The 288358-nt window shown below is 38.5% G+C and overlaps 26 protein-coding genes across 28 annotated transcripts; 13 read left to right on the forward strand and 13 right to left on the reverse strand.

Moving 5' to 3' along the window:
- Positions 1-689: 689 nt before the first annotated feature.
- LOC115631248 lies at positions 690-6513 on the reverse strand. Its single transcript, XM_030527958.1, has 3 exons — positions 5923-6513; positions 5663-5847; positions 690-5563 (listed from the first exon to the last, which is right to left on the reverse strand). Exons 1-3 carry the CDS (start codon positions 6511-6513, stop codon positions 1516-1518), a joined length of 4824 nt encoding a protein of 1607 aa, XP_030383818.1. The 3' UTR covers positions 690-1515.
- Positions 6514-18193: 11680 nt separating this feature from the next.
- On the forward strand, positions 18194-19498 carry LOC115631912. 2 transcript variants are annotated; one of them, XM_030528764.1, is made up of 3 exons: positions 18194-18335; positions 18422-18604; positions 19438-19498. In XM_030528764.1, the coding sequence occupies exons 1-3, from the start codon at positions 18283-18285 to the stop codon at positions 19439-19441; spliced, it is 240 nt and encodes a 79-aa protein (XP_030384624.1). In that variant the 5' UTR covers positions 18194-18282; the 3' UTR covers positions 19442-19498. The 2 variants fall into 2 exon arrangements, with proteins under 2 accessions (XP_030384624.1, XP_030384623.1); XM_030528763.1 differs by lacking the exon at positions 19438-19498 and adding an exon at positions 18668-18938.
- Positions 19499-20685: 1187 nt separating this feature from the next.
- On the forward strand, positions 20686-25247 carry LOC115631096 (mediator of RNA polymerase II transcription subunit 15). The gene is made up of 5 exons (XM_030527748.1): positions 20686-20738; positions 20798-21587; positions 21650-22427; positions 23695-23840; positions 23905-25247. The coding sequence occupies exons 1-5, from the start codon at positions 20686-20688 to the stop codon at positions 24472-24474; spliced, it is 2337 nt and encodes a 778-aa protein (XP_030383608.1). The 3' UTR covers positions 24475-25247.
- On the reverse strand, positions 25224-30019 carry LOC115631097 (Krueppel-like factor 10). Its single transcript, XM_030527749.1, has 2 exons — positions 29683-30019; positions 25224-27461 (listed from the first exon to the last, which is right to left on the reverse strand). Exons 1-2 carry the CDS (start codon positions 29746-29748, stop codon positions 26112-26114), a joined length of 1416 nt encoding a protein of 471 aa, XP_030383609.1. The 5' UTR covers positions 29749-30019; the 3' UTR covers positions 25224-26111.
- A 23940-nt stretch (positions 30020-53959) lies between these two features.
- On the forward strand, positions 53960-161670 carry LOC115631287 (zinc finger protein ush). Its single transcript, XM_030528001.1, has 9 exons — positions 53960-54117; positions 129644-129688; positions 155789-156789; positions 157385-157752; positions 157815-158072; positions 158168-159113; positions 159534-160103; positions 160466-160584; positions 160648-161670. Exons 1-9 carry the CDS (start codon positions 54075-54077, stop codon positions 161090-161092), a joined length of 3795 nt encoding a protein of 1264 aa, XP_030383861.1. The 5' UTR covers positions 53960-54074; the 3' UTR covers positions 161093-161670.
- Positions 161671-162832: 1162 nt separating this feature from the next.
- LOC115631070 (SUMO-conjugating enzyme UBC9-B) lies at positions 162833-163955 on the reverse strand. Its single transcript, XM_030527716.1, has 2 exons — positions 163828-163955; positions 162833-163746 (listed from the first exon to the last, which is right to left on the reverse strand). Exon 2 carries the CDS (start codon positions 163635-163637, stop codon positions 163158-163160), a length of 480 nt encoding a protein of 159 aa, XP_030383576.1. The 5' UTR covers positions 163638-163746; positions 163828-163955; the 3' UTR covers positions 162833-163157.
- A 674-nt stretch (positions 163956-164629) lies between these two features.
- Positions 164630-166479, reverse strand: LOC115631069 (minor histocompatibility antigen H13). The gene is made up of 3 exons (XM_030527715.1): positions 166177-166479; positions 165258-166108; positions 164630-165188 (listed from the first exon to the last, which is right to left on the reverse strand). Exons 1-3 carry the CDS (start codon positions 166381-166383, stop codon positions 165065-165067), a joined length of 1182 nt encoding a protein of 393 aa, XP_030383575.1. The 5' UTR covers positions 166384-166479; the 3' UTR covers positions 164630-165064.
- A 556-nt stretch (positions 166480-167035) lies between these two features.
- Positions 167036-168988, forward strand: LOC115631068 (neuronal acetylcholine receptor subunit alpha-2). The gene is made up of 5 exons (XM_030527714.1): positions 167036-167191; positions 167253-167458; positions 167527-167706; positions 167974-168421; positions 168487-168988. Exons 1-5 carry the CDS (start codon positions 167077-167079, stop codon positions 168888-168890), a joined length of 1353 nt encoding a protein of 450 aa, XP_030383574.1. The 5' UTR covers positions 167036-167076; the 3' UTR covers positions 168891-168988.
- An 860-nt stretch (positions 168989-169848) lies between these two features.
- Positions 169849-176342, reverse strand: LOC115631249 (DNA-binding protein D-ETS-6). Its single transcript, XM_030527959.1, has 3 exons — positions 175730-176342; positions 170539-170779; positions 169849-170362 (listed from the first exon to the last, which is right to left on the reverse strand). Exons 1-3 carry the CDS (start codon positions 176340-176342, stop codon positions 169849-169851), a joined length of 1368 nt encoding a protein of 455 aa, XP_030383819.1.
- Positions 176343-178799: 2457 nt separating this feature from the next.
- Positions 178800-184077, reverse strand: LOC115631899 (intraflagellar transport protein 140 homolog). The gene is made up of 5 exons (XM_030528748.1): positions 183931-184077; positions 183276-183874; positions 183028-183188; positions 179658-182963; positions 178800-179119 (listed from the first exon to the last, which is right to left on the reverse strand). Exons 1-5 carry the CDS (start codon positions 184075-184077, stop codon positions 178800-178802), a joined length of 4533 nt encoding a protein of 1510 aa, XP_030384608.1.
- An 879-nt stretch (positions 184078-184956) lies between these two features.
- LOC115631535 (translocator protein) lies at positions 184957-185718 on the forward strand. The gene is made up of 2 exons (XM_030528308.1): positions 184957-185318; positions 185390-185718. Exons 1-2 carry the CDS (start codon positions 184983-184985, stop codon positions 185582-185584), a joined length of 531 nt encoding a protein of 176 aa, XP_030384168.1. The 5' UTR covers positions 184957-184982; the 3' UTR covers positions 185585-185718.
- LOC115631533 (nascent polypeptide-associated complex subunit alpha, muscle-specific form) lies at positions 185631-188874 on the reverse strand. Its single transcript, XM_030528306.1, has 2 exons — positions 188746-188874; positions 185631-188680 (listed from the first exon to the last, which is right to left on the reverse strand). The coding sequence occupies exon 2, from the start codon at positions 188646-188648 to the stop codon at positions 185844-185846; it is 2805 nt and encodes a 934-aa protein (XP_030384166.1). The 5' UTR covers positions 188649-188680; positions 188746-188874; the 3' UTR covers positions 185631-185843.
- A 57-nt stretch (positions 188875-188931) lies between these two features.
- LOC115631534 lies at positions 188932-190041 on the reverse strand. Its single transcript, XM_030528307.1, has 3 exons — positions 189915-190041; positions 189559-189851; positions 188932-189500 (listed from the first exon to the last, which is right to left on the reverse strand). The coding sequence occupies exons 1-3, from the start codon at positions 189997-189999 to the stop codon at positions 189312-189314; spliced, it is 567 nt and encodes a 188-aa protein (XP_030384167.1). The 5' UTR covers positions 190000-190041; the 3' UTR covers positions 188932-189311.
- A 140-nt stretch (positions 190042-190181) lies between these two features.
- Positions 190182-192456, forward strand: LOC115631721 (pseudouridine-metabolizing bifunctional protein C1861.05). The gene has a single exon (XM_030528556.1). The coding sequence runs from the start codon at positions 190211-190213 to the stop codon at positions 192341-192343; it is 2133 nt and encodes a 710-aa protein (XP_030384416.1). The 5' UTR covers positions 190182-190210; the 3' UTR covers positions 192344-192456.
- LOC115631722 (protein Notchless) lies at positions 192355-194166 on the reverse strand. The gene is made up of 4 exons (XM_030528557.1): positions 193119-194166; positions 192710-193060; positions 192528-192654; positions 192355-192465 (listed from the first exon to the last, which is right to left on the reverse strand). Exons 1-4 carry the CDS (start codon positions 194092-194094, stop codon positions 192453-192455), a joined length of 1467 nt encoding a protein of 488 aa, XP_030384417.1. The 5' UTR covers positions 194095-194166; the 3' UTR covers positions 192355-192452.
- Positions 194167-194292: 126 nt separating this feature from the next.
- On the forward strand, positions 194293-195454 carry LOC115631678 (mitochondrial fission 1 protein). Of its 2 annotated transcripts, none has more exons than XM_030528492.1 (5): positions 194293-194381; positions 194440-194556; positions 194618-194785; positions 194862-195012; positions 195176-195454. In XM_030528492.1, exons 1-4 carry the CDS (start codon positions 194337-194339, stop codon positions 194970-194972), a joined length of 441 nt encoding a protein of 146 aa, XP_030384352.1. In that variant the 5' UTR covers positions 194293-194336; the 3' UTR covers positions 194973-195012; positions 195176-195454. The 2 variants fall into 2 exon arrangements, with proteins under 2 accessions (XP_030384352.1, XP_030384350.1); XM_030528490.1 differs by having other exon boundaries at positions 194862-194968.
- Positions 195455-196550: 1096 nt separating this feature from the next.
- Positions 196551-200950, forward strand: LOC115631456 (splicing factor 3B subunit 1). The gene is made up of 3 exons (XM_030528204.1): positions 196551-196620; positions 196807-197474; positions 197533-200950. Exons 1-3 carry the CDS (start codon positions 196593-196595, stop codon positions 200833-200835), a joined length of 3999 nt encoding a protein of 1332 aa, XP_030384064.1. The 5' UTR covers positions 196551-196592; the 3' UTR covers positions 200836-200950.
- Positions 200951-200993: 43 nt separating this feature from the next.
- LOC115631604 (inositol polyphosphate multikinase) lies at positions 200994-202324 on the reverse strand. The gene has a single exon (XM_030528406.1). It carries the CDS (start codon positions 202303-202305, stop codon positions 201292-201294), a length of 1014 nt encoding a protein of 337 aa, XP_030384266.1. The 5' UTR covers positions 202306-202324; the 3' UTR covers positions 200994-201291.
- Positions 202325-202491: 167 nt separating this feature from the next.
- LOC115631709 lies at positions 202492-203634 on the forward strand. Its single transcript, XM_030528536.1, has 3 exons — positions 202492-202671; positions 202738-203048; positions 203187-203634. Exons 1-3 carry the CDS (start codon positions 202614-202616, stop codon positions 203274-203276), a joined length of 459 nt encoding a protein of 152 aa, XP_030384396.1. The 5' UTR covers positions 202492-202613; the 3' UTR covers positions 203277-203634.
- On the reverse strand, positions 203613-204868 carry LOC115631708. The gene is made up of 3 exons (XM_030528535.1): positions 204785-204868; positions 203961-204440; positions 203613-203884 (listed from the first exon to the last, which is right to left on the reverse strand). The coding sequence occupies exons 1-3, from the start codon at positions 204791-204793 to the stop codon at positions 203657-203659; spliced, it is 717 nt and encodes a 238-aa protein (XP_030384395.1). The 5' UTR covers positions 204794-204868; the 3' UTR covers positions 203613-203656.
- Positions 204869-207214: 2346 nt separating this feature from the next.
- Positions 207215-209584, forward strand: LOC115631572 (myb-like protein Q). Its single transcript, XM_030528364.1, has 3 exons — positions 207215-207336; positions 207403-207680; positions 208504-209584. Exons 1-3 carry the CDS (start codon positions 207296-207298, stop codon positions 209421-209423), a joined length of 1239 nt encoding a protein of 412 aa, XP_030384224.1. The 5' UTR covers positions 207215-207295; the 3' UTR covers positions 209424-209584.
- Positions 209585-216867: 7283 nt separating this feature from the next.
- Positions 216868-218133, forward strand: LOC115631250 (REST corepressor 2-like). The gene has a single exon (XM_030527960.1). It carries the CDS (start codon positions 216868-216870, stop codon positions 218131-218133), a length of 1266 nt encoding a protein of 421 aa, XP_030383820.1.
- A 772-nt stretch (positions 218134-218905) lies between these two features.
- LOC115631648 (trichohyalin) lies at positions 218906-220767 on the forward strand. Its single transcript, XM_030528459.1, has one exon. The coding sequence runs from the start codon at positions 219016-219018 to the stop codon at positions 220696-220698; it is 1683 nt and encodes a 560-aa protein (XP_030384319.1). The 5' UTR covers positions 218906-219015; the 3' UTR covers positions 220699-220767.
- A 2785-nt stretch (positions 220768-223552) lies between these two features.
- LOC115631252 (homeobox protein goosecoid) lies at positions 223553-244104 on the reverse strand. Its single transcript, XM_030527964.1, has 6 exons — positions 244093-244104; positions 241916-242053; positions 241558-241816; positions 241165-241518; positions 237800-238152; positions 223553-223852 (listed from the first exon to the last, which is right to left on the reverse strand). Exons 1-6 carry the CDS (start codon positions 244102-244104, stop codon positions 223553-223555), a joined length of 1416 nt encoding a protein of 471 aa, XP_030383824.1.
- A 14556-nt stretch (positions 244105-258660) lies between these two features.
- Positions 258661-259308, forward strand: LOC115631817. Its single transcript, XM_030528654.1, has one exon. It carries the CDS (start codon positions 258736-258738, stop codon positions 259135-259137), a length of 402 nt encoding a protein of 133 aa, XP_030384514.1. The 5' UTR covers positions 258661-258735; the 3' UTR covers positions 259138-259308.
- Positions 259309-268717: 9409 nt separating this feature from the next.
- Positions 268718-270621, reverse strand: LOC115631546 (putative aldehyde dehydrogenase family 7 member A1 homolog). The gene is made up of 2 exons (XM_030528321.1): positions 270575-270621; positions 268718-270430 (listed from the first exon to the last, which is right to left on the reverse strand). Exon 2 carries the CDS (start codon positions 270427-270429, stop codon positions 268801-268803), a length of 1629 nt encoding a protein of 542 aa, XP_030384181.1. The 5' UTR covers position 270430; positions 270575-270621; the 3' UTR covers positions 268718-268800.
- Between the last annotated feature and the right edge of the window lie 17737 nt (positions 270622-288358).

The following is a 288358-nucleotide window of genomic DNA, read 5'->3' on the forward strand; positions in this document are numbered from 1 at the left end:
ATATATATATATATATGTATCTACTCGTATATATTTATATGCCACTTATTAGCCTAAATATCGAGATTCCAAAACACAAACACAAATGTAAATGTATGTTAACACGAAATTTGTATGTAAATATTGCACAATTATCTAAAATATATATAAACTTATGTGTATATATATATATATTTATTATACATATACTCGTATATGTGTGTAATGTTTCGTAGCAATAATTTAAAAGTAATTTTTAACTATAATTAGCGCATATTTTTCCAGTTGGGGTGGAAAAATGCAAAACAAATTTGATTTTGTTTTTAAATTTTGCACAAAAGTCTTTTGAGATTCTTTAAATTGTTTGTATGGGTGTGCCGGTGTGTGTAAAAAATGATTATTATACCATTAGGCACGCATGTTGATTTTTCACGCAACAACAATGGCAACAATAGCCCATCAATAACATAACGACAAATGCCATTTGGTGAGGCTATATCAAAAATAAAGTAGCGAAAAGATCGAGTTAACCCTCGGCCATGGGCTCATTTAACACTTGATTGGAAATGTTAATCGCCGTCCGACCCCGAACCTGCGGGTCCGACTTTAAAGCGATTTGCCAATTGTTGCGCCTACCCCATAATAGGGGCTATTGTTAATCAACACACCTATTGTACAAATACATATTAATATCTTTGGTAGAAGCTGCAATGAAACACCAACAGTCGCACACACACGCGGACCTATAGACTACAGTACATGCTTGGTTTAGTCAAATATATTCGATATTGACTGGATTGGGAAATTGATAATGGCCTCCTGACAATAGATTCTGTCATGGCTGCAAGTTAGAGTTGCAGTTTGGAACTTTAATATCGACTAACGGTCGGGGTCACCAATTGTTACTAACATGATTGGTGTTACTGTTTCAGAAATCACAAATTTATTCTAAAATGCTTTATGACAAGGATTAGGTATTTTAGACTTTTTGTTATAAATGCTGAGTCGGGAGATTACATCTATGTTAATAAAATACATCTGGATTGTGAAATTGAAGATGGATTGTGGTCCTAGACGCTCCTAGGCAACAGATTTTGAAACCTTACAATCGGCTAGGGTTCGGGATCAGCAATAAACGGAAATTATTAAAGATTCTAGTTGTTTTGGTGTAAGTGAGAAAGCTGAGCTGGGAGAAAAGGCATTACCTGAATTAGGGACGAGCAAGCTCCAATCTGAACGCATGAATTATTGTAAAATTTAATTTAGTTTTCTAGAAACCTAAGGAGTCATTTTTCAAAATTTCTGTTATAACTGGAGTTTTTATTTCATTTATCTGAAATTTGTATTGAATCACTTCTTTTAAAATATGATTTCACCCTAAAATGAATTAAGATAACAATTTCCACAAAATCATTTAGAATTTGGTAAATGAAATGGGATTATTTTACGAAAGTGTTCTTTTTTCAGAACCTTGACGTTAACTTGCATGTACTGTAGTCCCCAGAACTGTCCCTAATTAATGCCTAAGTATGTCAATTACAAGTCATTGGTGCTCTGCTTTGGTTGCTGGCGTCTTCGTTGATGTTCGCAGAGTCGTCGCCTGTACTTTTTGAGGACCCGCTGGGCATGATAGTATTTACTTATGTGACCCTGCACATACTTGGCATGCAAATACTTTAGAAATTCGCGACGCTCGAACTCCTTGTAGTTGTCGGGCACGATTTCTTCGTGATGTATAATGGGTGTGGTTACGAATTGTCCCAATTCGGGTGTTTCTGCCCGCGGAAACGCATCTATTTCGGGCTCGGCATCGGCCAGCAACTCGATAAGTTGTAGGGTATTTACCTGATCCTCATTGGATACCGCTTGCTCTTCATCGGTAGCTACGACGCCCAAGATGTTCTCATTCATATCGCATTGGACCACATACAGATCGGAGCTATTGTTGTCGAAAATTTCGGCTAAATTAATGAGCAGCACATCGGCGCCAGCGGCCTCGGCATCTTTCGCCGCATCGTCATTATTATCATCGACATAGTCTTCGGGGTCAGAGACTACGCCTATTTGCTGATACATTTCAGCCAGGGCTTCCTCAACGCTTAGTTCGCGTTGCACCAAGTTATCGGGTTGCTCCGATTGCTCCACTTCCACTGCATGCTCTAGTTTCTGGGCATTATCCTCATGGGTTTTTATAACTAATTCGCTAGTTTTTAAGGAACTATTTAAGGCAATTTTACTAAGGTCACTTAGCTTTGGTACGGTGGCATTCGGATGCTCTCCAGCCTCCTCTCCATCACTCTCTAGTATCTTCTTTAGCTTGGCTATGTCCCTGTTAGACACAGCCTTGACAGCATCCACTTCGTCAGCCGCTTCAATTACTGTTGCCTGCTCCACAGGCGGTTCTATGGGACTGCTGGCATGTGGATGTTGGGATAGTTCTTTTTTCAAGGCGGCCAATTCATTAAATTCACTTTCTTCGCCGCTGCAACTGCTACTGCTCTTGCCGTTACTGCTGCTGCTGCTGCTACTTGAGGCGTTGCTGCCTTCGCTGCAACTGCTGCTGGCATCGTTATCATCGGTTGAACTGGAGTTTGAGCTTGAGCTAGATGTCGATGCTGATGTTGTTGAGGTAGAGGATGAGGAGGAGCTTGAGCTTGTTGAGGATATTGCAATTGTCGGCACCGGCACCGGCACTTGGGGAGGATCTTGCTGGGATGCTATCAACTCACCATTCGCCATACTTTTTTGGAGCCATTCTTGAATTTGCTGTTGCTTGGAATGTTGCTCTGCCAATTGATGAGCCGTCGTCTTATTGCTTGCTTCCTCTTTCTTCGGCTTAGAGCTGGGTGCATTATCGGCTTCCACTTGCAAACTAGCTCTCGGCGATAGGTGCGTATTCTCAATGTCATCGAACCCTTTAAAACTGGCCAGCAGCTCCACCGAATCCAAGCTGTCCTGCTCCTGCAGTTCACAAATAGGCAGCGCATTCCTCGCATCGTCCAGCTCTATTCTTGCCTCTTCAGTCTTCATTGGCTTTGTGGCATTCATTGGCTCAGTCTTCCCTCTTTCCAGCTCTCTCTCATATCGGCTGCTCTCTTGCGCACTCCGGGCAGTCTTTATAACAGTCTCTGTACGCATCGGCAGCGCATCTGCCCGTTCGATTGGGCTGCTCCCATCCACTACACCCATTAGACTCGTTCGAAAGGCTTGCGAATTCATGACCGACACGCTCAGTCCCTTGAGTGTTGGTGGATTGTAGAGTTGCTGCTTATATTGCTTGGCTGATTGTCTCTTGATCAGCGGAAGGTGACGCTCCTTGCGCACCTCCAATTGCCTACGCATTAAAAGCGTTCGCTTCTGTCTAGTCTTGTCCAAAGCGAAGCGGCGGCGCAAAGCCTTCAGCGCTTTGAAGTAGAATCCATGTTTAATTTTGGGACTCTCAAATTCCAATATCTTCAGCATTTTGATGTGATTGCGTCGTCTGCGCGCACACAACTTTCGATTAGCCCTGGCCAAGGCCGGGGCGGACATTGCAATTGTGTTACCATTTTCAACAGCTTCCTTCGCTTGTTTCTCCCCAGTGGGCGCGAGTTCTTGTCGGTGCTGCTGCTGATCTGCAGGAACTTCTCCATTGCTCTCTGTGATCTTTCGCTTGCGCTTGTAGAACTTGAACTTTTTGGCATGCTCACGATACTCGCTGCCGTCTTGGGCATTTGTTTCCGTCTCACTGCCGCTGCCGCCTATTTTGTGTATAAAGGTCTCATATTCCTTCTCAAAGCTTGACTCATTCGAGTTGCTAGTGTTGTTATCCAACTCTACTTGAGGCAACTGACTGTCGGATATTATGCTGGTCTCCTGAAGAGGAGCAGCTGCCTCCTCTGAGGCACTGAGCAATGGGAGCGGCATAGTCAAAGTCTCTGGCAGCGGCAGCGAATCTGTATCGTTACCGGGCGCATTCAGTATATCGGCTAAGGCATCTGTGGGACGCTCTTCGATGCTGCCAATTGGCTCAAAGCCATTCCTCTTGAAACGAAGGTCATCCAGCTCCTTTTCCACATCGAAGCTACCAAACGAGTCCTCTGTATTTGCACTGACATGTGTCAGATTGCCATTCCCATTGGATTTCTCAATGTCTATTATAATATCGGGTAGGTTCATGGGCTGGCACTGACTGAGCTCTGCACTCTGATCCATTACTGCAGTGGCAACGGGACCAACTGGTGCCAAGGTTTCATACATGAAATTAGAGGAGGCAACTGGCGCAACAATTGCCACTGGCTGTATGTCGGACTCTTGCGTCACAACTGTGGTTTGTTCCTCCTCGTCATCGTTCCAGCTGGACAGAAAGTCGCGTATATTATTCGAGCTGCTGCTGGGCTTACCCGTCGACTGTGCTCCGTAATGTATAGCGGTGGTTGCCCCATAGCCCCCGTAGCTATCCACATGCGCCTCCAGATTGCTGAGTGGTGCCGAGGACTGCGTGATGTAGCAATTGCTGTTGCTGTTGGTATTGGTGATGTGGCTGTGAGGCGGTAGACTCGGTCGCTTGCGATATTCGAGCAAACTGTTCGGCTTACCACTGCTCAGATATGTGGGCTGTCGATGACTTTGTAGGGATTGCTGTGCCTGCATCGGTTGCAGAGCATAGCTATCGAGCATTGGCTGCATGCTATTGAGATCATTGTAATAGGCGGTGGCTGCATCCATGCCCAGGCCCAGTTGGTGTTGGTTAGTGGGTGCCGGCATATAGCGCTGACTGCCATTGCTGCTCCCGGCGCCGGGGTAGCCCGGGTAAGCCAGCTGTGTTGCAGCAGCGGCTTGTGTGTCATAGGGTGGTGGCGGTGGTGCATGAGCAACATAGAGATCAGTCGGATGCTTGAGCTTGGCTGGCGCTGTCATGTGCGGTACATAGTCGTTGTGTGGCTTTGTGGTGCCACCGCCAATATATTGAGCGGGTGGTGGCGCATTGCTGGTGTAGTTGGGTGGCACTGCTGGGTACCCATTGCTGCGCGGATAGTAGCAACTCTGCTGACCATAGGGCTGTGTGCAACAACTCTGACGCGCACTGGCTGCCCCTGTCGCACTCGTTGGATTCGGATACGGTTGCATAGACAGCGTGCCGGGGTCGCCAGCCCACATGTTGCGTGTCGCGAAAGGCTGCGAAACATTCGGCGGCTGATAGGGACTACCGTAGGGGGGTGTGCCATACTTATCATATTTGGCTCCATAATAAAGCTCACCACCAGCCGGATGCCCATGATAGGCAGTGGCATTGCTGGGCATTGCTTGCGGTACGGGTGGCAAGGTACGACAGCTGGCGGCATAGTCCATGCCCCAATGGCAAGAATTGCTCGATGTTTTGCGATACGGATCCTCGGAACTGAAGAGTGGGCTCGGGCCGGAGATGGAGCTGTCGAAACCCAAGCCCGGATAATAGGCATTGTTGCTGCTACAAAGACTATTGTTGTTGCTGCTGCTGCCAGTGCCGCTGCTGCCATATATTGGCGCCATGCTCTGGTAACGCGTGCTTGGCTTAATCGCGGCATAGTTGGCATCCATTTGAGAGAACTGTGACTTTTGATTTAAATTCATATTGTGATATTGCAGGGTTTGGTGTTGCTGTTGTTGTTGCTGATGCTGCAGTTGCTGCTGCTGCTGCTGCTGCTGTGGCTGTGGAGGCAACGACTGCGCCTGTGGCTGCTGTGTGGGTTGCGTCAGGTAGCTGCCCGGATAGCCTGCAGCATAGCTGCCCATTGTACCAGCAATGGGCTGGACGCTGCCACAATCGGGCGTCGTCTTGACAGTCATTTTATAGGCAGCGGCGGCATCGTAGGACAAATTGCTATAACTGGCCGCTGACACATTTGGCTGCAGGGGCTGAGCATAAAAGGCGGTCGCTGCTGCCTGTGGTTTGCTGCCGCTGCTGCTGATGTTGTTGTTGTTGTTATTATTACTTGTGTTGGCGCTGCTGGTGTTGCTGCCAATGCCTCCAGTACCGCCTACTCCCCCCGCATTATCGCTGCTATTTGTTGTAAATTTGTAAAGCGACTGCAGCGGTTGAAGTGGTTGCGCGACATATTTATTGGCTGTCGCCAACTTCTCATAGCGAGCACCTGGAGCAGTCTGATAACCGCTGGCCAGCATGCCCGACGACGTGTACGCGTTGTAAGCGGCATTGTAGTCCAGCGGCATGGCATTGGAATAGCTGTAGTTTTGATGGTAATAGTGCGATTGCTGGTGTGCCGCCGTCGGTTGCTGATGTGGTGGCGGCAATTGCTGGCTCAATGCCTCACTGTAGAAAGGCGCCACAGTGGCTATTGTCGCCGCCATGGATGTAGTTGAGGCCGCTACTGTCCCTGCATCGTAGTGGTTGCTTAGCGGTGTGGTGGGCGTTGTGGTTGCACTTCCGTAACCGCTGCTGGCACTGCTGCTGCCATTGCTGTTGCCACCAACCCCACCAACACCACCGCCACTTAGCTGACTGTGACTCAGTGGCAGCGCAGCAACTGCGGTGCTTTCCATGGCCGTTTGCATTTAGGCGAGTTTCCGCTCAACGGACGCTGCAATGGAAAAAATGAAAAAAAAGAGATGTGACCTCGGTTTTCATTGCTGTTGTATTTGTTTAAACCTAAATTATACACAACAATTACACAGACACAGAATATTTTTATCAATTCGATTCAAAAATGTGAAGAATAGAGTTATTCTTATTCCTATCAGCATGGCTAAATAGGTCAGTTAGGGAACTCCCGAATTTCAGCGCATAAGAAAATACTTCTTGAAAAAACAATACCCTAGAACTTTTACGGTTAACCTTTAACAAAAGAGGAACAAATAAGTCAGTTAGGGAACTCCCGAATTCCACGGAATATCGCATAAGAAAATACTTCTTGAAGAAACAATACCATAGAACTTTTAGGGTTAGTTTTTAACAAAAGAGGAACAAATAACGTTAGTTAGGGAACTCCCGAATTCCACGGAATAGCGAAATACTTCTTGAAGAAACAATACCCTAACTCTTTTAAGATTCCTCTTTAACAGCAGAGGAACAAAGGCAAAACAGAACACTTATGACATGTCCGTTTGTCCCTCCGTCCACTTATTCTTCAGTAAGAACTTCAAGAACTTCTGAATCATAACAGCAAGAGATACGTGTAGACAGGCCTAATTTTTATCACTAACCACCTAGTATTGCCGGTTTAGAAAGCAATTGAAAGCAAAATGTGTTCTTAACTGCAATAACTTGTTGGTTTTTTACGATGTCGTGAGCAGCAAATATTGTTATTTATGTCTTTTAATAATGACTTTTATCTTAATCGGTGAACTGATAACATAGTGACTGCTGCAATCAAACTGTTTATGTTTTGGAGAAAGGGGAAGTTTTATTCGTTTCATTTTTATCGAATCTGTCTGGTAGGTCGTTGGGCATTGGTTTAAATGATTACAAGAGCGTGGGTAAGATTTGGTTAAGAATGCTTTCAGAAACTGGAAGGACTCTAGCGCCATACCGATTGCTTCCTTCTCAGGAGTGATGTGGAGCTTCCCTCAAACTTCCGGTGTCCAACGGTACCAACCCATATGAGGTTGACACTGAACCTAGTTGTTACACAAGTATATATATAAATGTATATCGATAATATTTTGTAGCCATTCGGACACAGGAGCCTAGTCGAGACTGAAGAAGCAAGGAGTAGAGGTTTCTTTAATTATTTGAAAGATTTTAAAAAAGAGTAAAGAGTAAAAAGAGTTGTAGATCTTAAAAGCGTTCCTTTATTATTAATATTAATTGACGCAATTCCAATTAATTTCAGGCGTTGCTGTGGCTAGCCGCATAACTCAAATTTTTTGATTATTGAGAGTGGGAGAGTTATTTAATATGCTTAGTTCCTTACGTCTTTCGTTACATTAATTATTTATGGTCTTAAAATGTTGTCAATTAAATGTCCAGGCTTGACAGAAGATGCAGCTTAAGCCGCTTTTGATATTTAGAACGTGATATATTGGTAATGGGTGTTACAATTATTTTAATTGTAAAGTGGAAAAACCCAAACAACTGTCGCGTTTCCAGGCAAAAATTTAATTCTCATCATATGGCGGATATACTCGTATGACAGGCATGTGGGTCAAGGCGGGGAAGTAGGGGGAGGGAGGAGCTCTGCCTGAGACCCACTCACGTCAGCTTAAGCAAATGTTCATTAAATATTAACGATTAGCTGTCGTACTGCCCCACAAAAGAGCAATAAGGGAGTGAGAGAGCCGGGGGCGAGCGGAGGCAGACGCTAGTGGCAGTCGCTAGCAGGTCATGCGGACCGTTGGTTAGCCCTTTGATAAAACCAACCAAATAGCCCACAACCCTACCCACATACTTGGCTCAATGTCAACGCCCACGCACTGCAAATGAACAACAAAAGCCCTGCTATGTGGCCATAAAGTGGGCCACCAAGAGACAACAGCCCAGACAGACAAAGAAGGACGGAGTGGAGACCAACCGGCAACTGAAAAAAATCAATAGGTAATTGTAAAGATAATTGTGCTAGCCACTAGTCACTACTAGCCCTACTACTACTGGTGTCCCCCCCGTTGCAAATGCATTCGTAATGACTTTTGCCGCACCGCTTGTGGCACGTTGCATGAAAAATTGCTTTCCCCCTTGCGTCCTTCATCGAGTCCTGGCCTCACTCCGGCAGCGAATGCTCGACGACTCATTCAATTTTCCCTGAATAATAACAACTATGTGGCAACTGGACAAGCGACCACAGAAGGCGCAAACAGCCGCCAACACCAATAGAAGTGCAAGTAATATAAATAATGTTGGAAGCACCACCGACTGGCCAACTATCCGATACTCTGTAAACAGGCCTCGATGAGATTAATGGTATTACAAAGCTATGTCCAGACATATTAGTCTAATTAATTAGTATGTGAATAAGTGAATTGAATTGTATATATTGTGTGCATTATTAATTTAAATCAAAACGAATTTCAGATTGGATTAGCTTGTATGCGAATTATTTGCCTGTCTGACCGTAACATAAGAAAAACGGAACCGATCGTTCGTTTTTCTTTTTAGTCGTTTTATAGATCAAGTTTTCATATATTAATGACATTTCTAAAAAAACAAATCTCCTAGATTTGAAAATTAAAAACGCCCCAGAATACTTTTCTTACATTTAAAAATTAGTAAACAATTTAGAATAATTTAAGAGGCCAGCTTGTTATGGTTTGTTTTAGTTTTTGGGCCAAAATCTTACGTTGAACTTAGAAAGCACATATAGGAATATATTATTTTTGCCCTGAAACCCAGATATAGCTACCTTAGAGCTTAGAAAACCCTACCTAATTCTCGTGAGAGCGAGAAGCATCTATTCGTTGCTTGCTCATAAAGCTGTCTTGTGCTTTTATTTGCGCAAAAGATTTTGAACAGTTTTTTAAATAAAGTATTTGTTTATATTTTGCAAGTTTTTTTTCTGGCATTGTATATTAGGAAAAAGAAATTGTGAATGAATCATGTGCAAGTGAAGTTGTGAGTTTTCTATATATACTGTATACTCAACAAATATACTCATACTATATATTTTTAATAATTATAATTGTTAATCGGTGCATGTAAATAGAATGTGCAATGAAAAATATTTATAATTATAGAGAACACTCGGAAATTCGTAACTTGTATTATGTCTATACATATGTGTAGATGTAAGTCGATTTAGTACATAATGCACTTATAATAATAGCACTATCAAATGGAAAATTTGATTTGAAAACTAAAAATTGAACTGCAGAAAACAAAAATGGTCAGGGAGGGAGGTCGATCAACATATTTACTTGTGATTGAAATTAAACCCACGTCTCAAACGTATTTGTACAGTTTTTTGTCCGAACAACATTTAGAAATAAAGGTTCTACTTCCAGGGAACTCTTGTTTTTTTAAAGAAACGTTTTTAGAAGTTGCCTTGAGTTGTATTTTATTGGCGATTTTCCTAATTTTAATGCGATTTCAAAGTTGGATGTTATAAAAACTGCTATTAATCGAATCATACTATAATTATTCTAAAAATTGTTTTCTTTAAATATTCGGGTTTGCTAATTCAGTTTTGAATATCCATAGGCATATCATAAAAAAGAGTTTTTAACAAGATTAATTGTTGGGAACAGCATAATATAAATATAATACAGACAAGAAATATTGATTAAAGAACAATAGTTTAAATTCAAAGCTAAAAGACACACACACACATTTTAAAAAAGAAACTCATTTTTCTCTTCTACAAATTCTTTACACACTTCTTCCAGAAAGCTTCTGGTCATTGACATTGGCAAAAAGATATATCTTCTTATGTCATACATTGGTGTATTACTTATGTATTATGTATTGATTGAGGCGAAAACTGGGGGAGGATCTAAATTAAGAATATAAATATTTCCATAAAGTCCGTTATTTTGATTCGCTTGATTGTATGAGGAGTGCACAAAAATTGTGACTATACATATGTGGCTGGTTATAAACTTAAGATATTCAAATATGTACATACTATACATCGCAGACCAGCTTTTGTGACTCAAAAGTTATTATGTTACATTTGAGTAGACGGAATAAGAAGCACAAGAAGAGACGAACGAGAAGAAAGAAAAATATACCGTCGTATATGGGTAAGTCTGTCTATTCGTGGTATGCCAAAGTTCGAAGCACCTACGTTGGGAAAGTGTATACATATATGTAGGTACAAAAAAAAAATAAACTAGTCCCACAAAGTTCATACGGCATGTGTGACGACGACGCACTGCACATATCGGCTTTCATTATGTTAATTCACTTTCATTTGCTGGCCTTTGCGATTATTATTGTTTTATGACCTGTATGTATTATTGCAAGTGAAGGCAGATTGAAGGGAGGCTATTAGCTGTTCGTATATAGTTGATGGTGGTTGAGATACTTTTCATAATAATTTTCATAGCCTGCTTTTAGGCTAATTGCAGGCAGACACTACTCCCTACCTATATCAGAGTTGTTTGCTAATATTGAAACCCAAAAAAGAAGAAATAATCTACAATTTGAACAATTGGCAAATCAGTTAACACAACACTTGAGCAATCAAACATGCCAGACTGCTTGGTGGTGCCTATGACTGTGGCTGTTGTGATTCTCATTCGAATGCTTGAGATATTGAGATATTGAATATCAAAATGTATTGCTATTGAAAGTTGATAACTGCAGAAGAAAATCGGGCCAGACGTGTCTAACAACCAGCAACGCAATTTGATACAAAACGATATTGCGTATACGCCATGTGCTTGAGCAAAGACAATTCAATTGAATTCAATGAATGCGCGACCACACAAACGCACAAAATTCAAGCATGACAAATGGAAATGAGTTTGAAAACAAGGTAAATTATGTTGCCATATGTTGCATGCAAAAATAGGCACACACAGTTGCACGCACACGCAAGACGAAAAACGCGCGCAACAGTTCGGAGACACACACACACATACACGTACACGTACACGCACATAGTTTGTTTCACATTTAGGGAACTTTTTCATACAAACAAACACTTTGCCTTATGCTGGCGTCAACTTTCTTGCCTGCTTATTTTGCTCTCCAGCCGCACACTGCGTATGCTTAATTTGAATTATGCAATTTTATCCAGGTAGCTTGCTGTCCCCTTATTATACTCTTCTTATTTTTTTGTTGATTTTAATTAAAAAATATTTGTGCCTTTTCCTTTTTTCGTTTTTATGTGTTTATGTGCCACTTGCAGCAACAACTTGACGTCTAAATTGTGAATTCAAGGCGCGGCTGTTGGAAGATGCAGGGGACGCGCAACAGCGTTAAGCAGCATGTCGACGTTGACTGCGACGCCGACGCAGTGACGAGCAATGAGGACACACACATACCCCCACACGCATACACACACACACACACACACACACGCACACAAACTGAAACACTAGCATAAGTATAGTCCTTTTGTTTGGGGTTGCTGTCAATAAAAATGCGAGCATGCTGCTCACAAATACATACACGTCCATACATATCTATATATATGTACATACATATACACGTATATAGTAGTGTATATAAGCATGGAGGAGTGCTTGTGTGCGTGTTGTTTTGCTTGGGAAAACAAGTGGTTGCCGTGGTGAGAAAACGAAATATAAATAAAATGGTTAAAAAAAGTTGCCGGCCGTTGATTCCGGGCGCAGCTGTTGAATTTACAGTTGTTTCTGCTGGCATTCTGTGGGTTGCACAGTGCCTTGATAAGTGGATAAAAATAAACAAATAATTATAAATGCAATTTGTCACAGTTAGAACAATAGGCCCCTATCCATGGCTAAAATTAAACTTATGACCAACAATTTTATTTTAGAATTCAATGAAGTTTATTGGCGAGATTCAATTCCATTATTTTGAAATTAAAACCGTCTGGGTAAATATCGAGTAATGTGTTAAAATAAATAAAAACATATTTTAAAAAATTAATTCTTTAGCTATTGTTAAAGAGAAACTAGATCTTTAAAGCGTTAGATTAAAATTCACTACGAAATGGAAATAAAAGAAAAAAGCATGGAAAAAAGCATTGTCTTTGGAAACCAAAAACTATTTGAATTGTAAAGCTAGAGTCAAAAAAGCAAATAATTTGCATACAAAACCAATCCAATTATGCAAGTACGCTACACTCGTTAATTCTAACGAGATTTTTTTGAAGTGGAAAACTTTTATTTTGTTATTTTAAGTTGTTTTTATTTTATTTTTCAACTCATGTGTGTGTGTATAAATAGTAATAATCTTGTATGAAATAAGTCATTTTAAAAAATGTATTATTAAAGCATTTATTAATATAAAAATTGGAAGGCAAAAGCTGTTTTGCTTCATTTAAGATACAACAAATATTAATAAAATCTTTATATTGAAATATATAATGATAATTTTAAATGAAAATAAGTATCTCATAAGCTGAACTTGTCGTGAACCTGCTTCAACAAAACCTTCATCAAACCGCTTTAACTTCAGTATTTTTTGAAATATAGCAAAATATCTCGCATTTCTCTCTATGAAAATATTATGAAATCTTTTGAAACTGGTGTTGCTGTTTGTAAGTGAATATAATCTTCTTTGCATATTCATGACAATTCAAATATTTAATAATCCTGTTGACAATAACAAAATGTTCACAAAAATGTTAAACATTTGAGTCGAAAGTACATGATTTGAATTATGACTCATAGAGTGTTTTAAGTCCAATTTAACTTTCAAATTATGTGGTGCGCATATGTATATAATCGTGGCCGTTATGCTATGAAAACAAATATATCTAATTAATAAAATCTAGCCACGATTAATACTATATGAAGTTTACTTTGAAAACATGCAACAGAAGCTAATGAACTCAACTTTGCCGTGAATCTACATAACTTGTATTTTAACGTCATTTTTCATTTACTTTCTTAAACATTCCACACATTTTTAATGTCCCATATCTTCTGCATACCTAAAACTCACAAATAACGAATCCAGAAAAATCGAAAGTTACATATACAATGTATTTGTGTACATACATATGTACGTATGTACGTATGTCCTGTTTCCCTTATAAATAATTCAACGCACTGTGCGTTGTTTGTCATCAACGCCAGCGTCAGCGTCGCCAGAGACGTCGACGAAGTCTGCGTCAGCGCCTGTTTTTGATCCATTTTGACAGCAAATGGCGGCAACATGAGCAAAACAGCAGCGGAAATGAAGGCGTTCGTTAGACCAAACATGACACTTACAAGCACCAATAACAATAATAACAACAGCAACAACTATAATAATAATAAGAGCAACAATAACAACAGCGGGAAGACTTTGTAGCGTGACAAACAAGCGTCGGTTTTGGCTTTAAAAAAATGCAGCCAAATGATTTGTGCAATTTAAGGCCAGCGAACAGTGACAACAACAAGAAAAAGCCAGGTGAGAGCTGCTAGTGAGAGCCAAACGAAATTAAACAGCACACACACACACACACACACATAGGCATGCATACGAAACGCGACCACAAAACGAATTAAATAAATTCAAATGACAACAAAAACGCAACAACAATCGTACAACAAAAAGTGGTTTGTGGCTGAGCGGCGAAAAAAAAAACAAAAACAAAAAGGGAATAGAAAAAATTGTTCAAAATAGCGACTACAAAACGGTGACAGCAACAATAACAACACCAACAACAGAACAACCATAAAAGCAACGCAATCAAATGATAATAAAAAAGCGCCGATTACGCTGACAGCACAACGACGCCGACGTCGATGGCGGCTGAGGTAGCGATGGCGTCGTACACACATACACACACACATGCGCGAAATGCCGTTGATTATGCATGCGTGAGTGAGTTCGATCGTTTTGTATGTGCGCGTGGAGCGCCAAAGGTGAAATGAAGAAGAAGAAGAAGCAACAGCAGAAGCAGAAACGGCAACGGCAACAACAACAGTAGCGGAGCGACAACAGAAAGCAATTCAAATGCAAAACAATTTTCAAATGTCGAACTCAAAAAATGTGAAGAAGAACAACAAAACGATAACAGCAGTCAAAAGAACAACAAAAAGACGCATAATTTGTATAAACAACAACAACAACAAATCGTGTATTTCTTTGCCCACTTTCGTGTGGGGTGGGTGTTGTTGTAGATGTTTCGATTCTGCCGTTGTTGTTGCAACAAAAGGAATATACAAATATATTGATTGAAAATCAATAGCTTGACATTTTGTAGATTGAAATGTTACAAAAGCTGGCACACATACAGTTTGCACACGTACATATGTATGTATGTAAACACATGTCTATGGAAACAATTTATGCATGTGTGTATGTATGATGTCTGTTTACATACATATATGCATGAGCTGCATGCATACATACATATGTATGTATTCCATGTGCGTATATCGGAACGACAAAATTTAAAAGCGCGGCTTGAAATATGTATACAAAACGTGCACGTTGGGTAGGTACATACAGATGTATACACGTATGTATGTTTGTAATGCCCGTTGTAGCAACCCCTGCCAGCAAGAGAAGCAACAACAGTACCCCAACCTTACAAACCTATGTACATACATATGTATTAAATACACATCTACAACAAAACTGACAACTAAAACAAAATGGCAAAAAAAAATGTCAACACACTTTTAGCTGCTGCCTCTGTCTCTGCCTTTGCTGTAGTTGTCTGTGCGGCGTTTTTGGGGGCTCTATAATCAACGTTGTTATTGCTGTTGTGCGGTTGTATGTACATATGTACTATGTGAGGGCGCAAAAAAGCAGAAAAAACCCAAAATAACAAAATAAGTAGAGCACCCCAACTTAGCACCACACGTCAGCGCCCGCGTCAACGTCAGTGTAAGCGCTGACTGCGACGCCACACGAAGCCACCAGCAGCAAAACTAAAACAGCATAAGCCACACTTACACACACACACACACACACAGACACACTCATAAACTCTCACTCACGCACTAAAAGAGCGCCATTTAAGTCAGCCTGTCAGTTGTCAGTTAGTTAGTCAAATGGTCTGCCGTTCTGTCAGTTTGTTGCTCTCTCGCTTGGCAGCGTCATATGCACTAGAGTTGGGGCTGCCCGGTTCGATCTAGTTCCAATGCCCGGGTCTTTAAAAGGAACTACTGCGCTATGTCTTTGGGCTTGGTTCCTTTAGTTTCTCTATTAGATTATTTCGATCGCTGAACGAATTGGTTGGCAGAATAAATTCGTTATTCGAATTGAATGGAGAAGATTTTTTAAAGAATTTTGTTGTCAGGAAAAGTTGCCTATTTGTAAATAAAAAAACATGTCAAACATGTACGCTGTTTAATTGTTCTTTTTGTAATTTATTTGCGTTTGACGGATGCAGACAGAGTTCGGATAGGGAACTATTTCACAAAGTGAACTAGATATTCAAGCTCTAATATGCACTGAAGCAGCAAATAAACCACGTATTCACACACACATACACAGATACACACCCACCGATACACATACACAGTCACTCTCGCACTTACAACGTCGAGCTCTAGCCATACAAAGTTATTTAAACACGTATACGAACCTCAACAGTTTTTCAACATTTTGTTGCTATTTTCGCAGCTGTGGCTCTGCTTTGGGGCTCTGCCGAAGCTGCTGTTGCAGTCGCTGCCGCTGTCGCTGCTCACTTAAACGCTGTTTCTGCTTCTTCTTCTTTATTAATTTTTATTTTGTATGGCTTGTGTTTGTTTTGTATTTGCTTCTCTGGCTTGATTATGTTTATTTTTTTGCTTTTTATTTAACTAATTTTGTAGTACGTTGTTGTTATTGTGGTAATTTATATTAAACGCGTGCTCTCTTTTGATATTTTTAATACATATCTGTTGTACAAGTATATGTTTGTTTATACGCCTGCATTCTTGCTTGACACTGATATTGTAAAGCAATTTTTGTTGTACCTTTTCATTGAATTATCATTTTTGTACTGCCACACTCACACAGGGGTACATATGTATGTATGTAGGCTTTCTGATATTTTACATTGGCGCGAACGTTCTTCTTCTTCGTCTTCTTGTACCACTTGGCATAAATTTTCCTTAGCACTCAAGGTAACGCACACGGGTCGTATACGCGTTGTCGACGTTTTGATAAAACTTGCACTTGTGTTGTAAAGAGCAAAGACATAGAATCACAGTTATATTTCGTTAATTTGATTTTTGTTGCTATTGTGTTGTTTTTTGTTGCGCGAATTAGATATGATTTAAACGTCAGCACAAAACAAAATGCACAGAACATACACATATAGACCGATGTACATACATGCATACAGACACTATAGCCGGCATTGACAACGTATGTATTTTGTATTTTTTATTAGCCGTTATTGTTGCTGTTGATGTTGGTTCTTTGGGGCAAAAGACAGTGTCGGCGTTGATGTTGACGTCGCAGCAGCGTAGCGAATGAGAAAATACTAAGCGACGCGGCGTAAAGAAATGTAAAGAACAAAATATATGCATATATGTATGTATATACTAGCTATGTATGTGGGGTATATAAAACACGAGAACGTAGTTGTAGTAGTAAATATAAAGTTAACAACACAACGACAACGAACAACGCAAAGAAATAAACACACGCGCCGTGCGTTACGTGCGCACAAGTCGACAGTTGAAACACGAATGAAGCAACGGTAAAGCACGGTGAGAGTAAATGAGTCGTTGGCTCAGACGTGGAGCTGCACGCGCCAAAACGAACGCCAGTCAGTAAAAGTACAGAGCGTATGAGAGAAAGGGCGGGAGTGAGAGAATTAAAGAGAGCGGTCACACAGGTGGTTTGTGTTTCGGTTTTTGTTGTTTTGTTTGTTGTAAGCGGGGAGGTGGGATCTTGGTGCAAATTGAATTGTTATACATTCTGACGTTACCGTTAAAAAATATCGTCTAGCTTGTTTGTCTATTTGTTGACGATATGCACGGGACCATTCTTCAATGTTATTGAACTAGTCATGCAGATTTAATTAGATGTGTTAAAAGAAGCGTAAGTCACCTTTGGTATTGTATATACATACAGTTGTACATATGTACAGGTGTATACTCTTTTTGACCAATCAACAACCCAAAAGCAGTCTAAAATAAATACTACTTTTTATTCATATGAGTGCATGTACCCTATTAAAAGCCAAAATACGTTTGCATGTTTCACTACAAATAATAAATGTAAATTATTATTTGTATAATGTGTGTAGATAAAAAGAAGAGGAACGACTAAAACGTCTTTTATTGTCCAAGCCTTCGGCTTAGCTACAATACACCTGTTCATGTAAAGTAAAGGGTATGTAAATGTATGTTAATTATGTTAAAATATTATCGCATATCATGAATCAACTTTAAGTGATATTCCAATTAAATCACAAACATATTTCACATTTATAAAGAAATTTTTCAAATTTCACATGCCAGCCAATCAACAAAATAAAGTACACACATAAATTATTTACTATAATCATACTCACCCCCATTGTAGCGCCAAAGTATTCAAACCTTTTCCCTGTCTGGTAGCGCGCAGAAGAAAGCTGCCTATGCCATCTTTTTCTGATAGTGTGGCAACTTTACGCTCGCGTGCTCCTTTACAGCACTATGCAAAAAGCTTGTTATCATGCATGAATCACATTGTTTTTGTTTTTATTGTTTACGATTTCGTCATAGCTTCTACGTTGTTTCAGTCACATATTCATTCTCGCCGTAGTATTACTTCGTATTCGAAGGTTGGTAATCACTGCTCGAAAGTGCTAACAAGTACCAATTGACATGAAGGGCGAGTTAATTAGCCAAGAACTACGTGGAAAAGTAACTGTCAAAATGTAAGTCAAGAAAACAATAATAATAAAAATAAAAAAAAAAAACAATAATATAATAATAATAATAAATCTTCTTATCAAAAATCTAGCCAAGATATGTTACCTCACGCCAAAGAGACTGAAAAATTTGCCCGCGCAATAGAAAACCAAATATACGAAAGATCGAGAACCAAAGAGGAGTATTTTGATTTGGTGGCCAGCAACATATGCTACAGGGATATATCGCAGGACTGGCAAAGCCATACCTTTCGCCAAAATGTTGTTGACAAACTGTAAGTATACGGAAACGACAAACAAAATTATACATCTTATACAATAGTTTTTCCGTTCATCAGAAAATCGGTTCTTCCCCCTAAAAATGAACTCACAAATATCATCCTGACGGAGAGTTATATATTTTCCAAGGCTAGGAGTAAACACGAATACCTAAGCATGATATCAAAGGTTTATATGTACTTTGCCCAACAGCAATAATCTCGAACCATTGATTGTATGTGGGTTGAAGGAAGCAATCTGTGTTCATAATTGTTAAGCAAAACTAGTAAAGTCTTTTAGAGAAATCTATTCATTTTTATATTTTTTTAAATAAATAAAGCTTTGAACTTACAACATCTTATGAAATTGCATTATTTCACATTATTAATCTAAAAACACAATGACTTATCAATATACATACGTAATGGCGTTGCAATTACAAATGAAATGACGAATGTGAGTAGGAAGATAAAATTTGAATAGGCATCGAACAGGTCAGGAGGTGGAAGCTTTCATCTGGAACTTGTGTGTGATTGTCTACACAAAAAGGTATGTGGACGCGCAGAAAGGAATCGTACAGAAAGAAAACTTGTGAGGTGAAATACCTACAAAAACGAACAGTATCTTAAACTTAAACTGTCAGCAATTTGCACTGTCTGTCTGGCCAAAAAGTGAATCGTCATAAAGGTATGTCGCTCTCCACATTGCCTCCGAAAGTATGTTTTTGTTGGGTAAACAGGAAATAGATACATACATGCGTACACATATTTTTTCTGTTTTGAATTCTTATTCAAACACTGTATACTAACTCGTAACAATTCACAAGCCCATATTTTTAATATCATTCCAGCTAAATTCAATGACTCAGAAAGTGAAGCATCAACATAGGCTTTTGGCAATCATAAATGAACTGTAAATGTAAACATTTGAATAAAAATATATTTAGATCGTCTATTGGGTCTACAAAAAGTCTCAGAAAAGTTAAATTCGTTTTAAATCTAATATTTTAAATGCAACTGTGCACGCAAACATTCATATCTCAGATTGGCTTTTTGAAAACTTCTGCTGACTCGGTTGATGAACAGAACGCGATGAGTTCGACGGCTATGGCCGAATTTCTTCAGTTCAACAGTTGATTTGAGAGAGTAATGGGTATAAATTGACTTTGTTTTTAAAGAAAGAACTTAAATGTATGTAAAAAAATGTATTGGAGCCATTTGCAATTAACAAACAGTATTGTTTCTAACTGAGACATATAATTCCACACGCTATTTCACACCCAAAAAATTAAACGATTGACGAAATTGCTTTAAAAATATACATACAAGTACATACATACAAATGTATATTCGGATGACGATTTTGACGACTTCGAGTCTGCTTAAGAAAGTACTGTTATCCCTACAACAGTCTGCAACGAAATCGGCTTTAAATAGCCACGATTTGATTAATATTGGTAATTAAACTAACAAAGTGTTGATTAATAAATAAACACCAGCGTATATTGCTTGTCTACCCTAAAATTTATTTGAAACTAACACATTTATTTATTAAATTTCTTTTGCTTTTTTACAATCATACACATTATCAAGTTAATCCATTAAAAAGTATTTTATGCTGTAAAATTACCAGATATAAAACTGTTGGCTTTAAAAAATTATTTATTAATAAAAAAAAAATAAAACTTGCACCTTTGAAAATATCGGTCGACTTATGAATTAAAAGACAATATAATAAATAATTGCTTGGTTTTCTGCTTAAAACATTTCTAGTGCTGCCATACTGCCAGGAATACCGATGTGGCAACTTTGGCGCATCCACGCACACAAATAAGTGATGTGAACTATAGTTATTTATATATCAGAGTCGCAGAAAAGTAGTTATTATAGTAACAAAAATATTGACATTTATAAGCTAGTTATAATATAATTATTATTGTCTACTAAATAAGATTGCAAATTAACTAAACAGTGACTCGATCTGATACTCCTACAATGGTGATAAAGTAACAGGAGCAAGAGTGTGTCATCTCTATAGAAAATTGTTGCTGTCGCTTTGGTTTTTTGCACGTCGGACTGTCGTTTAAACTATTATCATTATGACGGAGGAGTGGCAGAGCCAAAAGTTTCGTCAGAATGTAATATCCAAAATGTAAGTGCAAGATATATGCATTCAACGATCGCATTTTTACTGTTTTTGTTTCTTTTTAGCAATGATGTTTTGCCACAAACTGGCGATCCATCAAAAAGTGCCAATGTTATGGAGAATCACATATTTCGCAAGTCCCGCACCAAGGACGAGTACTTGGGCATGGTGGCCAAACTCTTTATGCACTACAAAGACATATCGCGCAAGTCTATGCAGCAACAACAACAGCAGCAGCAACAACAACAGCAGCAACAACAACAACAGCAGCAGCAACAGTCGGCACCACCGAACGCTGAAATAGGTCAGCAAAACATGATGCAGAATCCCCTAAATGCTCTGCAAAATCTTGCCAACCAGGGCAATCGTAATTCACAGCTGATGTCCATGCCTGGAGGACCGGGACCGAATCAGATGGCTGGTCCCGGTGGCCAGGGCACTGCCTCTAACTTGCTGCAAACGCTGAACCAACAACGGCCAGGTCAGCAAATGCAACCGATGCCCAACATACGTGGCCAAATGCCAATAGGTGCGGGTGGCGGCCAGCAGATGGTGCAAGTGCAGGAAATGAACGCTTGTGGTGGACCTGGCGGCGCGGGCATGCAGCTGATGGGCGCTGGTGGTGCGCCACAGGGACAGATTGTGGGCAATGCCACACAGCAGATGGGCGGCATGCCCAATCAAATGACAGGACCTGGAGGGCCCAATGCTGGCTTGCCAAGTGGTGCCGGTGGTGGTAACAACGCAACGCCTGGAAACGCCGGTCCCGGGCCCAATCAGATGCAGAGCGGACAGATTAATGTGAATGCCATGAATGTGCAGCAAATGCCGTCCATGCAACAAAATCAAATGGGGGTGAGTAGACGAATATAAATACTCTTACTAATTTCAATTTAACACGAATTACCAATTTATAGATGGGCATCAACCCAATGATGAATGTGCGGCTAAATCAGGGCAATGGCATGAATGTGGGACCCAATGGTATGCCACCAGGTATGCAGGGCATGCCACCAAACATGCAACAACAACAGGGCGGTCCAATGCAACAGCATAATGTGGGCGTTGGCGTCGGCGTAAGTGGTCCGGCGGGCCAGCAACAAGTGGGTGTGCCACCCAATGCCCTGCAACAAGGCGGTATGAATCCTATGCTGAATGTGAACATGCCTCCAAATATGCAGCAAAAGCCCAACATGGCTATGAGTCAAGCCGGCCAAATGTTTCCGGGCAATCGTGGCGTTGGTGGCGTTGGCGGCGTTGGTGGTGTCGTTGGAGGCGGTCAGCAGCAACAGCAGACCTTCATGCGCTCCAGTCCTTCGCCGGCCGACGCTCAACTGCAGTTACAACAGCAGATGCAACAACAACAACAACAGCAGCAGCAGCAACAACAACAACAAATGGTGGGTAATCAGACGCCCACACAGCAGCCACAAACCCCACAAATGCCAACATCACAAATGATACCAAGCCCAGCGCTGGTGCCACAATCCAGCCCACAAATGATGATGCAGAACCCACAGCGTGCCATGCATCAGCAATCGCCGGGTCAATCGATTAACACACCCGGACAGGTCACTGGCAACAGTCCCTTCAATCCCCAGGAAGAGCCACTTTACCGCGAGAAATACAAACAGCTTACCAAATACATTGAGCCACTGCAGCGGATGCTGGTCAAGTTACGCAACGACGGCACCAGTAAGTAGAAAAGCGAAGAGTGACAACTTATTTGCTTTCATTCGAATGTTATTATTATAATTTCTATTCTTATTATTAAGGTAATACGCTTAGATACGATTTTTCTCTTAAAAGTTTCCTGTAAGACTTTTTCAATTCGATCGACCTCTCAATTAATTCGTTTAGACTAATTTTCAGGGTTATTTTTAAGTTGTTAAGTGTAAAATGTCGTTAATAATTCCCATGAGGTTCTAAAGCTAAGCGCAACAAAAATAAGATTGAAATTCTCTTAAAATTTGCCGCTGCAGCCAAATATTTTCTATTCATACAGAAGATTTTGTTGTATTTACTAAAATACCCATTTATGAATTACCTAGAAGGTATTAATATTTGCAAAAACTTTTCAAAAGAGTTTAATATTGACCCCTATGCGTGGTTTTTTGGTAACTTCCATGGCCATGGGTCGTTAAGTACATGCCCTACTGTGTCCGTACTATCTAATCTTTCATCCTCATTCATGATAATCACTTACGGCCTTCGAGTGGTGAGATAATATGACAACATACTTAGTTTCGTTCACATCTACATATAGAAATAAATAACAAATGAAATGTTTTCAGCCTTTAAATCGTTCATCTCTGAAAGTTCGGACCTGCGACAAGTTATATCATGTTTAGCACACGATATATTCAATATTTTACGTTAATGGCATACGATATTTATTTAATAACATTAATTGTATAAACAAATTATTACGATTTAACACAGCCTTAGCCAAAGCCACTTTAAGCGTTTTATTCAAAACCTTTTTCAATTATTAAATTTGAGACATACACATCATTTATTGGCCAAAGAAACTTTGTGCAATTTAATGCCAATTTAAATGCTAAGTTCCTTCCCATATAAAGCAATGGTTTAATTATATTAATTATAGGTGTAACGTTATATTAGTTATGTTTGGGAGAACTTCTCAAGCCATATAAGCGAACAGACAGATATATCAGCACTCGAATTTAATTCGAGAAACTTCCTCAACAAATTTGCATTCGTGAATATTTCTCGAACTTGATAACACGTTGCCCACAAATTGCTAATGAATTAACAAAGTGATAAATATATTGTATTACCTTATTATATAGAGATAATGTAATGAATTAACAAAGTGATAAATATATTGTATTACATTATTACATAGAGATAATATAATTAATTAGTAGAGTTTTGTAGAGTTGCAAAACTGATATCTTCCATAAAACTAATCATATTCATATCGTTCTTTCAATTATAGATGTTGAGAAAATGACAAAAATGAGCAAATTACTGGAGGTCCTGTGTAATCCTTCACAACGTGTGCCGCTGGACACACTGCTCAAGTGCGAGAAGGCCTTAGAGAAAATGGACCTCTTCAGTTCCTATTCGGGTCAGCAATTTGGCGTAAGTATTGGCGCACCTATAGGTTCAGATACAGCTTTTATTTAAGCTTCTATTTTCTGCTCAGAAATCATCAAATGCATTGCTGGAGGTCCTGAACACCACTCTGCAAAGCCCTATAGCAAATCACACGCTGCATCGCACATTTCGTCCTTGCTTGGAGCTGCTTTTTGGCACTGACATTTGTGCACCGGTGCCGCCAAAGCGTCCACGCATCGAGGAGAAGAGCTCCCCCTTTGAGCAGGAGGTGCCACATGTCCTGCAAGGGGAAATCGCGCGTTTGGATCAAAAATTCAAAGTCAAATTGGACACCACCGCTCAAACCAGCAACAAGGCCATTAAGCTCATCTGCTGCCTTGATGACAAACGATTGCCCAGCGTGCCGCCCGTCAGTATAAGCGTGCCCGAGGAATATCCTTGGCAAGCTCTAGATTGTTCGCTCACCGATCAGGAATACTCGGCCACTCCGTTCTTGAAGACGGTACAAGAGGCACTTATGGCGCGCATGGCGAAGCTACCCAAGAACTACTCGCTGTCCCATCTTCTGGACACTTGGGAGATGGCAGTGCGTCAGGCATGTTCGCCTCAGGCTAAGGTTAAGAATATATGCGAGATAACTACTTTGCTAGGTGTTTAGGAAAATATTATACATAGACTTCTATAGTTGGGATGTCAGTTTATTGGTCCCCAATACCAAATCCTTCCCCTTTTCGCATGTGCATGCTAATTGTAATATCTGTCCAATTCAGGTTACTATTCTTCCGATCTGATATGGTGTCATAAATTTGAAATTTACTGCGTGGTGAGGTTTTTTAATTGCCTGCAATAACAATATTAAGGAAGTGGTGACGAATGCCTTTGATGCGATAACATCTCACTTCAAAACGTGTATTTTTTATAACGATTATTTATGTTTTATCAGCCTTATTGGCGTTTAATTATCTCAGTAGCATGAAATGTATTTTATAATTAATACTTTAATCATCCCAAAAGGAACTAAGACCATCCGAAATCTGTTACATTTTCATTTAATTAAAACAAATTATTTATTTAACAACTAATCTAAGCAATTGGCAACGCAAATTTCAAAGTTTTCTATCGTTGCTTCAGACATAAGAGATACAAGCAATATAATTTATCATCTCTCGAATCACATTATTAACAATCAACAACAAAATAAGTTAATTACTTTGTTCCCGGTCATTCCATTACGCAATCTCCCAATCCAGGTATACCAGGTTTCCAAGATTTAAACTGTTATTCCCAATTCACACAGCATTTTGTCGGGTTTGGAGGAATACAAATTAATTAACGGCGAACAATCGTGTATAGTTATAGTTATCTGAAAATTGTTGTAAACCCAACCAATAAAATACAACGCAAAAATTATAGATTATTTTGGAAAATATATTTCTTAGCTTATCTTTTCTTGAGAGTCATTGAGATTTGTTTTTTTTTCTTTCTTTTTTTCAAGGTTTTTTTCCAAATTGATTTTTTTTCGCTTTATCTGTAGCAATAAATACAATTGTTTGCACTTATATGTAAGAAGTTTAGCGTAGGAAAATGTACACAAGAATAAATTGCATTTAGAAAATAGTTAAGAAAAACTTAAATATCACAGATTTTCACTATATAATATTTACACATACAAAGATCTTGCAAGTACGGCTGCTGCCATAACTTAAATTTGTTTTGTTTTTTGAATGAAAAGCAAGAATAATAATAATACAAGTAGATCGCAAAACATGCTTGCGAAGATCAAAGCGTAGACACTAAAGGCTAAAAAGTTATTGAATTGAAATTGATATACGCATAGGTTGTTTGAAACTAGAACTACTAAAACTAATAATAGATAATAGATCCACTAATTATAAATTTAAACTTAAATTATTCTACATAACTTGTGATCTTACGCTGACGCAGCTAATTGCCAGAAACTGTTGCCAACTGGTAGGATATACATAGGTCTAAAAATGATATTTCAAGATGATGTTCAACCGAGTTCCACCAAAATTTTAGTGTAAGTTTTCAATTTTTGATTGGCAACAATTTGTTGGCAGGTGTGAATGGACCATAAAACACAATTGTTCTCCAGCTGTCCACTATATATACTACACATGTAGATAGGTACATTTTGCTCCCTTGCGATTCCTTTTTGTGTTTTCTTCTTGCTTTTTGTGACTACTAAGGACTACGATGTGGTGGATATGAGAGTATGAGGGGAGGGGGTGGGGTGTGCTACTGATTATACTATCTCCATAGATTGGCATCCGCTTAGTGCTGTGCTTGTGCCTGCAGCAGGGCATTAAAGTTGCCAAAGGTGTTTGTGGCCTGCTGTTGTAATCTCAACAGATCCTGGGCGCTGTAGACTTGCAATGTGGCGGCAGGTGTGGCCGCAGATGTTGTTGCTGGCGCAATTTGTACGATATTGTTGTTGCTGGTGGTGGTGGCGGGCGCAATGGCGCGCAGATGTAACGTCGGTAGTCCGTGAGCCGCTACCGCCAGATTGGCCGTCTCACAGAGAGCCGCCGCACTCACATTCCGATTAACGCCATTGGCCTTATCCTTGTTGTGGCGCTTCACATGTTTGGAGAGGTGATCGCTGCGCATGAATTTCTTTTGGCACACACAGCATTGGAATTTCTTTTCGCCGGTGTGGGTGCGCTTATGGCGTGAGAGTTCGTCGGAGCGGGAGAAACGCTTATCGCAGTTGTCCCACTTGCAGATGAAGGGACGTTCGCCGGTATGAACGCGCTGATGTGCCTTCAGATGGCTGGATTTGAAGTAGTTTTTGCCACAATCCGGATGACTGCACTCATAGATGCGACTGCGTGTGGCGGCCGCTTGGGCGGCTGTTGTGTTGCGTTTACTGCTAGAGATGCTGATGGCTGGAGAGGATGTGGTTGCGTTGGCGCATGCAGAGGCGGCTGCAGAGGCGGCTGCTGCTACTGTGCTGAGCAACAATAGCGGTGTGGGTGGGGCCACAGCTGTGTTCGTGGCTATGTACAGGTTTTTGGGAGATAGTAGCTGGTATTGCTGTTGCTGCTGCTGCTGCTGGGGTTGCTGAACTGTTGCGGGTAGTGTGAAGCAGGTGGGGATTTGTTGGTGCTCCGTTGGTGCAGCGGCTGGCTGTTGTTGTTGCTCTTTCTGCTGCTGCTGTTGTTGTTGGTGTTGTTGTGAGGAATCGGGTAACGCCACCTCGGCGGCACGTTTGCGGTTCATTTTAAATTTCAAATTGCGCCAAACGTTCGCCTCCGCATAGTCATCGTCATAGCTGCTGACAATGTTGCTGTTGGAGCTGCTGCAGCTGGAGCTGTTCTCATCCAGTGTGGAGCAGACGCCAGAGCTGTTGACGCGCATAATAACACTGACACGTTGCGGTTCCTTTTCGTCTACTTGATCCTGCTCATGCTCGTGCTCTTGCTCCTTCTCTACATGTTCTGGTGGCGGCGTTAAAGTCACCGCCGGTTGCTCCAAACGCGCCTTTTTGCTGGGCGCCACATCGCCAGCCTCATCTTCTGTGTCGGAAGGATTCGGCGTGATGATTCCATTATTCTTTTGAGCCACCAATTTCAGCTTGGCCTTGAGTAAGTTTTCATTCACTTGTTGTTCATCCTTAGCAACCTGTAAGAATCAAAGATGAAGCAAAACGAAATAATGATTAGTCAGCTTGTCTATCTGGTGAGTTCAATGACTTTGAAACACCTACAGAGTCCAGGCATTCACTCTTTCGTGAACGCTTTTGACCTACAATAACTTTTGCCGTAAAAATTCGCTAATTACCGATCGACTGCGGCGCCAGCAGCGCTGCCCATATCAGCGACCGCTGCAAGGCCGTTCACATTTAACCTTAACCCATCCATAACGCCCGCACCACGACCACCAACAATCGCAAAATGTCATTGCACGACGCATTTTCATATTGTATTAAGTTTTACATTTTTATGAATTTTATATTTTTTATGCCAGTTTCTTGAACTTGAACATTTGTATTTAAGCCTTTTTTAGCAGTTGGCCATAAATTAAGCGCTTGAATTTTGAATGCGCGAGTTCATTGAAATTTTTCGTTTTCAAAGAGCCAAAAAGCAGGCAATGAAAATTATCAGGCCATCGCACCAATATAACCGCTATATATGTATGTATGCATGCATATACATATACATATATTGTGAATGAGTTCCAGTGCAGCGGAAGCCTTGAGGTTTACACTGAGCGAAATAATGACGTAGAATTGTGCTGTTTGTTAAATATCTCTTTTTAAATAGAAAATGTATTTTCTGATAGATTAAAAAATTCGATCGTAGAATTTCATACATAAAAATGTTGAGGTACAGTTAATTAAATCTTTATGGGCACGGCACGTTGCTATCTGTTTATTTATTTGTTCTTTTTTATGCTATCGTCAGATAAGCAACAGAAATGTGACATATTTTATATGGTCTTGTGGGTTTATCTGACGACTATCTGGTTGGGGCTTGGCCCTGTTTGTTTTCGCCGCTTCCCGTGTCTCTAATTGGCGACTCACCTTCAGTTGAACGTATGTATGTGAATGTTTGCTCTCAAATACAAATGTGTTGCGCTCTCAGGCTGCCTACGTCAATATTTCTACGCTCTCTCTAGCACTCACATACACACGCACACATACACAAGTTTTTTCTCTCGCACACTTGCTGCGCATTCCCACATTTACCAGTCAGTCAGTCAGCCAGCTAGCTACAACAACCAAAACAACGCTCTGCACATTGGGCCTAACTACATCAATTCTTTGTTAAAACACTACAATTGTTTTTTTTTTTAGTTTTAAGCTAATGGTTGATTTAATTTTTTAGGAAAATTTATTGTCTTTTAATTTGAAAACTGAGCAAAGTTCATTTGTTTTAGTATTATAATTATGTTTCAGTGATAACGTTTTGTCAACATGTTTGAATGTTTTATATAATAAAAATGGTATATCTCTTACAGACGGATTGAGATAAGACGGATTGAGATAAGAGTATACATGTGGATTCCAAAATGTTAAGTGTTTCAACTTGTGCATTTCCTGTCAGTAAAACCTCTGTATGTTAAGAGCAACTCATTTTAAGTAACAAATTAGAAACCACCAAAGCTATACATATGTATGTGGCGTCGCCTAAAACTATTAATTTTGCCCAAAAAACAATGTCTTTAGGTCCACTGTGTGGCGTTGAGGTCCAATGTTCGCCCTGGCTCGACTGTCTGTCTGTCTGTTCGTTGTATTATTTGTGTGTGTGTATGTATGTGGTTGTGTATCACTCGCTGTGCATGCGGTGTTCACGTGAACGCGTGCCCACTGCGTGATAGCATTGGGGCCACATTGGGGCACGTTGGTGAGAGCGGGATAGACGACTTTTGTTTTTAGAAACATAGCAAGTGGGAACGCGATGGGGCTACTTTATGACTTGCCTTGCCTCTGGCATACCATGCTATTTTTTTACCCCACTGCGTGATTTGTTAAAAGCGAAGGCGTCGTCGTGATCGCTTGTGTGTGCGTGATGGAAGGTGAAGGGGGCACCAAAAGTGCGGGAATTTTTGTCTGTTATTTTTTCGTCAACTTTTACGTTGCACTCGCTGCACGCGTGTAATGGTTAAGTTGCTGCGTGTCTGCATATTTGAATTGGAACTGTAAAGTGGGTGTGTGTATTGAGTGTGTGATGCATTTTTTGCACTGCACTGCACTTTATAGGTCATATTAAAAATTAAGAAAGAAGATAAGATTCCCTGTCTCTTATATGAGTCAGTCATTTTGAGTCACTAACTTACGGTTGCGGTTGATGATGATGCTTTTTCAGTTTCTAATATTTTTATTTTTTTGTGCTGAACTTACCGTTTCCATTTTATTTTCACGCAACGGCGGCGTTGCTGGCGGTGATGGCAGCAATGCTATATCCATTTTTGTTATTGTGTGGCGTCTGTTTTAATCCAAAAAATTATGCACTTTGCACTCTTGCAGTTATAATATTTTTGTACCACTTTTACTGGCACTTGGCAATGTCTTTTTTTTTGTCTCTTTTGAAGTTTTGCAGTTTATCACTAGGTTTTTAAAGTCTTCTTTGGCTGCGCTTTTTTTGTTAGTAGTTCCGTTTAACAGCAAAAAGCTATATTTTTTTAAACTTCTGTTAGCTCGCGGTAACAGCTTTGGGAGCCGAGTGAACGAACCGTATCGTTCGAAATTCAACAGACGAATGAACAATAATTGTGCTGCAAGCAGCCAGCAGACCAGCGACGTCGACCGTCGACGCTGACGTCGCACACACACAGACTGAGTCGGAGCGAGAGAGGGAGCAATAAGGCATGGAGCCCAGGCTGCCGACGTAATCACTTGCTTTTGTAAGTGGGACGCATCAGGGGGCGTAAGTCGTCATCAGTCTTCTTCTTCGTTGTATTTGTGGTAGAAATTGTCAATGGAGCTAGCATATTGGAGTGAGGGGGGAATTCGGGAAGTGGCCCATATCGAGGCACTTTTGCCACATTGGAAAAAGCTGTACGTATGTATCTGCAGGCTGACGGCGTAGGATGCAACATTTATTTTTGCCTGTGCGTATTTTACGCACAAGGTCGTTTGACATTTTGGAGTTGGTTGGTGTGTGGGCCGGCGGAAAGGTCAAGATAGAGAATAAACGTCATCAGCGTTAGCATTTGTTGCTGTTGCATGACTGCAGGGGAGAAGCGTCAACATTCAATTCCATGGGGCTGGGCTATTCATAGCAAACCTATACCAGTCAGTCAGTCCATGTCATGCATATGAAGCGTGCACAGAATAGAGATGGGCATGGGCCGGCTTCTCTTGACCCGGTACGATCAGTAAACGAAATTGTTCATAGCTCGCCTAATACGCCTAACACAAATAATATAGTCCAAGTCACATCAATGAATTAAGCAATTTTATATAAGTAAAATATTTTTTCAGAAAAATGTATTCTTAATAGTTCTTTATGCTAAATCTGCTTAAAAGTAAGATATTACTATTTTTAACATTGACATTTAAAAACTCACTAATATCGTCACATCTATTTAGCATGACTGTTTCCAACTAAATCACATCCTTTTTTCATATATTCACAAATGAATGGAATTGGACGAAAGATTCAAATCCATACGTACATATGTAGTCATAACGTTTTAGGTATATTTTCTTCGAGCTGTTTTCGTGACTTTTTGAATCAACACGAGCACGTTCAAAAAAAGAAAAGAAAATACGGCCCATGTCCATCTCTAGTACAGAGCAAGGCAAAAACCAAGTAGTCAACATTCAAATACACAAACACACACATAGTCACACCAACAAACACACGCATAGAGAGGCAGAGACACAGACACACCCTAAAGCCAAGCGTTGACGCAGTTGTTGCTACGGAAGTTTATGATTAAGCGTTTTTGCTTCGTTTCAAAAAAATCTAAGCATTTGACCATCAGACGCTCAGACGTATTAAATACTGTTTTGATGGCTAACAAATTCAGCTTGTTGCATATATTTGCAAGGCATTAACATCTAAAGGTGTCTGGCAGACTTTAAAAAAAACCAGACAAGCTTTTTTTGAATTCATTAATGGGTGAAATTGTGCGCGCTTTTTTTCATATGTATGTATGTATGTGTGTGTGAGTGTTGGCGTCAACTGTTGATTCTCCATTAGCAGCATTGCCATTTAAAAACTACAGCTACAACAGATCTATAAGCTATTGAATGCACTTGTTATAAAATCATTAACATTTTCTATATTTAGCAAAGCAAATTGTAGAAATATTGTCACATTTAATTACAATTGAGAAGAACTGCATTTTTGAGCTGGCAATGCTCGCCATAACAGTCATAACAGTTTTCAAAGCAAAAAGGGGCTCGTGCCCAACATCAGAAAGCCAAACACTGAGAGGCAGACAGAGAGGGAGAGAAAGAGCGTCAGCGAGAGGCATCAAGCGAAAAATGTGAGCAAGCGTCAGTGTTGGAGCTGAAACAGCTGTGAATATTATAAAAGTGGCGCTCTTGCGCAACAACAACAACGTCGCAAAACTAGTACGCCATGCACACAAGCTAGCATGTGTACAGTAAAATATCGTTGAGCCAGATGGACAGGAAATGGCAGTTAGTTATGTTTTTATATTTTTTATGATAACGGGTATGCTTGTAGATAAATTTTGATTGAATACAATTGATTGGAGATTAGTCTGTTGATATGAAATGTCTTTCCTAGAGGTTGTTCCTGAACTTATTCCAACCAGCTGTCTTGTAACAAAGGAAACATTTCAGATATAGATCTTTCTTTCTAAATGTGATGGCCCAGTGGCGTTTATTATCAATTGAATCATAAAACAATTATAAAATTGACTGCTTTATAAGGATGAGTAAACATGACTATTTCGAAACCCTGCAATAAAAATTGTGGAAATTTAGCAGCTAAGTTTAAAAGATGTTGCATGTTGACATTTGTAAAATTTGATTTTCAATTTTATCGAGAGTATACTGTGAATATATACATTTTTGCTTGTAGTTTGTTTGTATGTGTGTCTGTCTGTTTTTCTGAATTATCACGTTGTGTTCACGCGTTGACCTCATGATACTGGCGCTGTGTTCACGTGAACAGTTGTTAATAGCCCCCAGACGCAGATGTGGGGTAGGCGAAGCCGACGAAGAAGAAGCAGTAGCAACGCCACAGACTATACACATGTATGTATGCATGTATTTGTACGTGAATACGTTTGTTTGTATCTGCCTCTGTGTGGGTGCTTATGACGAAGCTTGTTTTATTTGTTATTGGAATTTCGTGTATGTATGTAAGTACGTGCGGAACTGAAAGTGTAGTCATGGTCGGTAATATGTTTGCTGTTACTGTTTTTTTTTTTGTATTGCAGTCAAGTAATATAATGCTTATATGCGCGTGTGTGTGTGTGTGATTGCACATTTTGCATACAACACGCCCACAAAGCGAGTTTTGCGTTTATAGAGCTATGCAGTCATCTAAACGAGAAGGCATTTATTTTTTTGTATGCCCCGAGCGTTTCCTTAAACCCACCCCTGAAACATACGCAGTGTTACTTTTCTAAACTACAAATTAAAAAGCTGTATCTTGGAGTAGTATTAGAGATGAGCGAAAACCGAGGCACTGCATATGAGAATCGTGTGGATAAAAACATTTATTGAAGGCAAATTGTTTTAAAGCATCGACTAAAAATGATTTGTACACCCAAAAAAAACGTATCACTCTTTTTTAGATTTAAAGAGTTTACATAAAGTCGAAGAAAATATTTGGTGTCATTGCAGAAGAAGCAATAGTTATTGGTACTGAAATTTGCTATTTTTGCTTTGAAGCCATTTCGATGTATAAGGAGATATGTATTTTGAGGGGTCATAGCCATTTAAACTGCGTTATTGGTGAGAAAATTGCAGTTATAGTATAATGAATATGCCTTGGAAGAAAAAAGTTCTTATTAATAAACATGAAATGGTTGTTAGCTTTTGAAAACTTTTCAATGAGCTCGCCTGTTCTTGATACTATCCACATTTTGAACCATCTCTAATGCTTACTGTGAAGTTTATTATATTTTATTTTAATCATGAATTGTCTAATTTTAGCTCAACTTCCCTGCTAGCACACGCGCGTTCTCATTTCAAGTTCACTTACAAAGGTAGGCAGGTAGACAGCCAGGTATAGAACCCGGTTTGCCATGACACGCATTCTGAATGACAGGGGGATATGCGTACGCTCCATATCTTCCATATGAATGGCCTACGCACAATGTGGGGGTTTGAACTTTGCCTGTGCCTGCAGGCCACGTGCTTTTAAGGCATCGACCACGGCCTACGCAGCTGAGCATTTTTGAAATTGACGTAGGCCGCATTGCTGTGAGTGGGCAAAAAAGAGAGAGTATGTGTGTGTGTGAGTGAGTGAGTGAGTAAGAGAGAGCGAGCAAGTGCGCGAATGAGTACTTTTGGTGAGCGAAGGAGCAGCGATTGACGCAATTTCACATTACGTAGCCGCTACGTGGGTGGGCAGGCTCGCTCGCTCGCTCGCTCGCTCAGTTGTTGTGACGTCACGTGCGCTCCTGTTGCTCCGTGGGCGCTGTTGCCTGCTTCTATTTTTGTTGCTTACTGTATGCAGCGCGCTCTCGAGTTTTGTGGTAAAAGGTCAAGTGGAACCGTTGGCTATGACGTTGCCCCATTGCCTTGGCCAGGCCTTGGTTCAAGGCCTCATCGCAAGCTACATTTTTCATTTCGTTTCGTTTCATTTCGAACCAAAAATTGCTTATTAATGAGCCGAGAGCAGTATGTATGACCAATAACAAAAGAAATCCTCTTTTTATGGACATACATATATACATGTACATATGTATGTATGTAAGTATGTGTGCATGCGTGCTTGTAGCTTGTTGTAATTCGCTTTAGCCAATATTTTAGCTGTCTTGTTCTTTGTCAGCGAGACGTCAATCACAGGTGTGTTTGCGTATGTGTGACGTCAGCGACGTATTTGTTTGCCTGCAACGCCTTCTTCGCTAGCTAACAAATGCCACAAACAGAAAAAACAGACACAAATACACACACGTATGTATCCACACATATTTATAAATGGCCTACACTCTTGCCTATGAGAAATTGTGCTATAATTTGCCACAGCAACATCATTTTCATTCACTTCAATTTTCAATTTTTCAAAAATCTTTTGATGCTTGCTTTGCACTTAGTTTATATTTTTCTTGGCAAAACCCCCAACTTGTCTTCTTTTTTCGCAATTGGCTTTTGTTTTGCCAATCTATTGTTGCTGTTGTTGCTCAACATACACGCGCCAAAATGTGCTCGCTAGTCAATAAAGATACGGTGACGTCATGAGTCAACAAAAACTCGTGACAACGAAAACTCCACACACTTATCCGCTTCTCCGGTTGCTTTTATCTGCCTGCACGATACTGGCTGGCGTGTTGCCCACCTTCGCTGATCAAAAAAAAAAAAAAAATATTCATTTAGCAGAATTATAGATAAATTAAAGATGCGCTACCATCCAATTTGCTGCACAACGTCAAGTTCGGTAAACATTGGAACCGGCATTGGCAGCAAAGTTGCTTGATTGATTTTGGGCGCTAAACGAAAATGCTAAAATGTGTCAAAATAAAGCAGAAATCAAAGTCGGGAGCATGTTCAATATACAATAGAGAGTGCACGAAATTAAATTTGGGTAGGAAATTAGTGGGGAGGGGGCGGTTGAAGGCATGACTAGCAAAATATTTAATCAAAAATGAAACACATTGACTGGCTTCTAGATTTAATTTACAACTTCTGGGCTGACATTAATTTCAGTTAATTAGGAAATTCTTCGAAAGCTACTTTTTACCAGATGTGACAATAAATAAAATGAAGAATAAACAAAAAAAGTAAAATAGAAGAGCCTCAACTTAATTTCATAAACATCAAAGTAATTAGAAAGAATGGCAGTATAAAATATAAATTAAATTAGTAATAAATAAATAAATAACTTTTTTTAATAATTTGATTGATCAAGTGGAAAGAATGCTTTTCAAAATAAATGTAAGCAAAATAAAATGTAAACAACCTGATATAAACAGGAATAATTATATATTATTATACGAAGGGCACTGCACGTATTTTCGTATGGCTCAAAAGGTGGAAGGAAGAGTGGGATTACGGATTTGCTCCCTCGGGGTATTCCCCAACTTTTTTGTCTTTCTCTCCTCCCTGATCAGTATATGTCAAGAAAGTTAGCATACTAAAGCGCGATTTTTACACCTTTTGGTGCTATGACAGCTATAAAAAACAATGATTTTTAATAAACTTGTTCTGCATATGGATAAGACAAGTCTGAAATAATTAATCGTTAAGTTCTGTTCTGTTCTCGATGGGCAGTTTTAACTAAAAACACTCTGCTGATACAAAATCATCATATCGAGTTTGGTATCTCTAGCTGCTATGGTTCGAAAGATATTGGTGTTCATACAGACGGACGGATGCGTCTCGTCTTGCTTATTATTTATAGAAGTACGTGCTACGCCTCTGTTACATGCCTTTGACTATCTAGAACACCATTTGTGATTAAATATACCTCCTTAAATTTCCGTACTACATTCCCAAACTTAGTTTAGCATTGATTCTACAAAGTGGTTCTTTGGCTGAACATCTTTTACAAATTAAAAACTGAGTTAAAGATGCAAATTTGTTTATGGCTTAAGATTCTAAAAATAATGTGATATTCAATTATTGTAATGAATCGGAAAAATGATAATTTTAGGCTAGTGTTTGTAAATTTCTCCAGCGCTTACACTTTCTGCTACTTAGTAGTACATAAAAGTTTTGTCCTAAATTCATTTGTCACTCGCGATTCTGCCGCTTGTTACGAATAACAACATGTAATAAACATGTTTACGAGGTGTCATTAGCACCAGGGCCCTCAACTTGCCCTCCCAGCTCAGACCCTCTCCTGAACACTCGCTCGCTCGCTCCCAGCGATTTCGGCTCCCTTTTGGCGCTGCAGTGCGCAGCTGCGCTTTTTGTATGAACGAGTAAGGCCTCCACCTCCTCCTACTTAGGCGGTCTACGTGCCGTCTGACGCGTTCTCGCCAAGCTCTGCCGCCTGCTTGCCATAATCTGTAGAACATTTTTCAAAGCATTATTCAAAGTGCGAGTAATTCTTTTCTGTTGCTTCGTTGTGGGGGCTGGGCGACCTCTTTTATTTTTTTTTTGTGTTGTTGCTGCTTTAATGATGCCAACGAAGGGCACTCAGCAGTGTGTGCGACCTTCAAGACATTGTTGCTGTTGTTGCTATGGAAATATATGATCTTACACTGAGAGGCAGAGGCTGCATCTGGATCTTGGCACGAACACTCGAAAGATTGCATGAATATCAGTGTTTAGCTCGCCTTTTTTTCTTCGTATATTCTCTTTTACTTTAGCTGTTCTGAGGCTTCGCCACTTTCGACCTTGGCCCAATTCCCACCTGCCTCTCAATGAGCCGATACTTGCCAAAAAGCAGACAAAAAATAATACATGAGCAGAGAATACAGATAAAGATGTTCAATGTGAACTTGAAAGTTGTTGTCCGTGTTGGCCGCAGAAAGGAACGTCCCTGAACCGGTTCAAAACAGAATGCTCTGTGCAAGCAATTCTGGGACAGCGTCGTAGTAACAACAAGCATAAACAAATCTATAGATGGAATATATACACTATACATATGTAGTACATACCTATATACACATACACACCTTCGCATGAATAAGCATACTTCATAGACCTGTTTCTGTGTAGTATTTTGTTTAGTACAAGTATTTGGCGCGGGCCGAGGTCGCCAAAGCCTCCTCTTTGATTAGCACGTGAACCCAACGTGAACATGGTCGATTGAACGCTGGGCCGGCCGTCTGCCTACGACGTAGCGCAATTATTTTTATACACACACATATGTATGTGCACACACACACATAGGGTTTAACAGTGCTCAACAAAATTCAATAAGCTAGCTAGGGTCAAAAGATAATTTATTAATTATTATAAATATATTTGTAGGCATGTTCAGACTTGTTTTCGTTTTTGAATTCGTTAAAATGGTTTAATTCCGCTTATCGATTTGTTAGTCTTGAAGTTAGTGTTCCAAATTTATTCCCCTGGAAACTACCTAAGTCAATAAATTTTGGATATATACTTGTAGATAAACATGTGGACTATGAAATCATAAATTTACAAAGGCTAAAAATGTGCAAGGGTCAAAAGATAATTTATAATAATTATTATATGATTTTGTAGGCATGTTAAGACTTGTTTCCGTTTTTGAATTCGTTCAAAATGGTTTAATTCCAGTTATCGATTTGCTAGTCTTGAAGTTATAGTAGTGTTTCAGATTTGTTCCCCTGGAAACTACCTAAAATGAATTTCGGATATACATATGTATAGACAAACATGTGGAATATGAAATCATAAATTTACAAAGGTTAAACATTTTCATTCTTGAAAATCTTGAAATAGGTATGACAACCTAATTAAAATGCTTATGGTATACGTTTATAATTCCTTAAAGCAAAACGGTAACAGCAACTAATGGATGTTGGCAATCAATTGTAATTATAATTATAAAAGGTATAGAAATAAATCGGGTCAAGGGAAATAATAATAATCTTAAATATGTACGATATATTGTATCCAAAATTGAAATTATTAAAGTTGTCGATAAAAATTGACATTAAATTTGAAATTATCGCCAAAAATTGGATCCAATATAAAAAAAAAAATATATTTATATATATATATAGTTCATCCGAAGGAAACATATGTTTTTACCGGTTATTTAAATGCGTACACATAATAAGTTTATTGCTGCTTTTACAATTATACAAGTATGATATATCCGCAGATGCTTGATCTGATGAAAATGCTGCAAACATCGCACTTGGATTTAAAAAATGTTTTCTCATAAACCGAAAAGCTGAAGTCATATACGAGTAGGTAGAAAATATTTATATTTTAGAAAATATATTTTAGAAAATATATTTTAGAAAATATATTTTAGAAAATATATAAGCTCATTTCTTACAATAAAAATAAACATAAATATTAAAGCAACATCGTCTCAAAAATATTTTAATTTAAATATACTTTCTAGCTGAAGGGCAAATAGATATGATTGTAATTTGATTAGATTCCTCCTTCTTTTCTAGCTTTTCTAGCTTATGACATAAAAATAAATAAATAAACGTTATCGAACCCCTTTTTTTGGCCAGATATTTTCATTAATTTGCTGAACTTGGTTTGTTAGTGTATCGACGATATTTGTGTATGCGTAGAGAACGTTGGCAGATATTTTATATATAACTGCGTTATTTATATTTGCACAGTCGACGTCGACGCAATAAACAGCCCACCCATAAACACCCCGAGTAGTCCAAAAAGACCGAAGCATTTTCGCAAAACCCTATGAACGAAATATTTCAGAGATAACAAGCCATGTAGACGTCGCCTGATAACGAGCCGTGCACCAGCCCCGGCTCGTTCCATTGTACGATTACGTGCAATTGTACCAGATGGCCCCCGGTTTTGGATTAGGCGCCGACTACGACTACGACTCCGGACTGCCACTGCATGAGAGCAACATGAGCGATGGGCGTGGCAGATATGCACAACTGATAAGCGCTCTCGTTCACTACCTTATCGGCAGCTATGGCGACCTCATTAAATCCGTATGCGGGTGTTTCTCAGCCTCTACCTATTCGTCGTAGTTCCTCCAAATACACACACACACAGGTGCTCTTACACTGAAACAAAAATTGAGGACATGTAAATTGTTGAAAAAGAGTTGAATTCCTTGCTTCTAAGCAAATGAGTTTCCAATGGTTTCCTTGGCAAAGAATGTAAACTGTTTGTTTTCTGTTACTGGCTCTGATATTGATTTAGTCTAAAGATATTTGGTTTTGTTTATTTTTTGTATTGTAACAAATTTACTGCAACGCGGAACTGCGCAGTTTGTTTATTGTATATTAGTACAAGGATAATGTTGTCACACTGCTGTCAAAAAAAGGAGGTATGCCAAAAATAAATACGTGTTTTTAGTGAGCTTCAGTACAAAAATACACAGCCACTTCTCCACTCTCCACAAAATAAACCTAGTTACAGCAATCGACTTTATGGCAATATGTGAATAAATAGACACTTTAGAGTATTAACAAATTTAGTTACAAAGTTTGGGAACTTTGAAAAGCGTATTTATCTTGATAGTATTAAGTGGAAAGATGTGTTTTTGTTTAAGCCATTGAGTTGAAATAAACTAGTGTATATCAATCATTCCTATGTCAACTATACAGTAGCTTGTCGATTTTAGATATCTTATAACGAAAATGATGCTACAACAACACATACAAGTATTACGATTACTACGATTACGATTTGAGCAGAATGCGAAAAATAGTCGGCGGCTCACTCCTCTGATGAGTTTTCTGTTTTGGCGAACCAATCCTGTAGCTTGCTTCAAGGCGACAAATATCCAGAAAACAAATTAAACTATTGTCATGTATGTATGAATGAAGTGTGTATTTATGGTTAGAATATATGGTGCTGTTGTAATCGCATAATGGATTATAAGGTGCGTTGCAAAACTTTAGAACCACTTAAAAAATTGTGATTAGTTAAAAACGAATGACTGTAGGGTACAACAATGTACTTGGAAAATGTGTTAAAGACAAAATAAGAAAGAAATAACGGTATTTGGTAAGAATTGTTAGTGTAAAATTTTAAGAAATATGGGAAAAACTGTTTTTGCTGTTGCATTACAATTTTTAGTGGTTTTAGTCAGTGATACTCAGTTGTTGATTCAAGTAGAGTTGAGCGAATAATTAATATGCCGCGTGAAAAAATATTAACAAATTTTGAAAAGGGCAAATATTGGCATATAAAGAGCAAAATTTGGGCATTCGTGAAATTGCCAGAAAACTCGCTTGAAGCCCCCATGTAATTCTGGAATTTTTTGAAAGACCCGGAAGGCTATGGGTCAAGAAATTCTGGAGGAAGGATTAAGCAATCGTAATTTTTTAAGTGGTTCTATAAATTATAGAACTATAGTAGCATTAGTTGTAATAGTAGTAGTAGGTAGTTTTTCTTAATTTTATAGTTAAGCTAAAAAATAAAGCTATATTTCAATTTTATCGACTCGGTCGATAAACCCTCTGTCGATCACCAACCATTTACCTCAAACGGGTCTTCCCCCGATACCAGATCGTTGGCCGTGAAGTTCGGATAAGGCGTTGGTGTTACAGCAATTCTTAATTAACAATTAATTAACCGTCGTCAGCCATTGTTTTGATTTTATTATTATTTTATGTTATTTTCTTTTTCATATTATTTTTCATCATATTTATATTATGTATAATTATATTTATTCCTTTCATTTTTAGTTTATTAAATATAAAAATCACCTAGCTGTATCCGCTCATTATATCTAAGCGCATGTTTTAGATATTTTACTAGTGCATTCCAATTAGTTCCGTTTTATAGCATAATTATATTATATAATTATTGTAGTAGATTATAGTATAGACAACGATTAAATACACAACGCAACAACTGGTTAACGGTGGCTTTTACGACGGATGCTTTTCTTTGCTGAATTGAATCATGTCCTAGCCAGAGCCAGAATTGCGGCGAATTGTGCTTAAATAGTAAGCAATGGAATTTTGTATGGAAAACATTTGCAACATTTTTTAATCACGCTACCAACTATTAATTTTTTTCAGAATTGCTACTTGTAGTTTTCTAAACCAATTTTATTTTATTTGCGTATTTCCTTCGTTGTGCTTTTAAAATTACTCCGCAAGATGCTTTACACTCTATTATGTTTATAATAATTTGCAGATCCTATTATTTAGATGCCATAAAGTTTGTTTGGTGTGCTAACGCCTAATGTCAATTATATAGTTGTATGTTTTAGATAAATTCTTAATTCATAGGTGTAGAGCAAATATAGGAATTTGATTACATCCTGATAAAGTATTATGAAAAAAATTTGAGCCTCTGTCAATTTATATATAAAAGGAGAACTTGAACATAAAAACAGTACTAGGATCCTTTTTCATCTTTCAGGAATAATGACAAATGCTGGGATATCAACGTCTCACTCTGTCCACTTACAAATAACATTAGTCATACATCCAGACGGAAAAATTTTAACTAATTATAATCTTTGGAGCTTTTTCATTATCTTGAGATTGTAGTAAATTACAAAATAAATCACGGATAATCACGGTTCATATAGGTATACAACTAACTACTGATCATGCCGGTTAGTAGAGGGTCGGATAATCGAGGTTCAATTGTAGTTGTAGTGTAGGATTGCTCGTATCTATATAAGTAAGCGTCAATGGACTGTAAGAGTAGACACAACAATAGATCAATTGCCTAACCCAGTTGCGATTATATAACAATTAAGTGTTCGTATATAAGACTAGAAGCGTTCAGAATAAATTCATAATTTCAGCAAATTCAACTCATGATTTATTTAACAAATATTAAAAAAAATCTGTGCAGATCAAGTCAAACAAAAAGAGAACATACTAGGAAAAATCCTTGGACTGTGACTATTGCAGGCAAATTTTCTGGCATTGTTTAAACTAGCTTTTTGCCATTTTTCGTAATCCAGTTTAATACAAAGTTAAGAGAGAAGGATAGACTAATTTAAACTGAAATATAAATTGATTATATAGCGATCATATGGTTCGATTTCAGCTTCTGTATACGTAACTGCTGCTGTGGGTATTTTTTCGTCATTTTATTGCGACAATTCATTAAGACCTTCAGATGTTGTCTCATTGTTGATTCTAGAGCTGATTTCTACAGTCAATGTTTGTGCAAGAAACGTTGTTTTGTCTGGACTGTATCCAATAATATAGGGCTTAAGCATGCGGGATGTATGTGACAGCAGTAGACTTAATCAATAAATATGATTTCAGTTTGCATGTTTAATTAAGTGACGCATTGGCTTACTTCATTTTGTGTGTGTGTGTGTGTGTGCGAAATTTGATAAAAACCTTCCCATGACATGAATGTCTGTTTTTCTTTAGGTTAATACCCCATTTGATGAAAACAACCTTTTTACGAAACCAGTTTTATGGCGACTAAAATTGTGTTTATCATTGAAATGGGTAGAGTGCACTCAATTCTTGATACGCTCTCAGCATTATCAATATTTTGCGCTTGCTTATTTATATTATTTTTTTCGTTGAAGCACATGGCGTATACGCAATGGAAAGATTAATGGGACACACACCCTTGCGCGAAGGCATGGAAACTGCCGATGGCGCATTGTGTGAGTTTCTCATTGTTGTTGTTGTTGTCGTTGACATTGTTGCTCTATTTGCCTAAGTGGGCGCGTTTGACGATATTTTTGTACGTTATGACGAATTCAGTCGTCTTCGATCGCCGTCTGTTTGTATAATGATTGGGTTTGTATGTGTATGTGCGATAAGACTAGACTGTGTGATTACACGAAGCCACGCATTGATTGAATGTGCTGGCATTGTTGTTGTCGTCTGCTCGATCCACAAAAGCAAACATTCGTTATTGTTTTCTTCTGCTGCTGCTGCTTCTTCTTCTTTTTAAATATTTCTTATGCCCCCGTCCTACTCCCAATTGCCGCATCTCCCTTGTGACGCACGCGCGGCCTTGTCTGGCTGACCATCAAAGTCAAAGCGTCGATTTGCCGAAAATAATTGAATTTATTTTTAGCCCCAACAACAACCACAAACAAATGCATAACAAACCAAAAACACTTTGCTTCACAAATTAAAAACAGATGTTACTTTTTGAATATGCCCCCAAAGCGGAGGATCAGCGACTTGTTAGTTTTGGAATAACTTTAAAGTCTTGCATTGGCGATGAAATATTCAGGTCTTAAGAGTACTTGTAGCAAACATTTTACTTGAGAATATTTAAGGACGACTTGATGGGAGAGTTACATTTTTTTACGAAAAATTTTACCACCCAATGAGACTAATTATTTATATTAAAGAGAACTTAAATTAAATAGATGATGTCCGTTATTAAATTAATTCTTCTACGCTAAAAAAAATTATTTAAAAATTATCTTAAAATATTTAGATTAAATAAAACTTTAATTAAATATATGATGTCCGTTAAAAAATGAATTCTTCTACGCTAACAAACAAAACATATACATTTAGATTTACATACTATAAAAGTATAAAGTCTTTATTCGCTAATTTATTCACTTCATTATTTAATAGAACTCAAAATAAGTTTTTTCTTAGCTTGTGAAATTAATATTAAGTTAAAACCATTTTATGAGTAAATATTTTAGGCTTACATTTCCAGCTGGCTCATAGGAATAGTCACATTTGAGATATCCTTGTGACATACTGATATTGCAGATGATTCTAGGGTAGACGAGCGAAGAAAAGCGTAATAGTCAAAGCTTTAATGGGTTGTAATATCTTCATTTCTTGATCCACACTGATAGTGCTTATAGTGTCTATATAAATCAAGTGTTTATTTTTGCTCACTTAATCTTAATACTAGGTTTTGTAGTGCAAGCTCGAATACAAGTGTTTAAAAGGACAGAAAAGGTCATGGCTGTAATGGGTTTTTAAATTGTCAACAGGGCTTGCTTATATAAATCACGCGTTTATTTTTGTTCACGTAATCTCACATTTTCCCATAGTGCGCACTTTCTTGTTTACGCGACTGCTCGTGATCCGAGGGCTGTTGAGCACGATCGGGTAACGTGCGCAAGCTAAGTATTTAGCACTTTTGGACTTGCGTGTGTGTGAGTACGTTCGTATATATGTGTGTGTGAATAGTACATGCTTTTGCCTATTTTTAAGCATTTTAGGCATCAATCGACGCATCTCAATAAATAAACTAAATACAATTCACGCAAAAGAAATACATACATAAAAAATACGCATAAAAACAAAAGGAGTACAAATTAAAAGAATTGTATAATTAACATATTTTCGCAAATTATGCGTCGTGCAAGGCACGGTCATAAAAAAGAGAACGGTACGTCGGCTTCGGGGTAAAATTAAAGCGGGGCTTATCATAAACAATAACAACAGCAACAATAATAAACATAAACACAGTTGAGGCATTTGCACTTAGCAAGGACATGTACGGGAAGGAAGCAAAATTAAATGCGCCGCGCAACGAGACAGACAGCAAATAACAACACAAACAACATTAAAGGTCAACGCGCATATTCACGAATCGTTGAACTGCCGAGACGGGCGCGAAGCTCAAACGGAATGGCAATGGCGCGGGCAGTGTTGCCAACATGAATGTCAGCGTAGGCGTTAATGTTGCGTTGCATGCAGAATTTTGTAAGTCAAATGAAGAGTGAGAGAGGAGGCGAGGAAAATGGGCATTGCCGGACTTTTTTAACTTCAGTGAGTGGGTGAGAGGGAAGAGCAGGAAGGGCAAGGAGATGGGCTTCCTAACATTCATTAGAGATGGCAAATGCATTTTTGCTATTCCTGACGGCACACGCGAGCCCGAATCAATAAATCAATAATTATTGCATATTTAAAATATTTTCTTTCTTCCGCAGCTTAACAAGAAAATTCCCTTAATTCTTTCTTTTTTCAGTTATTGTGGGAAATTGAAAATGTATTAACGAACGCATTAATATTTGATTTAAATTTGACATTGTATTTGAAGATTACTCATTTCATTCATTGACATTAACATTTTGTTATTTAAGAACATTGTAGAAATAAGTCAATAATCCAATCAATAAATAAAAGTGATATTTACAATCAATATATTTTGTTTTTGCTATTAAAACAACAGTGTAGTCAATGATTCTATCAATAAATAAAAGTGATATTTGCACTGAATAATATACATACATACATACATATGTAGGTATGTATATACATACAAATGTGTATAAGTATTTTCTTCTATTCCAGTAAAGCGCTTACAATGTCCCCGAGACTATCTTAAGCAGTTAATAGAGCGGCATAAAACGCCCCCATCGAGTTGGAGTCGTTGTTAATTGCATAAAACTGCTTAGTATTATATATTTTTATATATGAGTATATTATTGATTTTGCTTAACAGCACGTATTGACGACAAATTAAAAATGTAAATAATAAATAAAATAAACTAAAAATGAGAGAGAGTGCAAGGGAGCCAGGGAGAGAGAGAGACCTGGCTTGTTGCAAAATGTAAAGCAGGCCGGTCGCTTGAACTCGATTTGCAAATAAACAACAACAACCGCAGCAATGGAAGACAATGAGAGAACAGCAATAACAATACTAACAACACACATCATTAGCATTGACAACAACAAATCAGAGCTTGAACTTTGGAATGATGTCAGCGCTGAGCGCAGACGCAACGACCACCAGCACTTCACATGGGCGCATACACACACACGCACACACTCACATACACACACACACACACACACACATACCCACTCACGTACACTGCCAGACTCTTTAAACTGATTTTACGGCGGGGCTGCAGCAGCGATAAAAGTCATAGCAATCAGCTGGAAACAGAAATATAGACAGATAGACATACTATATAGAAAGATAGACAGAACAGACCTACAGACAAATCGAATGACAACAGCATGCACGTAGCATGTGATAATATGCTGGCGGCTGGAATTTGAGCCGCCTGGCCAGATGATGACGTGCCGGAAACACTTGAGCTTAGCAATTGCTTAGCTACTTACTTTACTTGGCATGCATGTATGCGTGTTTTGGTTCGATGATGTCTGCCATAAAACAAGTTATTGGTCAACTATTTGGCAGCTTATCAAACGGGTAGTGAAGAATGCGGATTTTCGCCTCATCATCAACATACTACGGATATATACCCTAATCGCAAAGAGCATTAATTATAAAATGTAATTCAACATTCCATAGTTTTGGTAAGCCAGACGTTCAAGATTGGTAAGGAACGCAAATTTGGTCAATTTCACAAGATGTCATAAATAAATAGCTAAATCAGTTAAAATCAACCGCAATTCTAAGCAAATATATTTTTAGTTCGTTTAAGGTTCGACTATGTTAGTAAGCTATTTCATCACTTTCTTAGGTATTGGCAAATATTTAAATGGGCACGTATTTTTACTGATAATGACTTCAGCAGAGGTCTTTTGAAAATAATTTCCATGCTTTTATAGCAAGCTTCTGCATGAAAAGGCGATATTTAATAAATTTGACTTATTTTATAAGTAAGTAGGCCTTGAAAAGTAAGTCACAAAGGTCTTTGTTATGCTTGACTATAGAACTTTTATTTGTTTTAACTGAAATATCATAATTTTCTGGACATATTTGCAACATTTAAAAAAATTAAATCTTGCATTTTGATTGGATGGCCGTTCTTTAGAGTTCTCACTTGTTTTTTACAAAACAGGACAACTGTTAACCAAATTGAAGCAGAATCTTGAGTATACTGGCTCTATTCCAAGTATTCGACTTTTCCAAAATTATAATTGCATTAAATTGGTTATCGTTTAGTTTTAGATGATCACATCGCCGCGTTTCTTCTCGTAGGCGCCCAGGCAAACTTTCACTAAATACATACCCCTAGACCCTGTAATTGTGTAGTCTTTTTAAAAATATTTATACATATTCAATGTATAAACATATGTATAGATAGGGCTTATAGCCATCTACACTTATAAAAGGAGATATTGACCTTTCAGAAGGTTGACCATTACATATGTATGTGCATATATTGATGACAATAATCCATTTTAGGTTTTACCAAAATATTCTAAATCGCATTACGTTAAGATTGAAGCGAAAAAAAGATTTGTAGGTACTATTTGGGAAAGTCCATAAAAGTTTAGATGCCTGAGCTGCAAGCGAAGCACTAAAACTGCAGTTTTCCATGAATCTATCCATCTAACTTTTTATATTCATGATTTTTGTTTGGATTCCATACTGACGCAAATAATTCAAACTAAAGAAACTTTTTAGAGCTCATGCTAATCACTTTTCCGCTTTAAATCGTTCATTATTTGGGATAAAATCAATCACAACCAAAAAATACGCATTTATGAGTAATATCTAATGGTACTTAATGTTCCATATCGGTTCTGTACAAAACTAAAAGTTTTACAAATTCGAGAATAATAAGTGTAATTTAATCGTTACTAAACGTAATGGTTCACAAATTTTAGCTGCTCTTCTAAGTGTTGTCGATTGGATATTGAATTTGAGAAATTTAAATTTTAACATCGGTAGTGGATTTGGAATTTGTTGGATCCACTTAAGCCTTATGCCAAATTAATATAATAACTTCAATACCAAAAGTGCCCTTGAAAATTTTGGTTAGCAATTTTTTGTACCCTGTGCCCAAATGGTAAACGGTTATACTAAGTAGTATAGTGCTAATATATTTGACAGACAGAAGAATTCCTTCACAAAATATTTATATTCAGGAGCAATAGGGCAAAAGAAGTCGATATTGCATTTTCCGTCTGTCCGTCTGTATGAACGCAAGTATCTCGGAGAGTACAAGAGCTAGCATAATCAAACTTGCTATATGTTTTCTTTCCGATGCAATAATGTATAGTAATACTTGGAATAAACAAGGTCGAAATGCTACAGCTTTCCGTCTGTCCGTCTGTATGAACGCAAGTAATTCGGAAAGTACAAGAGCTAGAATAATCGAACTTGCTATATGTTTTCTTTCCAATGCAATAATGTATATTAATGCTTGGAATAAACAAGATCGTAATGCTACAGGTTTATATACCCAACCCCTTTAAAATCGTTTTAAAATTTGGTGAAATATATTTTAAAAAATTGATCAAATATTTTTTTTATATATTTATATATGTATATATATTTAAAATGTTCGCTTTACTATATTCTTTAAGTAAATTAAAACCATGTATGTATGTTTATGTTGAGTCCAGAATCTTTTTTGGATATGTACATTTCATCGATGTTTCTGTATCTGAATAATTTGTTATGATAAGAAAGCAAGGTTTTTTTTTAGTGAAACACAAGTAAAAAGGGAAATTGCTCGCATCTCTTTTCGGCACTAAACGTGTCATCTAAGTATGGATTGTAGTTGACTGAACATTTTAAAAACCCATTACTGGGCTCATATCGGACTAGTCTGCAGTGCGCCATGAAGTCCGTTCAACTTACAATTCTGTTCGCTTTCTCGTTTCATCTCTTTGGTGTAAGTTTTGTCCAGAAAATATAAGTGCAATGCAAAGTTATTGGATTACAAATCTCGTCATTTAGGTCAGTGACAGCAGTAAATTCAATAGATTGGTGTGTCAAGTCCTCAACCCAGAAGTCGGTGAAATTAAATTGTGCCACATCAAAGCTATTAATCGAACGCACAATGAAATAAATATTACCTTCAAAACATTGCGGATTTTGACAAAAGTAATTGAGCAGTCACGACTTAAAAATAGTCCTACCCCATGGAAAGCTTCCTTTCGTTACAGGTTCAGGTTAAGTTTAGGATATTGAAGCTGGAGCGCGGTGGTTGGCATCCATTTCTATATGCAATGACAGTGGATGCCTGTGATTTCTTACAACAGCCCTATAAAAATTTAATACCAAAATTAATATATTCATATATAAAGAAATACACAAATGTCAATCATACGTGCCCCTATAAGGTAAGGTATTAATATCATAAATAAGTTGATGGTTTATTATTATTACTTTTTTTTAGTCCGATACTGAACTAATTTTGTCACAATGTCAGCTATTGGATGAGGTGTTGCTAACAAAATATCCTGTGGATCCTGGCGAATATGGATTGCATACTTCATGGTATACTGAGGATAAAATATTCTTGCAAATTAATGGTTCTGTTAAATTCCGAGTTTAATGACTCTATTGTTTGGCTGCTGGTTATGGGTAATAAATAAATATATTTTTGTGTTGCATTTCAATAAGCAGCTCGGTTGATTTGAAATAGAAAGGTTAAAGTTACTTTAATGTTCTTGCTATCTTAAATATCTCGGATATCTTAAAAATTTCGATGCTCTGCTGAGCGTTTTCATCTATACAGCTTTAAATAGAAGCCTTAATGTTGTTGTAGTTCTATAGGTTTGTATCGGAATTATAGATTGGATTTCCAATTGCGAGAAAAATACTTTTTTAATGGAACAAATTCCTTAAGTACCGCGCCATTTATACAAACTATTTTCAATGCACTTTGGAAACGATGGATCGATTTCAACTACATCGAAGAACTAACTGAACTGAAATAGATTAAAGATAAGTTACCCAAAAGGTAGAAATCAGTGAATGGCTGCCGATGTGAAAGAAAATCAACTACATGCGATGTTTGAAGTTTGACAGAAACAAAGAAAAATTGAGAAAGTGCTTGGTCCAGGTACGCCTAGAAAACTGCTCACCGCTTCACCTTGAACTAATAGTTTACTATCAAGACGAAAATGTTATATATCTGAGGTATGCTTATTCTAGTGTTCAAAGGCTAGAGGCTGTTTTAAGCAGTTTTCATATAAACATTGCTCTTTATTGTTTATCGCCTGATTTTTGATTAATATCGACTTGTTTACCTACATCGTATATTCGCCTAATGTTGCTAATCATACACATGATGCTAATATTTACCTAAAATATTTGATAATCGTCATCATAAATAGCATTTCACACTTACTGCATAACTGTACTAGAGAGTTAATTAAAAAGAACATTTCGCAACTTAACTATTTCAACAAATTTTAGCTAAAAACAATTAACAATGTTCAAAATAGCATATTATTTTTTTGTCAATTAAAATGCTATTGATTTTTGTCAATTTCTGACAGAAAGGCGTTGTTTTGTGCCTAACATAATTTTTCACAGAATAAATATATTGTTAACGGACTGACAAAGTCCAAAGTATGTTCTACGAAGCAATTTCAAAAGGCATTATTCGAATACATATTAAGTATACGCAGTGGCGGCAAACAAAAAATAAGTGACAAGCAGAAAAACATTTCATCATCTTTGGCCAACTCATCGCCATTGAAACAAAGCGTGCTTTTTAGCTATAAATAGCATTTCTGCGGATGTTTAATATACTTGTATGTATGTATTTATTGTGCCATCAAATCGGTGTCAGATAAGTAAGTACCGATTCGTAGCACCGCAATTTTATTAATTATTGTTATTACGCATGAAACAATGCTTAATGAACCGCACAGTTCATAATTGAAACAAAAAAGGTGAATATATGATTAAACTACAAACAAAATTAATGGAAGTTTTAATGACAAAAAGGTAACAACAATTGTCTTGCTTGCCACAAGTGCAGTCCTACATTACGTATACGCAGTGCTTGACGAGGCACACAACGAGAATTTATGCGCGAACCTACCGCAACGACACAAAAATCACGCTAATTGACAAGATAAATGAGGAAAGCTGTGCCAAAAAGAGGAAGAAGAATAGGCAGAAGCTGCAGTCGAAGGCAAATAATAAATGGTGCAGGAACAAGGGAAACAAGGGAAAACAAAAATGTGTTTGAAAAAGCTGCTAAATGAATTCTATTTCAGTTGCATTGCCTTCACATTTCTGTAGGTGCCTAAAAATACAAGTGTTGGTATATATACATATACATACTTGTATATATGTATTTAGTTAATTACAGCGAGCCAAGTGGACTTTGTACAGCATGCTTCAAATTGTGGGCGTTGGCATAGAGGCTGAGCGTACTGAGCGCTAATGTAACGGTCAAAAGTTGGCCAGCAACAACAACAGCTAATAATGAAGGCGTGTGCTGTAAAAATAAACACACATGTACGTAAACATGTGTATTCTCGTATATTTTGCATTATTTGGGCTCTGACCGAATCCTTGGCGCACTGTTTTATGATGACTTTTTTATGCATCTTGTTGATTGCCTTATGCGGCGAAACTGGCAAATTTCATCAGCACTTTTAATTTATGCAATTCCTCTTTTGAACTGGGGGGCGCAGCACACTTGATCACAGCGAGAGGGAGAGAGTGCGAGAGAAGGAGAGAGCGAGCAAGTGAGAGTGGCTTAAGCTCGAATTCAGTCGCTCTCTCTCTCTCTCTCTCTCTCGCTATCTCTACATGCATCATTCTTCTTTTTTGGGCAATCTCGAGCTCAGTTTTGTTGGGTGTTGTGTGAAAAGTTTGCAAACAAGGTTAACGGCAATGTACCGCAGGGCTGGCAACGCTTGTAGGTGGCCAGGAGCAACGCACTCTCTGCAATTGTTGTTGTCGTTGCTTGCTGTTTGCTGTCACCAAAAGAGCGTTCGCGAGTTCGTTTGCAAGGTAACTGCACCTTGGGTCAATGGTATTGCCAGCATTGCGATACATTTTCAATTAGTATCTGCCCGCGCACGGCCTTGCGTGACTCTCTGACTGCGACTCTGCCTGCCACACTGCCGCCAGTCATCGAAGTTCACACGCGTCGTCGTTAGCGGTAAGAATTGCGTTTCTTGACCTGGAAGTTGTTGGCCCTCGAGTGTAATGCACTATGATTATTGCCTGTTTTGTTTATTATTGTTTTGCACGCTCTTTTGTATTGCTTTTTAGGTTTTTGGGCGAATGATCGCTCGTGATTTGTGGCAAGTGCCTAAAAAGGCAAATTTCGAAAAGATGACTTCACTTAATGAAGGCCAAAATGCAATTGGCAATTGGTAATTGCCACTTTGAATTAAATATGCATATCAAATGCGGTTAATCGCGCTAGTCATATGTTAGCATGGATTATTTTATATGCCTTACTCTGAAATTTATTACACTTTACACATTTCGCATGCTGCACTTTTCAAATTTATTGTATTATATCTCTTTGCTTTTTTGTCTTGGCCACACCAGCGGCCAGCGGCAAGAGGCGAACGGAAGTGTTTCATTTCCGCTGCTGTCAACATTTTTAAAATCTATGAGCATAGCATGCAAAGCACACGGCTTGCCGAAGAAAAAATTTCCATTAAAAAGCAATAGGTGCAAATTATGTAAAAAAAAGACAAAAGGCAAAAAGGAATTGTCGCAGGCAACGGAAGTGCCGCTAACAAAATGGTCAGCAAATGCAAATGCTCCTTTCGCACACATACAAACATCGTTTGGGTGTAAGTGTGCTGAGCTTCAATTTCCGTTGCAGCCAAATGCAAAGCGGTCAGTTAGTAAGTGCTTTGAAATAATAGAAGTATTTATCACAACATGAACTGAACTGCCGAAACAAATTCAACTTGATCTTAATTGGGAATATCAGAGCCTTTGGGACGGGCGTCCTTTGGATTTAGAAGGGGAGTGAAAATGTCAACAGCGGACACACCCCATTTGATCTAAGGTATTTGCTAGGCACACAGAACGTAACGACAGATCTATACTACATTAACTTGTGAGTAGAGTTAATTTAGAACAATTAAAATTTTTATTGGAAATCAGCAAAACTTTTTGGCGGAAATGCAATGCTCTACGTTTTTAATAAATTAACGGTTGGCATAGGTGTTGCCCGCTAGGAGGCAAACAGTATTATAGTTTAGTGTGATACCCGCTAGGTGGCGCATTTCGCCTATTGGTATGCTACACTTTTTGTTGGTGCTGCCGGTTGTCAGACACAATTTTACTTTAGCTTTGGCGTTGCCGTACTTAAAAGAGTCAGCTGTTAGCTTTGTATTGTCTCGCATTGCGGTGCATAGAAATAAGAGCGTGTAAATTGACGAAATACGATGAAATTAAATATCCCATTGACATTCTAACATAAAGGTGTTCATAGTGGTCGTGCAGTAATAAATATTCAAATAAATTAATGAATGAAATAACAGTGAAAAGCAGTACGAATAAAGCGGCAATAATTTAACAAAAGTGCTATCGTCAATTCTACAACTTTGCTCCGCCATAGCGCCTTGCTAGGCGTCCGTTTCGGCCTTTTGTTTTGATTCTTATCATGCGTCGCAGCCGCAGCAGATGGCAAAGCGTACAGCAGAATGAAGAATAAAGTAAAAACAAAATGGAAATGTTGGGAGTGTGCGCAATTCTCTCGCCAAAACTCTCGCAAAGCCACCGGTTTAGGATTTTTGACGTTTCTACGCTCATTCTCCAACAATCGCCAACAACAACGACAACAAGAGCTGCAAAAGCAGCAACAGCAGCAGCTCCATGCCGATGGCAGCGACAACGACAACTTCACGCTTTCAGTTGTGAGCAAGACTTCGCACTGTTTGGACGTGTAATGAAAGCTTGCCCGCCGACGCTAACCAGAAAGGCAAAAGTAACACGCGACAAGAACGACATCGCATACAACAACAACAACAGCAACAGTAGTAGCAACAAATTGCCGCTTCATTAATGCAACCAACTGTAAATCGAGTATATTAGTGTGTGTTCGTTATGTGTGTGTGTCCATTATAATCAACATCATCGATCAATCGATGGGTACGTGTTGTGGCCGCGCGTTTTTTATCGCAATTGAAACGCGCTGATCAAATCGCGCGTGTCGTTAAAAATTAATTAAAAATTTCATAATCGTAAAAAAAGCAATAAAAATAAGCATTATAATTACAAATTATTGATAACTAGATTTGCATAAATTACAACAACAACAAAACAGCGCAATCAAGCGCGAATTGGCCAACAAGCAAGTGTCTGTACATACATATATACGAGTATATATATACATGTGTGTGTGTGTGTGTCTGTGTTTGTGTAAATAAGTGATTGTGAATGCCAAACAATTTTCATGTAGCCCAAGATCAGGAACACACGCACTCCCAAGTCTAGACTGGACTCCATCTGGATTTGTTTCGCATACAATGTCACGACGCAAACAGTCGAATCCAAAGCCGTTGAATAAAGGTGAGTGTGGTGTGGTGTTGATTTTTTGCCCGATTGTTACCAATAGTTGGTGACCCATTCAATTCGTACTGCTTGTCCAAAATTCGCATTGTCAGCTGCTGTTGTTGCATTTCTGATATTCGTTTTCTGGCTAAAAACATCTGAACGAACTATGCAATCTTTTGTAAACATGCCTAAACAGTAACCACAAAAGGTGGGCGGGCGGGTCTGCGGTTTGTTGGGCGGCATCAAGGGAGGCAGAAAAAACTATGCCAAGCCAATCCAATCCATCAGTCAGCCAACAACACATTGTCAATTTTGCTTGTCTCTGGTTTCTGCTTTTGCTTTACACACTTAAAAGAGCAGGGTACCAATATTTTTACATATGATTGGTAACTCATAATAGATAGTGGTAGTATTTAGATTTTGAAATTGATAGCCAACTGAATCTAGGAAGCTAGTTTAAGATTAGTATACTTTTATTCACCAAATAATTGTTGTTTTTTTGGAAAGATAACTTTGTCAAAACGGCTTTTAAGAGGTAGTCTGTGTTATGTTTATATTTTAATTATATTTACATTTATATTAATTGTTTATTAATTATTCATTTAATAGTGTCGTTTTTATGCGGGTTATTATTCCCCTTCTAAGTTGGCTTTTTAAGATATGAATGCGTTGCACAACTTTGGTCAATAGATCGATTATATTTTGAATATGTATAGAGATATATATGAGTGTTTGTATTTAATTTGTTTAAAATAGTTCTTATTGCATAGCAAACTTAATTTGATTTGGAAGAAAAATACCTTTCAGATAAGATACCATCGCCTAATGATATTTAAACTTTATTTCACTCTTTAAAATGATTTTCAAGATCTGGCCCCGATGCTTAACTTTAATCAGATCTTAGTAGATATATCAAATTTAAATATATATGTATATTCCAATATTTACGAGCAGTTTTTCCATTAGTTTGTAAATGAAAGCTAGAAAGAATTCTAATAGTCTAATTCACTTTTAAATTAATGAATAAGTTTTAATACATAAAGTTATTTAATAAAATCAGCTAACTACGATATTGTTTAAGATATTGAAACGCAATAACTTTCTATTATCAATGAGATATGATTGTATCTTTACTATTATTTTTATAAATATTTGAGATGTTTTATAAATAAAATTAAATACCTTTAGAAGACATTGTACAATTTTAAAAATACAACAACAAGAAACAGAATAAGTTAATAATAATCTTCGGATAAAAATATTTAAAGTATAAATAAGAATCGCAATAACTTTTAAGATTTCCGTTTACTTCCAAAGCTAACAAATAGGCTACAGTTATAATAATTTAGATTTCAATTTCCAATACAATGATTTACTTTCATCAGCTTGTGAGAACAATAAACAATAACTTATAACTTTATAGGGCATACAAGTAATGCATTCTTGAAGTCAACATTTCATTGTTTTTGCTGTTCTGTTGTTTTATGTTACTTCGAGTTCTTTTTTTGCATTTATTCGTACTTTATTGAAATGAAATTTCTTTGTTAACACATATCGGACATGGTGTATTTACGATTTCGTTTTGAAATCAACCAAAACGCAAACAACAATAACAATAACAACAACCACAACAGCGGCTGTCCAGTTGGGGGACACACCTTATTATTAACTAATTACATTTCGCTGTTTGGCATTTGATATATGGCCTTATTTCTACTCTTACCTCTTACTTTATAGACTTGTATTTTTTTTGCTTTTGCGTTTGTTTTGATTTTGACATGCAAATGCATTTCAAAATCGAGCAAACGTGCTTTTTGTCGAAGTAAAATGGTCAATGGTCTGATCGAAAACTTTTCTGCGTACCTGAAGCGTAGAACGTTTAGAAAATAAATGAAATTATGAGATTTTTCTCAAACAGCTGAACACGAGCATGCGTTGGGAATTCTCCGCAAATATATCCCAACAATATTTTGTGATAACAGTTTTAACAAAACAGAGGATTAATAAAGTATAGCTTATCGAGTAGTTGGTCGCAATTCTTAATCATCGAATCGCACTTTATAACAAGAAAATAACTATAACGTTCAATACAGAGCCATGTTCAACCATATTGCTTTGTTTTCTTTAAATTACTTATCTAAGTGTATAATCAGGTGTTTAAAGACGCCATTATCTTAGGAAAAATGCAATATTCCGCGCAAATTTAACGTCTTTGGTTTGTGCAAACTATCAAAGGAATAATTTTGGTTGAGAAGCTAAAATGATTTAGCAATTTCGATTGCAATTAAAATACAATAAAACTATCTAAAAAAAATATGTAAAAAATTGTATAAATTTTGTTGTAAAGTACATTTTTTGAACCAAAAAAAAAAAAAAAAAAAACAAGGTGACAAAAAAGAAACGATTCTGGTCTGAGAAATCAATTAAGCGTGCAGAACTCCCAAGATAGGGCGATGCAGCACCTATGTCATATAGGCAAAGCAATTCAAATTATAATTACGATAAAACTATCTATTGCACAATAAAAACATATTTGTAATAGCTAAATTTAAATTATTACACAAACATAACACAAACATATAACGTCATTAAACACAAATGAAGACAACATTAGCCGCACTCCCAGGTAATTTTGATTAGCGATTTATGATTAATTTCTTATGAATGTTTACGTTTACTAAATGGTAGTAAATTGAGCTTTTTGTTTTTTTCTTTTTACTACAAATTCACATTAGCATGTAATAATTCAATCTTAATTCACATTACAAGCATTACGAGCTGCCATTATAATTGAAGCAATAAGCATATTTTTCCAATCGCAAATTATATCATTCACCAAGTACAATTAGTAATCATTAATTACTAGTCGAAACTAGAAAAAGACAAGTAAGGAACGATTGTGGCATGAATATAGATTAAATAACTCGTTTGATCCGGACATCCTTACAGTCCGTCTTTGGCGGTTTATTTTCGAAATTCTCTGCTTGGAATATGCATTTTTAATTAGCAATACCATAAAAAGTTTTTCTAAATACTAAAACCAATGAACATATTTGTAGATTTCGTATGCATTTTAATCAAAATTGTGTTGAGGAGAAAACATTAAATTTGTTTCTATATTTACAAAACTATTATATAATTTAATAATTGTCCTCCTTAGGACAGATCTTAAATAAAGAATTAAAAAAATATATATATTTACAAAACATTTATTATTATATGAAGAACATTTTTTATCGTGCGATCTCTTCTTCTTTTTCGATCTGTACGCCTTGACATTAAATTTTTTCAAATACCTATACATACAAAAAATTAATAAAAATTGTGTTGATAAGAAAACATAAAATTAGTTTTTATATTTAAAAAATTACCATATAATTTAATAATTGTCCTCCTTAGGACAGAACTTAAATAAAGAATTAAAAAAAAATATATTTACAAAACATTTATTATTATATGAAGAACATTTTTTATCGTGTGATTTCTTCTTTTTCGATCTGTGCGCCTTGACATTAAATTTTTTCAAATACCTATACATACAAAAAATTAATAAAAATTGTGTTGAGAAGAAAACATAACATTAGTTTTTATATTTAAAAAATGACCATATAATTTAATAATTGTCCTCCTTAGGACAGATCTTAAATAAAGAATTAAAAAAAAATATATTTACAAATCATTTATTATTATATGAAGAAAATTTTTTATCGTGCGATCTCTTCTTCTTTTTCGATCTATGCGCCTTGACATTAAATTTTTTCAAATACCTATACATACAAAAAGTTTATAACATTTTAACACTAAACGGATAAAATTATTACAATTTTTAAGCACTTATACATACGTACGTGTAAAAATGTGTATGTATGTGTGTTTTTATGTTCAATGAAGCTTCGACGTCATATGTACGTATGTGTGTAAGTATTTCAACACATACATACATACATTAATATAAATATCTGAACATAAATGTATGTGTATATATGTTATAAGCTCCTGCTTATCACTTTAAGCTTGGCATGCATTTCTAGCGAGCAGCACGTTTTGAGCTGCACTCTTGTTTTTGCCGCAAATAACTGTGTAGTGTAAAAAATATAATGCAATAGATAACAACAGCAGTGGGACAATAGCAGCAACAACAGCAACAGCAGTACGATATGCCGATAAATTAGTGCACTTATCTATGCAGTTGTTGTTGCCACCATTGTTGTTGCTGTTGTCGCTATTCTTGCTGTTCTTCTTCTACTTCTAGTGCTCACTTGCACCTGCGTCCATTACTTTCTAGCTTTCACACTCCAACGAACGACTGCCAGCTACTATCATGGCCATCATTTTGCCAACTGGTAGGGATGAGCAAAGTCGTGATATCTGTGTCACTGTGATAACAGTAACAACTGCGACTTTGATATGCCAGTGTGAGGATTTAAAGTTGCAAATGAAACAAGCATGAGCTTCAGAAAATATAAACGCATTGCTTCAAACCACATTTACAATAAAAGCCAGTCAAAGTCTTTTCTTTTTGATTATCAATGTCTGAAGAAACTATATCTGTCAAGCTATCAAAGTATTTAAAAAGATTAAACATAAGAAAACGTACTGCTTTATTTTGAAGTATTTATATATTACACATTAAAATATGAGAAACAAGTTGTATGCCTATACTAAATTCACGAATTTCTACACACTAGACTCTATTGGTTTTTTTCTCTATATATTTGGCAGTTTTGTAGTTTTGATAGTTTCTCGACTATAAATGAATTAAATTGTTTTATATTTTATCATTATGTAAAAGATCTTTTAATGTACACGTAGTATGTATATATAGCCTTCATTAGATGAACTGTGCTAAAATGCTTAAATTTAATGGTGGCGCCAAAACTTCTGGTATTAAAATAATTGCCGATTGCAAAGGCATTCTTTAAAAAATTGTTATTCAAAAAATACAGTGTAGGGCTGTCAATTCATAGCTACATATAAATAAAAATTAAAACACACTCTGCACTATAATAATCGCATCTAAATGAGATAGTTTGTGCTGCGTCTCATCTAATTTTTCAACTTTATAAAATGCAAAAAAAAAAACAGCAATTTTATAAAAATATGGCCAACAATAATTTTGCTCATCTCTAACAGCTTGCCTGCAGCAGCAGCATAAACAGCAACAACAACAGCCATCCTTTTCTTTCTCACACTTTAACTATTTTGCATATTTATCTTTGCACACTTGCTGGGCGCACTTTTGGCTGCATGGCTGACTCGCTGGTTGCCTTTTCTGGCCATGGCTGGTGTTGTTGTTGTTGCTGCTGCTGCTTTGTCTGTTTTGTTGCGAGCATTTCATTTTCTATAGCATAAAAATAAGAAGAGAAAAAAGCTACAGTTTACCGATAAAGTTTTATCACAACTACAAAAGCAACAAAATAAACATTTATGCATGTGTGTGTGCGAGTGTGTGTGTGTGTGTGCAAAGTATTGCGTAGCCGCTCATTTTATTGTTGTTGTTTTTGTTGTTGCTGCTACGTTTTATATAAGCCCAACTCAATATCGCCCGCTCGTTTTGCGATACGACAGAAGCCAGCATTGCGTTTCAAGTCGTGAGTGAGTAGATAGTGAGAGGGAGAGAGCGAGAGAAGGGAGAGAGGGGAGAATGGCAGGCCAGCTATGAAAGCTCAGGTCGCTGTTGCTGCCAGCGTCGCAGTTGCTGCACTCGAATAGATAAACATTTTGCGTTTTTATAAATTTTAATTACGCTTATCACTAATTTTATGTTAATTGCCAGCTGTTGTCGTCGTCGTTGCTGTTCTTCGGGGTATCTGCGTATGCAGAAAAGGCAACAAAAGACACGACCAGCACAAAGGCGCAACCACAGCAACTACAACAACAACAACAGCACCATCAGCAGCAGCGATGACATGCGGGTGACGATTTGGGGAAAGTCACACAAAATGCCAGCAAACTGAAGTAACTACATGCATCACCCCTTTACGGTCACCATTACCGACATAATAATCGGGGCTCTGTATATTTGCAATTTTCTACCGTACGTGCCATACGCCCTGTTTTTTTCCCCCCTCCTCACCCCACACCACATCAGCGAGCTCTTCTTCTGCGAGTTGTGACAGCGATAGCCACAATTACGACTCACTAGAATTGCAGTTGTTGATAAGAGACGGGGTCTCAGGTTCTTAACCACAATATAACTACAAACTCCATATATATAACTATGGTCTCGGACTAGCCAGAGAGCTAAAAGCGAGTGTACAGACCACTTGATGTATGCAGATTCCATGCACTATTCATATGGAAATTATTTGGTCACTATTCACTTTAGATAGAACTACGTTTTGAATTTAAGCCGAATACGATGATAAGCGATATGCGCTTGAAACATTGTGAAATTATACCAGGAAATATCAATTCGATTAACAGCTTTCGAGTCACAGCTTTATTTTATCGCAAAATGAATTTTGAACGTTTTTTTTTTTTTCAAAGTAAATAATATGCGATTGCGACTTGAGGATAACCACATATATATACATACATATGTATGTATATAAGTTTATATAAAAGCTCAAACTTAATTCGAAACAATCTAAGACACAATAATGCTTTCATTTTAGCTTCAACGCAAATTTTATGTTTCAATTCATTAAACGATGACAAATAATAGAAATCTAATAGGTATATAGTTACTATTAATTGAAAAAATAGTGCCAATAAAAGCGATATAACATTTCTTATTTGTATTCCAGTTAACAATTTTACTTACTAAGATAAAGAGATGTTTTCAAGGAATTCAATAATACATACATATTTGTTTTTACTCACCGTTTTTACTCAAAATGAATTGTGAGATATGTTTTAAGATCTGTTTAAAATTACATAGTAATTCATAATTGTACAAAACAACATCAATATTGGAAATATATTTATGAAATTAAATCCCTTTTTCAGGAATGATCTCTCTCTTAAATTCGTGGTTTTTCAAAATACTTAAAATGGGTTTCAAAACAAATTAAAACATATTTACGGGTAAATGTAAAAAGTTGTACCTCGAATGTAATTACGAATTGATTTGATTTACGAGCGAAACATTTCATTTTTATGACGTGATGTACTTCCTAGACCAGTTTTAGATCTTTAGTTTGAAAGAATAGGCCAATATGCTTTTATTTACGTCTAGTCAGGTCGGATCAAATTGTATTCTAATAATGATCTTAGCCTATGTGTGGGATTTCAATTCATCTATATGTATATATTAAATTTCATTTATACTTGTACATATAATAATTATGCATTCCTTATCAGTCAGAAATTTTAATATAACAGTGCTTTAACAATATCGTATAACAATATTGATGTGGTTTAATGATGGTAAAAAATCTTATCCTTTAAATATTCTGCCGGCCAGAAGGGTATAATGTAATGTAATGTAAATATACTTTTGTTATATTACTTATATTTTATTTATTTATAATCCACATGTTTAATAATATGAACAATCTTAAATGACAGAAAACAGCTTTCGCATTGCAATCAGTCTTAAATTGGATATGATTGAGGAATGAATCGATGGTAGCTTACAATTTTTAGCTAGCATTGCATTTATAGTGCATGAAGAGTACGTACACGATATACAAACATAGTTGTAATAGTTAATAAAATCATTACGACTATGTAATTGCTTTTTATCAAATGTAAACAGAACTTTGTTGCAACTGTTAGCTTCCTGAACGCTTCTTGTATTTACTAAAAATTTGCTTAAATATGATTGTCAAAAATTGAAATTTTTTGCAAATATGTATTATCTGCTTGTTTCTGCTTCTCTTCTGATTCGTCTGCTTCTTCGTCTTCTTCACTATAAAATGCATGATGCAATATAATGAGATTGTCAGCTGTATGTATCATATATATGTATGTACATGTGTATATATAATTTTTAAGTACGAGTATATCATTTATCTGACCTTTTTGCTGCTGTTTATTATTTTCTCTTGAATGTGCATATCAAGTGTGTGTGGCCGAAGGGCCGAGCAATGTGAGATATAGTATTCGTATACTAGATATGCTTCGGATGGCTCCACTTCAATTACACGCTCGATGGCTGTCGGTCAGTCGATGCTCGCACATCGTAAACAATCACGATGTATGTGCGTGTGTGTTTGTGCTTGTGTGTGTGTGTGTGTCTTTTTGCTTATCGCTAAAGTACGACAATGGAAATACATAATAAGTATGTACGAGTATGTATAAATGTGTATAATTAGTTGTGTTTGTAAATAAAAATTAAAACAAATGATACTGATGTTTTATCGCCTATATGGTGTCTGTGTGTCTGACCATATACATATGTATGTATATATGTATGTATATATAGTGAACATTTCAGGCCAATTGAGATTGTAAGCGATTAGTGCTTTGGCTTTGGCTATAGCTGTGGCTCTGGTTTATAACGACCAGCTGACAAACTGAAACGAAGCCAACAGACTCAATGATGACGCCAACAGATTGTTGCTGCTGCCGCTGTTGTTGTTGTTGTTGCTGTTTTGGGCGCTGAGTAATTATCGAGCGCTACGACGCGTTGCAACAATCGGCAATGTGATCTAAATAAACTCGAAATTTGATGCCATTTCTTGATAATGTTTTTTTGTTGTTGTTGTTGTTGTTTTTGCTGCTGTCATTTCGAAACAAGCCTGCCAGTATACTCGTAAAAACGCTTTAACCAGCTGTAATGTGCTTGTTGTTGTAGCTGATGTTGATGTTGCTCTTGCTGTTGTTGTTGTTGTTGCAGCTGTCATTGTTGCTGTTGTATGATTTGTACGCGCGCTTATCAGCTGATCTGATTGCAAGATTGTCGCGCTTTGCTTCAAAATGAGAATGAACTGAAAACAACGACTGAAATTGTAGCAGCAACAGCCAATAACAACAACAACAACAGCAACAACAACAACAGCAACAACAACATCAACAAAATTGAAATACATAAAACAATTTTTGTATTTCGTTGCTGTTTTATAACAATTTTACAGATTTTCAGCGAAAGATAAAAATGTCAATGTGTTTGTTTTTGTTTTCTTTGTGGTTTGTTTTGGATTGCTCGTTTGTTGCCCGTCTACACTGAGAATTATTTCGTTGACCTTACAAATACAAAAGTCTATATCTGCCAAAAAAAAGACTGTTATCATATTTTGTACAAAAGTGAACATTTAATTCCTATTGCTTTAAAACTATTTATTTAGGGGACATAATCGATCGGCGCCTGCAAGCTTTTTAAGTATTTCGAAATATATATACTACATATATTAAATTTGAATGCACCGATTTGAAATTGATTCGCTGATCGATGCTGAAATCTGGTCCAACTTCTTAGAGAAACTGTCCAACAAGAACCTGTCCAAACAGTTCCAAGAATTACGGAGGCTATGGAATAATAATTAATACCAGTAGAGTGACAGAAACATAAACTTATAATGCTTAGAGGAATAGGTATACCAAGTTTTGTTATGCTAGCCCCTATCCTTTCGAGATCCTTGCGTTCAAATAGACAGAAATGAGAATGAGCAAAGAAACATGACTATATCGGCTCGTCGTGTTACACTGATCAAGAAAATATATACTTTATTTTGAGCTGAGATCAAAAAAGAACAATAACTTATGACAAATACTTTTAAAAATATTATTAACACATCTATATTTATAATATCTACAAGAAAAAAATATAATAGTGTAAATAAATACACAAAATTTTGTAACTCCATTCAATTAATATTTGTTTTGTTTTCTCTAAAATGTAAACATTTGGTTATACTCTTAATACTTCAAAAATAGACATAGTTCAAATTCCTTTTTATAATTTCCAAGGGCTAGTCAGATCGCCTAATGTTAAGTTCTGTTGTAATGTTGCTTAAGTGTGGCCTAGATATTAGTCGAAGTTGTTTCTATTTATGAGATATTGTCGTTTTCTACTGTTTCTGTCAGCAGTTTTCCGGTGTAATAAAAAGCTGAAAATTTACTCTACCGGCATAGAATATCATTTAATCATTCTAATCATTTAAAATACGCCTTTATTACGGTTTTCTTGGCATTTCTCCAAGTGTAGCTGATCCATCTGGTTTTGGTCTATTTTTGTGAACTGGCACTATTGTGATTTGATAATTTTAGCTTTTGCCGGTTTTTGACAATATCTCATTTAGCGCACGCCTAATTAATTTACCTTTCCAATTTTTTTTAAGGTATCAGATAACCGTTTCATTGACGCCAACTTTTTGTGAATGCTTGGCTGGCTTGGCCCCACAATCTTAATCAAAAAATCGGCAGTGCCTGTCACCTCTTTCCAACCTCTGGTATCACTTTCCCTCTCCCCCTCTGCCTGTTACGCTTAATTTTGATTTGAAATAAGAATCGTTGTCTTGTCGCTTGGCATTGATAACATTTTCAAAAGTCATAAATCTTTGTCTATGCTATGCGGCCGAGCAGCCGTGCGACCAAAGCCCCCAGATAACTATCGCCCGAGGCACTGATTTCATAGCTCGTCTGCTGTTTGAAAAGAAAAAACAAACTCTGTTGCTGTTGCTGTTGCTGTGTACTGTCGCCGTACACCCCCTAGACAAAAACCCACTTGCGCACTTTGACTGACCGAGCGGCGATGCCGCGACTGTTTATCAAATTCCAAATCTCAGTTCATATTTCGACACTTTATCGGCTAGCTGCCATCTCTTTATTCCAATTTTGAAGTGCCTTAAAATATCTTGGCATTGTTGCTGTCAATGATAATTGTTATCTGCCGCTTACTATACGAATACGAATGGGAGTCATGGAATAATTTTATTTTATTTACTTCTTTCACTATTTAATGCCGCCTTTTGATTTTAAGTGGCTGATATTTTTATTCGGGTTTTTCTCTATGCGTAAGCAGTAGAGCCGATAGCCATCTCTGATCGAAGGGAAGTAGTGCTAACCACTTTATTAGGGGCGTACATTTCAAGAGTCCAGTCTGTTATCAAACCAATATCTATCAACAACGTATCGATAAAATATATATAGTATAATAAGTATAATAATTTACTTTGTGATTGAAATTATTTCAATTATGCACCGATCTTTTACTTCAATTACTCCAATTCTGTGTGAACTGTCAGCATAGTTTATTAATAACTACCTAACTTCGCTGTGATTCTTCATTGTGTCGACTATCAATCAAACATTCTTTTAGTCAATTTCTCTGGAATCTATTGCTGTTCGTGATTAGTTTACATTTCATATCGACAAATCGCACAAAAAACTTATTTGTATTTGCGATATTGACTCATTCGTCAACAGTGCGAGAAATATTTGAGAAGACTACAAAAAACCCCAAATTGTTATTTGAAAACATCGCGCCCAGTCGCTTAAAAAAGCGATTTTTCAGTTTACACAAGAAAGACAACATTTAAAATACTTTTCATATCGCAAAATTGGACAATTTGGCAGAACGATTGCCATGTATTTAGACAGCTATCAATCATTTATTATAACTTTACGTCAATCACATAACAGTATTGGGCTTAAATCATTCACCGTATACGAGTCTTGCTTGATCTTCAATCATTATCGTTCAGCCACATCATCTTTGGGCTTTGGCCTTTCTTTACCAATTTTAGCAGTAAAATGGATTATTTTTGGGATCAAAAAAATATCGGGAATAACTGGCATACTGGCAAAAAACTTAATTCTTATTATTCAAAGTGGTATTATTGCTTGAGAGTATTATTAGTGTAAAGAAGCTTCTTCGTCATCATCTTCGGACAGTTATCGCTCGGCAACATCATCTTCAGGTCTCTGAAATTCGTTTTGTCCTTTCTTTATCCATCTTAACATTTTTTAAGAATATTCTTCGATTCAATATACATTACAAATTACTCGCATGCTTGCAATAAACTTAATTAATATTTATCTTAGCTGCCCTGCTTGAGAGAATTCTTAGTCTAAAGAAGCTTCTTCGTCATCATCTTCGGTCAGTTATCGCTCGGCCACATCATCTTCGGGTCTCTGAAATTCGTTTTGGCAATTCTTTATACATCTTTGCAATGTTAAAGAATATTCTTCGATTCAATATACATTACGAATTACTCGCATGATTGCAATAAACAATACACTTCATCATTATTTATCTTAGCTGCCCTGCTTGAGAGAATTCTAAGTGTAAAGAATCTTCTTCGTCATCATCTTCGGTCAGTTATCGCTCGGCCACATCATCTTCGGGTCTCTGAAATTCGGTTTGGCCTTTCTTTATCAATCTTTTACTGCCTTATCTTGAAATAAAGTTCATGAAGGTCGTCCCTGTTATCTATTCCCAGCGATCAGTGCGCTTGTTTAATTGACCAACCATCAACAGCTCGATGCTTCTCGTCCCCAGCACCCTCCTCCTTCTTGACTGCAAACTTCGTCTCATCCAAGTCCAAGTTTATTTTTGCTCTCCTCCTATTTTGACTCATTGCATTCATCACGAGCTCTTCGCTGCAGTTGTTGTTGTTGCAGCCAATCTCTGATTAAGCGCAACTTGCCGATGTGCCTTGTGCCTTTAGTATTCAGCATTAGGTTCTGTCTGCTGGCTGCTCTCTTTATAGCACATCATGCTGAATATAATAGCTATGGCATACCATATAGCTAGTGCTGATAATCTGACTTGGACTGCAAGTGCAAGGCAGCAGCGGTCGTCAAAGCATCTGGCCTTGAAGCACAGTTTAGAGTCAATGCAATGCATCTGTCAAATAATTCTCTGAATCTTAAGTACCATAATATATGCGTATACATATATGTCTGTAAATACATACATATGTCAGATGAATATATTACAGCATCCATTTCCGCAGTTGGAAATAATGGAAAACGGTCGTTTCAGTTCATCGCATTACAATTCATATTTAAAACGATTTACAACTCATGCATGTTTCGGTTATTCCATTCTCAGCTACAATCATACGAGATTGTTACTCATCCGACTTAGAGAAATTAAATCTAAATCGTTTATAACTAGATGTAGTTATTCCGATATTATTCTTCAAGCATTTTCTAATTGCCAGAAGAAGGAAAACAGAGGAAGGAACAACCGTGGGAATAAATAATTAAACAATAAATAATAATTGCAAAGACTTATTTGCTAAGTTTCATTATGTAAAGCACAACTCTACAGAGATAGAGCAGCTTGAAATTGATAAGTTCTTAAAAATATAGTCAAAGTCGTAAGGGCCAAAATATTAAAATTTGTATGCTTTAAAATAATAATTTTGTAAGGGGGTGGTATTTAATTTCAAACACAGTATACTTTATTCTAATAGTTTCTTACACTTACGCCTCTTAAATACTTTATTGCTTTGCGTCTAACTTCGAACACCTCTAAATTAGGATTGTCTCCGAACTCTCTCATGCCGCTATTCTTTTCAACATATGCGTTGCATCTGGTCTCTTATTATTTTAGGGATTCCATATACGTTATTTGTTTACATCATTTGAATATTAATGTCCACTTATGACTATTCGGTATTTACTTATATGCATCTTACAGTAGTCGCTTACATATATATATCTTACAGTAGGTGTTTACATATACACATCTTACAATTTAAGATATAAGGTTTATGATCAACAGAAAAACTTCAAGAAATCCAACTCAGTTCCACTTTAAGTCGAATAGTTATGAAATGCGAATGCTAATGAAAAGAATAGATATATACTTCTGTGTCAATATAATCGAATTATCAAATACTTTGGATATTATTACTTACAATGGTTACGAACGTATTTTTATTTATTTATTTATTAACTTATCCTAGCGTTACAAGTACCAGATTACTTTTAAGTTATTACGCTAAGTCATTACATATACTTTTCAATTTAATTCAGTTAATTATTAATTTAATTTAATTACAAATTTAATTTAACATTGAATATTACAATTTCAATTAAGAATTTTTACTATTCCATAACTTTCTTATGTTACCAATTTAGTTATTTTATTTCATCCACATATGTGCAGTGAAACCTCTCTTGGCCGGACACTCAATTTTTGTCCGCCCAAAGGGAGTGTCCGCTTAAGGGGATACGTAAATACTTTATACACCTATCAAATGTTTTAGAAAGTGTCCGCCGAAGAGAGTGTCCGTATAAGAGAGGTGTCCGTTAAGGGAGTTTTCACTGTATATGGGCTGTTGCTGTAGATTATGTGTTCAAAAAAAACTATTTCATATTGGTCTCTTTACTTTATTTTCCCCACTTTCCCCAATGGAGGATTTTCGAAAATACCGTTCGCATAATCACCTATATGTGTTGCTTCTCCGCTTGTTATTTAAAAGCATCTTGCATTATTTCATCAAAATGCTAATATTTTGGCCCCCAAGCCGAGGTAGTTGAAAATATTATTCCAGTTCGGCATTCAGTCGTAGGATTCTGCCGGGTGGGGACGTCCGCAAATTGTTTTGTTTTATTTTAAAATTAATTTTTTTTATTTTAAATTTAGTATTATAATTTCTTGGGAATCTGATCTTAAGCTATTTTTTATTATGAATTTCCTTTGTTTGATTTAAATATCCTAATGCTCATTTGCTCATCTCTATTGCTTGGTTGTTTTGGATGCTGATTGTGAATGCTGGTGTTTTAAGTATAAATTTAATAATTTGCTTATTTAATAATATTTACATAGGATATGCAATATATTGATGCCGATTGTTCCGAAAAATTATAAGGTTATAAGGTCCAATGATTATTTTTATTTGGAAAAATGTCGTTGTTAGTGTTTTTATTCAAAAGTCCTGGAAAAACAAACGAGATTAGAAACCTCTCATTTCTGTGGCACTGAGAATTGGTTTCGAAACTTGGGCGGAAGAGATTTCTGTGGCACCCCTGTAGTATATTAGGTTTGCGGGAGGTAAAAAATGTAACATTGGGCATCCACATCTGAAGCCATAGAAATAGAAACGGAAAATGAAACACAAACAGGAGACGATGAAAATCCTTATGCAGACGAAGAAATGTGAACGACAGTGGTTACTCAAATATAATGAAGGACCTAATCGAAGCCATAAAAAGCGAAGGACGTCGAAAAGCTTAAAGACCACAACAATCCAGAAGCTAGTTATTCATAATAGCAAATACAAATAAATATAGTCTAGTACTAAAAATGAATAAACTAGAGATGCCTTCATATTTAACATGCTCATAAATGAAATGATTAATCGTCAAGTTTATTTAACACATTTAATGATTGTCCACGATGGACAGTTTAAAAAAAAAACACTGCTAATACAAAAAAAAAAAAAAATATAAATAAAAACAAAAAAAATATTTAACCTGTAAGAAATTTCAGAAATGGAAACTTATACTCTCAGCTAATGAACTAACCCGGCCAATCAATTACTAATTACAAGTTGTAGCCGCCATTCTGGTAACAAGTTCGACGTCAACATCCAACTATTTCAGAATCCCCTCCTGCTGCTCCTTCGACTCCATCAGTAAAACATTGTACCGAGATTAAATTACCTTTATTATTGCTTCATGCATCGCTACCGGTTGCCAATCCATGTACTTTGGCTTGTGTCTAGGTGTGCGAGTAGTGTGTATCTGTGTGTGTGTGTCTGTGTGTGTGTGTCTGTATGTCTGATATGGAGCACTTGAGTTGTAAAGACAACTTCTTGGCGCTGGCATTTTCAAATGAAAATTTAAGTGCTGCGATTAATTTGGCTTATCAGCCGCAGAGGCAAAGCCCAAAACAAGTGCAATTAAAAGATTTTTAAGCAAACATTTGTCATTAAAGATAAGAGGAAGAGGAACAGAGCGGCAGAAGAGCCAGCACCTACGCATAAACCAAAATTAGGATGTCTCAATATGTGTCCAATGATATGGTTAGCTGCAAGGGGCGAGAGTGGAGTACAGAGTGGAGTTGGGCTTGGGGAGCAGGTTAAAAAAGCAAACTAATTACGCGATAAACGACGACGCACATGAGTGTCTGTCTGTCTGTTTGTCTGTCTGTTTGTCTGTCTGTCTGTCTGTCTGTGTGCGTAGCAATCAAAGCAAATGAATGACTGCAGTTTAAACGAATGAGTATGAATCGAAATGTTGCCAATGGCTGGTAAAAAGAGTCGACGCCGTCGTTGCGTCGCTGCCATCGTCAACGTAGCGGCAATCGATTAAAAATCCATAAAAATATATTTCTAGATTTTATTTGCTGATCAGGCGGCAGGGGCGCACATTGAAGTTGCTGTTTGCCATCAAGCCACTTTGTAACGTGCAGTTGTTTGTCTTTCTCTCTCTGTGTGTGTGTGTGTGTGTATCTATGTTTGCTTGTCTGTTTGTGTAATTAAGTCTGCTTTTGGATGGATGGATGGCTGTATGGCTGGATGGCTGGGTGGTTGATCGCCCGCACAATTGTTACACAAAACGCATACGAAAATATGAAATCTATTTATGCTATTAGTTCAACTTCGAGATCGCAGCCAACGATAGCGACTGCCAAGCCCAACAACAGTAACAACACACACACACACACATATATATATATATATATATACGAAACAGAAATTGAATCATAGATTAAAAACAAATCACTCATGTTACTCAAAATGGTAACATACCAAAGCAATAGCAACAACTTAATAGCAACAACTACAAGCACAGTAGATAACGCCTTAATTCAACTTGAAGATTGGAGTCGGTATCAAGGAACAGCAGAGTATTCATGAAATGGCATCGCACAGTAATAACTACGCTATGCTCTTTAAACTAATTATGCAATAAATAAATATATGCAATCAATGTTGTATTTCTTCCATATAGAATCAATTAGTATAGTATCAAACGACTTTGAATATTATTTATTTATTTATTAATTTTTGGCAAATTGGCAGCAAATCGGGCAATTTTAGGATCGACTTGATATATAAATCGATGGTTTCAAGCAACATCGTGTTGTCGAAAAGCCTAAAAGCAAATGCTTTCATAATAAAATATTTCAAAGAGGCATTAAAAATATATAAGCGTTCACCTTCGTATCAAGAAAGTCGTCGTATTGATTGCAAATTAGAAGTAACCAATTATTTAATATAATTTCTATTGAAAACAAGTGAATGATCAGGTTCATATAAAGTTATAGTTACCAGTAGTAGTATCGACATATCATCACATCATTTTACAAAAAAAAAAACCCCAACTTCAAAATAATTATACTTTTGAAAAGTTGAAAAAAATAAAGGTAAACGATTCTTAAAAATGTATACAAACGCGTTTCCATCTCTTAATTAATTTAAAATTTATAAATGTATAATAAAATTTATCAATATATTTTTTTTAAAAGAAGTTAATAATTTAGATTATATAAAGCAACGTTAAAGGTATACAAGTAAGTAGTATCGACGTTATCACATCATCTTACAAAAAAAAAAAATAATAATAATAATAAAAAGGCAATTTCAAAAAAATTCTACTTTTAAAAGTTGAAGCAAATAAAGCTAATAATTTTTAGAAATATATACAAAGGAGTGCCTGTCTCTCCACCGATCAACATTCCAAAGTCACAATTTGTAAATATATTTCAATTTGTAATCCGATCGATTTCAAAAGCTCTGGCTTGAAATTAGTGTTCCGTACAAACTTTTGAAACTGAATAAGCCAAACAATATGGTCGAACCAAGGTACGTGAATAACTCCTCCGATTAAATAGATGGAGAAGCTTGGAGAAGCCATGTCGAGTTTCATGTAGCTGTTGTCTACTGTATATAATACGTGTGTTGGCATTTCTGTGCTGATTTTTATCAAAAAACAAAACAATTTTTGGTTTTATTGTTTCTGTTTTTTTTTCTGCGAAAGACATGCGGTGGCCCGCTGGCCCGTTTTTAGGAAATGGCGTCAGCAGCAACAAATCTCATTAGCTCCAGTTTTTTTTTGGTTTTTGGTATTTGCTGGCATTACATTTCTGATATCTTTGGCAATTTGACAAACTCAATCATGTGATTTTGTCGCCTTGTGGCCCCAAAAAAGAAAAAAAAAAAACGAAAAAAATAAAAGCCAAGCTGAAAAAAAGTCACTCACTCGCATTTAAAACATAATCTTGGCACTCAACTGAAGTCCCGACGCTCTTATCTAAATGCCAGCCTCTCAGTCTCGTCTTCCATTATGATACAAAGATACGCACACGTGGACAGCGCGGATATCTGAGAGGGCCATCGAATGCGTCGCCAAGGCACGTCGTCGTCATTGCTGCGGCGACTAAGTGACCAAGCTTTGGTTGCCATCTTAACATCCACATCCCCATCCAGATGCAGATGCAGCTCCAGCAGACCGCAGGCTCCAAGATCGGAGAGTGTGAGGAAGCATAATTTACATGGCAACAAGCGCCATTAAATCGCATGCGAGAGAAATTGTTGCAACATTTGCTAAAAACGAAACGAGTTTTTCGTTTGAGGCAGAAGGCGAATGCCAAGACCTGTTGCTGATGGATGCGTGTTTGTTTACAGCCTTGCTGTTTGTTCAGTTTAGCGTAATTGCCGCCGAGCTCGAGGACGGACAGTGGTTTAGCTGCTCACTAAAGCTAGACTAAACTGTATATTGCAGTTTAAAGATAGTTAAATATCAGTAAAAGCAAGAGTAAATAGGAAAAGTCTATAGCCAACTGAGAAGAGTAAGAGTTGATGCCTTAAAAGTAAATTCTTAAAGAGGATGCCACAGTTGACAAAAGTGTGTATTGGAGTTTAAAGATAGTTAAATATCAATAAAAGCAAGGGTTAATAGGAAAAGTGTAGTGCCAACTGAGAAGAGTAAGAGTTGATGCCTTAAAAGTAAATTCTTAAAGTTGATGCCTCAGTTGAAGGCCTTTAGCTTGATGCCCTAAAGTCGATGCTTTAAAATCGATTTCTTTTTAGATTTTAGTAAGAGTTGATGCTTTGAAAGTAAATTCTTAAAGATGATGCGTCAGTTGAAGGGCTTTAACTTGATGCCCTAAAGGCGAAGCTTTAATGTCGATTTCTTAAAGGTGAAACCCTACAAGAAAGACCTCAAACCCGACAGCTAAGGATTATACTCCAAAGTCTACCCCAAAATTGATATCCCGTATTCAAAAATATCTTGTCTATGAAGTTAAAACTTTCTTACAATTATAGAAGTTAATATTGACTTGTTCTCGTTTTATATATCGACTAACAAAAGCAAAATCTGCCCAATATTTGATATCCCGTATTCAAAAATATCGTGTCTATGAAGTTAAAACTGTCTTACAAACACAGAAGTTAGGTTAATCCTAACTTGTTCTCCTTTTATATGTCGACTAACAAACCAAAGTCTACCCTAACATTGATATTTCGTATTTAGAAATAGTATGTCTATAAAGTCAAAATAATCCCACAAACATAGCAGTTAGGATAATATTAACTCCTCCACTAACAAAACTAAATTCCAAAATTGAACTTTTGATCATCCCTCAAAAAGTTGCACTTCAAGCGTCTTTATCGAATTACCATCAGAATTTTCATTTTTTATAGTACTCCACTTTATAGTCAACTTTCATAATCGGCACCTCTAAACCGATTAGATAGAAAGCCGGATGCCGCCAGTTAAATGTTATACATTTTAATGAACAATCTCAACAAAATATCAACACATTATACTACTTGTATACCGACGATAGATGTGCAAATGGTTTTGCCCAGTTAATTTGTTAATCTAGACCACTGTACTTTATGGTCATGGTCTGCAACACACATTCAGCCGCGAAGCAGGCGCCGCAGGGCGAAAAATTAATGTTAACAGCGCGTTGGGCATATGTTTCTTTTTCGCTATCCTTCCTCTTTCCAGAGGGCTGCTGCATGTCCAGGATGCGCCTCCGAATTGAATGTGAGCAGCGCCAGTGACTGGAGGTTGTCGGTGTTCCTTTTATTTGTGCTCGTGTGGCCGGCCACATTGATGGCATTAAAACATTTTAATTATGGGAGTCAAATGAGTGCAGGAACTGTCTTGTTGAAAGGTGTTTGCTGTGTCTGTGTCCGTGTCCGTGTCGGTGGCACTCGCTCCTCTGGCATTTTATGGCTTGAGTGGGCAGTGCGGGTTTTTCCTTAAATGGCATTTAGATAAAGCCGTAAGTTAGGTATTTAAGCAATTGCTAAGCGTTTTTTTTTGTGTTGGTAAGAGTATGACAGTATTCACAATAATTAGCAATCATTAGGGCTTAGTTTTATGAAGTTCATTTAAGTTCGTTTTAGGTATTTTACTGATGGACGCTTTAGAAACTATTTATTTATTATTATTCTCCTGCAATTATTCTTATAGTAGGACAGAGTCTTCATCTTCCACCTTTTAGTTTAGCCTACGTATAAAAATAGAACGCTGCATGCTTTCGCTTAACAACTAAGAAAAGGTCTTAAACTTAGCTTAGAAAGTTGCCACTTGAGATGGATTCCAAACATTTGAGGAGGAATCAAACTCCTCTTGTCTAAGACCAGTGCAAAAATTCACAAATTATAGTAAAACCTGGGCTGATTTCCCCTTTTATGTAATGTAGGTAATACAAAATCGATTGATTTTAAGTCGGTGCAAGCGGAAGATCTCTGAGGCGTAGGTTTTTAATGTGTAAGTTTTTTTGAGAAATGAACAAGAATGAAAAATGAAAAAATCTCTTAATTTTTAAATTGAAATCGGGCATATTGAAATCATGTCAGTGGAATGGAAAGGCGTAAGCCAACTGTGGATACTTGGTCGGCAGCTGTCTCTTTTAAGTCTGGGGCATGATCAAGAAGTCCATCTTTGCTTTGCTGCTGTCGCTTGTGCGTTTGTGGCTCATTTATTAAGAGTTTGATAAGGCCAACTAACTGGCTAACTGGCTGAATGACTGACTGACTGACTGTTGTCTGATTGTCTGACTGTTGGCATGGAAATATGAATTCCATTTGAAAGAAATTAAGCAAACGAAAATAAATAAACAGATTTGGCTGCATCCCCTTCTTCCCCCAAATCACACAACTGTTGCCCCAGCCCCAGCCCCAGCTCCGGTTCCGGCTCCAGCCCTCCCCCACCTGCCCCTCTGCACTGTGCAGCCCCTCGCTCACCCCACACTAATTGCCGTTGTTATTCTCTGCTGATATCAGCAAGAGCGGTCGCTCATCTTCTGCTGCGGCTGCTTCCATCATTTCTGACTGGCTGGCTGGCTGGCTGGCTGGATGGCATCGCTTATCGGGTCTGGTTCCTATCGCCGCCATCTAGACAAGCGCTTCGCATGACAGTAGCGATGTACCAGCGGCAGCTTCTGCTGCTGCTGCTGCTGTTGCTGCTGCTATCGCCGTTGCCATTAGGTGAACCAAACAACCAGCTAGTGAGCCAGCCAGTCAGCCATCCATCTATCAGTAACTGAGTGAGTGTCGTCTGTCTTTGCGCTTAATTATGTTTGCTCTTCTTGTTGTAGTTGTTGTTGCTTTTATTGTTGCTGTTGCGGCTTCTGCTGCTGCTTCTGCTGCTGCTGCTGCTTGTGGTAGCATCCGTTTGTCGATTTCTTGAACTGATAACATTTATGATTTACGTGGTACATTGCGTTGTATTGCTTTACATTCATTTTCATTGCCTGTCATTATTTTCGTTTGCTTTCGATTTTGATTTCGGTTGCTATGAAAGGAGCAAAGCGGGGCCAAGTGGGCCACAAAAGAGGCCAGTACATGCCTATATAAGTATATGTATATATATATACATATACATATGTACGAGTATGTGTGTGAGTATTTAATGTGCCTGCAGATCGAGGTCAATGATAAGAAAGCGCGACGTCAAAGGCATTGTGACGTTTTGTTTTTTTTTTGTTCTTTGTGTTTTTTTTTTTTTTGATTACAACGCGAAAAGCGCAAAACTCAAAATGCGACAGGCTATCACAAATATTATGCACTCAGAGAAACTATTAAACGAGTTAAAATTAGTTGCACAGAAAAAGGATTTACCGCTCAATGCTAAGCAGAGCCAACGACCCACATATTAAATAAATATTTCGTTATTTGTATAAAATGGCACATAAATTTGACACAACTTAATAAAAATAAAAAGACACTCGCTCGCTTTCAGGGTCATATTTTCGGGTAATATTTGTACACAATACATAAGTATTTATCAGTATTTATTTTTCTTAATTAGCTGCCAAACAATCAGTTAGGTTGTCAGGTTATCAGTCCAAGAAGCTTCTATTAATATAAAAGTAATTCGAGTAGTAGTCCATGGCTTAGCAAGTCAAAAGTTGTTGTTAGACACTACGGTGGGGTCAGGCAAAGTTTTATTAAATAATAAATAAACAAATGCAGAAATTATAAATATCTTCATCTAATTGATTTCCTAGTACATATAAAGTGGTTTTATTGAATAATATTTAAATTTGCATGCAACATTTTAAAAAAAATCGGGTCGCAGAGGGAATTTTGTTTAACAAGAAACTTTAAATTATATTTGAAGTTATTCCTATCCGGCTGAGAACTCTGTATTACTGGGCCACATCAATCCAGTCAGAGCAAGTTTTAACTTTGCTTATTCTCTTGCCTAAATGTCCTGGGAATTTTGCAGCCTGTTTCAGCGCGTATTTAATAATTTAGATCCTGTATGTTTCAAGGTTATAGAATAATGTTATAAGCTAAAAATGCCTCAAATCTAATAAAAATACTATTTATACCTTTGAATGTGACGATATAGAAGAGAAGTAATTTCTTAAGAGAGCAAAAGTAAGAGTCGAGGCTAAAACTATTTAAAATTAACCTGTATTTAATATAATTTCAATTTAAACCGTTATCTCAAGGCAGGCCTGATTATACCGGATTATATGCATGCAGAAGATCTACCTAGACACCTTTAAGTTAGAGCCGTAGTTGAAAATCCAATACGATCAAGCTTCAAAGAGAGGAGGTGGTTATTCGCTTAAGCAAATGCTTTACTGTGGTCAGTAAATCTAATACCAGTCTGCATCTTTTATATAAATGCATCATTTACCAGGGAAGTAAGTTCTAGCAGATAAGTCGTTGTTGATCTACTTTTTATAACACTGAGCGGAGGAGATTACAGACTTACAAAGAATGAATTATTTTCTTAAATAATTTAAAGGCAGCTAATCTACCACTTAAACTAACAACCGTAAAACCATTAAACTATTCACATGGTTTTGTATTTAATTTAAACAATTTGGATTTTTATTACATAATACAGAACTGACACTATCTTTGAAATTATTTTATTTTAGGTTCAGTTTTTTTGCTAGCCCTTCAAGGAAAGAAACAATGTTGTTTCCTTAAAGAATGTGCTCTATTTCTTATTATATATAAATGATTTATTTGTCTGTATTCAAGCGAAAATAAATATTGCTATAAATAGAATTCTTTTTCTTCAAGTGTTTCTTTAAGCCGACCGACCACACAGTACGACCCGCATTTGCACAAACATTGTTATAGAGGCTGTTGTTGTTGTTGTTGTTGCTATTGTTGTTGTTATTGCTGTTGCTGTGTAAACAATTTTATGTACGGGCCACTATCCCATTTGTATATCCGTCGTCGTCGCAGTCGCTGATAAAACGCTCAGAAATGAAGGCACGATAACTTAGCGCCAGGGTCGAGCGAGCTGTAAAGTCAGGGCAGGTGGCGAGCAACTTGTGTCGACTTCAAGCCACTATATATCCACATATAGTATACTATATAGACAACCTTTTTTTTTTTTGTATAATTATTTTATAAGTGCAGTTGACGACGACGACGACGACGACGACGACGACGGTACCGACGACAGCGCTTATCCATCCCGTATCCATGCCTTGCATACCAAGTTGCATGATTCACTTGAGTCTGGGAGACGCGACGTTGGCGCGCTAATTTTCCATGTCTGTGTACAGCAGCACACACACACACACACACTCATATACACCAATACACATGCCGAGCAGAGTTGACCACATTGTGGAGTCATAGCCAGACTTTTCGAGCAGTTGTGCGATAATTCCATGTAGATTAGCGTTGAGTGCAGCAGTAAAAAGAAGGCGATAAGCGAGCGTTCCTGTGTATCCAAGACACACACCAGCAACACAGGCAGCAGCACACAACAACAACAACAGCAACAACAACAACCACGTATGCAATGCTCCAACTGGACTCGACCTATCAATGTCTGCGCCTTCGTTTCGGTCTTGGCCATCATCATAATATTAAAACGAAACGAAACGAAACGTAACCAAAAAGGCCAATGGAACAGCAAGTTCGGCTCCGTTCGATACAGTTGAGTGAGTGAGTGAGTGAGTGGCTATCTTGACTTTGTTATCCAAAATGTTGCCTCGTTGTCCTGCTTGCTGTTGTTGTTTGTCGTTTTTATTGTAATCGTTGCTGCTGCTGCTGCTGTTGCCAAGGCCTGTAACCGTTGGTTGCATTTTTTTTTGTTCTTTACGAGATATGTGCGGTACAGTTAGAGCTTAAGAACTAGGATCAATAGGAAAGAAACAAAAATATCAGTTATGGTCCTTAGCCAATTTTGAAAGAAACTAGATTTGTATTAGTTTTTGTTTCACCCATTTCAAATCGGCCCAAATCGAAAAAGGTTCTATGGAGGGCCATTCACAAATGGATTTGGATATGAAAGATCAAGGATGGAGACATCTTAGGTGAGAATATCAGATGAAAAATATTATATAATTTCATTAGAAAGGATAAGGCGAGGGAATTCATCAAGGTGCCTGCTGAAACGAAGAATAGGAGTGAGAAGGAGGCTGAAGAGGTCACAACCTATTGACCTTGCCAACAGATTTATATAAATTATAAATGCTAAATTGTAATTAAGTTGTATTTGTATTTAACTCTAAGTTTAATTTAAGTTATAACAAGAGAGAACGCTACAGTCGAGCAAGCCCGACAGTGTAATACCCTGTACCCAGGTAAACTTCCGTCACTGAGTTATATGCGCCCATAGCAGCAGCAAAAAGAGGAAGAAGAAGAGCGAACTTGTTGCTGCAGTTTGGGGAGGTTGTACTGGCGAGAATTTGTTTGGCTCATAACTTTTCTGAGAATTGACCGAATTGAATAAAATTTTGAACAACAGTAGACAATTATATATAAATTATGTGTGCAAAGTTTGGTTTAGGTAGCATTTGAAATGTGGACGCTATTGACGAAATTCTGTAGCGGGGGAAGGGGGGGAAAAGTCCAAAAAATAAAATAAACTCGTCCTTACTCGGACCTAGGAGAATCTGGATGCCAACTTTGGTTATTCCAGCTTTTATAGTTTCTGAGATCCTTGCGTTCATCCAGACGGACGGACAGACGGACGGACAGACGGACGGACATGTCTAGATCGATTTCTCTCGTCATACTGATCAAGAATATATATACTTTATGGGGTCGGAGATGCTTCCTTCTGTATGTTACATACTTTGCACAAATCTAATATACCCTTTTTACCCTACGGGTACAGGGTATAAAAATAAAAATAACAGTATGTATATTAAAAAAAAATGTAAAACAAAAATAAACAAGAGAGAACGATTTAGATGAAATTTGGTTATTCCAGCTTCTAAAGTTTCTGAGATCCTTGCGTTCATCCAGACAAACGGGCGAACAGATGGACAGACGGACGGACATCGATTTCTCTAACAGTAGCATCCCTTATGATCGCATCAGACCTAATTCGACATTATCTTCCGTACTATTAAAAACATTGAACAAAAATGATTTTCTAAGTTTGCTGTTTGATTGTTCTAAATAATATTAGCTGCTAATATTAGTAGCTGTGCAAATGATACACTTTGAGGATCGTTTTACAAGAATGAAAGCTCTCCTGTTTTATTGTTAGCTATAAAAATAATATATTATGCATATACATAGCATTGAGAGTGCGCTGTACATTGCTCATATCTAAGTTACTGCCAACAACGACGACAGCAACAACCTTGTTAAACAAGTTGCAAATACCACACAAAAAAAATCACAAATTTTTCTTATCGCCTGGCCACGTAATTCCGCGTATTTGTTCTGTCGACTATTTCACTTTGTGATTTTAATATGCAAATAAACACACACACACACACATAGACTCTTACATAAAGAAAAAATAAAAAAAACACAAATTTCAGTTTATCGCAGTCAAGCGACTTGGCAACCCTGCCCCCCAATGCCACTGCGCCACTGCAACATTTATTGCTAATCTGCGCAACATCTTTGCTAAGCTTTGTAACAACAACTACAACAACATTAGCAACAGCAACAAAGTAGCAAAGAGCAAGCCTACGCAGTCAATTGTTGTAGTTGTTCTTGCTGTTGTTGTTGTTGTTGTTGTTGGTATTGTTGGGGCTGCTTTCGTGCGGACCGCAAAAGGCAAAGCCAACCAACTAAGCAGCCAACTGGCGGGCTGGCTGGCTGGCAACAGCAACAACAACAACAACACAAACATTGAGTGCCCAAAAACGGTTCGAAAAATCTTGAAAATTGATAAACTGTGAATTTTCTCACTCTCGTTTTTGTTATGCCTGTTGTCGCACGCCCTGCTGTTACCAACAAATTGCTCGCCCCCCTCTCGCTCTTGCTGGTGTGTCTGCTTTTCTTTCTCCCTTTGCACGTTTCAAAAGCTAATAACAGTGCTGAGGCCAAAATGCCTTCCGCATCGCGCCAAGATGGCCATCGACTGGTCACTCGATGATGGCGACTGCTCCTCCAACTCCAACATCTCCTCCAACTGTCTGTCGCTCGGCGAGGGCGTTCGTGTGAAACAAATGTCGCCCTCAAATGGCCATTGAAATGGCATTCAAACAAACGAAACGAAGAACGAACCGCACTCTTGACAATGACACTTGGTAGCTTGTGTTGTTGTTGATAGGAAAGCCAAAGATCGTGTTGAACGCAGCTTGTTTAGCATGCCAATTAGGCAGAACTTCCTTTTCTCTCTCTCTCTCTTTCTCTCTGTCTTTCTCTCTCTGTTATTGTCTCGGCATCTAAAATGCAAAATCCTGCACAACAGCGCTCGCAAAAGGTGTTAATTTTAGTGTCTGGTCTATACTCGGTCTACGGTCTCGACTTCCCAAATACTTGCCCACGTTATTACCACAAAAACCGAACGACGAGCGTGCTGGTTCACAAAGGTCAGCCGTTTGCCTTACCAGGCAGCAGCAGCAGCAGCAGGATTGTTGCTGAAGGTGCACGGGTGCTTGGGACTTGCAACTCACATACACGTACAACATACAATTTGTTCATTTTCAAATCTTGTTGTCGGGCACGAATTGAGCGGGCAACGACAGCTGCTTACACTCACTTCGAAATTCGATTGTAAAGAACGCAGGGTGACCAGAATTGGCAGACTTTGTACTTGAGTTAGAGCTGTAAAAACTAACATCGATGTTTTCGATATTTAAAAACGATCGATATTCGATAATATCGATGTTTTCAAATACACTATTTTCATTTAGCCTTTATTTGTTAGAGAAATATATTTTTTTTTTCAAAATAACAACTTATTTACGATGTTGCTTTTGAAAAATCTCCTACTTGTGCTATAATTTGGCCACATTATGTGGCCATGATCTGCCTGACTACAGAATTAAATGAATCATCACTGCTCGTCAAACAAAAGATGGCTCCTATCCACATAGTTGTCCTTCGATGTAACCGTAAAACGGGAAACATTTATAGAAGCTTCAATGCATAGCAGACAATCACTACCTTAATGAGGCAGCACGTGTTCATTTCTTAAATACATACATACATATATTCACTTCACCTTTAGTTTACAGTTATCTATGCATTGTTTGCGTCCACGTTACATCCACGTTTACTGTCAACACCACTACTTCCAAAACTGTAACATTAATGAAAAAATATATTAAAATCCAATTAATAAATAAAAAAAAAACTGGGACTAAAATATTTCAGCCGGCTTCTTCGCTTTCGAATTTTAAAAAAGTTCCCGATTACCGATATTGGCAACTAAAACGATCGATATTACCCAAACATCGATGTATCGATGTTGATATCGATATTGCAATCGATGTTTTTCCACCTCTAATTTGAGTATACTTAAGTATATCTAGTTGTGTTGATGAGGATTAGTTAATGTTTAATAGCTTAAAAGTAGTAAAACCGTAGCTACATTGATTTTATTCGATATACATTCTTGATTTAAATTCGATGGTGTTTATTTATTTATTTAATTCATCAACAAACAATGGTGTCGATATAAAAAAGAAGAAAAAGAAAATATATCAATACGATAGAGAACTTAAACTTAACAAAACTAAATAATTAAAATATCCTATAAAAATTACAAAAAATATCTAATAACGAATCCGACTCGGTGGGGTGATTTTATTTGCCCCGATTCCTAGCAAACAGTAGTCAGATACGTTATTATATCTAACAAAAAAGAAATGGAGATAAAAAATAGAAATAATAGTTAAAGAGATTATTATTAGATTATTAAATTAAAAAAAAGATAAATTAAAATATTTAAAATACTTAAATAATAAGAGATTAAATATAATTAAGAGCTAAAGGTGGAGAACCACTGACCCGTTGGGGGAAGATTTATTAGACAGTCCGACGAGCAATAATAGTTAAAGAGATTATTATTAGATTATTAAAATAAAAAAAAGATAAATTAAAATATTTAAAATACTTAAATAATAAGAGATTAAATATAATTAAGAGCTAAAGGTGGAGAACCACTGATCCGTTGGGGGAAGATTTATTAGACAGTCCGACGAGCATAGCTTGGTCGGGATTTATCACAATCAGGCTTCAGTAATTCTTTCTCAACAACTTCCGTGATATTAAAACCATACCATATATTATTTTTGATACAAATAAGAAATCCTCCCCCCATTAAAACAATCCTTAGATGTTGATTTCATAAATAACTAACTAATTACTCTTTCCTCTTTACTCTCCTTGTGAGTCACCCTGTTTTTTTTTATTTTTGCTGCATGTTATTTGTATAAGCATTGATCATGCTTTGGAGTGGACCTTATTTCCTTATTTAATGATTTATTGGCCCATGTGCTCGAGCAGCGCTCTAATGCCAATAAGTAACTGCATTGCCTGGCTAGGCGCTGATGTGCCAGAGATCTGCCGTTGCTTGCTGGTGGTGCTTTATCTAGCCCAGCATGCTGGTACTGCATATGGGCGTGGCCCATTAACGATTATGATATCAGTGGCCCGCAACCAGAACTAAAAGCATAACCAAACAGTGTGAGCTCGAGAACAGGGTCTAAAATCAACTTTGGCAATATAACACTTTCATGGCTCGTTGAACGGCCCGCTGACTGCCTGCTGTTGCTGTGTGTGTTGTTTTTTATTTTTTTATTGTTCATCAGCAGATGATCTGCAGACTATAAGCGTCGAAGCGTGCATTTCGTTCTGAGCCAGTTTTCTTACATTTCCAGCCCAGCCTGTAGGCGTTGCACACTTGAAACGTTTGCATGCCAACGTGATTGGTGTGCCAAGAGTATTTGTGTTGGTGTGTGTGCACGATTCGACACCATCTTTCATTTTAGGCAAGCCCCAGCGATTTTCAGGCTAAGCATTTTCAATTAATGGCCACACATTCCAGCCGCTGCTCGAAAGTGTTACAAATGGCCGCCAATGGGAGCGATTCTGCCGTAATTCGAATGCCAAACAAATTACGCCGACTGCATCACAGCGAGCTACTCAGTACCTATGACCAACAAGTACAGGCAAGCTTCGTAGAAGCAACCAATCTTTTATTTCTTAAACAAGTTATTGAAAGTTGATCGAAAAGCTACACAGTCTTTACTTAAAATAATCAGACGAAATCAGACATTTGTTGATTGTGTATAGCAACAAATTCTGAATGTCTTTTCTTTCTTATTTTGCAAAATAGTGTAATAACAAAGCAAGTCCTGAGAGCACAGCCTTTAAAATTGTTGCTTTTAGTATTGTACACAAAATTAAAGGTTATCAAAGTTTCCTTAAAACATAAAAATCTAGTCCACTTTATTTTATATTCTCTATTTATTTTCATGTCAGAATCTAAATCAATCACATTTTAGAGTATTTTAAAGAGTCACTTAAGCACTTAATAAATGGAACTGTTGAAAAATATTTACAAAAGACAGCTATGTCTACAACAGAGAGCCTCAATAGGTAAATAGTAGTGAGAATAGGAAATGCTGAATACCAATCTCAAATAATTAGTTATAAATAATTAAATTATATCTATGTATAAGTCTTTTTCATTATACATTGTTAGAAACATTGTTTTATTGGGAAAATGTTAAACTTCTTCAGACAATGAATTAAACTTAAGCTTAGACCCAAATGAAAGCAATATTGCAACGATTTCCGGTGTCATTCCGCTTCAAGACTATTTCATATTAATATACTTGCAACGTGATTCTGACAGTCTCTAATCCTATCTTACTCTACTACTTGTTTCACTTGTTGAATTTTTTTTTTACATACATACACTTATGTATATGTATTTATTTATTTATGTCAACAAACATTGACGATCGACATGGAAGGAAAATATATAAAAATTATAAAAAGCATCTTATAGAAGCTAGAAGTGCCTAAGAAGGAGAAATCTAATCCAAATACAATAATATCTACGATTCATTATTATTCATTATTATGATATAAACAATTTTAATAATCTTGGATAGTTTTAAATACATTTTTAATATATAATGTCCTCTTTTCTTTTAATTCATATTATTAATTAATATTTATTTTTTTCATTACAGGTAAGTCTTTGATCGGATGGGAATCGGCCGCATCTCTTCCACAACACCAAAGTATTTCCATTGATTTTGGGAAAGGAACCATTAAGTAATTATCGATGCTTAATGATTTCCTAGATTTTGCATTGTTATTTAAATTATTATATTAACGATATATTGCTCCTTCCTATTCCTATAAATTGTATTTTGAAGCTTTTTAATAGGAATTTCGGTATCAAAAGCTGTCTATGCCATATTTTGTATTTTATATTTAAATATATATATATATATATATATATATATATATATATATATATATATATATATATATATATATATTAAAATATTGCGTTTTTAGGTTTATACAAAAATGTTCAACTTAAATTATTATGCAACGAACTGATTTTTATCGAAACACGTTTATTGTTTAGCTGACATAATTGTATACCCTTTTTTAAAAAATATAGAAAAAGCAAATCAATAAAAGTGTGAATGGGGTTTCTTTTCAATCATTATAATAAAACATGCTATGTTGACATTAAAAATAAATCTGGGAGTAAGGCAATATTTAAAATAAAATATAAACCTGGAAACTAAAGTCTGTTGGTGTACCATTTCTTATCAGTTATGCCAATTTATAGATGATATTTAAATAAAATCTAGTTAAGAAGGACTCGAATAAAAATACAGAAATTCGTTTGATTTGGAAACGTTTGAAATAAATATATAAATTAGAAAAAAATTAATTAATTCAAATTGAACTCTATACCAAGATTGACAGCAAATCTATGATACTTTTGTATTGGAATAGCGTTTTGAAACATTGAAATTAAAGAGTTTTCTCGTTTATAGTTTTTTGAGTAACTTTTTTTGACTCACTATTTGTTTCTTTATATTTTAATGCGGTTACTGTGTGGGAACCTGGAAGTCAACAAACATATGACTGTCGACATAGGAATAAAATATTTAAAAAAAAAACAAAAAAAATATGTATAGAATGGAATCTCAGACTTATTAAGCCATTTGCTAGAAGTTGCTTAACATTTGGAAAGACAAATTAAGGCAACGTCTATTGAACAGAGATACAATTTAGATTAAAGGAATTCATTTGGATTCCCAAAAGCTTTTGTCCTTTTTATAATGAATGGAAACATAGTTAATGTACAGAAGTTTCACTGTAAAAGAGCTAAGTGGGCAGCAGGCAATGGTCGTGGAACAGCGGCACCCTAAAAATCTATACCCTTTGCAGTTTTTCGGTTGGCTCTCGAAAACTTCTTGCGCCGATGCTGCATTAGGAGCACGTTTTGTGATTTATGAGGTGCGAATTGCACTGAAATAATTTTGTTGGCTTACTTGGAGGAGCTGCTAGCTCCTACCCATTCCATAACCAGCTAACCAGCTACATAAATCGATCGTCTTGCCGCCATCTCTGCACTACCTGGCCATATTAAATTGATGCCTATTTCCCGACACTTTTGGCCAACTCTTTTTTCCACTGCTAGTCGAGCAACAATGGCGTGCATAGAGTGTTGGCCATGCTTTGTTGATTGGCTTGGCAAGCTGTTTTTGTTGCATTGCATGATAAATATGATTTGGCCATGGCTCAGAGGGTGAGTGAATGAAGTGAAAGAGAGCGAGAAAGAAGTAGTTTTTGCCGCTGCCGTGCAAATTGTGGCAATTGGCATGTTGGCTCTTTTTTCATGTTGTTGGCAAATTTGCGCCTGCCAATTAGTTGTCGTCATCATCGACTCATAAACTTTTGCCGCTTTAATATTTTAATTAAAATGTGGCGTGCTCAGGGCCCATCAGAAAATGTGATGCGGACGGGCAGACATTCGTCACTCGGTTCGTACCCGAAATGCCAATAACGTGACTATAGTTTCCAATCTTATCAGTTGGGCCACATTGCTGATATTGCGCAGAGATAAGCGTGAATAGCTCTGCGCCAATGAGCTGGCTTTGTGGGGCGCCATTTTGTTTGTTTTGTTGTATTGCATTGTTGTTTTTGCTATTGTTGGTGTTGGTTTTGTTGCTTTTGTTGTTGAGCGAGCCTTTATCACGTTGGCCCAGCCCAGTGAGCTGTTTTGGTATTTGCGCGATAAAACGTCGCGCTATAAAGGCATTTATCGCATGCTATATAAATTTGTGGGCGGACATAAAAACCACAACAGACCGGCAGAGAGATAAGTGCAGCGATAACAGCAAAAAAAATCGGTTTAAAAATATGTATTAAGGAACAAAGCAGTACGAAACAATATAAAAAACACACGCACTTGCTCTTTTTTTTTATATGATATATTTCTTTATACTATATGTATATAAACAAAAGATAAACAAAAAAAAAAAAAAATCAAGCAAAAGCGTTGCTGTATTTGTTGTTGTTGCAAATGGAAAATGGCGTGCAACGGAAGCTGACAAAACGCCATTTTTCTGACACTGACTGATGATGCGCCGCCGCCCCAATGCCATCAGTGTGCAAGCAAAAGGGAAAGTAGCGGGAAGGGACAGCAGGCAGGAGACAAGGACTGACAGGAAGTAGAAGCGCAATGCAAAATGCAAAATGTGTCGGTTTTATGCTAATTTTTGCAGTTTTTTGTGCTTTGGTAATGAAAAATGGATTGAAGAAAAAGTAAATTATTGCTGCACAGAATTGTAAGTACTTTTTATTACGTTTTCTATTCTTTTGTTTTTGTTCACCTCTCTCCCTCTCTTTCTGTTATACACTAAGACGTTGCTTAATAATTAAACAAAGCTAAGCTTTGTTTTAATATCGCACAATAAAAAATATTAATGTCAATGTGTGCCTCAGAAATCGAATTCAAATTGCTATTGTGTTGGAAAGATCAACAATAAAATTAATATCCATTTGATTTTAACGACTTCTGACTAATCTCCATACTCATTTCAGATAACAAGTTTTTATAGCCCGCCACATAACATGTAATGTGGAGCGCTGACTGTTCAGCTCTGTCGCGTTAAAACGACTCACAATTCCAATTGGAATACTATATAGTTTCATAGTTTATTGTCATTATAATTACTATCGTTGCTAAATTATGGCTTTAAGTAATTTAAGTGCAAAGATCGAAGACCAGAAGTGATTCGAAGCCACACAAAATAATAAATCATTGCTATGTAAGTCAACAGTTAGTGACAAGTTAGTCAATTAACTAACATATTTTTATGTTTTATATGGAACTGAAGTAGTTTATTAACATTTAAAATGTGTATTGGCGTACAACATATTTTCCAAAACCCTACAAGTTTGGAACTTCTTCAAACATATTAGGAGGGTTTAATTAATTCTATTAATCCTAAAGAGCCCTTTTTTTTATATATAAAGAAACCAGGGAAAGCAGGTGAAGTACATAATTCTAAAACAAGTTTATACGATGTGAAAAAATTATCCTACATAATAAATAGTGTGCCACTTACAAGTATGAAGTGGCATTGAATATAAAACAAAAACATATAGGAGTAAATGATGTATGAAATGTTAATTTATAATACAGAAGGCACTCTACCTGAAATTTTGGTGCTGGATATTCCTTTTCAACTTGCATGTTTTATGCTTATATGCTTCTTAAATCACTCGGAGTCTTCGGACTTCAATACGTCATCAAAAAGGTTTAAAAAATTAAGCATATATATCTTCTGAGTATCACAAATATTTTTTATTGGACTAGCCTTACAAGTTTTCTTCTGTTCTCAATTGAATTAAACCGAAGGGACCTGAATATATTTATAAAAGTTTTAAAGCTCCTTGTTGTCCGGGTACTATATAGGTATAATCATTTGGGTCAAAATAACCCTATAAGCTCTACAGTGTCACAAAAATATTTCTACCCAAAATAATAACTTACTATAATAAATATGTTTGCCTAATAATATATTATAAATACATATTATATTATTTGTAAAATGGTTATTTTATATTAATGAAACTATGTAACCCCATTAATCATATATAGTCCTAATCAGCCTGAGAAGAGAAATCCATGTCTGTCTGTCAGTTCATCTGTCTGGATCAATGCTTGGATTATTCCCAAGGCAACACGAGTTTATTATGTTTTATTGATTTTTCTCCCTCTACAAAATTTCGTCACTGCCGTCCATATTTTCAAAGCGACATAAATAAACCATGCACATTTAATTAACTTATAATTCTCTACTTTTTAAATTTAATCCAAATGCCCTTTTTGTTAGCTTAAGTTTCCGTATCTTAAATAATTTTATTCAATTTGTCATTTACAGTTCTTGGTGTTTATCCTGCTTTTTATGCTTTCATTTGTAGGACCCCTTTTTTATAATTTATTCTTTCTTTTTTTTGAGTTTACCAAAACGTATTCCTTTGTGTGTGTGTGTGAAGTCATGTTTAGCTTACAACTTTTTTATTTCTTTTGCCTTTTCTATTGTATATTTGATAATTGCTTTCAATTTGTATATTCATATCAATTCATTTGTCTAAATAATATCGTTGTTATACCCTATATCCGTAATCTAGTATTGTTTTAATAACTAGTTTATTGTTTGCTTTACAATGCTCACATTAAAGGCACTGTAAACAACGATGATTGCATCTCAAAGCCAACAATAGATTGTTAATCAAAAAGTGCAAATATTTGATGCATCAGCATTTGAGGTCTGTTGTTTGTTTATTGCTCTAACAAACGCCCAATTTAAATGCAAAGTATAAATTCCCAGTAACCTTTCGTGCTGTCCAGCGAGCAACAGAGCGAGCGAGTCGCCGCATCCATTAACAACACATTTTTAGTTTAAAGCTTTTAAGTTCTTATCTGCCAAATGATGGCAATTTCCATAAATTTCTAATTTTATTGAATTATATTGTGCGTGTGTGGCTGCGTGTGGTTGTGTGGCTATGCTTTGTATCGCTGTTCGTTTTTGATTTGGACATAACAACAAATTGTTGCTGTTGCTGTTGCTGTTACTGCATGCCTTTAATGTGAGCCCAGTGAAGATAACATTCCGCATACGCAACGTGTGCCAATGCTCTGAGATTTGCCAGCGCGATTAAATTGCGCGATTTTCTCTTGTTTATAATTTATGAGATCTTTGCCATATATGCATATATAGCCACTATGCAGATGTGTGTCGCGTATCTGCCTTTTTGATTTTTATTTTAAAGTGATTTGCGTCGCGACGACTTTTTTTGTTTTTATTTTTTTTTTTTATTATTTGAGGTGTGAGTTTGCATATGAAATCAGCAGCAGAGACGACGATGTCGGTGCTGACAGCACGACTTATCGCGACTCGATCTAGGCGACATTCATTTCGCTCATCCGTTCGCCGGACGCTGATTGTTAAGTGAACCAGTTTGTATACTTTGTGTTTTCTTATTTCGATTTGATCATTAATTGATTTTTAATAAATGACAATGGTCGTTTTTTATGTGCTTCCGCTTTTGGCGTTATGGCAAGCGGACAGACAGACAGACAGTCAGACAGTCAGACAGACATCCGAGCATAATCTGTTCCAACAAATGGCCGCTTGCATTAGAAGAAGATGTGGTGTTGGCGATGGACCCCCAGGCGATTTCTGAGTCTGATAATTGGTCGCAAAACGAGGCAATGGCAATGCACATATGCATGTGTGTGCGTGTGTGTGAATGAGCCAGGGCTACACACACACACACACAGTGCAACACTCGCATACAGTGGCACAAAGATAAAGCACAAACCACAAGGCAGCGAACGTGTGGCCAAGTGGCTAGGAGGTGGACTGAGGGACGCCCGACTGTACGAGTACGTGCTATGCAAATGCACAACCCAAAACTGGTTTTGTGTTAACGGAGCACAAAACTTGTCCAAGGATGCACACACAATCCCACACACACACACACACACACACTCACACTCAAGCTCTCACACATGGCTGTAAATGCAGTCGCTGCCTCCGCCTTGTTACTAAACGCTTGGCGTATCTTCGAGTGTAAAACTCACATACGCACACACCTTCCAATACACGCACATTCACACTCACACCCAGGGAGTGAGATCGCATCGATTAGGCGCACGTATAGGTAGTATATTTATGGCATTATGCAACACTGTCCAACAATGTCTGATCAGCGCAAACGCACTTAAGGCCCGTTTAAACGGATACATTTAATAGCTTCCGATATGCTAATATCTGAGGTGTAGATTTTAGAAGGCTTGTAACATTTTTACCAACCTTTCTTATAAAGCCTTAAGTGATTTTATTCGACATCAGGTAAAATAATTTAAGCATAAAGCCAATAAAGCATCGTTTGGTTATGATCGTCACTGTTTAGCATTAATATTTAATATTACCAAGAATATACTTAGTATACTCGTATAACACGACTTATTAGACTAGTTAACAATTCGTTTGAAGTTCTTTAAATCAGATTTACAATAATGTATATTGCTGGTCAGTGAAGGCGGTAATTCGATAGATTTCATACGTTAGGTTTTACTTAACCCTCTCCTATGTGCTTGAAACTTTAAAACTTCATTAAGATTTCAAAGAATAATTAAATATTAATAAATATTTATTAGCGGAAATTCGCGCCCCTATTCGGAAATATAACTTACTTAATACCAACTGCTTGATAATGCTATGTTCTTGATAATCTGACTAGAGGAGAGGGGAAACTCAAGACCTCTGTGTCTATCAAATCTACGACGTCATCGGAATGTTATGCTGATGGTGGCTCTGACCCCAACACCACCAATAAAATTAATTTGAATTAAAAAATAATCTCTCTTTTTAATCTGAACATATTGTTACTATGTTGTTTGGCATTAAAATAAAAGTTTGAAAAATGTGAGTTTTCAAAGAATCCTTTTAAGTGAATTAAATATTAATAAATGATTATTAGTAGAAATTCTCACACCCATGCGGAAATAGGACTTTCTCTCGCTTGATAATGCTATGTTCTTGATAATCTGACTAGATGAGAGGAGCAACTCAAGACCTTTGGGTCTATCAAATCTACAACATCTCTCTTTTAATCTCTACATATTTTTACTATGTTGAGCTGTTTGGCATTTAAATAAAAATTTAAAAATAAGTAGAATACATTTAAATATTTATTTAAATAACTCTTTGTTTTGGTCATCTTATATCTTAACAGGTTTCATTGAATTTTTGTTGAATAGAATTATTACTTTCTTTTCTACCTATTTGCATTTTAATGCAAATGAATCGATATTTATAAATATTTAAGTAGCATGACAATGAAATATTATACAATGAATTGATTAGGAATATGTGATCGTGTAAACTCGTCTTCACTTTTTCTTTACACCGCTTTTTATCGTTCTGGAGTATCGAATTCAAGTCAACCATTTTGAATTTTGGTCGCAACAAGAGCGACAACTATCGGGGCTGCTGGAGCATTGAACGCCCCAAAACTAAGGCAAGCAACATAAACAGCAGCAACAACTATGGCAGCAACAACAACAACTACAACAACAACGACAATACCAACAACAATCGCATCGCTCTGATTGGTCTGCTAGCCTTCGGTTGTGGCGCCGCCCATATCTGGTTTTTTAACTTAACTCCGTTCACCGCTTCTCCTACGCCTGGTACTCGCTTTAGCTTTAGCTTTTTTCGTCTACCCATTTCTTTACACACACACACACAAACACGTAAACATACACACAAACATAACATATATATAGCCCCACTCCGAGGTTGTCGTGGCCACTTTATCTGGCATTATCGCGCGCGTTTCTCGCTGCCGCCGCCTGCGTTGAGGTTTTTCTCGTTTCCTCGCCACTATACATGCAGTTATATAGATATGTACCTATGGATACATCTATGCAGAGCTGTGTGTGTGTCTGTGTGCTTTTTGTTTTGCGCTTCTCTTGGCTGGTGTTGATGTATGAGCTGCTGGTGATAATGCATTGTAGGCGCAGGTATTCGTGCACAAAGAATCCTAAGATTAGAGCAGTCTAGGTTTAAGTGGCTCTTGCAAATGTTGCGATCAATTTTCCTTGTTGCCTGAATAGTGCGAAATATTCTGGAAACGAGAGGTGGAAGCACTGTTAAAGCAACGCGTTAGTTTCCTACAGGATTTAGGAGTTGCATGAACTTTAAAATATTATTTAAAACATATTAGCTCGAGAATCCATCTCTTCTTTTACTATCGAGTCATTTTTTTCATGTTTGAAAACAGAAATTGTTCTAGAGTGGAGGATAGTGTGTGTGAGAAAGCAATTCGAACTATAATTTTAACAAATATTCAAACAAAACGGCTGAGTATTGCTTACTTGACAAGACTTCGGTCTTACATTTCGTTATTGAACGGGTAACAAATTTATATTAATTCTAAGTTTAATTTCATTTGTATTAAAGAATTTTAGACAACATACAGTTAAAGGTAACAATAAAGACTTATTAGTTAAAAAAAAACTGGAAAAATGTATATTTATTTTATATAGAGTAATAAAAAATACAATTTATAAGTAGTTCGGAAGAAATATAAACCATTTATAAAGAAACTTTAGAACACAAAGTTCAGTGGGACATTTTATAAAACGCCTTGACTCTTCCTATCAGCTGTTGCTTTAGTATTAGAACTAAATATATATGTGTATAAAATAATTTTGTAAAAGTATTTCGAATAGATCAGTTAACTTATATAAGCAATAATTTTTGACTTAGTGCTCTACTTCAGTACTTCAGAATAATATCAAACGCCTCTAAAAAAATGTATTGTTAGCCGCTAAAAAATCAAAAAACTTTCGCTCAGTGTTTCCTTTTAGTTTTAAATATTATATAATTAAGTGCTGCTTTTGATTGAATGTTTTCCTTGAAAGGTTATTCGTTTGTATATGTATATGATCCGCTAGATTTGTGATTATATTATATAATAACTGTTCTTAAAGGAACTATCATTCCTATGCTTGTCAGCCCTTTATATGGTGGCCGAATTTTTTAATGATCCACCAAACGAAAATATGAATTCCCAGCTACGCATTTAATTATAATTCGTTATATCTTGATTGCATTACCTTCCGCTCAAATCAGTTTCTGCCACTTGTCGTATACGCAATAAATACGAGTATATTATACATACGCTCTGTTGTGCGGCAATCGCAGTCGAATGCTGAGCCACCCGATACTCATACGAATTGAAATCATCTGAGGCATTGAATGCCCACAAAAGTGCTCGCCGTGGTTCAGTGCTCAATTGTCCTTTTTTATATTTCTGCAATCGCATATTTCATTTTTTCTGCTTTTTATTTTTCAATTTTGCAGCATATTGATGACATTGTTGTGCGCTACTTGCCCCATTGCCGCAACTCTCATCCACGTTCGCAACTGTTGCGCTTTTTGTGTTCGCTTTGTGCCAACTTCTGCGTCGCTATGCAGTGGTTGGGGCAGGAGGAGTGGGACGCCAGGGTGGCTGTCGCTGACATTTTTTGTATCCGCAAATTGAAAACGCTGACAATATTATCGCCACTTTTAAGTTTACACATCAGTGGTTTTAATTGCACCTGCATCTAGCGGGTAGATGAGTGCATCTTCTTGCGTCTAGTTAATGGCATAAGCAACTGCATTTGCATGAAAAAAAATACCACCACACCTATCAAACACACACACACACATGCCGACAAAACTCCAATGCAATCAATGAACAATTTCGTTTCTAAATTGCATTTTGATACACAATTGTTTTGTTGGCGAATTCAATTTAAATAAAATTTATATGATAAATATCTGTAATTATACAAAACGCAACAAATAAGCGGCAGTTCGCATGCACACACATTTAGAGTTTTACATATATGCGAGGACTGCTCAATATATACGTAGGCTATACATATATTCAACTGAATCTTTATTTTATTTATTTGAAAATATATGAAATGTTTGAAAATGTTGTTGATGAAATTGCTGCTATATAACAATCAATACTTTAATAAAGCAACATTGTTAGGCAATGTCTTCCTTTTATTTATAACTTGTGTTTAATTTAAAATTTTAATGGAACAATGCGAAATAAATATTCATCAAATGACCCTCGTAGTCACATTTTAATGTTATATGAGGCTTCACATTACCCGCACGGAGGACCAAATACATTTCAGCTTCAGGACAAATCCTGCACTCGTGACTTTGGTAAACAAAACAGCAACAGCCACACCTGCATTGTTGGTTTTTATTTGTGCGCTTGCATGTGTATCGCAGGCTTTCCCATTGGCTTAATTAGCCACGATATGTGTTGGTAACACTAATGTCCGATTACCGATGTCCGATGCATGGAAACATGTAACAAGCTGTGATTAAATTTCACGATTACTGCTCTAACATCATCATTTTCATCATAACAACAGCCACACGATTATTTCACATCAGCTGATTACAGGCTTTTAGAGTTATAAAACAAAACAAAACATGACATTTGTCGGTTCATCTAATAAGCGCTCAACTCCAGAGAGTGCAAATAATCCCTAGAGCCAACAGCTTAGGCAGTCATAAAAATGCATGTCATGTTTATATGTAGTCGTGCATGAAGCCGAGCTGATAAAACTCAGACAGCTCGGCCCAGTGCGGCCCGATTCTGCAAAAGCCATCCCCTCCCCGAGCCGCTGAGAAAATCGCAAAAACTGGCGGGCAAATATTATCAGTTACTTGCAAGCATTTTGCATGAGCTTTAATATGCGTGCTTATGTGCATACGAGTATTAGTGTATGTGTGTGTGTGTGTGTGTGTGAAAAGGAAATCTTGTTGCACAGACAGCGACACATGTGGCGTATGCGCAATATTACGTAGACGCAGCGTGCGCCAAACTTTTTGGCTGCCAGTCGAGACTAAGTAGAAGTAGAAAAGTTTGTCTGAAGAAGGGAGCGCGGGATGGCGACGTCTTTATTGCGTCGCGTGCGGAGGGAGTATGAGTGAGTGAGGGCGTTATTGTAAGTGTGTGTGTGAGTGCTTTACGTGCCTGTTAATGCAATATTCAAGTGATTGCAGCTACCGCTGTCCTTGCTGCTGCTACAACTTCTTCAGCTGTCACACGAATGAGCAGCGCGCTTATCTTGTGTGCACTCAAGGCGGTGAATATGTACATATATATGTGTGTGTGTGTGTGTGTGTGCATACATACTCACACGTATAAATATGTGGGCATTAGTTTGCTCCTGTGAGTGCACATGCACTGAGTTTTGTTTCCTTTTTTAGCAGCAATCTGGCACTATCAAGATTCGCATTAAAATGTATCATTTTTGCCTTGCTACGACACTTCGTTGCAGCTACAACAACAATGACTATAGCAACAGCAATGGCTGTGTAATAACAAAAACAACCATAGCTACTGTAAGTATTGCTTAGAGGAAACCACGACTGTTCAAAAAAGACTCCCTTTTGATTTCAAACAGTTATAGAAACTTTATTAAAAATCTAAACGAATCTTACAAGTTTGATTAAAAACTTTTTATCTGCTTCCTTTTAGAAATCGTAAAAAATTGGGTAGGATCTTCTCCACGCGTATAAGAAACTCACACAGTTACAAAATATTTATTGTCTTTTCACATCGTAAACTCGTTGAGATTTTAATTGAAAAGTATAGATTTAGATCGGCAAATATTTGCCTTTGATTGATATTAATATAATAATATTACATATCTATTTTATTTCTGTTGAATTTGATTAAACTCAAGGACATCTAATAATGCTATTAATGTTTTGTGACTTAGAAAAGTTGCTTCAACAAAGTATATCCTAGAAATACCAATATTTAAACTGAAATAAAGTTTTAAATTCAATCCAAAATTTACTTAAATACTCTAGTAAAGGGACAATGTAGAGTCCTGAGAATTATTTCAAACAATTCTTACAAGAATTTAGTTAGGTTTTTGAACGTTGCTTTTGTTTTTACTTCGTGCTTCGAGCCATAAGGAAATGCCAATAAATGCAATAATAATGATACACAAATAACATCCTTTTGATTTATCATAGCTTTTATTGAAGTAATTTTTATATTTTTCATTATACTTTTTCCAGCTATGCTGTAATAATAATCAATTGTTTAGCCCTATTCGCCGCTTCTCAAATCAATTATTTGCTTATAATTTATGCTCCTAATTCTATATAGACAATGTTCACTGTACAGCAGCAATAATAATAATAATATCAAAAACCAGCATCATTTTGTAGCTGCAGCTTTAGTCAACATGTTCTTTAAACTTCGTAATCAACTCGTAATGACGATGCATAATAGCCATGGCTATAATTGTTGTTGCTGTGTTGTGTGAGCATTATGCTGGGTGTGTTTGTGTGCTTGTCCTTGCCTGACAGGATGCATTTGTGCAGCCGTCGTTATCTTAAGTTTTACGTTTCATAAAATTTCGGTTTAAAATAAAATAAATTGAACATTTTGATAACAAAGTTGCTTATTCGGTCAGCAGAGAATTAGAGGGCCAGAGAAGGGCCACCCACTCACAGCCGCCCTCTCTTACCTCTCTCTCAGACAAGTGTCGCTTTGGTTGCCTCTCGATGATTTACATCAGCTGCTTATCAAATGTGCGCCGTCGTCATCGTCATCGTCGGTAGCTTCAAGCAATGACACGAGGAGTGCACGAAGACAGCTGGCGCTCTCTTTTCACCTTACTCTCACACTCATGCTCTCGCTCTCGGTCTCGGTCTCCCTTTTATTGCCATGAACAGGATAAACTTCAGCTTGTTATTGTTGTTGTTGCAGTGTGTTTTTTTGGGAGCACATTTTTGTTTGTGTTTTATTGTTTTCATTCCGTTTTTTCTGCCTTTTGTCTGGAACTGGCGGTCAATTGTTGTTGTTTACTTTTTGTTCGCTTTGCTTTTGTACGCCTGTGTTTGGCCAAATACCTGCGCGAGAGTGCGTGTGTGTTTGTATTTAGGGTGTGTGTTTGTGCATTTTCGTGTGTTTTACTTGTTGTTGTTTGTTAATACATATTTTGATTGCTGCCGTTGGGGCCCCTGCTGCCTGCTGCTTTTTGTACTTACATATAAATGTATGTGTGCGTGTATGTTTGCCTGTGGATGTGCGCTTGTGTATTTGTATTTGCCTTGTTGTTGTTTATCTTTGAGCTTGTTTTTATTTTCATTCTTGATATTTACACTTGCTGGCTGCTACTGCTGCTGTGCCGCCCGGCATGGCCTTTCCATATTTGCTGAGCGCCTGTTACGAGCCGCACAAAAATTTCAACAAAAACACAAATACAAACGCAACAACAAGGCTGCAAAAATATATTTTCGGGCAAAGCTCAATCGAATGCCTGCCTGCCCGCCCGCTTGCCTGCCTGCCTGCTTTCGTGCTCGCCATCGCCATCGCATGTCCTTTGGCTTATCAGTTGGCCAAGTTGTTGTTGTTGTTGCAGTTGTTTTCGCTTGACTGCCTAGCTGGTTTTGTTTATGCTGATAAGCCCGACGTCCCCTCCCTTGCCACATTTAAATGCGATTTTTCATTCACGATAAGCTGAATTATTATATTTTAATATTTTTGCAGACATATCAGCAGTCGCTCCAACTGCCTGCTGCCACTGCTTTTGTTTTCTTGCTTAGCCCAGCACAAACTGCTCGAGTTATCCTTTGGTCCTGTGTCCTGCTGTTGCTGCTGCTGCTGATTCTTGGCATTTTTTGATTTGTCGCTTTATGAGAGCTACAAACAACAAAAATTGCGCTGACTGCACACAAATTTTTGCTTGCGTTATTAAATGTACACTTAAAAAGTTTTTATTGCCATCCCCTCCCTTCTCCACAACACACACACATACAAATGCAAACACAGAAATAAGCAACATTAGCTTGCTGTCTCTCTCTAGCAAAATCATTAGCCAAGCAGGCAGTTAACAAACAAACAAAAAATGCCGTTAGCTAAACAACAAATATCTATTGAAAATTATGTGGCTAAAAGCAAATTTGTCAACTTTATCGGCACATCAATCAACCGCACACGCACATACAAATACCAACAACGCAAACCCACTGACACAAGCCAACAGTAAACGTTAGATATACTGCACAGAATAAATAGTAAATATAAAATATTATTTCAGTGATTATTCGATTTTATGAAATAATTCTAGTTACTATTGTGTTGAAGGTAATTCAATTAAGCTGGGTCACAGAGTTTGCCTAACAAACTGCCAATCTAGATTATTCTAAATTTTAAATACCCCAATATTTTGTATAATTATCATAGAAACGTTTCATGCACAACGGTAATTAGCCAAAACAAATTGAAATTAAACAGTTCAATCGGTAAGAAAAATTATATTTTCGTTTTCCTACCTCAGATTTGTACCGCTTTTAGGTTTATATTTTTTTATTTTTGTTAAAGCTGGAAATATAGAATTAAACCATTTACAAAAAAATTGAGGTAAAAAATTGAGGTCTTGTAGACATACATTTAACTAACTGGGACTTTAAAACTAAATAAAGTTTTGTTTTGCTTTGTAATTTAAATAAGAGGTTCTAAGAAATAATTTAAATAGTTGTAGGTTTTTTAATAAATATAACTCCTCAAGAGTTGGTAACGAAATGTTAAGGATGGACTTTGAACCTTACGTCAACCTGTCTATGCAATTTTGATATACTTATCTATCAAGCTATGTATTCTTTATCGATTAGCTTGATTATTGCCATAGAAACAAATTACTGTACAAATTAGCATTTCAAATTCTTCAGAAGCAACCAATAGTCGCTTAGTAGGTTTATGAAGTTTACGTTTAAAGTTTTAAGGTGATGGGCAAATGCGTAGCTTTAACGTTATAGAGCGCCGATTTAAAACTATCTATAGTATTTACATATCTGTTTAATTATGCAACTATCCACTTACATATCGACTCTGTAATGGACCTATCTATTTATCGACATAGCATGTATTGATATTATATTCCCAGGTATTTCTATATCTCTAAATTTTTCCATTTATCTTTCAGTCTATCTAAACTAAGTAAGCAAGTAAATATTTCATTACTTTGTAGAGGTAAAGTTTTAAGTTAATGTCAAACTTTATAATATCGAGACTAAACTTTTATATATTTTGAGATTCTTCCATTGCAGTTCATTTAAGGTAAATTATTTCATCCTAGGTAGTACATACTATATCTGAACTTTTATATATTCTGTCTTTAAAAAAAATTTTTTTTATAAGTTTCCTTTTTCCTTGTTATACAAAATGGCAGTATTATTTGCTATTAATTTTGAAATCAATAAATATAGGTTAGAGGTTAGGATACGATGAGTAAGAAAAAGTTCACTGATATGGGAACAGGTTTTGTTATCTATAAGAATAGTTACAACTAACACGATAGTATTTATATTTATTCCTGGTTCGCTCAATTGCAGTTTCTTAAGGAGAGCATCATTTTTGCTTCTTTCTGTTCACTATAGCGAACCAACACTTTAAAATGCTTGTTTATGCGGCTGACCACACACAGTCGCTCTGCAGCCAAACTCTGGAAGTTATTAGACTAAACTATAATTAATTATGTAGCATTGAAAGCGAGCGCCTGCACTCACACTGATGTATTTAATAGACAGGGTCTAAACACTTCGATTTGTCACAAAAAGTGCCGCTTGCCACCAATGCTCGATGGCTCTCTATTGGCCTTGCATGGCGCCAGGTGCGCGTTGCGGGCTGCGCTCCCGACGCTCAAGTTTGCTTGTCCACTCGCTTGCGTTTGCATTTTCATAAATCATTTTAATGAAATTTTCTGTTTCTGTTGTTGGTGTTTCCTTTTACGTATTTTTGTTGTTGTTGTTGTTGTTGTTTTTTGGGCTTACGACGCAGATAAGCCAGAAGTCTCCCAGCTGGCAAGTCGCGGGCGCTTCTAGATAAATGCAGAGACATCAAGACATCTCATCTAAGTGGCGCTGAATTGGTGGCGCCCGGCTTTGTCGGCTTCGTTTGACATAAGCACACGGGGCCGTATGCCCCTTGCCCCGGGCCGTTTGCCCAAGAACCCGTTGATGGTGCTGGCGTCTTCATTATCGCTGCGACGGCAACGGCGACGGCGGCATTGATAAACGTTGCTGCGACCAGCGGCATGGCTTTGGGTGAGGTCGACGGCAGCAAAGTGGGGCAGGAAGGTAGGTTGGCAGGTTGGCAGGTGTGGCAAGGAATATGACGCAGGCTGTGGACGCCTTTTGTTGCCACATCAGCCAAACCGACCGACCAACCGACCAATCAATATCGAAAACTTTTATTCAGTTAACAGAGTTGCATGTTAATGTTGTTGCTATTGCTATTGTTGTATTTGTTGTTATTTTTGCTGTCTGTGCTTGTGTGTGTGTTGTGCGGCAGATGTGCCACAATTGATAAGCCAACAATAATTTCAAACATTTCTACCTATGTATGCTCCATTTTTTTTTGCATTTGATATTTTTTGAATACCCTTTGAAAGGTTATAACAACTTCTTCATGTTGGTTTGAAAAAAACTTTACAAATATTGCTTACAATGCTTCTTCATTGAGGTCTTATATCCTCACTTTTGGAGATACAAGTCGGTACCGATACCTATTTATTTCCTTTTAAATTTATTTATATTTGAATGGACAAATTTATTTAGATCTTATAATAGATTGTTATATCTCGCTTGTCGATCGCAAAAATTGAAAACATGGATCACCAAATGAAATTAAATACTTATACAAAAGGCTTTATAATGAGAAACAGATAATACGGATACAGTTTTGTTGTTGGAGTGACTTACAACTTCTTAGCTCGTTTATACTTAAGTATTATAAAACAATTTTTTACTTAACATAACTCACGCTTTCTATGTTTGTGAGTCGAATTTAATGAGCAATCTAATGCTCTAAATGCTCCAAAATTTTATGTTTTTAAACGATATATTTACTTGTGTAAGAAATCATTTCTAAGAATGGCGAATACTTTAAAATATGTTAATTATTATTATTTTGAGTACCATATGGATAACTTATCTCCTTTTTTGTATCAAATTAGTGATCGATGTCATTTTAATACCTAACTATCTTATAATCAAAATCGATTGGCTATTCTATTTCGATATCATGTTCATGCTTAATTACAACTGAATTAGTTGAAATTTTCGATAATTACTGCCATAACTTATCTACTTTTTGTATCAATCATCACTATCTTAATGCAAGAATCGATTTGCACTTCTATTTCGATATAATGTGTTGCTTGATTACAACAGGATTACTTGACATCTTCGATAAACACGATTCGCTAATATACTTCGATATCATGTTCATGCTTGATTACAACAGAATTAGTTGAAATTTTCGATAATTACTGCCATAACTTATCTACTTTTTGTATCAATCATCACAATCTTATTGCAAGAATCGATTTGCACTTCTATTTCGATATAATGTTGTTGCTTGATTACAACAGGATTACTTAACATTTGCGATAAACACTGTCATAAAGGCGAAAACTTTGCAATCATTTCATATACAAACAATTCGAGCATTTACTTCTTTATTATCTTTTATTTAATATAATTTCATCAATTTCATTAAACTTACGAATGAGAGTCCAAAAAACTATTTAACAAAATTGAATAATATATGCGTAATGATGCATTCTCTGATTCTATTTGGTTGCTCATTAAACACAAAACAGATGACAGATAGTGCTTGCAAGGGCATAGGAACCTCGACTTGTTGGTTATAGGGTTTTTTTTTTGTTTTTTTTGTTGCTGCTCGTCTCTTTATCGCCTCGACGCTGAGCCTGTTGGGCAAAGTTTGTTGCCTGCAACTTTTGCCATCGATTTGTGCCGACGAGGTGGAAAGTTTTGTTAGGCACCTGTACTCACAAACACATGCAAACCTGCATACGCGCAGATACAAACATGATGTCCCTGCCCGAGCCCGCCGTTTTGGCATTTGGGTTTTATGTGATCTGCGCTTGTGATTAATTAAGATTGATTGATAAGCGGCCACCGTTGCCATCATATGTGTGTGTGTGCGTGTGTGTGCCTGTGTAGGGGCTTAAGTATGGGTATGAGTGTGTGCTCGAATCTATAAAAACTTTTTGCTTTTATTGGCAAATATCCTGCTGGCAAGCTTAGTCATTTAGGGCCAACGCCACCGCCATCGCGCAGCACTAAAACCCAGATGCCTATGAGCGATAACTTGCGCTTGGCTTTTAAAGATCTTACCGAAGATAAGGAGCGCGCAATGTGTGTAGGTTTATGTGTGTGTGTGTACAGGCTACGTACCCCACAGCCAGCCGATATACGATATTTATGTATAGGTGTGGAGGTATGCGTGTGCTTGAATATATGGCGTCTGCGGCCATAAACCAGAAGTTTATGACTCTGTTTGCTCGCTCAGTGTGCATTTAGTCATGCGGCGCTAGTTGGCGTCTCCGACTAATTCTCTTCCCCTCTGCTGCTGCCTCATCAATATTAAGCGATATTCAATGCCGGTAATCGCACACTCAGCAGCCCCAGTCCCAGCCCCAGTCTCAGCCGCAGCCGCAGCTCGAGAAGCTCTCCAATGAAGTCGTAAGTTATGGGCCGCATAAAATGAAAGTCCCCGCTCGATGTCGCACCTCAAAAGCACATTAAATTGCCTTGCGTATAACTTTATTTGTAGTTTGATTTGAATAATGCTCAAGTTTCCCAGATAAAAAGTACAGTGAAGACTTGCTAGTCTATAAAGCAAAGCAATGTGAGTTTAGTATGATTTTCTACCTTTAATTATAGTTTAAGATTTCCTAGATTCCTTTTAGATTATGATTTAGTTTGATTTCTAAAATAATCTACATTCACAGGTTTTGTAATTATTCTAATTCTAAATTATTCTAATGGTTTGATTGATTGAGGTTTTCTTTTTGTATTTGCCATTATCTTTGGACAACTATAAATTGCTTAACATTAGGTCTACCATAATATTTGTGATTATTTATATTACATTAATTAATCATACCCAACCGAATCTATCTGTACCCCTTGCCCATCGATTTCCAATGTTTTGTTGTGTATGATCAAATCAGAAGCGAATATAAATACAATTTATCGACTGGAAAAAAAGGGTATTTAAAAAGTTATTTAAAAATGTGATAAATATTAAGAACCAATTGTAAAAACAAGAAGAAGCGTGTAGGAAACCCTTGATAAAATAAAGGAATAAACTTAATACTCTCATAACATGTTTTGTATTTTTAAATTTTCAGTATTTAGTAAAAGTTGTAAAGAACATTTTTGTAGCATGTAACATTTTAAAATTAAAGAATTATGGTTTTAGTTGTTCTGTTTAAATTCCTATGTTATGATGTGACTAGAAATGATTTGGAAATGATTCGAAAACAAAACTCTTTGAAGAAATTTCTTCATATTCGTTAATACTTTTTCATTTCAAAATTGCAAATTTAATTTGTTTTACATATTGTATACTATATACTGGTTAAATCTACAAAAACAGCATTTCAGTTATCAACTTAAAATTAAATTAATATTTGTTCCAGTTTCAATTGAGATAGACCCCTAGAAATTCCAATTGATAATTGCTAAGCGGACTATATCCTGAAAAGAAATAAGGAAATTTTGAACAGTGCCAGTGTTTCTTTCGAAAAGACTTTACGCATTTTTAAAACCCAGTCTCCTAATCATTCAAATATTATGCAGCGTTTATCGGAGCCTTCATCACCAATAGTATACATATGGAGCGTATCCAAAGCGAGCTTGTACTGTGAGCGTGGTTTTTATTATCACACCCAACCCAAAAATAGAAAATAACATAACCATAAGGCGAAAGCGGACAAAACTAATACGCGTACTCATACTGTATGTCGCCCCAGACCGTTACGACTGTTTAGCATTTTTATTTGCGCCCAAAATCGAAATGAATTATTCAGCCATTAATGCTCGACTCGTTCGCTAGCTGGCTGGCTGGCTTGCCGGCTTGCTGACTCGCTCGTTCGCTTATCATCAAAGAATCCATCAGTGGTATCGGCAATTGGCATCGCCAACAAATGGCGATTAAAGCGAGGCCAAAAATAAACCGAAAATTATTTTGTGGCATACAAAATGAATGACACACACACACACAAAGGCCAAAGTATTAACAAAAATAATTTTCGCAAAACGAATCACAAAAGCGATGCCAAATGTTGGTTATCAATCACAGGCAATCATCATTAAAAAGTTGGAATGCCACGCACACAATTACAAGTACGTTTATAACATGTATGTATGTATGTGTGTGTGTGTGTATAAAAAAAATGGAAACAAAGACGGCAATAATCGATGAAGATTAATGCTGAATTGGCGGCAATTGCGGGCACGTCTTGAAGGCCAAGCGCTTCAAGCAATGCCAACATTTTTTTCTTCTCTGCCACGCCTAATTGCAACTTTTTGCGCAACTGCAGCCGCGATAAGTCCAAATGAGCAACCAATGAGTGTGTGTGTGTGTGTGTAAATGTGTGATAAGAGAGAGCGCCACCATAAGTATGTTTGTGTGCGGCTAACTAACTAATCTCGTTTGTTTATGAATACGCTCGAAAATGTTGCACGTGTTCGCATCGCAGCGGCCATTAATCTGCTGGTGTTGGCCAGAGCTGCTGCTGCTGCTGCTATTTGTTCTTCTTCTTTCGCACTATCTTTACGGTATGTGGGGTATCGCACATGCTATGTATCTGCCATAGTATCTGTATCTTTCGCTCTCCGTGCACGTGTGCCCTCGCTGATGAACGCTGTTCAACGAAATGTTCAAGCCATGCGCTTGAAGTTCAAGCGCCGATTGTGTAATCTGGGTCACACACACACACACACACACTCAACTTGTTGTTGTTGTTGTTGATTTACTTACACGCGCTCCGGCCACACAGAGCCAGCAACAAGCGGCGATGCTGGCCAAAATGACCTCCGCAACTCACTCCACACCAACGCTCCGCGTCAGAGTAAATGAAATGCGCCGCGATGTATGCAAAGAAAATACCAACAGGACACAGCAGCGCAGGATGTGTATGGATGTGTTAGTTGATGCTGGTGTTGGAGCATGTATTTCAGCCTCTCTCTCTTTATACAATCGCCATTGCCTTTTGCTGCGCGCCTGTTAGGCAACACACAAATAAACACACACAAACAACGCGTCCTGCACATCCGACGCTGAGTGTGTGAATCACGCCATCAAATACACATACAAAGTGTGTGCGTATGCGTAAGCGTGTGTCTGCCTGCTTTTTTGGAGAGCATTGGCCCCCAAAAATGTTGCCCAGAAAAAAAGGAGAAGAAATTTGCCTCTCGCAGCACCTGTGACTGCTAACATGAGTAGATGGGCCTGAGTGTGTGTGTGTGTGTGTGTGGCAGACAACACTCATGGCTGATACGCACGCACATGACTTCGCACATCGGCTTAGGGATAACATTATTTTATTTTATTTAGAATATCAACAATAATTATATGCACATTTTTATAAACAATTTCGGATTTAAAAAAAAAGAACAACAAGTATATGTAGTGTTAAATGACTGTCAATTTATTTGATGAATTGGTTGATTGATTGATGAATTATCTATTTATTTTACTATACTTATATCTCATGAGTTCAAGTTTGTCTACGAAGTGGTGCCTTAATTTGAAGTTGTTTTTATTCGTTTTTTTTTTTTTTTTTCAATATAAAACGAACTCTAGATTGATATTTTGGCAACATAGTATTATATTAGTAATGATGCATAACTTTTATTCAAAAAACAAAAAAAAGAAACAATCCGAATCCGTCCACATGTAATCGTAGCAGCGATTCCTATTTTAGTCGTTGTTGTTACACTTTTTCTTTGTTCGCTTTTATTATATCTGCATCGTGAGTTGGCCTTAAGCCGTTGTGCCCAGTCCTCTTCTAGTCAGCAGTTTTGTAAACTTTACAAAATAAATTTAAATAAATAAATAAGTTATCAGCTACAGCTTTAATTTCAATAGATTGTGAGTGAAATTTGTATATATAAAAAGTAATTTTATACTATTTTGAAACTATAACATATATAAATTGCTATACATACTTTAATAAGCTATAAGTTGAGTTTCTTCCAGGGAAGAATTGTAATTCTTAAAGCCGGGCAGATGTTCAGCTGAGTTCTGCTCTTATATTCCATTAAAGTGAAACTAACAAAGTTAAATTAATGGAAGAAACTCTATACTACTTTTAACAATAACAATCTAGAAAGCCAAAGATTCGTTTAAAAAAAAATCAAGACGAGCTTTTTTTTATAATAATATTTAATTTAACAGATATTGGTCTCTATCCACTTTTTACATTCTTTTGAATTTCTACAACCAAATCTAGGAATGTAATTAAATATTTCTCATACTACTTAGAAACGTTTGTATTAAAGCAGCGAAAACTTGCTAGCTTACAAAAAATATATATTCAAATTAAATGCTGACTGTGTATGTATGTGTGTGTACTCCCATTAGCTGTATTTATTGATAGGTTGAAAGGTTTCTGTGGTTTCAGAACGTCTAACATATGTTTTCTTCCAAGCAGACTTACAGATGGAAACTGTTAAACAAATGTTGAAGGATTAATTGAAAAATTAAAACTTTATCTCAAAGATTTATGGTTGTAATTGATTAGTGAAACTCCTATGAATCCTCCTCGAAAATGTTGACTGCGCAGTGCTTTTTAATTGTGTTCCTTATTCATTTAAATAAAAATACGTTTTGTGCTGTATTTGCAGACTATTTCCTCCATAGATAGTTAGATTTATATTAAATCATAAGCCCTCCCTGCACATACACACACATACGAGTATGTATAACTGGAATGCCTCTGATTTAATTTGAAGAGCTGGAATCTTAATTGCTCGCCTGCTGCTGGCTCTATGCTCCTGTCGCCTTATCAGCCGACTGCATATCGCCGCCAAGCTCGAAGCTAGCTTGGCACATTTTGAGTTGATAAGCAAAGCTCCGGCGGGGCGTTCTGTGCTCGGCACCGTCAACGGATGTAACAACAACATTCGCAGAGCCATTGCAACAAGCCGTAACAGAAACAACAACAGCAAGTTAGTGAACATTTTTGAAACACTGCAGCCACCCAAAATGTTGTTTATCTCGGGGCATGCAGGCAGCGAGCAGGCACGATGCCGATCTTTAGTTTTCACTTCAGTTAATTAAGCAAAAGTCGTTCGTTGGCTGCTTTGTGCGCAGTGCGTAGTGCAGGCTGTTTAATCAATCGTCATGCATAAAGGAGTGAATCATTTCATTTAACAATTTCATTCAATGAAACCGTTCCATAAGCCAACCAAATTCCTGCCCCCATTCCCCCATTCCCACACACTCTCATGTCCACCCATTCCCATCCATTCCCCAGCCAGTGCGCCAACTTGCGCCTGTCAACTCGTTGTCATTGTTTCAGTCTCTGGGACTGTTCGCAAAAGGCGTCATGCAGGTGTGTAGGTGTGTGTGTGTGTATTCCGGCACATACATATATATATGTGTGTGTGTGTGTGTGTGTGTGTGTGCTTTCTGATAAGCAACAGCAACTCTGTATATTGGCGCTTGTGGCAGCTTTGCATGGGTGTGTCCATGTCCGTGTCGTCCTTGTGCCCCAGCGCTGATAACGCAATACAAGTGAATATTTTTGCACGCGCGTCATCAGCGCAAAATGGAAGCAAACTATAAAAGCAGCAACAACCACCATAAGACTTCCCTATAATGAAAAGTTCTAGGCATGTCCTGGTTCGTCATTACATATCAGCAAAATTGATTTCTTCATTTAAAAAAAAAAAACAATTTCGCATTCAAGTTCCTGCTGTTGAAGAAAGATACTATAGATATGCATATTATTTTGTTTACTTTTACATTTCATTTCATTTATTTGTTTATTTTTTCGTTCCTATTGCGATAAGAACAATGCACTAGTCGGAAAGTTTTTGAGAAGTTCGATGTCACAATCAACTAAAGTTATCGAAAGTGATCAAGAGGCTGCGGTTTCACAATTAATGAAAAGCAGAGAGAGTTCTACCGTCGAGCAAGCCCGACAATGAAAGAAAGAATCTATTGAAATAGTACTGGCAATTGAGAATATTTTAGAACCTCTTTAAGTAGTCATATGGTAGTAATAACAGTCATTAAATGTTAATATTGAAGGCAATTACACATTAAAACTAAATAAAAATGTTGCAGAAATACTATAATCAATTCTTTTTGCTACTTCTATGTATTAAAATAAATGTTCAGAAAGGAATGAAATTTAAATGTGGCTTTGGCGACATTAATTGATAGATCCCAAGTTACTTAGTAGACATTATTGTGATTTGATTAGATTTCTCCTTCTTATGTCGACAGTCAATGTTTGTTGACATAAATAAATAAATAAAAATAAATAAAAAATAAATAAAAATAATAACAAAAAACATAATATCGCACACAACATAGCATGATAAATAGATGAAGGTAAGATAATTAAGAAAACTACTTGCTTATGAGAGAAAACAGAAATTAAAGAGCAATACAAAGATAGATGAAGATAAATAATAAGGAAAACTAATTGTTTATAAGAGAAAATAAATAATAAAGGGCGATACAGATTTTAAAGAATTTGCTTTCTAAAGTTAATGAAGGTTTACAATAAACCTAAAGCCTATCTAAAAGTACTACAAATAAAAAACTTAAAAATCTAAAACCGATCACTTTTATTATGACATTGGACACACATTAGATATTTAAATAGAATTAGAGTATTCCAAATCGAACGCACTCTGTCTATATATAAACATAATAAACGTGTTATCAGCACGCCTATTTATTTTTCTAAACATCACACAATTGTCAAAAAATCTTTGATCTTAAGTACTGCTGGATCGAAAAAGTGAATCAAAATTCAATCTTCATTAACCACAAACTCTTTTTTTATTAAATAATAAGATAATAAGATAAGATAAAATAATAAGTAACCAAATATTTCAGTGACCGCAAATAATGATTATTTTATTTCTTTTTTAAACGAAGAAATCATTTATTTATAGTAATTTTTCAATATTATTTTTTTTTTAGAATTATCTTTGCACTTACACCATGATTTAAACATTTTAATTGTTATTAATTTGCTTACCATATAATGATTAATTTTGAGTTTTACTTTACAAATGAATTCGTAATCATTATTTTTAAGCAAAAAAGTAAAACTCATAAAATAATGATTATTTTGCGATAAAACTCATAAATTATGATGATTTTTCGAGTTTTATTTATTTGATCAAAATTACTAGTTAAGTTGTAAAGTAAAACTCAAAATTGAGAGCGAATGAATAAAATTTAAAAATAATAAAATTTTTTCTAAATTTTTTTAATCAAACCTATGATTACAATCCTAGAAATATTTACTTGCTGCTTAATTATTTACCCCACACAGATTCTTGTTTGCTTACCAAAGTTAAACTGTACATTGGAAGCAACATTTTAGCGGCAACAACAACTCACACCTCTCTGGGAGCTTTCGGGTGGGTGTTGGGGTTGGGGTTGGGATTGGGCGGTTAACTACCATAAACCCTTCTTGGTAGAAATTGCTCTGGCCGATGGCTGGCTGCTGAAATTCAGAACTGGCGCGCATTGCATTCAACAGCGCTTATCTTGCGCCGACCGACTGCCTCTGTAGCCTGTTGGGTAACCAAGCAAGGCAGCAGACAAGCGGCACACCCTCACCAATACACGTACATACATACATACAGACACCAAAACACCGATACACCAACACACACCCGCTCGCTCACTCGCCTGTGCACTCCATTTAAAATCTTTTTGCTTATCGCTGCTCGCCTGATTGATGGCCATAGATAAGCGCCTGTGTGCCTGTGTGTTCGTTCTTTCGCCTGCTTCCTCCTGTTTCGACCATCCCAGCCAGCCAGCCAGCCAGCCAGCCAGTCAACCAGCTAGCTAGCTCAATCTTTGCAGTGCTGACTGGCCGCCCTTGCAGCCCTACAGTCCCCCCTCCCGTCCCCGTCCCGCCCACAACCATTTCCTCTTGCTCTGACTCTGACTCTGGCTCCTTGTCGTGCGGGCGCTCGGCAATCGGCGACTTTGGCGCTCCTGTTGTTGTGTCCTCGTTTCATGTTGTCCTTGCTGTTGTTGTTGTTGTATTGTAGTTCGTGTGGCCGACTGCAACAACTGAGCGCGTTGCTCCATTTGGCATTGTTTGGTCCCATTAGCGCGGGTGTTATCAGCCACCGGCGAGTTGATTCCTTTTTGCGCTGGGCATTGTCTGTATGTGTGTGTGTATGTGTGTCTATACATGCATGCATATTTGTGTGTGTGTGTGTGCTTGCTGAATGGCTGAGTGAGAGTTTGCGATAAGAATGTAAAATATAAAATATGGCGTTTGCTCTGAGGAATGTCCTTTTTGTGGCTGGGCTCGTTCGCTTGCCCCCCATATACTGCTGTGTGTGTGTGTGTATATATATATACGTATTTATGTATGTATGTGTTGGTATTTTGTCAATTTAATGGCTTGCACGCATACACTGAAACAAACATTTTGGTTTCTTCACCCGCTCCCCTCGCTCACCGCAGAACTCGCTTTGGCAAGCGTTGCTTATCATCGTCCTGCGCTGCTTTCGTCTTCTTCTTCTACTACTACTGTTGCATATGCGTGCGCTCCTTGCAGTTTGTCATTGCACTCTCATTTATCATAGACTGACACACAAACAGGATAAGCAATTTATGTGTGTGCGTGCTGGCTCTGGACACACACACGCACACACACACACCTACGCACCAACTTACACACATGTGTGTCCAACTTGGCTTTAATGACCATGATTTTTATTTTTATTTATATGTGGCCAGCTGGCCAACGCGACACAAATACAAATACAAACAAAACAGAAACAGAAACAACAACAATTGTGAATGTGTGCGTGCCTTTCTGTCCGTTGGGGCGCGTAATTTGTAATTTACCAAAATTGTTATTATCCTTTAACCTACCAAATTGTTGTAGCTATAGGTTGCTCCTTTAGTTGTTGCTGTCGTTGTTGTTGTAGTGCGTGGCTGGGTCCAATAGCAAGAACAACAACAAATGGCAAATGCTTTTTTATTTGACCGCCTGATAAGCATCGCAATGCCAAAATGGTCAGCACTGCTGTGTGAACTAACGTACATTAAAGGACGCTTGCCACAAACGCGAGGGCAGTTCAAGATGATTCTAAGAGAGCAGTTGACTGCAGAAGAATGTTGAAGCAGTATTGGAACTAAAATATTATATATTTGTACAAAGAAGTTACATCTTTTCACAACAAGATTATACAAAATAAGTATAAGTTTATAAATTAAATATATATATGTACTTATGTACTTATTTTTTTTTTAAATGTGCAACAAAACAAAAAGGTTAGGAGAATCTACTTTTGTATGTATGTGGCATATCGGAAAGATGAAAAACTATTAATTCATTAATCAATCGACTATTAAGATGATGAGATGATGAATCCTAATTATCCATAGTTGGGCAATGGCAAGAAAAGCACTTTTCATTTATAAAAAAGACAAAATATAGATGAAGATGTAATTTCGGATTTAGAAAATGTACAGGGTGCTCCATCTTTTATGTCGGTATGTAAATATTGAATAACTTTGTCATTAGTGAACCGATTGACTTGAGTAAACCAGTGTTGAAAACCTCAGTTCAAGCAATTGTACAGAACCGAATTAAATAAAAATATCTCATACTTGAAAATCGGTTTTTTATTTTCAAAGATATTCAATGTTTACATACCGACATAAAAGATGGCGCACCCTGTACTTTTATTACAAAATTAGATCACATCGTTGAACTTAAAATAAAAAAGGGCACCTCTTTCTTAAATCACACTACATACCTAATAACACCAAATGACTTAATAAATGCACTGATTTAAGCTAAGAAACAATTTGCGATCTTGTTTTGTGTTCGCTAATCGGTCTTTCCTATTATCTTGTGTTTGGAATACTCGTGAAAAGGAAATAAGATATGTGTTATTAATTTAGGTTAAATATAAAGTAAAGCTTAACAAATTTGTTAATAGAAAGTAATATTTTTTAGGTCCGCTCTCCTAAATACTTAAGAGAGCTTTTTCTCTTATCTAAACGAACTCAAAAAAAATTTCAAACAAAAGCTGTTTTCTTTATTATTATTTAATTGAAGCTGGACTTTTTCTATTACTGACGATCTTCTACGACTATGTAGTTACTAAGCTGCCTAACAGCAATTAATTCGCCAACTACCTCTTTTGTTAGCTACTTGATTCGAACTTTAGTCCACCAATATACATACAGTGAAAACTCCCTTAATGGACATGGATGTATACACCTAATTCTGTTTTTACACGGTAGATTGGTTCCAGAAAAGGTCGTGTTAATGGAATAATTTTTAATTTGTGTTAAATAAAACCGTGTAACATGCAAATAGGTTTATGTTTTATATATGAATTGGATTTGGACGTTTAAAGACGTTCTTTAAGAAAACAACATTTTACGGGTCCTTTTCCCTTTTAATAAACAAAATTCTTCTGTAGCTCAGGGAAACACATCTGCTTAACGTTTTCCCTATATAAAAAGATGTAAACGAATCAGTAAGGATGTATATCAGATAACCACATATAATATACTAGTATATATATTTGTATATAGATTCTATACATTTTAAATCAAAATTGTACAATTATACTATTCATAAGACTGGAAAGCTGCTCTTTACTTAAAGATATAAAACACTTGAAACATTTAAAAGTACTTAGTATAAAATTTATAAGAACTCTGATTCCTTAAAGAACTATTTATTTAAAGGTCGTCTTAAATAATGAAATTGAAATTGTTCAGCAAAAAGTCGAACACATTTTCTGCGACTACTTTTGAAAACACCCTCTCCCCTATACTCTCCAAAGTATACACTATTTCTACTTAAGTATATACATATGTGTGGCTGGGCAACCTTTTTGCAATGTCGACCAACTTTCTTTCGCGCATTTACAAACATATATAATCGTACAAATGTACCTATAAATGGTTATGATTTTTATATGTCAGTCAACAATTTTGGGCCACACTTTAGGCAACTTGCGGTCTTTCGTGATTGCTCGCAACCTCAATGCATGATGACTCATACAGAAATGTGTGTGTGTAGGATGTGTGTGCGAGTGTCTCTATTTCGTAGCACCCACACACACACACACACACACAACAATGCCAACGAGTGCCAAAGGAATGTGCACTGATAAGCGCATCACATCGAGAGTCCCAGAGCACATTTCCGACCTCAACGTGTCTCACATGTGCGCCGGCCGTCGACAGCCGACAGAAGACAGAGGACAACAGACAGCAAACAGCAGAGAACAGAGAACAGAGAACAGAGACATTGTAAATTGACATCGAAAGGCAACAACGGCATCAGCATCAGCAACAACAGCAGGCTGATCAGGCAGTCAGGCATCGACAAGAACCATCCTATATGTACTTACAAACATACTCGTATAACTATGCAGTGAGAGAAAAAAGGATAATTAAACCATGATCGAGGTGTGTACGTTCAAGAAATTGATCTTGAAATTTTAATGCAGTCATCAAATATTACTTTATAACTATATTCAAAGCATTTGGAATTAAAACGTTTAATGATTTTTTAAAATTAAAAACTAATCTGATGCTGTATGAAGTACCACAAAACGGTTTAGTTTTGGGTAAAACCAATATTTTAAATTCTCTGTATAATTCTTAAAAATTTTTTTTGAAGACAGAAAGCTTCCAAAACATAAATCTCAAAAATGTTCAAAACAGCTTTGAGTTGCCGAAATCATATATTAATTATACCCAAAGGGTGAAAGGGTGTACTAGTTTTCCAATTTGGACTGAGCTCGCAAAAAGTCAAATATCATCAGTATTTTTATATTAATTATGGCATTATTTACAAACGATATAACAAGATCTTTTAATAATATTATAAACCATTCCAATTGTTTATCAATGAAAATAGTTTCAGACTGTTAAAGTAATTTCGTCATATGTGAAGGCAGAATCTTTGAACTTCTTAATGCAACGGTAGCTTCACTTTTGATTTGTAATCTAAAACTGTCAGATATCAATGAATAAATCATAGAACTTTAAAGTGATCTCATAGGGATTTCTCTTTAAAATAAGTCCACAATCTTCTTACTTGTTAATGCAACGATAGCTTTATTATTCTTATTAGATAGACTTCGGCTTTTGAAAAGTAATGATAAGATTTCAGAAGCTAGTAACAACTATTAGGATCTATTAGGAACTATTAGGAAAACAAAAACAAATTTTTGGGAGCTTCACATTTTATGAATCGAACGCCGCAAGAGTTTTAGAAATTGACTTTTTGACTCGGCTTTTCGAAATCGCAAAGTAATTCTAATTTTTTCACAAATTGGATAAAATAAATACCAACAGTTTTCAAGATTTTTGTTTTAATGATAAACATTAACCAACGGCAGGAAGTTAAAAATTAAATATATTATTATTTACGTAAAGTATATTTGGATAACTTTTCTTCTACTTGTTTTTATAGAATTAAAACCTATAAAGTATCTATATTTCTGAAGTGAAAAAGGCAATTGAAATGCTTTATTTAGTGTCCATTGCATTTTGATCCTGCAACCTCTAACATTTTTTCTTCAAGTGTAGGTGTATGTGTGTGTAAAATATTTTTATTGCACCTTCCTTTTATGATGGCACTTCCGGCAACGATAACAACAGCAGCAGAAGCAGCAGCAGCAATCGTAGAGAAACCGCCAGAAGCAGAAGCAGCAGCAGCAAGTCAGCAGTCAGCGCATCACTTGGCCCGTTATCCACTCAGGATCTGAGACGTGGCAGTGCAAAGCGTTGACATACTCATATATATATATGTATATATGTATATATACTCGCACATAGGAAGGTCCTTTAGCCCGGCAATTAGCTTTGATTGCCGTCAATGCTGCTGCTGTATCTGCATCTCGCGATTTCCTTTCCGCCTGCCTCCTCTAACCACCTACGAGTCCCTACCTGCCGGCAACAATAGCAGCAATACCAACAACAACAACAGCTGTCGCCTTAGGCCTAACGAGCTTGTCGTCTCACGTTACTGCACTTGCTCATTTAATGCCGGCGTCGAGCCCGAAAACGTTAACTGCTGTGTACAAGCCACTTTTGAGCTCAATTTGCTTGAGCGAGTCAGTCAGTCACCAGCTCGTCACCAGTCAGCCATTCAGCCATTCTGTTGTTCAGTTAGCATCAGTGTTAGCGTCAGCATCAGCGTCAGCGTCTCAATATCGGTTATAGGATCATTGACACTTCATGTTGATTGGCCCCTATAGTCGTGCCCTGCCCGAAAACCTTAGCATCTCTTAGCATAAACAGCAACGTGTTTCAAAATTTTATTTTTATGGCATTTTGACTTTCGTTTTTGGCTGTCGCCGACGCCGACGCCGATGCCGATGCCGCGGCATCATCTCATCGTCATTCAAATGCTCTCAGTTTTGCTATTGTTGTTGTTGTTGTTGTACTGCCTTTGTTTGGCTGCTGCTGATGCTGCTGCTGGCACTGGCGCTGCTTTTAACGACTTCAGCTTGACGCCGAACTAATTGATGCGATAACTCTCGTGTTTATCACTCACTTACCTACACTCGGCACCGCATCGAGTATTGTATTCAAAAACAGGCGAGCGCCATCAATATATGCCTATATACATACGATATATAGTATAGTATATACTTACATGAGCATTTCCGTAAGCAGCGACCCCAGCCCGGCCCGTCCATAAGCAACGTTTCATTTTTTTCTTTTTTTTTTTTTTGTCTGTTGTTATCGGCTTTTGAATTTATCCAAAATTTTAATCTTGCACTTATGGGCGACGCACTTTCCAGTTTGCCTGCCAGACAGGCGGCTGATAAGTTTTATGTGTCATGGATATATCCATATAGCGTATGTCTGTGTATTTGTATATTGTATTCTTATTATAGGTAGTAAGCGAATAGCTCGCTTGGCAAGGGGTAGGTAGCTATGGCTATGGCTCAGACAAAAAGCACCCGCATAGCTGGGCGGCTTCCTGATGCATTAAAGCATTTTTTATGGGGCACTTAGTGTGAGAACAACAACAATAAACTATAAACATAAACAAATGTTAAGAGCTATAAGTTAAAAACAAGTCACAGCGCCACTAGTGGACGTTTCAATACTCTACAAACGGTTAGGAAAGTTTAGTTAATACTAAAACGATTCTGAAGAAAACTATTTTGAAACGTAATAATAAAAAGTCCTTTTGCAAAAACTAAATTAGGGATTCCTCCATGTTTTGGGGCGAAGGCGTAACTCAGTTTGTAATAGTTGTATACTCCCCTCAGAGTAATGCCACAGAGCGTACAACTTTGACAACTACACAGGCATTTTTTAATTAAGTCTATGGGGGATAGGAGCTTCAATAGAAATAGAGGATTCAGAGGATTTATTATATATTATATAAAATAGCAATAGCTTGGCAATCAACGCACAGCCTAAACTCTAAGAGCTAGGAAGTGAGCACTAAGAAGGGATTTTGGAAAATTCGAACTCCAAAAGGGGGAAAACGGGCTCCAACGTGTGTATGAAAAATCTACAATTTTCATTCGATTGACTTCAATCTTAATTTGTATACTTTCAGAAAGAATACAAGAAAAACAGTATACTTGGTTTTTTCCTGAGGCCGGAATTAGAATGATTTTATCGTTAGGCATAAACATAACTTTACGTTTAATACGCTAAGTATGTATATTTTTTAATATATTACATTAAATTTCCAAATAATGTGCTGGAACTTTAAAATATATTTAATTCCAATTTTAATACAATATACATACAATTTTAATCAATTTTTTTGGTGACTTCTTCACGCATTTTTGAAAATAGTAATAAATAACATTCTAAGCATATAAAATATTTGTTAGCTCTTCCTCATTTATTTGCAAGATCAACCTTTTATTTTACATTATTCTCCAACTATGATTTTGATTAGTGATACTCTGATACTCTCTGGCCTCAAAAAAATATCTGCTTTGTCTGTAAAAATAGATTAGAGAAGCAGTTTTAAGGCCCAGTGGAACTTTCAAACATTTAATTTCAATTTTAATACAACTACAATAAATTTTGTAATCAATTTTTTTTTGTGACTTTTTCACGCATCGTTGAAAATAATATTAATGTAAATAAAAATAATCGTTTGGTGTTCCTCATTCATTTGTAAGATCAACCTTTTATATTACATTATTCTCCAAATATGATTTTGATTAGTTAATTCTAATATTCTCCGGCTTTATACAAAATATGTCCTTTGTCTGTATATAAATAGATTAGATAGATGCCCAGTGAAAACATGTTGTATATCAACGGGATTACTCTAAGTTAAAGTGTTTTTTAATATATTTCAAGGATCTAGTGCCATCTATTATTCGCTTTTAAAAAATATCAGTTCGTCTTGTTGCCCATCAACTTGAAAGAGTTAAAAATACCCCTAAAACTTTTCATTTAAGAGTATAGTCGCAGTTGCTCATTAAAATATCGTGGCCAGGGAGAGTGTCGGGGGGAAGTCGCTGGTGTGGGTGTTCTCAATGCCGGCTTTGTTTGAAACAGTCACTAAATTTATATATTTCGAAAGAAAAAACACTTCATTTCGGCAACAGCTGGCGCCGTGACTGTGGACTGTGATAATTATGCCAATCGCCAGCACGGAATCAGCGAAGCATTTCGAAAATGCTGCATTAAGCGAGCTGGGACGGGGGGGCGATGTAAGCTTGTGGGTGAGACTGAGAGGCAGTCGGAGACGGTGAGGATGGCGGCATGAAATTTAAATTATTTTGATTGATTGCTAGATTAAGAAGCAGAAGCGGCAAAGAGCTAAGGCCAAAACGACAGCTACTTCTTGCCGCGCAAGGTGGCAGCCAAGCGCGTTTTAGATAAGAAGTAGTATATAAGAGTATATGTACATACTCATATATATATAAATATGTATATGTGTGTGTGCGTGTAGCATCGCATGTGCGCAATTCGCGCCTTATTTATGTTAATTTATTTAATTTCGCTAAAATGAAGTCATGGTGTAAAGCGACTTTATAAATATGCAGGCGGCAGTAGTCATAAAGCAAAAAAGTTCAGCTGCCACAGTTGGGTGGCTCAAAAGGCCTTGAACACACCACTCGGATTACACTAAACGAACTACATGCTTTCCTTTATTCTAGAATAAGCTTAATAAACTCTTTTTGGGAGGGGTTCAAAATTTTTTCGAACCAGCTCTGCACAGCGATAATAAACACTAACTAAGAGGGTTATATAAAGAAAAGATGAACTCTAAAAACAACAGTTAAAGATAAAACTACATAAAGTAATGGTGGATTTAGCAAAAAAAAAAAACTAATGAAACTATAAATCATATCGAAATTCTTAATTCACTTTGAGTAATTCGGAAACTTAAATTAATAGTTAAGAAGCATTTCTTGTAATAATAATAATAAGTTCTTAAATATTATGTTAAATGTTTATATAGCCCCTCTATTCTGCTGCAAGGCGTTTATTTTCATGATCATAATTGATGTCTGAATATTATGCATTTTTTTGTGAACTTCAAGAAAGTGTGTATTTCACGTTTTGAGGTGGCATAGTGTAGAATGTGGTTTCACTAATATTCCAGTCAACAACTACTTAATTAACAAGTGGGATTTTTTCGGAAGGGTCTGAGATGATAGATTTGATTCCAGCATACTATAAGTTTGTTTCTTTATGAATGTTAAATATTTCACATTACGCGTTATCTTTGAATTGTTGCACGATTTCCAGTACTTTAGTCAAAATATCACAATTAACAAGTAAAAAAGCTAAAGTCGGGTGTCCCGACTTTGAAATACTCTGTACATATGTTTACAATAATTATAGAAAATAAAAAAAATTAGGAAAATAAAAAAAAAATTTGATCGATTTTACCTCTCTCGGTATTCGAACTCACGTAAAGGGTTTATAATTGCACATTTACATAGCAATTGCGTCTGTGTGAGTGTATGTATGCCTATGCGCATCTATTCGTGTCTGTGTAAGCATTTTCGCAGTCAACCAAACAGCAACATCAACAACAGCCGCGGGCAGCGCTTGAGCAGCGCTTGAGCAGCGCTGCAGCAGCGCTGCATCAGCAAATATATTTATGGCTATAACTTCTTGTTAAATCGGTCTATCATAATGAAATTTGGCATACGGACACATAATAACCAACTGGGGGTATTTCCAATTTTAATTTCAAATTTTAGTTCGAAATTCCAAGAATTACGGGAGTTACGATTTGCGGGGTAGAGGGGGGCGGGAGGGGAATTCCAAAATATACATTTTCTGCGTATTCACATAAGGCATCTGGGACTAAAATTTGGTGTTCCTAGGTCTTATAGTCTCCGAGATATAGGCGATTATACGAATGGAAAATCGGGAAAACCCCCATAGGGGGGAAGTGGGGGGGAAAATCAAAAAAATAAAACAAACTCGTATAGAATACACACATAACGCATCTTTGTGCAAAATTTGGTGTCTCTATCTCTTATAGTCTCTGAGATCCAGGTGTTCATACGGACGGACAGACGGACAGACGGACAGACAGACAGACAGGGCTAGATCGACTCGTCTCGTCATGCTGATCAAGAATATATATACTTTGTGGGGTCTGCCACGCCTCCTTCTGCCTGTTACATTTTTCAGCTCCCGCAAACCTAATATACTCTTGTACATTTCATGTACAGAGTATAAATATTAAACTTAAAATTGAGAAACCTCCGAAAATAGTTCTATACATACAAATATGTATATCCCAAAATTTCCATGCATTTGTGAATAGTATGTTATGTACGTATAGATTAATAGAAAAGTATGTGGTTTCATCAGAAATGGCCATGCGGGCTGGTCGCCCATTTATTCTTATATTATACAAATATTAAACAATTTAAGCTATTTGGCATTTATTTATAATTATACATTTTTGTTCCATTTCCATAAAAACCGCCGATCAACGCGGGATTTTGCTAAATTGAAATGAAATAAATGTGAAATTTTTAAAAATTGTGTATAATTATGTTACTAATATTATCATAGAAAACCGGGCAACGAAAATATCAGGCAAGTGTAGATTTTTCTATTCCTAATGACAGTTTTTCTACTTCTAGCATTTCTAGCTCATACCCTTCTCTTATGTGAACCACAAAATAAATTTGCTTTCAGAAATGTTGCAAAATATTAACGGTAATTTTTCTGAGTGCATGGTGGCAACCCTGAAAATAACTAAAATCAAACAATTGACACGTGCAACAACTGGCTCAGCAATGTGTATAGGTTCAATATTTTGTGTAAAGAAAAAAAAAGTGTACTTACATACATATGTATGTTATATATAGTATTTATGTATGCATGATTTTTTGTGTATGACATTCAAGGTTGCCCACAATTTAGCAGTGAAACAAAAGCAACAACAAAATGCTGTTTTTTTTTGTTGTGTCCACAACATTATGATTATATAAGCTGCCCCGCACACCTGTCCCGCAACCTCAACCTTAATGTGTAAGTTTCAAGTTACAACAGCTCTAGGAGCTTGGCTTGGCTCGGCTACAATAACAATAACAACAACAGCAATAGCAATAGCAACAGCAGCAAAACTTAAGTAGATTTATTTCTTGATAAATGATTTCTGCTGTTGTTTTGTTTCCTTTTTTTATGTTTTGCCACAGACGCAGGCAACAACAACAACAACAAGCAAATGCTGTTGCTAATCTTAACGACGCATCGCCAGCAACGAAATGAAATAACGCAACGTCGACGTCAGCGTCAGCGTCGACGATGGAACGTGTGTAAAAACAAAAATAACCCCCAAGTACGCTTTGCTTATCAGCGCCAGGATCTTATCCTGTCCTACGATCAACGAAACGCTCTGAGCGAGCTCGCAACTCCGCCGAGTTTGTTGTTGTTGGTTTGGCTTTGGCTTTCAACTGCCTGCCGCATATCGAGGTCGATTCTCTCACTGCATGTGTGTATGTGTGTCTGTGTGTTTGTCTGAGCGGGTGTGTTTTGTAATGCGCCTGGGTGTGTGTTCTATGTGTGTGTGTGTGTGTGTGTGTGTCTGTTTGCTGCTGTGTCATTTGCAAATGCAGTCTCAACAAAAATATGATTTTGTTTATAATATGCAGCAGACTATTATACCCTTATTCCATTATAATATTATCTTAAGTTCTCGTAATACTCTCCACTTGGAAAAGCCAATTCGGGGAACGATCAGATAAGCTACAAAAACCAAATAGAACGCTTGTGCCTCATCTTGTGTTGAACTGTTTTCAAATCGTCTAGCAAGCGATTTCAATCTTCTTTCGATCTAAGTATTCCGATTTTATTGTTTTTTTGTGGCATTATAATTTTTTTCTAAAAAACGTGGCTTTGCCAAACCAGCAAGTAGTGTTTCGACTGGATTTTATCGTAAACTTTATTGAAAGGTGATAATTACAACATTTTTAATTCTTATAAACACAAAGTATTATTTTAACAAATTTTAATTATACATTTTTTTTTTTTAATTTTTTATACATATAATTATACTGTTGTTATTTATAATAACTTAAATTAAACTTATTGAAAAATACAAATGCAGTTCAAACTAGGAGTTTAGTCTTATTTAATTATTTATTTCATTTAATTATATTGTAGTATCTATAATACGGCATTTACACTTGTAACAAAATTATGAACAAGTTTGTCTAAAGTTTGTCCTTAAAACAGTGTGTCGTAGCAAAAAACTGTATTTAAGCATATAATTCTTATTAGTATTATCATAGGGATCATTGTATTTATGAAATTGGAGGAATTTGTCCATAAATTATTTGCGTGTCTGATCAGCAGTAAGAATTGTCATAAAGAGTATTCCTTGGTAGCGTTCTTAGGTATGGAATGCGCTTTTAACAACAATCGTAAAACATATTTCCTTCTACGATGGCCTTTGGATTATCCACTTGTTCCTTCGTAGTGCTGGGAACTCCGAAATGGGGCTCTATGTACCAGGAAGCTTGACAGTAAATTATGGCTGTTGTCAGACAACCAGCTGCTACAGTGCATGGGTCAAAGAAAAATTCACAAAAACGCAAAGCAACTAAATATAAGAAAAAATTTAATTTCATCCATTTTTGAATATAGCTTAAATAATAACTGTAATGAAGAGTAAGTTTAATTCGTGATATTCTCAGAAATTTGTTTATTGTTGTAAACTGTTTTTGGCGGCTGTGCCTTTTTATTTATCAGCAGACGTTGATCTGCATATCATTTTTAAGCATTTTGTGGGCACGTAACAACAGTGACATACATACATATATGGCTATGTACACACACACACAAACATACATATATGTATAAACATATATAGACACACACACACCTAAACAAATACAACATAAAGGGGCAGGCAATTGCGTGGCTTAAAACCTGACTGAGCTTTTCAATTACAAAACATATTTAAGCCATTGCTAACAACGACCAAAAAATAACAACAATAACACAAACAACTACAACCCTCTGGTGTACAACAACAACAAGCAGCACATTTATCAAAAATAAAACCCTTTTGCAGATATTTACGCATGAAGTGTTTATCGCCAAAATATTCTCTCTCTCGCTCTTTCTCTTTGAATAACATGCATATATATATATATATATAGTACACCCACCAAACTGAATGGTGAATAATATAATTTTTTAAATGCGACAATCGCTTGGAATGGCAATGAAAATTTTGTACGGCAAAGGGGGTGGGATGAGCAGTGGCGAGGTGTTGGGAAAAGGGGCGTTAAATGCGTGGCAGCAAGCGGCACGTTTAATGAATCTAATTAAAAGTCAACAATGGCAAACGAGATAATCGTCATAAAAAGGCAACAACGAGCCAGCCAGCCAGCCAGCCAGTTAGCCGGGCAACAACAAGAGCAACAAAAACAACAACAACAGCAAGTAGTGCTAGTGAGAAAGAGGGTTGAATTTTGAGTGCAACTTCAAGCATTTATCAAAAGTCTGGAGCTGCGATTAAAACGCATGCGCAACATCCAAATGACGAGGACCGACATCAGCTGTTTCTGATAAGCTGAGAGCTGGCGAGTGCGAGAAGAGAGTGGTCGGCGAGAGCAGCGCTGAGGAAATGGAAATGGAAGTGCACACACAAAGACCGTGAAGCTGTACGTCTGTGTGTGTGTGTGTGTTTCTGTCTGCGTCTGTGTGTGTGTGTGTTGATAGGAAACGTTTGCATCTGCAAAGTTGCGGTTGGTTGCTGCAGCTAAGGAAATGAAATAAACCCAAGTGCCGATAACACAACACACACTTTCACGCAACAACTCAGGAGAGGGACGCAGAGAGAGAGAGAGAGGGAGAGAGGGAGAGAGGGAGAGGGAAAGAAGGAGTGTGTGTGTGTGTCTGAGAGAGAGTGTTGCACACGGTGGCCAGAACTCACAGGCCAACATTAAAATAGATCAACGCCAAGCGATAAACACAATGAAAACTGAAAAACGAAAAGCCCGCGAGGCCAAGTGCGCGCACAAGCTGCCAAGCATTGTGGCTCTTATTGTTGTTGTAGTTACCGGCGTTGGCGTTGCTGCGACGCAGGAAATGAACTGCCGAGTGCTGCCCCTGCGCTTGCCGGTGCACGGTGGTAAAAGGGTTTCCAATGTTGATAACACATTTTGACAGCACTTGAAGAAAAGTGCTGACGCCCACCAGCATTGCAGCAATACTTGTGCTCAGAAGAGCCCAGCTGCGAAACGAGAGCTGGAAGATTCAGCCCGGTGGACGTCAGATGTGGCAGATAGGCAGTACTGGAACCTGCAGCATACTCGTAAGCAAATGCTCTGGTATGCCAAAGAAAAAACGTATAAGATTCTTGATTAACCGTATTTATGCAGCTCTGAAAGCACTGAGGCAATAACTATTATTATATAAATCCATATTTCAGTGAAATAATAATATAATATATTTCAATATACTAATCCTTAGATGCAATATTTTTCATCATAAAAAAAATGTACGAGCTTATGATAAAAAGATAAAAGGCACCGATTTTCATTTATGGCCATATACCTTTTACAGATTTAATAATATTTTCGAATTTTCTTCGAATATTTTATAGTAATTCATTGATTTGTCGACTTATTCTTTTTTTTTTTACTGATTTATCAATATTTGCAATAACAAAAGACGCAGATTTCAATATTGTGTATTGCATATTTTATATTTTCTTATCGATTATGATTTAATCAATTTTCTAGGTATTCCTTTAAATGATTTATGATATTTTTTCTATATATCAGATCTTTATATTAACTCACCAATATAAGATGCTCGATAAGGGGCATGAATAAAAGAAGAAATAGTTTTCTTAAATACAATTAAAATTGTTCTCTAAAATGAGATATATATGATATGCCACAACCAATACTATACCCCAGCATTACAGAATCTCAAAACTTTCTGAAAAAAATAAAAAGGTTAAATACGATAATTTTTAGGGTCGTTATTTTGATTAAAATTAAACAAGACTATTCTGGATATGTGTAGTAGTTTAATCCTCGAGTTTTGGGAATTATAACTTTGTTTTTTTCTTTTTTTTTAGCTCATAATTTTTAACCGTTCCATTGAATAATTAGTAATTGCAATTTCTAAAAGCTAAATAAAATTAAAACCTAAAATTATATTTTCTTTTTGCTTTTTGTTAATCATTTATCTTTCCAGTTTAATCTATTAAAAATTGTAAAGAAATATTAAAACCTCAGCTATCGTTCAATTCATTCGTTTCAATTTTTCAACATTTTAAAGCTACGCTCACCACATTTGAAGGAAAAATATCAATATTTGGTTTCCCTTTTAGGGATTCTCTTATTATCTTTGAAATATTATGGATGATTTATCGAACATATCAGTATCTAAATAAGTTTTCAAGCGTTTAGCAAATAATTGGAAACGTTATCTGCCCTATTTTATTTTTTTTCCTACGATCAACTTTCGCCTCTTATTGGTATATCTAATATTCGCTTTAAATATCTTGAAAGCGCTGTTCCAGCATTTGTTCGCCCTTTCAAAGTCATTTAAAGTTTCACAAGCTTTTCGACTTATCAGCCGAGCTGCCAACAGAAATTAGGATTTAGATTGATGACTTAGAGATAAGAAGGTTTCCTATTTCTGGTCCCGTACCCAATTTCTATCGAAATCTGTGTACATGTATCTTATATTGCATTTCTTGCAGTGCATCGAAACAGATACACAGATACAATTAAACACAAAACGCTTATCACTAAGCAATAATCAGAATTCCATTAGCTGTAGACGCGATATCGCACAAAAGCATCGCACACAGACACACATACCGCCTGCCTTTGTTCAAATGTATCTGTATCTGTAAGTGCAGAGCAGAGCAGAGCGCAGAAATTGTAGCTTGTGTGTGCGTTTGTGTGTGTGTGTGTGTGTGCTTGTATCCGTTGCTGCTGCTGGTTGGTTGCTTGGCTGGCTGGTTTGTTGGTTGGACGGTTAGTTGGTTGGCTGGTTGGTCGATGTTATCTAACTGTGCGCCGCGCTGCACGCTTATCAGTGCTTTATCAGTTTTTGTTTCGAATAATTTCGAACGGCGCTGGCGAGGCGGACGAGGCTGACGACGAGGGCAACACAGCACACAGCACACAGCTTTGTAGCTGTTTCTGTGAAGGAAGTCAGTCGCCCAGTTTGTAGATATCTTATTTCAGCTCAGCTCAGCTCGACTCGGCTCAGTTTGGTTCTTTAGCCGCTCAGAGCAGACGGTGCACATAGCCATGCGTCACTGTGCGAGTGCGAGCAACAAACTGACTGAGCAGCAACAGCACTAGGGAGTGTGTGTGTGTGTGTAGATACGAGTGTGCCAGCCGTAGATAGGCAGCAGATAGCTGGCAGACGTATAGACTGCGACTATAGCGGCGACTGGCAACTGAAAATGAAAGATAAACAACTTTGCCAGCAACAGCAACCATCAAACGACAAACAGCAACAAACATCAGCTGTGAGACGACGACGTCGTCGTCGTCGTCGTAGTCGTCGTCATTCGGCTGCCTCGTATCTTTGTATCTCACAGATACACAGACACACAAAATTTCATTACTCACCGCCTGCCTGCCTGCCTGCCTGCTTGCCTGTGCTGCCTGTACTGCCTGCCTGCCTGCCGCCTTGCCTGTATTTCAGTTTGTTGTAGAACGCGAAGCGAGCAGCAACAATAAAATTGCGTTGCCCGTCATCGTCATCGTCCGTGCGCTTTGTTGCTCGTCGTTTTTTGCCGCGTAAATTTCGTGTTTTGTTGTAAATAAGAATATCAAATTGAATGCGCAATCTTTTGCAATGACAAGTGTTTAATGGAGAAGTGTATTTGTTAATAATCTAGTTTCGAATAAATCGTATATAATGTTTACTAAATGCCACATCAGCTGTGTGGAAATGTGCAACAACACTTGTTAATTACTAAATTAAATTTACAAAATTTACAACCAATCAAGCTTAAGTCATGCTTAGCAATTCACGAGGTAATGAAGTTTCTGTTCAGTTAAAGCTCGATCTGTGTATGAGTGGGTGTCCATGTCCATATATACTTATGTAGTTGTGTGTGTGTGTGTGTGGGTGAACTTACCGGCAATTCCCCGAAGCTATATCATGCAAATTTTGTCTCTCTGTGTGTGTGTGTTTGTGTGTTTGTGCTGACCAAAGTGCAAAAACAAAAAAAAAAAAAAAAAAACAAAAAATAATGCTGTAAATACTGCACTAAGCTGAATTGAACAAAACTGTCGTGTGTATTGCGTGGGCAGCACTAGAAGTTCTCGAGATGGATATATCTTTGCAAACTACAAGCACTATTAACAGCAACTTGAAACCCATACAGCGATTGTTGAAGGGTCTCTTGATAAGGAAAAATATAAATAGTATAGTATACCAGAAATATTCAAATTGTAGATGAATTAAATAAACGATTGGGCAGCAACTTTTCAACAGCACTTTTGCGAAAGAGTCAAATTAAAGACATTTCTCATGTGATTAATGGATTAAAGCAAAATAAATGTTGTAATTTAAAGCCATTTTTAAAGCAACAACACTTGTAATTAATTTTGTATGAAATTGTATTCCAAAAAAAGCGTTTCTTTTCAATCCTTGAGGCTTAAATTGTCTTTTGTTCTTTGATGTTATGTTTTAGGAATCTACTTAAACTTTTCCACTGTACGTGTACTTCTATAATATACTTCCACAATAAACTTACTTCCGCAATATATTTCCACAATATACTTCCCCTTCCAATATGTTCAGTTTGTCCATAAGTTCAAAACTTGTTCATATCTAACATTTCAAAAATCGTACACATCTGTTTCCAATCTTTATAGAACGATTACTCTTTATGATTTCTTATGCAGTTCTCTTTTGATTATTATTGGTATTGAACAAGAGTTCTGTGCACACAGAAAGATTTAAAATCTGTTGATATTTTCTATCAACTGAGAAAACGACCAGTTTCATTATTTTTTATGCACTTCACATTTCATTACAATATTTATTGATAGAGTTATGTTGCACTTTGTAGTAACTGCATTTAACTCATTTGCTAGTCCTGTTAATTACAAGAAATTCATATCCTCATTGGGTTCCCGATTAGAATTGTATTAGTTCAATCAGACCATCGACGTTGCTATACAATCGATGAATAAGAATTAGGCATTTAGGTAGCAGATTTTTCATTAAACAATATCTGAAATGGTGTCACAATTTTTACTAGCCAGTAAATATTATTCAACATAAGCAGCTTAAATCAAAAATGTCTTCATCTAATACTGAAAAGAGCAAGCTACAAGTATTAATCATAACTAAGCAGTTAGATCATTTCAGCAATAAGAAAACTTAACTACCTCTAAGTTGGGGTCTTCACATAATCAATAATTGTTTGGCATTCCCTAACCCTTAGCTAGCAACGTAACTTACAATACTTGAAGATTCTTTAACTATTACAATTAAAGCTGAATAATTGTAATAGCAACCCACTTATGGCCAAAAGCTTGGCTCGTCAACAATACATGCCAAGACATATTCATACGAGTATGTATGAATGTATATATGTATGTATGTATGTATGTGTGTGTGTAGAAGGGCAACTGCACATCAAACTGTTGCTGTTGTTATTGCTGCTGCTGCTGCTGCCGCTGCTGCCGTTGACTAACTTGCCACAGTCGTCCGGCAGTCAGCTCAGGCAGCTCGCCAGCTTTTGGTTTTGCTTATCAGCCAACTATCTACGCTGTGTGGCTACACATTCATTTCTCACTCTATACTCATGTGTATATATATATATATATATATATATATGTGTGTGTGTATACGATATCTACAATCTGTAAATGCAAAGGAAAAATAAAAAGCGAGGAATTCTGCGGATTGTTGTTATTATTGTTATTATAATTCCTTGAAGTGAATATCAGCAAAATATAATCAACGAAAAACTGTGAGTAGAGAGACGAAGGCGGCAACAGCAACAAGCACTTGGACATGGCAAGCAAACTACTGGCGTTGAAACGGGCTTAGTGCGTACTTTTTTTTTTTTTTTGTATAAGATGCGATTGCGATATAAGCAGTAAGTGCAGAGCAGAATACGAACGAAAGAGAGTGAGCGAGGGAAGCCAAATGTAGAAACAAACATTGTTTCGGTTGAAACAATTATGATTATGCCAACTAAATAAAGGGCAGCGGCAATGCCTGAGGCAACAACAGCAACAACAATGGCACATGAATGCCAGTTGCATGTTATGAATAAAGAATAAAGAAGCGCGATCCGGCACATTGTTGATTTGTATCTCCTTTTGTGCATTGCTTATTCTTGTCTGCTGAACTTTCATTTAATTTTTGTATGTTTTCTTTGTTTTTTTTTGCAGGTGATTGTTCCGATACCACAGAAGAGATGACCGTTGACAGCAGAGGTAAGTGTTCCCAGAGACGCCCAAAAGTATACAGCAGAAATTTGGTCGGGGGATAGGAAAAGCCTGAAAGGCATACGATAACAAGGCAGAGCAAACAGCTAAAAATTTATCATCAGTCCGAGCTGCACACAATCCGCCACATAACCCGTTAATGCCAATAAATTTCAAACATTCCACATTTTTTTTTTTTGGTTGGCTAGTCGGTTGGTTGGTTGGCTTACTGCTACTGCCTTTTGCTGATATTTTGCCAATAAAAATTTAATCTGCTTTCATATCCCAGTGTCAAGCGAAATGGCCAAACCCTCGATGAACACTCCACCCACCACCACCACTTCAGAGCTCTAATTTAATACACAATTTTTTATCAGTGCGGTGCCAAGCGATGAGCGCTGAGCTCGGACCAGACATTGACACACCTCAGCACTTCCGTCTCAGCCCAAAAGCCATCGATTGTCCGCCCCTCCGCCTGTCAGGCGGCATCAAAAAGTGCTTAAACTATATGAGTGTGTGTGTGTCTGTATGTTTGCCAGTGGCTTCTGATTTTGTCATTCCTAACCCGCCCAACCCTGGCCAATCCCTCCACGTTGCTTAAATGAAAGACTCGACGTTCGATGTTGAGTTGACAACTTGCAACAACCCTTTTTGCTGCGGAAATGACAATGGCAACAGGCAACAAGCCAGCAATAACAACAACGACAGATACCACAAGAACCGCAGCAACAGCAAGAGCTGTAGCTTTAGCTTTAGCCGCCCACCACCCTCAATCCAGACCGCTTTTGTGTTAATGCTCCCCAACCCCGACCCCTTCGATGTCAAGTTGTGCGTGTTTTGACTTAAATGGCATCATTGGCATCAATTTCATATCACTTCATAAACATCAGCAGTGTCAACGCAGTCTCAACCATTCTCATTCTCATTGCCCTTACCCCTACCCGCACCTCCACCTCCACCCTAACGCTAACCCTGCCCCTGCCCCCGGCCCTTTTCCCCTGCAATCTTTCTACTAAGCTACTACTGACTGCTCGAAAGTAGATTGCTTATGAGCTATGCCTGTGTACATTAGTAGGGATAAGTTAAGTAACCCCTAACTACCCTGAGGTGCAAGAGTGGATGTGATTAATAGTTTTTCCCATTCTACTAATGAAGTACTTTCTGAAATAGCTAACCTTTAACCAACTTCTAATTGTATGCATCATCTCTCTCTACTTCAGATAAAAGTAGATTACGATTATACCCAACATATGGTCAAATATTTCTTTAAATATTTGTTTAGAATTACTTTTTAGAATTACTTCTATACCATAATACATTCTCTACATCAAAAAGAAAGCCTATGAATTTAACTCATAGCTAGGTCTATATAAGAAGAAGGTTATTGGGCGTTACTTGCTCCAAGGGGCACCTATTTGCTTGTTCAACATTCATTCTTTCAAATTATCCCAAATTAGCTGTAGTTTTCTTTTCTTCTATCTACCTTTCTGATTTTTCGCGTATGCATTTTCAAATAATTATTAAAATATTTCTACAATTAAAACCGTTAAAATGTTTACTAACCTATTTAGTATTTTTATTTGTTTTCAATATATACTTTATCGTTCAAATGTAAAGATGGTTTTAAATAATCGTTCCGTGTCACACTTTCTAAATGCTAAGGCAAGAGCTCATTAAAAATATTGTTGGAAACCGTGGGTTTACAAATTTGGCCTGGAGTTTATATTTTTCATTATTATTTTTTTAGTTATTGTAAAACACGGTTTCAGATCAATAATTTTTATACAAAATCTTGAATATATTATATCTTATAGGGTTTTTTTTTTAAGTTTTTTTTATGGCCAGAAATTTGATTAAAGAATTTTAAATGCGTTAAGATCTTAATATCACTGTAATATCTACAATATATTTGAATGTAATTAATCATATATCAAGTGTAATATATAATTGTCCTCCGAAATACTTTCGTAGCAAGATAATCATAATTAGAAGTTATATCATAGAGCAGAGTACTTTTCATTTGTTCTTGGTCATGTTGCTTGTGTTCTTTATTCGTAGAACTTCTTTCCAAACTGAAAGTGCCATTCAGTTGTTGGTAGTGATGAACACCTTTCTCCCTATTGATACTCATAATTCCCAGCATTCCGACCAACCGATTTATTCGGTCATTCGTAAAACTACCAATTCAATTAATCAAACATTAATACTATATTTGTTATAATTCTGGTTTAATTAAATGCTGTCTGATTTATCAGCCAGTTATCATAAATATAGATTTGAAATTGTTATTGTTTTTTTTTTTATTACTTAGCTATTTAAAAATGAAACTATTTCTAGTTTCAATGCAACTTTAAAATGAATTGAGATTTCATTTTTTGTATTTCCTAGGCATTTCCTTTTTAATAATTAAGGTAAAAGACTGTCTTTATTTAACTTGCCATCCACAACATTTTGCGACACATTGTCGTTAATCATAAATCGCTGACAATTGCTGGCCACTTCAGTTTCTCCATAGACTTACGCAGTCTAGTGTAAAAATGTCAACTCTCTTGATGGTGGTGGTGCCCTTTTGGTCAACATAACGCGCCATTTCGTTGCCCTCTCAAGCATTCATCATTAATAATCCGATGGCCAGGCAATAATTCGCTTGCATCAGGTCCTGTCTCAGCCTGCTGCCACTCTTCTGCCTCTCTTCTGCCACAGTCCCTGCCATTGCCTTTGCCATTATTATCAAGCTTCATTCGACATCCAGCCACGTGGCTTGATATTTTTTGTGCCATGTGCTTTATGCTGCGTCAGTGAAAGATTTTTGGTGTGCAGCTCTAAGCCGGACGAGGCGCACTTGCTGTACACCAAAGTGGGCGTAACAGCGTGCGCCAAAAGTGGGCGTTTGTCTGTGCTAATCTTTATCTAGCTGTTGACACTCCATGGCGGCTAAGACCGACCAACGAGCCATCCAGCCACCAGGCAAGCAAAACAAAAAGTGTCGCAAAAAGCCAAGTCACATTCTTTTGCCTTTAAAAGCGCCTCGGCACGCCCCCTCTCTCCAGCGCCCACTGTGCTTTATATTGCTGTGAGTGTATAAGTGTGCGTATGTGTGTATCTGTGTGTGTGTGTGTGTGTGTGTGGTTTCATTTTTGCAGTCAGCAATTGCTTGTTGCTGTTGTTGTTGCTTTTGTTGTGGTAGCCTCTGTCGCTGCTGCTGCTGCTGCTGATGATGATGATGATGCTGATGATGCTCACTTTTGGCGCTTCTCTTCATTTGCGGCTGCTGTGCTGTGCAATGTACTGTAAGCGCATCTGTGCTTGTCTCCATGTGTATGTGAGTGTGTGTGTGCGCGCGCTTTTTATCTATGAAATTCATGAATGCTTCGGCTTATCTTGCAGAATTGCATACTTGCAGTTCCCAGTGTGTGTGTGTGTGTGTGTGTGCCCGACTGCCTCACAGCGCTGAGTGATCCTGTGACTTGCATGTCACAAAGAAAGCTAGGGCCAGTGATTATGACAGCAATTATTAATAAATAAAAAATAAATAAATAAAAAAAATAAATAAAAAATAAATAACAAAAAAATAATAAATAAAAATAAATAAATAAAAAATAAATAAGTACAAAATAAATAAATAAAAAATAAATAAATAAAAATACATAAATAAATAATAAAATAAAATTAAAAAAATATAGAAAAAAAATAAATAAAAAATAAATAAATAAATAAAAATTAATAAATAAAGAATAAATGAAATCCTTCAATTTAATTCCACTTAGAATTTAAATGGAACTAATTACCAATCAATTAGCTGCGATACAAATTAAGCTAAATATTAAACGATCTGCAAAATAAGGGACTATACTTATATTAGCTGCGATAAAAATTAAGCTGAACATAAGTCGATCTGGAAAATAAGAGACTATACTTATATACAAATGCCGATCCAATCTGTTAAAAGCCGCAATTGGTGAACCATAATTTAATTCATTGAGCACAATAATTTAAATAATTTATTGAATAATATTCACATTTATCAAAGAATTCTGCATCTTTCAAGACTGATAATAAAGCTAATATTTAATTCATTAATTTGTTTTTTAATAAATGAAAGTTTTCATTGATAAGTTATAATATAAACACCGATAGAAATAAGCTGAATATTACACGATCTGCAAAATAAGAGACTATATTGGATAGTTGAATAATATTCATATTTATCAAATAATTCTGCATCGTTTAACACTGAACAAAGATTATTAATATTAATTAATCAATTTTTCTTTGAATGCAATAATGAAAATCTCTGGTTTGAGTTTTGGCTTTTAATACTTTTTGAAATCGTCTCTATTATGTGCTCCTTTATTAAATCTAGTAACTTGTCTGAACTTTAATAAACGCTTATAGGAACATGTGTGTTAATGGAAAAATAACCGCTTTAGTATGAAATAAAATAAAATCCTAAGCGTCAAATCCCTTCTTTATTTGGTTTCAATCCCAATTTCATTTGTTTTGCTAACTCAAATGGTTTTACGACGAACATTAAACGTAGAATATCTGTATGTATTACCAAGAGTAATGACCCTTATCTTAGTTTTCTGAAAATGTCATTTAATATTTCGCGTCTTTTGATGGATTTTAAAAATGAAGTCGTAACTATTTCGCTATATACTTATAAGAAAAAGGTCATTCGACTTTTACTTGCTTTATGGGAACTCCTCCTTAGAACCACAGCTATTTAGTTGCCTTGGATAATTTTTCTATTGTTTTAAATTTGTTTCAAATTGCAATATCTTTTCAAAATCCCTTCTCAACTAAAATCTCGGCCCTCGCTAAATGCTGTTAAAATCGTTGACAACATACTTTCAAGTTATTTTAATGTTAATTAAATTATAATCAATTAGCACAAAGTTTTCACTTTCTATAACAATTTCATTAGTTTATTGTTATTCCCAAGATATGTTGGATATATTGGTAATTTTCGTTTGTTTATTTATTTATTATCACATTTGGCTCTAAATTTAGGGGAACTGCAGCTTTATAAGATGTTTTTGCAATTTTAATTGTTTTTTTTTTCTTTTTACGCTTTAATTAATGGTTTATCTTGTCATCTATATCAGCAGTCAGTCGACTATAAGCAAATAAATAAAAACTGATCGCTGCTGAAGATCAAACTCTCCACCTGATGCTCTAATACAGAAGATTTTCAAAACTAAACATAAAATAGAAATTTAAAACTACATTTTATGCAATCATAATCAAATCCTACCCAGTTATGTCACAAAATTGTGATTAAATCACTGCTCCCTTTTGTGATGCTCATCTCTGTTGCCTGCCTAACTGACTAACTAACTGGGTGGCTTGCTAGCTGGCTGGCTGACTTGCAGCGTCGCTGTAGCTGTTAGCTATTGTTGCTGTTGTTTTTGTTGATGTTGTTGTTGCTGTTGCTAGTGGCAATTGTTGCTGGCAGCGTTTTTGGTTGGCTGGTTGGTTGCCTGCATGACGCCAAGATTGTGGGTTGCACGACTGTCTGTCTAACTGGTTGTTTGGCTGCTGCTGCTTCTAATGGCGCTAAGTGCGACAATGTGAACCTATCATAGCTACCACTTGCCCCTCCCTATCTCGTATACTACCTACCCCTCTCCCCCTCCAAATGCTGGCTCCCTTGGCCTTTTTGCTCGCAGAGTCTGCTGCACAAGCTCTAATGGCATTTTATCTACGGCATACTTGTGTTATTTTTTTCTTATTCTTCTTGTGTCTTTTATTATGTTTGGCTTTAATGACAAACCAACATGCACACACACACACACACACATGCTTATAGCCAAGCAGCAGCGACAGCAAGTCAAATTGTTAGATAGCTTTTCGGCATGTAATTAATCATTTGGCAGCTAAGCTGGCCTTTTTGCTGCTGACTATCAAAACTAAAAAAAAAAAACGACAAGAAGTTGAAAGAAAAACCTGCATTTTATGCACGTCTGCGGGCTCGCTTACAACAACAACAATAACTTGCTCAAACAACTCAATGGGCACAACTGTGTACAACAATAACAACAACCGTGATTACAACAAATATGGAAATCCATTACACACACACATACACACACACACACACACACGTTTATCATCAAGCGAGCATCGTCGGCCATATTACGCATACGCAGTGTGTGCCTTCCCATATACTCATATCTATGTATGTATGCACGTAAATAAAACATGCCTACATACACATATTTTGTATTTATGATTAAGTTGTGTGTGTATGTGTGAGTGTGTGTGTGTGTGTGCCTTATCACTGACCAAAAATCGCAGAGCGCACATAATTTTATTTCACGTTTTTGCGCCCTTTTCTTGCCTTTGCCGCACTGCCACCAAAAAAAGTAAAAGTTCACCATAAAATTTATACTTTTTAATAATAAATTACAGTTAAGCTCACACGCACACACACACACACTTACATTTGTGACAAAAAACGAATGCGACCAAATATTGACACACACACACGCACAGCTCTTGGCAACCAATTCACAGTGGTTGAAAACCCAGCGGCAACTATTTCCAATAGTTTGCTTTTTGAATTCCATAAACAATTTACCAATATTTCTTACCAGCTTGTAAGATACTTATCGCTTCTCAACTACTTTGCTGCTCGCTTGCGTCAGTTTTAGGGAAGAATAGGACAACGCTATGTCCCTAAAAGAATCCATCTTTTGTCAAAGGGGAGTCCATAGTCCCATAGACTCGTGCACGCTTACATATAAATTTCATTTCCACATATCCAATTATGGATTTAAGAACTTAAATATACATATATGTACTTATAAATGAAATTATTTAACCTTGACACCAACACTAAGAGCTTTATTGGATTGAATAATTAATGGATTTTGTAAAAAATATCAACTTTCTGTCGTCGAACACATTAAAATTAATATTTATTGCGCTAAAAACACATTTGTTATCGCGCTAAAAACACATTTATTCTTGTTTATTACTTTGTGAGCAATAATTCTCATAAAAACAGTGCCAATTTCTAAGATTTGTTCACCTGCCACCCACCTCCTTATCTTATTAACAGTGTTTCTAATTCCTTTTTTATATATCTTAAACAAAAAGGTATTATATTATTTATTTATTTTTATTATTATTTCTTATATACTTATGTTTTTATATTATCTATAAAGAAGCTTGCCTGCAGATGAAACTGTCTTAGCTTTCATTGGAGATGATTTTCCTTTTAAGTTCCAGTGTTTTGACTGTTCTTTCATCTCAGTTGTGAAGTAGAGGACCCGTGTTTCAGTTATGTTTATGAATCGACGGCTTTATTGTTGTATAAAAGCGTAATTGTCAGTCTGTTGGCCTAGTATTTACAGTTAACCGCCATTGGCAACCCAAGTCTGTGGCCTTTATGGTTGCCGGGCGTTGGAGATGTATCTCACTTCTAAGAGCATTGCAAGATACTTTATATCTTGCCCGGTTTGTTGTGAGTGGTGGTCAGGTATTCCGATTCTGGTTCCTTTCAAAGCCCGCATTTATCGTCTGCTGTAAAATTCAGCTTCTAGATAAAGGCTACCACGCAATAACCCGTGACTCGGCCGGTTCTATGAATGCATTCCTTTTAAAAGTTAGCTTGGTCAGCAAAATGATCCCTAATCTAGGTTTAACAAGTATGATCTATTACCCATAAACTAATTTTTAAAATAATACAGTTTGGAAATAAACTTACATTTTCGCCAAAAATGATTCTATGAAAACCATATGGTTGTTTATTTTAATTAAGAAAGTTGTGAGAAAATAGTTAACAATTCAATTGGCTAGAAACTTCCACTTTCTCCTAGTTGTTCAATGTTCCGATTTTATTAAATGTGATGTCGATTATCACTTTTCACAACTAATTAGCCTGCTGCTTCAGACAGAAACTTGCTTTTGAAGCGTGGATTTGAAAAAAAGTCAAACTATCCATTCATTTCTATTCAGCCTTTGCCAGAAGGCTAGACCAATGTGCTTGAGTGGCAAAATCCTTAAACCTTAAACACCACATGGCTATAATCCGTTCGCCGGTTGCCGACACCGTCTCCAACGTTGCCCCAAGAAAAAAAAAAAGTGCCAACAGGGGTCCCCGGCGCGGCTGCCGAATTTATGAAATTTATTTTGTTGCCCTCGCCTGTTGGCCTGGACTGGCACACCAATCCTTATCGCTAGCCACAGATCTGTGGCCCGTCTGGAGGCAACAAGGCCTCAAGCCTAAACGCAGCACCAAACCGGCAGCGACGTTGATGATGATGAGTTCGACTTTGGCTGCCATAAAATGTGAGAATCAGAGGCGTTCGTTCAGAGTGCGGCCGAGCGTTTTTTTGGGTGGGCAGTGAAGCGTTGCGGTCTGTCCTTGCGCTTGCGCTTGCGCTTACAAAGATGCCGAAGGAGGAGGGGGGCTGGACGGGTGGACACTTTGTCAGGACAACGCGCTCACTTGTGGCCAAAGCGCACACGCACACAGACAAACACACATGCCACGCAATCCTTTGGATAAATTTTCTTATCTTTGTCGACCAGACGACGATATTATTTTAATACTTATACCAGCAAATTTTTGTGCGCCCGTCTCTGTGTATGTGTGTGTGGGGGGGGGGGGGCTCATAAATGCGCCTGTGTGTGTGTTCGGGTGTGTGCGTATGTGTGATTTATGCTGTAATTTTTTATGTATATGACTTTCCATCACTGCCTTTTCCTACAACATAATGAAAAGTGGAAGTTTAATCTCGCATGCTCATGCAACGCCTTGCGGTATGCTACAGATTATTTATCCCTTCAATGTCTGAAGGATTACATAAATAGCCAAGCTCCTTTTCAAGCTAAGCACAACAGGGCTTACGAGCAATAAACTATTTCATTCTCTAAATTCGGCTGACACAGGAAAAGCTATTTCTTATTCGTTTTTAATATAATTTATTATCAGCTTATTAATACCAAATTGGTTAATTTGATTAATAATTAATATGATCATTAAATGAAAATGCAAGCAAAGGTATTGTTTTTATTCAAGATTCACAGTCAAGTGTAGTCGGAGAAGTTAGTAGACCTATAAAGAATTATAAGACAAAGGAAACTGAATAGTAATACATTGCTAACTAATTTCGTTCAGAGAAGAAAAACCGAAACAGAGACAGAGACACTCCGACCCGGTATGATAAGATTTATTAGCCAGTCCACCAAGCAATGCACAATAGGTTCTATCAGAGATTTATAAATATATACCAAATTAAACTTTTTTTTAGCCAGCGAATTTGTCCATTATTATTAGCAATAGCAGATGCCATTATTCGCTGGTCATAGCTACGCTTTCCATACGACTTATTTTTTGATATGTTTTCAAATTTAATTAAAAATCAACTTTAATTGAACAGATGAATGATTTTTTGAACTGACATTAATCTTTAAATCTCTTACCTTACCAAATGTTGTACTTAAATACTATTAACAGTAAAATGTTTTGAATATAATTATATATTATATAATTAAGCCGTCAACCACTTCCCGAAACCATGATTATAACATTCTCGTAAAATTGATTTTTCCCATGAAAGCAAAGCGCAATTACGACGAAATGTTCGAAATGTTTCTTGAATGTACAAAACCTTGTATTAAAACCTTGTAAACTGAAATATAAATAAATATCTATTATATTTTTAAAAAGAGATGCCCCTTATACTACTTATTAATATGATTGATGTTTATACTCTGTACATGAAATGTACAGAAGTATATTAGGTTTGCGGGAGCTGAAAAATGTAACAGGCAGAAGGAGGCGTGGCAGACCCCACAAAGTATATATATTCTTGATCAGCATGACGAGACGAGTCGATCTAGCCCTGTCTGTCTGTCTGTCCGTCTGTCCGTCTGTCAGTCTGTCCGTCTGTCCGTCTGTCCGTCTGTCCGTCCGTATGAACACCTGGATCTCAGAGACTATAAGAGATAGAGACACCAAATTTTGCACAAAGATGCGTTATGTGTATATTCTATACGAGTTTGTTTTATTTTTTTGATTTTCCCCCCCACTTCCCCCCTATGGGGGTTTTCCCGATTTTCCATTCGTATAATCGCCTATATCTCGGAGACTATAAGACCTAGGAACACCAAATTTTAGTCCCAGATGCCTTACGTGAATACGCAGAAAATGTATATTTTGGAATTTCCCTCCCTCCCCCCTCTACCCAGCAAATCGTAACTCCCGTAATTCTTGGAATTTCAAACTAAAATTTTGCAAATATCCCCAGTTAGTTATTATGTGTCCGTATGCCAAGTTTCACTATGATAGACCGATTTAACAAGAAGTTATAGCCATAAATATATTTGCTGCTGCAGCGCTGCTCAAGCGCTGCCCGGGGCTGTTGTTGATGTTGCTGTTTGGTTGACTGCGAAAATGCTTACACAGACACGAATAGATGCGCATAGGCATACATACACTCACACAGGCGCAATTGCTATGTAAATGTGCAATTATAAACCCTTTACGTGAGTTCGAATACCGAGAGAGGTAAAATCGATTAAATTTTTTTTTTATTTTCTTAATTTTTTTATTTTCTATAATTATTGTAAACATATGTACAGAGTATTTCAAAGTCGGGACACCCGACTTTAGCTTTTTTACTTGTTTTGTAATTATATACTTTTAAAGGCAAACTTTTCTACATTTCATGCTTAACTTTAAAAAATTTGTAAACTATCAAATTATTTAGCCTATTCGTTTAATAAATATTTATTTCATATTTTTCAAATTCAATCGCTTTGTGTCTCGCTAACAATTTGGATTCGCACATCATCAGTCTTGGCACAAATAGTGACGACTTCCATATGGCTTGCACAAGTCGTCCGAGAAACTCACATTTGTTTGCATTGCTGGCGCATTTGAACTTTTAGCCAAGTCATGGTTATTTGGCTCATGCACGACTAACCCTCAATGTGTGATTGTTTGTTGCCTTATATGTGCATAACTACTTTGAATTCAATCAGCAGTAACAGCTCCAAAGTGTTTGTTGTCTGATGTGACCATAAAACGCATTTGGCGCATCAAATTGAAAAAAAAAGCAAGCATAATGCTACTGAAGTGTAGTTGCTGCTTAATCTTTTGCTACTTAGTTGGGAGAGGGAACTTGCTAAATCAGTGGCGCGTACTTAAGGTTACTAAACCAAAAGCAAACAGGAGTGCAAATTGAATTTCTCGAATAAAAAGCGAAATTATAAATAATAATTGTTTGAAATTAAATTCAAATACTACTGCCCTCCTCTGCGATTCTCATACGAGGCACCTAAGTGAGGCCACCATAAGCATTAGAGCCCAGAAAATCGAATAAATAAAAATAATATTTGTTGGAAATTAAATTTGAACAAACTATATTTTTTAAAAATAATATTTATTGGAAACTAAATTTAAAATACTGCCCTCCTCTGCGCTTCTCATACGAGGCACCTAAGCGAAGCCACCCTAAGCATTACAGTCCATAAAATCAAATAAATAATAATTGTTTAATAATAATTGTTGGAAATTAAATTTGAACAAACTATATTTTTTAAAAATAATATTTATTGGAAACTAAATTTAAAAGACTGCCCTCCTCTGCGCTTCTCATACGAGGCAACTAAGCGAAGCCACGTCAACATCAAAAGCCAAGAAAATCAAATCAATAAATAAATAATTATTATTGGAAATTGAATTTAAAAGACTGCCCTCCTCAGCGATTCACATACGAGGTACCTAAGCAAAACCACGCCAGCATCAAAAGACAACAAAATAAAATTAATAATATTTATTAGAAATTAAATTTAAAAGACTGCCCTCCTCTGCGCTTCTCATATAAGGCACTTAAGTGAAGCCACGTCAGCACCAAAAGCCAAGAAAAACAAATAAATAAATTATTATTATTGTTGAAAATTAAATTCAAAAGACTGCCCTTCTCTGCGCTTCTCATACGAGGCACCTAAGCGAATGAGGGTTATTCCGCGGTTTTCATTAAATAAATAATATGTAATGTTTAGTGAACAAGAAGTTTGCATAAACTAATGGATTTACCTTTAACGTCCAAAAGGTAATAATTTTACATATTTTTTATCGTTACAACATGAATGTTTTTAATTCTGAACCCATCACAAATTTCATCATAACCTTAAAACCATGTCTGCCATTTGCAGAAACAAAGCCGGTATTAGAGCCAACAAGGCGCTTTCTTCTCTTTGTGGCCCAGCATCGGTTTTATGTTATCCTCTTTGATTAAAAAAGTCCGCCTCTTAAAAAGCAACAAATTACAAATTGCCTGCAAAAATGTATGCTTGCATAAAAAATCACTCTGAACTCATTACAAGCTGTTAGCAGCTACTTTGCACTTCATCAACGCAAAAGTCGCAGCAATAACAAGCTAAGCAACGGCAACAGTAACAGCAACAAGAACAACAACAGCAATAACAATAACATGCAACAGCAATAAGAACGGCAACATTGAGAGTCAGGTAGCAGACACCAACATTGTTAAGCACGGCCCACGGCCAACAAAGCTGTGGAGTCCACCAAATAATTTTGATGGTGAGCGGGACAGAGGAGGCGGAGATACGCAGAAAGGCAGGCAGACTGGCAAGCAGGCAGGCAGGCAGCCTGGCAAGCAGTCGGCTTTTGGCTCCTTTTTGCACGGCATTATGGCTTATTTGCTGCTTGTCAGTCACCTTCCGATGTTGGAGCAGTAAAAGAAGCGCCAAGCCATGAGCTTGCCAACGTCGGTGGTACGCGTTCGTTGTAAACGTTTATGGTGCCACCAGAGAGTGGCCAAATGCACTCAGAGAAAAATCAAGCATATACTCCTAAATTTCAAATGTATCCTAGAACTTAGTCACTATTCAAATGTTTCACTTTTGGCAAACTTGCAGTCTTCAATCTTATTGAATTATTTACAATCACATTTTTATTTCGTGTTAATGCCTTACCGGCCGGGTGTTCCATTAAACAGTATTTGTGATATGAAAACTTTATATTTATATTCGGTTATGAAGCATAGATTTCTTTATTATATCGACTCTATTGAATATTTTACAACTAAGCTTGAAAAATACCACATTCCAGCAACACGCGCCGATTTTGTATCCTATCAGCTTTTTGAATTCAAACTTCTTTTTTTCAAATGAGCTATGAACGTTTTCGACAATAGTCAACATCAAAGACGTTTAAATAGAAAGCATTCAGCGGACCTACCTTTTAATATAAGCTTACTTTCCTCACTTTTCAAACATAGCTTGAATTAAGAATTTTTAGCGTAAAGTCAAACATTTAATATTAAAATAGTATTAAAAGTTTTAAAAGGCCCGATCTTAAATCAAGCTGCAATGAAAAGGTGAAAAATATTGCTGAACAATTAAACATTTAAAAACTTTGATTAGACTTTTGTTTTTCAACAAAGAAACACATATGGAACACACTTTCTATATAATGCAACAATTTGTAAAAGAGTACCGAAATGGTAGAGTTATGTTGAGAAGGACCCCAATTTAAATTTATAAAGAAATTCAAGGACTGGAAACAAATTTAATATTTAATTTGTTTCTAGTTATCTGTTCTGTACAGTGAATTTTTATTAGCTACAAGAATTTATGAAATTGCTATGAAAAAAGATCTTACCGTACAGACTACTCTTAATTATAGAGTATCTGTTTGTTTTCGAAACTGCTTGACATATTCGTTTATGTACATATATTTCAGCATGTAAAGACTTTTCAGGTCATTAATTGTTGCGGAAATCTGTTCTGTGCAATTTATTGATTTATAATCTAAAAGAAATTATGAAATTGCTAAGAAAAAAGATCTTACCGTACAGACTAATCTTAATTATAGAGTATCTCTTTTCTTCAGAAACTGCGTAACATATTTGCACATATATTTCATCATGTAAAGACATTTAAAGCTTATCCTTTTTAAGGCATTAATTGTTGCATAAATCTGTTCTCTGTTATGAACATTGCATAACATAAATTCTGAAATTGATAAGAGAAAAGACTTAATTATAGAGTATATATTTTGTTCGGAACCTGCTTGACATATTTTTCATCATGTAAAGACATTTATAGCTTATCCTTTTCCCTTTCCTTACTGTACAGGCTACTAAATATTTAGCGTATTTAATTTGTTTTCTGCATTTAATGAAAGAAATTAAGTCGCGGTGTTTCTTTTGGCTCCTAACTTGATTATATTTCAATTGTAGCTATTAATTTTTTCGCAGTGTAACTGCGTCAAGTTTATTGCCTGATGTGTTCTGCCGCTGCCTGACCAACCGCCACTCACACACTTTTTTGGACCTAATTGGTAGGTAATGATGTGTCTGGCGCGCCGCTTTGTTACTCAGTTGCCAATTCGAGTTGGAGTTGGAGTTGAAGCTGGGTAGGAGCGCCCAGTTTGTCGAGCAACGCGCCTTAGCCATGTTGCGTAGCATTTTTGCCTCAGCTCTCCACTTCACTTCAATTCGTTTGTTGTTGCAGTTGTTGTTGTTGTTGTTGCTTATTTGCCATCATGTTGCAAAACATGTTGCCCCCAATGATGGTGAATGCTTGGGCTGCTGCAGGTCGGCATTTGGGTCTTTGTGCTGGGTCGGTTGTTATTGCCTGTTAAATGCGCGTCTTGTTAGCGTGCCGGACTTGTTCACAACGGGTGGGGTCCCGTGTCTTGTTCGCCTTCTTCTTCTGCTTCTTCTTCTTTTTCTGCTGCTTGTCCTCCTTTTTTTTTATTCACACCAGCAATTTTCGCGCCTCTTTAATTTACTGTTGAAATTTTAAAGCGACATAACTGAGCGCACAAACATAAAAAGAAGAGACGAGAAGGAAATAAAATTAAATAAAAGACTCAGATGTCTGCTGGATGTTCGTGTTCCTGCCTTTAGCTACATGCTTGTTGTTGTTGTTGTTGTTGCTCCTGATGCTGCTGCTATTGCTGCTGCAGCGCGGACATGTTGATAAACACATCAAAGTCATCAAAAATTGCCGTGCAAATGAAGTTAACACACAATGGCTGCAGACACGATTTATTCACTGCCAGCTCCAGCGCCCCCGCATCAATGGGCGGACTGTAGCAACAGCTGTTGTTGTTGTTGTTGGTGTTGCTGTTGCAAAATGCTTGAAGGGAAAGCAGAAAGCACGAATTTACTGTAACAAGCAACGGCAGCAACAACAAAAAGTGGCTGTGAAAGAAGTCATGTTGTTGCCGTTCCTGTTGCTACAATTACTGGACACAAGTAGCAGCAATTACTTGTGGGGGCCAGGAAACGCGTATCAAATTGAATTGTGAGCGTTTGTCAAAGGGTTGTAGTCGCTGTTGCTCTTGTTGTTATGATTGATCTGTAAAAAGCGTGATTTGTTTCAACTGCAACTGTTGTTGTTGCTGTTGTTGCTGTTGTTACTACGGCTCTTGCTGTCGAGTGAAATTGTTTCTTTGCTAGCCATCCATGTTAGCGATACTAATCAGTTACCTTACGATGCCTTTACTTTATGCAAATCGAGGCTTGTGTTTAATAAACGCAAATTATGAAAATGCCTTCGACATGTTGCTGCCACATAGCCATAGCAACAGCAAAAGCAACATGCAGCCACCAATTCTCTTAGGTTTTTATTTATTTTTTAACTCTCTAGCTGGCCGGCTTACTGCGATTACAGATTAAAAACATTCAAACTTGCACTTGGGTCAATTTAAATTTGTGCAGCAACTGTTGCATGGGTAAGAGCAACAGCAGCAGCAAACTGTTGCAAACACACAAGCTAGCTTGTGGGAGCAAGAAGCGCAAAAAGACTTGCGGCAGCTAAAACTTAAGATCGCAATTGATCAACACAAAACGTACAAAGACTGCATGTGTGTAGTGGTTGTTGTTGTTGTTGTTGCTGCTGCTGTTGCTGTTGCTAACAGACGACAACTGTTGCTGCGGCTGCTGTTGCTGCCGTCGCTGCTGATCAAGCGATCAAGCTAGCGACCAACAACAATCGACGCTGAGCGTGCTCACACGAAATTTTCAAGTACTGCGACAATTTTTTTTTTTTTTTTTGTTGCTTCAACTGCTGTTGCAAGTTGCAGTTGCTGCTTATCAGCGCTGCAATATGCCGTGCTAGCAACAACAACAGCAACAAGCAGAACTGTTGCTGCCCGTGCAATGGGCAACACATCTCAACAGTTGCATCAATTGCTCAACATTGAACTCTCTGTAGAAGTTTCTGTTTGCCCCCGCCTGCGTCCGTCCCTCCGTCTGCCCGCCCCGCCCCGCCCCTCTTCCTTCCTGCCTGCCTGCCTGCCTTCGCGCAGCATCGTCATTTGCACGTTTTTTAATTAAGACATCAAAAAAGAGTTTGACTGCGGCGATTTCGTAGAATTTCGATGGGACCCAAGCCGAGTCAGCACTTAGTAAAGAGACAAAAATGAGCGAAAAAACAAAAGGCAGGCAGGCAGGGCAGACCTCTGCTTGTATTGACTTCTATAGATGGCAGATATGTACAGCTCTGCCTTAGTCTATACCTACAGATATACGTACATACATACAGAGAATATATATATGAGTATGGAAAAAGCTGTCTTGTCTGTTGACCCAGACTGGCACTAAAGTATACAATTTTTCCACTTTTAGTTATATAGTATAACTAAGTGCTGTTATAAACTAATGCTCGTACTTATATTTTTAATACTCGTACGCACCAATACTAGAAACAGTTGTAGCCAATAAGCGCAAAAAGATGGCAATAAACAATTGATTTGAAATATATTAATATATATTAAAATATATAATATATTAATCACAAATGATTGATTTATATTTAAAATATGGCCAACCTTACAATATAAGTAGAATACGTAGTATATAATTATATTTATCCTTTAACTGGTTGTCACGTATATTTGAGTGCTTCTATAGGCTATTATATTCCCAGTTCCCGATGAATTATATTTTTCAAATCGTAGAAACAAACCCACATTGTCTTCAATTTTGATTTCTACAAACGACCTTTTTCGGTTTCTTCATCAACCACAATAATGTACTAGAAGCTTTGGTCTTGTTTGAATCCTTAATGATGTCTTTTAAATACAGAATTCTGAGCACTTTTTGGTCATTTGTGTACCCATAGCATAGACACAATAAATCCATCAATATGTGTAAGGAATACTCTTCAAAAGTCTGGTATATAGTTTGGGAAACTCCTTTTAATGTACAATTATTGACTTTTGTACATAAAGGGTATTTACATATCACATTTATTGCAGTTTTAGATATTGTCTGAAGTCATACTATATTTCTTTAAAGGCATTTCATTCAATGTGCGAAACTTTGTTAGTTATGTCTGTTATCGTACTCGTACTACGCATCTGTCGACATATTGGTATCACTAGTCTATTAATACTACAAACTCATCATAAATGAAATAATTATCCGCCAAGTTTATTTAACAAATTTAATGATTGTCCACGATGGATAGTTTTAAATAAATACAAAAAAAAAACTTGCCTATTAAAGCAATATCATAATAAATCTAACAATTATTTTCTTGGCAATACGGTTTCGAACTTCTTTACAAAACCCTCAACTATTCGTATATTATTTTATAATACTACTGTTTCCTTTCTCTTAATCCATTAGTTATCAGCTGTAAATTGAATAGTAAATAAAACTATACGTTATTTAAAGTAACATATTAGTTGAAAAAATGTTTTACAAAAATGTCCAAGTAAGTTTTAATTTATTTTTTCAAATTAAATTTAAAATCAAAAATTCAGAAAAGATAAACAAGCCTTGCAGTTCGACTATTTGGAAGATGTGAAAAGACTGTATTATTAATTGACATGACATAAATGTATGTCTGTAAAATATATTTAACAAGTAGGTTAGTCTGTTCCCCAAAAAGTGCTCAGTTCATGCAATTGCCTTCAAGTTGAAGTCAATGTTTGTTGGTTGGCTTGCTTGATATTGCGAGTATAATTCGTCTACACAAATTCGCCAAAAATGTCTTATCTGCACATCAAAGAATTTCGCTCGTTCCCATAGCGTTAAAGAGGTGCTGAAAAAAAGTATATACATATATATTTGTATGTATGTATTTGTAAAGGTAAAGCAGAGTGCGGAGTGCGAGTAAATCACGAATAGCTCGCGAGCCTAAGATATGAAAATGTTGATTATTTGCACTCGGAGCTGGGGCTGGGGCTGAGGCAGAGGCAATGGCTTGGTCGTTCTGTCCCTCAATCTGTCCATTCTGGCTGCCATTCGTGGCCACAAAAGGCCAAGATTTGCAGTTGGAGCTGTGGTGGCCAAGGTGAGGCAGCGGCTGCAAAAGTTGTGCCAAGTGTGAAATGAAATGTACGCTGCTGGTGTTCTTGTTGTTGTTTTACCTTTCTTACTCGAATTTGCGAATTTGCGCTCTTTGCATTTGTTTGCTGCGGCTAAGACTGAGGCAGAGGCTGAGGCTGCTGCTGCTGCTGCTTTATTTTTGATTAATAACAATTGATAACGGCTTCCAGCCAGCCAAACAGTAAGGCTGGCAGTTACTGATGCAGCCCGGTAAGACTCAACAACTGCCTGTTGCCATTTTGGCTGCTCCCGCGACTGTTGCCGCTCCTCCTCCGCCTCCTGCACATGCTCCGGCCTCCTCCCGCCTTGGCAGATGGTGATGATTGCAGTCAGCGCTCCAGAGTTACCAACGAAATAAAAACAGAAACAGACAGCACCAACGAAAGGCAAGGTGGCAAAATTTTCGCGCTAAAATGAAGATTTTCGTTATCAGCAAATGGTTGTGAACGAACAACCAAACCACCAGCCTCTTGGCAGGCGCAGCAACAGCAGCAGCTGCTCACGTTTTTCAATTTGTTGCTATTCCGGCATTTGTTGAAATTTGTTTAATTACACACACAGACTACGCTCACTACACTACGCCGATTGGTTAAATAAATTGCTTGTATTGTAGTTTCACAAATAAACGGAAATGGTTTAAACACAAGTTTTTTTGTGAAACCAATACATACATTTATTGATGTCATAAGAATTATATCTTAAGGCAATGCAAACATTTTAGTTAAAACAAGAGAGAACGCTACAGTCGAGCAAGCCCGACAGTGTAATACCCTGTACCCAGGTTAACTTCCGTCACTGAGTTATATGCGCCCATAGCAGCAGCAAAAAGAGGAAGAAGAAGAGCGAACTTGTTGCTGCAGTTTGTGGGGGTTGCACTGGCGAGAATTTGTTTCGCTAATAACTTTTCTTAGAATTGACTGAATAATTTTATACAACAGTAGACAATTATATATAAATTATGTGTGCAAAGTTTGGTTTAGGTAGCATTTGAAATGTAGACGCTATTGACGAAATTCTGTAGCGGGGGAAGGGGGGGAAAATTCCAAAAAATAAAATAAACTCGTCCTTACTCGGACCTAGGAGAATCTGGATGCCAACTTTGGTTATTCTAGTTTTTATAGTTTCTGAGATCCTCGCGTTCATCCAGACGGACGGACGGACGGACAGACGGACGGACATGTCTAGATCGATTTCTCTCGTCATGCTGATCAAGAATATATATACTTTATGGGGTCGGAGATGCTTCCTTCTGTATGTTACATACTTTGCACAAACCTAATATACCCTTTTTACCCTACGGGTACAGGGTATAAAAAAATGGTTAGATTTTCGATTAGGAGATATATTATTCAATGTTTACCATAAAAATAATCATTTCTGCTCGTTGCCCGACCACTCTATATTTCTGTTGTCTGTGTATGTTCAAGACTTTACTTAATACCGAAATACAACATTAATGAACGCTTTTTATGAATCTTATTTATATTCATATTCGTACTTTAAGGATTCTGGCCAGTGCTTGCTTTATAATTTCAACTATCTTTTAATAAACCACTTTGTTTTTACGATTTAATTAAACACAACCCTTCTCTGCGATTCTCATACGGCCGACTTACTCGAAGTTATTTGAAGCACAAATATTCCCAATTATTATATATATTCCTTTTTAATGAAAAGAGTTAATTTTAAATAATAGCCTGCACAGCCCTCCTGCGCGTTCTCTATACGAATCAGCTAACCGAAGCCACTCGATGCATAAAAAGCTGACTCCAATGTCAATATCGATGAAAAAACCATGCCATTCCATATAATCGAAACCCAAAAGCTGTCATTTTTTTTTACTATAAATATGAAAGGGGATGTTTATTAAAAATCATAGTATAATAGGCATTGTTCGAAAGTTTCAAAATGAGCAAAATTTGTTTTTAATTTTTCTACGTTAAGAATTACATGAATATGTTTTGTTTTGTACATGGATGTGTTAAGTTATATTGGGAGAATAAACACAAAAAATGTGGATTAATTTGCTTTGCTAATAACTTTTTTATTGAATTGATTAATAATATTTAATACTGTCGTTCACCAACTTCCGCAAAGCATTGATCGACTTCAAAACAGGCTATATGTAATTGTTGTTGTCATCGTTGGCTGACTTGTAACGTTCAATAAATCGCCTTCAAATACACAATTCTAAAGCTCCCGATTCAGCCAAATCAATAACTTAAATTTTATAATATATTAACCAAAATGTTCATCATATTCTTCCTTATAAGCTCTACTAATGTATAATGAAAATAAACTAATTTTGATAGCTAAGCTGTCAACATTTTATCTATACATAGTATATATATATATATATATATATATATATATATATATATATATATATATATATATATATATATATATATATATATATATTATATACCGCTCGATTCACACAATATCTAACAATCTTTTGAAATCTACTTGTGGCACTTTGATTTGTTTTTAAAACCAGTACTACTTAGAGTCCTAATTTTGTTGTATAGAATAGCAAATACAGATAATTATGCCTCATTGTTTGTTCATTTGAGTTAGGCATTATTTTGTACAAAGTTAAGACTGCAATCGATTTGAAAATCATTGATTTAATTGTGCATATTTAATGCAACCTTTTAAAGCGTGTTTTAAAAGCTGATAGGCTGATAACTAAACTGGTTGATAGACTTTAACAATGGGGTCATTATATTCTCAAGCCTTTTAATTAAGTCCTTATCTGTGAGACTACAAAGATGTGAGGGAGGTGATTGATTAAAATATTAATATTCAACGTTTATACTCAGTAATGCAATAATTTGTGCAGATAAGCTTTTCTGATTGCAATGCTTCCACGTACTATAACCCACTAGTGGTTCAAGTATTATGTCTGACATTTTCTTCAACTAAATTCACAATTTAATTGAGCAATGCAATAGAGACCTACAAGTAGTAGTAGTTTCAGCTCATTACGCATAAAAATCTTTTGGTTAGCTAACAAGTTAGGCCAGACTGTTTGGCGGCTACAGCGCTGCCATTTTGTCTAGTGCTAGCCACATGAGGCTGCAGCTGAAGATGCCACTGCCACCACCTCTGCCTCCGTTGCGGCAAGTCTGTTATCAGCGGCGCGCATCAAAATGCAGCAAAATGAGCTTCAGCTGAAGCAACAGCAACAACAACAGCAACAACTAGAGGAACAGACGAGTCTTTGTTTTATTTTATTTTTGGGTTAACTGACCTCGAACGATTAGCAGCGGTGGCGGCGGTCGCGGCCGTTAAGGCCAAGCGACAAATGAACATTGGGGAACAAAAGGGTCGACTGTAGTAGACACACCAAATTGTTCGATTGTTTATTGCAGCGCACAACGCCCACCGAAGGCTGCAGACAGAGCAGCAGGAAAAAAAGCGACGTAAGAGGAAAAAAAAAAAAAAAAAGTCTGAGCAAGTGAGAAACCAGCAACAATAATCTGCTAGCTGATAAAGTGGCCCGCCTGCTTGGCTGCCTGGTTATATACGTGTATATATGTGTGTGTGTGTGTGTGTGTTTGTTGTGCCTGGGTTGCTTATCGGCGACGATCGATCGCGGCTGCAGCGACGCGACGCAAAAGCGGCAAAAACTGATTTAACAAATTGATAAGCAATTGTTGGTCTCTGGCTGGTGGTGTGGAGTATAGTCGCTTGCTGCTGTTGTTGTTGTTGTTGCTGCTGCCGCTGCTGCTGAGGAGTGTGTGGCACGGCCAGGTGAAGTGCTTGTGGGAGGGGTAGAGGTTGGGGTGGAGGTAGCAGAGGGTTGGGCGGCGTAACGTTACGAAATGGCTAAACAAACGATCGCCTTTTGCCGGCAACAATAAAAATGACGCAGTTTGCTTTTGTCTATACACATATATATATATTTATATATCTGTGTATGTGTGGCTTAATCTTGGCAGAAATCTGCCAGCAAGGCCAACGCGAAGCAACGCCAAGTACAGCCAAAGCAGCTAATCTACAGCAACAACAACAACAACAACAAGTAACTGCAGCTGCTGCCGCTTGCCCAAAAGCCATTGTTAGCGTCTTGGAGCGTCGGCTATCGAAGCTCAGTAATCTGCACAGCCCGCTCCAAACTAAAGCTGAACTTTGCGAGACTCTGCCTTCCTGCTGATGCTGCTGCTGCTGTTATTGTTGTTGTTGTTGTTGCTTTGAACACTTTACGTGTGTTCCATATCGCTGGCCAATCGAAGGCAATAAATATCTTACAAATAAGCAGAATGCGCTGGAATGTGCAAAAAAACATTTTTTTTAAATAAAATCCGAATAAAATTGAAGAGTTGTTGATGCCCGATTATTGTTGTTGTTGCAAACTTGTGAAAATTGTTTTTGCAATTAACGCGTCAAAGCGTGCGTTGGCGTGTAAGGAGAAGAAGAAGAAGAAAAACATAGTTGAATTCTCTTTAGTTTTTCCCACAATTACCAACACACACAGATTTCTGCTGCAAATCAAAAGACTCAGGCAACAAACTTGATTGTCAATTCATAGTCACTTGCATACAAACAGCGCACAGTGGACTTTTTATTGACAATATGAGATTAAATTTTAAGTTGGGCCGGTATTTAGAAAGCTAGCTAGATAGATTTAGAATTTATTTTTGACTTTGAGGAAATTCATTGCGAGTTCATAAATGTATGCCTAAAATTCTATGCCAATAAAGAAAACCAAAAATTATATTTACAGTGGTTCAAGGGATGTGAAAGTCAAATCAAATTTAAAATCAGTTCAATGTCCATATAGGTTCGGGCTATTGTTAAGGTTAATTGTACATTTTCACATTTGTGTGACGTCACATTTATTGACTTTAAAATATCAGTATATCGAAAAGAGAAATATGAAGGAATCAAACCGCTTAATGTATTTTTAAAAAACTCTTCAATTCAGTTGTAGTTTGATTAAAAATTGCTTTAAAATTTGCACGCCGCTGGCAGGCCTGTCCTTCAGAATGCTGATGCGTCTTCCTTTTTCACAATATAAGGCGATTCATCAAACGCTTTAAAACGCCAATAAAAAACACAGCATTAGCCATTTTTTCTGGAATACTTCCTTTTAGATCGTAGAAATAAACCCTGTCTTTACTTTTGACTTCTCCAAACGACTTTTTTTTTCAAAACACCCCCCTTTATCAACATTAGTGTACAAGAAGTTTTGGTCTGTTTTGATTTCTTAATAATGTCTTTCGAATTTGGAATTCATTTCAAAATTTGGGTTATTTTTGTACCGACTCCAATTCATCCGATTGTCATAAAATATTGTCGAACTGTCACTAAATAATGTACCTCATTAAACCATCCATCGTTTTTAGAAAGCGGATATGGTGTTTTGTTTTTTACAGTGGTTTGTGTTTTTTTTTTTTTCATTTTTAATTAAAACAAAAAGTGTTTTTTTAATACATTTTTGTAATTTGTAAAAGTTTCAAAATTTTCTAACTTTACTTTCAAATAACAAGTACATTCTATATATTCGATAATTTAAGTGTTGTGTTGAATCATTATTATTTCTCCCATCTGGACCCATGGTGCGTGCATTTGCAACGATTTGGCGGCAACATGTTGCTTGTTGCACCAAACTGGGCAAATGTGTCCATCAAAGAGCGCTGGCAGTGCCGCTGTGGCGGCTCATTTTACGCCAAATTACAGCTGTAGAAACAAACAAGCGTAAGTCTAAGTCGAATGGCGGCCATGGCGCTGACATTTCAATAGCCAGGAATTGACAGGTCAACGCGCAAGCGTAAAATGCCCGCACGTCGCACACTCCGGAGGGGAGTAGCACCAGAAGAAAAAGCAGAGCCCGAAGACTCTCTGTCGAATTCTGCTGAAGCTTCTCGGTGTGTTTGTTGCGGGTTGGTTTGGCTTCAGCTTCTTAGGCAAGTGTACTCGCGTAGCTGCTGTTGCTGCTGTCCGCTTATCGCCACTGTCATATCTATTGAGTAAGCCGACCAGACCAGCCAGCCAGCCAGCCAGCCAGCCGGCCAGCCAGAAAGGCAGCAAAGAGCCAGCCCACATGTGTATGTGTGTGTCGCATTTCTCTGTCTCTCTGGTACATGTGCCCGTCGCTTATCTCGGCCAGCATCGCTGGTCGTTATAATATTTTGTGCCCAAAAACAAATCAGATGTCAGACGTTGCTCTAATCATTAAATGTGCGCGCGCGCTTCAAATGCAACCTCGCGATGTTGCATGCACAGTCCCGGGTCTCCAACCCAAGTGACCACCATGAGCTTTTCCGCAACCTATTCTAAGTATTAGTGTGAGAGTCTGTCCTTAGAGATGGCAACGTGACAAAAGATACTGTTCTTGAAATGACGTTCGAATCTGTACAGTTTTATAATCAAAGCTATGTGTTTCAATAATTTAAATGGTTGTTAAAAGCAGGCTTAGACACATGTTCATTGTCAGTTGCCGTTTGGGACTAAATTAAAGTATTCTTCTCTGTACTTCTCTCAGCAAACCTATACAGTTCTATAATCAGAGCTATATGTTTGAATAACTTACATAGCACAACATTAAAGTATTCTTCTCTATACCTCTCTCCACGCACCTTTGTTTCGCATTCGTCTCTTCTACTTATTCGCCAGTTAAAGTTCCAGGATACCCCAAAAATTATAAATAAATTGTACCATTTTGTTTTTCAAATACTTTACGGAATAGATCAAATCCCTATATTTCATTTGATTCGACACCTATAACCAATTGTAATTAGGCTTTTATTATTTTTCGAGTACGATAGACTGAAGCTTTAGCTCCTTAAATATACTATATCTGATATAAGATATTGTCTTCCATGCCATTATATTATCTTTATATTCCTTATTTTGTATGGATAGCTCTTCTAATTCTTTTTGATTTAACACAACAAGCAAATCTATAGAATCATCCATAGAAATATATTTCATTTAGAAAACATTTATAGCTTGTAAGAAAATAAAAAGTTGTATTCCTTGTAATACTAGTTTCCAAAAAAATTTTGTTTATTTATTTATTTAATGCAAATTAAAATATACTTTTCAATTTGTTTTATTATATTTTCCCCATGTCATTCAAATAAAACAATTGAAATAAATAATGAACTATGTTGAAAAGGAAGCAAAAGTCAGAAATCAATAATAATGAAAAAAATAAATGTAATCTAGTAAATAATTGAGAAATCAATTGCAATAACTACTATAATTAGTCTGACATCCGGCGACTACGTCTATTTTAAATGGGTTATTAGCTAATGAAACTTTTAGAGCACGGTAATAGAGGCTACCACACTATATCGCTTAGTGTTGTATTACATTATTGATATTCCCCTGATTCTCCTTTATAACTTTCACGCCCAAGATTACGTCACACGGCCATCTCTAGCCTGGGTTTTCCACGTAATCCGGCATAAGTAGATGCAAGTGCGGGATAAAAGTACAAATGGCCAGCCTCTAGACGAGGTAGACGACGACATCGTCGCATTGTTTCACAGCTCGCCTGTCGTTTTCTTATTTCGGGTCTGTTTTTTTTTGTGCGCATGCGCAGCATTGGCAAAGGCAATGGAAAACGGCAACGCCAGCGGCCTGGCCCGGCCTGCCTGACAATTTGTTCGATAATAATTGTTAACCTCTGGCCAATTTGACACACAGATATCTGCGTGGCGTAGTTTATGGCCTGCTGGTCGTCAAGTTTCTGGGAACCACAGGGTTTGACTTGCCTAGCCCTCGATCTCACGCTTCCCCTTCCTTTCTTTCCCTTTTGCAGATTCCAAAGATATGGGCGAGGAGAAACAGCTGTTGGAGCCCAATGAAGAGCACAGCCAAACGAATGCTACTGAGCAGGAAGATGATGAGACTGAATGCGGCTTCGCTGCAGGTGATAATGAGAACGCTGCGATGAGAGAGACCCCGCCACCGCCGGCCAAATCAAGTCCCCATTTGGAGGCCAAGCTGGAGCAGCATCAGCCGGAAGCGCTACCCTCGCGTCCCACCAGCAATGAGGCACGCAGCCCAACGCCTGCACGCTCCGAGCAGCGTCTGAACAGCTGTGATGAGCTCATACCGAAGCTGGAACTGGATATGGACACGCCATCGCCTTCCTCCACAACACGACCCACTACAGTATCCCCGAGCCCCTCACCACCGCAGAACGAGCGCACGCCGCTGCCTCCTTTGCCAAAACTGCGTCTCAACACGCTGCTTGCCTCAGACCCAGCTCTCAAGCCCGATGCCAAGGAGTTGAGCCTAATGCACGAGGAGACACCCTCGAAGCAACGCTTGCTGGCCGCCACAGCATCCGCGCTTAGCAAGCAACAGCAGGAGCAGCAGCAGCAGCAGCTGGCCGATGCTTTGGTCGAGCCTTTGCTAAAGCCTGCCCGCTTCATGTGCCTGCCCTGCGGCATTGCCTTCAGCTCACCGTCAACGCTGGAGGCACATCAGGCCTACTACTGTTCACATCGCAATAAGGACGACGATGAGGTGCTGCCTGTGGCCGACAAAGCCTCAGGAACGGCCTCTGGCGCATCTTCGGCTTCCGGAGGCGGCACTTCCGGAGGCAGCTCTGAGCCAGCAGCCAAGGCTGCGCGAACGGGCAAGCAATACGCATGCACTCAATGTTCCTATAGTGCCGACAAGAAGGTCTCGCTGAATCGTCACATGCGCATGCATCAAAGCTCCCCGGCTCCCAGTCTGGGGGCATGCAGCGCCAATGGCGCGTCTGTGGTGCCAGCCCCAAGCGGCGCCGGATATGAGGAGAGCTCTAGTCAAGTAAGTTTCTACTGCTAAACTAATCACCATTTTTTCTCAAACTATAAGCTTATATGAAAAATAAACTAATCAACAATTTTATTATAAGCTGAACTTTCAAATTGATATTCCAACTCCGACTGGTCTTAAGGAGCAATATAAAACATTTTGAAATATGTTTAATTAGGATGAAAGTTTATTGGACCGTGCCTATTATTTAGACTTGGTTATCTAGCAAACAGCTTCCACACTTGTTCAAACTGCGAATGAAATCCATGGGATATTTTTTGTTTAACTAGGAATTCCAGGCGATTCAAATTTTAATCTTACCAGTTAGAGAGTTAAAGATCTACCTTTAAACTTGCTAAGTTGTTTAATAAGTGTAGCTTTTTGAATCTTAAAAAGAAAGTATAAGTTTTATCACATATTTACAGCCTCCATTGGATATAAGTAAAGGTACACATGAAAGAAGCTTAGTTATTCCAAAATACATTCGAAAATCTATAGATTTTTTATCATGAATTTTATAAAAAAAAGTACCATAGCATTAATCTACCTTATATAAATAAGTACTTATATTTAATTTACTTTATAATCCTTAACTCGCCCCTTTTAGCAAACCGACCGTTACTGCAGCGATTGTGATATACGTTTCAACAATGTGAAGACCTACCGCGCCCACAAGCAACACTACTGCAGCTCACGTCGCACCGAAGGCTCCATGACACCCAAGCTGGAGACCAGTGGGGGCACTGCGACTGCGGGCGTCAACAAGGCCGCCTTGGTCAGTGGCGCCCACAGTCCCCAGACGCGCAATAAGACCCCCACACCGGCCATGGTGGCTGCAGCAGCAGCTGCCGCGGCTGCGGCCGCTGCCTCACTCCAAGTGCCGCCTCCTCAACCGTTCCTGGCGCTGCCCACAAACCCCATCATCATTGTGCCCTGCTCGCTGATACGAGCGGCCAGTCTTATTCCAGGACCACTGTAAGTAGTCACAGCTTTAAGCTGAATAGACAAAAAAAAAGTTCATCGCTATGGCATTACAGCACCACTTCGACCTCGGGCATTGTGAATCCCGAGTCCACATGCTTTGCACTCGAGAATGGGGCCCTGAAGCCGCTGGCCACGGCTCTCAACATCAATGCGTTGACCAGCAATCCGGCAAATGCTGTGCCCAACAACAACCCACCAGCGATGCCGAACTTGGAGCCGGAACGTAAGCCAACCAGCGCTGCGGTGGAGCCAGAGAAGAGCAATGCCATTGAAAATGTGCCCGTGAAACGCAAAGAAGCCGGCGGCACACGGTAAGTTCTAATCCCAAATCTAAAGGAAGACTAAACTTCGCTTCAAACTAAAAATCAAATTCAAATCTTACTAATCTCGTATTGTCTCTCCACAGCGAATCGACGCCGCTGGATCTCTCTCTACGTAGGTCGCCCATTTCGGTGCAACGTCAGCGTCTCATACGCTCCGCCACCGCACTTCTGGACACTGAAACTCAACAGTCGCATCGCATGGATATGGAGTCGCTACTGGAGGCGAGCAAAGAGAATCTGGCGCTAGACCAGAGCGGGAGCGTGACCCCCGAGCAGATCGTATGCGCACCCTCCCTGCCCAGCAGCCCTTCAATGAGTCCCTCGCCGAAGCGACGAGCCATCAGTCCGCGCAGCTCAGGGGCCGGCAGCACATCCTCGATGTCGCCACCAACGAGTGTGAGCGTGCCACATTTTTCAGCAGCAGCCACCGCCGCTGCTGGTCTATTGGACAACTTGCCACTGCGCTCCATGCTGCCCGCTGATTTTGCTCTATCGCTCTCGAATTCCGAATCCTTGTTGGCGAAGACAAATCCTGAGCTCGCACTGAAGTTGGCAGCAGCAGCAGCCGCTGCTGTGGCGGGTAGCACCACAGCAGAGTTGGCCAGCAAGCTGGGCTTTTCGGTGCCACCTCCAGCTGCGCCGACCACGGCTCCAACAGCCGCTCCAAACACGCCCAGCGGCCAGCCTCAGATCTATGTGAAGCAGGGCGTATCCAAGTGCAAGGAATGCAACATTGTCTTCTGCAAGTATGAGAACTATTTGGCCCACAAGCAACACTACTGCTCGGCACGCAATCAGGAAGGCAACGAGGGGGAATCCAAGCTCACCCGAACATCCCCAAATACGAGCATCGGCTCGTCAGCGGACTCCACGCCCGTGGCCTATCAACAACTGATATGTGCGGCCTGTGGCATTAAATACACCTCGCTGGACAATCTGCGAGCTCACCAGAACTACTATTGCCCCAAGGGAGGCGGCGCCCCAGCAGCTGCCACTGGAACAGGAGCAACAGCTATGGATACCGTTTCGGTACGTTTTGATCATACTGCAGAAGTTTTAAGCCATACAAAAGAATAAATATCGTTCAAGGGGGATTAACAATAGAATATTAGTGCTCATAATATATATATTTTTGAATAGTCTTATTAAATTATTATTGATTAAAACATTTATCAAGAACAATTATAGCTAGATGCTTGTGTTGGTGTCTGATAGCAAACACCCTTCACAGCTGAAGGCTGTACATTTAATAGTTATAGGCAGTATACCTTTCTGATAAACCTTATAAGTAAATACATTACGACAAATTCATTTGCTTTCCATCTGTCATCAATCATGTCATTTATATATGCACGCCCTTGAAGTGTAACAAATGTAAGACGAAGGCCTACATTTTGGTGACCCCCTTCCAGTTAGTCCCTTAATAATCAATTTTCTCACACCCCACAGCTCAGCCTACCCAAGGAGAAGTGCGGCAAGTGCAAAACAGTCCATGAACATGGCCTGCCCTGTCCCCCACCAGCAACGTTGCCACAACCCCAAGCTTCACCACTGATTGCGCCAAGTGCTGGAGTAGAGCGCGTCATCAGCACCACACCAGCCCCTTCGACAACATCGTCGTCCTCGTCGAACAATGTCAACAAGTGTCCTGTGTGTGGTGTGCTTAGCCCTACGGCAGCGCTGGCCCGCAAACACATGGAAATGCACGGAACTGTGAAGGCTTTTCGCTGCACCATCTGCCAGTACAAGGGCAACACGCTACGCGGCATGCGCACCCACATCCGAACACACTTTGACAAGAAGACGAACGACATCAATGAGGAGCACTACATGACGTGCATTTTCGAGGAGGACTCACTCGAGGTGCCCACAGCAGCGGCAGCAATGCAACAGGAACAATTGGAGCAGCAGTTGCAGGCAGCAGCCGCAGCGGCAGCAGCTGCCGCCATCGCGGAGCAGACGCCCCAAATCTTTAATTGCGATTATTGCAATTATACTTCCACCTACAAAGGCAATGTGGTAAGTACGAGTAGTATTGAGATTATAATATTAGTCTACGAATAGCTAGGAGCCACAAAAGGTTCAAAAACATCTGAAACCTTATATGGTATACATTTATTTTTGTACACTGGACCAAAAGTTAAATATCCTTTAACTTACTTAACTAGTTCTGTGGGTAAAGCACAGTAGGCCCCTTGATCAAATCTGGTAATTGAATCCTAAATTATAGTTCTATCCTTCATAATTCGGTACCTTTATATAGAACTCTTCAACAGTTCGTCTGCAAACCAATCTGTCGATAATAGAGTTACTCTTTCATGTTGGATCTGCTGTCTATAGTAGTACCAGAACATAAACTATATCTCTACTTCTTTTTGCAGCTACGGCACATGAAGCTGGTGCATCCACATGCAGCCATCAGCTCGCCTTCAATATCTCCCGAGTCGCGGGAGCATGAGCCCGCTACGGACGTTACGGCTGTAAACGGCGAAGCAGCCAAGTATGTAGAAACAGCTTTTCAGAATTAAACTTCAGGATATTAAATTTTCTCTACCACACATAGCTTTCATATTAAATCGGAGCCGCTGGATCATCCCACTGGCGTAGTTTCTAATCTGGGTCTTGTGCATGAGAACAACAATTCTCCACTAGCCACGCCTCTGCCGCACATTAAGGCCGAGCCTATGGACATAGGTCTCGATGTGGTTCAACCGCCGCCACTTCCACCCAACCTGCCGCCGCCTGTTGCCTCGCCGCTGGGCCCCACCGCCGCCGAGGCCATGAAGAAGTACTGCTCCACCTGCGATATATCCTTTAACTATGTGAAGACCTTTCTGGCCCACAAGCAATTCTACTGCAAGAGCAAGCTGCAACGACCCGAGGCGAACGATAGTCCCAGTCCCAATCATGTGGGCGTAGCAGGACATGCCATGCAGCCGCTACAATCCCCCAGCGAGTTGCTCTTGCTGCAGAAGAATAAGGAGAATCTACAGGAGGCGGCCATTTGAGAGAGCCACCTGATGTGGCAGGCCCAGCGCAAGCAACTGGAATGGTACTACAAATGCTTCTAAGCCGCCTCGAATCCAAGAAAACAATTCAATCCGACAGTATTCCTAGAGAATCTCCCAACTGCTTGCCCACCACTACCCCAAATCCTGATGACCACACATATACGAGTATAAGCTTGCGGCTGATCGAGGCAGCTCTCGCTGCGCACTCGATCCGTAGATATAAACTATGCTATACTATATACATACATACATTAACATACATATAATAGAAATCATGACATATAATGCATGCCAAAGTTTACCACATAGAGAAAAAAACATAACTTAAGTGCAAGAAACTGAAAGTTTTTCAATAATTTCAGGGGACGCCAAAATGTTCCCATTACCTTTTAAACCCTCTCCCTCTTTTTCTGTTCAATTTTGAGTTTTGTTCGAACGTTTTTTTTTCTTCTGGTGATTAGAAATCCATTACTAAACTATATTGCAATGTGCCCCAAATGGGCGTACAATTAAAACTGTGTAATTTAACTATTAATATTGTACTACGTAGATTGTTAAGTGTGTGCGACAATAAAAATAACTAATTTATTCAAGGAAAGTGTATAAAGCATAAATAAATATACATACATTCATATAAACTAATAGAGCTTCTACTTTATTTACCTATCGTTTTTTAATAACTAACCTCGCTAAAATAAGAGTTTTAAGAGCAAATTAATGATATTTTTAAATTCCAATATCGCCCGCCAGTAGAACTAAAGTAGAACCGATTCATCGATTATGTTTTCAGTTTCAAAAATCGATATTTGCATATCTAATCAAACGTTGCAATTCAAGGTTTGCATCACTTTCTACAGGAAGATTTATTTCACCAATATGGTTTCCAACAGCCAGATTAATAAAAAGAAATACGTAAGCAAATGCAATTAAATTTTTAACATAATAATCCAGTCGTTTTTCCAAACCTTTTCTTGATTGTTCATATTGGAAAGTTTAAATTAATTTAACGTGGTTCAAACAAATCGGAAGAAAATATTCTTTATCGCTCAACGAGACGTCGAAATTCTCTCGACGAATAAAAAACGCACGCGTCAGCGATGAACAATCCACGTTTTGCTTTAACAGACTACCAGCCGAGCATAAATCAGCAGCAAGGGAACGAATTGCCAAGCAGTGTTGCGCAAAAATGTTGCTGCATACTTTTGGGGTTGTGCATTAAGTTTTTAGTGTTGTGTATGTATATTGCTGCCTCCAATTGCAGCCTGCTGCTGATTCCTTTTCTCCTGGTATGCCGTTTAATTCAGACAGCGGTTTGTATAGCGTTGGCTAGTTCGTTCGGTTAGCTGCCGGATTTCCACCATTTTGTGTAATTTTCAGGCTGAGTGGGTGGTGGTGGCCATGCTTTTTGCTTTGCCCCGCAAATGAGGTACTCTATTGTGCTAATCTCGCCTTATAGAAATGAGCTAATAAATGTGAGCAGAAAACTCGTACAACTCTAGAAGCCTTGAAATTAACAAATGGATGTACATAAGTTTAACCCCAGCCCCAGTATGAGAGGATAGACGCAGCTACTGGAACTTTCACGTCTTCTGTTACAGAAATCTTTCAGAAGTGAAAATACCTCATTAGAAAGGGTATACAAGACCTGCCACGTTCGCTGAAAATACACATATGGCAGCAATGAGTCACCGCCATCTTAAAAATTTCATAACTTAAAAGATCGCCAAACCCAAAAGATTGATTTACTTATACATAAAAAATTTATTGAAATTTATAATACGCCGTACTAGAGGCGGATGTACATTCTCAAGCCTACGTAAGACATTACATATCATTTCTTCTGGTACGAGAATCTGGATTGTGATTTACATACATAATTCAGGTCTTTATAATCGACTTACGAAAACTGAAAATGGTTAGTACAGTGCTTTATCGGAAGCGTTCTCTAGAACACTTCACTCCTAGATGTTTTGTTGCGATCACTTGTATATGTAAATATTATTATATGTGTGTGGATGTGTTTGTGTATCTGCATGTAGAGTTCGGCGTCTAATTGCTGGCTTTATTCAGTAGCGGCCATAGCACGCGCCTGAGCTCGTACACGTTTCTCATACTCTAGACGATTCTGACAATAGATGGTATAAGCTTCTGCCTGAGCCGGATCCTTGATGTTTGGTTCGTTAAGCAAGTCCTGAATGCCAAGCAAAATCTGTTTGATGGTTATAGCCGGACGCCAATCCTTTTCCTCGTCTAGTAGTGACAGGCAGACAGTGCCAGATGGGTATACATTCGGATGGAAGAGTGGCGGTTCGAACTTGCACTTGGGCGGCGAAGTCGGGTAGTCATCCTTGAAGATCATACGCAGTTTGTACAGGCCACCCTCCCATGGTGTGGATTTCTTGCCGGGAATGGCGCATTCCCAGATCATCAAGTTCAGGGTACCGTCTGGGTTTTTAGCCGGTCGAGCTACAAATCCAAAGGGGTGGTCCTTACGCCAAGCTTTACGCTCCTCACCCAATCGTGTTATAGCAATGCCAGACATTTTTTAGTTTTCCTTTTCTATCTCTGACGGCGCTTCTTGTTGCAAATTTGTCCGTCGGTTCTCTTTTTATCTCCGTTGCACACGCTGTTTTCGGTTTGCGTTTACACGTCTGTTCCGAGGGCACAATAGAAAATACAAATTATTTACCGCAAGTCAAAAGAAAATTGTACCCTGCTCTCCTAAAACGTACCTTGCACTATTCTTTGTACTTAAATTAATTATTTAGTGTATTGCAGCAATGCGAAATTTGGTAAAATGCGTACAAAAATTTAGCGCAATTTTGTCGCGTCGCCGTCGCTGAGAAAAAGCTAGAGATGTAATTCTTTTAGTGATGTTATCGATGGTAGCACATGCCTTATCAAATTACATCGATGTATCGATAATAGTACGAAATGCCTATATCCACATTAGACTTTTTCTATTTGCTGTTAAATTTGAAATTAGACTCATTGTATTAATGATAATGGCTTTTGTCAAACTCGAATAGAAAATTGAATTCTATATTATTTTCAGGAGCTTGCCATAATTATAATGATCGCGGAATACAAATTAAGACACGGTACTTATTGTGACGAAGTTTGACCTCTCAGCGTAGCGGTCATTAAGGCAATATCATGAAATTATCAGCATTACTCTCTGCGATGGTGTGTGCCAATTTCCGCCTAGTGGGAGCAAAATATATAGAAATATAACAGCTTCATAAATTCGATTTGCTGACAATTAAATATCAGATAGCCATTTTTATTTATATACCATACATGTGCACATAGTTGTAATATTAATAAAATAAACTCTGCTTACATTTGTACTTTTAAATTCTTACATCTAAAAATATTGATCATAATTGTATCTATTAGATTAGTGTTGTAAACTGCTCTTATTTATCGAATGGAAGTTACCCTTAAGGCGGCAAAACGAAATATTCAAATTTGTCATCATTTAGAACTACATCATTACAGAAGAATAAAACCCCGCCTAAGAGAAACGACTGGTTTTTACACTTGTTATACAAAAATTGGAATATTTCAATTGTTCTTGCTTATACATACGTACGTACATAACTGTTGTTTACATAAATTAATAAATTTCTACATATTGGACTCAGTTTCAATTGTTTTGACAAAGTAAGTTAATTCTATCATGCAGTTTAACCTATTCGAACTCAATTAGGTGGTTGTGCCTTCCAAAGGAACACATCTAATTCAATAGAATAACAAATCGTCTTTTATAAATTGCCGCAGGAAGTACAATTGTTGGTTAATAAAGTAAAAAAGGAGATAAATAACAAATCGCGCCCAATAATGGTTTAAAAGTATGTGGTGTTGGTGTGGTGAGCGTGTTGCATTTTGCTTAGAAGACATGCAAACTCTTTTGGAGCGTCGGAACGAATGCTATCTAGTGTTGCCTAGGAAGCGACACTAAACGAATTACTTTGCTTTCTTAGATTCCTTCTTTTTGTTTGTGCTACTGCTGCCACTGTTGCTGCTCTCTTCCTCCTTTTTTTCCTTTTTCTCCTTCTTCTCAGGCTTTTCCTCGGGATGGTCCTCATAGCTGTGGGCATTTGAAAACAATGTTAAGCTTGATTGTGATTGGAATTTTGACTGCTTGTTTGAGACTTACGCAAAGAGCACCTTAAGCTCGCCGCGCACCAGCGCCACCAACAATGGGGTGCCCATACAGGCGGGTACCAAATACAAGAGCGCAGGTTGGGCATGCTTAAATACGTGCATCACAAAGATCGTCGCCATCAGACCCAAGAAGTAAGCAGCCAGCGTTGAATAGAAATAAATGCGGGTCTTACGTTTCTTGCTATCGTCGAAGCGCAGCAGCAGGGCAATAAAAATGCCTGGAATGACAATGTCGCCGAGACCCAACATGGCAAAGTTCGATGCACTCAGGCCATGCTCAATGAGATCCTGTGGGAAAACTAGCTTGATGGGAGCCTCAAAGCTCTTAGCCACCGTCACCATGACATTTGTTCCAAACACCCAGAAAATATCGTAGAAAAATAGACCACTCAACAGAATAACGCCAGTCACGAAATTGTTCAAATGCAGCATCTCCACACCATTAATGGCAAAGGCCAAACCGAACAAGTTGTTGGCTATCCAGTGCTTCTTCAGAAGGTACCAAACGCCAATGGCTGACGAGATGACCAAACATACAATGTCGTGCGTAGAGAACTTGTAATTTATGATATCCTCCTTCTGCTTGCCCTCGCCCTTCGTAAAGTGGATGTGGAAGGGCACCTTTGGTACGGCCGCGGGCATCAGCGAGTTGATAATAGGACTTAACAGATGGGCCAATGCAATGACGCCTAACACAAAGAAGTAGCCGGTGAGCAGCAAGTTAATGTGCACCTTTGAGAACACCTTGAAGAACATGTACAGTCCAAAGAGAGCCGCCGAAGCAATAAGGGGGAAGTACATAGCGTCCTTTTTGCTCATTGTGTCCGCCTTTTCGCCCGTCGACTGGGAAATGCGTCCAGAAGAATATGCTTACAGTAAAAAAACAACTACTGATTTAAGTCTCACCTTACCTTCTTTAGTTTGTGCAGCTTGACGGAACGTATGGACCCAAAAATTATAGGCAACATCGCCATAATTACAAGACTACCATAGGCGACTGCCATGCCCTCTGGCGTCGAGGGCTTCTTTTCATTTGTTTGCGACTCATTTTTTGCATTCGCATCCCCAATTATACCTTTGATGGCTTCCCTCACGGTCCCAATAACTTCCTCGGCCATGACGATATATAGACTAACGATTTCCAAATTCTGTATTACAGGGAACCGTTTGGGGTAACAAAGTGACACGCAGCCACCACAACTGGAGACGGTAGAGAAAGAATCGCGCACACGTCAACACAACGGAATAGCGATTTTCGATTTCGATAACTGTCATTCGCCGAAGCGCGCACCATTGTGCTCAGCCAGAGCGATGGGTGTGCGCGCATCTTGTGAATGAATAAATTTCAATTGCAGCCGTTGATACGCAGCTCAGAACTGACTGCAAAGAGAATCAACGACTTACTGGGCCAATTACCTAATTAAATAAGTACTAATACTTTGGCACAGAGTGAGAAGCCCCGACCGCACAGCTTAATCAAGACTTGTGGGATACGACGGCGAAATCTAAATCTAATTGTATTGTGTTGGTGGGCGACGCTTTGTTGAATGCCAAGTGTTTTTGATTTGTTTTGAACATTCATACTGTGTGCAAGCTTTATCACATTTATTCCCTCAATTGAATGTACTTCGCTCTTATCTTGCATGCGGCAATGTGTGCAGAATTCCGCTATCCAGCTTTTCAATTGCCTTCTAGTCTCAGTTGAGTTTCTGAGCCCGGCCTGTACACACATTATAAAATTAGAACTCCGCTCAAAATACAATACAGAACAAAACTAAAAACAATCGTTTCTGAACTTGAGAAACAGAACAATGCAGAGCAAGATAAAAACATTGATTTCCGGCCGTGGGCAGCAAGAATCTTGGCTGTGCACGATGCTTTTGGTTTTATTCATGAGTTTACTCATTTCCGTGCCAGGCGCTAGTTGTAAGTATTTGCGATATAACCATTATATAATCATTGCGCTAACCCAGAAATGTTCCCTCAGCCGTCGAAGCCGAAGCGAATGAGGAGAAGATCGTAAATGTGAGCACCACAGACAGATTGTACATGAATTTGTTCATTAACTATAATAAAAACTCGCAACCCACTGTCGGGGGCCAACTCACAAACATAACTGTTGGCCTAACAGTCCACTATATAGATATTGATGAGATGAATGGCAAAGTAACGTTGCATGGCTGGATTCATATCGTAAGTATTCCCACCGATTAAACTAAGGAATGAATCAGAGTATATAACTCTAACGATGCATTTTCTAGCGCTGGATGGATGAGCGTCTGTCGTGGAATTTACGCGAGTATGATAATGTTACTCAATTGTCCTTGCGTCCTGGCGATGTCTGGAAGCCGCAAATAACGCTCTTCAATGCTGCCGGTGATGAGGGAAATTATCTATCAGATACTCAAGTATTACTCGTACATGATGGCAGCTTTCTTTGGGTGCGTATATAATCGAATATATTTACGTTCTATATCATTTTGAGCTTAGAAAATCTATGAAACATTCATAAGGGGACTCGTTTTAGCAGACTTTATGGCTCATTACTATATAGTTATAGTAGTATAGTATAGCTTATGCTTAAATTTTTGATCTACCGGAGCTGTAAGAAGTGCATCAAGAGCTTGTTTTTTATTATCCGAAGTGATCGATTTTATACATTAAACCGAAACGTTCAGTGTGGATTTGATAAATGGTTTTTATTGTAGGTACCTCCTGCCCTTTACATTGCCTATTGTAATCTTAACATGCGTAACTGGCCGTACGATCAGCAAACCTGTAAGCTAAAGATTGGTTCGTGGTCTTCAAACAACATTGATGCGGAATATTCAAAACAGAAATCCGCCCTCGAATACGACGAACTTCTTCAGTCTACGGAATGGGACATCTCTAGTGCGTCGACGAAATATGTACGCGAGGAGACTTGCAACTATATAGAGTTCACATTCACACTTCAGAGACGCTCCTCTATGTACACGGCAGTCATCTACACACCCGCTTTCACCATTGTACTATTGGCCTTGAGCGTATTTTGGTTGCCACCCCAAATGGGTGAAAAAATATTGCTCAATGGGGTGCTCATCGTACTGGTTGCCTGCTTCCTAATGTATTTTGCGCAATTGCTTCCAGTACTGGCCGAGAATACGCCGCTCATTGGTGAGTTGTCCAATCAGGAACTGACTTTAGAACTAACTTCAGCATCTTTCCGTAACACTTCACAGTTGTGTTCTACAGTTCCTGTCTGCTGCTCTTGAGCCTCTCCACCATTGTCGAGGTGGTTGTTCTCTATATATCCACCGCCAAGCACAAACGCCGTCTGCCAGAGTTTATCAAGCAGCTGCTACATGGCAAGCTGGGCACCGTCCTGCTCCTCTCCCACTTCTGCTACGAGGCTGACCCCAAGGGGACACATGGAAATTCTGTATCCCGAGAGCTGGAAGAGCATCTGTACGATAACGACGACGAATGTGCCAGCACTAGTCCCCAAGACATTAATCCCATAGAGATACCATCAGAACGAGCACTTCAATTCGATTGGGTTTTGTTGGCCACGGCTGTGGATCGCCTGTCGTTTGCCGGCTTCGGCATCACCTTCTTTGTGCTGAGCATTGTATATGGCTTGTAGAGGAATTTAACGAAGTAAAGTAATGTAATTAATACTCACTGGTTGTTCAACTGAAGTGTGCTATATCTTTTGTTTATGTATTTCTTGATCAATTTTTTATGTTTTATGTGCAAACTTAGAATTATATAATGATACCTCTATTTACATAGACACAGGTAGATACTATTGAGTGCTGTTGGAAAATATTTAAAACCGCAATAATCGTCAAATCTTTGATTTCAAAAGTGTCTTAATAGAATCATCATTGTTTGTATAGTTTTGTTTTAACCAAGACTTTGGAGGCTGAAAATTTCTGGGTACTCAATTGTCTCTCAACTCTTATAATGTATTTCTTGATTATTATTATTACTAATATTATTATTTTTTGTATAAACTTAAAATTAAATGAGACCATTGGTTACCACAGTTTACTGAAAAGTGCAATATTGAAATACTTGGGCCTGCAAGAATCGTTAAATCATCGACTTAAAATGCAGGTTTCGTGCCACCAATCTGTAACTTATAAAATTCGAAGGACATTCGAAGCAAGTTCGAGGATAATTCGAGTTTTGCGAGCTTCAAATATTTTCCAACGCCTTACAAATACATAAGTACATAATTTTAAAAGCATAATATAACAACACCAAGTCCATGCAGTGGGTTGGGGGGCTAAAGGTCTAAATTGTAACAAATTGGCGTAAGTCTAAGGACCATATTGCTTGTCTGCGATGCTCCTGCATTGCTCCATATTATCACATATGAAATTACTCAATTAACCAAAAGTAGCTGGAATTATGCGAAAATGACCTTTTTATGGTCCGAGCAGGCCATGCTGCGGGCTGGGTGGGAAGGCTGAGGCGAAGGTTGCTCGAACACGCTGCGGGTGGTCACTGCGCAGGACCAAACTCAAACCAGAGCTCCTGTAGTCGTTATAGCGTAATGGCAGCGACTACAACCCCAGCAAATTGGGGTTGACATTTCAATTAAATGCATTACTGGGCGGAGTGCGCTGCTGCTGATCATAGTTGGAGGCGCCTGCACCTGCTTCTGCTGCCGCTGTCCCTGCCTGAGCTGCTCGTGTTGCTTCACCGGCGTATGGGGCCGCAAAGACCGGCGGCACATTGCTGGGCGATGGGTGCGATGAAGCTGCCGACGGGGATGGAAATCCCAGACTGGAGCTTGTAGAGGCGGGCGAAGTGAGCTCCGTGCCCGCATGATGATGAAGGAACTGATGCGGGTGTGCGTGGGGGGCGAGGTGTGAGTGATGGTGATGATGATGCTGGGTGAGGTGATGCTGCAACTGCTGTTGCTGCTGCTGCAGAGTATGCTGCGAGCTTATGTGCTGATGGTGCTTATAGGAACTTAGCATATTGGCGGTGGGATCACAACCCTGCGCCTGTGCCTGGCAAGCGGCCATCAAGCCATGAAAGTCGAACTTGTAGGCATACCGTTTGCCATGGACTTTGGTCATAATATTCTTGTCGTAGTAATAGCTGCAGAGAAAAGACATAAAATAGGAGATAGAGAGCGCAATTAAAAACTAGTTTTGCGCAACAAATCGTGTGTGAGTCACGAGACAGGAATTGGCGCTCAACGACTGTCGACAACAATCATGGCAATTATACGCAATTTATTTTTTCAGTGTAGTGTTTTTTTCGCAGCTACTTACCGCAAAGCTCTGCTTAGCTTATCATAATTCATATTCGGCTTGGCCTTGCGCTCTCCCCAACGTTTGGCGACCTCGTCGGGGTCAATGAGGCGGAACTCGCCCGATTGCCCCTCCCAGCTAATGCAATTGGCATTCGACGAATCAGCGAGCAGCTCGAGCAGAAACTGCCACAATTGTATTTGGCCACCCGAGCCCTGAGCGACCAATCGGTGCGAGGCAGCGTTCAAAAGCTGATACGGATCTGAAAGCACAGAGAAGCACAGTAATAAAGCAACAGATACACACAGCCCAGAGGAGAGAGCGAATTGAGCGCACATGGATGTGCTCGTAGACGTGTGATGGTGTGTGTTTAAAGGGAATTGGAATTGGGAATTGTTGTTGTTTTTGTTGTTGCTGGTCAAGTTGAATGACGACGAAATCGCAAAAGCAAAACAACAACGATTTAAACGAGTTTGCCGACTTAATTCACAGAAAAATCAACCGCAAGTGCTAATAAATCCTGAAAAAATGGCGCGCAAATACATACACACACACACACATATGTGGGTGACAATCGAAGTCGCTGCTGGCATTTCTGAATGAGCAGACAGGCGACGCTGCAGGTACGAATATTTATGAATCTACAGTGCAATCTCCATTTAATAGAAGGTTATTATTTACAGAAGAAATGTGGGTACAAAGAAATCCTATTACACCATCCAAGTCATTCCTAAAACAAATATATTTACCAAGGATATTAAATAAACTGCAGAAAATAATAAACTTTTATCAATAACTTCAAAAATGTAATTATTTATTATACTTAATTTTACAGTATAAAACAAAAACTTGTCCTGCTTAGTGCAAGCTTAATTATTCCAGCTCTAATAATTTCCGAGAGGCATAGCGACTTGTCATACTGATCCAATGATGTGTCATATTCTCACTAACCTAGTACACACATACATATTTAATTTAGCCTTTCGAAATAGTAAGTCATTTAAAAAAAAATTTCCCCAATTGAACAGGTTCAATTAGTATTAAATTGAACAAATCGTTCTTCCTGTTCATGCACTTAAATATAAAAGGTGCTTTACATAAATACCGGATTTTGGAATTTCTTATTTTGCTCGAGTAGTTGGGAATTAGCATATCGAGTGATTACTGTGGCATGTTTGTTGGCAAGGAGCGGCATATTGCATACGTTTTGTAGAAAACGTGGCTATAAAACGAACTGCATTTATTTATAGCAGCTTGAACGGTTGTGGGTATTTCCCAGTCAAGCGCGGATCCAATGCATCTATCTAGGCGACCACTGACTAGGCAAGGCTGCACATTGGGAAGTACCGTTTTAATTAAAAAATAACCAAATAAACAAATACCACATGCACGAGTACGTCACGAAAATTATTCAATAAGCGCAGGTGACTCATGACAACAAATGTGATTTAAATTGTGCTCTTTTTATACGCGATTGGCGGCGTCTTTGGCGCCAACGATTTTCGGCAAACAATCCAACGGAAATACCAAAGGCAATATGCCAAAAAGCTTAAATTCATAGAAAATAGTATGTCAATATCAATGGGAACTCAGTTGTGCTAATCAATGACATCTATTTGTTTTTTTATTGCTAATAATATCTCGTTAGAATGAAATGTAGTCTAATGTGTTTATATGAAATAAATAGAAAATATATAAACAATTAATATTAATTAGCAGCTATTTTTGCCAAACTAGTGGCAAAGATTTCATGATATAATAACAAAGAGTTAGCAAAATGTCATTTTCGAGTAATATACGAAATACAATGTTATTTAAATGGAATATTTTATGAAAATGGATTACTTATATTATTCCTTATTAATCAATCCATTCTCATTAAACCAGCCACATTTTTAAAATTGTATTTCTTATATTAGTCGCGAATGGCAATTTCTATCATTTAATTATTATTTAATTACTTATTGTAAAATAATATACTAACAAAATTGCATAAAATAACTAATACAACAATAACTTCACAACTCCACCGCTGTGAAAAAGCCTAAGGATGTAAATGTATTTATTAGACGTTGCTCCAAATAATTAAACGGTCCTAATAGAACTAAACTTCTATACAGCTATAGCTCTTGATTTCCCAACCTTCTGTTAATTAAACGAAGAAAAGCTGTTTAAAATTTTAAAAGCCTTGTAAGATGAAATAATACTATACAGAAATTTGAAGAATGGAGCGACCATAAAACAAAACCAACAAAATAAACATGATTATTACAATACCAAAAGAGTGAGTTAAATATAAGAAAAGTGTTAAAAAATGTGTTAATACAGGTTAAAAATAAGAACGCTATTAATTTTCATAAAAATGGTAAGCTAAGAATAAAGACACAAGTTTCATTTAAAAAGGAGAAGATAACAAAACCATTTTCGTATTTATTGTTCAGATTAAAAATTGATCTCCAGCTTGATGTAATTGAATGTTATGAATTGAAAAACTGATCAGCAACTTGATTCAATTGAAAGTTATGAGTTAGTGAGCTATTTTGTTTACTACACGAGCATACCATTAAAGATCATGGAACTGTGCGCTGCACCATGATGATGGTGATGCTGATGGTGGTAGTGATGCATGGCTGGATGTGCGTGATGAGTGGGATGTGTTGCCGCCGGCGTTGGCTGCATTCGCAATCCGAATCGCCTGTTAAAATCCTCAGATAGGCGCCACATGACGCCCACATCGACGCTGACGCTCATGGTTTCTTTAAATTGTATCTATAGTATTTATTTGCACGATTCTAACACAATAAATTTACAAAATGTCACAGAAAAATATTTGATATTTTTATTTTTAATTTCTTTAGTATTTTTGTGCCAGAGTTCTCATGTGATTTCCAAGGAATTATTAGTAATATGTACAATATTCGTATAATTGTATTTATAGACTGTAAAATTTCCCAACTCAAGGTACTGTTTCCATCTTCTTATCAAGTGTTGTTGGGTAAATTTTCAAACCGTATCGCGCGAATGCCTTTGGGCAACTGACGCACGAAGCTCTGCCGCACAAGTTGCATGGCGATGTCGGACGAAAGTTTTCTTTATCAGTGTTCAGTGGATGGCGGGCTGGCTTCTTGGCGAGCCGAAACGAAACGACACTTTGACTACGACTTCGACGCTTCACCTGCGCAGCTGGTGGTAAATGCTCTGGCATTTTTGTTGGTGGGCAGGGTGCAAGAGTCAGGGGCAAGGGCAAGAGGGCACGTGCAGCCACTCAACGGGGGCGGGAGAATTCGTGACTTTAGATGTGTGTTTCTGTGTGTGGAACTGTAATCTACGCCACGACGATGTGTAATCCTCTTTGGCATAAAAAACAAATCAATTAAATCGACGTTGTCGCTCTTTAACATATGCCAGACCCAAATCAGTGGCTTTCGGTCGCGAAACAGGAAGGATGCAACGAATGAATATTTTCCTGTGGTAGCTGGACCGCCTGTGGCGCTGTTGTCACTGTCTGACAGGCCACGCCAAGGTGGTGAGGGGGCAAGCAGTCTGCCTGACGGCCTGGCAATGGGCGGTGTCTGTGTTGGTGCTCTTTGTGATTCGGTGACTTTGCAACTAGAGCGGGATTATTTTGATTTTTATTATTAGATGCCACATCCTGTGAGAAATTATCATATTTACATAGTTTATTATTAAGTTCGTCACTTGAAAAGCGGCAAAGTGGCTTTGTTACACCTCCCCTCCCCTCCCCTCCCCACCACACATTGTTCCGTTATTCATTGGCAAGTTAATAAAAGCCGCGACAGAATCACAGCATCAGCTTCGGCATCATAATGTGCGTTTAATGCGCCAAAAAGTGTTGCATACTTTGCCGCGTCTTTCGAGCGATTTATGTTTATGAGTGAAACTTTGAGTTTGCCGGTAATTAAAACGACGCCTTCCTCACTTGACTTCGGCTGCATAAATTTCAAGAGCTAGGTAAGTTTAACTTTAACAATTTCCAAGGTTCTTATCAGAAGCAATTTATTCAGTTAACACTCTACCCAATGCTAAAGCAACAATCATTCGATATAGTGGACATAAATGATCGAAACGTGGATATTTGTACAAAAGCATACACTTGACAACTGAGTTAAGCATATTCTAAAAATATGAGAAAGGATTTTAGAAAATTTGTATTTCAGAAGTAGACTTTGTTGATTTGTTCGAATATTGTCAGATTTAAAAATATATGAAGACAAATGTATTTAATTATAATACTACAAAACAGAACTCATGCAAGAAAATAACAAATATAATCCATAATCAATTTCTATTCAAATATTGAACAAAGCTGTATTATGGTTGATAGGTATTGGAACAGATCTATTACAATCTAAGCTTCATTTTATTATTACCTTCTATTATGAATCGGTCATGCTGATAAAGCTGATAAAACAATAAATAAAATTTAAAAAACCAATAATTTATAATCTTTAAACATCAAATCAAGGTATAAAAAAAACTCATTTTTGATTTTGTATCTTCAGAATTGTGAACAATATTCACGAAATTCTGAATCGGGGTAATAGGTAGAATAATTATAAAAAGAGTCCACATATCAATTTTATATAAAGATGCCAAGGTGAAATAAATTAAATATATTTTAAAACGAATGCAAAGTAATTAACAATTTTGTTGAAAATATTTTGAAGCAATATATTATCTATTTTGATAAGGTAATTTATAACAATGATACAAAAAACCAAAGCATCTATTAATGTTTTAAGATCTATTGCTGAATAACTTCAAAAAATAGTAAAAGAACAAACACTTTAACCTTTAAAGCAAAAACATTATTGCGAAATAATTTTAGAAAGTACTGTTCATTATAACGACTCTAGACTGTATGTCCCTCTTTGGCAAAAACAATCAATGCAACACATACGTTAGTTTCTATCAGCGTCCAACAATCTTAATCAGTTGCCATTATGTATCCGTTTGAAGGGCGAAAAGGATTCAATTGACGCTTGACCAACGCATGCCCGAGGATTTATAGCATAGACAGCCACTGCCCGCAACGGGCATTGTGCCTGGGACACTAAACGTGCCGCTGGGAATACGAATTCGCTGCCTCAATAAGACACACACACACAGACACACACATACGCGCACAGTGCAGATTTATGCCACCTGCGATAAGGTAACAAACATATCTTTAGATTGGCATTTAACTTACTTGGCTCATTCTCATTGCGCATGGGGCTTGTCTCCCGTCCCGTGGCATGGTAAAGAGTGAAGGCAAAGTGCTTGGCCAGGAGCATGCCACCACGCCTCGATCCGGCACAGACCCAAAAGTCGGCGCGACTCAGCTGACAAAGATCGGCACCCTCCTTGGGGAACCTCGTAATATCTGGCTCTGGTTCGATTTTGAACTTGCGTGTCAGCCACTTCACCCAGCTGGCAATGTCCTCTGTGGACCAGGCATGCGGATCGACAGGCACCTCCACAGGTGTAACCGGTGCACTGGAGTCGGAAGAGCTCGCTGCGCTTGTTTTCTCGCCGTCGGCAGTTCCCTCAGGCAAGGGCAATTGGAGTGCGGGTGGGAGTTTTGTTGTTTTAGCACAACTTCTACTGCTTTTGGATTCCACATCACTGCTACTGTTGCTAGTGCTGGTACTGCTGGAGCTGGTGGAGGAGTCTGTGAAATCGCTGGAAGAGCTGCTAGTCCTGCGACGAAATCGTGCAGTGCGGATTGTTGTTGTTTTCGTCGCCGTCTCCTGTTCTTCCAGCTGCGTTTCTGTTGCTTTTGTAGCTTCACCGACACTCTCCAGTCGGGCATCCTGTTGCATTGCATATAAGATTGCTGGCCCTGAACTCTGATTCGGCGTTGAATTGTAAACTGTTCCACAAATTGTTCTTTGGTTTTGATATTCCAAAATAGTCATTAAGTTTGTTATTTTATTTCCCAAACACTATTTATTTGCCAACTAAGTAGCTCTTATAGAGAGTTGTCTCTTCAATTCACTTTATTTCACTTTCATAAGCCGACAACGGCTGTCATGTATTCGTTGGTAGCAGGCATTGGTAATGTGTTCTTGGAAAAATTCCAGCCGAGTTCGCACATTCCTTTTAAACGCGACGACGGATATGTTTTATGTAGTAGTAGTAGGATGTTAATGCTGGTGATTCACCCACAATGGCTTTATGTGCCGGTACCCGCCAAGGGAATTTCATTAATTGTCGCAATAAGAAATCAAAAACAAAAAAAAACTTGTCTTTAAGTTTTTCACGTGTTGCGGAAACTTTTTAGCAACGGAAAAGTTGCTTAAATGCGGAAAAGTTTTAATAACCGTTATTGACTGACCAATTCAATTCTCGCGGCAATTACGATCTACTGCACTGCACTGTGCCGCCGAGATACGAAAGCGACCGACCAGATGCGCGTATGACGAATTAATGATCAAAGCTAAAGTACGATAGTATCGATGACGGTGCTAAAACCAAAAAGCTATTTTCCGCAGACGCGTGGCTAAACTTGCGCTCTCCCAATCTCCCGCTCTCAACTGTGCGATCTCCACCTTCCCCAATGAGGTGCCCAGTGAGAAATTTGAGCCATCATAATTAAATCTTAATCATCAAACCTATCTTTTTGGAAACTAACATAAATGGCCGGGGTTAAAAATAAATCATTTAGGAGTTCCTTTATAAATTAAGATTATATACTACAAAGATCTTAACCATATTTAAATCAGATAATCCCCCTTTTTTTTATAAAGTATTGGTCACGGCGCTTTGCAATAGGGAAGTTTAAAATTTACTTGAAAGCAACTACAATTAGACGTTTTTGCATTAAAAGAGCTATAACAAAAAAATTAATACCACCCAACGAAATCGATATTAATGGTATATTAAGAATTTGCAAACCGAAAATATAAAATAATCTATTCATTTAAAATATAAAATAGGCTAAGTAGGTTAAATCGGGCTAAATTTGTCCAATGAAAATTGTATTTTTCTTGTGACTAGTGCACTAATCTATAGGAATTTTTTTTGTAGCACTAGGAAATAATATTAACAAATAAATAAAATAAACATAGCTTTTATTTATCGACATTTTTAAAACGCTAAAAACCATCTGTATTCATTGACAATATGTAGACATTTTTCAGTAGTCTTTATTTGGTTTTATTTAGATTGTGTTTTATACTCTTATTCGTTGTATAGTACTATAGTTATTTGTTCTTTTTTCAAGCACACGCTCTTCACCTCATTTTCCATCGGCCCGCTTGATTTGCCCGTGCTGTGCTCTCTCTCGTGCTCTCGCTCTCTCGCTCTGCTCAAAACCGGCTGAGCTTTTGCACCGACTCTTCAACTCACAATCTCAGTGATGACGTAGGGACAGCGATGCGACTGTGAGTCATCCGAGCGACTTGTGAACAAACAAACCGGCAGCGAAAGCGTCATGACGGAGTTCCCCAGGCTTCGAGTTGGCTTGGCCGTCATTGAGTGGAGCGGGTGGGGTTGCGGAAAGGTCGTTCGTCGATCGTTTAGCCGACCAGAGAGAAATTCATTCATTCATTGATTCGCTTGGCTGTTTGGGTTGCTTGTAGCTTTTTGTTTTTGTCGCGTCATGCTTCTTGGAAGCAGGCATGAGTGTTGCGCTGTCGCTAAGTATTTTGATTTTGCTTATTTTTGGCCAGTAGTAGTATCTGCGGGCGGCCTCGAAGTACTTTGGGCGGCGCTTGTTCAGATGCCGAACCTTTTATGAACTTGATCGAAAATTGTTCTCTCTCTCTCTCTCTCTCTCATAATTCGCTCGACTATTACGTGTCCGTTTCGGCGGCGACATTGGTTTGCTGTTTGCCTTTCTATTTAAAATGACTATCTGCCTAGGCGGCGTAATAATAGACGAATGCTCTATTGAAATTATTTGAATTCAGTGCGGGATTCCGGGAAGCGTGTCTGAGCTCATAACATATAGTACATAGGATGTGTGGTGGTGGTGCTTGTGATTCATTTGGCGCCTGCCAGCACTTCAGATATTTGTATTTGCTTGAACATGACGCGTCACAGCACATTTGTAGATAATACGTATACGACTAGTTAGGTAGGGGGATTTACATTGCCGCATTGGCACAGTTACCTAGTGTACTGAAAGCTTTTTACTAGCGTTTACTATCTAAGCGCTTTCATTCATAAAAACCGTTCGTGATCTCTGAGTGTGTGGGATTGCTCTGAGTAGTTGTGGGATCGCTCATTCATTAATTCAACATCCGGTATTCAAATGATGAACCCGCGTTGAAGGTTTAGTGCAATTCTTCCCTAATCTCATCGTCTGCTTCGTCACCATCATCATCACTTGTTATTGTTGTTGTCGTCATCGTTGTTGTTGTGGCACTTGCTTGACGACCCGAATTCCAAATGAGCTCAAAGTCCAAATCACATTCTTTTGCAATTTTCAGTACGAGCGCCTTATCTAAAAGGCCGCTGGCACTCCACGAATTATCCTTAACAGCAAGTTCCTTTAGCGCACGTCCGGCCTCGGAGTATTGCTTGGAATAAACCAAGGCCCGCACTAGCATGGCCAATATGTGGGCGTGCCGAATGGGCGGCATCTCGGGCTTAACTGAAAATAAACATTAGATAAGCAAGTGAGAAAAAGTTAAAAGTTAACTGATATTGAACCTAACCCATCAAGATTTTTTAAAGCATTTTGGAGATAATTATTTGTAGGCTCTTCTGACTAATTTACTATATTTAGGAAATATTTAAGACAATTAAGATCATTAATCAACCATCGAGCTATTCTGTTAAATCGGTTGAAAAGAAAAGTAATATTGGTGCGACTCTCAAATCATAAAAAACGATTATTAAAATTAAAAATAAATAAATACAAATAGCTTAAAAAGCCAAGAAATTATTGCAAAGCAGTCGTTACCTACAAGTATAACACTTATAGAATATAGTAATCCGAATTGCTGATTTTGGCAAATGTTCGGCGCAATAGTTTAAAAACTGAGAAACTACTTAGCTTGTATAGCAACAATGGATAGATTTATAGATTTATCTTATCATGCTGACTATTTATACTTCTGAGTGTTATAATACCCAATCATTGGAGAGCTGGCGAGTCATAAGACCGAAAATACACATATAATACTCACTTAGCATGCCACGACAGCCACTTATAACCGTCTGATTGTCGCCCGCTCGTAGCGCCTGCTGCATTTCCAGAACACTTCTGACATCGGACAGTGTGCGCTGCAGATTATTATAGGCATGCTGTGCATGTCCCAGTTTTTCCAAACACTTGGATGCCTCCTGCATGGCCGTCAAGGCCTTCTCGTAGTCCTGATACTCTTCGATTTCGATTTGAGCGCAAATGGCATAGAAGTTGGCCAGTGAGTCGTAGGCCTGCCCCTTCGAATAGAATGTGATAATGTGCTTTAGAATTGTTGGATCATCTTGCCAGTTTAGGGCTTGCAGATAATTGGCCGCCATGATGTAGACTTCACGCTGGCGGGACATATTGGCAAAGAAGACAATCTTGTCGGTGTTGCCCGACTTCAATAGACTCTTCATGGCGCGCACTTTGTCGCCCGCCTGTGTGAACTTCTTGGTAGCGGTATGGTAGTCTCCCTGCTCTTGCAAGAGCTCGCCCAGTTGGATGAGTATGGAAACGCGTGTTGGCTCGTCGAATTCTGTCTTGCTGGGTGTCAGCAGTTCGGCCAGTTCCTCAGTCACTGGCACACCCTTTTCCAGGCAGATACGCAATGAGCGCTGCAAGTGCTTCGTCTTGGCCAGCAAATGAACGGCCTTCTGGTGTTGTTCAATGCTCGTAAAGAAATCGGCACAGCGATTGATGAGCTCTGAGTCCGATTCAGCAGTCAATTCCGTTGCTATAATCTCCAGTATTTCCGGCTGTTCCGATTCGAACGCCATTTCCAGCGCCTTGTGCAACATGCCCGCCCGATGATAGAGTTCCACAGCATATTTGAAGTTACCACACTCCTCGAAATAGGCGGCTGCTATGGCCTTATCTCGGCTACGCGATGAACTGGCCACTGTCCAGAGCTCGTCCTGGAAATCGTTCTCCTTGCAGATACGTATGGCATTGCTGAAGGTCTGAGCGCGCGTATAAAACATAATGGCCTCCTGAAACTTTCCCACATTCTCATAGTGACGTGCCAGATGATAGCAAGTGGCCCGATCGCCCGATTGACGGGCTATGGCATCCGCCTTGGATATTTTGCCCAGATAGCAGAGAATTTTGACCTGCGAGTACCAGTCCTCGGCCCTGTGGTAAACCGCCAAGGCCCCCTCCATGTCCCCTGAACTCTCCACATACTGACCCCACCATTTCAGCATCTTGGGATCAGTGGTGGTTTGTATGTAGCGTTTCATAGCCTGAGGATTCTCCAGCAGCAATTGGGTAATGTTCTGAACAGGATTCTGGGTCTTTTCGAAGTACTCCAGGGCACCTTTTATGTCGCCGCTCTCTTTTAAAGCCTGTGCTTTCTGGTAGTAGGTATTTTTTAAATGTATACGATCTTCCGTTTCGGCGAGTTTGATAGCCTCATCCAGTTGTCCATTAGCCTGAAGCAATTTATTGAGCAAATCGTAACGCTTACATCGCTTATACAGCTCCTTAGCCTCGTCAATCATGCCCAGCTCAATCGCCAGTACAGCTACCTTGGCCTCCTGCTCCAAATCATTGTCCTCCATGGCTTGACGCAAGGCGCGCACCGATCGTGCCTGCTCCAGATGACCCAGACAGACCTTGGCCACATCTAATCGGTTTGTTTTCACGCACATTTTCGCTAGATTCGTCCAGATAACCTTCGATTGTATGGATCGTATGCAGCGATAAGCCAAATCCATATTTCCCTCGGCAACGTGCAGACTAAAATTGAGCACTTGCTTCCTGGTTTCGGCATCGCACTGTTGCAGATCAGCGAAATCCTGCAATGGCTTATTCTCCACCGAATTTATGTGCAGACTGACGACATTTGGAATGCAAAGATTTAGCAGCTGAGCACCAGCAGTCAGCTTTTGGGATTCCAGCACATTGAGGGTGTATTTGTCGGTGTAGAACATAACCAAGACCTGAGACTCCACATAATGGCTTGGCTGTTGTCGCTGATTACTCTTGGGTGGTGGTTCCTGCTTCTGCAGCATTGACTTCACCTCCATGGCTAGCAAGCGGGGTTCCTCAATATCCCAAAAGACTCTCACCGGCAAACTGGACTTGTTATTTTCAGACTCCGCTGCAGAGCTCAAATCATATTGAAAGAGATTGTTTCTCTCGAAATTCCAGCAAAATAGAATGGCGCGTGGGACGAAGCTGCGATTGGCAATAACCACAGCCAAATGAGTGCCCAAGCTATTGCACTTCACCATAATGAATTCGCCAAAGTCATCGAAAATATCGTGACCAGATTTACTGGGAAATAACAATTTTGGATCATGCCGAGAGACATCGTAAGCCTTCACATAGCCATTCATGGTGAACACCGAGAGGTAGTAAGCAGTGAGATCCATGCCAATGATCTTGCCCTCATTATCGTTGGCTTGAATTCTGTTTAGTACGACGCCACCAATAGAGTAGACGATAATGTCATTGGAATTCAAACAGAATATGTTCTGATTTTGCAGGCACAGACCCAAACATTCGGCCGCAAAGGTTTGCATCAGTTTTACGCTCAGTGGGGTGGAACTCTTGGGCCCTGCGCTGACGCTACTGCCACCTCCAGCCGCTTCATCCAGCACTTCATCGAACTCATCCAGACTCTTGTCCACTTTCGCAACACTGTATGAGCTTATGTAACGACCATTGCTCACAATCAGATTCAAATGATTGAGGGCCAATGCGGTGACAGCAAAATCCGAATCCACACTGCACTGACGTCCGTTGCAGTGCATCAACAGCACTGTCTTGGCACTCCGTTGGACCGCCCACAACTCGCGCGTATGATACACGAGGAGGGGCTGCTCCTTCAGCATGTATACATTGGAGATGCAGTTGACTAGGATGCATGGCTTCGCGAGCTCATTGAAGCCCCACTCACAGCTCTTGACAGCGCCACGAACTGTGGATATATTGCTCAGTTGCCAGGCATCTTCAGGTGAGCCCACAAAGCAGCTAACAGCACGTTTCCATGTATACAGATTGCCCAATGAAGTGCCCGCGCAGAGCGTTTGATATTCCGTGCTATAGGCCAGACAGGTAAAAATTTCGTTGGAGGCTAACTGCGCATATTTGGCCGACTTGCGTTGCAGTCCGTTCGTCAACGATCCATTGCTCTCAGTGCTCTCCTGGCTGAAGAAATTATTTGATACCGAACTGGTTGCATGCCCCATACTCGACAGAGAAGCACCCGTTGAGCCTGTGGCATAGGAGCTAGGAAGTTCCATTTTTAGCAAATAGTTGTCACTGCGCTCAATATCCCATATGCGCACAGATAGGTCACCTACACAGAGTCATATTCAGATTATTACAGATAGATTCAGATTGTTAATTTCTTAGACACTTGCCCGTGATGATGGCCAAGCTATTGCCAGCCCAGGAGATGCCGCCCAGCTTGCCCATGCCACGACCACTAAGCTTCACGCGATCCAATTCCGTTAGTATGCCGGTGGATTCGACCAGAAAAAGCGTGACAGTCAAGTCTTCCATCAGACAAATTACTGCTTCCCTAGAAGAGAGAAGGAGGGATTTAAAAGAAATCAGGTTATTCCTATAACCAAGAGATTAGGTTGAGCCACCTTTAAATAATACCTACTTCTTGGGATGCCAAAGCATTTGCACAATAGGCGGCAGAGAGCTGTTCTTCATCACCTCGTTGCAAGCACCACCTTGATTGATGTAATAGATTACACCACCCTGGGTGCATGCGTAGAAACAATGATTATCACTGACGCCTGAATGGGTCATGCCCCGCACAGCTGTACGGGGACGCCAATTGGTGAGCGTGTCCAGTGCATTGTCATCTCCAGCCACTGCAGCCTTGGCCAAGCTCGCCATCTCCTCCCGCACCTCGCTCTCCACGGTGCGGCGAAAGCATATTAACAACAACACCTCGCGTAAGTCATGTGAGAACATGGTAAGGAACTGATACTGCCCATCACAACGCCAACCTGTGACCAAGCCCAAGGCGTCGGCCGTTACCATTCGTCCACCCTGTTCGCTAAACTCTAGCAGCACAATCGCCGCCTTGTGAGGTCCGCTAACGCTGGCGAACTCACGATGACCCGAAAACCAGACGTAAATGTCGCCATTTTCCCAGCCGGTTGCCAACAATGCCTTTTCTGGATGCCAGGACAATGCCGTGGCTTGCGATGCGGCATGCACCGGATATGTGACATCTCGCTGAGGCTCACCCTGAAAAGAGTTGCAAATATTATGGGTTCGAATTGACCCCAACACGATTTTCATACCGTATCTGCAAATATGGTCACAGAACCGCCGCGTTCCTGGCTATAGGAGGCTACTGCAAAAAGTGGCTCATTGAGGTGCCACCTGCTTATGGTGCTGACTGCATCCGAATCTAAAAACTCGATTTTTGTATCAAAATATAACGTCATTTTATTGGTTCTCGTTGCTGAAATGCATACAGCAAGACAGCTTATAAGCAACTGGCCATAACTATCAACCAGACAACGGTTGCCATAGACACGTATTGCGTGTTCGGTGCAACGAAAGCCCAACGGAGGACCGGCAGAAACAAAACATGTTTATAAAGAGTGGACACAAAGCGTTTATCCCCAAAAATGTCCATAGTAACAGATCTTTCCCTTGCTGTGGTCATATGTGTAAATTGTCTTGAAAACTGCGGGTATTTAAGAGTAGAGTCCGTTCGTCTCTAGCATACTTTTAAATAAGATCAAATTTAAAACAGACCCGTGATAAAGCCACTTGAATAACAAATTGAAGTTCGTTCTTTAAAATCTTGTGATTTGGGTCCATTTAGATCTATATTTTGTTTACCATAATTCACACCAAGTGAACAAATAAAATCTGAATTAAGCTGACATTTTCTCTAACTGGGAATAAAACTAATAAATAAAAAAAAGAATAAAACGTTAAAGTTAGCTAAGAAAAGACTAGAATGGAATGCTAGAGTCGAGTACGTTCAATTCTTAAACACCCTTAAACACTCCCACAAAAACAAATGTTTTTAAATTTTTTTTAGTTCATTTTTTTTTTTAATTAAATAAATTATAATTGCAGATTTTTTTAAACACATGTAAGATGTAAGAATTCTTTCCATTTAACATGTTGCTGAAATTGAGATTCAAATAAAAATGTAATTGTGCAGCCCTGTTACGCAATCCCCTTTGCTACGCTTCTGACAAGTATGCAAGCATTAAAGCGCACACAGAGACTCGCACACATAGAAGCGGCGGCACACGCAAGTAAATAGTGAAAACATGAAATCACCGGCCGAGTCTCGATTATTGCGACGCACTCGCATAGTTGGAAAATCAACATGGCCGAGAGCAGCAGCAACAATTTGTGGAAAATCGCCGGTGCGGTTATCTTGCCCAATCTTGGTGGCATTGTCAATGGGAGATTAACACGTCAACATATCCAAAATTGGTATGTAAATCTAAAATTTCCGTCGTTCAAACCACCCAATTGGGTGTTTGCGCCCGTCTGGACCTCGCTGTACGCTGGCATGGGCTACGGATCGTACTTGGTCTGGCGTGATGGTGGCGGCTTTACTGGTGAGGATGCACGTCTTCCATTGATTGCATACGGCACGCAGCTGGCGCTCAATTGGGCATGGACTCCCATTTTCTTTGGCCAGCACAATATCAAGGGCGTATGTTTATTAATCGTTCGTAAGAAGTTTCTTTATCAAACTAATGAGTGTTTTCCTTCTCTTATTATCAGGGGCTTATTGACATAGTCGCGCTCACGGCAGCGGCCAGTGCCTGTGGTGTTCTCTTCTTCAGAGTTAATAAAACTGCTGGCTATTTGTTTGTGCCATACATCGCTTGGCTCAGTTTTGCAACGGCACTCAATTACGCCCTTTGGAAATTGAACCCCGAGAAGAAGGAGAAGGCAATTGAGCAGAAAGATAATTAAAATTTTGCATAGTTTTAAGCTTTGGCCTGGCTGTGTAGATGCTTTGTTAGTTTTACCCCGTTAAAAGGTTTTATTCAAAGATATATTCTTGTTGGTCACAAATTAAATAATAAATCGAATTAATCGAACTTTAATGTTATCAGTATGTGTATGCGATAGACACCTTTCGATGCCCATCGATTTAAATTTGTATCGGTTAGTTTTTGAAAAATGCGCGGCGGCAAATGCACAGGATTTATATTTGCGAAACAAAACTGATTTAGTTGGGTCCACCTTGAGCTGGAGGAGTGGCGGATGCCGCAGTTGGTGGTGTAGCTGCCTTCGGGGAGGCCGTTTTTGGTGATGCACCGCCTTTAGGTGATGGCGAGGCTTTTGGAGTATTGTTTCTGGGAGACACCTGTGAGTTGGGCGTGTTTGCGGGAGCCTTGGGCTTCGCATCATTTGGTGCCACGGGCTGTTGCTGCTGCTGTTGTTGCTGCGGTTTCTGTTGCTGCTGTTGTTGTTGTTGCTGCTGTTGTTGTTGCTGCTGCTGCTGTTGTTGCGGAGCTTGTTGCTTTGGAGGCGATGGTTTGTTATTTTTACCCTGTGGTGAGCCGGCTTTTGGTGGAGTGGAGGGTTTTGGGGATACAGCGGGCTTCTGGCCCCCTTGCTTTTGTTGTTGATGGTGTTGCTGCTGCTTGTTGTTGGGATGAGGCTGTCTCTGGCCCTGTTGCTGTTGCTGTTGAGGTTGTTGCCCTTGGCCTTGTTTATTTGGTTGTTTTTGTTTTTGTCCTGGTTCCTGTTTCTTTGCGTTGGCTGAAGTTTGTGATTTCTGTGGTTGTTGCTGAACAGGTGGAGTAGTAGGAGTAGCGGCAGGGGTCGGAGTAGGAACAGCTGGAGTGGCAGTTGGGGTCGGAGCAGGAGCAGTTGGTGTGGCAGTAGGGGTCGGAGTAGGAGCAGCTGGAGTGGCACTAATTGTCGGAACAGGAGTTGGAGTAGCAGTAGGCGTTGGAGTAGATGCAGCTGGAGTATCAGTGGGGGTCGGAGCTGGAGCTGGTTGGGCCGCAGCCGGAACAGCTTGGGTCGGAGCTGGAGCCGCTATTGGAGCCGGAGCTGGAGCAGATTTGGCCGGAGCTGGAGCAACTTGGGTCGGAGCTGGAGCCGCTATTGGAGCCGGACCTGGAGAAGCTTGGGTCGGAGCTGGAACAGTTGGGGTCGGAGCTGAAACAGTTGGGGTCGGAGCTGGAGCCACTTGGACCGAAGCTGGAGCTGCGTTTGAAGCCGGAATTGCAGCAATTGGGGCCGGAGCTGCAGCAGCTGGGGTGGAAGCTAGAGCTATTGGAGCTTGTTGCGGTGGAGTAACTTGCTTCGGAGGAGATGGCTTCCCTTGTTGTTGAGCTGCCGGCTGGGGAGATCCTTGTTTTGGAGCAATCTCTTCTGTGGAAGCTTTTTGAGACGGTGCTGCTTGAGGTGCCGGTTGCTGGGCAGTTTGTTGAGTGGCTGCTGGTTGTGCTACTGCTGGCTGTTGGTTAACCGGTTTTATGGTTTCTATTTTTTTATCAGATGCAGCAATGGCTTGAACTGGTGCCTGAACCTGTTCACTTTGTTTCTTTTCCGATTGGGTAGTGTTGACTTCTAGTTTATGTTCAACTTTGATCTGCGCTGGTTCAGGTGCCTTCTCCACTGGAAGTTTGGGCTTTGCTTCAGGTAAAGGATCCGGTTTAACTTCAACAGGCGGGGCCGCTTCCTTGGGCGGTTCAGCAGCTACTATCTGAGCCAATGTCTGCACGGCTGGTGGTGTTTTCGCTTTGGCCGGTTCTTCAGCCTTAGGGGCAGCGACCGGTGCGACTGGAGCAGCAGCTGGGGCTGCCACCGGTGTAGATGGAGCAATAACTGGAGTTGGTGAAGCCGGAACTGCAGGTGATGAAGCAGGCTGAGCTGCAGTTGCAGCAGATGGAGATGAAATAGTAGTTGCTGGAGCAGAAGCAGCAGATATTGGTTGTGGAGAGACTGCTACTGGGGGCGAAGCTGTGACTGGTATGGCTGGAGCAGTAATTGGCTTGCTTTCCGCCGGTTTGGATTCAGTAGCCGGGGCAGTTGTAGGCTTTTGTTGTGCCTTCTTTGTTTTCTCAGCGATTTTCTGATTATCGACAGGTTTATCTCTCGGAATTGATTGTATTTTCTCAGGAGTAGGTTTACTTTCCTCAGACTTAACTGCACTCTGGTTGTTTCCCTTGGCTTTGCTGGGCTTCTCCACTGGCTTCTTATCGACTGGAGACTCAGTTTTCTTTGGAGCTGCATTCTTATCAATCTCTTTTTTCTCCAATGGCTGTTCGTTACTCTTATTCTTATCCTTTTCCTGGCCCTTACCTTGGGTCTTTTTGATGTTTTCTTTAGGTTTTTCAGTCCTTGTGGCTTCAGGCTTTTTGGATTTGTCATTTTGTTTGGCTTGTTGTTGTTGCTGCTTAGGTTCCTGTTTCTTACGTTCCTGTTTGTTTTGCTGCTTGGCTTCTGTCTTTTCTGTTTTATTCGTGTCGTTAGGCTTTTCAGTCTTAGCATTGGCATCAGCTTCGGGTTTCTTGTTGTCCACTTTTCCAGCATTTACTTGTTCTTGTTGCTTCGTAGCTTCGACTTTGGCAATTTCATCGAAATCTCCAACCAGTTCGGGCACCTCGTCATCATCGTCTGGGGCGCCAGAGGCGGCAGTACTCGACTTCTGATGCGACATTTGGTTGGCATACATACGCAACTGTACCACCGTTTCCTGACCCAATTGTGGCAATATTTCGGGCAACATTTCGACAACTTTCTTGGTCTCTCCATGGCCAGTGACTGCAAACGTGTTGGCCGAAAGGGAGGCCTGTGCCTTGGGATTATTAAAATGTATGACAGTAAGGTCGTCCTTGATGATGTTGACTTCCTCAATGCCAGGTATGGTGCTGACCGACAGCTTCTTTAAAGAACTTTGCAGCTTCTTGTCATCAGTGGCCGCCGTCTGGTGCATGACCTTCTTCTTGCGGCGAGGCGTGCCTTTGCCTCCAATACGGACTTGCGCCTGCAGGCGCTTCAACTTCTCCACATTCATTTTGCAGACCAATTGCAGATTTTCAATAGATACTATACATAAATGGTAAATATGCATATATGTATTACATAAAGTGATCGCCTGCCTACAAATTTACCTTAGATGCGGATGCGCGCAGATGATGTGTGATGTGCAACTCCACGGGCGAAATCAGCGAATGCAGCGACGCTGCCAGTCTGGCAACCGATCCACCTCGATCCAAACGAGAAGCCAACGTTAGCAGCGCTGCTTTTATTAATATAACGCAGGCGAGAGCGCGCGTCTGATTTATTTTTGTGATATTTTTGCAGTTTTGTTTTTAAATTCGTTTCGCAAAAATGTAGCCGCCGCGCAGTCTTTATAAATAGAACTACATAAAAACTTTTCTTCAACTCGCTAGCTATAAGCACACCCCATGCTTTAGTTTGTGAGGCAATGCGGCGTATGGTTGTATTCTGGCGTCCACGGCGGCTGTTGAACTGTTGATGTTAATGTAGCTCTGGACGTCAAGAGAGAGCATCGAAAATAGAAAAGGAATGGCAAATACGCACGGAACGCTCCCGACAGCAGAGCAATGTATATGTTATTATATATACATATAAGTGAAAATCTTAAGAAATGTGGCAACATAAAGTCGAAAAACTAAACTAGCCTACAGAAAAGGGAAAAGTGAGCAAAACACATTTACTGCTGAGCCTGTTGCTGGTCGTGATCTTTGATCAGTTTGCCGACGATCTTAGTGAGCTTATTGTACTCAAAGGAAGCAGAAGCGTCGCAAATCTGCTGATGTATTTTCATTTCATGCTGGATATGCTTTTCAATTGAATCATACTTTTCCTGCTCTGCCTGCAGTTCGGCTAACATGGCCATGTTCTGGAGAAGTCCAAAATAATGTAGAATAACAAGCAATCGCAAATATGGAAAAGCTTACCTCCCGATAACGACTCTTCAGCTCTTCCAAGTGTGTAATTTTCTTTTGTTCATCGGCTGCTGTCAGCTTGTGTTCCAAGTCAAAATCCTGTATTTGCAGCACATATGGAGGAACATTAAAGGTGGCGCTGTCCAGCTCACGCAATTTTGCGAGTTTTTTATCGCAGGCTCCTTTAATCTTACCCAACACAAAGTATTTTTGCTTTGCCAATAGTTCGGCGGTGGCTGGTGTCTGGACTTTCTTGATGGCAGTGTCCAAAGCATTACTCAGCAGTGAATGTACGAGTTGCTCGCCTGTTAAATAAAACAGCTATAGACTCCCAGCAGGAGTAATTTGTGTAGCAAGGATAAACTCACGCTCGGCGGATACTTGTTCAGCTGTAAAGTTGAAGTACTGTAAGTTGTACGTCATGTGCTCCAGATTGGTATTCGTAGAGTTCATTGCAAGCGTTTAATTACATACAAAAATAAAAATGTAAACAAATTATTGACCGACGCGCAAATTTTAAATGGCATTTTATAACCTATCGAGTACTTTTTTCCTGGCACCGATTTTGTTATCGCTATCGAATTGAAGACCGCGTGAAAAAAAACCGGTAGAAGTAGAATCTCAGACGTTAAGAGAAACGGATGTTTCGTTTCAATCACCAATTATGCACTTTCTACGGATCTGTGCAAAAAACTTTGTGCCGCGCGTAACGCGCCATTTGGCCAATGTGCCGAGAAAGCCTCACATCGTGGTCCATCCGGATGTGCAACACGCCTTGCAACATGATCACCCAATTGTAGCGCTCGAATCTACGATTATCACGCACGGAATGCCGCACCCCGAGAATGTGGAAACAGCATTGCAGGTAGAGGAACAAGTGCGTAGCAATGGTGCTGTGCCGGCCACGATTGGCATCATAGACGGCAGCATTAAGGTGGGTCTAACGAAGGATGAGCTAACTGAGTTGGCTCGGAAACCACAGGAGCAGGTTATTAAATGCTCGCGACGAGATTTGCCATATGTGGTGGCGATGCGGCAAAGTGGAGGCACCACTGTAGCGGCTACTATGATTGTTGCTTATCAAGTGGGCATTAAAATCTTTGCTACCGGCGGTATTGGCGGTGTCCATCGAGAGGGCAATGTCACTATGGATGTGTCCGCCGATTTGGTCGAGCTGGGACGTACACCTGTAGCTGTCATTTGCAGCGGCGTCAAGTCAATACTCGATATACCTCGTACTCTGGAGTTTCTCGAAACTCAGGGTGTGTGTGTGGCCACATACGACAGTCCCGATGGACTGTTTCCAGATTTTTACACACGCGATAGTGGCTGCAAAGTGCCTTATAATCTGCCATCTGCCAAGCACGCCGCGGAAATGCTGCGTGCGTGGCGTAAACTTAAATTATACTCTGGTGTGCTGATTGGCGTTCCCATTCCTAGTGAGTTTGCTGCCGATAAAACTACCATATCGGCTGCCATTCAGGAAGCGCACTTGCAAGCTAAAGCGCAGGGCATTACTGGGAAGGAAGTGACGCCTTTTCTGCTTGCTGCTATTTCACGAATCACCAAGGGAAGCAGTTTGAAGTCCAACATTGCGTTAATCAAGAATAATGCGGCAGTTGCAGCACAAATCGCAAACGCATTAGCAGCACGCCACTTGGCTATTGATGTCGGGACAGTTGGAGGAGCGAGTAACACTCGACTTAAGAAGCCAATTGTGGTGGGTGCATCCATATTGGATCTATCGCTTACGGTGAACGAAAATAAGCGTGACATGAAGCTGGACGGAGCCACGTACACAGCAAATGCAAAGCAGGCAGCAGGAGGCGTTGGACGCAACATAGCTGAGGCCATTTATAAACTGTATGGCGACGTGAATCTCATTTCAGCAATTGGCAAAGATCAGTTGGGCAAATCTTTGCTCGAAATGATGCCTGCGGCTCTGCAAAGAGGACTCGTCGTAGATAAAGAACGCTCCACATCGCTGTGCTCCATAATCTTTGACAAATTCGGCGACTGCAAGCTTATATTGGGGAATATGGAAATCCACAATAGTATTACCGCTGAATGTCTGGAAGCGCACACACAGCTATTTGCCGAGGCGCCGTTGATTGTAATGGACAGCAACGTGTCCACCGAGGCAATGAAGGGTGTGTTGCAACAGGCACAAAAATATAAATTACCTGTATTCTTTGAGCCAACAGACATGTTTATTGCGGGCAAGCCATTCACTTTACCCCGCGAGCTGACCCAACACATTCGAATTGTAAAGCCAAATAAGCACGAACTGATGACCATTGTGGAGGCTATAACAGGTCAAAAGGTTAACTACAAGTTGGACGGGCAATTAAATAAGTCCCAGCTACTTCAACAGACTAGAGAATTGTTAAAGCAAATAGAATCTCATTTCAATTGCATCATTGCGACCCTGGGGGATCATGGCGTGTTGATTAGTTTTCGTTCTGATGCTGCACAAGATGCTCGCCTCTTACTTGACTTGCCCATAGCAACGCCAGCGCGACCTAAGCTACCGCATAATGTCCGCTTCTATGCCGCGCCAATGGTGCCTAACATTATAAATGTTTCCGGAGCAGGCGATAGTTTCTGCGCTGGCTTCATCACCGCCCTTCTCAGGGCTCGAACTTTGGATGAATGTGTGGCTGCTGGTTTTGTGGCTGCCGAGCGAGCTCTGCAATCAGAATCCGCAGTTCCTAAGACCTATTTTCGCGACAATGAGGCATTCGAAAGCCGATACAAACAGGTGCTCACGACACTGCAACAACAGCAGTGCATTTAACTACTAAGATATGATTACTCAGGGCATAACACTTTATTACTTTATATCTCCAAAGATTGTGCAGGTTTCTTTTAGATTTAAAAACAATAGCTGCCATGACGACTGGTCGTTAATAGGCCCAACTGTAAATCAAATTAAATTTAGAATTGATTAGTCTTTAACTATTGTGTTTAATTGAACTTACAGTTTAATGACTTTATCCTTTCCTGCGGATGCCACACGTGAGCCGTCTGGCGCCCAGTCGACGCCAAAGACCTCATCCGCATGTCCTGGTAGCTCCTGTGCTAATTTTTTTGTTTGTACGCTCCAAACTGAAAGTAATTTCTCTTACAATTAATTGTAGAGACTAGTAAAAGATAAGCCCACCTTTCAAAGTGGAGTCCTTGCTGCCAGAGACTATCAGACGCGAGTCCGCTGACCAAGCTAATGTGTATACTGCCTGCACATGTCCACGGAATGTTGCCATATATTTACCATCTTGGGCGCGCCACAAACGCACCGATTTGTCAAATGAAGCCGATGCAATCAGCTTCACGTCAGGCGAATACTTCACATCGTTCACAACATTCTGATGGCCAGTCATGCGCTCAACGCATTTGTTTTGATTGGAACGCCACAAGTAGAGTGTATTATCATCGGAGCAGGAGACAAACGACTCTACATCGTCCGGGCAGACTGCCTTGTAGCGCTGCAGAGCATTGGCTTTGAGCTCCTCCTCTGCAAGCAAAATAACAATGAATGCGGCTGCGGTTGTTCAAAAGATTGTCACACTTACTTTCAAGGTTTGTGTTTTTCTTCGCACGATCCGTTACAGGATGAAATGGACCAGTCCGTAGAACATAATCGGTATTCAGCGCAATATTGTTCACCCAATGCGCGTGGCCAGAAAATGTGCGACACAAGACGCCGTCAGCTGCGCGCCACATCTTTACAGTGCGATCCTTAGAGGATGTATATATCAGTCCAGCGCCGCCCCAGCGCACAGCTGTGACGGCATTGGTGTGACCAGCAATGTTGAGCAAACACTGACCGAGAACCACGTCCCAAATGCGACAGTCTCCATCGCTACTTGCTGAAGCCAATTTGCGACAATCGGGATTCTGGTGATAGGGCTCCCAACTAAGGCCGTTTATGTGCTTCTTGTGCCCGGTAAGTGTGCGCCCCACTTGCTTACCTGTCTCAGGATCCCATATGATGATATTTCCCGCCTTGCAGCCGCTCGCCAAACGTTTGCCATCGGGCGCCCATGAAACACAGAGCACCCACTGCTTGTGGCCGGTGCAGGTGAAATGCGGCGTCTCAGTATTGAGATCCCACAGACGCACTGTAGTATCTCCGCTGCCGCTGGCTAAATGGGCGGCGTCAGGACTGAAACTCAATGAAACTATTGCCTCTGCATGTCCTGGCATAGAGCTCGTGCATCTCGTGACGGGTCGGACTTTAAAAACGGCCTGTGGTTGGTAAACAATGTCGACAACATTCTCTGTGTCAATTGTTGTTAAGTCCAGAGTGTCATCCAGTGACTTTTTTATCTCATCCTCGCCCACAAAGAATAAATATGGAGTGGCTTCTTCATTTTTAAGCAGCGCATTACAAATCAGACCCAACTGTTGAGTTGTAACGCCTGCCGGCAGATTTATAGGCGGCCCAGCTTCTTCGCCTGAATCGGAAATCAAACGCGCCTGAATCGTATGAGGAGGAGCGGCATCCTGTGTGGGCTCTTCGGCTATTTTCTGCTTTTTGGCTAGCATTATAGGAAATCTTTACGTTCAACAAATCGCGTTCCGCCCCAACATAGACAATAACAAACCACACGTGCTCCTCTTCTTCTTTATAACTGACATTCATTGTCAGAGCATTCAAAAATATATCGATGAGGATGTACTTCGATACATCTATTATTAAATCGATGGTGTGCAATGTATCGAATAAAAACATAGATGTATAGATGTTTTATTTCATCACTAACAGAAATTTATTGTAAATTTGCAAAATGGAAGAGCTATTAAATGATGTGGTACCTCAGGAGGATTTGGAGGTTTGTAATTTAATTAATCTGTATCTACTAGTGATTGCTAATGTTCGTTTCGTTGTAGAGATTTGAAAAAAAGTATCATCATGAACAAGAACTCGATGGAGAGGTCTCGACAGAAACAAAGTTCGAGTATGCCTTTTGTTTGGTTCGCAGTCGCTACACAAATGATATACGCAAGGTAATTTTAGTATTACGTAGTAAATTGTCGAAGAATTTTCATTTCAATTCTCTTTAATTAGGGTATTATGATATTGGAGGAGTTGGCGCGACTACATCCAGATGGACGCCGCGACTATATCTACTATTTAGCGTTTGGAAATGCCAGAATCAAAAATTACACAGAGGGGTTGAAATACTGTAGAGCTTTTCTTGAAATTGAGTCGAATGACCAAGTGCGGTCGTTAGAGGTAATTCCCTTATCCGTCGGTGTTATATAGTAGCTGAACTAAACTACTAATATAAATATCGTTTAATTTTTCTTAGGAATACATAAAAAAACAAAGTGACAAGGAAATCGCAAAGGGTATGGCTGTTGCTGGTGGCGCAGCTCTTGTGCTTGGCGGTATATTGGCTATAGCTATGGCTAAAAAGTAATACCACTATTGCTTTAAAAAAAAGTACATACATTTATTATGTATGTATATGTATTTATTTGTCTATATATATATATGCATATTTATTTTATGTTTTCGAATATCATTACACCTGCACATAGATTTAGTTGTAAAGACAATTTTAAATTAAAAGCCTAAGTTACTGGTACAATAATCGACAATTTTTTTATGCTCTACTTGTAGTAACCGAAACCGAGACAAATAGTGAATTCAAGTCCCATAGATACAATTTGCTGGAATTTAATTCCTACATAACGAGTTATAACCTACGTTGACGTTGCAGACCCCTTGATGACGCATTGCTTGTCTAGCTTTAGGATGACTAATTTCGGATCATACACACATATATGTATATCAACATTTCTTTTGTGATTATTTATACATTCGTCGATTTAACAATTGTTATCTGCACCCTATTATAAATTAAAATTAAAGGTTACACACAATTTGTTTGCGAATTAATTTTGAAGCGGTTGTGTTCTTTTGCACACTTTTAAAACAGACCTTTCAGCCCTCTCTAAATATGAGTCCTTAATAAATTAGCAAATGCTAAAGATGCAGAAATCAGATTGTAATTATTAAAAAAAAACAGTGGTTTATAAACAGACTACTTCATGGCATCTTTTTATATTGATTCGTGTTATACTAAAAGTTGTGAAATGATATTTAAGCTGAAAAAGTTAAGCATTGGCACAACAATAAATCATACTAACTATATAACGAAATGGTTCGTTCGACGTCATTTCAGAGCAACCAACAATGAGGCTGCATGTTTCGCCACCCTCTTATCTTATCGCAAATGTGGTGTAATGATGTATAGAGCATTTTTCTTTAGTGCGCATGTACATCGCGTAAGCTATTGTTATACCATTCTATGAATTGGCGTCGTGGGTGAAAATGTTAACCATTCAAACCCGAAGATGGTAAATAGTAGATTTGGGAAAGAATAAGAATACTAGAAACTAACAACATGTTTGAAACTAGTACGGAACTTGTAAGAATGCAAGTCAAATTTCGTTTCTATTTTAAATTGATAAGTTTCCGGATCAAACCAATTTAATGTTATGCATTCGTCCCAACATTGAAAAATTTCCATCTGCTGTGTCAAATCCATTTAGTTGTCATAAGAACAATATGATTATGAGGTTTGAAAAAATTGAATCTGAATTTTCAAGACTTTATAACAAAAGTTAAGAAACTGTAAAGGTTCAGCTATTCAAGCGTACCATAGAATACCCGAGTTTGCCAATGGTCGAGTTAAATATTTCATACCCTGTAGCTGAAGGATAAAAAGATCATAATAGGTTTGTGCAAAGTCTACTTTGCATGTCATTCGATCTATCAATACTATCCACAATTCTAAAACTATATCAACTAAGGAAATACTAATACATACATAATACTAATACATAATTTTTTTAACGGTAGAAAACGTATATCACATTGTGAACAAATAATCATATAAATGGGAATAAATAACAACTTTGAACAATCATCGATACATCTGATGCATCGGCTGATATCGATACATTGAAAAAGCAAATTTATGGGTTCTTACACCACTAGCGCGAGTTGGTTTGTACGTTTAGTGGAAGAAAAAATGGAAAATATAGCGCGTACTCATGAAGGTAATCAATAAAAATATGAGAAAAGCAATACAATAAGCGACAGACATATTACTAACATGTTACACGCACTTTGAATCGCTTTTAATTATCCATATCGTACCGGTGCACTTTTGCTACGACCCAATCAAGAAGCGGAGCCGCAACGCATGGTTAACTTTCGTATTTAATTTGTTTTGTGTGTTTCAGATATCGAGGCGCAAATCTCTGACATTCAGGCGAAGAAGAGTGAAATAGCCAAAACCACTGCAGCGGCGGCGGGCGTGGGTTTGTTGGACAGTGGCGGCTTCTTCGACACTGACTTGTATGATGATGAGGCGGTGAAGGGAAAGGGACGCTACGAGGGCTATAATACATCAATAGCAGCCAACGATGAGGGCGACGAAGATGAAGATGATGGATTTCCAGTGCCGCAAAAGCGCACTACATATACTGCACCAACATCCGTGCTTAAGGATGTTACACAGGGCAAGGAGGACATTGATCCGATGGCCGATAGAAGACGCCCTACAATTGCGGATCGTGAGGATGAATATAGGCAGAAGAGACGACGCATTATCATTTCGCCTGAGCGTGCTGATCCATTTGCCGAAGGTGGCAAGACGCCAGACGTGGGTTCTCGGACCTACACAGACATCATGCGGGAGCAGATGTTAAAGGGTGAGGAATCGGAGTTGCGTCGACGAATTCTTGAGAAATCCAAAGATGGCACGCTGGTTAAGTCCTCAAATGGCGAATCAGCGCCCAAAGAAGGCGGGCGCAAACGTGGCCGTTGGGATCAAACAGTGAGCGATAGCTTTATACCAGCCAAGGTGGCGGCTACGCCGAGCAGTGCAGCCACGCCCACTTGGGAAGATGTGAGTATTGGGGAGTATATTCATACACCATTTATTAATTTGAGTTTATTTTTTACAGAAAACACCGGGAGATCATCGTTGGGATGAGACTCCTGGTCACAAAGGCAGTGAGACGCCTGGCGCCACTCCAGGTTTGAGCACACGCATATGGGACGCTACGCCGGCGCATGCTATGACACCGGGTCATGAGACGCCTGGCCATGAGAAATCGGCGCGACGGAATCGCTGGGATGAAACTCCTTCGAATGCCACAGAGCGTGAAACGCCGGGCCACAGCGGCTGGGCTGAAACCCCAAAACCAGATCGCACGGGCAGCGGTGCAGGTGAGAGCATTTCCATTGAGTCAACGCCTGGTGCATCAAAGCGACGCTCCAGATGGGATGAAACGCCGTCAAATGCTACGCCCGCTGTAACTCCCACAAACAGCGCTATGACTCCCAGCATGACGCCTTCAATGACGCCGCATGCAACTCCCGGCCATGTCACACCGATGTTGACACCTGGAGGTAGTACACCAGTTGGTGTTAAGGCCATGGCCATGGCTACGCCCACTCCTGGCGCTTTAGCTGCCATGACGCCGGAACAATTACAGGCCTACCGCTGGGAAAAGGAAATCGATGAGCGCAACAGGCCTTACACTGACGAGGAATTGGACCAAATGTTTCCACCCGGCTATAAGATTCTGCCTCCGCCGGCCGGTTACGTTCCATTGCGTACCCCTGGACGCAAACTAATGGCCACACCGACGCCCATTGCCGGCACACCGGCAGGATTCTTCATACAAGTCGAAGATAAGAATGCAAAATTTATGGATAATCAGCCGAAGGGTCAGAATTTGCCGTTTATGAAACCAGAAGATGCACAATACTTTGACAAGCTATTGGTGGATGTCAACGAGGATACACTATCGCCAGAGGAACTGAAGGAGCGTAAAATCATGAAATTGTTACTGACTATCAAGAATGGGTCACCGCCGATGCGCAAGTCATCGTTGCGGCAGATTACAGACAAGGCACGTGAATTTGGCGCTGGGCCGCTCTTCAATCAAATTCTACCACTGCTCATGTCACCTACACTCGAGGATCAGGAGCGTCATTTGCTGGTAAAGGTCATCGATCGTGTGCTCTATAAACTGGATGATTTGGTACGCCCGTACGTACATAAAATTCTTGTTGTCATTGAACCCCTGCTGATCGATGAGGACTACTTCGCGCGCATCGAGGGTCGTGAGATTATTTCGAATTTGGCCAAGGCGGCAGGATTGGCCACCATGATTTCCACTATGCGTCCCGATATTGACAACATTGACGAGTATGTGCGTAATACTACGGCGCGTGCATTTGCTGTGGTTGCCTCAGCTCTGGGCATTCCCTCGTTGCTGCCCTTTTTGAAGGCTGTGTGTAAATCGAAAAAATCTTGGCAAGCTCGTCACACCGGTATTAAAATTGTTCAACAGATTGCTATCCTCATGGGCTGCGCCATATTGCCGCATCTGAAGGCGCTCGTAGAGATTATCGAGCATGGCCTAGTGGATGAGCAGCAGAAAGTTCGCACCATTACGGCGTTAGCCATTGCAGCTTTAGCCGAAGCTGCGACTCCCTACGGCATTGAATCGTTCGATTCGGTGCTTAAGCCTCTGTGGAAGGGTATACGCACACATCGCGGCAAGGGTTTGGCGGCCTTCCTCAAGGCCATCGGTTATTTAATTCCACTCATGGACGCCGAATATGCCAACTACTATACACGTGAGGTGATGTTGATTCTCATCCGTGAATTCCAGTCGCCCGACGAAGAAATGAAGAAAATTGTGCTCAAGGTGGTGAAGCAATGTTGCGCCACAGATGGTGTGGAGCCGCAATATATCAAGGAGGAGATTTTGCCGCATTTCTTCAAGTTCTTCTGGAATCATCGTATGGCCCTGGATCGGCGTAACTATCGCCAGCTGGTAGACACTACAGTGGAGATTGCCAACAAGGTGGGCGCATCTGAGATTATCAATCGTGTGGTTGATGATCTGAAGGACGAGAATGAACAGTATCGCAAAATGGTTATGGAAACTGTGGAGAAAATCATGGGAAATCTGGGTGCAGCGGACATTGACTCCCGCTTGGAAGAACAGCTTATCGATGGCATTCTTTACGCATTTCAGGAACAAACCACTGAGGATGTGGTTATGTTGAATGGCTTCGGTACCATTGTCAATCAGCTGGGCAAGCGTGTCAAGCCGTATTTGCCACAGATTTGCGGCACCATTCTATGGCGATTGAACAATAAATCTGCCAAAGTCCGTCAACAGGCGGCAGATTTAATCTCGCGCATTGCCGTTGTGATGAAAACCTGTCAGGAAGAGAAGCTTATGGGCCATTTGGGCGTTGTGCTATACGAGTATTTGGGTGAGGAGTATCCCGAAGTACTGGGCAGCATTCTGGGCGCTCTCAAGGCAATTGTTAATGTCATTGGAATGACGAAAATGACGCCACCCATTAAAGATTTATTGCCGCGTCTAACACCCATTCTAAAGAATCGTCACGAGAAGGTGCAGGAAAACTGTATCGATCTCGTGGGACGCATTGCAGATCGTGGCCCCGAATATGTGTCGGCACGTGAATGGATGCGCATCTGTTTCGAGCTGTTGGAGTTGCTCAAGGCCCATAAAAAAGCCATTCGACGCGCCACAGTCAACACATTTGGCTACATCGCCAAGGCAATTGGACCGCACGATGTGCTCGCAACGCTACTGAACAATCTGAAGGTGCAGGAGCGACAAAATCGTGTGTGCACCACCGTAGCCATTGCCATTGTGGCCGAAACCTGTCGTCCCTTCACCGTCCTGCCAGCTCTTATGAACGAGTATCGTGTTCCCGAGCTGAACGTGCAGAATGGTGTCCTCAAATCGCTGTCCTTCTTGTTTGAGTACATTGGCGAAATGGGCAAGGATTATATATACGCAGTGTGTCCTCTGCTGGAGGATGCGCTCATGGATCGCGACCTTGTGCATCGACAAACAGCATGCGCGGCCATTAAACACATGTCCCTGGGCGTCTACGGCTTTGGCTGCGAGGATGCGCTCACCCACTTGCTTAACTATGTGTGGCCGAACATCTTCGAGACATCACCCCACTTGGTGCAGGCCTTTATGGACTCTGTAGATGGTCTGCGCGTCTCACTGGGTCCCATCAAAATACTTCAATATACGCTCCAGGGTCTCTTTCATCCGGCACGCAAAGTGCGCGATGTCTATTGGAAGATTTACAACTCACTCTACATTGGCGGTCAGGACGCGCTGATTGCCGGCTATCCGCGCATCACCAATGATCCAAAGAATCAATATGAACGCTACGAACTGGACTACATGCTTTAAAGCCACTAAACAGCAACGCGTCATGACCTTTTCAATTATGATTTTAAAAAAATGCAAAGTAATAAGAAATACAATATACGAGCGATGACAAGATATCATGCACCATCATCATGAAGTTTTTGGTTTCAACTTTGTACAAAACAATGATTTATTCTAAATTTTAATTTAGAGTAGCTGCAGTTCGAAACTACTTTCGACTAATAATGTACTTTTGGCTTACAAGATAATACAAATTTGGGCGTGGGTGTGTGTTTTTACGTTTGTACGAGGACCCAGCATTGTGAGAATCCACGATTGCTTGGTTGGAATCAAATCAACGGGGCGCGACTGGCTACGAGCGTGTTTATCTCAAAAGTTAACACCCAGTATCAGGCGTTGCATAAACGTATCATATGTTTGGTCGACCTTATAACAATATTTGTTTTGTGCGTGGGTGTGTTTCTGTTCCTTTAGCTGTTATCGATTGAGAATTGATTGAATCACATTAATGAGGTTTTCCAAACCGAAGAGATAATTGTGATCGAGTTCGACGGGACTAGCGGGGTACACATGCGCAAAGTCAATCATGCGTACTCGTATCCACTCAGATGGTTCCATATCGCTACTGATATCCGTCCGTTCTTCTTTCCTGAAGTAACCATTGTGTAGGGATTTGGAGCCTGCATGCTGCAGCTGAGCGAAGTCATAGGATATGAGCAAGGAGCTAGCATAGAAATGAAGCAAAGTCTGTCGTCGGAACCATCCGTGTATATTTTCCAACTGTCGTAAAACTTCGTGCAGAACAATGTCCACACCGTTGTCGATCGTCTTGGAATTACTTGTGGACGCATTGAAAAATAGCGCCATGGTCTGTTTGAAGCCTGCCACATTTAGACTCTTTCCGTAATCCTTTCCATAACGTTTGAGCTCCGGGTGTTTTTTTGGCGACTCTGTCGTCTCTGACGATGGTAAGTACACTTGAAAGCCCGGCAAGCATAATCCCAGATTCTGTTTACACTCGACATACTTCTGCTCTTCGAGCGCACGCTTATGGGGCGATGACATTGGATCCCAAGTACGTTTTCCAATTTTTATGTCCATAATGCATGGCAAAAGCATTCCGTGTGTTAAATCATCCAATTTTACAAACGTGTGCTTCCGCTGATTCACAACCAGTTCGACTTTTTTATGGTAACGCGGCACGTATTGTGACAGCTCAATCAGCCATTTGTCGCGGTCATCGCCGCCGCCACCTTTACGGTCATTGTCTGCAGTCGCAGAGGCAGCAGCAGCAGCCACTGACTCATAAAAATGCAGTTCACGCACTCCACACTCCGGTTTTCCTAACGGTTTTAAAACGCATCCCGCTTTGGCGTCTTGGAGCAGCCCAATAGCTGCTAAATTAGTAGCCTCAAATGTGTGTCCAGCGACCTGGGTGTGAAGCTGCCTAAATCCGGTGGGTAGTTCAATTACTTGTTCGTTCTTGGCCATTATTTCGCGCTCGCGCCCGTCTGGTTTGTCGACCTACGATTGTTTGTTTGGCTACTTACACAACTATCGATGAGCCTACCAATGATATCGATAGTATGAGTACAAATAGGACTGTTGTGGTATCGGTTTTCAGTTTAGTGCTGCAGAATACGTGAATACGCTAATTGTTGCTGCTGTATTGTCGCATTGACGGGGAGTGGTTGTTGTGCCTTTAGTTTGTCGTTAATTTAACTAGTTTATTTATCGTTTGAATTGTTGCACAATATTGCTGTACACATTCGGACTTCGGTGGCTTTAACGGGAAGAAGATGAAGTCCTGGCAAATAGCTGTGCTGGCGCTGGCTGCTGTTTACTTTTGCAGCCAAGGTAGCTTTAACTAGCCACACCTTTAAATGGTGACACAAACAATAACAATTCTTTTCTCCAAATTAGTGAGCTTTGTGGCTGGTCTGGAGTGTTATGTGTGCTCGAATCAGACGGGAAATACGGAAAAATGCTTGAATACGATCAAAACTTGCGAGTCCTTCGAAAACACCTGTGGCACAGAGATTCGCTGGGGTAGTCAGCCCTATTTCTCGGAAGGAGCGCTAAAGCAGTACTACGTCTCGAAGCGTTGCATGACGAAGGAGCAGTGTCAGTCCAAACGCCGACGCTATATGCAGCTGTACTGCACACACATTTGGTATGAGGACTGGGCATGCCACGAATGCTGTCAGGGCGATCGCTGCAATTACTTCGTTATTGTGAGTGCGAAGAGAGGAGGAGACACAAATGCTGTTGGAAATGAAAACCTACATTAGGATTAATTTCCAACAGCTTTGATGTGATGATTCCTCTTAGGATTTTTTTAAGTATCCCTAATGTAATTATTTTTTCTACAGAGCGCTGCTTCGTCCCGTTACCAAAGCATATTGTTGTTGGCCACGTTGCTTACCGGTGGCCTCTTAATTAAGTCCCGAATTTCTATATAGGATTTGTTCAGTTGTGACAATAAGCAGAAGTAACAAACAACCTCATAATTTCTCTCAACGCACATTCCAATGCGCACATACAAACATGTGTAAGTACAAGGACAATGCACATACATGAGCTTGTCCACCGTCCTGCGTCCATTTCTCCTACATATATGTATGTATTTGTAATTTCTATCCGTCCAAGTGCCCTTAACCGACAAAGTGTTTGCAACGTTGCAAAGTCTTTTTTATATCATTTTTAGTCTACGTAATTGTTAAGACTCGAATATTTAAAACGCCCCTTTTTGGCAAAAAAATTGATCGGAGTCCGTCCAATAAAGCAATATTTTAGCGTTTTGTTTGACGCTCAATTGTATTTTGTGTAGTATAATTAATAATTATTTGGCACAGAAACAGCCTGCGGTCACAGTGACCGTTTTAAATTCCCAGGGTACGGATGGACCACGCATCAGAACTTTTACCTTGTACTCCAGAGGCCTGCAGTTGGCGCCATGCATGCACTTGGCATCCTGGTAATCCCTGCCAGAGCCTTTGGAGCGGGATTCACAAACGGCATTCATCAAATAGCGTGGCACATGCTGGGAGCCCAAGTCAATCAGTTCGTTCTAGAGAGAAATAGAAAAAGAGACTGAGTTTTGCAGGCAGCTACTAAGGAATGCAGTCTTGGATTTGGCAACAAACCGTAACTTTGCAATCACAACCGGCGGAGTGCACATCGTTGCGTTTGGTGGCCAGCAGATCCTCATAAAAATCATCATAGTACATGGGCGGCAGTTGGTGTGATGACACTGCTGCACCTTCCGTATCTGTGGGATAGACAGGCGTGGGCGCTGGCGTGGTTTGTTGAAAGCCAAAGAGAGCTCTCAACATGCTGGCGCTGTTGTGATCTAGAATGCCGCCAGAATCTAAGCCCCGCTTAGCTGGTAGGCTATCATCACTACTGCTGTTATCCACATCTGTGCTGAAATTGTCCAGACACTCGACTGGAATACCCTTCTCGTCCCCCATGCTTGCATAGCGACCACAGCGTCGCCAATAGTTGGACCTCTTCATGCCGCTCTCCGCATTCGAATCCTCATATGGATTCGGATGACGTTTCTGCAACCGATTGCAATCGCTCAGAGCGAATAGCAGCGCCAGCGCTGCAAGCATATAAGCCAACTGTGGAAAAGGAATGAAATGTCATTTGGTTTTAAGAAATAATTTATAGTTAAAACGCAACACTTAAGAGTAAGAAAATTAATTATTTAATGATACAAGAAAATTAGATTCAGAGGCAGAAAAAAAAAATCGCACTTGATTGAAATCCAAATTTATTATTGGAATAAGAAACGGCAATTAAGAGTTGGGGAATATTTAAAGTATTTCCATTTTTTAAACGATTCAACGCTGAACGAGACTTGAAATACTCTTCGACTTGGCAACATTATAGAAATGTACTACTTTTCTATAGTTTCGGTTTATCTTACGACCATTATATTCTCTTAAATTGGTTTCACACTCACCCATGGCATGCCTCCTTGTTCCGTGCGCCTGCAGAGTCAAGCGACCTTTGCGCTGACAGAGGATGCTGAATAGCGCTTTTATAGTCTGGACTCCGGGCAGGACCAACAACCAACAATGACACGACTCGGATTACCTTCTGCGCGTGAGTGAGTGAGTGATTAAATGTGTGAGTGAGCCATTTGGCAATGTCCATTGTTGTCGCCGTCACCTGGACACTAGCAGCGTCAATGGGCGAAACAAAAGGGTCAGCTGTTGACATAATAATAAAAGGCGTACCAAAGGATCTTGGTGGGGACCGTATTGTGTGGACGGCTATTTTGGTCAGCAGACATGTGTGCACAAGTGTGTGTGAGTGTGTGGGCGGTATGCCGGCAATGTGTGGAAACAGAAGCCCGTAATCAATGGTTTTAAAACTTCAAGTGTTTGGCAGCGAAAGCCAAACAAAAAATAAAAGGACACAGGGTATTGGGATCCAGTGACCCACAGACATAGACATACATATGTATGTACATATGTGGATATGTGTATCACAAGGAACCTGCTTATGCGCATTGCCCCGCGCCGAAAAGCTCGGCTATGAGATCATAGGCCGCGTGAACGGCCTTTGTTGGCTCGCAGTCAGCAAAAGGTGCAAACACAGACATTTGGCTGGAAGGCGGGCATTGTTATAGCTGGAAACGGTACACTATACCTATACATACCTACATACATAACTTGTTGTTGTTGTTGTTGTTGTTTTAGTCGCAAGTGTCTCTTGAACAGAAATAGAAAGTAAGCCCAGTGGATAGGCCTACACGACACATTCATGTGTTTAGGTTAGACATGCTCAAGTCGAAAGCGATAAGGTTTTGAGAATCTTATTCTCCAATATTAAGATATTTATGTAGGCCCTTGGAAATATTTTGACAATAAATACATACATATGTTCAACTATTATTAATTTTCCCATGGTTATGTGAATAGACTTCACTTTGTTAATATTTGAAGATAAATAAGAAGAACTCCATGCATATACGAGAAATGATAGGACTTTCTTATATACCTATCTTAGAGTTTATTCTATAAAACTAACAGATAAATCTAGCTTTTACATTTTGCAACAATGAACATTTGACAGCCATTTAAATGTCTAACTTCCCGTTGAATGTGCAAATAAAGTTATAGAATTGTTATAATTGTCTGATTAAGGCTTAAAGGAATAATTTTTTAAAATGGTGAACAGTTTAGGTTCAATGTTTAGATAACTTTGTGATCAATTGATTTAATTGTAATTGTTTTTGAAAACGAGAGAAGGCAATATTTGTAGAATTAGGTTTTCCATTGCCCTAATTTCACAGGAATTATTATTACTAAATTCCTTTTCGAAGATCTGTTAGTGTTTAGTTAGTCTGTTAGTTAGTTTAGTTTAGTACGTTAGTTAGTATTTTCTAACCCAACTCTATGGTTTTCTGAAGTTATCTTTTGGAAGCTGTGAAAGCTTAAAATCCGTTGAAAATTACAAGTATATCAAGAGAAATTTAGCAATTTTATTGTTTTACGTTATTTAATTATGTTATTTTTATATTTCAACTTTTTGTAATTTTCTGTTTGTACATTGTTTGGGAATTCCATATTAATATGGAATATGGTTATTCTAAAATCTACATTTCTTTCATACGATAGTGCCAAATGGGTCCGAATGGGTCCGAAGGTTGGAAGAATTGCTTATTAAAATCTATTTTCGTTTTCTATTGAATAGTTCGTTCGTCAAGGAGTTTTGCGGGTTTACAAAGTTGTAGTTTGAAACTCTGTTCTTCAGATTTTGGTTTTTTATGTCTATAGCATATCTTTAGGGATTTTGTAAGCCTCGAATTTAATCGCTGCACCGTGTCTAGTGTAGGGTGCATAAAAAGCAGGGATAAACGGCATGGCGCAAGAAACGCAAAAATTATTTCTAGGGCTTCATTGACGAAAACACAAACACACACATGGGCGCAATCCTCCTTTAGTCAGTCAGAGCTGCGGAACTCAGTTTGTCGCGCGTAGTTGACTCGCACGGTGGCCAGGTCTTACAGTTTAGAGGAGAGCGGCACAGTTTTGCAGCCGCAGAGCATTTCAAACTGTAACGAGTGAGATGGCAAATGAATGAGGCGCAGTATCCTCCGGATTTGTGTTAAGATTTTCTCGCAAAGTTTTGCAAAAGTTTTTGTCACAAATACAGAATCTGCATAGTGGTTGTTCTTGTTGTTTCTGCCATTGCTGTTCTTGTTGTGCTTGTTGTTGTTATTGGTACAGTTTTCCGCTTGAAAAGCGCCGAAGCCTTAAGAGTGTTCATCGTCGTCTCCGTTGTCGTCGTTAGCGGCAGCAGCGACGTAAAAAATCAACAAAAATCGTTAAAAATATATAATAAAAAAAAACAACAACAAGAAAGTTTGACGATGTTACGATTTGTGTAAGCCGCGTGGAGATTGTTTGTGTGCATATATTAGATAGTTACGGAAGCTACATACAAGTATTTACTCAGGATTCGCATGGAAAAAGGCACAATGAAGCGCAAGCAGAGGAGATACAGGTAGAGATTACTTTGGAAGCTCTCAAATCCAAGTGATACTTAGCCATCTATATTTAATCTAAACAGAACGACATTTAATACGCTGCAGCTGCAGGAGCTGGAACGGGCCTTTCAGCGCACCCACTATCCGGATGTGTTCTTCCGCGAGGAGCTGGCCGTGCGTATTGATCTGACGGAGGCACGGGTGCAGGTCTGGTTTCAGAATCGACGTGCCAAGTGGCGCAAGCAGGAGAAAGTGGGTGGCATGGCTGGCGATTATAAAGAGGGGCTGGATCTGGATGAGCTCCATGGCCAGAACGCCTATGATGACAGTGTGGTGCTGGGCCACCTGGACAGTGCTTTGGGTATGCATTATCCTTTAGTTATCACCATAATTACACGCAGAGAAATTACTTTAGATGCAGGGAAAGCTAATCTTTCTAGCATCGAGCTTTTTTATAGTTCGAATAGGTTATTTTTATGTTTCGATAGCTGGAATTGTTAGTTTCAATTGTCATGCGGAATTTAAAGTGTTAAATGTTCCTGTTTCTCTGTTATATTTCTGAATTTAAATATTTGGAAAATTCTGATTGAAATAAATGCACATTGATCAAGAATTACTACAATTTCCAGCTGGGTCTCCTTGTGACCTTTTAACTCACCAATAGAGTAAATAAATCTTTTACATGACAGATTTATTTCTTTGTTCATTTTAAAAGGAATTTTTAAAATATATAGTTCTTAAATTTGTAAATGAATGAAAATTCTTAAAGCAGCAGCATGAAAAGGTTTTAAGAACATCAGAAAATCAATTCCACTTTTTGTAAAAAACTACTTATGTTTGCTCCTAATACTTGCAATTACAAATTTTAAAGTTTTGGGAAATCGGATGAGGCTTTAGTATTAAAATAATGTAAGCTTAAATAATTTAAAAACTATTTGAAGAACTTTGATAAAATCGGTACCCATTTGAGTTAAAAATGTAGACACATTCGCAATGAAATAAAACGCATGTTTCCGTTACCGAATTTAATTCAGAAAAACTATTAGTTGGAGCAATTAAAATAGGTTCAATGTAGGAATGGGGAAGTGTAGCTTCCGCTTAATTCGATGGATTTTCAAAACAATTTTTAAATAAATAAATTATATTTCCCTAATATAAAATAATATTTACCTTTGCTTTTCCAGCTGGCAGTGGCACCTTACTGCCTGATACACCGCCCCAGTCCTCTAATTCGCTGGACAATGAGCTGAAAGCGCCCTTCGGAACCGGCAATTTGTCGCCTTCACGACTCTCGCCCAACATTTTTCTCAATCTGAACATTGACCATTTGGGTCTGGAGCGCGGGGGCAGCGGTCTATCTATGGAATGGTCCACATACCCGCCATCCAGTTCGTTGTGCGCCACACCCGCCACGCAACAGGAGCAGCAGCAACAACAACAACATCAGCACCACCAACACCAACAACAGCAATTGAGCACGCAAAGCTCTTTGGATGCCACACACCAGCAGCAACACCAACACCAACAGCAGCAGCACCAACAACAGCAGCATGATCTATCCAGTGGGTTTAGTGCTTCGCTGGATCTGGACATGAACGATGGCTCCTCCACGTACGACGAAATGAAGTTTCTTAGCGTGGATCAGTTCACGATCGATAGCTTCAAGGCGGACTGTATATTAAGCATGGAGCACGGATTGTCTCTGGACGACAAACACGCCTCCATCTCCGTCCACTCCTACGAGCATCAACAGCTGCAGCAACAACACCAGCAACAACAACAACAACAGCAACATCAATCTTCGAATAGTTCGCTGCAGTTGCTCAGCAGTTCTTCGGGCAATGTGGACAACTCTACGCTGCACTCTTTGTGTCTGGATGGTGTGACGGGTCTGACGCCCTTTGGCAGCCTCTCCCTGCTCTCCGCCGTAGAACCGAAATCGCCGCCTCCCTCACTGCTGGTGCTGGACAAGACGCTGCCCTCGCTGAGCATTGGTGTGGATGGCATTGCCGATCTCGTGGACGACATGAACGCTGCAGTCCATCAGCTGCATCATGATGTGAGCGTCGGTAATGGGCGCGGGGATGCCAGCAATGTGCTGTAAATTAATGAACGTCCAAGTGAGAATCGAACGTCTAGTTAATGTCATTGTGTGCCTAGTCTTAAAGTTTATGTGTTATTTTCTAGTAAATTTAGTGAGCAATATGTTACAAAGATAAGGGCAAGGAGCCACAAATTATAGAATGAAAATAATAACCAAAAATCAGCAAACGTGTCCTTGACGAAGTTTCTAAACTGCCAAGGCACGCCGCCCTGGCTTGTTTCCTATGGATTCCTGTGCCAGGCGCGTGTGTTAGTGTATTTGTGTGTGGTATTAATGAAGGTGTATGTGTGTGTGTGTGTTTGTAATGCGCACAAAGGGCATTGAGTGGCACACAAATGCTCCCGCAGCTCCCTCCGCTTCTGGCCTCCTCTCCTTGCCCTGATACTTGTGTTTAGCCCTCGTATTTGTGGCTCGGATTAGAGCCGGCTAATTGTGCGATTTGAATGGATTTGGGTTTCAGTTTGTTGTTTGTTCGAAAATAACATTTGCTATTTAACAATTGTGTTGCAATAATTGTTGTACTACATGCTCGTAGTTTGTATTATGCCGCCAGGTCACAATTTCCCTTCACACTGCCGCCACAACATTCTCCAATAAATACGAAAATGGCAAAAAGCGAATATCTTGCTTTATATATTTTTTGAAGATTTAAAAATTGATATGGGGAGGTATTTGCTTCTGTACACAAAGTATTAAGAATGGAAGAATGTCTAAAGTTCAAATGTATGTAAGAGGAAGAAGAAGGCGATGCAGCCCACATATACTTATTATATATGTACATAGACATGTTCGTCTTTCCGTCCGTTTTCGTCCTTCCGCCATAACCTTTGCACCATACATCACACTTGGTATGCCAATGGTCTATTATTTTGGAATACTTTTAGCTATAAACGATATTTTAACTTTTATTATTCATGTAATTTGTTCTTTATCTTGCATTGCTTTTTATCTTTCATTTATTTTTTGTTAGGTCTAATAACGTCTCTGACTACTCTTTTATGGACAAAGCTGGCCGTTTGGCAAATAAAATTCCCCCATTTAGACATTTTTGTTATTTCTAAAGGCTTTGTTTTTCTTTAGTTTTATCTATTATAAGTTCTGTATTGTCTTGATTTTTTTCTCAAATTCTGTTTGTCGATAAAATAAATAAAATAAATAACATAAATAAAATAAATAAAATAAAATAAATTAAATAAATAACATAAATAAAATTAATAACATAAATAAAATAAATAAATAATCGGTTCAAAAAGCAACTACAGTTGTTTCTATATATTTCGATATTTTAACCCGATTTGTCAATTTTTGCTTAGTGACCAATAATGCGCCCCGATTCCCAGCAGATCAATAAATTATAAAAAAGTAACCAAATTGTATATTCATGAGTTCTATTTTTTTTGGGAATTATTGGTACATAAAAGTTTATTTCCATTCAAGTCTTATGCTAGAATAATCTTTTTAAACACTTTTTTAAAACTTTTATTGCCATAAAATAGTAATTGTATTTAAATAGCCAAAAAGCACATGTACAAAAAAAAATAATACTACCTAATGTTTTTTATAAATATTAAAATGTTAACGCAAGCACTTTCATATTCCTAGTCCATCATAGTTCATGGCAAAAAGTCCTTACCTAAAATCGTTAAGACCCAATGGCAGACAACGGGCTTTGGGATGCTTAACAGCATTTTTTCGCTTCCTGTTGTCAGTCGGTCGGCTCATCCTCATCCTGTGGTCCAGGCTTAAAATGAGCTCGACTGCGAACGAGCCGCTGTCGTCTGTGGCAGGGCGGTTGGAGCTTGGCGGGTGCAGCAATGGGTGTGGCAATGGGTGTACCTGGAAATGCTCAGCAAGCTTAACACCTTCGTAAGCTCTTTGTCATGGGCCTGTTCTGAGGATTTGCGCCAGTGGGTTGGCTGTCTGTATTGGTTGCATTGCCGCCAACTAACTCCTGCTGACAACACTGGAGGCTACGGTTTCTACTCATTTGATGCTCTCATTGGCGCTTACAAAGAGTCCTGAAACGCAAATGCTAATTACGCTGATGAGGTGGCAATGGCAACGCTTTATTCCGCCACTTTGGTGCACAGCGAGGTCCTGGCCACAGCCTGGCCACAACACATACAAGGGCACAGCGTGACGTTTCCACTTATATCTGAATGCTGCTGCCCTTAAATAATATTTCATTATCTATTAAAAGGCCAGGGGTTGAGCCTGTCTGGCTTTTCATTTCCTGGTTGCCATTGGATAATCCTCAATCCGTGACAATATGCTTGTGGTGCAATGAGGCGTGCAAGCCGTGCAAGCCGTGCGGTTGATTGCCCACATCTTGCTCAACATTTGACGGGCGATCTGATATCGAACTTAACGGCATAATTTTTTAGCCTAATATGCCCAAATTATAACATTCTAGGTCTTTCAGCTCGTTAAACCTTTACGTAAGTTTGGTTTCAGAAATGAAAAATAAACTTTTGTGGTCAACATCTAATGGAAAATATCCCTTTCTACGACTCAGATTTGGGCAAGTGCCTAAAAATAGATTCTCGGGGGGCTGACTTAGCAGTGAAAAATCGTTCTTATTTGTAATCTAAATCTAGGCAGTTTTCAATTATGGCAACTAACAATTAGAAGAGTTCGGATAACTATCGTCACATGTTCAGTTTTATATATTTTATTAAAGAAGTGCTGCAAATAACAAAAGACATTATTATTTATACAAACATATACATATCTGAACGATAATTAAATTAATAGAAGGACAGATTTAATTTGTATGTTTAGTAAGTTAAGCGCAATAGTTAATACATACTTTACAGAATTTTGTCGTTTTTCCGACATTTTAAATCTTTATTTAAAATCTGTCCTTAATGGGACTATTATTAAATTTGATGACAGGTTTCAGGGGAATAAATTTTAAATTGAATTGTATATGCTTATACTAAGCTAAGTTAGTCTATATCGAAAGGTAGGTTTAGTTGATGGTGCCTATTTATCTTTCTCTCTGTCATTCCTTTCTTGTTTTTAATTGAAAATAATTTCTTACATTTACAGACATATTGACGGAATACTTGGCTTATTTTTAGAGAGCTTAACAAATTTGTTTGTTGCGTCTGAGTCACCAAAACATATATCTCTTATTTCTGTATAATCAGCTATATAGTACATGCTTTGATGCGATAATGTGTTGAAATATTAATTCAAAAGCAACTGTATAGAAGGAATCTTGTTGTTTTGTTATATTATATTATAGACCAGCGACTTACATAGCAGTGTTCAGAGAAAGTTTAACCAACTTTCCAGAGAATCCCAATTAATTGAAAATGTTAAGAGTATTATAAACTTTCCATTAAATTAATTAATTAAGCAGATAATTCATGGAAACCAGAGCACCGGTATCTAAATGATTCTTTCATAAGCCGGTTTTGAAGCCGTGAAAGCGTTCAAAATCAGACAATTGTTAAACATTTTTCGTACATTTTTCTCTTTTAGCAGTCAAAAAACAAAATATGCTAATTATGTACCATTTTTTTTAAATTACTATTATTACATTTAATTTTTTTGCATAAAAGTATTTGAATAGTCTCGAATTTTTGGCTTATTGTCATTTTGATGAATACAAGGAAGCGTAATTTTCAAGGAAGCGTAATTTCTTTGCAAAAAATGCTCGAGTGAAAGTGGAAATTGAATTTTCTGTAAGAAATTATATGCATTTAAGAAGCTTCTGTGCTCAACCCGAGGCTGTGTGCGTTTAAAAACCACAAAGTTAAATCGATAGTCAAATATGCGGCAGTCGGGCTGGGTGGCTCCATAGTTGACTTAACCGCCTGGCCCATTTTGTATGTGTGGCGACAATGTCTGGAAAATGTTACTAACCCAAAATACGAGCATAAGCATATTTCTACGAGTATGTACAATATATATGTATGTATGTGTGCTGATGATTTTATGAACAGCAGCTGCTCCATAGTAGTTTCTATAGACTGTGTTGTAATTTCTCTAACAATGTGTTTATATTTTATATTGGATTCGCCGGCGGCTGCATAAACGCAGTAATCGCACATTTTATGGATTAAACTCACCTGCTAATCTATTGAAAATGTAGCTAAAGGCCACTTCAGTAAAATTGGTCGATATGTTGTGCTTTGTGCCAAAGTTGGATTATGTTAGTGCTGGCTGCTTTTATAAGAAAACCAGTAACCAGTAACCAGGCGAGGACAGGCACACACTAGCATATATCCACATATCTGTGTGTGAATGTGTGTGTGTGTGTGTGTGTGGATCAACATTGAGTTATTCATTATGCAACGCACTGCGGCAGGCAGGCTAGATGGCTGGCTGGCTGACTGGCTGGTTGGCTGGCTGGCTCGGGCAGTGGCAAAAACGTCGAGCTATATTAAATAATAAAATATTAAAATCAATGTATTCACTGCCAACTGCGAACTGCCGATTGTGGAAGTGGATGGCTGGTTCGGGCACCAGGCGAGGTGTTCATGTGAATAAATTGCAATTAACAATATTTTTATTTTAACAAACGGAAACCAGTCCGCTGCCTAGGCTGGGCAAATGAAAAAAAGCGAGCGCACACATTTAATTAAAGGCAAATTTAATGGGTAAATATTTTATAGCCGGCATGCAACACACACACCCATGTAGAAAAAATGAGTGACACTTAAATTCATATTTTTAAAAAATATTATTAAAACAAAAAAAAAAAAAAACGGTCCTTACATGTATGTATATGTGTGTGTGTGTGTGTGTGTGTGTCGTGCAAATAAAGCGCGCAGCGTATATTAAATTTCAGGCTTGTAGAAAATAAAATAAGCGTGCACTAGAAAAACAAAGCGAACAAAAAATCTAACAACAAAAGAGAAAAATTAATAGTCTGCAAATATTTGTAGATTTTTACACGAACTATTAACGGGCACAAATATATGAGCAGACCCAAAAATAGGGTGCTGGCCCTTATGCTTCACTGAAAATATGGCAGCCCCTGTAATACGAGACCTATGCAAATAATACCGGAGCCCAAGGAGCGGGCAGGCCAGGACGGCGGCAGATAAAAAAAAAAAAGATGGCGACCAAGATTCTCAGTTACAAGAACAAAAGTGGCAAAGAAATTTGCATAAACGCCACTGCCATGCGCTGGTCAGTCAATTAGTCAGTGAGTCAGTCAGTTAGTCAATCAATCAATTGAAGCATTCATGCCAGTTCAAAGGTAAAAGGCAACACAAGCACAAAACAAAAACACTAACGAATCGATTGGCAAAGCAGTGAGGAACGAGTAGGAAGGATATCTGAAGTCCGTCCCCCCATAATACGGGTATATCCTGGCCAACTTTTTGGGGGTGTGTTGTCTTTTCAAAGGTTGCACTGCTGGACCATTTCTGGGAGTCGTAAGCGAGCGAGTGCTCTTTGAGGTGTTTCGCAGCTGCACAGGGGACAAGTAGTTCCACAGTTGCCGCAGCTCCTGCAGCCTGCAGCTGTCCTTACTGTTTATTTCCAGCTTTTTCCCCTTTTGCGCTTCAAATAAGATAGTTTTCGTTTTGAAATGCCAGCTCAAAATTGTAAGATAAATAGGAACTTCTTTGTATTAATGTATATTGATTTCACTTCTCGAATTAAGAAAAGCGCCAAAGCAGTTGTCTGTCTTTTTAAAATTATTAAAAATATGTATACGGAGTTAAATCTATCTATCTATAATCAAATTTTCGGTACTACCAAATAACCAAACTTCAATTGTACTTACTTTTTATTTAAGCAGTCACATTCCATAGAAATACCTTTAAATATAGTACATTCATTAAATCTTCTGACTCTGCTCATTTATATAACAAAATCTATGTTAATATCAAAGCTACATCGACAAACCGCACTAAATAATGCAAATTCCAGTTAGCTATTCGTCTGACTGCAAGACATTTTTACTCTACCTCCATTAACAATCAGCTTTATGAAGCAGACATTCCATTTAATGAAATAAAAAGGGATTACCTTCTGTAAACATTGTACAAAACCTCTTTTATTGCGAATACTACTAATAATCATTTTTAGATACAATTTTTATAAAATATTAACCTTTTTGTCTTCTAACGTTAACTTCAAATGTACATAGTTTTTTTTTAAACAGTCACATTCCATAATCTTCTGATTCTGATCATATTACAAAATCTATGTTAATATCAAAGCTACATCGACAAACCGCACTAAATAATGCAAATTCCAGTTAGCTATTCGTCTGACTCCAAGACATTTTTACTCTACCTCCATTAACAATCAGCTTTATGAATCAGATATTCCATTCATTGCAATAGAAAGGGATTACCTTCTGTAAAAACTGTACAAGCCTTCCTGTATTCCAATACTAAGTACTTGGGACTTCAAAATTGTTGTCCTTTCAATTAGTTTACAGTAATTATAATAATTATATCGTATTATATTTACCATATCTTTCAAATCAACTACAAAACTTGTAAGCAATTTGGTAGTTAATTTTTTAAATTTTAATGAGATGTGAATTTTCGGGACATTTTCAATATTAGTTGGATTGAATTAAAATTACTACGGCAATCTAATGGAACCATAATAATCTTTTTATAAAATTTAAATCGACTGCAAGCCATGTAGTTCCGAATAAAATAGAATATTGTACTATATGAATCTGGAATATAAAACCAATATTCAGTTTGGTTCCGAAATCAATAATAATAACATCCATTAGAACACATAATTTAAGCTTCGTGAAAAGTGTGTTCCACCTGCATGGTATTTTGACAGGAATAGATAGGATTGATAGTCTTGTTCCTTCGATACATGATGTCAGCATTATTTTGTTTTATTATATTATATTTATACACCTAATTCTGTATTTACACGGTCTTGATATATTTTGATATAACACGGTTTGAAAATTAAAAACTCCATATATGTATATTTCTTTAGAGATAAGGAACCAATCACCTGTTTTTGCATATGATCAATGTTTTTTTTTTTTTTTTTACATGGTTGCTTCTGGAACCAATCTATTGTGTATTATAAATCAGTTAGTAAAATGGCTTTAAGCATCTCATCTGAACCAAAGCTCAAATTTCGTAGAGGAATTTCTAATATGTAATAAATTATTTTTTGACTTAATTTTCTTTAAAAAGTATATTTCTAATTTTAGCTATGATATCAATTTCTGATAAATACAAGTAACATATATGTATGTACAAGTATATTAATTTAGTTTCACTTGAGCATATTTTCGGGACTAATAATTGACAGTTAACACTAAGTGTAAGTGTCGCCTAACGAATTATACTTACAATGTTGTTTTATAGAGGCAATTTTCAAAAGCAATTAGTGCTTTGACAACTTTGTTAGTATTCTAGTCAGTGCATTTTCGAATCGCCTGAGTGTGTTGCTGAAATTTTGCTGTTGCCAAGGAAAGTCGATTGCTTCTAGGATGAGTGGAAAAGAACGCCCACGCTCGTTGCGTCTGCAACAGTATCAGAAGGAACAGCAGCAGAAGCAGGAGGAGCAGTATTTTTCATCGGGCTTGGTGCGATTCAGTAGCGTGCGTTTCAAGGTAGAGCCACCCTTTGCTCTGGACATGGACGACGATGGCAGAGGCTATAGCGTTCAGCATCTGACTCCGCCGCGTCAGCATGCGCTCCGCACTCGCATGCGCGGCTACGTGGACAAGGTGGACATTGGGCCGGAGCATCAGGTGGAGGTGCCGGACTATGAGCCGGTGGACAAGGATAAACCCTATCGCGATAGCGCCGTCGAGACTCTGCTGTGGGCACCCAGTGGGACAGCTTCCGATTCGCGGCTGACTCAATACATGACTGTGGCCACGCGCACCAATAATTACACCGTGGAGCAGGCCATCTTCATGCTGCAGGCCCATCGCCACAACTATAGACGTGCCCTGCAGCAGGTCAGCCACTACGCCAACATCAGGGCTCTGTGGTCGACCAGCGAGCAGCAGCGCTTCGAGCTGCTCTTGGCTCGCCATGGCACGCGCTTTAATCGCATCAAAGAGGCCATGCCCTGGCGTGGACTCGCTGAACTGCTGGACTTCTACTACTCCTGGGTACCAGCTCAGAATGAGCTTAGCTATCCCCAGCAGTTTCTGACCTGGTTGGAGCTGACGGTGCCAATGTATCAGCGCTCCAATTACAGCGGTGTTGGCGGCATGTTTCTGTCTCGATCGAAGGCACCGGTGTTGCCGTCGCCCCTACTGCCTCAGGTGCTGCAACAGGCGCCTCCGCCCCCACTGGAGAATGGGGAGCTACTGGCGCTGGCAAGGGCCAACACCAGCGCCTGGCAGTGTGCCGATTTCATGCGCCAGATGGGACTGCTTCAGGCTCAGCTGCTGAAGCAACGCTCCCAACTCGAGAACAAGGACGCCAATTGGTTGGAGGACTGGGACGAGCTGCGCCGTGCTCTAAAGACGGGTGGCACCCGTAACTTTCGCGAGTGGCGGCAGCTCGACAAGCAGCTCTTGGAGCTGGCTCTCGAAGAATACGGCTGCAACTTTGCTCTCATTTCCCGTATTTTGCGCAGCAAGACGGAGCAACAGGTACGCCAGTATTACGAAACCAATATGGAGGTGCTCCGAAGATACGCCGAGGCTTATACGGGCAAGTCAGACTTTGATGAGGCCACTGAGGACATGAACGAGTCCTTTCTTTACGAGATGTACCCAAATGCTTCAGTAAAATAATGACAAACTGCCGCATCTAGCATAAGCTTTATTTAGATGTGATTTATATTCATTTCAATTATACAACTAGACCTTAATACATCCATGACATACAAAAAAAATGTAAAATACTATTAAACAAATAAAATATAACACATGAGATAAATTATAGAAGCATTGCATGAACGCTATGACTCCTTATGGGGGTACTTTGGAGTTGAAACGTTTCTAGATTCTGGTAACCATTTACCCCATTTAAGATTCGATGGACCTATCAAAGATATATTAATTAAATTATATATTCCTATTAGCTCTGTCCGGCCCCATGATATTTGTATAGCTCTGGATTATACATTAAGATATATTCAATAATGAACAAATAAAATGTTTTGGACAATAACAAATCAGTATCAGCATCAGTATTTTGAAATGGTTTTATATTCCGTATAACAACACCAGATGGAAGAATAGATGGATCAAGAGCATATATAGGCTGGGATATGGTAAGCATATAGTACAACCAATCGAGTTTAAATGGAGAGTCTCATTTGTTAGTTTGAAAGGCGTTTATTAGATATTATTGTAGTTTGATTAAATTTCTCCTTAAGTTTTCCTAGTTTATAAGGTTTTTTATAATCTTTATATTGTATTTATGTATAGTTTTCCACAATCAATTTTTTGTATACAAATATAATAAATAAAAAAGGAAGTAGGCACTTGTGCAGTAAGGCCCTTTTCTTTAAACGCCACTGCTCATTCAGACAAAACTCAGAACCAAAACGGTCGAACCATATATACAAATAAATTTTTTTTAAGCAGTCAATAAAACTTCCCGGTTCTGTAGTTAAATAATTTCTTAAATTTATTAAAGTGTGGATCGGTTAACTTATATTTAGCAATACAATGTACAATGCCGGCCTCGCTCAAGGCACAGATCATTTCCAGTTTATAAAGAGCACGGATCGGAAGAGCCTGCATGCCCAGATTAAGGCGCTTGTGGTCAAGGCCCAGGAAGTGGCGGCCGGCGAGCTGCGCGAGCGAAGCCAGCGCTTAAAGGATATGCTAGACAATGAGGACAAGGACTATGAGGAGGAGTTCGCCAACAAGGTGAGGTCGCGCATCGACGAGGACATAAGTGCGCGCAAGGCACATCTGCATGCCATTAAGGAGGAGCACAATAAGCGCCACAAGAGGTTCCTCGATGCGAAGCGGGTGCAGCAGGTGATGGAAAGCAGCTACGAGATACGAGAGGCGCTGCGTCTGGAGGACCTCAAGAACACCAAGATATGCCAAGAGGAACAGATCCTGGACAACCAGCGCAAGAAACAAAAAGAGTGTGAACTCGAAAACTATTGGCGCACCCTTAACCAGCGGCGCTGGGATGAGTTCGACCGCCTAGAGAAGTACGAGCTGTGCAAGCGCGAGCAGATGCGGGAGCAGATGTGCCACGTGCTGAAGTTGCAGATGGAAGAGGGTGAGGAGAAGCGCCGCAAGGAGCGAGAGGAAAAAGATGAAGAAGCACGTGAGCTGAACAAAATTCTGGATGAGCTTCGTCTCGAGAAATTTGACGGGGAACACAAGCCTGCTAGCCGAGAGAGGCTGAAGTATCGCAATGAGCTTCTCGCGGAGATCGCACGTCGCAAGCGCGAACGCGATGCCGAGTGGCTGGCAGCCAAAGAGGATCACATGGCATTCATTCGGGAGACGCAGAGACTGGAGGCGGAGGCCAAGGCGTACATCGAGAATAGTAAGCGGGATTTGAACCGAGCTACACACCAATACATTGCATATGTACGGCGCATGCGTGCTCTGGAGCTGGGCATTGAGAAGATGATGGACGACCGTACCGCGGATCTGCACCATGTGGACATCTGCACTAAGAGCAACATTGCCGAGATGGCGCGCCTCAAGGGGGAGGAGGCGGCTCGCTGTCATGCCATATTGAAGCAACAAATCTGTGAGGAAGCCGAGCGTCGCATGCGTTGGGAGGCTGAGGTACATGAGAATAAAATCATCGAGAATCGATTTGTGCATCCACCGGTGACGAAGGAAATGATATTGGAAAAATATCGTCAGAATCGTCATGATTTGGATGCTCAGATCGCAGAACTGCGGCGCATACGTGCCGAGGAAGAAAAACGTTTCGAGCAAAGGCTACAGAAAGCAATTGATGATCCAGCTATTTGCTCTCAGCTGGCCATTGAGTATATACGCGATGGGACGGACTACCTAGCCCCGCATCCTAACTGGAAAATCTACGGCTGTCCGCGTAACAAGTACGTTCAGAAGCCGCCCATGACCATGGAAGAGTTCGATAAACGTGTGAAGGAGGCAAGCGTAGATAAATGCCCGTGTCCGGATGCTGCCCGGTGTCATTGCGGATTTATGGCTTTGCAGGATACTACTAAGAAAAATGTGCCAAATACTACTAAGAAAAATGTGCCAAAAGTCTGTACCCAAGAAGTACATCTAGATGTGCCACCGGAGGGCTGCAATCCACGGATCAAAAGAGATGAATTTAAAAACTGTCCCTGCCTGCCATCTCAAAGGGGGCACGCAAACTTACATCACAAGAATCCTCACTAAGCTAAGCATCCTCTACTTCAGTTCTTCCTTTTACTAACACTTGAATAAAATGTTTATTTGGAGGCAATATCTTTGTTATTTTTACTCATGTCTTAATCTTGCTTGACATTGGCTTTCTTTCTCCGAATTTTTAGGGAGAATTCCAAAACGATTATGAACAACATCAGCCATCTCGTATATGCGTTCAATAAAGTTGGTTTTAAAACCAATTGTTCGAAGTTTTGTAGTTTAGAAAGGATTTAGTTAAGGATTTAGAAAAGCATAATCAGCACTAACTATATGTACAAGTTATATATATGTATATAATTCATTCGTACCTATAAACTATTTTAAGTTGCAGACCTATTATCACCGGAGGTCAAGAGGGCTTTGAATAATATTCTGCCAAAAACTGTGTAAAAAGAAAATACAATAGGTAAGAGAATAAAGGGTTGAGGAGGCAACATTAGGCTAAAGCAACATTAGCCAAAATAAAAACAAGCATATTTATGTAACTAGCAATGCACAGTCAGCCTTATTGTCATCGTTGACATGTCCGTTCAACCAAAAATTTAAACAGAGCACAAATATAAGAGGGTACACACATATATGAAAGACGGGGTCAGGTGTTTCCCTTTGCTTGGTAACAAAAAAATTGAATGATGGCCAAAAGCAAGAGGAAGCTGGACATCTAAGCTTCCTCCATCTCTACATATGAAAATATTCGTGCGTCTATGCTACAAATTGGATTGCAATGGCTAACTGAATTGTCAAAGCCATATAAAAGCACACTCATCCACACATACTTACTATATACATACGAATATCTGTATTCTCACAAAGCAGTTCCATATAATTGTCTGCAAGAACAGCTGTTTACCGCAATGGGAATTGGATTTTTTAATAATTTTCGGAAGACATTTTTACAACATTTACTCAGCAAGTAAATTAATTGTTAATATTGGCAACATTATCTTAACGTCCCATTTCTTGTTGATTGGCAATCAAATTCTTCAATTTAATTAAAATATTGCTAAGCTTTGCCATTGTTCTTGAAGAATTTTAATAGCTTCAATAAAATATATTAAAATTTGTATATTAAAAGCAAGAGGCAAGCAGGCGAAACAATGATCTCCGATTCTTTTATGAAGTTTCTATTTCCATTATAAATGGTTCTCGCAACTTCTAGATTATCCAAATTTGGTATCCATGGTCTTCTAAGCCAGACTTATGTTTTTATTTCTCCTTATTACCCAATCTATTGTTGCCATATGTTTTTAAAAATGATGTAACGGGCAAAAAATAAAATTAAAACAAACAAACAGGTTGAACAACTCTTCTTGTTCACGCAGTTTCTGTTTGTATAGCATTTTTTACTTATATTTTTTATATTAATAAAATAATTTAAAAAATAATAAATGACGTTTAGAAAGAGCGGGAGGATTGTTGGTTTTTTGCTGCGTTTCTAATTAATTTTCTGCTGCATGTATTTCAAGAAATCTTTTAAGCGCACATTTTCAATATACTATTTTATATGATTTGAGAATTTGAAAGATACTGCGGAAAGATTAAGACATTAGCAGCAAAGCGGTAAACAGAGAAACAATTAAGGGTTTCTCTCTTTTATTCGAATATTTTTTAGTGCTAATTAGGAAGGCTTAAAATGTTTTATGAATTTATTAAATTGTATGTTCTTAAATATACAAATATTTAAATTATGGAGATCTTGGAAATACTATGTACAAATAAAATGCATTGTATATAAATACTTTTTCATATTCAAGTATGTACAGAAAAATGCGATTGGATCACCTCTATGTTGGAGTGATTCATGGTCCCCCAGAGTTCTATACCGCAGTTCCAGACGGGCTTTAAGATGAGCTTGTAAAGCAAAAATGTATTTCTACAGAGATCTGTGCAGAGTCACATCACAAATGAATTACGGACCATGTCAACCACCTGGTCTTAAACATAGCCAAACACAGGCAACATCACACAAGGCTGAAAGGCTATTCCTCTGTGGACTTGCCATTCCACCTATAGAATTATCTGATTTATCTTTCTTTTCTCTAATCTTGTTATAATCTCAAGGCTTAACTCCCAAATGAAATAGCAAATCATTTAATATTTGTTTTTAACTCGGACATCATGTTTAAGCAAGCCCCTCTGCTAAAATAATAATGAAAATAAGAATTAGCTAAGCAATAAATCTTTCACTCACCCCGAATACAAATGTGTGCAATTTTTTAAAATATAATTTCGCAAATCGCCGTGTGAACTTTCTTGATTACCACAAAGTTGGGCGGACAGGTGTTAGGTCGGCATCTTAGAGGTCTTCTCATCAATAAACTTTGCGGACACTAAGTCAGTCCGTCTTCTCCGTTTACACACATTTTCCCCATTTGGTTCAGAAAACTGAAGACTTGAGCTTTAAATTTGTAGCACGCTTTATTTCTTTGTTGCTTAGTTCGCATTTAATTTTCTTAGTTTTTTACAATAAGTTAGATTTAACATTAGTTTGAAGAGTTACATTGGCATTTGAATTGTGTTCGTATATATATATATATATTTAAATTTTTAAATTTAGATAACTTTGGACAACTATAGAGATACATTTACACTCACGCACACACTTATACAGACATACAGTTGCACATTTGAGAATTAAAAACTACACACAGACAGACTTAGTACTTACTATGCATAATAAATTGTTTGAACTGTACAATAAAAAATTTGTTGCTACTTTTTCTAAACTTAGAATTGCATTAACAAAATCATACACACAAAGCATATATGTACATATACTATATGTACAAAACAAACCTCACTTAACTAAAGATACTATTTACAGATCTGCACAGATAGATACAGCCTAGGCCACCTCCAAATCGGAGGACTCGTCCGCATCGCTATAGTTGTTCGGATCGCTCTTGATGTGCACTAATTGGGCGGCATAGTGCTCGGAAGCGCACTTGGACATGCTGACTGTCACATTGTTGTTGTTGTTGTTGCTGCTGCTGGCACTATTGCTGGTGCTGCTGCTGTTGTTGTTGTTGTTGTTGTTGCTACTGCTGGTGGTGCTGCCGCATTGCTCCTCTTGGAGCTTGCGCAGGCGCTCCTGCTCCTCGCGCTTTTGCTTCCTCCATTTGGCACGTCGATTCTTGAACCAGACCTGTAAGAGAGACAAGAAGAGGAAGAAATGAGTTTCGATTTAAAAGTATACATATAAGTATATACTATACGTAAAATAAATCCAAGTTGAAGTTATAGAAATGTGTGGCCGCTCCCCCGCCGTTTTCTATTCTATGGCTTCAAAAACACTTTCATCCGTTTTTCAAATTATATTTTCAATGCTGCCTCTTTCGCCCCCATCCTCATCTCCCCACCATTTCATCTCAACTTTGCTCCTTACAATTGCAAATATTTTAATTTTCATAGCCGCCAGTCAGCTTCTATACACTTGCAAAGGGCATTGCTATTTTGGGATTATACACTATATGTTTTTAAACTACTTATAAAGCCGTAGCACCCATGATATCTTATATTATAAAAGAAATGCGACAAGATGAAAACGTTGCTGACTTCGATATACAAATATTGCTTTTCCCGCATTTTGTGAACATTCCCTTTTTGGTAGTCGATTTTGGAATTAAATTTTGAGAAAAGTTTCTGATTAAGCAAAACGTTTTTATCATCGACAGATCTGTGTATTACTTAAAAAAGCATGTATCTTAATAATTCCAACCTAAGTAGCTTGTAAAAAGCTTTGCACTTTACGACCATAATAATTCAAACGTCTGCAAAATTTTATAGACAGGGTATTCAAGTTGCCAACAATATAAAGAAATGGACTATAATAGGAATAAAATCAAAAACTCCTTTATAATATTGTAGAGATTATGCAAAATCAGAGTTAAGAATGAAAAGACTTTATAGCATATTCTGCAAAATTTGGTAGCAATCCTTAAGTGTAGATTGCCTAAAGGAAAGGAGCGTCCCAACACCAGAAAAAATAGTTGTTTATTATTTTGCGTATCAAATATAGAAATGAAGTAAAAGTTATTTTCTACCAAGTTTTCGAATGAAATTCCACTACAAGAAATATATTATTTATATAATTTTTTATTTTTATTTTAGTTGTTTATTCCTTTATTTATTTATCCAAATATGGAAATCAAGTAAAGGTTATTTTTTACCAAATTGAATGAAATTCCACAAGAGGGAAAATATTAATTATATCATTTTGTTTTCAGAAATGAAATAATTAATCGTTAAGTTTATTTAACAAATTTAATGATTGTCCACGATGGACAGTTTTTAATAAAAACACTCTGCTGATACAATATTTTCAATAAATGTATGCGTTATTCGTATAGGCTCGGCTCTATGCATTGTACTTGACACGCTTTTTCCTCCCCACATTTTTTAATATGGCTGCCTTTTGCGTTTATCTTTCGCTTGTGTTGTTGTCGTTGCTGAGGCAACGCACAAAGGTCCCTCCCTCCCCTTCCTCACAACCATCCCCTCCGTCTTATGCCCAGCACCCGCGCTTGCTCCATTTTCTGCTTAATTAGTTGGTTTATTGTAACTGTAATTAATTACGCGCGCCATTTTATGCAAAAGAGAAAAACGAGCAACTTTTTCTTGTAAACATACTTTTTCTTGGCAACAATTTTAGCTCGAGTTGCTGCTTGCTGTGGCTTTGTTGCTGTTACTGCTGCTGCTGTTGTTGTTGTTGTTGGGTGGCGCGTTGGTGCGTGCTTTGTAAATTTGGGTTTTTAATTAGAAGCAGACTCCACCCCCGCACCCCCCTCACCACATCAGCAGCCGAAGAGAGGAGGACAGACCCACAGACTGCCTGCTACTTAGTTAATTAAAACAAAGTGACTTAAGGGTTCATTTGCACAGAGTGGGGGAAAAAGGTGCGTTGGTTGGTCGTTGGTCGTGGGTGGGTTTACTCGTATCTTGTCATTTGGTAGCTACCACCAAAATCAACGATAAGCGCGCAAGGGTGGAGCTAAAAGCTAGGCAAAGGCGTTCTCACCCAATCCCAAGAGTTCACCCCGCAAAATTGTTGTTGTTGTTCGTGTTTGTGTTTGTCTCTGTATTCAATAACATAAACAGAAATGAGCAGAAAAAACAATGTTAAAATAAATATTCGCGCAATATTTGTTGCTAAATGCTGTCGTTGTTGCTGTTGTTTGTATTATTATTGTTTTTGACAGTCATAATACTTTATTTTTTGACCAACAGCAACATTTAATTAGAAAAACTATGAAGGCGCAACTTTTTCGTTGTGAAAATCCCATGTTATCATTGTTGCAAGGCAAAAGTTTTTCTTTCCCCCTGCCCCATTACCAAACGTTTTTCGGGCGCTCCCCCACAATTAGCATATAACTGTGGAAATGTTTATGCAGCAAATCGACTGAATTTGTTAAAATAACAGAAAATGCGCCAGCTGTTGCCACTAGAGTGTGTGTGTATGAAAGAGAGGAAGAAGAAGGGGGAGAGAGAAAGGGAGTGTGTGTGGCAAGCAGTCATCATCAGAAATGCGTTAAACTCATAAGTAGCCTGCAACGGAGCCTGGCAGTAGCTTCCCTAAACTTGAGAACTCATTTCAGTTGGCAATAAAATTTGCTTAAAATTTGTATTAAATAAGTAGAGAGCTGAGCTGGATGCCATAGCTTATTTACTTAGGTTCAGTTTAAATGGCAAAAGTAGCGATGGAATATGTTGCTCGGGGCAACCTTTGAAGCGCGCTTCTCAGCTCCTCAGCTCGTCAGCTGCTCAGCCGCTCAGCTCGTTGGCAACGCGACCGGCCAACTCGTTTGATGTGTCAGCCAATGAACTTGCTACATACAAATACAATTACATACATACATACATATATATACATAAATGTACATACATATGTATAGAGGGGGGTAGTCTTTGATTTGTCGCTGTGTTTCACGCTTTGTTGCAACTGTCGCTGCGCGTTTGCCAAATTGAATTTGAATTTGATTTGAATGCAATGAATAATTTCGATTGTCACAAAAATGTTTAAACTAATTAAATCTCTCAAATTGTTTTCTATGCAAGCACACATGCGTACAAAACTGTATGTGTATGTGTCTGTCTCTGTGTGTGTGTGTGTGAGTGTGTGTGTGCCTATTTATTTTCATAATTTTATAATTTTATGAGCTTAAGTTATTAAAATAACACATATTGTTTTGCGGCTATGTGTTTGCGAGCGGGGGCGTGGCGCACAGGCAGAATTGTGCGCCACTAATAAACAAAAACGCTTTGAATTTTGTCTGCCACTTAATTGTGTCAACAAATTCGGGGCTTAATTATGTAACAGTTTAATCCAAATAATCTAAAAATGCCATGAATAGTGTTTAAAAAACACACAAAGTTTTTACTTAGTTTGTGCACACTGGTCTTAAATTGCTGCTAATGTATTATTAGCTATTAATATATTAGTTTCTATTAAGGAACACTTTCAAAGTGTGACTAGAAAGAGTTAATTGCCTTTTCTAAGGCTGTTTTATTTTCAACAAGATACTAGACGATGCAATTGGAGAACTTACTTTTCGAAATAAAATATAGTTTTGTTTGAATAAGAATTTATATTAATATATTGTGCCCTATTAGGTGACACTTTCAAAGTGTGACTAGAAAGTGAAAGAGTTAATTGCCTTTTCTAAGGCTGTTTTATTTTCAACAAGATACTAGACGATGCAATTGGAGAACTTACGAATGGAGAACCTATGGATTACTGCAAGTTATTGCTTTTTGAAATGAAATATAGATTTGTTCGAATAAGAATTATTATTATTATTAAGTGACACTTTCAAAATGTGATTAGAAAGAGAAAGCTGTTTTATTTTCAACAAGATATTATGGACAACTTTTTGATAATTGCCAGTTATTACTTTTTGAAATAAAATATACATTTGTTTTATTAAGAATTTCATGATCAGGTGCAGCATATCTAAGTATTTTAGTTTATTTACGTTAAACTCTGATTTGAAAACCTTAATAGCTAGGTTGTTGGCAATGGGCCCTGACAATTGTTTTTTGTTGTGCAGCATCGGCAAAGGATTAAAAGCATAGAAAAAAACGAGAAATTTTATATTAATAAAATGTGTATATATTGTAAAAACGGTGATTTTTATAGAAATATTATAATTTAACAATTGGGAGTACAAAGTAAAAATAGAACTTGCCAGTCTTGGTAAGTCTGTGTTACAATATTGTATTCTTCAGTTAGTGAAGCCATAAATTGTCTACGCATATAAGTAAGTATATATAGTATGAAGGAAAAGTTTGTTTCTTCTAAACTTAATCTGTTTGAATTTAAAATGAATGTGCAATTTGTGTGGAAAAATGTATTGCTTTGAAAAGTTAAGTCTTTTGTAGAATTTTTAACAAGAACAATTCGATTATTAGTTTCAAATGAAACCAATATACTTGTATGCATGTAAATGCGATCAAGAACTGAATCAATGTGCAGTTTGTTCGCCAAAGGCAAACTGATTAAAGTTTCATATTTTAATTAAAACATTTGCCCATTTGGCCATTGAACGCATTGAACCCTAATCCGTGTTCCGAGCGCAAAGCCAAACACGCGCACACACACGCGTCGCCGCCGCTCTAATCCCGTAATTTTTCGGGCCAACAACGCTTCACTGGCCTTTTTTTCCCTCTCATGAAGCTGAAACGCTGGTCAGCGCTTGTTTAAAATCTGACTAACGCAAAAATTTTCAATAACCGCCGGCTGTGGTTTTTTTTTGAATTTTTTTTTTTTGTTGAAAACTGTCGAAAAAGTTGAAAACAACGCGCCGAAAATCGCAGCAAAAATGTTGCCAAATTAAATAAACAAAAACGTGGCGGCACCAAAAAACAAAAATGTGAAGGTGAGCTGCAAGAGTGGGTTGTTGATGACGACGACGATCAATGAAAACGTGGCAAAAACAAAAAAAAAAAAAACACAAGAAAAAAAGAGGCACACGCACACAGACAAACATGCACAACAAAATGGCCGCCACGAGCGGCTGTTCGTAGGCAAAACAGCAACTGACTGCTTGGCATGCATGGGAGAAACATCATACATCCATCTATCCAGCCAAGCATCCAGGCATCCAACCATCCATCGGGAGAAGTTCGCAAGAGGAGGACGTCTGGCAAATATTGCCACAGATTTTTCGTGCAAAAGCGCATAAATCGCTGATATGCCGAAATCCTTGCTAGCGTTGCAGTGACGAACATAACGGTAACGTGCATGAAATCCATTGAACAAACACACTGCGGGCAGTTGATTTTTAATTAACTACAAAAGCGCTTTATGGCTGGCGCTGACCGATGATGCCTCGTCTGCAGCGCCAGCCATAGAGTCAGCATCAGCGTCAGCGTCAGCAGACTGACTGTTAGACTGTCGAGGGGGCGGTTGGGGGAGGCGGGCCGTTGGAGGTGTTGTAGGGATGTGGTGTGGGCTTGTTTTGGGGGAGCAGTGTCAGCTGCACTTGCTTGTTTGCTTTTGTAGCGCCGTTGCATCGACAAGCAACTGCAACAGACTATAACGTTGGATTAACAAAATGTTGCAAAAAGAAACCAATGTTAGCAAAAAGAATTGCACACACAGAGATGTCAAAAGGTGAGAAACAGTTTCGTTTCCAATCAATATCAAAAGGGGAGCTTAAATAAGGATGGAACAGGTATTAATTTTATATTTAATTTAATAAATAAGATCGAGCATGCTCGTCAGTGAAAAAAAGAAGAGCGAACTCAATGCTGCAGTTTTTGGATAACTTTTCTTGGAACTGGGGAAATTTAAAATAAAAGTAGATAATTATATAACATAGGAAATTTAAAATAATAGTACATAATTATATAGTAAAGGAAATTTCAAATAAAAGTAGATAATTATAAAGTATAGGATATTTAAAATAAAAGTAGATAATTATAAAGTATAGGATATTTAAAATAAAAGCAGATAATTATATCGTATACTCATTATTTTAAGTTTAAATTGAAATTGTGAACAGCATTGAAGAATTTCTTCAGCGGAAAAAGATCGTCGACTCTTAGCTTGGTTAGCATATAGAAAATTCTTTTCAACGCATATTGGAAAATCTTTGGAAAATTATGATTTGCAGACCTATGGAATAAGTTGTAGAAGTAGTAGAATTCTAGGATTCATAAGATTTATTTGAGGCTGAAAACAACTTAAGAACAACTACGATCATAACAATTATAAGTAGATAGGCCTAGAAATTTGACCAATTGAGCCTAAATTCCCGCAGTCTTAGACTTAGTGCATACCTTTAAAGGGTAAATCAATAGATACTCAGCTATAGAGATTTCTTTCATATTTCAGCTTTAGCTGGAGCATAAATAATAGCAGTGCTGGAACTCATCCTAGTACTTAATTCGGAAATTTCATCAATGAAATTGTAGAGCCAACAAGTTCCCAACCAAAATAATCAATTGAGATTAAACACTATATTCTCTTCACCACTCCTGCAAAGCTAAACGAAACTCATTTCTTTTTATAGTGCTGATGTAAATAAGTTTATAGGCCTATGTTTCCAAGCACCTCAAGCGGCCATCTAAGCAGTGCAGACTAATTAATAGTCATACAGTGTAATTAAATTAAGAAACTTTAGCACCAACTATTATTGTCTCTAACAAAAAATTAACTTTTGGAATAAAGCTTAAGGACTTGGTGGTAGAGGATTCGCCAGTAAGTTGGTAGTTTATTTTCCATTACAAAAATGATCATCTACTAACGAAAACAACTGGAAAACTTTTGGCAAAAGTTTATTGTTTCTAATGTTGCTGCAGTTATTTTTTACTCAAACACGAGTTAAGTAAGTTTAAGAATCGATGGGCGACCATGAGGTCGCGCTAAGCGGCGGTCCTTAAAAAAGTCGGGCTGCCATCTATAAAGTAGTTTCTAGAGTGAAGTCTTGAACTATTCGCAATCATCACTTATTGGAGAGTCAATATATTTGAAGCCTTTTGTTTGGATTTGAATCATTTAGTTTGCCAGTATATGAGTATAACATGGGATTACAGATTTGTACTTAGATACAATATAGATAGATCAGCTTTTCATCTACATTTCGGTTGTTGTGTAGCACCATAAACCTTTAATTAACGGACATTCTATTCGCATGCATACATATTTATGTACATCTATTTTTGTAGGGGTATGTAGTACTTGACTAGTCAGCCAAAGTCGAAACACTATGATAACTTTGCGCTTCGGTAATCTGTGCAGCTGGTTTCGCTTAATTTTTCAATGTTTTCAAAGCGCTAGCACACGAACATATTTGGGCCAAAAATCAAAACAAAAATCCTGCAAGTCAGTGAACAATTTTTGCCATTCAACCACATGTATATATATAGTACATATATAGTATATGTGTGTGTGTGTGCTGCTTGGGGCGCGCACAAAATGGCGTTGAACGTTGTGGCTGTTGTGTCTACTTTGTTGCCCGACCTCTACCCTACCATCTGGCCCATCTACCCGTATTGGGTGCTGCTTTGCTGTTGGTTGCCGCTCTAATTAGTGCAAAATTGGCAAAGCAAGTCGCCTGGAAACTTCGTCACCAGCTACATGAGGAGAGTTGCCTATGCCCGCCTATGCTGTCTTCACTCTGCCAGTTTTTGGCCACATTTATGCTTTCGGCTGCATTTGCCAGCAACAGAAACCTACAACAACAACAAAAAAAAAAAGAAAAAATAATGTCTACCGGCTCTGTTTCATGTTGGATTAAAATTGCGCAGCCATGAAAATTGCTTGTTAGGCACTTTCCCAACTGGTTGACTGCCTGTCGGATTTTTGGCATTGCAACTTGTCAAAGGGTGAGCAATTCCTATGAACTAATTAAAATGTTAACCTTGACAGCGTTTTGTAGTGAGTACGTAAACTCACTAACTCCAATTGCCAATTAGGGCCGATGGCTCAGTTAACACGCTATCGTTTGTTGCACTTGGGCAGGTGATAGAAAAAGTTAATTTGAACTTCAGATGACGCCTTGCTGATCACATATGGCGCATCAGATTTATGGAAAAATTATAGTCCGAAAGCATTTACACCTTTTTAAAAACATTTTGAATGACAGCTCTTTCCTTTATCAAAATTTAAAAACTTTCAATTTTAATTGCTAAGCTAAAACCAAATGAATTTAATCTCTAACTTAGAAAGAAGGAATGAAAAAAATATTAAGATCCTAAGCGGGCAACCCTCCAAAAAAGTATGCTAAGAATTCATTTTATTTATAAAAAGAAGGAAAAGAGAGGAAAAAAAGTTGAGCTGTCGCCTTGCTTCCACTAATCGCTGGCACGTTTTAACGCGCTCCGACTTAGCGACCACCTTTTAAGAGCTTAACATGCACCTGTTAGTCCCCCCCCCCTCCCCCCTTCCCGCACTGCTACCGCATAGCCACAATGACGGACGTGTTTTTTGTGTAAATTTATGCAGCTTCGGGCCCAATTTTCTCGACAATATTTGTCTATGGTTACACGCTTCGACAGCCAAAACTGTAAAGCAAATATGGGGCAGACGGAATGCCCGTCAGCCCGTGGGCAACAAACGCACTTTGCCACAATTCTCGGGGGAGTTACGCAGGGGTAGGGGCTACACACAAGGCGTAAAATTGCAAAACCGAAAATTGTTTTCAAGTGTTTGAATAATGGAAAATTATGAAAAATTAGAACAACAAAAGGTCGTGCGAGGCAAGTGCTTGGATGCTTGCATGAATGAATGAATGAATGATGGGTGGGTGGTTGGTTGGTTGGTTGCTCTATGCTTTGGTGGTGGTTGCCGGAAGGCCCTTTGGCTAATATCAAATTGTTGTTGTTGGCTGTGCTCTTTGCTTTCGTAAATTAACGAAAATCTGCTGATTCCAGCTCATTGCCATTTTAATTTTGATTTGATTCGCACTAAACAAACAAAAGTGGAAATCTGATGGGAGGGCAAGTGAGTTTTTTTTCCTATTTTATTTATTTTTTTTTTTATGAAGAAGAAGGGAGTTTTGGTTAGAAAAACATATCTTTAATTTGTTTATTATGCCTTCAAAAATGTAATAACAATAATATAAAGTGAGTGCATTTTAGTGCCTAATTGTGGCACGCAGGTGGCCTTTTTGCGCTGCCGCTCTCCATTGTGCAACATCAAAAGGGCAGAAGGGCAGGAAACAAAAAAAAAAGAAAAAAAGGATGCGATGTTGTGGTGACAAGCCATTTGTATTTTGTGCGTGCTACCAAATCCTTAACACAATGAATGCGCACATTCCTAAAGGCAGCAGGCAGCGATGCCGACACATTTCTCCTTCTTTCTTTTTACGGCTAACACAAAAACAATATTTGAGTTTCGAGTGCAATGTGGCCCACACAGTAGCAGCCAAAGCCGCCACATATTATGCTGATGATTACTAATAAATTTCTCAGCCAACGACAATGACGTTGACTGAGACGACGACAACAAAAATAAATATTTGCGCTGTGCTCGAAACGTTTATTGACTCGTCTTTGCCTTACTCTCGAGCTACTAGTCTGAGTCTGACTCTGAGACTGAGACTGAGGCTGTGCGCATGAAAATCAGAAAATCGAAATCACCTCAATCACTTGAGCTGCGGGATTAGTCGTATTTGAGTTGCTGCGCTCGAACGCACCAAAATGTTTGTTTGCACGGCGACATAACTCACTGATCTCAGACTCGCTGGACTGACTGCCCAACAGATCGTCTGATTGCTCTGTGTGGCCAGTTGCCAGTGGCCAGTGGCCAGTGGCCAGTGAGGAAGACAAAGAGCAATGGGCTCTGTCTTTAGGCTCTGGCTACTGTTTTACCCGTTTTGTGGCACTCGAGTGTCTAAATAAAAATAATAATTGTAAATTATGAAGTCAAAATAAGCAGATCATTTAAAGAGGCAGACGAAGAATGCGAACGACAGCGACCAGTCTTTGGATAGCTTGGGAACTCATTGCGCATACGCAGTGTTGAGCTGTTGTTGTTATTATTATTGTCTGCGGCAAGATTTTCAATAATTATTGCCACTTATGGCATTGCCAGTGCGCAGAGCTCCCAACCATGGCACAGTGGTTTCATATTGCGATAAGAAACGAATAAAATTAAAGGCCATTGATGAAGAAGAGAACCATGATCTGAAGACATTTCAATGACAAATGAACCATGATCTGAAGTCATTTAAATGACAAAGGCTTTGGTGTTTGCCCAACTCCGAAGCCGTTAATCCACTTGTAAATCTAATATATAGTTTTAGGAAACTAAAGTTTCAAACTAATGCGAACTTTAATTGGACGCAAGGTGGATGTCTAACAATAATGTCAATTTCGCACTGATGCAGCTCCCATTTGATGATGTCGGTGAGGTGCTGCTTTCCATTTACCGGCAGCATTACACAAAAGGGTATTATAATTTACATGCAAACAAAGTCAAAGTCATTTTAGGGCTGCATTCAGTAATCCATCAAAAATGTCCTTTCATGATGCGCGCGCCAAATCGGATCATAAGTTTGAATTGACGCGTGATTATTGCAGAGATATTGAATAATCATGCAGTCCGTAGATAATAAATACTTTTTCTTACAATTATTCTACTTTCAGAGGAACGATAATAAACCCTTTGGGATGATAATATTTCATTGGTTAGTTTTTGGCAAACTGATCCTTAAGATAACTGATTCCCTGTTCTTAGATCTGCCACCGCTTTTATTAATGCATTTCGCCAAAAGGAAGTAGTAATAAATTTGACTTATCCTATAATGTATATTTTCAATTATAGTTGAGTTCATGATTATTAACTTTTTTTAATTAAAAGTGAAAGCTGAGCATTAATGTCTCTAAACTTTTTTAATTATGTTGATTATTATTCCCTTTCATTTCAAGTTGAATATTCTTGAAAATCTAGAATAAGTTCTTGAATTTCCAGATAGACTCTTGTATAAAAATATTTTAAATTTAATTAAAATGAAATTCAAAATAAATAGCAGGCCCCGTTTCTGGAATTCCCGTTCGCCCAAAATGTTTGATGGTTTTCGTTTCAAAATTGTAACCATGTACTTGAATCAATAATTATTTCTATGTTATGTTAGATTGAAAAATCAAGTCATTATTCATACTAATTCATAGAATACGCAGTAAAACTTTACAATGAATCACAAAAGTATGCAATCCCTAGTTGTATTCTGTTGTTCTCTAAGGTTAATTTTTGTTGAAGAAAGCCATTTGTTGGCTTTAATAAAATTTGTTAAACTTTTTTCATATCTAAAATGCACCACTGTGCCTATTGAGCTGGGGCATGGGCGTGCGGCAGGCCCAAAACGTTGAAGTGGCAACACTTTGCATGCAAATATGCTAAACAGTAGCAGTAGCCGGCAGCCGTGGAGTGGCCTCAAGCTCTTCTCCTGCTCCTCTTGTTGTTGTAGTGGTGAGCGGTTAGTGAGTGAATGAGCAAAGAGCCAAGCAGGCAGGCAGGCATCTAAAGCCAAGATGAAGACGCTGCTGAAGTTGATTATGCTGCTTAAATCAATGACGAAGATAAAGATGATGGAGATGAAGCAGACGCAGACGCAGACGAAGACATCGCACGATGACTTCGCAGAAGACTTACAGGGATTTATGGCTAGGTCGCAACGGATTTTAACATATTGCCCACAGCTTGCCTAATGTTGTTGTTGTTATTATTATTATTATTGTTGTTGTTGTTGTTGCTGTTAATTTAAATTTGTGCGTCTGTCAGAGACAAGTTTGAAGTTGAAGTTGAGTTGCTTGTATGTTAATTAAGCGTTTTGTTTATGCGCCTCTTTCACTGCCTGATGCAGCAAAAATAAAAAAAACTCTTAACAAAAAAATATATACATAAACATTTTCAATTTCAAATTTCTGCCTTCATTATTTTAATTTCAATTAGTCAGCAGGCTTATCAGCTACAATTTTGTGTGCAACATGTTTATTCATTCACTCATTCAATCATTCATTTAATCAACCTACTCTGTTGCAAGCTTGGGCATTAATCCGCTTAGTTCTCTCGTGCCTGCGGCCAAAACTGTCGCCTTGTTCTGAAGAGGCGCGTTAAGTTTTAGCCGCGGGCGCAGTTTGCAGTTCAATTTATAATAATGTGCCCAACACACACACACACTCTCCCGATATGCTGAGTTATCTTCAACGCACGTCTACTTACTCGCCCAAAACCCTTTGCAATGTCAACAGCAACAACAAAAGCAAAAGCAACTCCTGCTCCATAAACGTGGCAAACACACACAAACAAGCAAATGTCAACAGCGATAAGCACTTGCCTGGTTTAAGGGGTGGGCTACTAGCTGGGTTGGTGTTGGCTCAATTGCAGCTTAAACATTGACCGGCAGCATATTGCCAAGGCAACGGAAACAGCAAGACCAGGAAAAGCTAGCCTCGCTAATCCTTATCAGAGACACGAAACAGATTCGCAGTCGCACAGTGGATGACAATTTGAACATTGAAATGCACAGAAAAAAGGAAATAATTGGAAGGCTGTCAACATTAACTTAAATGGTAGCTTTAAATTTTTTTAAATATTTGGAACATCTTCGAACAACATCTGACTATTTTAAGAACTTAATCCCCAAGAAAACTGTACGTAGAATTCATTCATGAAATTCGACAAAACAATTTATGCTTTGCTTATCATACCATTAGTTTGTAATTATAGAAGAAAAACTTTTATTATTATGTTTTCATAATGTGCGATTTAGAAAAGAGGGTTTGAAAAAGAAATAGCTAGTTCAATGAAAACATTTGCTTATTTGAAATTTGAAAACGCTAAGACGAGTATTGGCTTTCTTTGAGGCTTTCTTATTATTTTATGTTTAAATTATAACTTAATATTAGTAATCTGTATTGACAGTACTATTTGTTGTTCTATTAAATAAATAAATATTTAAATTCTATCTAAATTTCAATTTATTAAATGCTTTTAATCTCCTAAGCTTCCATTCAAAACCTTTGAAATATCTTGCCACCGTGCCTTAAACTAAATAATTTTATTTATTTTATTTATTGAATATTTGTAGTTTAGAATTACACCTAAGTCTAAAAATTTTATACATATATAAATATATGTATATATGTTTTTTTTAAACCTATTAACCTAATAATTTCTAGTACTTTACTGCCTCCTTTACATTTTCCCCTGAAAAACTTAGAGTTTGAAATGGTCGACCCTTTTTTTTCAATTTCCATCCACTGTGCCTCATTAATCCTTATCAAAGGCTCTTAATGTGCATGTGTTTGTGCCAAAAGCTGCCTGCCACATTTGACTGTTAATCAGCAACAACAACAACAAAGAGAGGAAATAGCTTGGTGTTGCTATCAGCGCCATCAATAAATTGCTTACAAATTAAATTGTCAACTTTTTGTCGTCTGATTTGCGACACACACACACACAGAGAGACAAACACACCCTGTTTCCGAAAATTTGTTTGTTTATTTATGTATTTTGTGCTGTTTTGGGGTTTTCCCTTTTTCCCTGGCATCAACACACACTAATGGACTTTCAATTGCAGCCCACAAGATACACAGTCGTGGCAACCACAGGCGCGCAGCAAGCGGCCAAGAGAGGAGGAGATGGGGAAGAATGAGAGTAACTTTGCCACTGATTTGCCTAATGTATGTGTGTGTGTGGAAGCGGGGAGGGTTGGTTGTAAGCACTGCCCGGGGTTAGGCTTTGGCTCGGCCATACGCTCGGCATTTGTGTTTACTTTGGCAATGATACGTCGGCATAACCTCAAACTTGAGTCGAGAAGAGCCTTTTCCGAGCCGCCACCAAACAACCAACCAACCAACCAACCAACCAACTAACCAAGCAACCCATCGCAGTCCCATTACTGAAATTAAGTGATTCATGGCATTGTTTTGGTTGTTGTCGGAAGCCCGGCAAATGCTAAACGCTGACAACTAAATAAACAATTCAAAGTTCACACAGAGGACGCACAGAGGATTGCGGATTGCCCAGATACTGAGCAGATAGAAGGATTCGTGTCTGTGGCAAGGGGAAGGCGTGCACTCAATTGGTTTCGCACAGCGCATTAAAACGAGCGTGAAATTTGTAAACTCAATTCTCTTCACTTACCTCCACACGCTCCTCCTTCAGATCAACCTTCAGTGCCAGCTGCTCGCGCAGCACCACATCAGGATAATGCGTCTTATCGAAGGTGGCCTCCAGCTGCTCCAACTGCTCCTCCGTGAATATGGTGCGATGCCGGCGCTTTCGTTTCGGCGGCGGTCCATGCCCCAAATGACTCAAATGGTGCTGAGCATGATGAGCCGCCAAATGGTGATGTGCATGATGCGGATGATGGCCATGGGCCAGGCCAGCGGCTGCCGCGGCTCCATGTCCGCTCACATGCGCCTGCATTTGGGCAGCAGCCACATGAGCCACAGCGGCTGCGTGCATATAGTTCGGATAAAAGTTGGGATAGGCAACTATAAAAAATGGGGAGAGTGAGAAAAATACAATATTAAGAGAGCGTTTTTTTATGATTTTTATTTATGTCAAGCTTAATAATTTCTGGCATTATAACGATTTGATTTAGAGCAACTAACAGGTGTAGAACATTCTTCTATTCCATGGTGAGAGAATCAACATATTTGCATACTAAGTAGTTGACTGATTTTCTGAAAATGTAAGGGGGATTGAAAGAGGGGGGAATCTAAAGCAGCTTCAATATAGCCAGCCGAATTGCGATTGTGTTCGATTGATTAAACATTAGCTTCTTGATATAATTGCAAGATTTTATAGCCTCTCTTCCCGTAGCTTTGAAGAGATTTATGCAGGATGTAGTCCGTGTGAAGACCACTCAGACTACTCTTTGTAATCTAGTTTTTGCGACCAAAAGCTGGAAAGCTGGTAGGTAGGTCTGTTCAGGTTCTTGAAGAATCATATCTCATAAACCCCAACTTTCAGTATTTTATGACATAAGGATATTGAAGCGTAATATGAAATACCACTACTATAGTACCATCTGTGCATATACTCTTATATTATTCATACAAAGACGAAGAAGAAGAAGCTCTACATGTGTCTCTATAAATAACAATTATTGTACGACAAAAATAACCGCGAGATTGTTCAGAGTCCCGTTCATCTTAAAATGTTCGTTTATTTTAGTTTTATTTGTTTATTTTTAAATTGGTTGTTTGATTGATTGTTTACACTTAGTCATAATATTGATTTGTATTCATTTATTATTAAGAAACTTAAATGTTGAAAACGTGTACTTTTTTTTTTTGCCTAGCTGTGCATTTTGTTCAATTGTTAATAAACAGCACAACAGCGTGGTTAATAGACAACTTTATCCATTTTTCCCTTTTTAAATCGATATTTTGAATTAAAAATAGACTAAAATTATCTATCAGTTATCTTTTCAGTATCTAGTATCTGATCGTTCTACTTTGGTTCTATATGAGACGAAGTCTTTTATGAGTGGCAAGTATTTATTCATAGAGAGAAATCAATAAGTTAAAAAATACAGATTTTTACTGCAATCTTAAGAGCGAGTCCAAATTTCCAATTCCGATATCTTATCGTTTTGGGGTGTGCGTTGTCAGCCAGTCAGGACAAACAGTTTGTTTGTATAATAAATGTATAATTTATACATATTTCAAAACTCAATTATATTTTAAAAATCATTTAATTAATTTATAAGTCATGTAAGATCTTGGAAATTTGCATTACATGTTAAGCGACAAAAGCACGTATCTCTAAAGCAATTAAAACAATCATATTCATTTCTAAGCTGGCTTAAATCACAGACCTTTCCGATTCAATGTTATGAGAAAAAGAGTGCTAATACTCTCTTTGGATTTAAACACTTCGAATTGTAATATCAAAGTTGTTACTACTTGTATTATATAGCCATTAAGGAACAACTAAACTCTGTGTGTAGGATTATTTTTTATTACTTTAAAAATGGTCTGGATTTATAATTGACGTGGATAAATCTTAAAGTTCGAGCTCTACATATACTTTCAAAAAATGTAAAACTACAAGCTGCTAATTATAACTTAAGAACTGACTTGCTTTTAATTAATCGCTCAGGCGTCTAAAACTGAAATGAAATTTAACAGTATCGCTTTCAATTGGGCGGCACTTGTGCGGTTTCATATAACTTATTGAATATATGTACATATATGTATGTATATATGTTATGTACATATTTATGGGCTGTGATGTAGCTAGCTGTGTCGGTAAATCCTTAAAAATGCGCATAACAAAGCAGACTTCATATTTGCGTTACAGCATTTCCGCATCCATTTACAAGCAGCTCTGGACAAAAAAAGAGGGAATTGGAAAAAAGCGTGGCGGCCGCTGCTCGTACTTCTCATTTTAATATTCATCGCATGCCAAGGCCGACGATGTTGAGTTTCATTTCGGGCTTTTGAATTTTTTAAAGCTGTAAACACGCTTGCATAAAAATGCGCCAGAAAATTGCGTGAAAAGCACGCTCGAATCAACATAAGACATAACATAAGCTATGCCAACCCCTAACCCCACACCACCCGACTCCACCCTCGTCGATTGACTGGCTGAGTGACTGAAGAGCAAATGCAAATCCTCTCACCGCAAAAGCGAATGGAATGCAAAATCATCTTTCACGGATCATTGCCTAATTACGAATAATGCCATTCAACGCAGAAGAAGCGGGCAACGGTGGTGGGGATTGTAGGGGAGCTTGTAGTCTAAGTACATTCAATCGACATCCATATTCACATACAATTCCGAACGCTGCACAAATCCGTTAAAAGATCCGCAGCTACGCACAGCTGGAAATCAGCGCGAAAATAACCTTAAGGTGTTTGCAGCTAAAGTGAAACCACAGGAATGTCGAGTCGGGTCGACTGGAGCGATGGAGTGGTGGAGTCGAGGCGAGGCGAGGCGAGCCGTCGTCCTGGTTGCCCTACCCCCACTTCATAAAGTTGGCTGGTTGGGTGGCGGTTTATGAAAAAAATGGGCTCGTTTTCTAGACAACCATTTGAATGATAAGCATTTCAATACAAGCCAACTTATCACAGCTCAGACCTTAAAGCACAAACTCGGGTTTCTTTAACTTTTTCAAATAGGAAAAGATAAATCGCATCAATGTTAGCCCTAAAATGTCGAAGGAGAATTATTTAAAATGGAATGTAAGAATTATTGTCTCATAACATTTTAGCCCTAAAATGTCGAAGGTGGGACTTAAATCGAGTTAGTTATTTAAAATGGAATGTAAGAATTATTGTCTCTTAACATTTTCAAAGCAGATATAATTACAGAAAGAAAACAACAAATATCAAGTGATATGCAGACAGTTCTTAGAGGAATTAAATGTGAACTTATTTCCTTATCATAAGACTTTTGGAATATAAAATGTAAGTACGAAAAGTTGCAAGTCATATTAATGTCATAATGTTTTCAAAGAGAATGACGGAAAAAAGTGACTCAGATGGTAAACTCACCTAAAAAATCCGATGGCGATGCTGCAAAGCCGCTGGCTGCTGCCGCTGCCAGATGTCCCAGATGCAGGCCAGGATGCTGCAACATGGCAGGAACCCGCTGCGGTCTGATGGGACTGGCAGCGGCACTGGAGCTCGAATTGGAGTTGGGTGAGGCGGGTGAGTCGGTGCTGCGTTTTAAGCTGCCTATGCAGCCTAAGCTATTGTTGTTGTTGTTGTTGTTGTGGTTACCACTGATGCTGTTGTTATGTTGGCTGCTAAGATTGCTGCCGTTGTTGTTATTGCTGCTGCCGCTGCTGCTGGCAACATTGCGTGAGCCCAAAATGCTGTCGATGGTGAAGAGGGAAGCCGCAGCAGCTGCGGCGGTGGAGTTGCCAGCAACATTTCCAGTTAGACGGGCACTGGGACGCTCATCATCCATAATGGTGGCGCCCGATTGTGAGCCATCATCAGAGCTGGGCGTCTGCGACTGCGGTTGCTGCTGATGTTGTTGCTGTTGTTGAAAAACCGATTGCAGGCGCTGGCCCAGATAACCACATTGCTGGGAGTTCAGCAACATGGCGGTAGTCAAGTAGGCAGCATTGGCACTGCTAGGAGAGAGTGATCGAGGCGTGCGTGACAGACTCGTGAGTGATTGTTGTTGGTGCTGCTGTTGCTGTTGATGTTGCTGCTGCAGCTGCTGCTGCAATTGTTGCTGATGCTGTTGCAATTGTTGCTCGCTCAGATCGCCACGCACATTGATGGCAGCCGCTACGGCTGCACATCGCTTGAGGGCATAACCCGCGGGTGGTGAGGCTGTTTCTACCATAGTGAGTGTTGTTGTTGACGCTGGTGGTGTTGGTGGCGGCGATGTGGGCGACGGACTCGGTGTGCTCACAATGCTTAGCTTAAACTTGGTGTGCTTGTCGGTAATGATGCCGGCACTGCTGCTGCAATTACTGCTGCAGCTGCTGCTGTTGTTGTTGTTGTTGGACTGGCCGCTCTTGGACTCCAGGCCGCCCACAAGTTGGGCTGGCGTGGTCCACAGTGAGGACAGAATTTTGATAGAGTTTTCTGGCACTAGCACAAGAACTTTTCTAAAAATTTTTCGGACGTTCAGTTGCGGTCTTTAACTTTAATTAGCACTGCCACACACATGCACACACATTTACATACATTTATTAAGGGCTCGAAACACACACACACGCACGAATATTGCCTGAACTGTGGCTGCAATGACGACGGCAATTGCTGCTGATGCTGAACCCTTCTTGTTCGCTCAAAGTCCGAAACACTTTTGAATGTGCGTGGCTGCTGACCAGACTGCGCAGCCACCGTCGAGCCCGAACTGCTTGACAAGTTGTCAAACGTGTTCTCACGCACACACACACACACAGTTCTCTTCCTAACGGACATTTTCATATCGAGCGAATCGTCAGCCAATCAGCGGCTTACGTGCCTTTGGACTTAAACACGCCCTCGCTCTGGCTACCATATTGAATGTGTACGTTCGCTCGCCCTCTCTCCCTCTCTCTCTCTATGCGCCCGCTCTGCAGGGTTGCGCTCTCTTTGTTTGCTGCTTGGAGGGTTGCTGTCATGGTTGCCGCCCATAGCTAGCTGATAGCAACATCTTCATTTACCGTTAACAACAGCATGAGTTATGCACATACGCATGTACATGTATTGCAAGATGGCGAGTTTAACCTCAAAGACGCTCAGCTGTCTGTGCTGTGGCTCTGTTTGCCCTTGTTGTTGTTGTTATTGTTGCTGCTGTCGATGTCGCGTGGGCGTTGCACAGCTGCATAGCTGTCTTTTGGGCCAGTTTCGTTGCTCGTCGCTCTGCAGCCTTCCCTTTTTTTCCTTCCTTTCTGACAGTTATTTATACAGATAAAGTCATCACTGACGGACCCCCGGACGGCACCACTCCCTTCCGTCAGCAGCCACCAACAACGCGCATTTCTTGCTATCTCGTTTGCTCCTACCCGTGCGGCAGCTTCAAAAATGTTGCCGATGATAATGTGCAAATTATGTGTTTTTGGACGCCTTCAGCACGCGACGTCGACAGCAGCGGTTGCGATAGCAGCAGCAGCAACAGCAACAACAACAGCAGAAGCTTCAACGCTGCGCTGCCATATCTTAAGAAGATAATGACTAAATTAATGCTTTTATGTTTTTGGCAACACATAAACATCATTATGCGCTCAATCCTCGCTTCTTCCAGGGAACCAGCGAGCAAGCGCGCGCGCTTTCGACTGGCGCCCTGCCGTCGCGTCGTCATCTCAGCATCATCTTTATTGTAACTGTGCGTCTGTATTGTGTCTGTGTGCTCGTCTGTTGGGGGTTGTTGGAGGGTGGATCTATGTGTGGCTTTTGGGGCTTTATGTAGGGCAATGTACATGATGGCTTTGCAGCAACGCTATGTAAAAGACGGCTTGTGCTGCTGCTGTGTTGCAAGTGTTAGTGGTAAGTGGCAAGTACGAGTATTCTGGGTACTTGATTAGATGTTCAGGTTAAAAGTTCGCCATTTTGTGATTAGCTGCAGGCATTTACTAGGCTTGTGGGCTGTAGTGGAGAGCAGAGAAATGTGCGCTTAAGGATTTACATTTTGTAGATAGATAGATGCTTTATGCAGCTGCTTAAATACTAGATGTACAAGTATAATGTGCGTCTAAAAAGTACAGCATTAAATGCAGCGCATAATTGAAGGTTCAGGGAAGCCAGTAATCGATTTATTGCAATGTCATGGATATTACAGATATTAATGAGAGTATCTAAACAATCTATATGATACCGATTTTGATGAAACTTTACATAGTGAGAGACAGTTATGAAGCGCTTTAACAATAATTAACTCTTTTTTGGAATTGCTGAATAGATAAGGCCCTTCAAATACCACGGAACTAACTAGAAACAGTTACCGAACTATCTTGATAAATACAAAATAACACTCACATGGTTTCCCATTATGTGCGCTCCACACCTAACTTAACATATAAATTCAAATCATTGTTTTGACTGGAAAACACATTATCCGATTAAAATAAGGAAGAACAACATGTTGTTCATGTGTTGTTGTTGCCATAATAAAAAGAAATGTCTTATTTATTCTTTGTTGACATTTTCTGCTATTTTAATCAAATATACATATTTGTAATTCGGCTCATTTAGATATTCAGTGCAGCTGGCCTTTCTGAAACTCTACATTAAAAGATACTCCTATTATAAATTTTGCTAACAAAAGTTTTTATATTCTTATACTCGTTATTAGTATTAAAATTGTAAATATTAAAAGTTATGAAATGCTTAGTGTTTAGGCTAGGTTTAATTAAAAATGTTAAGCTTTTTGTGAAAAGAAAATATGGATTTTGCATTAATTGTGTTTTGTATATTTTTTGATAATGATTTTTTTTTGTAAATAAATAATTATTACCTTAAACCATATGGTACATGTACTTAAAATTCATAATACACATGTATACTTGTAAATATGTATTTTATTTATTTATATAATGCTAGCTTAAGATTACAATCTTAAAACTAACAGAAGAGAATTATGTTACTTTAAAAACCCCCTTTAAACTAAGATACATACATATATAATGTTTATTGCCTACATACATATATACAAAACGTATGTCAAAGGAATTCCTTTTACGGTTTTCCATTGGTTTTGTTCTGGCACGGTTTATGAGACTTATACATACTTGTAGTACATTAACATTTTAGCTTCTGGGTGTAACAAATGCTTTTTGCCTTTGCTTTTTATTTATTTTTTTTTTAAATATGCTAAAGCAGCCATTCTTTCAATTTGGACTTGTCTTACGTATATATTATCTCATTGAAAGCGCCATAACTTCAAGAACGTAAGTCAAGAGTGAAACTCTTGTTATTAGACAATACGTGAAGGTTGGTACATACAAGTATACATATATACTAATTTACTTACATGCTGTATGTATATAGACGTGTGTTTATTTGTGCATATGAAAATATTTTAATCTAAAGTTTCCACATCAAACAAGCCGAAGCGTAATTCCCAGAATGTCTTCGGGGGTCGCATGCTCGTAAAGCAACAAAAGCTTAACCGCAACTAATGATAAATGCACTGAAATTTCATCTTGTTTTAGTCACAGCAGCAATAGCAACAGCAACAACTATAACATACACGAGTATACATATGTACATAAATTTGTATGTATAGTGTGTGTAGCATTCAATGTTTGGCTTCTGTTGAATGAATGAAGCGTAAAACGGCAAGCTTTTTGGAAGAAATATGAGGCAACCAAAGTCTGGCATGTGCCCAATGTCAACACTCACACAAACACACACCACACACACATGTACATACATATGTATCCAACTGATTAAGTGCATGTCCCCATCACATACACACACACACACATACACAAACACAAGCACACATACATGCATGTAAGCTCTCTGATGGTAAAAGGATGAAAGGATCTGTGCGACATGTGCAAGCTGCTTGAGTTTGCTTCGAGCTGATTTTCATCCAACGACGAATGTTGCCAATGCTTTTAGAAATTATTGAATAATTAAGCAAGTCAGTGCCAGCAAAAGGACACGTACCACAGCAAAGAGCAAAGGGCAAAGGGCACTGCCAGTCCCAGCCATTGGAGCGTTAATAGTCAGCGTAGCTGACAGTTACTGAAAATTTCCAACTCATGCGTGTGTCGAACTGAATGTGTTAGTGTGAGTGTGTGTGTTTGTTAGTGTGTGTGTGTGTGTGTTAGTGCATGTGTGTAGTTTTGAACGACATGTGCGCTACTATTTGCCTTTGCACTGAACTTCTTATATGGCCGGGCTGGCACTGAGCGAACAATACCAGCAATCCAAAGCGGCAACTCCGTCGGGAATGCGACACACACAGCGATACAGTAGTTGCTAAAAATATTGCAACCACATTTTATGGGGTGGGGAAATTTTGATATCGCAAATACTTAAGAAATAGATGTGCAATTATCCTTCTGTTTGTTTCATCTGTAGAGTCATGAAATAGACTCCAAGCTTCTAAACACTTTCAGTTTGTGGAAAATTGTGGACTGATTGATAAAAGTGGTATACAAATTAGCTGAATAGAGCTGGCTTATTAATTCTTCATTATTTATTAATATTTTAGCACAAAATCTGAAAGAATCAGGGGCTGCTTAGAATTATATATGAGAAGTTATCATACGAAGTTAATGTTTCCAGATATATTTACATGTTGAACTGCTTGTTTGTGTAAATTCATATCGATTTAAGAATGTTTTTAACGAACAAGTAATTTATTTTAAACCTAATAAAACCCTCGACCTTAATTAATTAATTCTTGATAAAATTTATTTTAAATATATATCAAATTTGTCAAATCAGCTAAAGTCAGCCTGATCAGACTTACAGCTTAAAACATTTTAGGATAAGGTATTGAAAAGCTTGTTGGTATAACCTATAATGTTGCAAAGAAATGTCCAGCATTAAGAGAACTTTTTGAAGACGTCGGGCAACAGACAATAGACATCAATGCGTTCATCGTATGTATCTGATTTTTCTGATATACATATAAACATATTATATGGTGAACATAATTTTGCGTTCTTCCTAAAGTATACATAATTGGATCGGATCCTTTCGTGAGCTCATCTACTAGCTCCTTACTCTCGAGTCCTAGATATCAGGAAGAAGATGGTTTTTAATGGACTGTGAAATGGGAAATTGTTCAAAGTAAAAATTGTAAAACTTTAAATGCTACAAATGGAATGAATAATTTTGTCACAATACTTACTTAATCAAGTGTGCTCTCACTCATGCCCTATGTGCGCCTCAATAAGCTTAAAAGTTTTGCTTCACTTAATTTTGCTTTTTGGCAAAGCTACAGTAGCTTGTTTTTTTTCCTATAACTTCTTCCTCTACTTTTTTGATTGCGCTTTTTCCGCTTTCCTCTGATTTTTTTTGACCCAACTGGAAGTTCAACTTGTAACGCTTTGTAGCGGTTGTTGTTGTTGTTCGAACTTTTTGTTTTAGTTCGTAGATTGAATTTTAAATAAAAAATTAAATTAACTTGTCTAAGTATTTGGAATTGCTTGGCCACGTTTACATTTTTCATTCGTTTATTATGCTAGCCATGAGAAAAAGTTCAATTGGAACAGCAGAGGAGGACGAAGAGGATGATGACGAAGACTATGTAAACATAGCGGAATAAAAGGTTTTTCTACTTTTCCAACCGCGCGTGTAGTCTCATTCTCGTTCTCGTTCTCCCTCTTCTTCTTATTCTTTGGATTGCCTTTGCACTTGCTATTGATTCCTGCTTCTTGGCTGATTTCGATTTCGATTTGTTTTCATTTCGCAAAAATGGCGCCGACGGCAAAAAGTGCGCTGTGCAAAATTAGAAAAGTTTCTGTTGCGAGATTGTTTTTTGGTCTATAGAGTGTGCCACGCCAATACATATATAAGTACATATGTGTGTGTGTATGTGTACATGAGAATGTGTTTGTGTGTGTGTGTAAGTGCAGATGTGAGCTTTGCGTATTTGTCTTGTTAAAAATTTAAGCGAATTTACGCTGACGCAGCTCAAAATCAAATCGAAATCAGCAGCAGCAGCAACAACATCCCTCTTGTTGTTATTAGTTGATGTTGTTGTTGTTGTTGTCGTTGTTGTTGTGTGCTCCTGACATTGATATGTTAATGAAGAGAGAGGGAGAGAGCGAGAGACCCCAGTGTGATGCACTAATCCATGCTGGGTAGGTAAGCCGGCCGTCTTTGGCATGGCTGGTCACACCGGTTTTGAATACTCAATTAAATGCCTAATCCAAATATCGGCTGCGTTTTTATTTCTTCCTCTTCCTCGTTCTCTCCCCCTTCCCCTTCCTCTTGTTTTCTACAAACGACAAGCGACTCAACTGTAACTGACATGGCGGCAACGGGATCACGTTAATCTGCAGATATGTGAGTAAGCGTGTAAATTGCAGCGATTACGCGAACGAGCGAGCAGCAGCCGAGAGCCACAACAAGGGCCAGAGCGAGAGAGGCAGAGCGAACAAAAGGTGCAATAAAACCGAACGTGTGGCCTCTCTCTATGGTGAATGAAGCAGGGCGTGAGAGCAAACAAAATGGTGAACGTTGTTTGAGAAACAGCCACGACCAGGGCAGGGGCAGGGGCAGCGATCCATTGATCCACAGATCAGGAATATCAGAAACAGAAACAGCCACGCAGCCAGGCAGCAGCTGCCATTTGCGCAAACAATGCCAGACAGGCAGAAGGACAAATAATCGAGCTAATGCTGCAAGGATAGCATAAGGAGAGCGACCAAAGCAACTAACCAACCAACTAACCAACATGACTTGCCCATTCATATAATTCATAATTTCCGTTGATTTGATGCGTAATTAAAAATTTAAATTGTCCTGCCGCGGGTTATGACGTTGTCGATGTTGGGGTTAAACAACACGAGCTGCAAATATTTGCAAGTGGCAATGGAAACGAAAATGCTTCCTTTTTTCTGGCAGACAAATGGTAGAGACGACAACCACAAGCTAAGTAAGGATATACATACACACACCTACACGCCTACACACTCACAAAATTGTGTGAATAAAGCATGAGTTTGGGACCAGCAAATTCTTCAACTCAATTAATTAGTTAGCTCATAATTTATATGTAATTACACTTCGGCAAAGGTGAAACGAATTATTAACAAAGGTATGTAGAAAACCATGCACATTTTTATGAGATATATTTTTAACAGATATATACAAGGGCGTAACCAGCTTTTACCAAAGGCGGGGCCAAAAAATTAAAATTTGATTCAATAATGCATTTAAAAAATAATTTATGCATATAATCAATGAAAAAACTTCAACAAATCCAACGCATATCCAGGCGAAATAGTGCGTCATAATAATAAACGTGTTGTCAACTTTATATGGAAACATATTTCAACGGCCCCCCTCTGCCTACGCCCTTGCATATATATCAGAATTTATAACGCCCTGACTTTGGTACATTAAAGAAAACTGGGCCTTAATGTACAAAATACGCTACTTTGAGTGTTCGAATCATCTGTTTTGAATGTTCGAAAACAATCAAGATTTTTATATGAATATTGAAGCGCTTACACATTTAAAAAAATCTAATGTATACTATATAATAGTAGTACATATTTAGCTGGGCTAAATATAAATGGGCACTTAAATGGTTTTGGGTTTTTAATTGTTTATTGGCATGTGGATTTGCTTACTAATTCTAGCAGCAAAAAATGTATATACTTATTTTTCATTTCATTGATAGGTTATTTAATCTAAACACTAAACTAGTCTGTCGAATGATATTAAGCTTCATATTAAGCTATTGGATTATTGCTTATGTTATATGTATGTATATGAAATATTTTATATGCATGCAAACCAGGAAAAAAGTATATACTTCTAATAGTTTTGCAAAGCACTTCAGTTTTTAAAATATACCATTCCATCGGTAGTGCTTTATTATTTTAAGAAATGAGACATTGAGAAGATTTACAAAATTCAACAGAAGATCCAAGAGTCTTAGAAGAAATGAAGACATTGAGTAAATTTCAATGAATTTGTTTTTTTTTATGACGAAACTATTAAAATAAAAAATGTAAAATATTATATGTACTATTCTTTGAGGGCATTTTTGTTTGTTGTTTTGAAGTCTTTACAGCTAAGGTGAATTATTTCCGGATTTTGTGTACAAATGTTGATACAAATGTCTATAGTCATTACTCTGCCTTCATCTGAAATAGCACATTAGATAGGTTTTCTTTTATACTGAATCCCATGCTGTATCAGAGGAATATTGCTACAAATACACCCTTTTTTTTCAACCACTACCAACTTAGTGGGTATGTGTTTGCTTTAGTACTTTTTACAAATCACAGAATAGTATTGACAGGATACCTCAACAGCGAATCTCGCTGGCACCTTGAACAAAGCGGCGGCAAATAGTTTTTTGGGCGCAAATTGGCAAACAAGTAAACAAACACTGGCAAAGAATCAAAATCAAGGCAGAAAGGATTGCAAGAGGCGTTGGCAGCAATCGGAAAGGAACGAACAGAGGAACAGTCACAGCCAGTAGGCCTGGTCGAAAGATGGGCTCGGGATCGGGGCTTGGAGTTGGGCCTTCAAGGCAGTCGTTGGCATTGCCAATGCGTGTGGCTTGTGTTTGTTTTTCCAATTGTTTTCGTTGTTCGATGGCTTGGGCCCTTTTCTTGTTACTCACTATTCGCTTTTGCTGCTGTTTCTTGTTGATGTTGTTGTAGTTGTTATAGTTGTTGTTGTTCGTACGGCTGCTGTTTACTTGGCCAGATATAAAAAGCAAAACAAAGAACGCATTCTCACTGTTCTTTGCTTTCTCTTCAGAAATGTTTTTTCATTTTTAAATGCTAGGCAGCGCGGTTCGCTTCGGTTTTCATTTTCATTATTTACATGATCGTTTTTCTGGTCGTTTTCAATTGACCGTTCAAATCGGAACAAGGCTCAGCCCGGATAAGCCCTGTGTACAGGCAACAGAGCCGGGGCTCGACCAGGCATTACATGCTCCTACATACAAGTAGTAGTCGGCTATAGCCATAATCATAGTTGTTATATTGTGCTCCCTCTGCTCTTTTTGTTACTCACACACCATTGCCAAAAGTGCACTTCTGTGGTGATCGCTGATGCGCATTTGATTGGTGCACCTTTTGTTGCCACACCTCGGCCGAGGCTGTGCTTAAGTCCTTGGAAACTATATGTTTCTTTTTTTAAGCGTTGCAGTTGCATTTCCATTTTTTTTTTTTTTAATTTCCTGCAACTAATTGCGAGAAAAATCCTTAATACTTAAGTGCTTAAGTGCTGAGGCGCAGACCAAAAGGAACTGGCTGATGTATATCTATTTATGTATGTAGGTACAAAAATGTGCATATAGCTATATAGCTATATATGTGTGTGTGGTGTTTGTGTTTGTAGTGATAGCTGTCCACTTATTGCAAGGCCAAAAATTAAATGCAGCCTTCATTTCCATCACCCCAAGACGAAGGGGTGAGGGTGTGAAGTTATACGCGCAGCAGCCACTTGAAAATCTCGTTATCCTGTCAACTGCATTACTGCCGAGCGAGCATTGACTTGATGGCAGCCACTTGGACGGCGTTGGCGAAACTGACAATCAGAGCCGGCACAGTGGTCTCAACACATGCAAGTTTTCGATTAACAAAGTTTTGGCAGCCACAAGCACGCTTATTCTACTTCATTCTGTATTACATTTTTGTTTTTTGTTTTGTACATTTTTTATTATTATCAAACTAACTATGAATGATATTAAAATGAATGTACGCTTGAATATGAGCTTAAAATATAAATAATTATACTTATATTAGTCCCAATTTCCATTATTATTTGCAATTATGTTATCTTTGTGTTACGAGCTCTCTCTCTCTCTCTCTCTCTCTCTCTTTCATTTAATTTTTCTTTTTCATTTTTTGTATAATTAACTTGATAATATAATTTTTTGCAATGCAAAAATAATTGAAGAACACTTTCTTAATTTTTTCCATTGACAATATTTGATTTATATAGCTGCGTTGATAAAATTATAACTATCTAATTGGTTTATTTAATCTATCCATTAACATATCATTAAAGAGAAACAACTAAATTACAAATATATTCGACAAGATTTATTCTTGAACCATTTACGAGCCTTCATACAAATAGTCATGAGTCAATTTATTGCTAGATATTTGATATTGCCAATATTTAAATTAATTATTATTTGTTACAACCAGTGTATTCGACCATAACCGTATACGATTATTCCATTATATGCAATTGTGGTCGATCCTCAGTTTTTAACCGCTTTGGAGGAATATTAAAGGCAATTTTTACAAACAGAGGTCAACACAAATTTTAGTTTCTTGTTAAATTTTTGGTACAAACTTTACCTAAAGCTTTAGCTATATTTCAACTTGGATTTTTTTACATTAAAAATAAAATGCAGATATACTTTAAATTAATAATTAAATCACTGTTGCGTTGCTTTTCAGAAATTTAAACTATTACTAACAAAGTTCAATTTCATTGATGATTGATCCACCGCTGTAATTAATATTGTCGTCTTAATATTAAATATAATTGCAGTTGTCAATTAAATTTAACTTCCCATTTCATGAAACTTTTATTTAAATTTCCATAAAATGTTTTGAGTAGTTTAAATAATTTTCTAGTTGGTTTTTTCGATTTTATTCTTATTTAAAATTCAAGTTTAATTTGATTTCAATTTCTTTCTAAATTCTTTAGTTTCCATTTCAATTTAAACTTCAATATTAAGCGATTTTAAAAATGTTTAAAACAAATTTTTTTAAAGCAGTAAAAGAAAAACTATGGCTTGAACGATGGTTGTTTGCTTATAACTTTTTAACCACTTGACAATTAATTATTTTTAACACAAACAATTTCTGTATTATCCACTGTGCGCTGCAGAGCTCGAATCGCCCTTGTTTTGGGGTCGTCTCATCAGAGCCGTCGAGTGCTTTGGCAGGCAGCAGAGAATATTTCCAGCTGCTTTTGGTATCGTTTGCTCCTTACAAATGAATGAAAGGAACTGCTGTTGTTGTTGTTGCTGTTGCTCTTGTTATTGTTGTTGCCCGCCTACAACAACAGCAACAACAACAAGCAATAGGTCGACGGGTTCGCGCTTAGCCCTTTTGTCCCTGGCCCGTCTCTTAAGCCGCCGTCCTTTGTGCGCGCCTTTTGGTAGTCAAAGCACAAAACGGCACTCAAAACGCCTCGACGGGACTCAATTGTTTTGAGATCAATTTGCAACTTAATTGAAATCCATTTAAAGTAATGAGAGTTACTAACTTGAACCTCTATCTCTACCCCTACCCCTACTCCTACACCTACCTCTCTACCCTTTCTAGCTTGTGCAGGTTAGTCTGCCAGCTTTGTTTAATCTCCTACCGCTTCAAAAACTATAATCCTTCAGCTGTGTGTGTATGGGTGTGTGTTAGTGTTGGTGTGTGTGTGTGTGTGAGTATGTACGCGTGTCTTTGAGCTGAGATCTATTTGTGGCCAAAACGAATGCAAATTGTCATTAATGGCTGAGGAATGTGGAGTGGTCCGTTTATCTGCCTGCCTAGATATGGAAATAAAAGTACTCGGGCATTATACAAAGCATATGTATGTATGTATGTATATTAAAAAAGTGAGTGCCAAAAACCATAGCCAAGCAGTCGAATTTCAATTCTCTGTGCTCAGGCACCATTAAAAGGGAATAAGTGCGTGCAAATCCTAACCGCGGGTTGTTTTTCATATTATCAGCGCATATTACTTTATTTTCGATGGAAGAGCTTTTCACCAAACACACACACACACACACACACACATACACACTATAAAGACTCACAATGCCACTCCACTCCACGCCAATCCACACACTCCAATCCGCACCATCACCATCAGCAGGGAGGGAGAGGGTGAGACAAGTGGCTAAAGTAAACAACACACACATATGTATGTGAATCGACTCCAGTGCTCTGGAATCTAGTTCAATTTTGTAAAATCTATCTGCAAAATATATATACATTGTGGGGTCTGCCACGCCTCCTTCTGCCTGTTACATTTTTCAGCTCCCGTGAACTCTTGTATTTACTTATGGAGAAAATTCGCCACAACTTTCAGTTTTGCCATGTCTATCTGTCTGTCCGTCCGTATGATCTCCCAGATCTCAGAGACTATCAGAGCTAGATACAGCAAATTTTGCACAAAGATGCATTATGTGTGTACGCTATACGAGTTTGTTTTATTTTTTTCACAATGTGACACCGAAAAGTTTAAAAAACACAACAACGGATACGCTAGTATACTATAAACGTCCTTTTGAAACGGATAAGATCTTATTTCTATCCATTTCCGTAACTCCACCGATAGTAAAACATTTCGATTCTTACAGATACGTTTCTACCAGTTCTTTAATAATTGCTCAACAAACAATGGAATGGAACACAATTGAAATTAAAATAGCATACTTTTGGGCGTGAGTTCTCATTCAGTTTTTCTTTGTCGTTTTTTATTTAGTTTTTCAGTTTTCGTATACCTTGTTTAAAAAGCAACTCAGCTGTAATATTTCTGTATTTCTATATTTCTCAAATTAAAGAAGCCTTTGGAGTTGCAAAGAGTCTGTGTTTTTCAAGAACAGGCACAGATTCTGTTTCGAGTGTAACATTTCTGTTTCCTAAATTTTAACCGGAATCAATTGAAGCCCTTTAACAGAGTTTAAAGAAACATACAAAAAACTGCCGCCCTCTTAAGGAATGAAGAAAGTGTAAATTTCATTTTTAATTTATATTTTACAGTTTTTCAAGTTTTACAGTTTTTGAAACTCTTTTTTAATAACCTCCTTTTTTTGAAATCGGTTAAAAAGCAGTACGAGGAGAGATTTTGTTTTTATTGTTGTTACCTCAATTAGAACTGAAATGGAACAAATGAATTTCTTTTAAGGTGCAAATGAAGATGAAGTGTAAATTTTCTGATTAAAGCTTCATTCTTGAAACAAATTCCGGAAACAAATGAATAGTAACATTCAACTAAAACTTTGTTGCACGAATTGTTTTATGGCAGCTATTTATGATATACATAGTTCACTAATTATGATAAAACTTTAGATTATGTTGAGGCATTAAACAATCAATAAATTTAGTTGCTATGCCGAAATGTACAGAAAAGGATTTAGTAGTAATAACGATTTTGTGATTTTTGCGATTTAAATGAAGCGTTCAATTTTGTGAGAAAACTAATAAGTAAATAATTTTCTTTGAATATCTTAATAAATAATTAATGCATTAATTAATTTAAAATAAAGAAGCTGTATACATAACTGTGACTTCTAAAAAACTTCCTTTCCAGATGAATAAAACAAGTCTACATAGCAACTTTGGCGTCCTTGCTTGTAATGGCTTACAAGTTCTCAGTGTTTTTGGAGATGAATGGATAGATCTACATGTCTATATTCGTCTCGTCATGCTTATCATATATGTACAGATAACATGCAGTCTGCCACATTTTTTAGACACTCTACAATAACCTTCTGCTTAGCAATGAAATACAATTCCATTTCCAATATTTTGAATTACAAAATTATAAATACTGTGATGGATGGAAGATTTCAAAATAAATTATTTTATAAAATGAATTCTGTTTTTTCAAACTTATTCGACGACTGGTTCCGTGAACTAATCCCACTAAATCTGCACAGCTCCCATGTATGCAAGTCTATCTCATGTATAACGTATATATATGTGTGTGTGTGTGTGTACGTGTATGTGTTTGTGCCAAAAGCTGCGCTGGGCGGGTGAGAATTGCGCTTTTTATGGCCAGCCAAGTCGACCACGCGCCTTTTCAATTTGCCATGCTTATGCCAAGTATGCGAAACACAAACACCCACAGGACATGCACAACACACGCGCGCACACACACACACACATACACACTAGCAAGTGTGTGCCATATAGTGTGGTATGGGTTGATCCCATGTAAATCTCTAAATTGTTTTATGAACATATTGGAAAAGTAGGTGTAAACCTAATTTTGCTTTATATGCCGGCCAGTGGACCGCTCAACTGACCTGAACAGGCCTGAAACCGCAAAAGGAGCACTCCGTTTCATTTTGTTCCGGAATGCTCACAGCAGGATGCACTCATTCCGCCCGCTTCCGCCTTTGTTTGGCCGCTTGTGCTGAGCCTCATTTAAATCGTACCGCTGGCCAATTTGCATTCGCACCACAAGCAAATTGATCCGCCCTAATCCAAGGCACACGGGTCCAGAACTCTTTTGGCTTCATTGTCGCTGCAACTGAACATTATAAGCACGGGATTTAAATTTACAAGAAAAACACAGCACTCTGGTCTTCTCATATAGCATTTAATTTTCTTTTGGCTTGCCGACCAGCAAATTGAAGTCAGTCAGGCTGTCGGGCTAATGCCGAAGTTTTTTTTTGTCTTCAGTCTATCAGCCATGCTCCCGTTTCTGAAAAATCTCAGAACTTTTTTTCGATTAATGCTGTTTGTATATGAATTGCGAATATATTGGATGGCATTAACCAAATTCAAATACCTATATGAGGTTACATGTTCCAACGTATTCAGGTTGGGGTAGGAATTTCACCTTTGTGGGCCACGGAAAGATTAATTTGAATAATTAACAGAATAATTCCCTGTATCCAAAGTGCAAGGTAATTATTATTAATTATTTTTTATTATTTAATTAATTATTAATTAGTTTTCTTGATAAAGATGACAAGAGGAGTCGATATATATCCAGATATATGTATGTCCGTCCGTCTGTACGAATGTAAGGATCTCGGAATAAATAAGAGCAAGAATAACTAAACTTGGAATCTAATCTCCTCCTAAGCCGAAGAAAGGACTAGTTTCTCCCCCGCTATTACTGAATTACCATAACACCCATACTTTTTGTAAGCGAAATTTGACAATTCCAGTAATTGTCTGATATGTCAATTTTTAAAAAAGTTTAAGAAATAAATGTAATCTCTGCTTTGCTGCAGTGCCTTATCTCTGTATCCCTTCACGTAAGTTCAACTGCCGAAAGAGGTATAATTCATCAAACATTCTTTTATAATTATTTAAATTTTGTTGGCTTATAGTTTTTTGAGCATTTTTTAAACTTATATAATTATTTTATACACATTAGGTACCGAGTATTTCAAAGTCGGGGTACCCTTTAGTATTTCCACTTGTTTTTATAAATTGAAAGCAATTAGTTATGATATATAATTATCTACTAAGAAATGCAGATGAGAACTATGTTCGCTTAAAATTTACCTGAATGTAAAATGCTTCCAACACAGTTAAGTTTGTTACATTTTTTTAACGCAGAGCTTAATAAAGTTAACTAATTGTATTGTAAACTTTGCTTATCAATCAAATAGTTATCTTTATTTTGACTTTCAAAAGTGTCTGACTTCACGTCAGATTGTAAATAATTTCATTGCATGGTATTTTTTTTTATTTTTTTCAATTGACTTTCAATTGCGGCTTAAGCAGGTGGAATCATCAAATAGAAGTAAAATTATTTAAATATAAGTTCATTGCATGAAGTTTTCCTGATTGTGCTCCTGATTTTATATTGCAAAGCTTTTGGCTGGAATTATTTTTCAAATTTTAACGGCAAAAGTGCGTTCAAATTGGTAAAACTCATTATCTAACTTTCTTGCTTTAAATAATGCTTTTAAAACAATTCTAACTACAAATTTTCCAAAGGATATTATGTAACGGCACGTCAGACAATAATTCAAATTTAAGAACAAAGACAGTACAGATTTGTTAATTATATAACTCAAATAATAAACTTATATTTATTTAAAGCCTATTGAAAAAATTCCTAATTCGCAGAGTTTTGCCATTTTGTAATTCAAGTCGAAACCCACTTCCTTTTTTGTAACGTCACGTCAGGGCCTATTTTGGCTTATACGTTATAAGCTTGACAGTCGAATGCTATACTTTGTTTTTACCGCATATAGTGCTATTAAACTACTGCTGAACTATAAAAAACCTTTTATTTTTTCATTTATTTATTTAATATTTTGTCGTACGAATGTAATATCCATCCCATATCTCATTTGATAATACGTTGCAGTTGCTTTTCATATATACCGTAAGACAACTGGCTCCATCTATTTTGCGTACGTGCACGCCACCTAGCGTGAGTTAAGCTCTCACAGACACAGCTCAAGTGGCAACTCTGTTGCAAACATACTATGTATACGACGTCACATCTTCGATTAGGTCCTTGATTATATTTGAGTACCCACTGTCGCCCATCTTTATTCGTCTGTATTAAGGATATCCATCGCCTCCTGTTTGTGTTTCTTGGTTCAGATGTGGATGTCCTTTTCCGTTCTTGTTCCGTTTCTATTTCCATGGTTTTAAATGTGGATGCCCTTTGTTACGTTTTTCACCTCCGGCAAACGTAATATATGTCCATTTTACAAATACACAAATCAAAGTGGAGACCAAATCTGTAACAAGGTGAAATATATATCATAAAATATATATAATAAAAAAAAAAAAAGAAATATGGGTATAAAAATAATAACGTAAATACTATATATGATTGGCAATCAAATTGTAAGTAAGCAATAATTTGTTTTTATTTGAACTTTTTTTTGAAATGATCTCGTATAACAGTATAACACACACACATTTACATGTGTACTTACCTATGCATTCTAGAGCACTTCTTATCTACCTTTTAGACATCACAAATGGGTTTAATCTTTTAAGACACATTGTTGTCATTACGAAAAAAAAGGGAACTTTAAATATCTTTTAAATATGAATTTATGTTATTTTCTTTAAATTTACGATAGCGCCATCTAGGCTCATACAGCTCATACAGTGCTGCGTGCTGCTCATAACACAGCCAGAGGGGCAACGCTATCACGCACAGCTGACTGCTGCAACAAATTCAGCAAAGTTGGCAGTCTCGCCATAGCCTCAGAAAAATAAACATTCACAGCGATAAATATTTATGTTTATGAAAATACCAATAGTTGTGTGATAACATCGTATATATATTTAAAGGATGTCAAATGAAGCGCGTAGAGCGAGCAAAAATGCCAGAAGGCGTCGCAAACGCAAGCAGCAGAAGCAGTTACAAAATGTTCATGCCACTCAGCTGGAGCCTCAGCCGCAAATTTCAAGCTCGCAGATGTGGTTTAATACTTACCAGAAACTAACGCAATGGCAACAGACACATCTACTGAACTATAATTGTAGCCTACAACAACAACAACAGCAGAACCCGGACTATGTTTGTGTTGCCGAAGAAGGGGAGGAGGAGGAAGAGGATACTGTGGATCCTGGTTACTTGGACTTTTTAATGGTAACAATGCGCCATCAGCAAGAGCTGAAAGAAAGGCGAGATAGGGATAGTGCTGCCTCGGTTGAAACATCTCATTCTCCAGAAATAATTAACTCCACTTGAGCTTGGCATCGGTACTGCTAAAAACTAGCTATAAGCGTAAAAAGTAATCTTCAAATTGAAGAGATAATTAAGAAACAAATGTATTGTCCAGACTATGCGCTAGTATTAAGATAATGACCATTTTATATGTTTATATTTTGTATTAAAATTGTCCATGTGTGTATTACCCGAGGCACCAAAATTCTTGTAAATGCGGGGGCGTCTTTCAACTCTTACAGAGCTTTGTAACTGTAAATGCCGCTATTCGGACTTCCCAGAACCGGGGAACCATTGCCAGGCTAATGAAGCTGTCCCGTGGGGAGCTTGAGGAGGGGGCACAAAAAGGGGCGCAGCATTAACCCGCACATAAAAAATGACCAGCGATTTGTCAGCAAAAGTAGGAGCCGGGAATTAGGCCTCCCCGGCCATTGTGTTGTGAATGCGGCGACGCTTCTGACTCTCATGACTGTGCTGGACAGCGTTGCGCATTCATCAGCGCACCAAAAAATGTGTAACAGTGTAAATTTATACGGAGCCATTAATTTGAGTGCGACTTTTCGGCGCAATATGCGTCAAATACAGTGAACGAACGTTAAACTGAACGTTCCAATATGTTGAAAGAAACTACTGATTGAACTGCAAATATTGTCAGATTTTCGAATTTCCCGGAACTTCAGGACTAATATGCAACTAACTAGAAATACTAGATCGTTGCTTATAAGTTTTTGAAGCAACTGTACTGGTTGTACAATTTCTGAAGATCTTAAGCTGGAGTTGTAAAATTCTTAAATTTCGATTATAATTAAAGTTCATTAAGTTAAGATAATTATTTAAATCTAAGAAGGTTTCACATATTTAAAGAGTTCGGGTTTTTTAGTGATTTTATAACAACAATCAAAATAAGTTCTTTAAGGTGTCCATCAACAGCTGATGTTCTGTTTTAAATTACATTTTCTTTTTGTTTTCTTCAGACGTCACCTTAAACATCAATCAGTTTTTTGCATTTGCTTGTCCCTCTTTCATCTAAATGTCACGTTCTGTTTTGGTAATACTTCTTGTATGATGAATTAGGTTTAATATAAATATTTTTTTTCAACTACTTTATAAGTTTGTAATATTACCATAGGTCTTCGAAAAACGAAATGTATATTACTTTAAATACAAGTAAATTCTAGAGTGACCTTTAGGGACTAGTAGAGTAAGAACCAATATGTATATATTTACTAGGGTTGGGTTCATTATAGTATTATAAACAGATATATTTAACTGGCATAAATAAACATTAAAAAAAAATTAGGTTTCATATAACTTGAAAAAGAAAAAAAAACAAGCACTTCAAAAAACAAAAACCTTATAATAATCAATCTATTGTGCATTGTGTCTATTGTTACTGAATAGGGCGAATAATTTGAGTATTTTATTGTAACAAATAAGCTTTACATTATTATTATTTTTGTAACTCATACAAGTTTGACACCATTTTACCAAAAGCCGGGGACAATTAACTAAAAAGGCTGTATAGTGATCAAAGTTTGGTCCCTTTTTATGTCGATTTCTTTTAAAACCGCTGTTTTGTTGCACACTATTGGGCTGCAAGTTGACATCCAGATGTCAGTCATATATATATTCTAATTTATTATAATATAATTATATTCTAATTTTTCTCAAAAAAATCAATTAGTTTTCAAAATAAACATACTTCAGCTACAAAACAAATAATAAACGGCTTACTTGCGGCTATCTTAGCGTTTAGTTAATTCATAAACAAAATTTGTACAAAATATTGAAATTTTGTTATTTATGGTCCCATATTGTACTGAATTGATTAGAGCACACTCCATAGCCTGAATATCCGTCATTATTCTTGGTGATTTTTTTGATTCCTGCAGACATAAAGAATATCAACTTCTGACAAATCTTTGAAGGGATGTTCTACCAATATTTTCCCATAAACCTTACACATTCATTGCCAGATCACTTGAATGGTCTTAAAAGTTCGTAACGAATGCTCTCAAACCAGACAAATCCATCGAAACACGAGGAACACCAAGGATACGCATCGTTGCATTTGCTTTCAAGTGAAATGCAAAGTTTATATAGTTGGGAAAAACATTCTAACTGAAGTCAGCCCTTCAACCACGGCCTGTTTTCTATAACGCATATGCACTGTATCTGTGTGTGTGTGTGAGTTTGAGTGTGGTTGTGTGCGTGAGTGGGTCATTTGGACAGCAGCTAGCGGTGTCTGCAAGGGGCGTGGCAGCGCATTAGCAGTCGCTGAGCTCAGCTTACCTGTGCAGTTTTTTTTCCCCCGTTGACCAAAAACCTAATTAAGTCGTCTGCAGGAAACACGACCCCAACGATTTTGACAAAACAATTAAATGGCAGGGGTGCCGGAGTACAGGGACAGGTAGTGGGCAGGGGCAGGGGCAGGAGTAGGAGCGTGAATGAGATCTTTTCACTGGCAAGAGTATATTTTGTACTTTTTTGTTGGTGTTGCCAGCCATGGCCGCGAGTGTCACGTTTGCGACAAACGACCTTTCTAATAGTCGCGCCGACTGTCGTGGTCGACATCGACGTCGGCGTCGGCGTTGTCGGCGGTTGGCCGATGGCGTGGCTTTGGCATTGGGGCGCATAAATCATGCACTTGGACGTTGGCGGTGCAAGCATGTCGTGTGCAGTGCAGTGCAGCCAACCACCTGCACCACTTGCCATGGCGAGAGCTGCTAATAAGCTTTTTGGGAGTTACACATTCACCCATGCCACATGCCACATGCAACGGGCAGCCTGCAACTAGCTAAGTGCCTGGGAAGTGTTTAGCATGTGGCCGAAAGAAAAAACAACTAAAAATAATAAAACACTAAATTGAGTTTTCAAATGCGGCGCAAATAGAAAGTTTTTCGGCTCCTCCTACCAGAGCAGGAAAATAATAAAAATCAAAAACAAAAAAGAAACAGCCACGGGGCTCCAGGGGCAACAAAATGCAGCCAAGGGGCAAGCCAAGTAGTTGAGCGCATTAAGCGCGACTCATCATCAAAATGGCCGCCTGCCATAATTCTTCTTGCGGCAAATTCTGCTGAGTAAAGCGACAGCAGCTGTGCGAAGAAGCCTCTAATTAAATGGGTGTTGCTGCTGAATGTTGCTAATAAACAACAACAACAGCAGAAGCAGCAACAGCAGTAGCAACAACAATAGCGGCAGCTACGATGCAACCACTTGGAAAACAAACAAGCTGACGAAGGGCCAGCCAGGCTGAGGCTTCGACTTGCCATCTTTTTCTTGCACTCCCTCTCCTGCTCTTCTTTTTACGCTTGAGCGCCACTCCCTTCCTCTCTCATGCATATGCATACTATATTGTTGATGTTCTTATTGTTGTTGGTCTTATCTGTTGTGCCACATGTTGCGCGCCGCCATGTTGTCCAATTCGCACTTGTGTGTATGTTGGTTTGTGTTGCTTTAAGTTTCTTTCTTCATTCTTTTCATAGAATTTTCTGATTTCAGGTCGAGCATATTCATTTGAGTATTCAACTCGATCTGAATAAAAGTCGGTTGGTTCTTTGTTTGGAAAGAAATGCAATTAGCCTCAAATAACTCACTAAGAAACAGATTTGAAAAGCGTCTTTGTTTTAGCGCTAAGCTAAAAATATTGAAATAAGTAACTAATTCTTAAAGTACAAATTTAAAACTCAATAAAAAGCAATTAATAAAATTTATTTAGCATCTTAAAAGCACTTTAATTGCGAAACTATTGAAAGAAAAGAACACTAGAGCAATTGCTAAAACAAATAAAAATAATGTATAATGCATTTATTTGTTTAGGACAATTTAGAAATACCTAGGAATGACAGAACTATAGACAGTAAGTTGAAATACAAAATATTAAATTTTTAACAGATACTACTTTACTATTAAATAGAAACTATTAATTTCGAACAGTTACAATATAATATAATATAATGACAATAAATGCATTTTCATATAAATGGGAATTCTAATCAATTTGTGTCTTATTTTTTTTTTAAATACTCTAAAATATTTAGTACAAAGTGGCTTAAAAATAATTTAATCGGCTTAGAGTTTTCCGTTATATTTTCCTGTTAATAAAGTGCTAGCTTGTCTCTTTCTTTCCTAGTATGGCGTCATCGACTATTGACTATAAAAAGAATAAGTTGGAATAATGTGGAAAATCTATTACTGTGGAAGTGTAACTGGGACTTAGGAAGTTACGGCTTATGAAGGAGTCGGCTTCTCAAAAATAATTGTATTACACACAAAATTAATCAAAATCAACTTAAAGAGTAATATTAAAGCAATTTTGTGTATGCTGTCCAAATTTTTCTCTATTTTTTGGAGAATAATGCTTTCAAGATTTTGTCAAGTGTTGCTGAAAAGTGCTGCTGAAAAATGTTGCTGAAAAGTGTTGCTGAAAAGTGTTGCTGAAAAGTGTTGCTGAAAAGTTTTGCTGAAAAGTTTTGCTGAAAAGTGTTGCTGAAAAGTGTTGCTGAAAAGTGTTGCTGAAAAGTGTTGCTGAAAAGTGTTGCTGAAAAGTGTTGCTGAAAAGTGTTGCTGAAAAGTGTTGCTGAAAAGTGTTGCTGAAAAGTGTTGTTGTTCTTGTATTCTATTCAGGGGCAACCAAAATTGTTCAGTTCTGAAAATAATAACATTATTTGTGACTTAAATACAATTTTGTGATTTAAAACAACATTCTATAACTTGATGAATAGAGAATCTGACGCCAACTAGATTAGAAGCAAGTGATTTTCTGCATATTTCTTCGAGAGGGACTCGTCTTACCAATTGAAACGCGTTCCGATTTTGCAGACAAAATTTCTCAGTGTCAAAACTTTAAAGTTGTCTATTAACCTTATTTATATACAATTTATTGTGGTTGTTGCTATTGTTGTTGTTGTATTTGGAATAGTTATTTATTGTCCATATATGCAACACCCCCATCATAAATGAGAGCTTGTCTAAAATGTATGCGAATGCAAGCGAAAACCGGCTGCTCTAGAGGCCAACAAGCGTGTGGCCTGGTTTTAAGCAGCAGTCCGAACGAACAGACGGACAGACAAAGAGGCAGGGAGACAGAAATATCAAGTGCTAGACAAATTGTTGCCTACAAATCAATTAAATTGCTAATAAAATGCGACAACAAACAAAACAGTTGCACAGTCATTGCAACAACAACAACAGCAACAACAACAAGCAGAATACTGTTTATTAAGCGCACATTTTAATGGAGCCACATTCCAAAGGCAAAAGCGCCATTGTTGCAGCGACAGTCACGGCAGCAGCACCAGCAGCAACAACAACAACCATGGTGGCTAACGCTAATAGCAACAACTAAAATGTTACCGCCAAAGCGACCACAAGAAATGCATAAACATATTGCAGAGAGAAGGAAAAATAAGGGGTACCAGAACTGCCAATGTATGCACAAATATTTAAATATATACACATGCATATCGATATAGTATATAGTATGTGTATGTATATGTGTGTGGGTAAATGCACATGTTTGGGCCACTTATGGCTGGTTGGGGGCTGGCAGGAGCGCACAGCACAGAAGCAAACATAAAAACACCGCAGGCGGCTTTGACAAAACAACAAGAAAGAGAGACACAACACACACACACACACAAATAAAAACAAAAAGGAGTCAACAATAACAAAACTAACAAGTAAATTACATTAACCCATTTACATTTATTTCTAAGTATGTGGATGTTGAAGATGGAGCACTAATTATTGATGCTTACAAAGGTTTAATGTTTAACCGAGCATCACGGACCATAAAGGTTCCACTGTATATCGAAATGAAATATGAAAGGCATTTAAAATTGGTCTATTGTTTAAAAATAGTCTTCAAAACAGTATTTAAAGTCTTTAATTATTTGGCATAACATTTCTGTTGAAGTTACACTCAACTATGTAGAATAATTATGGGGTTTTTTTTAACCGACTTCAAAAAAGGGGCATGGTTCACAATTCGACTGTATTTAAAAAAATATATTCTTTTTAGTGCTTTTTACCTTAGAACTTTTGACTGGGTGAACCGATTTTAATGATGATTTTTTTAATTGAAAGCTGGTGCTGTTTCAATTTGGTCTAGTTCTGACAATAGCTTTTACGAGAAAACTATAGTACTTTAAACATACCTCATTTAGTCCAAATAGCAGATAATTCTATTCCTGAACAGGTTGCTTTTACTTCAGAATCATCTGAGAAACATTAAGTCACTTTAAATGTCAAAAGGTTTGTCGGTTTGTTTTTATTAAAATTTTACTTGCTTAGCAACATAAATATGTAAAATATTTTATTAACACTAACATTTCTCTATCTATACTTGCACATTTTAATTTATAACTGGCTCAGAGAGAGAGAGAAAAATATCTGAGAACGATCTTTTGCTGTTTTTGAGAGTTTTTCTTTCACTCATCAAAGGTTTTTGCTTAAAAGCATTTGCCAACTTATACAGCTAATAGTTAATAACCAAATAAGATCTTGAGAGCCTGGATTTCCTGACCTACATACCTCAACAATATTCTGTATCTGTAATGAGAAGAAAGAAGCTTCTTAGACTGGCTCTGGAATTGAGCAATTTCTGAGACTGATGTACTGCTGTTTTAGAGTGTTTTTTTTTTCATTCGTCAAAGGTTTCCTCTTAAAAGCATTTTCTAAATACGTATACAAATCAAATCTTGGGAGTATGCAAGCCTTAACCTTTCCTTGTGAAGGAAAGAAAGAAACTTCTTAGCATAGCTCTGGAATTGAGAAATTTCTGAGAATGATCTGCTGCTGTTTTAGAATGTTTTTCTTTCACTCCTCTTAAAAGCATTTGCCAAGTTATAAGAAATCTATCCAAATCAAAACTTGTGAGTAGGCCAGCTTTAGCCTTGCCTGGATTTCCTGACCTATGTTACATACCTCAACAATACTCTGTATAGGTAAGGAGAAGAAAGAAACTCTGTAGCTTAGGCTTTTTTCGAAACCAATTAGGTCGGGCTTCTATAAAAACAAATGCTACATTTTCATCTGTAATTTCGGTAAGTGAGAAGTCAAAATTTGAATTTGATATCCAGACTAAGGAGGTTGCTCTTAATGGGTTAACTGGCACATACGAATGCACAGCTGTATAACAAATAAGTATACCTGCAGTCAGATATGCGAATTAGATTAAGGCAACAACAACAACAACAGCAACAAGAAGAGCAGTCCAACTGGCCAACTGTTCCAGCCCCAAAGCCAGCTTGCGCTTTATTTATTTGTAAATAAACGAACGAACGAACGCGTCTTGTTCGCACTGCGGCAACAACAACAACAGCAGCAACGAGCCTCCCACTGTTGTTGCTGCAGTTGTTGTCACCAAAGTGCCACTGCCAGTGCCTCTGCTGGTGTTGGCTGTTGCCGTGGCAGGGGCAGGGGCAGGGGCAAGTCTCAGTTGGCCGCTGCTGGGTTGCTGTCGAAATTCATTCAATTCAAAAAGCTAAAAACGCCAAGTTTCAAGTTTCACGCATGGCTTTTTATGTCGGACTCCATTTGTCGCCCGGCACTTTTCTAACTAGAGAACGACACTTGTTGCACATGCAGGCGAGTGCAGCGTAGAGAATGGGATGGATATCTGGAGTAGGTAGGAGAGAGATTGGGGATAGTCGAGTGGGGTGGGGTGTAGGAAGCGTGTGGCGTGTTGCAAGTGTGTGTAACAAAATGCGCCTGCGCACGCGTTCAATTAGCTGCAAATTGCAAATCGTGCGGCGCATGCGCAACGTTAAATGGCAAATGCAACATGTTGCAGGTTGCTGGTTGCTAGTTGTTGGTTGCCAGTTTCCAGTTGCTGCTGTTGCTGTCGTTGCCGGCAACAGTTGCTAATGTGTTGTCAACAAAACTCATGTTGACAGCAGAATCGAAAATATTTCATTTCAAATTTGTAGCACATGCAGCTGCCATGTGTAGAGTCTATGTGTGTGCGAGTGTGTGTGTGTGTGTGTGTGTGTGTGAAAGAGAAAGGTTGTTGCAACTTCATTTCGTTTTCAGCTCATGTTTTAATTGCACGCGCATCTCCAGGCCGGGCCAAGTCGGGCTCCTAAGTGAAAACGAATGTTGCCTTGACTTTGCATTTGGACTATTAAGTTGTGCTCAGCTACGAGTAGTTGGGGGCCGCAGAACTTGTGCCATTTCCTGGCTGCCTGCCTGCCTGCCGGCCTGCCGGCCTGCCTGCCTGACTGTGCCATTCATTTCTAAGCGCAAGCATTCCCATAACTCAGTGTGGCAACGTCAACAACAACAACATCAACAACAGCTACAACAACGGCAACAGCATCCATGGCATTTGCATTTGTTGCTGCTGCTGCTGCTTTTTTGTTTTGGCTTTAAGCAGGAACGCGTGTATTTCATTGAACAAAGCAACGAGCCACAAACATGGCTAGCAATTTTTGTCATTTCACGTTGTTGTTGTTGTTGTTGCTGCTGACTTTGTGGCGTCTTTGAGTGAATGATAACTGACAGCTAAACAGGCAAAACAGCGAAACTTTTGAATCGCCTGCATTGTGATTGTGTTGCCAACAAGAAGTTGCTCCTGCAAGGGCAGGCAATCAGGCAGCAGCAACAACAACAGCAACAGCAGCATCAACAATAGCAACCGGCACTATAATAAATAAGCGGCAGCAGCATTCAGTGGGGTAACAAGGGTAACAACTAGAGATGGACAAGGTTAGGGAGCTAGCTTGAATAAAAAAGAAATATATTCCTAGGACTTGTTTGCATGAAAATATACATACTTATTGTTTCATGAAAATATTTATGGATGCAATAATTGTATATTCTAATAATTGTTAAAGTAATTTTGTTAAAACATTCTGTTCTAGGCTTAAAATATACACCAAATTCTGTTTTTTCACGAGGTTACGAAACAAAAGCTCGATTTTGAGATACATAGCATGGAAGTGGTTGATAATTTCCTGCTTCCCCATACTTCTCAAAACAGACACATTGCCTGGACGTACGTCGAAATTAGACTTCGAGTACTTCCGAACAAATATTTGTCCCGTTTTGTAGCATTCCTCTCTCATAAAAGCTCTGGTCCTACTACTTCTACTTTTTAATTGCACTTTCCATAATTAATTTAACTTTTGTAACGACTAGCTACACAGATTGTAGAAGCAAATCAATATTTCAAATAAGCTTTGACTTCCCTTTTACCCAAATTGCGGGTCAAATTTCATTGCGTTGGTAATTCAAGCTGCGCAAACGAATGTATGCATTGAGATTAGAGAACCATACGAGTATACCTGTGGTTTCTTATCGAAAGAGGTAGTATAATACATATAATCATAATCATAATAATCATGTGAAATATATTTTCTATTTGAAATTAATGGCCATCATTGCTTGGAATTTCGAAATTTGTATTTGGCATCAAAAACAAAACGAAATGCAAATATACTTGTATATATTGTTTTGGGAAACGTGAACAATATATATTAAATAGTTACTAGGGTCTAGGAGTTCTTTTGAGAACGTCACTGCCTTGACATGGATATGGGATCTGTGAAAGCGGATTGAGCTGCGTGCTGAAACCCCTATCCAAGAAAGTACAATTCCCGCGAATAACAAACAACAGACTTTTATTGTAGGGAAGGAAGAATAGAATAGATATTTACATTTAATTACAGCTTCTCGTGACCTCATTTACTCCACGTTAAAGACGACGCCTTGGGCGCAGGCTAGCTCGCCGGAATGGTTTACTGTGATGGTGGCTCGCTTGCAGTACTGTTTCCAGGCGTCTGAGCCGGATTCGCGACCGCCGCCCGTCGCCTTCTCACCACCAAAGGCGCCACCGATTTCGGCGCCATTCGTCGTCGTGTTGATGTTGACGATGCCACAGTCGGAGCCCTGGGCGCCAATCCACTTAAAGGCGTTTCCTATGTCTTCGGTGAAGATGGCCGACGACAGACCCTGTTCGACCTCATTGTTCCAGGCAATGGCCTCCTTGACGTTGCGTGCCTTCAGCACATACACAATGGGCGCAAAGGTCTCGCGATGAACGACGCTGGCGTCGTGTGGCAGGCCTGTAATGATGGTTGGCTCCACGTAGTATCCAGCGCGTTCTAGCACTCGTCCCCCGAATGCGACTCGGCCGCCCGCTGCAGTGGCATCTTCAATAGCCTTCCTGTAGTTGCTGACATTCTGTTCCGTGTGAACGGGTCCAACCAGACTCTGTGCATCCAGCTGGTGGCCAATACGCGGCTTCAGCTGGCTATACTTGGCGGTTAGGGCCTCGACGAAGCTATCGTGCAGCTGCTCGTGCACGATAATGCGACGGGTGGTAGTGCAGCGTTGGCCGGTGGTGCCGATGCAGCCGAAGAGCGCCGCATCCAGAGCCATCTTCACATTGGCGCTCTTGTCAATTATCAGCGCATTGTTGCCGCCCAGCTCGAGAATAACTTTTCCAAAGCGACGTTGCACCTCGACGCCGACATCGCGACCGGTCTGGCAGCTGCCCGTAAAGGAGACGAGGCTTACGCGTTGATCCGACACCAGGGACTGACCCACATCCGTGCCGCCCTGGCACAAAGTCACCACAGGTGGCAGGTTATTGCGGCGCAACACCTCGGCCACTATTTTGGTTGTGGCCACGGAGACCAGCGGCGTGCTGGGCGCTCCCTTCCACAGCACACTGTTACCCGTGGTAAGTGCGATAGCCGCGTTCCAGCCGAAGACAGCGTTGGGGAAATTATAGGCGGAGATGACACCCACCAAGCCGAGCGGACGCCAGGCCTCCAGAATTGTGTGGTCGGCCCGCTCCGAGTTTATGAGCTGGCCGGCGTAGATGCGGGACAGACCCACCGCATAATCGCAGATGTCGATGAACTCCTGGACCTCTCCCTGGCCTTCGCTATAGATCTTTCCCACCTCCAGGGAAACAAGCTTGCCCAACTGCTCCTTGTATTTGCGCAGTTCCTCGCCGATTTGACGCACAATCTCGCCACGCTGGGGTGCCGGCACCTGACGCCACTGCTTGTAGGCCTCTACGCCCAATCCTATGGCCTGCTGTAGCTCCTGGACAGTACCCTGACGCACATTGGCAATGGCCTGTCCACTACCTGGATCGTAGCTGGTCACTGTTGGACCGCGACCCTGCCAGCTGCCCGTAAAGACGCCGGGATTGTCGCGCTCCAGTCCCAGTTCCTTCAGAAAACCGTACTCCGGCTGCTCAATCAGAAACCCAGAGGCGTAACGCTGCTGACGCCTAGTAACGCCTAGTTGGGCGCTTCGTAGCAACCGCAGTCTGTTCAAGTGCCTCAATTGTGCTGCCATGCTGTAAGAGATTACAGATTAGCGAGTGCCGGCTTATCACAAATGGCCTGATAAGAAAGAAATGTTTTGACACGGAAAGCTACGCGCCCCCCTGCTGACTGACTGATACCGTTTCTGATAGTGTTCCAAATATAGAAACACTCACTCTGTACTCTGTAGTCCACTTGTGTCGTCTTAGTTGCGAGTGCCTTGCCGTCCAATTATCAACTGAATTCGCCAGCGGCTGGCAGGCGCCCTCAAAGCTTCAAATTCTGCCGCTCATGGTTGGCAATCAAGCGCTGCCGGCTTATCTCGTTTGGTAAGCAAACAACACATCGAGAGATGTATGGAGAGCGTCAAGAGCGGGACGTGATGAAATAAATATTGATATCAGTCCAAATAAGAACAATTACTGGGCACTTAGTTAGCTTAGTGCACTCATTAACTTGATGTTTTCGAATGGATACACTCAGGGAAAAAATATAACAAAAGAAGATTCTCTTGCACTCAATATTATTTCGTACTTTAATTTTTTTTTGCAACTATGTAGTGTGATTACAACTCGGTAGCTTAGTGCATTCATTAACTTGATGTTTTCTAATGGATACACTCAGGGGAAAAAATAAAACAAAAGATTCTAGATTCTCTTGCACTCAATATTATTTCGTACTTGAGTCTTTTTTGCAACTATGTAGTATGATTACAACCGGTCTGGGTTGTTGATGTCCTGAACTCTTTTTAAATATATGTGTCAAGCGAATTAATTGGGCTATATATAGTACATTATTATTGATAAAATCCATATCTGTATTATCTATCAAATGTGTTATAGATATTTGGAGCTAATAGGATTCTTTTTAAGACTAAAATATGATTTATAAGTATTTGGGGACTTGGAAATTTTTACTAAAATATTACATTTTTTCTGAGTGTAGCAACATCAAATTTCACCTTCTGCATCAAATGTTGATTTGTTGTTGTTGCTGAATGTTGATTCTGATTAAAGATCATAAATTAAACTTGATAATTATGTGTATCGCCTATAGCTACTGCTGGCATATAAATTTCTTAGAGATAATGCTTTAAATGCTTTCACTCTGAAGAAACTATAGTTGTAAGATAACATTATCGAAAAAAAGTCACTTTCTATTTCGTTCATTCGCTACCTAAAGTGAAAAATTATTAAATAAATTTAATAAACACACTTATTGAATAATTACAGCTTTGTTAATAATAAATAGTACATGACATTTATAAAGTTTATTCATATAAGTTGTAGTTTAGAGGCATATTTATAGTAGTTTAAATTAAAAGGTTTTATTTTTATGTCTGCGCGAAACGTTTTTTGACCAAAGCCTTCTTCAAGTCTAAATATAAAAAGGAGAGCTTGAAACAAGTACTTAATGTTGATTTGGCCAACTTTTTTGGTTTTTTCTGAGAGTAAATTGAGTAAGTTTTGGGTGAGACAGCCAGGCCCATCAACTGCCAGTGTTCAGTTTAGTTTTCAGGTTAAGGTGGATTTCAAATCAGTGATCTGTGGCTACTTTCTACATTTATTCAAAACTGCTTAACATAAACACTTGCATTTTTAAAACGTTTATAGAAGACGTAGAGAATACAGAATCGTAATTGTAAGAGTTTGTCAAGATCGTGTACAAGTATCTTCAACAAACTCCAGCTAGAGAATCTGCTCGTCTGACCGCAGCCTTTTTATATTCCGCTGTGAGTTCGCTCTTGACTTTGGCAGCCGAAGGGTATTTTGACGTTGACTTCTGGGTTGTGGCATGGCTGGGCGACTGTTGCAGTCAGTCGGTTGCTACTGTTGCTGCTGCCACAGTTAAATGTCAATAAATATTGGCACTGACTGTTGTAAGCCTTTTGGCCCATGGCCCATTGGGGGCTTGATGTTGTCATTGTTGTTGCTGTCGCCAGTTGAGGCTGCAGCCTTGCTTTTTATGTGGAGCTCAGTGGAATGCCTTCTCAATGAGCTCATCTGGTTACCCCTTTTCTTTTATTATGGATCGAAATGCAAACATAAATTCTATTAACGCCAGTAGAGCATTAAGAAGAATGTAGAAGACATTGGCTGACTGTGCGGCAAGTCAAAAGCCTGCCAAAAGACCAACTGCAGCTTAATTCCTTGCAATTCAATTCGGTTTCGTTCGTTCACCTCCCCCCTCCCTACTCCCGCAAAATAGCCACAACAAAGCGCTTCGTACAATTCTAAACCAACCGCAGTGCAACATACATCATTTTCACACCGAAAAGCAATTGATGATGACGACGATGGCGATGGAGATGGCTATGGCTATGGCTATGGCTATGACGATGAAAGGAAACCTGTGGCAAACCTCAAGGCGAAAATTATGAGCGACAACAACAGCAGCAGCGGCAGCATCAGCCAGAGGCAACTTCCCTGGCTGGCCACAATGTCGCGGCTCAACAAATGACTTTGAACTGAGAATTTGCAGCTAATAATTTACACAAAAGCGTTTTTAATCATCCAACGGCAGTGGCAGTGGCAGCGGCAGCGGCTCCAACACTGGCCAATAAATTGCCGCCGCTGCGGCAGCAACAAAAGTTGCAGACAGCACAGAAATATTTACAACAAAGTAATCAATCAGCGCGGTCAATAGTCAATGATCCCATCTCCCATCCCATGTGCGGACAGACGACATGTGGCCGCCTAGGTGCAGGCCTTAAGAGCCTTAGCAGATAGCCAACGCAAACAATGAGGATATTGCCACATTACACTGAGAAAAAAGCCTATGTACTTAACAATTTTCAAAAACGAATTCCAAAATAGCGAGCTTATCAGCAAAGTTTTAAAAGAAAGTGCAGCTTGCAATTAAAATTGTTAGGGAAAGCTTTAAGGTTAAAGAGTTGTTAGCTCTAATGCTAATGTATGTATATAATGATGATTTAAAAATTTATGGAATAGATTTTTCAATAAATCAGATCGAAAAATATGTAAGTAATAGTATTTCCATGAAGTGTTTTGTTTTCTGCCTTAAGTAATGATCAGATTGGCAAACAATTTGCACACAAATTTCTATTCTATTTCACAATTGGGCTTCATGGCAAAAAATATTTATTGAATTGCTGTTGCTTCTTAATATCACTGATATATATTTGAAATATTGAAGACACTTACTAATTGCTTCTAAAATATATTGTTCCACAAATCTATAATATTTATTGAATTGTTGTTGATTTCTTATATAACTGATATATATTAGAAATGTTGAACACACTTACTAATTGCTTCTAAAATATATTTTCCCACAAATCTATAACTTAAGGCTGCAAAACAAGAAGCAAATATTTCGTTTCAGAATTGCAGCGAATGAATTAATTTACTTCAATATGCAAATCAAAAAAAGAAGAAATGTTCCATTTTTGTTTAAAAGCAGTATTATAATAGTATTTATTTCACTTTAATTATACTGTTATTTTAATAACTTCAATTACTCTTGTAGCTAAATTCAAATACAAATTAAACAAGGACTTTAGTCTTATTGTTATAATAGTAAAGGTACAGCTTATAACTTCATGATTTTGTTCAGTGTAAAAGGAAGTGTGGAGGCTGAAAGCTTGATTCATTTTGTACCACTGTGCTGGTGTTGCCTGATGGCAGTCAGTCAGTCAGTCAGTCAACTGCAATGGGAAACTAGGAAATGGCGCATAAGTGCAATGCCAATGCCACTGCCACTGCCAATGCCAAGCTGCAGATCATTGATAATGATCAGCATCAGCATCAGAAACAGCAAGAGCAAGAGCTAGAGCTAGAGCCAGAGCAACATCAGCTTTTCAGCCGCAACCTCCTCCACGATCGATGCTGATCGAAGCTGGCACGAGAAAATCAACTCAGCGCCGAACTCAAAGTATGCGTAATGGCCCCAGGGACCTTACTGCCACATCCAATGCAGTTGCTTGCCTAGATTCCATTGCCACATCTGCTGCTGCTGCTGCTGTTGTTGCTGCTGCTACTGCCGTGATGAGAAAATGCGTCATAAATGCGTAAAGTTGACGACAGGAGCCAAAGCCAGAGCAAGACCGATAGACGTAGACGGCATTGCTGGACTCGCATTGGGCTGCCAAAGCAGTTGTGGCAACATCGTAACCGAGAAAACGATGCAACAATAGGTAAAGCCATAGTGGTTTATATCTATTTTACTGCAGGTACCTCAACCCAAAAAAATCTAACGATATTTGAGTGGGGATGGTCAGGTAATGTCAGATATTGTCAATTAAGAAAGCAACAACAAGTGTAAATCGTTTAGACATTGTTTCATATTGAGATTCGGTAGCTTACTATAATATATTAAAGGGATGTCATATGTTTTCAACAGTTTTTAAATTTTAGTTTTTTTTGAGGTATATTTATTTTCTTCATAGACAAACAAAGCTGTCGATGTAAAAAAGAGAAATAGAAAAAACAATATATATTAAACTAAATAAAACTAAAGAATAAAAAGCCTATACAAATTACAAAAATATCGGAATTTTATTTATTTAATTTAATTATTTCATCGACAAACAAAGCAGTCGACGTAAAAAAGAGAAAGAAAAAAAAAATTACAATTTATATTAAACTAAATAAAACTAAAGAATAAAAATTACAAAAATATCTAATAATGAATCCGATTTGGTTGGGAAATTTTATTTGCAAAACGGCCAAATGATAAAATAAATAAATAAATAAATGCACCGTTTCACAGCAGAGGGTAGCCAGAGACGTTATTAGATCTGACAAAAAAGAAATGAAGATGAAGAAATCAATAAATTGCATTCTAAATATATATTCCAAAGGATATGAATATATGTGTATATATAATGTAAGCATTTCAAAACGAAGGATATGTTATTTAAAATAGAATTGAAATTAGATGAAATATCATTGTTAGGTTTCGAATGTATTTTTTTAAGAAATGTTTTATTTTTGAACTCATAATTAATCTCCTGTAGGGCAACAAATTTCTAGATTAACTAACTTTTCTCGGTGGCACTTAAAGTAGTTTCAATTCACTGTAAGTAATACCAATCGGAGAAGTATGCAAGCTTTATAAAATTGAAATTGGCTTCTTATGTATTATTAGAAGAAATAATTTTATTGAATACATATTTCTTGAAAGTGATGTTAGCATTTTGCAAAAAGACGAATTTAAAGAAATATGCTAGCAAGTCTAATAAATATATATAAATATATATTGAAAGGATAATAAACTATATATAAATTGCAAATAAATAGAAAAATGTCCTCAAATTTCTCTCAAATGTACAGAAATATTTTAAACTTATATTGCAAAAATCTTGAAAGGATAATAAAAAACGAAAAAAATTGCAAATAAATCAAAATAGAAAAATGAACACAAATTTTTTGAATGTGATGAGGAACCTCTTCAAAAAAATAGCTTAAACCTACATTGCAGAAATCTTGAAGGGATAAAAAAAAACCTTCAATTGCAAATAAAACAAAATAGAAAAATGAACACAATGATGAGGAACCTCTTCAAAAAAAAACGAACTAACAGAAATATAGTAACAAGTCTTATACTTCTATCACAGATATCTTGAAAGCATAAAAAACTAAATTTAAATTTAAATTTCAAATACAACGAAAACAACTCTGTCTTACTGAATATTTTCAGCAAATATTAAACTGTAACAAAAGTTTGGTTTGAAAATGCTTTTCCTGCCACAGACATTTATGAACAGAAATGATAGTAAATTGATATTTCCTCAGTTGGAAATTCATAAAATCTTGCTTGTGTATTCAACATTTTTAATTGTTAAAGTTTGTGATTGAACCACTGTGCCACGGTTGTCTACCCCAGGTTTCCACTGCTTGGCAGTCTTCATCATATTTAATGGTTGTGTGATAATATGCCACGTTGGCTTCTGCTGCCTGTTGCTGTTGTTGTTGTTGTTGCTGCTGCTGCTAGTTGTTGGCTATGTCTTTTCAATGGCCATAAACAGGCCGTTGTGGTGCACAAGTTGGAGTCGGTTGGCATTTTCCGCACACAAAATGCAACGCAAAACTCAATTAAAGAACGCATTGCAGGCGTATTTCAGAGCCGTGGCATGATACTGTGCGTAGATGTGGCAGCAATAGCAACTGTTGCTGGTGCCACTGATGCTGTTGCAGTTGCTGCTGCTGCTGATGATGATGATGAACAACAACTGACATTGAAGTGCCAGATCGACAACTGCAAACAGCACTCATAAATATGGTGGGTCGTCTACAACTTGGTTATTAGTCGCCCGGAATGTTGGCGATGCGCGTTAATTAACTCATCAATTTTTTTTGTTGTGCCGTTGTGTTGCTGTTCTGTTACTGTTTTATTGCCTTGCCTCTTGTTGGCCTGTGGCATTATGTTTTCGGCTAAAAGGATTTAGCATTTAATGCGTTCGCCTGTCTGCCTACACACAATGGCCGACTCAGCCGACGCTTTTCCTTTTCCTTTATTTTTTTGTTTTTGTTGAAACAAATGACAAACGCGCTCTCGCAATCCAATCAGAGCGTTCAAGTTCAAGTGATTGCTGTTGCAGCAGCAACATGACAGCCAGAGTTGCAACAGCAGCGGCAAAAGTAGCAACGGTCCCAGCCCAACTGTCAGGATGGCCCACGTTTTGCAGTGCGTGTGAGGTGGCATTCCATGGTCCATGTCCGTGCTCCTCCCTCCTCCCCCGCTGACCAGCAGAGAGTTGCTGTCGCTCGTGTTTTTCAGCGAAATTAAGTACCTACTAGAATGTAGTTGAAAATGTCTTTAATAATGACAGCAGCTATGTGTGGAACTTGAAAAGCGCGTAAGCATCATCAGCTTCAGAACACGTTCATGTGTCGTCGTTCATGTTCTCCTCGTCCCCGTCCCCGTCCTCGTCCACGTCTCCAGCGTCCCCCATCACTTCTTCAGCAGTTCGAGCGCGCAATGAGGCATCAGTTGCTGTCGATGTTGTTGCTGCTGCCAGAGTTGCTGTTGCTGTTATTGTTGTTGCATTGCAGTGCAATAATCTGGAACGTCATTTTTATTGCTGCCACTCGCTGGGCATTCCTCACTGCAGCCATTCACATTCACATTCGCTGCTGTTGCAGTTGTTGTTGCTGTTGTTGCAGTTGTTGCTGCATTTGTGGCTGCATTTGCTGTTGAGCTAAATTCAGCTTCTTCAGCCTGTTCGTTGTCGTCTTAAGCAATCATCTCATAATCGGCAGTGGCACTCAGGGTTACCATATTCTGTTTTTTGGTATTTTTTTCGAAGAACTTGCAGAAGAACTTTGGACTTGCAAATGCTGAAAACTTTGCAATTATGTAACACCAAATTGTTATTTTATTCCATTCATATTTCTTAAACTTTTTCACCATATTCTGTATTTATATGCTTTTTGGTAGTTTTTGAAGGGGAAAGTGTTTCATTTATTTGGGCATACAAATGCTTAAAACTTTTCATTTATGTATTCCTCTTAACATTTAATAATTCTTTTATTCCATTCAAATTTCTTCATCTTTTTTGACATTGGATGGGATCAGAATGCGATCCGCAAGTTCAGCACGACTTGCTTTTACAGACTAAAGGAGACACTTAACTAATAACTTAAAAACTCATCTTGTACTACGATTTCGACCAAAGCAGCGCGCATGTCTAAAAATGTGCTCTACGATCACGCATTGCTTCACATTTTTCCCTAATTAGTTGGCTTACTGAATTCGAATGGCTCGTCGCAAAGTGTGGAAAGTAAATCATTTCTATCTTGCGCTGCTCTCAACGTCTAAGCCCGCTGTTATTTTTATTAGAATTTCGCCCTATGCTAGAAGTATTACGTTTGCTTTTTCTTCGCCAATGAGAGACTAACTCTGCTACATCAAACATTCTCTTTCGTGTTGTTTAGTCTACATATATAAAAGCCTAGGGTTAAAAGACACCTAACACCTAATTCGCAATTGAAACAAATCAATTGAAAGCCATATATTATATGGAAACAAATATGAATTGCACTACAGCAAAATAAACCTAAATACATAACAAAAGCTTTTGTGTAAATCTGGGCTGAACACTTTTAATAATAACTGCAATATTAATTTAATTGAAACTAAAAGGCAAACTTATTTGTAACATTAATACTTTATTTAATTGAAAATTTTAGTTTTTTAAATCAGATTTTCTTTTTCTTTGCTTGTCAAGATTATACATGCATTCAAACATATCACTGATTTCGACTAAAAAAGCTATAAGTTTCGGGTAAGTAATAGAAATATTGTCCGTATTTGTCAGAATTATTAAACATATTGCCTTTAAAACGTTTTTTAAATGCTATCATTTAGATTTAAATTGAAAGCGTTTATTCATTTAATAATATATTTATAAATTATTAATAAATTATTTTAATATTTGGTCTTTTCGTACTAAAATATTATAAATTTTTAAAGATAGAAACCAGTCTGGATTACGCCGGCTTGAACTCAGATCATGTAAGAATTGAAAAGTCAAACAGACTTAAAATTTGAACGGCTACACCCAAAATTATATCTTAATCCAACATCGGGGTCGCAATCTTTTTTATCGATATGAACTCTCCTGAAAAAAATTACCCTGTTATCCCTAAAGTAACTTAAATTTTTAATCATCATTAATGGATAAATTATTCATAAATTAATGATTTAATAAATTAAAAGTTTATTAAATTTTAATATCACCCCAATGAAATATAAAAAATAATAATAACAAGATAGAACGCTACAGTCGAGCAAGCCCGACAGTAAAATAGCCTGTACTCTCCACAAAAAAAGAAAAATTAAAAAAAAAAAATTTTTAAAAAAAATTAAATTATTAAAAAAAATTAATGAATTAATTAATTAAATTAAATTAGAATATATGTTTATGTTTAGTTTTAACAGCATACATTTACATCACGTACCTATGCGTGTTTATATGCGTGTATGTATGCAGCACAAAGTTGAACCAAAGCAGCAACAACAACAACAGCTGCGGGCAGCGCTGCCGACAGAGGCAGCGCATGAGCAGCGATTTTACTTATGGCTATAACTTTCTTCAGAATTGACCTATCATGATGAAATTTGGCACACGGACACATTAGTACTAACTGGATGTACCTACCAAAATTCCGAGAATTACGGAAGTTATAAGAAAAAACACGAATTGCGGGGGAGTGGGGGGGTGCATCGAAAAAAAACTCAAACTCGTACTTTCTCGGTCTTAGGAGAATATGGAAACCAAGTTTGGTTATTCTAGCTCTTATACTTTCTGAGATCCTTGCGTTCATACGGACAGACGGACAGACAGACGGACAGACGGACAAGGCTATATCGACTCGGCTTCTCATCCTGATCAAGAATATATATACTTTGTGGGGTCTGCCACGCCTCCTTCTGTGTGTTACATACATGCGCACAAAACTAGTATAGCCTTTCACCCTTTGGGTACAGGCTATAAAAATAATCTTTTATATTAAAATTAAAACTAAAAAATAAAATTCTATAAAAAAAGTCTAAGAAACAGTTAATATTTCGTCTAATGATTATGCTACCTTTGCACAGACAATATGCTGCGGCCATTTAATAATTTTCAGTGGACAGGTTAGACTTGAAATAAATTTAAACAAGTAAAAAAGCTAAAGTCGGGTGTCCCGACTTTGAAATACTCTGTACATATGTTTACAATAATTATAGAAAATAAAAAAAAAAAGAAAAAAAAATTGGATCGATTTTACCTCTCTCGGTATTCGAACTCACGTAAAGGGTGTATAATTGCACATTTACATAGCAATTGCGTCTGTGTGAGTGTATGTATGCCTATGCGCATCAATTCGTGTCTGTGTAAGCATTTTCGCAGTCAACCAAACAGCAACATCAACAACAGCCGCGGGCAGCGCTTGAGCAGCGCTACAGCAGCAAATATATTTATGGCTATAACTTCTTGGTAAATCGGTCTATCATAGTGAAACTTGGCATACGGACACATAATTACTAACTGGGGGTATTTTAGTTAGAAATTCCAAGAATTACGGGAGTTAGAGAAAATCGCATTTTCGGGGGAGAGGGGGGAGGGAGGGGAATTCCAAAATGTACATTTTCTGCGTATTCACACAAGGCATCTTGGACTAAAATTTGGTGTGCCTAGGTCTTATAGTCTCCGAGATATAGGCGATTATACGAATGGAAAATCGGGAAAATCCCCATAGGGGGGAAGTGGGGGGGAAAATCAAAAAAATAAAACAAACTCGTACAGAACACACACATAACGCATCTTTGTGCAAAATTTGGTGTCTCTATCTCTTATAGTCTCTGAGATCCAGGTGTTCATACGGACGGACAGACGGACAGACAGACAGACAGGGCTAGATCGACTCGTCTTATCACGCTGATCAATAATATATATACTTTGTGGGGTCTGCCACGCCTCCTTCTGCCTGTTACATTTTTCAGCTCCCGCAAACCTAATATATTCTTGTACATTTCATGTACAGAGTATAAAAAGACATATTTTTGTTAAAAACTCTTTGTTTTGTTATAAAAACTCTTCTTTATGTGTTTTTAACTAAAGAAAGCTCTGGCCACCCTGAAAGCTGTGATTGCCAAAGCATTGCTTGCCCCTGTCACCAATTCTGCATCATCCCAGCTCGCTGATTATGATGCGTTTTCATATTACACTCTGTCACCCCAGCAGCAACAACAAAAGGAGCTGCAACAGCAACAACAACAAGAACAACAACAATAGAAAATGTCGCTGACACATCGTCAATGCGTTGATATAAATCTAGGCATTGCTCAGTGTTTGCTGATCTGGAGCGCATTTTGATTGATTGCTGGCTCACCGGTTGGCCTGACTGGCTGAGGAGCTGAGGAGCTGCGGAGCTGACGGACCGACTGGGCTGACTGTCCAGCTGTCTGACGTGCTGTTGTTATTGTTGCGTTGGCGACTTTTTTGCTTCTGCATTTGGTGTTAATAATAATCATTGTACGAGCTTGGCTTGTTGTCGCTGGAGAGGGCGATACGTGATCATGTTGCAAAGAGCTGGTTACAACAAATGTTGCTGCCGCTGCCGCTGCCGCTGCCTGTTTGTCATTTCTAATATTTGCTGATAAGATTCGCTGCTGGCTGATCGTTTACGTTGGCATGAACGCACGTGCTGCGTTCGGCATTAATTGCAGCAATTTCTAATTGCTAACAAATTGCTGAGAAAATATGTATATGTATCTCATAAGCAGCAATAGCAGGCGTTGAAAGTGAAGATGTTGCTGCAACGGCCAGCTACAACAACTCGACTGCTTTGGCAACGTTGACGTGTGTGGCATGTTGGCAAAATTTGTTGAGCTTTAAGCTGTTCTTGTCATTGCAATGTTCGATGCGGCAATTTAAATAAGTGCCTGGCACTTTAGTAGTTGCTGTACGAGTGGTTGTTGTTGCTGCTGCTGTTGCTGTTGCTTTTGTGGCGAAAGCAAACGTCGGCATAATTGCTGCTTTGTGCTTCAGCGTTTCTAGCGCATTTGCCTCATTTCCTTTGTGCCATGTAAGCTGCTGATGTAGCGGCGGCAACACGAAGGTCAAAGCGTTTTGTTGCTGGCAACAATTGCAATTGCAACAGCAACAGCAACAGTTGCTGTTGTTGACCGTGCCTTTGGGCAGCCGCTTACAAGCGCGGCACATTCCACGCGCTGTCGCCATAATTGCAGGCTGGCCCCACACCCCTCCCTCTCCAACAAACACTTGGGCTTGTTGCTGACTGAATTCAATTGGAATTGATTGTTTTTGTTGTTGTAGCTGTTTAATGAGTACAGGCGGCGCGGTGCATAGCATGTGCGGCATGCGAGGTGTCTAAATTAGCTGGGAACGCGTTTTCGGCTTGGATGTCGCCAGCACATCCCAGCAACGCTCTCTATAATTAAGGGCAGCCAAAAATGAAATAAAGTTAAGGCAATGCAAAGAAAAAAGAAGAAAATGTTGCCAACCAGTAGCCAAAGCGGTGGCTCAAACATTTGTCAGCAGGAACTGAAGCAGCAGCAGCAACAGCAGCATTGGGCACAAATAATAAAAATCGGTAGCAATTGCAATTGTTGTTGAATGTTCTCTGTCGCCGCCAACGCCAGCGTTTCTGTTGCTCTTGTGGCACAAAGGGATGCGCCGAGCCTGAACGCTTGGCGGTTTCGGTGCAACATGTTGATCATTGATACCGTCTGCACGATTTGCTGCTGCTGCTGTTGCTGTTGCCGTTGCCGGTGTTCTGGTTACGCTGCTTTGTTGTTGTTGCTGCTGTTGTTGTAGAGACAACAGGTAGCCCCAGCAGTGCGGCTCAAAAGTTCTGCATTGCTGCCTTTTTGTCCGTTCCCGCTGTTTTTTGTATGGACAGCTTTTTTTGTGAGCGCCGCTTTTTGTAGCTGCTGCTACTGCTGCTCCTGATGTTGCTGATGTTGCTGCTGCTGCTGTTGTTGTTGTTGGCGGACTGTGGACAGCTAGACGCTTCTGTTGGTTTTTGTTGATCTGGCAACTTCATTATTTGACAGTTGCTGCTTGCTTGCTTGCTTTTTCTTGCATGCGGTTTTTGTACTTTGATATGCCTAAAAACTCTTCACAAGTGCATTTGAAATGAAGCTGCAACAACAACAACAACAACAAGAGCAGCAGCAGCAGCAGCAACTATAAAACTAGCAGAGAGCAACTTATTTTTTATTGCCAACTTGGCAGCAAAACGCGCATTGTTGTAATCAATTTTACAAGTTTTTATTGCTTTGGCTAGCGCCGCATGTGGCAAGCCAAACTGCCTGCCACACATTTCTGCTGTACGTGCGTGTCCTTGAATTTGGCCTCGCTAACGGCAACGGCATCGTCATAGGCAGCAGCAGCAGCAGCAGGCACATAGCATTAGCTCGCAACAGCAATCTAGCAATCAATAAACCTTCCAACCATTTGCGTAATTATCGATTATAGCTCAATAATCGGAAGGAATGGTTATATAGTATAACTGAAAATACAATAAAAAGTAAAATACATAAAAACGTAAGCAAACTATTCTAATGAAGCATCGTTTATTATTCAACGAAGCGATTGTTCTGTCTTCCCTTCGGCAGTCTAAAGAGACTATTTTTTTCGAATACATGTTGAAAACATTTTAAAGTTAGCCTATTCACAAAAAGTGAGTTGTCGTAAGAGCTCGTTCATATAGCTATATTAAGGAATTAAGTAATCCAAAGCTCATAAAAATGGTTGTAAGGATAAATGATTTAGCTTTACTATAACTTACTTTAAAAGTTCCACAGAGGGAGTTTGTATTATCAGACCAGAGCAATAGTACCGTATAGAGTGCAAATCAGCTGAATGGGAGAAATTAAATTTTATGAAGCTGAAAAAAGATGAAGCGGACTTTTCTAGATTCTAGACTATATTAATCGTATTTGACATAATTGAAGAAATATTTAAGCACATGGCTTGTTGTAACCCAATATTATACCCGCTACCGAATGGTAGAAAGGGTATATTAGGTCTGATGAAAGAATGTAACACCGATCCCACCTACATACTTTATGTGGTCAAGTATATTATAATATATTAATAAGCATGACGTCTGTCTGGATGAACGCCTGGATTTCGGAAACGGCTGAACCTACATTGTAGTTGTACTTTCCCCAAGCAATAAGAGCTAATTTTGTTTATTTAATTTTTATTAATTTAAGCCAAACATTGAACACGTAATAAATTTTTAAGAATAAATGCGATAATGAGCTAAAGAAGAAGTCATTGTGAATACATTATTGGAACAGCTTATTTTGTAGAGCAAAACTAAAGCAGAATCAAGGCATATATTGAAGAGCTTTATCATTTTCTGATAGAAAATGTTTTATGTTTTTCTATATGAAATACAACAAAGAAATAATAAAAGAAGAGAATTCAAAATTGGACAGCAAAAGCACAATTAAACTTGGAGTTCTACCTAGCCTTCGAATATTGAGACAAATCGTGCTATTAAACACACACACAATACTAAACAACACTCAAGTACAAGTGAATAAGTGGGCCATTCTCAAAAACAAATGCATTTCAATGGAGAAGTTGCAGCGACAATACTAAAAAGGCAGACATCATGGATTAAGTATCCAATAAGATGCAGAACAAAATAAGTTAAAACAAGCTCGGACTAGATATGGCTTTAAAATGCTGCGCTAAAAAGCGTACAAGTTATTTAAATTGTAATGTTCACGCTTGGTTGAATCAAAAGTATTTTCAAGAAATGTTTACAACTGCAGAAAACAAGTCTTTTGGGCGCTGAAGCGTTTTAAGAAATATGCTGAGCAACGCCTTACAGATGAGTTAACCGAATCATCAATCAGAGGAGCATCCTTAACGGCCGTCTCTGCGCATTTCATAACGTACTTAAGCAGACACTTTATCGCTCCTTTAGTCGCTGTGTGGCATCTGTGGCACAACTGACACCTAGACACATTTTTCTCGTGCACAAATCAAAAGGCAAACATTTTCACTTTCAATTACAGCAATTAAAGCGAGCAATGATAATAACTTATTTAAGGCCCCGGCCACAGGCCGAAATGCGCCGCCAGACGACAAATGGCTATGGCTCTGGCTATGGCAATGGCAATGGCAAAGTCCATGGCAACGGCAATGGCAATGGGAACGACGACGACGACGACGACAACAACGATGACGATGGCAATGGCGATGGCGTTGGCGATGAGGATGTGGCAAGTGGAAGTGGAACTCGATTGCGAACGCATGTTGATAAAAAAAAACTAGTTCAGTTTAGTCGGCACAAAAATAAACCATGCCAACAGCAACAATAACAACAACAACAACAACACAACAATAACAACATTGGCGCGACAAGCGCAAATTGAATTTTCGAAAACTATGCAACACTCATACGCCCCATTGGAGCTGCCGCCTCGCCAGTTGTTGCAATTGCAGCATAAACGTTTTTTAATTGAATACGAATTTTGTGTCCAAGCACTGTCCAGCACTGCAGTCTCTGTTGTTGTTGTTGTTGTAGTTGCTGTTGTTGTTGTTGTTGTTGTCGTCGCTCGTTTGAAGTCGTTCAGTGGCTCACTTACAGAGTCGGCCACGTCCTCGTTGCGTCCTCGAACCCCGCCCTGTCTTTTTGAGTTTTCTGCTGCACTCCATTCCTTGTTATGTACATCTTTTTCTTTTTTTTTTTTTTGTTTTTGTATCTATAAAGTTTTTTCTTCGATTTTTTTTATATTGTTAATTTATAGAATTTTTTTGTGCTGCCGACTGAAAATGCCTTCGTTGTCATTAAAACGCGCGATGGGACATCGATTTTTCTCGTTGTTGTTGTTGTTGCTGTTGTTGCTCTTGCGGTTGCATCTTGTTTTTTTGTAGCTGTTGCTGTTGGTGTTGTTGTTGTTGTTGTTTTTGCTGTCGCTGCAAGCGATCCCTGTTCTTGTTGATTTTTGTCGTTTGCCTTTTAAATGAAAATAACGATAAATCAAAGGTCGGCGTTGATGCGGCGCAGTTTTTCGGACTCTTCCTTCAACTTGTCGCAATGCATTTTGCGTGCAGCCGCTATATAAATTTATACATATGTACAAACATACACACACACATACATACATACATATGTATGTATAAATATATATGTATGTTTCTGGTGACATTGTGACCAGCTTGTTGTAATTTGTTAAGTTTATACGTTTTTAATTGCCACACAAATACAAATATAAATACCACCAATACAAATACAAATACGAGTGAGTAGCCACGAAATGGGTAAGACTGAGATACTATACAGAACGTGACTATTTAACAGTTAGCAGGCAATGTCATGGCCTTCTACATACCAACAACAGGTGGCCAGCATTTCTTTCACCGTTCAGAAACCCAAAGAGAGAGAGAGAGATATAAAAATAGAAGTAAAAAATAAGCTTCGGCAGCATTCGCATTTCTATTTTTTTACAGCACTTAAGTAGAAACTGTAACTTTGGGTACACTGAGAAAAATGCAAATGCTCTTTAATCCACACTCAATTATATAAAATTTATCTGAAAGTATTATTCAGCTTTCCTTATAAATGGTCGAATAGAGACTGCTCTTCACATTTTATCTTTCAAGGTCTTATTAGACATGATTCACCTTAGAGCTTTTGTGACATTCTGCTTTTACTGATTTTATTTAAATACTTTATAATAATTTTTGCTTAACACCTTATACTTTATATTCTGGCCGCTGTTGCTCAGCCCTAAATACTGCAAACATGTCTTTATTATTTGTTTTTTACTTTTGATACCACACTGGGATAATTTAAAGGCAACTAATATTTAAGCAACATTACATTAAGTACATAAATAAATTGAATTCATTGATTAACAATTTGGCAACGCAAGTATATTAATTGCTTTATCATTAATGAGTTATTTCTTCGAAATGTTCCCTTCACAACAGCTCCAAAAAAAAAAACAATCTGAGTTAGTACCTTTTCTACCTGTTAAAATACTTTGAAAACAATTGAAAAACTTTATTTAATTTGTATGCAACTATAAGTTCTGTTCTACTTGTGTATTCTAATTTCTGGCCTTTACCATTATTTTATGGACAAAATCCATATTTCTTTATGATCTAATTATTCTCGGCCCAAATAAAAGAAAATATGTATTCTACATTGTTTTTTGAAAACCTTTAAATCATTTTTGAGTTTATATTTTCCTAATGCAAAAAATAATGTTTCACAAAGTGTAGAATATCAATTTTATGTTTATTACAAATAATTAAGGTTATTATGGATCATTGGTATATCCATGGCAAGAAACAGAGCTATCTCCAAACCAAAAAAAAAAAAAACAACCATTTAGTTGAGAAGGTTTTGAAATGCCTGATCGAAGAAACAATAATTCTAAATCTGGCTATTACGTGAGAATCGAACAACAAGAAACAAAGACTCGTCTTTCCAATCACTGGTCTAAGTGAGTTCTTCTTTTTTTATTTCCTTTGCTTAATAATCCTTTCTTTATATTCTCCAGTCTGTGTTGCTTATTAAAGGACTGCGTCATTATTATGCGTTTTTTCCGCAAGCAAATATACATAAGAAAGAACTTTTTTCCAGTGCAGTTGAAGAGCTCGGACCGCCGTCATTTGGCGCAGTGGGTGCACATGGTTGGCCAGCCAAGAAAATCGAAATGCTGCCGCTGATGATGATGAACGGCGATTAACAAACCGAATTTTTCGGCAGCAGCGTCGACGCCGACGTCGCCGTCGCGCTTTCGAATCGAAGCTCAATTGAGTGGAGTGGAGTGGTGGAGTGCAGTGAAGTGAAGTCGACTGCAGTGGAAAGTGCAACAGTAGACTGTTATTGTTGTTGTTGTTGTATTTACTGCCGCTGCAAGGCATGTTCTATGCATCGACAGTCCTCGCTTGTTCCGCCACACTCACATGCTTCGGCAATTTTCGGCGGCTTTGCACAGATTTCATTTAACGGTTCTAGGCGCTGGAGTTGCCTCAGATTGCCAACGATTTGGAAGCAGCACCAGGCGTAGTCAATTGGGTAGCGAACTGAGCTGCTCATTGCTGACTGCCATGACACACAAAACTTTTTATGTACACTGAAGAAAAAACGGAGGCTGCTCTGGTACTCTCATTAGAGAAAAGGCAATGATTTCTTAATATAGAATTGCAGCAAAAAAAAAAATGATCACTTAAATGGAATACCACAATGTGAGTTCGTTCCTTGAGTAGGCACTTGGTTCGAATCACGCTGCAACCATCTTGACAGAAGCATGATCAAAAATTGTCAAAGTTATCAAACAATTTAATAAATATCCAACCTTGATTTTAGATTAGATTAAAGATTTACAAAAAAGGGCTGCATGGGGATGTGCAAATTGTCAATTTGTTGTAGCTTTATTTTTAAGCCAGCTGTTACAAGCCTTACCATTCGATAATTTTTGAGATGATCCTTGCGGCTTTAGAAGCTGGC

The sequence above is a fragment of the Scaptodrosophila lebanonensis genome, unplaced genomic scaffold (genome assembly GCF_003285725.1).
Source record: "Scaptodrosophila lebanonensis strain 11010-0011.00,11010-0021.00 unplaced genomic scaffold, SlebRS2 tig00001412-arrow-pilon, whole genome shotgun sequence".
In the NCBI taxonomy this organism is placed as follows: Eukaryota; Metazoa; Arthropoda; class Insecta; order Diptera; family Drosophilidae; genus Scaptodrosophila; species Scaptodrosophila lebanonensis.

Coding starts and splice junctions, on each gene's coding strand:
- LOC115631248 (XM_030527958.1), bottom strand. CDS start 6,513: ATGCAAACGGCCATGGAAAGCACCGCAGTTGCTGCGCTGCCACTGAGT. Junction 5,848..5,922: donor CCAACACAAGTAATAATAAC/AACAACAACAAC, acceptor CAGCCCCTGCAG/CCAAATGTGTCAGCGGCCAG. Junction 5,564..5,662: donor CAGCAGCCACAGGCGCAGTC/GTTGCCTCCACA, acceptor CAATATGAATTT/AAATCAAAAGTCACAGTTCT.
- LOC115631912 (XM_030528763.1), top strand. CDS start 18,283: ATGAAGGGCGAGTTAATTAGCCAAGAACTACGTGGAAAAGTAACTGTC. Junction 18,336..18,421: donor GGAAAAGTAACTGTCAAAAT/GTAAGTCAAGAA, acceptor TCAAAAATCTAG/CCAAGATATGTTACCTCACG. Junction 18,605..18,667: donor CAAAATGTTGTTGACAAACT/GTAAGTATACGG, acceptor TCCGTTCATCAG/AAAATCGGTTCTTCCCCCTA.
- LOC115631096 (XM_030527748.1), top strand. CDS start 20,686: ATGACGGAGGAGTGGCAGAGCCAAAAGTTTCGTCAGAATGTAATATCC. Junction 21,588..21,649: donor TGCAACAAAATCAAATGGGG/GTGAGTAGACGA, acceptor ACCAATTTATAG/ATGGGCATCAACCCAATGAT. Junction 22,428..23,694: donor GTTACGCAACGACGGCACCA/GTAAGTAGAAAA, acceptor TTTCAATTATAG/ATGTTGAGAAAATGACAAAA.
- LOC115631097 (XM_030527749.1), bottom strand. CDS start 29,748: ATGGATATAGCATTGCTGCCATCACCGCCAGCAACGCCGCCGTTGCGT. Junction 27,462..29,682: donor GTGAAAATAAAATGGAAACG/GTAAGTTCAGCA, acceptor TGATTCTTACAG/GTTGCTAAGGATGAACAACA.
- LOC115631287 (XM_030528001.1), top strand. CDS start 54,075: ATGTCACGACGCAAACAGTCGAATCCAAAGCCGTTGAATAAAG. Junction 157,753..157,814: donor AGTCTTATTCCAGGACCACT/GTAAGTAGTCAC, acceptor ATGGCATTACAG/CACCACTTCGACCTCGGGCA. Junction 160,104..160,465: donor CCACCTACAAAGGCAATGTG/GTAAGTACGAGT, acceptor TTCTTTTTGCAG/CTACGGCACATGAAGCTGGT.
- LOC115631070 (XM_030527716.1), bottom strand. CDS start 163,637: ATGTCTGGCATTGCTATAACACGATTGGGTGAGGAGCGTAAAGCTTGG.
- LOC115631069 (XM_030527715.1), bottom strand. CDS start 166,383: ATGGCCGAGGAAGTTATTGGGACCGTGAGGGAAGCCATCAAAGGTATA. Junction 166,109..166,176: donor AGCTGCACAAACTAAAGAAG/GTAAGGTGAGAC, acceptor CGCATTTCCCAG/TCGACGGGCGAAAAGGCGGA. Junction 165,189..165,257: donor GAGCTTAAGGTGCTCTTTGC/GTAAGTCTCAAA, acceptor AAATGCCCACAG/CTATGAGGACCATCCCGAGG.
- LOC115631068 (XM_030527714.1), top strand. CDS start 167,077: ATGCAGAGCAAGATAAAAACATTGATTTCCGGCCGTGGGCAGCAAGAA. Junction 167,192..167,252: donor TTCCGTGCCAGGCGCTAGTT/GTAAGTATTTGC, acceptor ATGTTCCCTCAG/CCGTCGAAGCCGAAGCGAAT. Junction 167,459..167,526: donor TGCATGGCTGGATTCATATC/GTAAGTATTCCC, acceptor TGCATTTTCTAG/CGCTGGATGGATGAGCGTCT.
- LOC115631249 (XM_030527959.1), bottom strand. CDS start 176,342: ATGCAACAGGATGCCCGACTGGAGAGTGTCGGTGAAGCTACAAAAGCA. Junction 170,780..175,729: donor GCGCAATGAGAATGAGCCAA/GTAAGTTAAATG, acceptor CTGTGCTTTCAG/ATCCGTATCAGCTTTTGAAC. Junction 170,363..170,538: donor AAGCTAAGCAGAGCTTTGCG/GTAAGTAGCTGC, acceptor TTTTCTCTGCAG/CTATTACTACGACAAGAATA.
- LOC115631899 (XM_030528748.1), bottom strand. CDS start 184,077: ATGACGTTATATTTTGATACAAAAATCGAGTTTTTAGATTCGGATGCA. Junction 183,875..183,930: donor TGACCATATTTGCAGATACG/GTATGAAAATCG, acceptor AACTCTTTTCAG/GGTGAGCCTCAGCGAGATGT. Junction 179,120..179,657: donor TGGCTGTCGTGGCATGCTAA/GTGAGTATTATA, acceptor GTTTATTTTCAG/TTAAGCCCGAGATGCCGCCC.
- LOC115631535 (XM_030528308.1), top strand. CDS start 184,983: ATGGCCGAGAGCAGCAGCAACAATTTGTGGAAAATCGCCGGTGCGGTT. Junction 185,319..185,389: donor GCCAGCACAATATCAAGGGC/GTATGTTTATTA, acceptor TCTTATTATCAG/GGGCTTATTGACATAGTCGC.
- LOC115631533 (XM_030528306.1), bottom strand. CDS start 188,648: ATGAATGTGGAGAAGTTGAAGCGCCTGCAGGCGCAAGTCCGTATTGGA.
- LOC115631534 (XM_030528307.1), bottom strand. CDS start 189,999: ATGAACTCTACGAATACCAATCTGGAGCACATGACGTACAACTTACAG. Junction 189,852..189,914: donor TGAACAAGTATCCGCCGAGC/GTGAGTTTATCC, acceptor TTTATTTAACAG/GCGAGCAACTCGTACATTCA. Junction 189,501..189,558: donor TGAAGAGTCGTTATCGGGAG/GTAAGCTTTTCC, acceptor GGACTTCTCCAG/AACATGGCCATGTTAGCCGA.
- LOC115631721 (XM_030528556.1), top strand. CDS start 190,211: ATGCACTTTCTACGGATCTGTGCAAAAAACTTTGTGCCGCGCGTAACG.
- LOC115631722 (XM_030528557.1), bottom strand. CDS start 194,094: ATGCTAGCCAAAAAGCAGAAAATAGCCGAAGAGCCCACACAGGATGCC. Junction 193,061..193,118: donor GAAAAACACAAACCTTGAAA/GTAAGTGTGACA, acceptor TTTTGCTTGCAG/AGGAGGAGCTCAAAGCCAAT. Junction 192,655..192,709: donor CAAGGACTCCACTTTGAAAG/GTGGGCTTATCT, acceptor AATTACTTTCAG/TTTGGAGCGTACAAACAAAA.
- LOC115631678 (XM_030528490.1), top strand. CDS start 194,337: ATGGAAGAGCTATTAAATGATGTGGTACCTCAGGAGGATTTGGAG. Junction 194,557..194,617: donor ACACAAATGATATACGCAAG/GTAATTTTAGTA, acceptor CTCTTTAATTAG/GGTATTATGATATTGGAGGA. Junction 194,969..195,175: donor GCTATAGCTATGGCTAAAAA/GTAATACCACTA, acceptor CTCTACTTGTAG/TAACCGAAACCGAGACAAAT.
- LOC115631456 (XM_030528204.1), top strand. CDS start 196,593: ATGGAAAATATAGCGCGTACTCATGAAG. Junction 196,621..196,806: donor TATAGCGCGTACTCATGAAG/GTAATCAATAAA, acceptor TGTGTGTTTCAG/ATATCGAGGCGCAAATCTCT. Junction 197,475..197,532: donor CCACGCCCACTTGGGAAGAT/GTGAGTATTGGG, acceptor TATTTTTTACAG/AAAACACCGGGAGATCATCG.
- LOC115631604 (XM_030528406.1), bottom strand. CDS start 202,305: ATGGCCAAGAACGAACAAGTAATTGAACTACCCACCGGATTTAGGCAG.
- LOC115631709 (XM_030528536.1), top strand. CDS start 202,614: ATGAAGTCCTGGCAAATAGCTGTGCTGGCGCTGGCTGCTGTTTACTTT. Junction 202,672..202,737: donor TGTTTACTTTTGCAGCCAAG/GTAGCTTTAACT, acceptor TCTCCAAATTAG/TGAGCTTTGTGGCTGGTCTG. Junction 203,049..203,186: donor GCTGCAATTACTTCGTTATT/GTGAGTGCGAAG, acceptor TTTTTTCTACAG/AGCGCTGCTTCGTCCCGTTA.
- LOC115631708 (XM_030528535.1), bottom strand. Junction 203,885..203,960: donor GTTGTGATTGCAAAGTTACG/GTTTGTTGCCAA, acceptor ATTTCTCTCTAG/AACGAACTGATTGACTTGGG.
- LOC115631572 (XM_030528364.1), top strand. CDS start 207,296: ATGGAAAAAGGCACAATGAAGCGCAAGCAGAGGAGATACAG. Junction 207,337..207,402: donor CGCAAGCAGAGGAGATACAG/GTAGAGATTACT, acceptor TAATCTAAACAG/AACGACATTTAATACGCTGC. Junction 207,681..208,503: donor CCACCTGGACAGTGCTTTGG/GTATGCATTATC, acceptor TTGCTTTTCCAG/CTGGCAGTGGCACCTTACTG.
- LOC115631250 (XM_030527960.1), top strand. CDS start 216,868: ATGAGTGGAAAAGAACGCCCACGCTCGTTGCGTCTGCAACAGTATCAG.
- LOC115631648 (XM_030528459.1), top strand. CDS start 219,016: ATGTACAATGCCGGCCTCGCTCAAGGCACAGATCATTTCCAGTTTATA.
- LOC115631252 (XM_030527964.1), bottom strand. Junction 241,519..241,557: donor TGATGAGCGTCCCAGTGCCC/GTCTAACTGGAA, acceptor CCACCGCCGCAG/CTGCTGCGGCTTCCCTCTTC. Junction 223,853..237,799: donor TGAAGGAGGAGCGTGTGGAG/GTAAGTGAAGAG, acceptor TCTCTCTTACAG/GTCTGGTTCAAGAATCGACG.
- LOC115631817 (XM_030528654.1), top strand. CDS start 258,736: ATGTCAAATGAAGCGCGTAGAGCGAGCAAAAATGCCAGAAGGCGTCGC.
- LOC115631546 (XM_030528321.1), bottom strand. CDS start 270,429: ATGGCAGCACAATTGAGGCACTTGAACAGACTGCGGTTGCTACGAAGC.